The sequence below is a fragment of the Gobius niger genome (assembly GCF_951799975.1).
Source record: "Gobius niger genome assembly, chromosome: 7".
Taxonomy (NCBI): Eukaryota; Metazoa; Chordata; class Actinopteri; order Gobiiformes; family Gobiidae; genus Gobius; species Gobius niger.
This window is the reverse complement of record NC_136858.1, coordinates 27953588-28241945: the sequence shown is the minus strand read 5'-3', so window position 1 is coordinate 28241945 and position 288358 is coordinate 27953588. Positions and strand designations below refer to the sequence as shown.

At 40.9% G+C, this 288358-nt stretch overlaps 7 protein-coding genes across 11 annotated transcripts in view; 5 read left to right on the top strand and 2 right to left on the bottom strand.

Annotated features, from left to right (window-relative positions):
* tsnax (translin-associated factor X) overlaps positions 1-7081 on the bottom strand; it is an 8903-nt gene extending 1822 nt beyond the window's left edge. The window contains exons 1-5 of the mRNA XM_079560382.1: positions 6818-7081; positions 6605-6688; positions 6408-6522; positions 5128-5258; positions 1-92 (exon numbers count right to left, since the gene is read on the bottom strand). The exon at positions 1-92 is cut by the window's left edge and continues 30 nt beyond it. Of these exons, the coding sequence (XP_079416508.1) occupies positions 1-92; positions 5128-5258; positions 6408-6522; positions 6605-6688; positions 6818-6833 (438 nt within the window). The 5' untranslated portion in view covers positions 6834-7081. The remainder of the gene's footprint in view (positions 93-5127; positions 5259-6407; positions 6523-6604; positions 6689-6817) is intronic.
* A 3342-nt stretch (positions 7082-10423) lies between these two features.
* egln1a (egl-9 family hypoxia-inducible factor 1a) lies at positions 10424-39182 on the top strand. Of its 2 annotated transcripts, XM_079559790.1 has the most exons (5): positions 10432-11593; positions 29738-29857; positions 37078-37214; positions 37303-37370; positions 38477-39182. In XM_079559790.1, the coding sequence occupies exons 1-5, from the start codon at positions 10823-10825 to the stop codon at positions 38530-38532; spliced, it is 1152 nt and encodes a 383-aa protein (XP_079415916.1). In that variant the 5' UTR covers positions 10432-10822; the 3' UTR covers positions 38533-39182. The 2 variants fall into 2 exon arrangements, with proteins under 2 accessions (XP_079415917.1, XP_079415916.1); XM_079559791.1 differs by lacking the exon at positions 29738-29857 and having other exon boundaries at positions 10424-11593.
* A 1782-nt stretch (positions 39183-40964) lies between these two features.
* Positions 40965-49985, bottom strand: gpr137ba (G protein-coupled receptor 137Ba). Its single transcript, XM_079560139.1, has 7 exons — positions 49241-49985; positions 46808-46857; positions 44850-45072; positions 44633-44779; positions 44393-44521; positions 43931-44052; positions 40965-41606 (listed from the first exon to the last, which is right to left on the bottom strand). Exons 1-7 carry the CDS (start codon positions 49604-49606, stop codon positions 41492-41494), a joined length of 1152 nt encoding a protein of 383 aa, XP_079416265.1. The 5' UTR covers positions 49607-49985; the 3' UTR covers positions 40965-41491.
* A 6084-nt stretch (positions 49986-56069) lies between these two features.
* Positions 56070-78124, top strand: nid1a (nidogen 1a). The gene is made up of 20 exons (XM_079559711.1): positions 56070-56354; positions 59519-59818; positions 60129-60355; positions 60909-61144; positions 61385-61525; positions 62649-62900; positions 63511-63711; positions 64092-64325; positions 64670-64807; positions 66403-66531; positions 67285-67428; positions 68752-68871; positions 70376-70591; positions 71286-71449; positions 73011-73137; positions 73252-73423; positions 73658-73815; positions 73889-74012; positions 75923-76035; positions 77630-78124. Exons 1-20 carry the CDS (start codon positions 56151-56153, stop codon positions 77755-77757), a joined length of 3528 nt encoding a protein of 1175 aa, XP_079415837.1. The 5' UTR covers positions 56070-56150; the 3' UTR covers positions 77758-78124.
* Positions 78125-79970: 1846 nt separating this feature from the next.
* On the top strand, positions 79971-178882 carry lyst (lysosomal trafficking regulator). 4 transcript variants are annotated; one of them, XM_079559681.1, is made up of 54 exons: positions 79971-80058; positions 80815-81092; positions 93875-93963; positions 99422-99620; positions 108984-109074; positions 111068-113165; positions 114284-115232; positions 115508-115669; positions 118901-119057; positions 124262-124473; positions 124674-124740; positions 125277-125386; positions 128002-128365; positions 128529-128682; positions 128971-129144; positions 130304-130464; positions 132650-132840; positions 133482-133727; positions 134074-134247; positions 136693-136842; positions 137536-137673; positions 137835-138033; positions 138486-138614; positions 141398-142007; positions 142102-142282; positions 142628-142797; positions 143116-143346; positions 144529-144695; positions 146155-146307; positions 147534-147725; positions 149511-149722; positions 150484-150693; positions 151199-151375; positions 151448-151524; positions 152598-152786; positions 154203-154348; positions 154477-154573; positions 156362-156423; positions 156616-156671; positions 158165-158317; positions 159352-159596; positions 161071-161137; positions 161399-161555; positions 162068-162208; positions 163611-163828; positions 163915-164145; positions 165873-166062; positions 167666-167802; positions 170537-170635; positions 174443-174582; positions 175492-175589; positions 175728-175884; positions 175976-176047; positions 177625-178882. In XM_079559681.1, exons 2-54 carry the CDS (start codon positions 81012-81014, stop codon positions 177761-177763), a joined length of 11469 nt encoding a protein of 3822 aa, XP_079415807.1. In that variant the 5' UTR covers positions 79971-80058; positions 80815-81011; the 3' UTR covers positions 177764-178882. The 4 variants fall into 4 exon arrangements, with proteins under 4 accessions (XP_079415807.1, XP_079415806.1, XP_079415805.1 ...); XM_079559680.1 differs by having other exon boundaries at positions 128526-128682; XM_079559679.1 differs by lacking the exons at positions 79971-80058; positions 80815-81092 and adding an exon at positions 90496-90580.
* Positions 178883-182706: 3824 nt separating this feature from the next.
* On the top strand, positions 182707-206039 carry gng4 (G protein subunit gamma 4). Its single transcript, XM_079559814.1, has 3 exons — positions 182707-183432; positions 186018-186125; positions 205226-206039. The coding sequence occupies exons 2-3, from the start codon at positions 186027-186029 to the stop codon at positions 205352-205354; spliced, it is 228 nt and encodes a 75-aa protein (XP_079415940.1). The 5' UTR covers positions 182707-183432; positions 186018-186026; the 3' UTR covers positions 205355-206039.
* A 15107-nt stretch (positions 206040-221146) lies between these two features.
* Positions 221147-268405, top strand: b3galnt2 (beta-1,3-N-acetylgalactosaminyltransferase 2). The gene is made up of 12 exons (XM_079559782.1): positions 221147-221414; positions 226207-226333; positions 229947-230047; positions 242667-242866; positions 248846-248941; positions 251621-251731; positions 251817-251895; positions 253903-254086; positions 256490-256615; positions 258259-258418; positions 259822-259878; positions 268039-268405. The coding sequence occupies exons 1-12, from the start codon at positions 221306-221308 to the stop codon at positions 268174-268176; spliced, it is 1488 nt and encodes a 495-aa protein (XP_079415908.1). The 5' UTR covers positions 221147-221305; the 3' UTR covers positions 268177-268405.
* The last annotated feature ends 19953 nt before the right edge of the window (positions 268406-288358 follow it).

Below are 288358 nucleotides of genomic sequence, written 5' to 3'. Positions count from 1 at the left end.
CACGAGCCGGGCGTTGATTTCCTCGAGGCTGATGAGGCTGCGGTGGCGGATGAAGTGCTGGAATGAAACGGCCTCCACGTACTCCTGGATACCTGCAGCAACGACACGTAATGAGCTAACAGGATCTGATTCAGTGCATATGTTTAAGCTGTTAAATCTCGATCGCCCGCTGTTTGGAGCTCAACAGAATCCAGCCACCTGAAAACTCGCTGTAGTTCTGGAAGTAAAAAGAAATGAAGAAGCTAATCACCCTAAAGCGCATCATTTTACTTTAATCTGTTAAATGTATTTATATTTTGTTTTTCATGTTAAATAATTATAGTCAGCTATAGTCAGATGTGCTTAGCCTCCACGTCGCCTTGAAATCAATACCAGTATTTCTTTACAAGTCCAGGGGTAGAATGGAAAATAGAAGAAAGTGGAACCAGAGTGTGCTCAATTTGCATGTGTTTTTATATTCTCCAAAACAATGAAAGGCAAAGTAAAGAAGGTCAAGTGAGTCTATGAGACTGTGTGTAAAGCACTACATGGTATCTGCAGTGAGTATAGATTTCAGATAAAGATGTCGGCTGAAATCGGACATGTTTCCTGCCTCGGCCTTTTGACTGAGCTGCAGCAGTCTCAGTTTGGGCTCAGATGACCCCTCTCTTGTTTTCTGCCCCAGTGTAAACAACAATCAAATAATCACAGGACGGAAGACTTTGTGTCTGAAGTTTACTTTGGGAGCTTCAAAGCAGCTCGTATCTCCTTTCAGCAGGCTCAGCGTTACAGAAAGAGCGAGAGTGAGGAGGTGGATCATCTCCGTTTAAACTCTTAACCTCCACCTGAACCGAGCACGTTTTCTCTAGTTTGGCTTTACTCAAATCTGAAAGCTTCAGGAAAAAGGCGGCAAAGTAGCAACGAAAATGAGCCAAGAACAAGGATGAAAATGCAACAAAAGAGCGACAAAAACGTGACGAAAAAGTGCAACAAAAAAGTGACAAAAAACAATGAAAATGTGTCAAAAATGTGACAAAGACCCAACAAAAAAAGTAATGGGGAAAAACGTCAAAAAAGTGACAACGCAACGGTCTTAGCTTTCAAATTAGGTGTTACACTGGCCTGGGCTTGGGTAAAACCGAAGAGTTAAGGCGGGGGCTAAGAAGTAAAATTTGGACAAGATTTTTTCACATCAGTCATCCGAAATTTAATAAAATATATGCACAATTGGTTAATCCTGTAGTTCATTACTATGGATCTAGCTCAAGAGATGCTAGGCAGGTTGATCGCTTTAGGATGCAGGTAGGCTGAACGGCCAAATCTTAAATCAGGGGTTGGCAGGTTTACTTGGTGGCAAGAGTATTTTTTCCTGGTCAAAACATTGGAGCCGAATCTCCTGATAGTTTTGTAAAGTTAGTCCCAACTAATCCCAATGTTGTTGCATCAAATAAACCTGGGGTCTGGGGTGGTCTTTCCCAATATTTGTTGCAAATAATTGTGCAGCCCTGGTATACAATTCTATAAATAATGTTATGCTTGAAAGTTGAAATGTACATTGTTTTTTGTGAAGCTGTGGTCGTTGGAGACGGTTTGGAGCTGACAGGAAGTCAGCATATTATCCAGGGGCTTTGATGCAGGTGGAGTGCTGTTCCTGAGTTGACTGTCCGAAGAGTCCTGAAGCATTTACCGACAAAACAAACATTACCTCAGCTCTCCGCAATGTACATTACTCACAAATGCATTCTTTGACTTCACATTATCAACTCATCAGATCCATATTATACAACTATACAATGAATGCCATGCTAAAAATGACCGCACCCGTTATGGCATTTTTCAATCTTACTCAAAATCAAATTCCAGTATTAATTGGGTCGTCTCACTTTGCAGTACAGTAATAACATGGCGACAGGATGGAAACACCATGGTTCTTTGGGATGACGGGAGATAATGCATTTTGCAGTTTACCAACAAAATACTAACTATGTTTTGTTGCCATTTACAGTCTTTATGCCGGGTTAGGGTCAGAATGAGATGAATCATATTAACATTACATTAACTTAGAAAAAGTTTCCAAGTAATCATCATCATAATTATCATGTTTACACAGTGCTGCAAAGCAAAGTGCAAACAATGGGGATAGTATACGTTTTTTTGCAAACCTAAGATGCCACCTGGTGAAGTGCATTATGTCCCCACTGACCAAACACTAAAATGGTTTACAATTTGTGCTGCACAATGTGGATATTGACAAATTACTTCTTGCTTAAAATGAAGGAATGAGCATGATTTTAAAAGCTGTTGGGACTCCAGACTGACCCGTGTAGTTTCATATGCGCCTCAAAATTCCATTGGTGCAACTAAATACTTTTCCTTGGCGGCATCAGTGCAACTAATCGTATTCTCATCATATATAGTAGGTGGTGTCGATAAGAAAAGAATGTTTATTTGTATCTACTATGGGAGAGTAATAGGCCTAAAAACACAATGCTTCATATACTCATATTGAAATTTATTATGTAAAATGCATAGTTATAGATAATTAACGTGTTTAAGTACCTATAGTAGGTCCCATTGCACCTGAATGTGAATTTCTCCACTGTGAGATCAATAAAGTACTACCTTATCTCTTAGAAGAAAAACTAGGTGAAACCAACCCAAATGTTGAATCTGGAGCCCCGCCTCTAAAACCTAACCCTTGTTTTGAATAACATGGCACATCATTTTCGTTATTGTTCCTTTCCTGTTGTTTTTGTGTCTTACTGATCTAATGAGGCTCAAAATGTGGTTTGAACCAATTAATGTTTGACCAAAGCCCGGTTCACTGAGTTTCAGGTGAACCCTCTGTCTGCTGCACTTCTGTTCACGCTGCTTTGGCCTGGGCACACAAGCTTATCACTCACGCTCTGCCACGTTATCAACCGCCATTAACCTCCAAATTTAGCCCATAACATCTACGTACTGCCGTAGAAAGCACAAGGATATTTACTGTGCACGCTTGGAGCCATCTCGTCCAGGCATCATTATCTGGAAAACCCTCAATCTAATAAAGATGATAAAAATAAAAAAAATGAAACCAATTTGTGGGAACTGCCATTGGTCACGTCGCTACGGAAAGCAGAGATTTCTAAAGTGGCCACAATCTAAAAATGACTTCCCCATAGAGTAGATAACGGCTCTTTTTTAGCTTGGGGTGATGTTTTTTCCCCTCAAAATTCACAGACGTTTTGACTAAGCTAAATGAGACTGGTATAGATGCAAGTGGGAAAGTAGCTTTATCAAGAGGGTGTGACTATCGCGGCATGGGCCATATCAGTGCTGCTGCTGTATCACATAATCGTTTCAGTGCAAAGATAATAATAATAATTGCAATAAGGCTTTCATCAAACGCCTTCTACTAAAACGCACGTCTTTCTGGTTAAATTACATACAAACATTGGAAATCTGTGAGAACTGCATGGCAACATCATACAAGTTGCGCTAGTCCCAAGCCAAGATGAAGATGGGAGGAGAAAAGATAATATAATCTACATTCTGAAATGCATGTTACTCTATAAGTTTAACTGTTAGAAGTTCAGTCTTGTGCAAGCCAAAAAGTCACATGGGTTTTAGATACTAGATAGGACATTCTGTAGTTTGCAAAGACTATTTTACATCAAAAATTTGCACTAATCACAGTCATTAAAATTACTGTATTATTTCTAGTTAATCTTGCAGCCCCAGTTAGTATTGCTCACATCTTGCCCTCTGAATCTCTTTGATTTCTTGATTGACATCCAATATGAAAGAATGAAATGAGAAATACAATGGCAAGAAAAAGTAAGAACACCGTTTCTCACATTTCTGCCTAAATTGGCCACTTAATGTGGTCTGATCATCATCAAAATCACAGGAATGATTAAACAGTGTCTGCTTGAACAAATACCACCCAAACATTGGGTTAATCAGTCCACTGAATATTTTTCCAGTAGTGCAGAGGGGCATCCAAGAGCTCCTTCGCAAACCCAAGTTGAACAGTTTGGGAGGAACACACAACGTCATTTGCGGAGGAAAAATGAGCGCATCAACATCTAAACCCTCTATTAATAATGGTGCAGGAGAATCATGGTGTGGGGCTGTTTTGTTGCCTGGACAACTTGCTATCATCAATGAAAAAATAATACACGGGTTTATCAAGAGATTTAGCAGAAAGACCCGAGAAAGTCACAACAGCGTGGAATAAGTAAATGATCCCTTGTATTAAATAACTGGCTGATCCTTCTTTTGCAGCAAAAACTGCTTTTCTGCAGTTACAGATTAGACGCTCACAACGATCGATCAGGATGAATCTTGGACCATTCCTCTTTACAAGATGAATGTCAATGTCGGTATGAACTCTTTCTGTTATGTTTCGCTTTTCAACCATCTAACATCCAGTAAGTGGATTATGAAATTTCCAGCATCGGGCCAATTTAGGAAACAGCGATATCGCTCTTTAAATGGAGGAATTATATTACTATGGAAACTGCAACGACAGCTAAATACAACCCACACGGACATGACGCAGCAAATAATAAGTCACAGCACTTATAGTGTCAGAAAAATGTAAATTCATTTGAGTCACTGGAGCAATGGGGGGATTATGCAAACTATTTCAGGAGACTTGATTTGATCCACCTTTTGTATAAAACATGAGTCATGAATACTGATTAGTCATCGCAAAGGGCTCGATCAACGGCATGTGGAACTAGCATGCTAACTAACACAGGGACCTGGTTTTCTGTCCTTTTGTACAGACTGTGCTTTTCTTCTCCTTTATAAGAATTTGTTTTAAACTATTACTAAAAAATAAACAGCTGTGCTCCTGAGTAAGATACTTCACTTCCATTCAGGGAAAATAGGGGTGAATATAGCATGTTGTTAAACATAATAAGACGCCATGGGGGACGATACTTTGTTGATTGCAGAGACTAAACTAAATAACTTTCTTTGCAGCTTCTGTAAACAATCAAAACTTCAGGTCTACTGTGATAATCGTTTGCTCTATTTCAGGAGGTTTGACTTGATCCGCCTTTTACATAAACCATGAGTCACATTCTAATTAGTCATCATCACCACAGGGCAGGCTGATATGAACAAGCTGGGCGTATGAATGAACAGTGCGGTTACCAGGTGTGAAGGCTTTGTGGAACTGGTAGATATCCTCCCCTCGCAGCTCGTCGGCAATGAGGCCAATCTTCTGCCTTACTGCATCCAGTTTAACATCAGCTTCATTGAGAATCTCCTCGGCATCCGGGACACTAACGGAACAGCATTTTGAGTGTTAGATATAAGACACTTTTGGATTAAGATCGCCAGGTCTTTCCAAGGTTCTCCCCAAAATCTATCTATATTTCTGCAACTGTTTTGGCAAAACTCACATATTCTCCTTTGTGCCCCAAAAGTGTAGAGTTAAAAACATGATGAACTCAATATGTATTAGCATTAAAGTAAATATAATACAGTATTAAGAGGAAATCAAATTCATAGTCTCTGTGTTGAAATATAATTGTGGCTAATAACTAAGTTCGAAGTTTCATTTGCTTACGTTTTTGGTAATGTAGCCTACGTTGTGAAAGTTTGTAAAGGTTGGTTGTTACCCTCTCATTTTACCATCAGTCTTTCTACTTACTTTCTCTTCTACTTTTCCTTCCTGCACAATTAAAGCTTCATTAAAAAGGAACAGGCCACTATTTTCCCATACTGAGATATGTTCTTACCTGAGCTTAGACGAGTTGATGCGTACCTGTCTGGTCTTTGTGCATGCGCTCAGTCACGAAAAAAGACTAAAGATGTTGTCAGCATTTCGCCCTACTGTCCTGTAAGAAGCCACCGAGCTCATCCAAGTTTCCCCTATATAAATACGGTTACAAGAGTAGTAGGAGCACTTCAACGTCCGGGCAGTAAAGTGAAGATAATACTGCGAGGATGTCGAAGTGCTCCTATGGTATTATTACGCCGTACAATATAGTTCCCCTTTTTATCCGCTCAGAAAATCGACATGTTTAATTTTGTGTACTATACTTGGATCGTGTAACTACTCACGTAACCGCATTTAAATAGGGAAAACGTGGAAGAGCTTGGTCGCTTCTAACTTCACCCCCGTTTGGTCCCATAGCGGAGAGGAGAGGCTGATGGATAACAACATCTTGGGTCTTTTGGCGTGACTGAGTGCACATGTAAAGACCAGACAGGTACGCATCCACTCATCTTCCTTTAACAAAGTAAGAGGAAGATGAACAAAGTTGGATGCTATTCTTAAAGCGCTTTCATGACACGCACTTACAGCAATAAGTAATACTGAAGTCTGCATAGGTCTGCTCTTATTTTTCGAGGAGCAACATCAAGTCAATCAAGAGACGGGACTCAAAGGAACAGGCAAAAGCACCCATGCATAAACAAACATGTACCTGGTTACTCTGTGTAAAAGGAAGATGGTCCTTTTGCTCTCAATGGTGACGTCTCGACTAATCTTGACAAGTCGTTCATGTTTGTCATGTTTTGTGTCGAGCTCCTGCTGAAAAACTAAAAATGTGGCACAAAATACAACAATTTACAAATCCACAATCTGGTGTAAACTCATCACAATGCACAGAGAGTGATTTACCTTTAAAAGCAGCAATAATGGGAGAGGACGGGTTTACATTGGCGTCTCTGACTGAATCAGCCTGTTTACTGCAGCCCCCTCCTCCTGGTAACACAAGCAAGAGTATGTTATGTTCTTCCAAAGCGCACATTTATAATAGCCAGATAGACAGAAAGTGGTGCTAAAATGAATAAAAAACATTGCTTATCAAATACGATGAAACGCTAGGCCTACCTTCTCGTTTATTCATGCCTGCAAAGTTGAGGTTTATTGAGTAGATTTGAAAAGTACTGTAAAGCTAGCTCCACATGCAACTGAAAACATGAGGATCGCGTTTACGGTCTAGCTATCCGAAAGAGCCGCAAAAGTTTATTTATTTTGTCGCTAGTCCTGCAGCATGATAACGGGAACAGCTAGATTTACTGTAAATTATAGTAAACCACAAATTTTGCATGCGTTTTCTACAGGGGGGAAAAAGAAATCGGTTTCCTATTATGACAGGCAATCACAGGACTACTACGAGGGACCTTGCGTGCCTTGCGTAGCCGTTAGAAATGCATTATGGGATATGTAGTACAAAAAAATAAAAATAACAACCACGCTTTAACATATATATTTTTTTAATTATTAATTATTGCGTTATCCGTTATGTGTGTATTTGCTTGGTTCTGTAAGGGATATAAAAAATACTAAAGAAATAAAATAAAATGAATGAATAAATAAAAACAGTAATCACCGTGTAACTGTAGCCTGTTGTGACAGTCCAGTCACGCAATGGCCACCACTCTCTTCTTGATGACTTTATCAGGTGCCATTTGTTGTTGTCGAATCACGTTTTCGTGCAGTCTTTCTTGCTCGTATTGTTGGCGAGCGCCCAGACCCCCTCCTCTCGGGACTCCTGCAGACTGCGTACGTGCCACACAACTGGTGCCAACTCGCGCCGTGCACTGCCTCTGCGACGCACACTACCCCTGTCAATCACAGTCTGTTTGCTTTTACGTTATGGGTCACTTATTTTGCGTAGTAAAGACATATATGTGCAAGGTTTGGCGAGTGTTCACGTTGTTGTTGCCATTAAAGGGGGGTTTAGCATGAATTGAATACATTGAAAGAAACAGCCAAGCATAAAGCTACATGTGCCCCTAAGATTATAGTAAATGTGCTTTTGTTGTGAGATGGAATTCCACAAATGCGACTCAGGAATTAGGGCAAATGATGTTGCTCGGGTCACGTTCAAAGGCTAAAATTAAACTCGGAAAACGGACTTACATTTCAGATATGCTGACAGTACTGTGTACAGAAAGACCATTTTAAACCTTGGTCCGCCTAATGTTTACTGTGCATCGATGTAATTAAAATTGTCTGGATTTTGAAACCTTTATTAACAGAAAGCACAATGGAGATGGCACAACAGGCATGAATATTTTGACTGGTGCAGCCAAAGTGGGCACAGGTCCGAATTTTCATCTTTTCTTAGATTCACAATAATTACAGAAAATTACTGCCATCCACTCAAGAGGAACTGAAGAGTCTCCGGGGGCTCCGAGAAGAGATGCTTCTCAATGACAGAGTAAACAATAAACATGTACAGGCTTTCAAAAGTTTGTTTTCATTTTATCATGTACGTATCATTTATAATGTGATTAATGTGTATTTATAGGTCCACTTTTGCACAACATTTCCCCATGTATTTGCCTATAGTTGCTTTTCCCCCCAGAAAAGAGAAGAATATTGTGATTAACCTACCCCCAAATTTGGAGTCGTATAAATGAAGAAGAAAAAAAGAAGCACCATCAGACAGAGAGAAACATTTCAAACGTGCTGTGTGTTTTGTGTTGGGCAGAATAGCTACTTCTGTGGGAATAAATGGTTATTTAGGAGAAAGATATAGAAAACTATAGGATGGATGTATGATTATCCAGAATACACGCCCTTTAATGAAGGCTACATGGCCTATACTTATATGCTACATGGCCTGTTCTGCTGTAAGATGGGATGCACAAGTGTATTGATGGCTCCATCAACTTCTGAGGCCTGTAAAATAAATGTTCTACTTAGCTAGTATGTAGGAATATGACAATGTGCTTAGAAAGTAAACTGCCAGTGCAAGATGTTTCTGTAGTGTATTTTTTTTCTTTTCTAAACATTTCATAAACATTGCCTACTTGTGTTCCCAGATGTGAGGTAAACATTTTCAAATCAAGCATTGATTTTACTACAATTACATTAACATCATATATAATGTAAAAGTTGTGTATGTTTATTGTAATCATCAGGAATCATCATGTGTGTAATGTAATGAAACAGACACACTTTCTAAATGTTTGCTACCAAAATTCCCTGCCACTGTCCTCAACCATGCCATGACTTCTGACTCCACTATTGACGTTGCACTTGTTAAACTGCTGTTTGACCTCTATCTCTCAATCAACAAATAGGATTGTCATGGTTCTCAAAGTGTGGTCACTGCATGGCTCACTGGTGGTATAGGCTACATGGAAGTCTTACGGTGGTGCTCTGGGTCATCTGGAATTTTAGTCGACATTTATTTTCATCATGATTTCATTTTCGCACTGCTTTAGTGTAACATTCATACTAGGTGTTTTAAGATAAGATAAGAGATCAGCCTCTATTGATCTCACAATGGAGAAATTCACTTGTTACATTCAGATCTCAAGAAAACACAAATAGACAGGGAAATGTGCAAACAATTAATAGTAGGCTTAAATAGAGGTGTCTTATATTGGTTGTTTTCAGGTTCTAGAATGTGATGATGTCTCACTACCATATGGGGGGCTGGAGCCAGTTTTTCCAATTAACAGCTTTCACAAGTCGTATCCAAAAAAGGAAATGCATGAATTACATAAATGATCATTCATATCAGTCACTGGGTCCAAGATCTCTCTGTACAAGACCAAAAAAAAAAACGAATTCATTTGACCTTTATATAATATTATAGGCCTTTCGAACGCTGTGATGTACCTGAAACCCAGCAATACAATGACTACAAAAACTTTAGGGGGCACAAAAAATGCACACAGTAAATTATCAAATAAACTAAAATTATAAATATGTCAGCATTGTCAGTGCAAGGTCTACAGTTATAGTGCAAGTGGTTGATAAAGTGGCTGGAATTTTAGTCGACATTTGTTTTCATTACATTTCATTTTCGCAGTGCTTTAGTATTGCATGCAAAACAGGTGTTTATATAACCTGGCTAACACCATGCTGCTGTGTGCGCTCGAATTATTTCGAACTGCACAACAGCCTGGGGACCATGGCCAAATCTCCGGTGGATTTGGGAACCAATCACAGAGCGAGGAGGGACGGCGAGACGATGACGCGCTATTCGATATATGGAAGCTTGTAGATTATTTACGGATAATTTAAAAAAAAGTTTATTTACGGATCCAACATGACAGCAGCTGACACGATGGTATTTTTTGATCAAGCTTTAGACCTTGTTCTAAATAATTTAGCTCAAAAGTTTACAGCGGGTACGTCATACGTCATCTCATACGATGATACGATTGGCTGGGGCTACGTGCAGACGCATGAGACTTTTTTTTTTTTTTTTTCGTATCGCCCAATAAACGACTATGGACGATCGTAAACCACACCTCTCCTACGAGAAAATGAATTGGTGGTCCCCAGACTAAATATCACTTGTGATTTTAGTCTGGTGTTAGCCAGGCTAGTGTTTATACACAATTTAGTCGAATATAGGCCTATTTTAGATCTTTTTTAACATGGTATAGTCCTGGTGGTAGTCGGAAGGTCAAATATTTGATCATCGGTGCGAGTCCACTGTCTGCGTGTGCTGCTGCTATTCCTGACAGTGACATTTCCCCTCAGCCTTTCTCCAGTCATTTGTAATCATTTGTAGCAGATGTCCTTAAAAGCAGCACGGGGCGGGACTTGCGCGTGTCGTCACCACGGGGCGGGCCGCTGGTTGGATACAGTCGAGCCCCTCAGTTCACTGCTATAGGCGCCATGCTTCACGCTCAGAGCCACCGCTAGCAACAAAAAAAAAAAATGTCTCGGAAAGACCTTGGCCCTGCCCAAAATGCGCCGTCCACGCCGGTCGCGGGGCTGGCGCTTCACTGATTCAAGATGTGAGGAGGGAGCGCGCGTCTCGGTATGGCCTTGTTCGGAGTCTGACTTTTGCTGCGGCGTGGCACGGGCGGCGGGGTCCTTTCCAAAGTTGTCTGCTGCTAAAGCGCGGCGCCCGCAGCCGACATGGATCGACAGCAGCAGCAGAGCGAGCTGGAGCGCGACAAACAATACTGTGAACTTTGTGGGAAAATGGAGAACCTCCTGAAGTGTGGAAGGTGCCGGAACTCCTTCTACTGCAGCAAGGAGCACCAAAAACAGCACTGGAAGGAGCACAAGCTCACATGCAAGGAGGCGGCGGACAGGGCGCAGCAGAAGCAAGCCGAGCAGGCGGTGAGGCAGGCGGCTGAGGAGGAGGAGGAGGAGGAGGAGGAGGAGGTGGTGGAGGAGGAGGTGGAAGTGGAAGAGGAGGTGGTGGAGGAGAAGACTGAGGACGGACAGGGACAGGACGCGCAGCCAGAGACGGCGGACAGTCCTCCTTTACCTACCAACTCCACTGAGATCCCAACATCAGACGTAGGGGAGGATAAACCCAACAGCACCGACACGCCTAACGGGCAGACCAGCTCGTCCCTGAAGAAGCTCGCCGCGGACTACATCGTCCCCTGCATGGACAAGCATGGCATGTGCGTAAAGGACAACTTTTTAGGTGTAGACACGGGGATGGGGATTTTGGACAACGTCAAAGCACTGCACAAGACTGGCAAGTTCACAGACGGCCAGCTGGTGAGTCAAAAAAGCGACTCTACGAAAGATATCCGAGGGGATAAAATCACGTGGATTGAGGGGAGGGAGCCGGGCTGCGAGAAGATCCGCTTTCTCATGAGCCGCATGGACGAACTCATCAGACACTGTGCGGGGAAACTGGGAAACTACAAGATAAACGGCAGGACGAAAGTAAGTATCTGCAGGTAGTAGGGTCAGAGTTTTTGGGCCCAAATCGTCACACACCAAAAAAAAAAAAAAGTGGGGTCAGATTCACTCCCGGGTTGAATGATTAGTGGCGCACCTGCTCCACGAGGTCAAGTTCAAAATGTCCTTAAGTGGGTTTTTAACACCGTAGTCACACTCCGGCCTTATCGATTTTTAGACCAGTCTCCCGCCGATCCCTCTTTTGCCTTTTTTACTAATTGGACAAGGCTTTAAGGGTCAAAGGTGAACACACGTCGGCTTCCTTCGACACCAATCCACTTGCAGACTTCAATAGAGTCGCCTAACTCGTGCGTAATGTGGCGCATGCACGGATTTCAAACGTTATTGTCTGCGGCTTGCTCTACTTTTCGTGAGAGCGTGGCTGTACTCAATGTTGACATACATTTTGGGGTTTTTATCACAGATCCACCACTGTATATTAAGAGTTGCTGGCAATCATAGTTCAGACTATTAAGTGGCTACATATCTGCAGTCAAATGATATTGGATTCAACAATCACTCATCTCAAATGGTGTTGCAGTTTCAGTTTAACTCTATTTGTAAAGTGCTTTTTTTACAAACACGCAAGCACTTCAAAATGGGCAACTTTTTCATTCATTCAACTCTCAGTTTTGGAAAGACTCATGTGCCACAGCCGCTCTGGACACACCGACCACCCAGCAGTGTTAATTTCGTCGACTAAAATATTTAGTCTTAATTTTAGTCAAAGTGTTATTTTTGACGACTAAAATTGGACTAAAACTAAATTAGAAGTTTTTCATGAGACTAAAACTATGACTAAAATGTCCAGATATTTTAGTCGACTAAAATAAGACTAAATAAAAATGAAAAGGAGAGAATAAAATCATCCAAACTTCTATTGACCGTCTGAAAGAGCTTCATATCATGTAAATTCACTACCAAAGGATCAGCTCTGAGCTTTGTTCATGTGGAGCAGCTCCATGAGGCAGAGGGACACGATTAAATATGATTCTAATTAATATTATAGATGCAAAGTCGACTAAATTAGTCTTAAATTTAGTCGACTAAAACTAAACTAAAATTGAAAAGGTATTTTTTGACTAAATCTCGACTAAAATTAAATAACATTTTAGTCAAAGGACTAAGACTAAAACTAAAATAAAATATGCTGTCAAAATTAACACTGCCACCCAGACGACCCGGTTTTCCCTCTCGGTCTCCCCGTCCTCTGGCTTGACGTACTTGTTAAATGATATCACGGTAACGGGATAAGATGTGATTGACGCATCACGTTCTTCTTCCCTGTGGCTTGTCCCATTTCCAGATAATGTCTTAATCAAAAAACAATGCAGCTATTATGCGAGTCCCGGGTCCTGGTTGTAGCTTGACTTGTTCCCGCATCAAGTACCAACACATTCGTTCTCATTAAAAACTTAAGTTACAGGAACAGTTTGTGAAAAGCCGGGTTCTGTGTTCATGCCTTTTGAGTGTAGTTTTCAAGGTCAAGGATGAGGAAGCATTTTTATATTGTGCTATTGCAGATAATACGCCTCCTGTATAGATATGTTTAATCTATACGGGATTGGAATAGTTGAATCAGCTCTGATAAACCGCATTATCTAGAATTGACTTTATTGCTTGACTTTTGCCACAATAAATGACCCTGCATTGTTTTATAACATAGGTGAAGCAAAAGATGTGGTGCTTAGAGGTAATAATCATATTTCCTAGCAGTAATATAATAGCTTTTGTTGGTTTTGTGTTCATTGAAATCAGCTCTCGTCTTGTCAGTGGTTCTAAAACTTCTCACACCAAGCATTGACCTTCTAAGCATCACAAGGGCAGGACCAAGATTGAATCAAGACTAAACCGGGTCTAAAGACAGCATACAATTCTGTAGCTTTAATTGGATTTTGGATGATAAAACAAATGTCCATTGAAAGCATTTTATCATGTACTGTAGGCCTCACCGCTGATTGATAAATAGATCTATTTTTTTGCTCTGACTCACGCTGGCTCACCGTGGATGTGAGCGGAAAGTGTGGGCAGCTCTTTTCTAAGAACTTGAGTCACTGCTTTGGGAGGTTTCTAGTGAGAGCGAAGGTCTGTTTACTCGGAATCATTGACAACGTGTGTTGTTGGTCAGTTGTGCTTCTCTCCTGTCCTGCAGAGTGAAGGTGTGTTTTTTTACTCTGCTTCTGCGTGGCGTGTGACCCTGGCCTCGTGCTGAAACTGACCCTGGAGGGAGGGGTGACCGTGTGGGCTGATAAGTAATAGTAGTAGTACTCCCATTGCCCCTTATTCGCAATACAAGTGTTGCCTTTTGTAATTCAAGTTGATCACTCTTAAGAGATATTTCAGGATTTTTCACATAGGGCGTTGTTTCGTAGTTATTCAGAGTGTTGTTGATTTCTGGAGATTTTTTTGAATTTTTTATTCATGCAATCCTCATTTGAAGAGTTTAGCGGTGCTAGGCTAGTGCATGTCTATGTTAACTAGTAGCCTGCATCAAAAACAGTCTGACCCAAGAACAGTGCACCTGAGGCAAATCACTTATAACACCAGACTACTGATAAAATTGTCTGTAATGACTGAGCAATTTTTTAAATACAACTATTTTGCATTTAAAATAACTCGTATTTGAGCAGCACCAGCTTCCTGGTTGTAAGCAAGTGATCTGCTAGGTTTACCTGATCTGTAGTAGTTTGTTTAACTGCGGTCAGCATTACTACACGTGGAATTCACAAAGGAGCTTTCTACATATTAGGCGTGGCAACGTTTGGAGGACTACCCCATGATTTGAAGAGGTTTTTAATGCAGGCTACGTGTTACCATAGACATGCGCTAGCCTAGCGCCGCTAAACTCTTCAAATATAAGGACCCCATTAATTAAAAAATACTCTGGATAACTAGGAAATGAGGCCTTATGTCAAAAATCCTGAAATATCTCTTTAACTTTCTCACATACATTTACACGGTTTATAAAGGATTGACTGAAATTGTACTAGAATAAAGACCTTAAATATTATTAAATTACATCTAGATCAAATTTATTTGGAAATGGTCATTAAATATGTTCCAAATCACATCATTTGCAGGTCAGATTATTAATTGTTTTGAAATATATCCCAATTTTCCATAATTCTACTGCTGCCTGTAAACATCCGGATTCATTCAATTATTGTATCGCAGACTAATATATATATATTATACTGCGTACTACCGCCAGTCTTTGCACATTTTGAGGCTAATAAAATCCATACAATTTCAATAGTCTTCATTTTGAGTAGTTTTGAGATATAATTTGTTTACTGCCCTTCTAATTACTCGTGTACTGCTGCTTTTGCTGTAAATTGTAATCTTCCTTCTACTGCCTTTCATTGCTTGTTATTTTGATAACTTCCTCACCCCGGATCATTCCTGTTTAGAAACATTTACGGCTAAACAAGTCTGGACAAAATTGTTTGTTTACTAAATGGCTAATCCTACGCATTAACATACACAAACCCCGGATACAGTTTTGTGAATGGGGACCGTAGCGTAGACTCACCCTCTGTCTGCTTAAGCAGAGACGAATATTACTTCACTTCTGAGCAGTTGTGATGTTATTTTTAGCTTTGTTCTCCTGTGTGCACTTTCAGGCACGGCGGACAACTTGCACGGTAGATGCAGCTGCCCACTGTGCTAAGCTAAAGCCCTTGTCGGGAACTTGACTTCTTTACCTACTGCCCTCCATGTGCTTGGCAAAACACTCACGCGGGCTGGACTGTGACCAGGCGAACCCAGCATGACTTGCACAAAAATGGGACTTCCGCCCAGTATCAGTAGCTCAAAGGCCTCAGAAACAATGCTAACCCAGTCCGCATTGGGAGAGATAGAGGAAAACCATTTTGCCCAAATAGTTATTTAATGCCATTGTCTCCGCTTCCCCTTTTCACTTGATAACATTGTGGAAAGTCGCAGGCAGTCGTGCATGTTTGTTTCTGCTCTCTGGGCTTTGAGGCGTAACAAAAAGGTGTGGACACATGCTGATGCCTATGACGTCTGGCTAATATGAAACCTAAAAGAATAGTATGATTTAAATCGTCAAAGTTTGAAGGTAATTGACAGTATGTTAGCAGCTAACATCAATACAGTTTCTGAATACCCACAGTTGCCCCAAAATATAGCCATTTTATATCATATATCATGGTCTGATCAGTGCGTAATCTGCTTTTTTTGGTGATTATATTCAGAGATTCAGTGGTTTTTAAGTTTGATGCAGCTCTGCACTCAAATAGACTTTTCACCACTCACTGCTCCTGCCGCTTGGTTTTTATTGATTGAAAACTTTTATTGCCCCAGTGGGGAAATTTGTCTGGGGCCCATTGCCCACAACTGCCACACATACATACACACACCATTCATATTCGGATTCAACTCAATACACCGGTCTCGTCGCAACAAGCACAGAAACATTTTAGTTCCGGCCAGTACAAAACAATAATGTAATCCAATTCATTAGGGTTAAGACGGCCTTAAACTGCTCTTTGCCCTGTTGTTTGTTTAAAAGGGACACAGAGTACGGGAGAAATAAGAGCTTGTATCTGTTGCTCTTTAAACTGTGTGCTCTGATGGGAGAAGTTTATATTCACCGTTTAGAGAATGCAATGGATTCTCAATGATTTTCTGAGCTTGGACGAGGACAGAGCTATTGTAAATGTCTTTCATGGAAGGGAAATCGTCAAGATATGAGAGAGAAGGGGTTTTAGCGTGTTAAAGTATGAAATTTCAGAGGAAGCAGATCCAAAGGGTGCATCTAGAGGGGTGGCACCCGAATAAAGGTCTTGCCACCCCATTGACGTCATGTTCAGTCTCACATATGTTCTAGAAGCCATTTCATATTTTTCCAGGACAAGATAATCCTTTATTGATCTCACAATGCTACTATTTGTATATAATTTTTGGGAGACTCAGCCTGCATTGCGATCAAGCAGAACTTGAGTACCCCCGCTATAAACATTCAACATTATAAAATCTGATTTTTTTCCACCCTGAGCAGATCACAGCTTTTGTTGCCACTTAAAGGTGATGCTAAGTGCACATGAATCGTGATTAAAATCTAATTTTAGAGGCTGACCGATATGGGTTTTTTAAAGGCCGATGCCGATGTGCTCTGCAGATGTTTTTGACCGATATTTTTGGAAGATTTTTCCAAATGTTTAGAAATAAATAATAATCCTGTAAAAACAAATACTTTGCTGCTCCACTGGCCGATTTTATATTTTATTTCTTGAGGTGATCCAATCATAGTTTCTGTCCCAGCTTTGATTAGTTGTCGTTAGCATTAGCATATTGTTACTAGCTGCGAGTGGAGTTTAAAACTAACTCAGCGATTGAATTCTCCAGATTCTGCACTTCAAAGTGACAGGCAGCATGTCCATATTGACGGAGGTTTAGTCAAACTTGTGTTTAACAAACTTGATTCTAACCTAGGGAGTTGTGGGAGGACTTGTTTTAAAGCCCTTGCTCTTTCCAATGCAACGTGAAGTCTATCATTTTCAGTCCTGTAAAAATCGTCTTTTTTCAGCGCTCGATCGGCCGATAGCTGATATTGTAAAATCCTCAAATACTGGCCTGATATATTGGTCGGTCTCTATAAATTACGATCTTGGTCAAAGACAATAGGGATTTTTTTACATATCGCCCATGCCTAAATTGGATGTGAAAAGTCTGTATATTTCTCTCTCTACTAGTTTAGAAACAAGTCTGTCACTAACCCTGGCTTTGCCCTGGCTGTGACCTGTCTGTGTTGTATAGGCGCGTCTCATGTCAGCAGTAGCCGTTAATAACGTGGCTTTGTAACATCTCTGGTGTACATAAGTCCTATTTAAAACGCTATGTCCTATGTGTAACTCGATAACAGTTTAACAGACATTGTGTGGCCTGTTATAGCCGTCCGGCGTCCACAGAGTGACAGGGGAATTGATGTGTCAAGCTCAATGAGACTTTTTATAAATGTTAGACAGCTAATGGCAGGACACAGAGAAAAGCTTGTCCTATGATTGCTCTTGAAAAGGAATGTTATGATTGCAAATCATTGCAGGATTGTGGTTTAAACAGTGAAGCATTAGCATCCAGTTTCATAATTGTTGATTTGGCGTTTGTAAAGAAAGTTAACGGGTCAATTATGGATTGTTGCTTGCCCTATACAACACCATGCAAGATCATTTGGACTTCTAGTTTATTTCTAATGACAAAAAAAATCCTACTTATGGTTAATGTAAATTCCATTTAGTAATTCATACCAATACACAAGTGTGCATTTTAATCAAACTGAGTGGCATTAGTGCAGGGGTAATGTTTCTGTAACTGTCTCCTTATTCTGTGTGTCAAGCAGCCAGTTAGCCTCACATGTTCACTATAACAAATAAGACAAAATCCATTCTTTTTTTCAGTCCTGACAGTTGTACTGACAGTTGTGTAACTATCCACTGGTGCCGTCTGCTGCTACATGAGGAAGTTGACCGTTGACCTAAATCCTAAAGCTCTATAGAGTCGGCAGCAGGCGGGAGGAAGTCATGTGACCACACAGGAGTCGGGACGGAGCATAGGAGCCCTTGGACATGTTTCTATAGGCTGCTGCTGCGACGTCCCTTCCGTCTCCGGTACCCACAATCCCACATGGTTCAGGGCTGCACCTTGCATGCCACGCTTCTTCCTGCATATTGTTCTGCCATCACGCACTTAACAATAAGGTCACTTGTTTACTTCTTTGGAAACGGCATGGACGTCAGAAGCAGGCCATAAATTAATTGTAGGATGTTTAAGCTTTCAAACTATGTCCTCTCGCTGTCGTTTGGAGTGTAACAGTGTAGCTGAGAATGTAAATTGTAAGATGTTGACATACACTTATCCTTAGCATTGCGTTAGTGTCTTAAGCTGACATTACAATGACTATTATATCTGAATGAATTCTATCAGGGCCAAGGCTACACTTCAGGCTTAGCATTTCTCACTGAATTAAAGTGAGATACATATTTTGATTTGTCATGTACCTCATAAGTCTCTCCTTCAGTGAAACGCGCATAAAGAAGTGACCGTTAACCGGATTTATACATTTCACTGTCAAGGTTGAGTGCCTGTTTATTGGCGTTTGTTTACTAAGCTGGTCCTGGCCCAAGTCCAGGTGAAGCCTTGAGAAAGAGCGGGTTTGTCGACTGTTCACAGCTGTAGCTCAGTGACAGGAGGATTTATGAGGGGTGGAGAGGGATGCAGACATTAGTTAACTTTACATGCATCATTAGCACCGGGAATAACGGAGCTCCCCGCTAGATTACTGAAGGGTGATGGCAGCAGCACCGAAAGAATGTGAAATGTGAATAAATATGATTAATGTATATGCAAAGCCAAAAAAAAGACAAGTCATAAATTAGTCATTAACCATAGAAATAATAATAGTAATGGATCGGTTTTGTATAGCGCTTTTCTGGACACTCAAAGACCCTTTGCATTGCATTATTCATTCACTCCATATTCGGTGGTGGTAAGCTACTATTATTGGCCCCTCCAACCACCACCAGCCACTCACTCACTACATTCACTAGGCTTCCTGGTGTTCCCAAAAAGTCTCCCATCCAAGTACCGACCAGGCCCTAACTGTTTAACACTCAGGGCTTTATATACAATGAATACATATTTAGAAAATGTATTCATGGACTAATTGCATATTAATCGCATCATATGTATCTTGAACATAAAATCATAATATCCTTTTGTGCGTTTACCTGAGGCATTTGTCGATTTAATATGAAACGCAATGTTAAGACTCGCGTCACAAATTACAAACTAAGCAGATGGGCCTGTCAAATCAATTAAGTTTAGGTTTATTAAGGAAATGTGAGAAAATGCTTTAAATTAGAGCGTTCTGTATAGGCCTAATATTGATAATTAAGATAATAATATTAAAAAAAACATTAGGGACCATAACTTATATGCGAGCTATGCAAGATTGAGTTCTTTACAGTCACTCTACTCTGCATTGCTCACGTAACATGACATTAACAAGTGTCTTTGGAGTCAGAAGTGTCTTTGAAGTGCAGCCTGAGGCAGTTTTTAAGTTACAGCAGTTTATGTTCAACCGCTGTGCCACAAAGCCGACACTTATTCCCACACATTTCACTTTTAGTCTGAGTTGTGATTTGGTGAAATAGCCACACCCCAAACCTTTTCTCAGGTGTAAATGCATATACAGAACAAACTGGATACATTTAGGAAAGTTTGACAAAGAAACTTCCCACAATTAATGGGATTCCACTGGACAGAAATACTGTATCAAAATAAAACTCTTGACGACCAAAATGCTTTGAACCCAAATGATTTTTGTTTGCTATTGTCTGTCACATGCTATTTGCGACTAATTTTGTAGTTAGAAATTTCCCTTTTATTTTTGGAGTTTGTAAGATGATGGAACCAACTAAATTTACTACATTGAAACCATTTGTACAAAGCAAATATCACGCACATTTCCGATCGCTTATCTTTAATGCCTGCACTTTCGACTTAAGCATTTTAACTTTATTTGATTGCTGTAAAGAAGCTCCCTGAGCAGAGAGGGTGTGTCAGAGGCTCATCCCGTTACATGATGATCTCGTTTAGTGCGGCTCTGGGTGGAGGCGCTGAGTCAGACAGAGAAAACGTCTGCCCTTTACACACTCTGCACCACTGCAGAAGTGGAAAGTGGCTCGATAAATGTCTGAATACATTTACTCTGGGTTTCTGTGCGGCATTAAAAAGCAATAAAAGTCATTCAATGAATAGCTCTAAAATGAAGGCCTTAAATGTCATTAAAAAGCATTCAAACTGGCATTAAATCAAAACTTCTGAGAAAATAATGACCTCAACTCAATTTTTCCTGCATATGTTTGTAACAAATACACCAATTCTGGAGGAGAAATATTGCTGTTGTGTCCAATTTGCCTCTTGATAACAGAAATCTGTTTGATGGAATGTTTACGAATCTTTGGAAATGGAATATTCACAGATTATTTTGTTTGGCATTAAAAATATAGTAATTTGGCATTAAAATTGTATTAAGAGGGTTTTCTCCCTTGTAAATAAACAATATGAATATCCTGAAACTATGAAAAACCACAATGTAGAAGAAGAAAAAGATGATGATGCACAATGTACTGGAATGCAAGCTCTTAAGTTTACCCTGAGGATCAGCGGCCAAACCACCCAAAAAACCTCTGAAAACCCACCCTAACCCGCAGACATATGACATCGCCATTATTTTCAATCTATTTTATTAGTTTTTAGAGCCACTGCGTTCTAGCAGCTCTAACTGCCTGAGATTTGTCATTTGAATTGCACTGGCTGACCAAAAACAAGAAGTCACCACCTGGATTTAACTACAGTAACTGTTATGATCAGTGGTTGCTGCAGTTGGTCAGGTCTTGTTTCAGCAACACGGTGGGCCCGATCTTGCGTTGCTAAGTACAGACTTTAGACTAGACATTTGTGCATTCTTCAGCATGTGCTGGTGTTTTGATCATGTTTCTGCTGCTTGGAGTTTGCCTCACACTCTTGAATACTAGCGCTAGAGCGGGACCCATATATTTGCTCTCTCTGTTGGGACAGTGTTTATCTCACAGTGAGAAATGGCTAGTTTGTCCTGCAAAAGCTTAATAACCTGCACAAGGCTGCAGGGGATGTTAATATAAGAGTGAAAAGGAAGCGCTCGTAGTCAGTGCTCCTTGTGACAAGACCCCTTTTTTCTCTAAGCGATGCCCTCAAGGCTACCAGCAAAAGCATTGGCGCACCGTTGTTTGTATGCAAGATACTGTACCTACTTTGTGCAGTGCTGTTGTCCCATCAGGTGGGCAGAAAATCGGGCTCTATGTGTCCAAAGACTGAGATCAGCTGATACCTGAACATCCTGAGTGATCAGGTTATTCCATTAATGGATTTCTTCTTCCCTGATGGCACAAGCATATTCAAAGATGACAATGAGTGGTTCAGGGAGCACGAGACATCATTTTCACACATGGATTGGCGGCCACAGAGTCTAGATCTTCACCGTTGAGAATATTTGGGATTTGCTGGTGAAAGCTTTGCCCAGTGGTCACACTCTCCCATCATCAATGTAAGATCTTGGTAAAAAATGTACTCAACACTGGACGGAAATAACTCTTTTGACGTTGCAGAAGCTTGTTGAAAGAATGCTTCAGCTGTAATCAAAGCTAAAGGCACTCCAAAAAATATTAAAGCGACATTTTTTGGCAAAGGGTTTCTTGTGTAAAAAAAAAATCGACCTGGACGGGCTATGATCATAAACCCAATAGTATAAGAGATTACAGTTGCATAGTTGTTATAAAAGTAGACGTCAACGAGGGTGTATTTCTTTTGCCGCTGCTTCACTGTGTTTGCACGTTCAGTAAGTTTATGCTTTTATGTTTTTAGCTCGGCTCAAAAGCTTTAGTGTAGCTTTAGACAGGATCATCATTTTGTCAGCAGCAAATGTAAGCGGACCCAACTACCCCCCATTTTCTTTGCAGACCTTTGCATTTCTGCTTTCATTGACTGTCCGCTTGTTTCCTCTACAGTGCAGTACAGCATGTTTAGGGTGAAGGGAAGCGGCTCGGTCCTATGCCCCGCTATTGTTCACTGGACACTATAAAGAAGAAAAGAAATAACTGGGTCATTGCCTCAAACAGGGATTTCCTCTGGAGGCCACACCACTGTCCCGCTGATAGAACAGGACTGTCCCGGGAAGAGGCCACTCTGCCTTTGGTTCCCACACTCTCCGGCTTCACAGAAATCCCACTTTGTACTCAGGAACGGAGAGGCAGGTCCTCTGAAGTAGAGAGACTCCTTTTGTGTCGTCACCTACTTTTGAGACAAGACTGTTGGTGTGTTTGTTTTGCTCTCTGTCGTGCAGGAGTTTTCCATTGTAGACAAAGGTTCTTCAGCTGTACTAGGTAGTTGTGTTGTGAGTGTTTCACCATTCATTAAGAAGCTTTACAAACTATATTCAAGCAGCTGAAAGTACCGATCCTGTTGACTTGGTCAGACTTCAGATGGAATGATACACGTTTTTTTGCCTTCAGTCTTTTATTGGCAAATATATATCCAAAAAAACAACATTCACATTTATATGTAAGGCATGGTGGTTTCTCATAACCTTTATCAAAGGTTCAAAAAAGGCTGAAGAAATAAATAAACGTTTCTAATGCTTGTCAAAGTGTCTGACATTTACACTACTATGCGGAAGGCACCTAGCCTTCGGCATGACGTCACGCCAACTAAGTTACTCCATCTTGACGGGAAACATGTTAATGAACTCCAGATAAACTCACACCAACGTTTCATTTAAAATCTATATTTCAAAACCGCTGAAATGCCTGAAACTTGTTGCGCAGTTGGATGCAAATTAGTGGTGTCAGAATTTCTCATGTCTTTACTCTTTAATGGTGTCCCATTGTACATTTCAATCGGATATCTCATCAAATGATTAGCCTATTGAAAACTGCTGTAGCATAGAAGGATTTACTGTCAATGTGAGATTTACTGTTCGTTAATCTGTGAGAGATGGCTATCTATAACCTGGCTAACGCCAGACTGCTGTGTGCGCTCGAATCATTTCGAACTGCACTTGTGATCTAAGCTATCTATACAACAAGCTGGGTGTCCAATTCAGTGTGTTTTACAGTATTATTAGCCTGCTGGTTTAGCGAAGTGTCGAGTAATTTACCTTACTCATGACAATGAGAATATCCTTTCTTTTTGGTTGCTATACAGATGTATTCGACTCCTGACTCAAAATCTGTATGCAGAAAGGATGCTTTTAATGATTTTCCTGTGTATGAAGACGGAAAATCTATCAAGAAACTATATTCTATGTAAATATCGCCAAACTCGAGTGAAGGTATGTTGACCGAGAACTTCACGTCAGTAAATAACTCTGCCGGAAGTGTGTATGGGTCTGTAATCCAACAATGACAGTTTGTTTGCGTATCGAAGTGCCGCATTTCCTTGTAAGTGAGTTGTAACAGATGTAGGTGAAAAAACACTGCATAATTGTGTGGAATCGCGATTGTTTTTTGTTGCATTCGCCATTTTTGTTTCCCTTCAAAATGTTGCGCGCTTGCATTTCTACTGGGAGGCACCTATAGGCTACTGTAAATGTCCAATATGGTGAGTTAGACTTGACTCAATGCCATCTGATCATTTTGTTTCTATTTTAAACATTCACATTTACATTACCCACTTGCCTCTATTGTCTACGTACATTGGCGTATGAACGAGAGTGTGAATGGGTGACTGGTTCCTTACTGTATATAGGGCTTTGGGACTGATGGAGGTAGAAAAGCGCTACGTAAGTTACCATTATGGACCATTCAAATATTGACCACTCATTGTTATTGCCGAATTCTAAAGAGTGGAATGCGAAGTATCCTTAACCAGCACGAGGGTTAGCATTTGTTGTGTGTAAATGCTGGCTGAGATGGGCTCAAAGATGTGTCAGTTTACAGAAAGTGTGAGGCTCACGTCTGTTACATCAGATATGAAGCTGTTTCTGGTCGAGCTTGATCTCGTCTGGGCCCGGTTTATTTGAGCCTGACTTTCTCGTGTCTGAGGCCTGACTGTGAAAGAGTCAGAAAAATAAACAGTGGCACATGCCTGACATGACACAGATAAGAACAACGTCTTCAACACAACGGCTCGATCTGCAGCGCGAGGACGTTTATACTGTTCCAGATCCAACGGATAAAAAGGATACAAAAACTGTTGTACCATTTTGGCAATGGAAGAACAGAACCAGAGAGGGAGAGATTGTTATTGAGCTACTTTTATATAGCTACACAATATTGAACCATGTAAAGTTAAGATAAGATTAACAATTGGGTCAAAATAATTACTTCTGATCTGGAGTCAATGCAGTTGGTCAAGTCAGGTTCAGCAACATCATGTAACCAAAGAATGAACCTGAAGGACCAGGTTGACTTCTAATCGATTTCCCTTCCCTAATGACACAGGCATATTCCAAGATGACAAAACCAGGCTTTGTGCAGTGGTCAGACTCTCAAGATCTTGGTGAAAATTTTAATACAACTTGTGTGGAAGCTTATCAAAACAATGCCACTGCAAACGCATGCTGTGATTGAAGCTGAAGGCGGCTAAATATCGGAGTGTGTGACACTTTCGTGTGGTGCTGACTGGTGCTGGAAAAAATTAGGGCCAAGTGCAGTGTATTTCCCAAATTGATTTTAAGATGGTTTTATTGGTTTATAAAGCTCTTAATGGTCTTAGTCTGATTTATTTATCTGATTTACTTTTGACCTATGAGCCATCTCGGAAGAACTAACTGTTCCTGAATTTCAAGCCAAAACTCATGTGGGGGCCTCTTTAGTTACTACTTGTGGAACAGTCTACCTGATTTCTGCCTAGAACAGGGGTCTCCAAGTAAATTTCACTGGGGGCCAAAATATATTGCCAGGGTCCATAAACAAAAGCTCTATATGTTTGATTGGGAAAATACTATTGAGGAAACATTTTTCACTAAATGAATAATAGCCTCGGCTTACACTTGTATTGTACTTAACAAGCCTGTATCACAAGTCTCTCCTACACTGTTGTCATTATTCATTCACTCCACACTTGGTGGTAAGCTACTATTGTAGCCACAGCCGCCCAGGGGCAGACTGTCCATTTACCACGTGATTATAAAGTATTTTTTATATCCTGATCTCCCCTTATGTCAGTGCCCTCTGCTGGACACGTGTGGAACTCTTTCCTTTCTTTATTTAAGCTGCCCCCTAGTGGCTGAAGTGAGCATTCTGGCTATTTCTTTAAAAATCCATAACTCTGCACAGGAATGGGCTAGAGACTTAAATTTTTTTGCTCAGGAACTCTATAAGTCAGGGGCCAGATTGAATCATCACGCAGGCCGGATTTGGCCCGCAGGCCGCCAGTTGGAGACCCCTAATATTGGTTCTTAGTCATTTTTAATAGTCAAAACCTTTAGGACAGCCTGTCAAAGCTTTAAAATTCTAATTTTAGTTTAAATATATGTGTTGGACAGCGTGGGGTTGTTGTTGTGAAGCACTTTGCGCTGCATTGTGAATGTATGAAAAGTGCTATATAAATAAAATTGTATTGAAATTGGTGCTGCCCTAGTACTCTACTGTAGTATTTGAAGATTCTACCTCAAACTATTTCCAAATTAGACCAATATCATCCAATATTTTGCAAGCTTTGAATTTAGTCCCTTAGTAATGGTAAGTTAAATTAGTTGTTTATGAAGTAGCATTAGCAGCAGCAATAGTTACATTTTTATGTTTTTTATGACACGCAGTATAAGCCGTTGCCTTGCATTTAAACATCTTCAATGACCTTTTAGTTAACTTTGTTTTACTTCAATTATTTTTTGTGTGTGACTGTGCTTCAAATCTACTTTTGGAAACTTTTCCCAGTGCTTCATCTCCTCTGATTCCTGAAAACTGTCAAATTCCTGGTTGTTTCCTCGTAGATCAAAACATTGTCGTAAATACCGCTCACTCACACTGTTGTTTATAACGTGAAGCTCCTCCTCTTTTGGGCCAAACTGAAAACTTCCTGGCTCTGACCTCTCGTTCACTCCTGCCTCTCCATAATAACGAGTCAGTGCACTGCAAAAAGAGACGGTGCAGGAATGAAGAATATGTGATCTTAATTTGAGATATTCTGATTGCCAAGAAAAAACTTTATTTAAAAATAACCACAATGTTCTTAAAAGGCAACATATTTCTAACTATGCACTCACAATATTATGAGTATGTCCCTTGAACGCAACTTCTCATCCTCGGAAGTAGTTTGTTGGAAGAATGCAGTCACACACGAATTCATGAGCATGTCGGTCACCTCCGAATGAGCCGGACGGGCAAAAAGGAGCTCAATGAGGATAAAGGTCAAAGATCATGGGTCTGCAGTAGAGGTGGCGTCAAAACTAGCACATCAAACTTCACATTCAGGTTATTATTTTTACATATCGAATGGTACCTGTCCCTCCTGCTCCGTTTTGCACATTCCTAGTAAATCTTTGACCGCATTTGCTAAATATTTTCACATTCATTTCTCCATTGATATTTTATTTCATTTTCGCTTGGGTTTCATTGGTGTACGACAACAGAGGAAGTGAATGATAACCTTTTAAGTGCAGCACATACTGTATAAAGTGTGATTTTTGCAGTATGCTGCTTATATTGCTCAATTCTTTATGAAGATGTTAAATATTCATGATTTTGCAGCTCAGATTTACATACAGCCAGTGTACAGTGCCCATATGACCTAATTTTGAGAGAACTAAAGGTTTTAATTGTGAAAAGTAGCTTCAGTATTACAGATCATTCTCTTCTCTGGGAAGTTTTCAATGTTGGCAACATACTGACGTGTTTTTTGTCCAGTGTGGGATCAGTTTTATAAACTCATGGACACTGATATAGCCTTTTAGAAATATGCTTTTTTGTCTTACACAATTTTATATTAAACTTCTATTATAATTTTGACTGAGTAGGTCTGTTGTGGCTCAGATGAGTTTGCTGTTGCCTCTGTTATATCACGTAGTTGCAAATGCCAAAGCATTTTGTTACCACTTTCATACCAGTCATTCAGTACATCGCCGTGGCTTACTGATATTGCTATTTTATGCATCTGTCTGTGTTTCTCATTTTTTCAGTAATATTAGAATGTATGCACATGTAGGTTTGTTCACCGTAATTCTCCACATAAATTTCAGATGTATCTTGATATCAGCCAAAAGTTATTTCATGAATATGCCCACCACTTTAGTCTTACACAGTCTGCATTGGCTACAAAATACATCAAATTAGCTTGTAGTGTCCAAATACTGCAGTGTCCACATTTAAACCTCATGGTGATTCCCATCTTTGTCAATGCGTTCACCTTTCCCTACTCCAGTACCCCTGCACAGAGACACTCTCCTGGTCACTGTTTACCCTGTCATCGTAGCAGCAGTGGTTGGGGGAGGAGGAAGAAGGGGGAGGGAGGGGGGTGAACAGCGTGGATCAGAGCGTCCCTCACGCTCTGCACGTAGCACAACCATTAAAACACTACTCCCTCTGGAGGAAGGCCAAGAGTCAAAGTTTGCCGCAGTTCACTCGGCTCTCAACTCTTCCGCCATGCAGCCCCACCCCCCCTCCATCTTCTCCCTCTCTCACTGTCTCTTCTCCCTCCCTTATGCCTCTCTGAATGGGCTACAGGAAACCCTTTGTCAGCCTGCGTGCCGCTAACCTGCTTTGACTCCCAGCTTTACCGTTTTTCTCCTTTTTTTTCCCCTTTTGGACATGCCTCTTTTGTTTAAGCGTCGTGCGTCATAGTGTAGCACCACTGCCCACCTTAAATCCTCTCCCCCACCTGCTCTGTCATATATTGCTTGTTTTTTCAACTTTGAAAGCCCTGATACTGTGCATTCTAGTGGTAACCTGCATCACCGGCACAATGTGGACTGACGCAAGCAGCCACAGTCAGATAGAGGAAAATAACACTCGGTACGTCAGAGAATGAAGAAAAAAAAAGGCATGCTATATCCACTTCATGACAGGAATGGCATGCAATACGGAGCAGTTCACCCCCCTGAGTTATTTTGATATTGCAAATTGTGCGCACAACATTATACAGGCCACAATTCCAAGCTGCATGGTAGATTGTGATTATTGCATTGTCCATTTGCAGTATAAAGTATGCAGTGTCAAAAATTACACACATGATGATGGTGAAAGTCGTATAGTTTTTGCAGTGTTATTTCGATGTGTGTGTGGGAGGCGGGTTTGAACTGGGGAGGGTTTCAAGGAGAAAAGGTTGGGAACCACCTGTTAAAATGAATGACCTTGGTGAAACTGTGTGGAATCTAAAGCCCCTTTGTTTGCACTGTCCCATCTAACACTTGGGCCACTTGAGCCTTCTCTGTGTGAAGCTGGAGCGCAAGCACTAGCAAGTGTTGGATACAAGCGACTGATATTTCCTCAGGACAAGTGTCTGTCCTTGAGGCGCTGTACTTGTCCCCACTCATGGCTCCCATCCTCAGGGGGGGTATCGGCGAGCTGTTTACTCATCCAGGTTTACAAGAGCGCATAGGGGTCCGGTGCCAACACCCAGACAGATCATGCAGGTCTTTAATAGGGCAGGAAAGGGTGATGGGAAGTTGACGTGCGGCACTATATCTCCGGTTGATTTCCTCCGTCGTTTAAAGTTTATAATGGCCCAGCTGTGTTGTTTGGAGCCGGTATCGCCTGTGGTGCAGGTGAGGGGAAGACAATACAATCTGGCTGTGCCAAAAATCCAGTGCTGCAGCAACGGCAGCGGCCCGACAAGTGCTAATGTGTTTGGAACTAGACAGACTCACGGCAGCTGTAGCCAAATATACCATTGATCCGTCTTCAGTGCATAGTTTAATGTCAGTCACATGGTTTGGAGTGCAGTAACAATATAATGTACTTTTGGGTCTGAACAACTGTGGCTTTCTTTTCACTCTGGCTTTTCCCTTATGTGGTTGCAGCTCATTATGTACTAACCTGCAATTACAATAGGGTAAAGTCTGTCATTGCAAATTTTTATGATCTAAAATTATGGATGCTGAAAGAAAATCTGTTTTGAGACCGGTGAAAGGATTTGTCGCACCCCATGTGTGGCTAGAAAATAGGATACTTGCTTATTAGTGTTTATTTAGAAAGCAATTATGAACACACAGTCAAGTTAGTGCAGTCTTATGCAGTGCAGTCTTATGCAGTCTACTTCTCCCTTTGACAGCCTCAAGTTTAATCAACCTGAAGTTAAATATTCCCCAAGTGTGCTCAACTCAGTGTAGTCTCCTTAGTCTGCTTGCATTAGTTCTTCACCTTTTAACAAGGATACTGCAAATGCAAAAGTCATTTATTATTTCACTCTTTCAAGTATTTTTGTGTTTTGTTTGCCAGCTTCGTGTCTCAATGTGTGAAGTAAAGCCAAAGAAGCAAGACACTAATAAGTTTGTTAAAATTCAATCTATACAAAAATTCTGTGCTATGTTAATTCAGTGTGGTCTGTTTTATATGCCTGCCGTGTCAAATGAAATGTCTTGAACTGTATGTTTTTAAGAAGTTCTAAATCTTCTTTTCTTTTCTTTTCCAGGCGATGGTTGCGTGTTATCCGGGGAATGGCACAGGGTACGTTCGACATGTGGACAATCCCAACGGCGACGGCCGCTGTGTCACCTGCATATACTACCTAAATAAAGACTGGAACGTCAAGGTACGTCCCATTAGGAGCTGATCACTTTTCTAGTTCATTTATCATATGCGTCAAGTACAATGTGTACCATGTTATCGCGTGTTGTACGTCATGGATATTTTAGGGATGTAGTATTTAGGGCTGGGACAAAATATCAGATTTGGATCGCAATACTTTGTGCTTCAATACCAAGAATCGATACTCTTTCCAAGTATCTCAATACTTTCAATTCTTCTCTTCACTTCCTTGTTTTGCAGTAACAGCTCTTTGTTTCATTTTATGCTAATGCACTTTTCGATCTTATCACTTCAAAAACTGTCAAATGGCATTGGGTTTGTAAACTTTGGACACATGACTGTTTTCTTTTTAGATATTTTAAGGTAAACATTACAAATCATAATTACTTATTGTATCGCAATACGTATTGGATCGGCCCCGAGTATCGCGAAACATTTGACAAAAGTGGATTGTCCCAGCCCTAGTAGTATTAGTAGTAGCTAGAAACTCTTTCTGCTGACTCTTTGATGCATACAAAAGGGATGCTGCTGTGTTTGCCGTTATTACCTAATTCATGCATAAAGCATAATACCCCCTCTTTAGCCAAATTCACACATGCAGGCTTAAGTCAGGATGTTCTTGTAAGAGCTTGTCCCTCCCATGATGAAACCTCCGAAACCTCCAACAACTCCTCTGAGACGTTCACAGACCACGCCACGTTTGGGAACTTTTCCCTGATGTACTTGTGGTTCTTGCATGTTTCATCCTGGATAGTGGCTCTCACTTTACAGCTTTACAGCGTGTACGATCTCTGTGGTGCTGGATTAGGGATGGACTCCTCCACGCTTAAGCTCTACATCTATAGTTTGTATTTCTTCTCTTGGCCAACCTCTTATTCCTGCAGGGTATCTGGCAGGGCGTAGCAGTTTATTGGACAAAACTTGTTCTCACCATACTTGCCTTAGTCGTCATATATTTGGCTGGAGCCACTTTTCTTGTTCCTCCTTTGAAGGTGCCGTTTAGTGGGATTCCAATGTGTCAATGTCAGCTGTTATGAGACCCCTTATACTGTATAGTATATAATAAATGTAATGTACATTATGTTTAGGCAAACTTTATTCCCTCTTTAAGCTTTGCTGACCCGATTTGCACCAGCCGTTTCTTAATCGGTGAACTCTGAATTATGTAACACATTGCTTAGGCAGCCATTATGTACTCAGTATGGAACATGTTTATCAAACCACACCTCGTATGTAGCCACAAGCTGTTCAGACGCCATCAGTTCGTGTGTGTCCTACTTTCATTGGTGTGCGTTTTATCCAGGAGTTAGATAACTTTACCCCCGCATTATTTATTCTGCAGTGCCCTCCCTCCCTCTGTTTAACGCAGCAGTCTCGCAGCTCTCGAATCCTGTGTCCGTGAAATGCCCATGTTTTAAACCCCTCCAGCCTGTCGTAAGGCGCGTACAGAGATCATTAAAAATCAAACGTTATGAGAAAAAGTTAACTATTTTGCCACGAGCAGGTAGTGTCTCCATCCTTACAGCATTAGACACAACGATATAAAAATGTTACCAAAAACGTTCTCATGCATTTAGCAACTGTCTTTCATTCGGGCCATATTGCGTTGTTGTTGTTGCAGTGTCTCGTCGGTTCGGTTGGGCGTGCGATGATTCCTGAATGTGGGTATAGAATGTGGTTGCCTGGAAACGGGGGCTGAATGGGGGGAAAGAGGCAGAGGAATTTTCAGGTTGATTAGATGCGTTCACGTTCGACAATTTGGTGATGTTGTAATCTCGGGCGGAGGCTGATTATGTAACTCGATTGACCGCTTTGGAAAGAAATGTCGAGATGTTTTTGTTTGAGGAACTGGCTGATTTGACTTTACATGAGTGCGACCCTTATGTGTAATCTCAAAATCATAATGTGTATATTTAGGTTTACAAGATGCTTTTGTACATCTTTGCAGCAGAGAGTCCCTACTGGCCACAGAGGAAACAGCTTCAACTTATATAGCGCTTTTCCACCTACATTAGGCACTCAAAGCTCTTTACAGCAAGGATCTACGCAATTTCGTTGTACAATTGTATAATGACATTGACAAATAAAGCATTAAAGCTTACTTCCTTATATGGGCCATTAGAATGTTCAATAAATACAGCTGTTTCTGGAAAGTAATTTTTATACCTTTTAAATTAGCGTTGCAAAAAAGTCACAGTGAACGGAGAGAATCACCACAGCACGTCCTGGTCAAAGCCATGGACATATTTAATGCATGAAGTTAGGAGATTTCAGTTTTCATCGTGTATCATTTGATCTGCCCCGTCAGACACGGGCCGCGCCAACGTGATGGATCTCAGACTGTAACTCTGTCCCACAAACCTGACCATAAGTCACTGTGATTGGCCACCACAGGTGGTTCACTTGTTACATAGTTGGCATAAGTGCGTCTGAAATATGTTCATAATTTCCCGTTTGCTCTCTTTAATTTGTAACAGTCTTTATGCTGTACGCGTTTGTAGAGATATATTGTGCTGCTTACATGTTAAAAATAAATCCATTCATTCAGAAATTGCTGTGAGAGCAGACCTGACAATAGGAAAAGACACAGGGCTTTGTTATTCAATATCCAATGACTATAATCTTGCATTCTGATCTATTTTAATTTTGGAAAGGTTCCCAAAAACCCTGACTGTCAAACTTCTGAAAGACTAAACTCTGAAAGCATTTGGGACTTTTTACCAGGAAAGTCCCAGTAAGATATTTATTTTGTGGAAGCACTTGAGACCCTTTCGTACATGTTTTTAGTGATGGGAGGGGCATATGAAGAACATGCCAACTCCACTTAGAAAGGCCCCACACAATTGCAGATGTCATGCCATGTGACGATAAAGATGCAATAAAAGACTATGCTGATGAAGCTGCAAGGTCTACAGTGTCCACACCTTTTTAATGGCTATAATTGAATGTTTTAAGTGAATAGTCTTGTGTCATCCGGTGATTCATGTCTTAAAACTAAACCTGTGCCAGCGGAGACCTGTGGGCGTCTGGTTTGGCAACATTTATTGGTCCGCAGTGTTTGATAAGACGTCATAGTCCTACAGTCATGTGTTTCCATAATAAGACGCCACACACAGATGAACAAAATGTTAGACCTTCACCGAGTCCGGGGTTTTACTGCAGTTCTGCCCTATTATTTATGAATGTAGCGGCATGCTTCAGTCACCTTGCGATATGACATACTTTTTCCCCCCTCCATGCCTCCCTTCGTACCTTCCCTGATGCCCTTGCCAGTCTGTTAACATCCCTGCCTGATCTTTGCCCTGTCTATATGTTGCGCTTGACGTCATCAGAGTAAAACATTGATAGACTTTTAGACATAGTCATGTTTTTAAATGCATTGCACCTTGTAAATGGAAATGTGACTATTCTGGTAAAGGTAACTTTGGTGTGGATCTTTATCTTGATACTCCCCTCGTGCATGTGGAACACTCTGGGCCTCGAGTACTGAGCTTTATGTTGACCATGACATTTTAATAGCAATATTTAATTGCTATTTTTGCATATTTTGCTGTGATCAAATAATATCCCCTCTTCCTAGCAAACTGTTGTCAAGTTCGGGGTTTCTATATCAGTGCTTAAAGACAAGTGTGTTTAAAGGAACAGACTACCGTTTTTCCACACTGAGATATGTTCTTACCTGAGCTTAGACGAGTTGATGCGTACCTGTCTGGTCTTTGTTTGTGCCCTCAGTCACGCAAAACAACCAAAGATGTTGTTAGCATTTAACCTCTCCCAACATATTCTTATATCTCCAAATGGGGGTGAAGTTAGAAGCTACCATGCTCTTCCACGGGCACGCACAAAGACCAGACAGGTACGTATCAACTCGTCTAAGCTCAGGTAAGGACATATCACAGTACGGAAAAACGGTGGCCTGTTCCTTTAAAAGCATCTGAATAATACACATTAATTTTCCCATCCCCCATATCAGCCTCAAATCTGTTCAGTTTTGCATTGGGTTTCTGTTGTCGTTTCCTCTTAGCAGTTGATTAAAACATGAACCTTGTCAGAAATGTCATTGACATGTTTTTCTGCTCGAGGCTGCATATCAATGAGCTTCAGGTGACAACACAAACAAGTTGTTACCGAAAGCATTTGAATCGGAGATGGCCAACTTCAGCATAAACAAAAATAAAGAAGGCTTTGATATTTTTTATATTATTTCTTTGCATCTACTGTGTCTTTATTTTCAGAATCAGGCAATAGTCACACCTGTGGTTAAAGCAGTACTAAGTAACTTGTTTACCTTAATAAATCCTTTTTGTAGTCCGTCTGGGGGTAATACAAGTGTTAATGGGATGATTGGGAAGTCTTTCATCTCCCCCTGGTGTCTCTGGCCAGAAACCACACTTGCAACTTGACAGCCACCGTACCAGAGTCACCAATACACACTAATAGAATCACAAAGAAGAAGCTAACAGGCAAAGCTAACTGTGGGCTAGCGCTACTTAAACAGTATTTGCAACCAAGTTTGAGTGAAAAAAATATCTCGATTGTGTAACTGGATGTACAATATCTCTCCCTTCGCCTTTTCTGTCAGCGTAGTATTTACTCTCCCGGACAGTTGATAAGTTAAAAAATCGCAACTTGTTACGACACCTGCAGTTGCACTTATGGCCTCTAGGGGCAAGATTTACTTAGTACTGCTTTAAAATATTTTATTTATATAACAAAAGGCATACTTACAGTAACTGATGTTTCCTTCATCGGCCATAATTTGCAGAACTGGTCTCATTTTTTGACTATTCACAGAAAAATGATTCTCTAATTAGTGCTGAAAGAGGAGACTTCAAACTTTTAGGTAGAGCGTTTGTCTTGCAACCAAACACATTCATTGTTCCCTTTAGTTTGTTTTTGTGTCCTTGGGCACAACAACAAATTACCAAATTTCGAAGACCTCAAAGAACAAAACCCTTAATAAACAACAAAGTATATCTCGTCTCCATGATGTCTTATCTATAGAATATGCTAACAAGACCTTTCCAAAATACATGCGAGTATTGCGTTAGTTTAGTTAGTTTTGACAGTGAACTGAATCTTGATTTAAAACGTGCTGCTAATCTAATCGCAATAAAGGTGAGAAAAGTCATTCACTTATATTAACTTCAAAGTTGCTTTTCCCAAATTGAACAGCTGTGGTTTGAATAATGGCTTTAAAGCTTTTTGTGATGCTTCAGCCCATTATGAAAGTCTACGCTTTACGCCATGTAAATTGACCTTGTAGTTACATCAAACATAAACCAAACTTTAGCAGCAGATCTGATTCGTGATCCTGCTCTTTAGGTGAGATACCTGAATGCGTTCCGCGTCTGTGCTCCGATAATTTTCAGCTCAAACAATGACCTCTGTCCCGTCTTCCTTGACCCCATTGTGCAGTATCTCATGGTATTCCCCCTCATTTGCCCTGCTCCTGTCCTTCAGCCTTTGAGGGGTGTGAACTGCCGCTCGTTGCGTGTGAAGCGAGCCCTCTCGTATCAACCCTGTGAGCGTTGGACCAGCCACACTCTGCGGCAATCTGCTTTTCCACTCTCCGGGCCCTTTATCCAGCGGAGCAGTTTTCCTGTGGGTTATTCTTCCTATCCCGGCACAGGAAGGCCGTCCCCCGCTGCGGCTTCCTATCACGGGCTTTCCTCACGGCCCCTACGGCGGGACAAGCCTTTTTCCTCCCAACTTTGTCGTCCTCTGAAGCTAATAATTGAACAAAGCAAAGAAGCTCACATCTGGCGCTGCGCATCGGGTGTAATTACAGTAACAAGTGATTGAAGCACATCTCCCTATTGTTTGAGTGAGATGAAGGAGTAAAAGCAGCGATATGAAATCAGTCAGTTTCACTTTTATTCATTTGTTTAAAGTGACCACTGTCGTGTTTTACAAGGTCACAATAATACATGTCAACAAGGCGAGATAAACCAAGTAAGATGATCTGCTAGAATTTCATAATAAACAGAAGAAATACCCGTGTCGGTTTTTGGCAGCTTTTATACTTCCCCACTGTGAGCTTTTGAGAAACGAGATCCTACGTAGGTGTCTACGTTTTGTGAGCTGATTTTGGACAATTTTGATGTGTTGAATCCAGAAATCACATTGGTTTTGCTCAATCAGGTCATTTTTCAGGTCATCAAATTTTGGTACAACACATATACACTTAGATGCAGATGTACTAAAGTAAAGCAACCCCAAATATAAAAAAAATGCATCCACAGACACCTGACCTTTATACATAAAAATGTTTGCAAAACTGCTCTAAATCAGTGAAGAAAAACCCCCACCTCACAGTAATTAACGTAATGGACTTTATTTTCTATTTAAATTAGTTTGTTTGTAGAGCACAATTCATACACAAGGCATTTCAAAGTGCTTCACAGTTGCATAAAATGACAAGAAAACGGATAAAATCAATAAAAACATCAGCATAAAATTCATTAATTACAGTAAAAGGCAAGAGTGCTGATAAAATACTTTCAGTCATATGCATGGGCAAAAAGAACCGTTTTCAGCCTGGATTTCAACATTGTACAATAGAACAACTTTTTTTTTTTGTCACCAGTTACTTTGATTAGTTATTCATCAACCTTTGATCTTGGTGTTCCCTTCAGCTCATGTAAAAAAAAAAATCTTCAGTTAACACAAGCTGAGTTGAACATTCCACATTGTTTCTCAAATACTTTTTTTTTTTTAATTTTTAGCTTATTTGTACCGTTGTGTACATTTTTGTCTCATGTTCAGCACTTTGGGCAGTGTCGACTGTATTTTCAATGTACTATATAAATCAACCTTCACCTTGATCAGCTGCTTTCATTGTTGCTATTGTTGCTATGTTGTAGCCTAAGTACTGTAGTTCTACGGCTTTTGCAAATGTATTGATATCATGTGTGTCAACCATGATGTGTTTATATGATTGGGATATAATAAAGTCTACAAAAATCCACAAAGAAGCGTTGCACTCTCAAGTCGCCGCTGTTCAATGGTATTTTTATTAATCAAAAATAACGTTTCTGCAGAACCTTCTTCATTTTCATTCATTCTTCTTTTTTTCCTTCAACATCTGCACATCTACAACTTTTGGCGTGTGTTGCTTCTTTTCTCTCAAGTCTAAACATTATAACAGTCACATTATTGGTGTATGAGCTGTTTTTTTTATCTGTTTTCTCCTGATTCACGTGTGAAACTTGCTTCTTCCAGGAACATGGCGGCCTGCTTCGAATCTTCCCCGAAGGAAAAGCGCAGTTCGCCGACATCGAGCCCAAATTCGACCGACTGCTGCTGTTCTGGTCAGATCGACGAAATCCGCACGAAGTCCAGCCCGCCTACGCCACTAGGTCTGTGCCATTCGGTCACGACATTGTTTTATCAAAAAGAGGTTTTGGACTTGCTGAAGTAAATGTGTCAAACCTTCTGTCTCTGCAGATATGCCATCACAGTGTGGTATTTTGATGCAGATGAGCGAGCCCGAGCGAAAGTAAAGTATTTAACCGGTAAGTTTTAACTTGTTGCAATAAGTGACAGGCTTTTACATCTTATATCAAAATCCTCCATACGGGACAATCATTAAAAACAGAATATCAATGTTAGAGTTTCTGTCATTAATCATTAAGTTGAACCATAATTATGTAACACACTATTTAATTAAAGAATTATCTAGACTCCTGGTCGCTGTAAATTAAATTAAATTAAATTGAATTAAATTACATTACATATCCAGTCACCATGAGGTATTATAAAATGAACCTACAAACCTTGTATAAGACTTCTGCAAACATATTTAAAGCCTCTATCAAATGTTAATACAAGTGGGTGTATTTAACAGAGTGCATTTTCTCCAGTTCAGCTTTACCCAAATCTAAAAACTTACAGCCTAGAGTCCAGAGTAACGTCTCAAGACCTACAAAGCTTTTTTGACACTTTTTTCGTTGCCCTTTTGTCACATTTGTGTCATTTTTGTCACTTTTTTTTAATCACTTTTTTTGTCTGTTTTGTCACTTTTTGGTCACATTTTTGTCACCATTTCATCACTTTTTTGTCACTTTTTTGTTTCTGTTTAGTCACTTTTTCATCACTTTTTCGTCACTATATTGTCACTTTTTCATCACTATTTTGTCACTTTTTCGTCACTATTTTGTAACTTTTTCATCACTTTTTTTGTCACTATTTTGTCACTTTTTCATCACTATTTTGTCACTTTTTCATCACTATTTTGTCACTTTTTCATCACTATTTTGTCACTTTTTCATCACCATTTTGTCACTTTTTCATCACTTTTTTGTCACTTTTTTGTTACTTTTTCGTCACTTTTTCGTCACTATTTTGTCACTTTTCATCTCTTTTTTGTTTCTGTTTTGTTACTTTTTCTTCACAGTTTTTTCTTGTTTTTGTGGTTATTTTTGACACTTTTTCCAAGAAGCTTTTAGATTCGGTTAAAGTCGAACTGGAGGAAATGTGCTCGGTTCAGGTGAGCTTCAAGAGATTAAAATGCCCTGAAACTTTACTTTACAACACATCTTCCCAAAGTTGTATTTAATATGCATTTTTCATGACTTTTTCAGTGACTTTAATGATATTTTCTGCCTGTGTTTCTTTGCAGCCGCAGGAGAGAAAGGAGTAAAGGTGGAACTTAACAAATCATCAGATGCCAGCTAATAGGAGGCCCACCCGGATCCTCCTTAAATCAGCCATTAAGTGCTCTGTGTGTGAAGCAAACGGACCATAGGCTGCGCTCACCTCATTCTAAACATATTCTCAATGTTCAGAGCTCTTCACCGCACAAGATTTAAATAGCACTTAACAAATGATGATCCTTTTTGGTAATTTCTCTCAAAAACAGTAAATTGCCCGAAGTTGCACAGTACAGCTCCTCGACGTGAGATTATGTAAAAGCCAGGATGTCGTGAACGCAGCCTATCGAGAGCATGTGCGACTGCGTGAGTTTTCCAGTTCAAAGACGGTATGCTTGGAGTGAAAGGGTGAACGATCCTGTGTTTATGGACAAGAATAAACAAGACAACGCTGCGATTTAGAATTTGTCCCAGCAGACCTCGAATGTCACATCAACGTACTGAAAGGGATTGTGTTTCTTTGTTTTTCCCAACTTTAACATTACAGGCAACGTCTGCAAACCACAGATATTAAATGAGCTCGAAAATGCGACTTCGTTTTTAATTTTTTTTTTGTTGCATCTTGATCTTTGCCATTTTTTTCCTCAAAGGTACAGTGTTCTGCATATATGCTTAATGTGTTATGCTTTTCACATGGAATCAGCTGTTATAAGCTACTGTTTGGCAAAATGTGCTCAAGTTTGCAAAAACATGGAATGATCTAAATAAAGAATTTCTGCAAGAACTCTACGTGTACCGGGCGTTTGTGCAACTTTTCCTGCTAAATATCATTGGACAACTTTACAGGGGCGGATCTAGAGGGGCGAGTAAAGGTCTTGTCACCCCATTGATTTCAGCCAGGTTTTGTCCTTGTCTGGAAATGTCCAAATTTTAGTGTCATCATCAACCTGGTACTTTAGAAATGCATTGTTTCAAGAACTAGTTGCAATCCAGATCCTCAAAGCCTGATTCATGTAATTGTTTTTTGGGTGTGTATATGATGTCTCACATCTGCTCTCGAAGATACTTGGGTGCTTAGAGGCTCACTTTCAGCTAGTACTTTATTGATGGGACAGATAATTATAAGAACTTTATAGCTAAATAAGGAGCCAAGTGCCAACTCCATGAGGATTTTTATATTATACTACAAAAGTAAAAATTTGATCCGAGTAGTAAATCCCCTACTTATATTATGGGCAATGCAGCTGTTTGTTTATAATTGTGGAAGATTCAGCCTGCATCTAAATGGAAAAAACTGCCTTGCAATCAAGCAAAACGTGCGTACCAACACTATAAACAATCAACATTGTAAAATGTGTCGCCATGTTATTAATTATCCCTGACCCTCCTTGCCACCCCATAATTTGGTTTTTAGATCCGCCCCTGCAACTTTACAATAAGTTGTTTTAATATTAAAGCTGCTTCATCATAGACTATTTTTTATTTCAAATAGAATTTATGTTCTGTTGGTTTGAAAAGCCTGTGTCTAAACAAGAACAAGGACTCAACGTTTTTTCCCTTCTGTCTTTTACAACAACACAAATATTGGTTATTAAGGAGGAGTTTCATTTCATGAGATGCACTTTCATTCAGTGTTTTTAGTAGTTTAAGACTTATACATGTTAAGAGTGGTAATGCATGTGATCATTATGATATACATTGGTTTGTGGCAAATTAAATGAAGTATCAATAAGTATGTCAAACCAAGCAATTTAGTGATCTTAATCTGATTCATATTGGGTTCTAAAAATATATATATATAAAATTAATCAATTTGGAACTCAATGTTATGGCTTCTTTTGCCACAGTCACGTCACCTGCATCGCCTCTATAGTAGTTTACATGTTTTCCTTTTTTTTTTTCTGTTTGCTTAAAGGCCATATACCTGATATTTTATTATTTATTTTTTCATTTCAAACAATGAAAAAGGAAACCACTAAATTAAAATGTTGGCTGAGGTACAAACTCATCCCTAATCTCCTAATCTATTTACTTATGACATATTTGTAGCCTCCCGGTTCTTCACAGGGACATGTTCATTTCACTTTTCAGGATCACAAAAATGCGAGAAAACTCCTGCATGTTCATGAAATGGGCACCAATGCTGTATAATTAGATCTACAGTGTTTTCCTCACAAAAGTCTGAGTTTATAACATACTAAAAGAGGACAAAGCAAATTCAATTCCATAATAACTAGAAGGGGGGAAAAAATCAAGTATAGCTCCTTTAAGCGTGGCTCTTTAGACCTTTCTGCTATAATCTACCTGTTACCCCGGGTCAATCGCAAAACACAATGTTTTGCCGCCACCTGCTGGACTTGACCGGACATTACACATGTCTATTGAATATTTTGTCAGAACTGTCAAATCATTTAAACATCTATTGGGTTTTTTCAACCAAATATATATTTTATTCATTGAAATGTAAGAAAATACCTTCCCATATTTTCGCAGTGCACAATGTCAGTCCTAGTTTATGCTTCTACCGCAGTGAACAGAATACAGTACATTGGATTATAGTAACATGGGTAAAATGAATGATTTCTAAATCTTTGTCACGTTTCTACATTTGTCTAAAATCAGTGGATCATCATCACAATGCAGCTGTGAAATTTCACCAGTTTCCTTTTATATGAATTACATGGCGATTGCATCTATATCTTATAAACACATCTGTATGAAAAACACATGTACATAGACATTACATAAAATAGTAATATTACAGTACACATTTTAAAAGTCAGGAAATATATTAGGTATTCAATATGAACTATACAATGACATGTTTAAGAACAAAATTGGATTATATATATATATTTTTTTTACAAGGAGTGTGCAAATCAACGTCCTATTCGTGGACCTTCATATACTGGCAAAGTAATTTTCTTACAAACAATGTCGTGAATGTAACAAGTTTGGGGCGAGGTGTGCCCATGTGCCTCAGTCTGAATGAATCAGGAAGAGAGACTGTGCAAAGTACACATAAATGTAACAGGTCTCAGTGGTCAGTAATGGCTGAGCTCCTCCAGTGATGGGGGCAGGTGATACGAGTCGTCTCCTCCGATGTAAGCTGCGATTCCACTGCTCTGGCTCCCCCACTCGTAACTATCTGCAACCAGACTGCAGAGAAGCAAACCATCGATCTTTATTACGGACAATAAAAAAACCTTTTATAGATATGAAGTTTGAAAGTTGTCATATGTACTGGATTGAGTTTTGTCTCATGAGCAACTAACAAGTGATGAGCAGATTCATAATGTGTCACATTGTATCATACAGTGTTGTTGGCTGCGTTGTAAAGGCGCCATCTGGTGGTGAAAAAGCATTACAGCAGCTCACTCAACACTCGGCTTATTCATTCTCGTTGAGAAATGTGAACCAAATTGTCGTGAATGTGCCTGTTTAACAGCTGAGAGTGATCATTTAGTCAGAGGAAAAGTGCTCAGGATAATGAATAGAAACAAATAACATCTCATCTCTACATGACACTAAAAGGGCACTAGGCTTTTTTTTTTTTTTTTTTACCAGTTGTTCATCAGATCAAATAAACAATTTCTGCAAGAGCTCAATGTGTACTGGGAGTTTTCCTGCTAAATTTCTTTGGACAACTTTCCAATAAGTTGTTTTTAATAGTAAACCTCCTTCTACATAGAATATTTTTATTTCAAACAGAATTTATGTTCTGTCAAGGACTAAAAGGACTAAAAGGACTTTTTTTCCCCCAGTAGTTAAAAAAAAAAAAAAGTTCTTATAGGTTATTTAGGAGGGGTTTCACTTCTTTTTTGGGCTACGGCTGAGACGCACTTTCATCCAGTGTATTCAGTTGTTAAGATCACTGACAAAGATTTAATAAAGAATAGTGCTTGTGACAATAATAGAGCACTACGCATAATTTTGTTGTTGTTTACCAGTTATTGGTCAAGTCAAGCGACTAAATCACCATAGTCCATGACCTGACGCAAACTCACGTCCCTCTGGTTACAAACCGGGGGGTCTCCTCACAGAGCAAGTCAATTAAATTAGTGATATAGGCAAAGTGAACATAATGTTGTTCACATCATATTATACACCTGTGTACACAGCACACCTTTGGTCGAACAATAAAAAACTTTGCAAAGGTTGCAGGTGGCCTATAACCAGTGTTAATTTTGACAATATATTTTAATATAGTTTTAGTTTTAGCCTTTTGACGAAAATGTAATTAAATTTTAGTCGAGATTTAGTCAAAGAAATATCTTCAATTTTAGTCTAATTTTAGTCGATTAAAATTGCAAGTAAATTTAGTCGACTTTGCATTTAGAATATTTATTATGATCATATTTAATCAAGGTTCTGCTTCACGTCTCCCACATGAATAAAGCTCAGAGCTGCTCCTTTGGCAGAGAATGTACATGATCTGAGGCTCTTTCAGACTCTCAATAGAAGTTTGGGTGATTTTAGTTTCTCCTTTTTAATTTTATTTAGTCTCATTTTAGTCGATTACTATATCTGGACATTTTAGTCTTGGCTTTAGTCCAATTTTAGCCATCAAAAATATCACTTTGACTAAAATTAAGACTAAATATTTTATGAAATGAACACTGCCTATAAGGACACTCTGCGTGTGCTTCTTAGGCGGCCGAGATGGACCAGTGCGAGTGAGATGTTTGTCACTGCTGGAATAAACACGCTTCAAGCCGCTTATGTACCGTTTTATATGCCGTTTGAATAAGTCGGCGAGTACAGTAATTGGTTCACTGGTTGATGTCGCCTGTAGTGCCATTCACTATCAGTCAAGGATGTGGAGGCACTGGTATAACTGTCTTTTTAAAGTTACTGTTTTTTGTATTTTTGGTGTTGTTTGTTATATTGTGTCACTCTATCTCTTTGGAGTTCGTAATAAAGTTGAATTGAATCTGTGTATGTTTTTGCATTGCACTTCAATATGGCCCGAGGCGGCTGCCCGAGAGCACCCACGGGATCAGCAAATGTGGTGCATGAATCCCAAATGACAAAATTAGCCAAGTGTTTCTCTCGTTCGACTGGCGCGCCTCTCTGCTCACTGCTGCGCGACATACGACACTATATGATACAAAATGGCACAGTGAAAGTGTTGGTCATGTGACTTTTCTTAAAACGATACGCTCATGACACAGCTCGGCCGAGATGTTGCTTTCTGTGCTTGATACTGTATGTTTGTCGATATCTCGGCTCATTTAGGTGAGAGGTGAAACATTGTAGAAACCCAGTAGAGATTATGTCTTGAGAGCTTTTGTCTATGGAGTTTAGTAATTTGCACATTCATATTGAAGTTAGGATATTACACATATGGATAAGAGACGTTTTCATGCCCAGTCGACTTCACAACCAACCCAACCAGAAAAGCGCTTCTTAAATCCCAATTACCGGATTAGGTTTTCCCAGCTACATTTTACACTCGAGGTGAGTTGAGTCAAAGTGTTTACCTGGCCTGGATGTTTTGAGGCATGACGCTCCAGGCCAAGTCGTCGTCGCTGTCGTAACGTCGAGGATTGTCGAAGAAATAAGAGCGAGTGGAAAAGACGTGACTTGGGAGTCCTGTCCCGCTCTGAAACACACCAAATGTTGCAAAAACATTACAATGGATGCTCCAAAGGGATGTTTTAAAGCAACAATCATTTGTAAAGGTAAACAAGCTATTCATTCCTATATGTGAGGAATGATTTGAAGTGGAGACAGTTTGAGAGCTGAAATGACAAGTTAAAGTGTATGGGGCCCCACCGCATGACGTCAGCAGGTTAAACTATTTATTTGGGGGCAGAATTACTCAAAACAAAGTATGAATAAATCTCAACACAACTCTAGCAATAGAGATATGAGAGATATGTAGCGGTATGAGTATGTGCTGTGTATTTTCTCACATTCATAGGTTGCAATCTACTTCTTACCCGGTCAAGAGTGGGTTTCCGAACTCTGAAGAAGTACACAACGAGGGAAGTGGGCAGTAGCTCCCATACGAACAGTATCACCCCAAAGACAATGTAGCCAGTGTCTCCGAGGGTGGACTGTAAATCGGCCTGTAGAAAGAGCAACATCACACCATTATGCAGGACTCTGCCAGCAGCAAAAGGGTGTGGGAACGGATTATGAGACAGTAAAATACAAAGTAAGTGAATGTTTTAGTTTACCTGGTCTGATACGTTGTACCAGTCGTAGTCAAAAGAGTTTATTTTCTTGTTCGAAAGCCCTAAAACGACCAAGTTATAGCAGGCTCTGGATGCATACAAGAGGATGACAATTGCTCCTATGGCGGTCACCTGGCACACGGATGTTCCCTTAAAAAGACCAAACACTCATTAGATGACGGGTTTAAAGTGTTAAGTTTGGGGCTTTGCAGTGGCCTACCTTGGATTCCAAGTAGATATTGGCCAGTGACATTTTTGCAATCTTGTAAAGACACACGGCGAGAGAAATCGCACAGAGCACGAAGAGCGAGTCGTTGATGGCGACTCGGGCCAGGACCACGGTGTGAGTGTCTGCGGAGGACATCCTCACCAGCAGCGCACACACCAGATTCACCACCAGGAACACCAGGCTGATGAAGAGGAAGACCAAGTACAGAGGCAACCTGCGGGAGGACAACATCTGTGAGTGATCAACATCTGGAAATGTCACTGGAGTCCTCCACACTTGCAACACTTAAACGGACCAGATGGAATTCAAACATGTTAATATTATTTATTTTCCACCCCCTACTTGCTCCAGCAATGTCCTAATGTGTAGAATGAGCCCAGACCTACTCACCACAACTGCTGCTAAAGGCCTGCACTGTCACTCAAAAAGTATTTCCAACTATCTCCGCCGTCATGCATGAGCTTAACATAGAGCCTGCAGTTACGCATAAGACCTGAGGTGGCAGTAGCGAGTCTTAGGGCTGGGCGATAAAATTGATATTTAAGATATATCGATATATTTTTAAATGAGATATGGAATTAGACCATATCGCATATATTGGGATATTTCAAATTCAGATAAGCTATTAAGCTACCAAAAAGAAACATGTAACTTAATAGCTTAAACATCTCAAGCCGATTTTTTAAAAGTTTATATATAAATGCTGCCCTCAGAAAAAAAAAAAAAAAAAAAGTTTTCAAGGCTATTTTTATTTAAGATAATTTTTTATTTACATGTGCACCTTATGGAGCTTCGTTATACAGTGTTTATGTTTACATTTTATAGTGAGTCTTCGATAAAACTACTCGTATTTGGCTTTGAATTTGATTGAGCATCTCATTTTACAGGTCTCACTTGGCGGAAAAAATATCGGGATATATATCGTATATTGATATTCAACCAAAATATATCGGGATATGACTTTTAGTCCATATCCCCCAGCCCTAGTGAGTCTTACTTATATCTTTGTGTAGCTGATGTTTTATATTGTGACTGCTATAATATAACAATACATATATTTAAAGGGGCCTTTCTGGGCCCTCGAGGGAACCCTATAATACATTAATAAAATAACAATACAACATTGACAATAGTCACACATCAGCGGAAGTGACCAGAGATAAAGTTTAGAAGGGAGTCCAGGTTTGTACAGCTTGGTGCACCACACACACCATCTCTGCAATCAGAAATCTGAACTAATCTACCAAAACCCAGATAGAATTAGGATTAAAGTGGCTATTTTTCCATCCACAATAGAGTGAAATTCATTTGAACCCTTGTATGGTGTTGTTTGACCTGTGAAAAACAGAGACTGTTGCACGGTTGCTGTTGCATCTACACTTTGATGTGTTTTTTTGTGGAAAGTTAGAAAGGTGTTTTGACCAGCGCACAGAGTTAAAGCATACAGTACAGCCCACTCTGACAGTGTTTAAGCATTTTTAGTGACTGAGCGGTTCAATCAAGGTCATGCTCGTGGTTAACATGACACTTTAACTTCCCGTCACAGTGGCCTCTATGATGCTCCAGGATCAATTGTTTTTTAGAGTTGCTGGCCCGTTTTCACTGTTTTCTCACCAGAAAACCTACAAAACAATTGACCCTGGAGCGCTGTAGTGAAGGCGCCATGCTAACCACACACATAGCTATTGGATCACATAAAGATCAGTTACACACAGATAAAAAACTTCCATAATGCACCTTTAAGAGGTTGGTTTGAGCTTCATTTGGACCCTTTTACTACACAACTACACTGCATTAATCTAGAGCAAAACTAAATTACAACAACAAACTTATCAACCTCAAATAGATACGTTTGTAAGTATAGTGCCAAATATGTTCTTGTATCTTTTCCATTAACACAGTTTGAGAACCACTGAAATTAAAAGTAGGAAGACAGAGATATACATTACCTGTATCTCAAAAGCTCTGGTGAGTATTTTGACTTCGCCTTAAAAACAACCTGCAAGAGAGAAAAGAAATATTTAATGATAAATTTGCAACAAGGCATCGCATTTTCACTTCTGCATTTTGGTTCTCCAAAAACGCACTGGACTCATTTGTCACAGGAAGCGACAGGCACCGACTTTCCTTTTACAGTAAGTCTTGCTTTTCTGCATAGAGAGAGATGTGCAGTGCGTTCATCCAACAAACCGTCAGCAGTGACTCAAATCGCTACGAGAGGATTGGGCTAAAAATAGTCCGTAGGTAACAGGCAGCGGTGCTATTATTTCATATTTGTGTTACGTAAGCCTCTGAAAGAATGATTCACCACGTTCTTAGCAGAGCACTCTCCAAAAGGGCTGTTATTTGACACATCTTCATTGATGCTTTCCATTGATGGTGCATGAATGTAATGAGAGAGGAAGCTCATTACATTAGGAGATATAATCAGATGAGATATAATATTATAAGACATGAAGAGATAGACCATCTACCACAAGGAATCAGGTCTAGTTGGTTCGTATCAATAGTTTTAGGATATCTTATTGCCACATATGATTGAAATTAAAGCTCTATGGCAGGGGGAGGGGCTGACTTTTTTTCATTGTAAAAAGCCCAGGGCCGAACCTGCCAATTTTAGCCCAAGGAAAAGCACCACTTTCTACAAATGCCAATGTTCATAATAACATAATAATAATATATGACCTAATAAGGTGCTCTGTTTGGACATTTTGAAGTAATTGACAGTATTTCTCACATTTTTAGAGTACTTTAACTCTTTTGGCCCTGAGCCGGACGTTGTCTCCCCCTTCTATATATAAGGCATATGTGGTTATTTATGGTTTGTTTCCTTCAATATTTTGCTCCAAGATAAAAGTATTTTTGCATTTGTGTTGATTTACGTGTTTGAGCTCAACTTAGAATGGCTTAAAATGTAAAGATAATAGATAAATAGTTTTCATTTCATTTCTCAGGGGACACATTGTTCTTGGACACGTCGTTTCCATGACAGATGAATGGAAAAATATAAGCAGCATCTATTGACATCTCCACATTTACGGCTTTGATTTCACACCATTATGTCTACAAAGGTAATCGCAAAAAATGAAATCAGTTTTTGAATATTTGTTAATTGCCGTGGAGCCTTATTATGTACAGCATAATGTAAAACACCCTTTACATAAGACATAGTACTCGTGGTTGGCCTGCTTTGTTGACCTACACCTCACCCTTTTTATCTTCTAACAGTGTAAATAGACTGTCTGTAACGCTGTAGCCTTAAGTGAAGAATAGAGATATTGGTTGGAAACAAAATGTACTGGGATTGTGCAAACATTGTTAAATAGACATGCCATAACATGCACCAACTGTACCACTATTATGTAATGCATTAATACTGTATAAGGTCAGTTGATGTCTTAAAGGCAAATGTGCAAAGCTAAAATGAAAAGGACTTTCCAAATTGAACACCGGGACACCCTGTAGGGGAGTTAAGCCGTGCCGGATTGTCCAATGCTGACTGGGAGTGATTTGTCTGTGAAAGTCATTGATTTGGAGAAATGCAGCACCGAGATGTTGAGCTTTTTAATGACTCAGTAATTGACACATGGCTCAAAGACACCATGTTTCAGGGCGGTGTGTGCTGCATTGGGAAACTCATGGGTTAAAATAAAGACAACAGGAAACACAAGCATGAAATGAGACGGATAAATTAATGTTTTTTTGGGGGGAACCCAGGGAGCATGAAGCAAAGAGCACAGAAGCCTCTCCTGGGTAAACTGTCTGGTCAGTTTCCCTGGTGAGGAGCCACCACAGAAAGACATGCACCAAATACCGACAGTGAAAAGCATTCAAGATTATGCAATAATCAAGATGTATTAGCTATCAATCAAAAAAGGTTATATTATAGACTGTAGGCATCTCAATTTTTGGAGAGATACATAAACATCCACAGAAAACTTAGGCTTTCACCTGAACTCATACAATCTTTACTGTACATCTTAAATGCCATGTATTGCAGGTATGAACGGAGAAATAGTCATTTTTTTGGACCTACCTGTATTATAACAAATCATTAACAACCCAGGGAGTGCAAGACAAACATAAGCCTACAACGAACTACATTTCTGTTCACTTTACCATTGAGTTGTATAATGTATGGCTTAGAGTTGACCCTATCTGAAGATTGATGTTACAATCATTTTATATTACGCTATTAACATTGTACAAGCAGAGAATCGCCAGTAAAGGGACAAATGTTCTGTGTGTCATGCATTGAGCTGAAAATGATGCTGCATAATTTTTTTGGTAGTCGACACCTGCCATCAGAAGCTTTGTTTCCAAAGCAAGACTGAGAGGAAATCTGATCGCTTCATTGTGCAGTGGTGTGTTGGTTTTCTCACCTTTGCAAAGTACAGGTTCATGAGGCTTAGCGTGAAGAATTGGAGGCATACGGGGAAACAGTAGAGCAGCCAGAAGGGAAAGGGCCCCAAAGTGTTCGCTGTTACAAAGTTTTTGAAGTAAAACGAGAAGAGGACGGTGCGCAAGGCCGACCACAGCAGGCAGAGGAACAGGAACACGGTCTGGTAACTCAGGCGCTTGTGTCGGTATCGCAGCACCAGCCAGAGCTGCACGTAGATGAAGATGAAGAGCAGCGAGTAGAAGACAGTGTACACCACGGTGAGGCCTAAAGTAACGTAAGGGGGCACTGCGGGGCTGAGAGTGGGCAGGGGAGGAGGCAGCGGCTCATCCGGCACCGAGTCCTCCATGACTGGCTCCTCCGCCGAGCTGCGCAGGGGAGGACGCGGGAGGAAATCCAGGCCTGTGCCGCTGCTGTGCGAGTCTGCTCCGCACCGGTGTCAGGCAGAGGACGAGGTGCAAAAAAAAAGTAGGTCCAGGGAAAATGGCTGTCAATTGAGATGAAGGAGGAGGAGGAGGCTGTCAGGAGGAGAGAGGAGCAGCCGGTACGAGGGTAACTTCCTGGCGCAGCGCAGCCCCGGTCCGCCTCGGAGAGAAGCGCATGATCAGAGAAGAGACGAGTGAGCCGATGACAGGGGCCGGAGAGAGGCAGCTCCACAGCGGGCCAGGAAGCTGCTCAGTGCCGCAGACAGCACACACTGCTTCCCCCCACCCCTCCCGGATGGTAGAGGCAGAGCAAAAGCCGGTTCCCGCCCATCTCCAGCCCCTGCGCGCTCCTTACGTGACGTTACGCATCAGCTGACGCATTTGCCTGTACCTTTAACCCTGTGATGGGGCTTTTAGGGCTTTTCCCACACAAAGCCCATCACGGTTTGTGTTGATTGAGCTTTTAGCAGCCGGAAATGCACACGAAAATACATTGTCTTGTATATGGTTCACTTTAATGCTGCAATTGAGGATACATTTGGACTTGCTTGGGTACAGACTTCCAGAACAGCTGATTGCTAATGGACAGACAAACCACTGTCAAAACCAGACGCAAAGATAAGTGCCTCTTGAGCAGCTGAGGCGAGAGGATGGAAAGCTTTACAGTAAACCTGCAGGGCTTTATAATATATATATATATAGTATCCAAGCACCGGAAGAATACTGGTCGATAACTCCTTTAACCTCTTAACCCCCACCTTAACCAAGTGCACTTTCTCCAATCCAGCCTTACTCAAATCTAAAAGCTTGCAGCCAATAAGCCATTGTAATGCCTTATTTGAAAGCCTACAACTAATCTTTTTCATTGCTTTTTTTGTCACATTTTCGCCACATTTTTGTCAGATTTTTGTACATTTTTTGCTAGATTTTTGTCAAATTTTTTTCCATTTTGTGTACATTTTTTGTCACATTATTGTTACATTTTTTCCACATTTCTGTACATTTTTTGTTACATTTTTGTTACATTTTTTCCACATTTCTGTACATTTTTTGTTACATTTTTGTCTTTTTTTGTTGCATTTTTTGCATTTTTGTCAATTTAAAAAAAAAAATCTGTTACATTTTTTTTTATATATCATTTTTTGTTACATTTTTGTCTCGCTATTATGTTGCTATTTTTTTTTTTCCACAAAGCTTTCAGATTTGTGCAGAGCCAAACTGCAGAAAATGTGCTTGGTTCTTGCTGGGTTAAAAAGTTAATCTAGGTTAATCTAGGTTAAAATAGGTTACTTTGTTATGGTTTTGTACTAAGGTCTTTGGTTCTCCTGTTTTTTCTGTTCACTAATCTTCAAATAAATGGGGACTATTGCAATAACACAAACACAAACTTTTGAAAAGGACTGGCCACAGTGGACAATGAGCCAGAAATGTTAATGTCAGGCCCTGTTGGTTACTACAAACCGTGCAAAACAAACGACTGCTTTCTACAGTCAGTGGAACATTCTTAAGAAAATTCTCTTTCCCCTGGGAGATAAGCTTCACTTGAACTTCTCTTTACAAAAAAAAAAAAAAAAATGTCATGGCCTAAATAAATAGGCCAGGTGAGTAAACTCGTGTAGTACCCTGTTATAGGTTAAGATAGCAAACTTTGATACTGCTTATCTATCTATCCATTGTAGAATTGTTGAGTATATTTCTTTCACAGCAAGCAAAAACTTGTCTTTATTATAGTATTAGACTTTTTATTTTACCCATGGCTCAAATGGAGGGCCACATTAGTCAGACTCTTGCTCTGTCGGGTTGTTTGTGTTTGGTGGGACGGGGGCAGGTTCTCATGAGGAGGGTCAGTGAGGGAGGTCGCGCTGCTGTACCTTTGACTTTGGTGACAGTGGGTCGTATTTCATCAAAACCAAAACCAGAATGTTAACAAATAGCTCCGCCTCTTTGGTGAAGGGAGGTCAATTTCTGCATCTCATATACTGCATGTACAACGGGAGGAATGAGGATTGGCAGTGTTTGTAAAATTCTCACTACAAACATTTCAGAAAACAGCGCAGAGCCGTGGGAAGATACTTTGGTTAGGGGGTGCTGAGGGACAAAATGTATCATCACAGACTCTGCACCGTTGTTGAGCTCCCACAGGGTAACGTTTTGGCCTTAACTAGCCCTTCATCAGACCATTTCTTTTGGATGCAGTTCGCAAACTATCCACCAGGAGTTGCTGCAGCACCCTCGGCACCCTGGGTTCCCATCAAGGCTGTGGGAACCCTGGGTGCTGAGGGCGCTACAGCGCACCCTGGTGGATCGTCTATGCATTACAGGCAATATTAAATAAATTGGAAATAAGCAAAGAAATGGCGTTTTGGGGGGCAATCTTGTCTCTCAGCACCCCCTAGCCAAAATATCTTCCCACGGTCCTGGTTCTCATGGCCTTGAATCAACAAAATAATCCACAAATGCAAAGGAATCTAGCCATTCCCAAAGTCCGGGGACATGGCGGCCCCCTAATCGATCGCAGATTCTCACATGGCCGCCCAATAATAATAATTCACCCCAATGAAAGTAGTTTTACAGCTAAAATTACATAAAAAGCAACAGCTAGCAATTACTGTAGGCTAAATGTTGATTTAAGTAAATAAGTAATTTCTTTCCAAATCTTTGGTCGCTTGGTGGACAAGCTTTAGGGCCCCACTATAGGAACCACTGCCTTAAAGGGGCTAGATGCAAGTTGGCCATTTTATACTCACTACTGCCACCTCAGGTCATACGTGTAACTGCACCTTCTATATTAAGCTCATGTATGACGCCACTTCGGACCTGAAGTAACAACCTTTTGAGTGACAGTGCAGGATTTTAGAGGCAGTTGTGGTGAACTGGTCTGGGCTCATTCTACATTAGGACATTGCTGGAAAATGTAGGGGGAGGATATTTTATGTGCAATAGTGTGAAATGACCTGGGAAAAGGTGCTGGCAGTGCTTAGGCTATGGTAGGCTAATCCATTCAATGACTTTTGTGCAAAAGCATCTCTTGGTTCCTCCAGCTTTGAGGAACATGTTCCGTGCATTGTTCTGAGATTTTTGGTCTGCTCTTCTTTCCATCAACTTTCCATCAATTTTCTTTGTTTCCTTGCATGTGTGTCTGTGAACAATCATGAGTTCCCACCTCCTAAACGTATATGCAGATACAACGCAAACAAAGGCGATTAAACTTTTGTTCAATGTTTTAAACCTACAGTTTCCTCCCACGTTTGCATCACTCTGGCTGTTCCTACGGCAACAGACTCTCAAGTGTTTGTGCGTATCCGCTTATGATACTGTGGCGCTGTGATTAGGGCTTATTTCCCATGAGCCTTTGGGAGCAGAGGAGTAGTCTATGATTGTGTATAAGTATTGTGAGTCAGACTGTTATGAGAGTTACACCCCCAAAGTTACATAAAGGTTAGACACAATAACTTAAGCAGCCAGTGGTGTGTTACGGGTCTGCTGCTGTTGCTTGTTCAGCCTCTAGTGAAAAGTAAAAGGATGTTGATTCACTTGTAATTCGGGGTGGCAGTTCCCGGACCAGAAGTGGCCTTTCTGTGTGGTGCATTTTGGAATCAATCATCAGCCACAACTTTATGTATAAAGCACGTTTTAAACACAGGTGCATCGCAAAGTTCTCGTCCAGAAACCTCAATATTTACAAATATCACAATGGCCACATACAAATATGAACAAAGTGAAAGTAAGGAGCACTCTCTTTTTTTTCTTCTTACATTTTTTAGGTTTTGGGACACATTGGTTTCTAAACATATAAACACCTGAAAACAATAAATACCTTCAATCTTCACAATTTAATTATTGCTCTGATTTAATGTTTCGCTATTTATGGGAAATCATAATTTCAAGGGCCATTTTCTCAAAATTCATTCCTCACATTGGACATTGGTGCGACAATATCTACACATAAGTAGCACCTACAGACTTCACATTTTCCAGCCTTGGACTGAACAACATTTTGAAGGTTTTTTCAGAGGGATTTCTTAATATCTATTTCCTAACATAACCTTTTTACGGATTTGAACAATAATAAACAGTTTGCTTTACAACTTAACAAGATATCCAAAATCCTTGTGATATAGTAATATCTCAATCAAATCAAAACCTAAATTTAAACCTGGCTCAATCCAATATTCAGATTTTGTCGCCGTGAAGTCTCAAATTGATATCTTTTAATGAAAAAAAGTTTCCCTATTCACCTGAAGTGTCTCACCTTAACAATAAGCTTGTCGTTAAGGATTATTGTTTTTTGTTCAAATAAACCAATTCAGTCAAGACTGGAGGGATACTGTTTTTTACCTAAAATTAACCCACTGAAATGTAGTCAATGTAATTTTTCATAATAAACAGTAGAGGGCAGCGTTGAGCTACATTTCACACACAAGGAAAGATCATATCAGCTCTTGTGCATTTTTTAGTTTGTGAATGTGGGTGAATCTTAAGGCCTGTGGTGTATTGTTAACTATATTTAAAGATAATTTGAGCCTCAAAGTCTCACACTAATGATCATTATTGTGTAAATGCAGAATAATGGTGGAGTTTCTGCAGATGTAGAATGTTTTTGTCGTGCTAATAGCTGTACTGATGTAGGAGTGGCTGTATAGACCAGACCTATCAGTAACCAGATGATACAGTCCCGACCAAATAAACAAATAACAATTCATTGTTTTATTACTGAAATGATCAGCGTTAAACCTCTTGTGACAAAAATAGCATTGAAAGAGCAACAAAAAAGTGACAAAAACTCAACAAAAAAGCAACAAACAAACAAAAAACAATGAAAAAGTAATGAATTTTTTTTTTTTTTTTTTAAAGTTACTTCGTTACGTCGACAGGAAAAAGACCCGTTTACATCATTTGTGTAGGTCTTAGCTTTCAAATGAGACTTTGCACTGGCCTGTCAGCTGTAGTCAAGAAACTTTTAGACTTGGGTAAAGCCGAACTGGAGAAAAGGTGTGGGTTAAGAGTCCTGTTTCCTATAGAGTTCTTTTTGCCTGTGTATTTAAAGCACTAACCTTGTTCAACAATCATCACTGGCAAAGGCAAACAGACCCAGGATCTTGAGTCTTAACTGAGAACCACTGTTTGGTAAAAGTATCTTGTTACTTCCCATCCATCACTGCCTGTATCCCATTAAATTAAACAATTGTTAAGCACCTGAACATAACTGTGTAACACAGAGATGTTCAGTGATTCTGAATGCTGCTGGCAAGAATCAAAAGTGTTTTATTTGAAACTTGATCTGGTCCAACTCTGCAGATGTTTCTGGATTACAACACTCCGCTGTGGGAAAGTCCTGTCTTTGTGCTGAAGAGCTCTGGGCCAGGGTGTAAAATATGAAAATCATTTATTCATAAGGATCTTCTTTGCTGCCAGTGGTGGGATAGACTCCGCAAGAAACAAGGATTGTATTTTTGTTATTTGATACTTGATAACTGTCAGTGCATTCGGAGCCAAAGCAGGATTTATCTTTTTAATTTTGTTTATAGAGTTGTGGTGACAAATGTTTTTCATCTCCGAGCATATTTGAAGGATGAAATGTTGCTGTTCTTCAGTCAGCTGGACCTGGCCTTGAGACTAAGGGACATAAACGACTTTTCCAGGGTGTTGGAAAAGCACTGAGGACTAGTAAATTGCAAGTGATTGGTATGTAAAATTGTGCTGATTATAACTTGGCCCTTGTCCATCAGCTGACCGGCCTGTGCGCTGAAGAATGACTGACTCAATGTTTGTTTAAACGGCTGCAAGTACCACACACCAAAGGGACGAGCATGCCTCTCATTACCACAGCGGGAGAAGAGTCTGATCACTGCATACCTCCAATAATGAGTGCATGGTACACTGCGCTGTGATATTGTCCTTTACGTAATGTTTCAATCAGACGGGCCGCTGGGCTCTGTTGCCGGTAAGTGGCCCGTGCGCTGATGTCCCCGCGCGGATGCTCTGTTTGGCGCGTTTCCAGAGATCCCAGGACAGCATCAGAGTTGTTCTTAAAAAAAAAATGGACCTCCCAAATTGTGGCTCACGTGTTTCTCTTTATCAGCAGCTGTGTAGGGGAATTACATCATATGTTGTTGTTGTTGTGAGTTATCAAAGTAGCTGATGTCAGCGGTGCGCAATGGGCCTGTGTGAACCTGCCTTAATCTTAAACTTCTCTTAATGAAGTGAGGAAAGTATTGTGATTTCACCTGCCCTACAGCAAACCAATTTGTAGACATACTGTAACTACCTCACTGCAGGCCCCTATTATAGAGCTTCATGTAAAGCAGACCCGGGGCAGCCCTCTCTGTTATGAAGCTCCCACTCAACTCCGCCCCGATATTCCTCAAACTCCAGCTGAACTTTACTGCAGCCTGTGCGCGCTTCTCCTCTGCCCTGGACGGAGCTAACGGGCCGCTGCGCTACCTCTGAGACTGAACTTTAGGAACTATGGGTTGTAAAGCGCGAGGCTGGCTGCTTTGTGCCACTATTATCGTGTTTGTGGCGATCGTTCAATGTGTAAAACGGGAAGACTTTTTTCCTTTCGGCCAAAGCGCAGGAGACCAGGTTTTGGAGCCTGGAACAGACAAGACGCACCGTGTTCAGCTGGACAAGCCCATCCTGTTCTATGACGGCTCCTTTGACAGCATCTTTGTAAGTAACAAGCGGCATGTTTTGATTCAAACAGATCAAGGCTACTGTAGGATTCTGTTTATTCCAACAGATTTTGCGTAATTGCGCATTCTGTAGATGACCCGGCACGAAGATCGTACAACGCCGGAAATTTAAAATTCTGATGTTGAAAAGCGTCCAAAATCACCCGAGATGAGAAAAGGCCTTTACACATTATTCACTTTTTTATCTGTTATTTTATTCAATATGAAGCTGGATTGTAAAAAGACATGGCCTTTATTACATTGATTGTTTTAAATACCTCTGATTGTCTTATCACTGCAGAGGCATGTGTCCGCGGATTCTTGCCGCCCCTCTGGGGGTTATCGTTTTACTGTTGACCAGAAAACCAAAGATCTAGAGGAAACTTATTTTGCAATCCTTCCAAGAAGTTGCGCAGGGGGGCTGCCTTTGTAAAACAACTCTGGTGCCTCAAAGAGATGTGTATCTCCAGAATGAATAAAATACAGCATGTCAGCGTTTACTCTCTTACCAGACTGTTTGACTAAAGTCTGAGCTTTTGCTTTATGTTTGTTGTTTTATTCATACTTTCAGCGTGCTCCATCTTTATGCTCACATCTGAGAATGTTATTATCACTTAATGCAGAAAACATATTTCACTTGAAAAGCAGTTTAAAATGTCTTGCATAAAATAATTTATCTGTAAGTATGTGTCACCTTCTGACCATGCAGACATGTAAATGTTTATGTCTCTGTGAGTATGGAAGAAAAACAGTTCATATAAACAAATGACGTCAGTGAAAGACTAATTGTAACTTTTCTCGGGCCTTCCCCATTATGTGTTTTTATGACTGATTTAATCTTCAGTTTGGCCCCGAGCTGTTTTTGCTGGTTTGAGACAGTGACACATTCAACACCTGAACTGTCTGAGCCCTGCAGGGACCAGCGCTTTCCAAACCACATAAGGCTAAAACACATTTAATCATGAGGAGGTCTGGAGCCTCCTCCACACACATTCATTTAACACTAACTCTTGTGCTGCTGGAGCTGGGCTTCTTCCATGTCAAAGTGACTGATCATTTTTCCAGGTTTACATTTCTGTTACATCTCTGTTTCATCTGGGATTTTGATTTGTGATCTCTCTGGGGCTGCGTGTCCGGGACGGGGCAGGAAACGGATTGGCTCAGGTCAGGAATAGTGCTCTTGTTTTCAGGAAGTGTTAGTCCCAAGTGCAGAGTGTGTTTCTGACATGAACTCTGCATTTCAGTTTTACGAGCTCGGCATGTGTCCACAGTTAAACAGGAGTGTGTGAAGGCTGCATTACATGGCTACTTGTTCATTACGACTTTGTGGGACATGGCGGCTGACTTTACTGACCATTATTTGGATGAGTTTGCATAAGGGCTCAGATGGTTCAGAGATGTGAGAGCCCCTATCTCTGTTGTTTTCTGAAGTCATGTTGTCTGGATCTGCAGCGTGGGAGCAGTTCTCAATAAGTGTGGCACAAACACATGTGATGTTTCCAGTGGTATTCTGAAGAGCGTGAAATAAGCAATATCTGACTGGTTCCACTGAAGTTAGTTCTGCTTTAGTTATGTTCTACAGTCCTAGTCTGGCTCATTTCTTTTCCTACTATCCAACTTCAAATCACTAGTAAGTCTAAACTCAGGTACACAAATAACTTCACTGTCCGTGGTTTGTCTACAGTCTCACTCTGGACAGTGATAAGTCAATTAGATATAAATAAAGACTGTACAATAAGAAATAATAATACGCTGACAGGATTGTGATTGATCTGATACAGCACAGATTATACTTTAGCAGCAGATTCTTCCTCAAATGTTTTGTATTATTCCTGAAGAATGTTGTGACGTAACCCAAAAACAGCCTATTTGGGTGTTTTGAGTTGTTTACAGTCGCTACAAATGATCAGTGTGAGAAAATAACAACAGTGAACCTCTAATCTCCCGGCGCCATTGTCTTTAAGTGCTGCTCCCGTCTTTGTTGGTTTGAACTGCAACATTTGGCCAAATCGCTGAAGATCAATAAAGAAGAGGACAGAATTTTCAATAAAAATAGGCTAACTAACTCAAGGAAAATTTCATAAGGGGATAAATTGTTCAGATGTTCAAAAACATGCAAGGGGAATTGATTTGTTGCCATACTACTTTTAGAAATACCCAATACCCCCACCAAGTGAGACAATGTGGGCAGCCGGGGTTCTGTCAGTCTACCCCAGGGCAGCTGTGGCAGCACAATTAGTCTTCCACAACCGAGTGTGGAGGGAGTGACTTTCAGTGACTACGTTTACATGCTGTCAATATTCGGGTTAAAGTCAATATTCTGATTTCTGAACCATTTGGATTAACCCGTTAATTAACAGAGATACTCCTGTATACATGGTCTTTGTAATCAATTGGGAGATCCCTATCCAAACGTCACAGAGAACATCGTGATGCAAACATGCTATCTCGATGCTTTCTCTGTTAATATTCATGTCCTTTACCACACTAACAAAGTCATCCGTTTCCTCCTCGCTCCAAAAGTGTGGTGCTGTGCTGCGTTTGGGGTTCACCCTCTTCTTCTTTAGTTTATTGGCGGGTGGCAACCAACAAGGTGCATACTACCACCTACGGTACCGTGTCTGTCTCGGGATACTAGTTCTTGGTTTTGCCCATAGATAAAACAGTGTGATGCTATGTAGCTGTTGCTGTTTTTTCATCATATTATAAGTTAAGTTAAGTTATACTTTATTAATCTCTGTAGAGAAATTAGTTCTCTGTATTTGACCCATCCTCAATGTTGCTGGGCGACCTGTAGGAGCAGTGAGCTGCCAGTATGGGCTGGCACCCGGGTTCCCATCTCCATGATGTGGAGCCAGGCTGGTGGTCAGAAACACCTGGCTGGTCATTGGTAATATTCCGGTTATGAAAGGGTTTTTGACTTGACTTGTGTTTTGTAAAAGATGCTACACAACAAATAAGATCCCCTTCCCTTTCCCCATATGTTGCTCTTAATATGAGAGATACATGCTTGTTAACTACACCCAGTTTTATACTTAATCTAGTCCAATTTTGACACATGATAGATTGAATCCTTTCCCTTAAATTCCAGCAATAAGCTGATAAATGAACAACCAAATCTCCTATGTGTTGGAAAAGTAACTCCTGTTTCCTCATTTTCAGATCAACACCAATGGCTTTGTTGCCACAGCAGAACCCACCAGCGAGTCCAAGTACCTTGGCAAGATGCCGCCCAGCTTCGGCATGATCGCAGCTCTACAAGGAGACTTGGACTCCAGCGACGGAGTGGGCAAAGTCTTCTTCCGTCAAGACAGTAGCCGCTCGATTTTGAGGCAGGCGGCGGAGCACATCAACAGGGCCTTTCCCGAAGACGATGAAGTCAGTCCCTTTCACGCTGTGGTGGTCACATGGGTCGACATGGCCACACAAGAGCAGTACAGCAGAGGAGATGGCATCAAGAAGGTAAACGTTCTACTTTTATCCATATGTAGAAACTAAGCTTAGAGGATAGAAATCTGAATGTAAAAGATAAATGGTGCGCATCAGACACATAATCAAGACAAGTTATGAAAGCCTAAAAACTTTGCAACAGATGAAATAAAAGGTTGGTCCAACTGGTTCCTACCTTTAGCTGTTGTTGCCCGTGTCTCAACCTTTTGGAAACGTGTAGTAGCCATATTAAAATTGTAAAAAGCAAGTATTTGTAACCATGAGTCCATTTATTAGTATTTTTTTATGCAGTAATCCTAGAATGTGTTGCTATTTTTCTCAGAGAAACACATTCCAGATGGTCATTGCCTCCCTGGAGACCGCGTCCTATGCCATTGTCCTATACGCGCGAGACGGCCTCCAGTTCACCTCCACTCCAGCCAGTGACCAGGCTGCGGTGATGCATGCAGGCTTCAGTAAAGGCCTGGTACGGGGTTTCCTGTTCTCGAGGCAGGGGCCGTATTACCGCATTACAGGCGACGACGAGGAGTCTGTCAGGGCACTTCCTGAGTAAGTTGAGTAATTTGCTAAACAATAAACAATGTACATGCATATTTGGCCAATTCATACGTGGCCAATATGAAATTACTGAATCTTTCTATCATTCCTTTATGCCAGTGTGTCTCAAACTGTGGAAATCATCCATGGTGAAGGAGGATTTCTTCTGCAGTTATGAGTTGTTTTTACCCATTACTCATGCACTTGTTTTCTTTGGGGTCAGTTTTTGTTTACAACAATTCTGGTCATTTTTTAGATCTGGTTTAGTTTATATGCCTCATTTAGATATGTTGGTATTGCAAAGCCAAATATTTATTTTATATTAGGTGGTACTTGGTGAGAAAAGTTTGGGAACCCTTGCTTTAGTAGACCACTGTTTGTCAAATTTTGAAATATGGACTACTTCAGGCATTCAGAGTTTTTTAGCAGCTCTTCTCCTAATGTGAAAATTGTATTGATTCAGAACCAGTTCAGATTTTAGTCCTGGTAGCACTAGCTCTTTAAAGATTGTTAGTTTGCTATTGTTGTTACAAAATCCTTGTCTGACATTGTGTATTGCTTTCAGGGAGACCAACTCTGGCATGCGTGGGGTTCATGTTTTTGAGATCGGCACTTTCCCTTACTTCACTAACGTGGCTCCGGGAGAAGTGACGGAGCTGCCCACAGAGGCCCCAGTGGACGCAGGGCAGCAGGTGGAGTACCCCCCATATGGAGGGGGTCAGATCCCTATCAACCCGGCCCGGTACCAGCCCGAAAACCCAGAGGTGGTGGTCATAGACGACGGCGACATCAATGTAGACGGTAAAACCAAAAATATACTACCATTACATGCATTTTTGAAAGTTAAACACATGCCTTGAGCGAGTGATCAGGGGTGGATGATGTGCAGAAAAAATGACAATGTATGGCCTGTAATATCTGCTATGGGTTCATACTTCATTGTGATTGGTTGAACTCGCCTGTCACTTACTAAGAGCAAGACGAATACTGACCAATTCTTAATGATACAGCGATGTTAAATGTCGTATGCTTGCTTTACAGTGTTTTCATATAACATCGGGACGTGTGCGAACAACAGGGATAAGTGCTCGCAGTTTGCCGACTGTAGAGACCACTCCGGAGGATACTGCTGCCACTGTCGACCGGGTTTCTACGGCAACGGCATTCAGTGTGTTGCAGAAGGTAGATTTCCCCTTACACTAAACACATACTCTACACAGCAACATTTAGCCTACAGTCGCAACCTGAATCTGATTTCACTTTTATTGTATAATACTTGAGGAATTAATTCAATCTTTATGAAAAGAGGCCGATATAGGGGATTGGCAGGTGGACAGCACACCAACATCCAAACATCAGGGTTTTGATGCTGGTGTGCTGCTCCATTTGTCCTCCACACATGACGTTGTGTGTTCCTCCCCAAATATTCAACTTTGGTTTGCGAAAGGGCTCTTGGATGCTCCACAGCACTACTGAAAAAAATATACTGTTGGACCCATAGTTGAACAGTTTTGAGAGGAACACGCAATGTCTATGTTCACGGTGAAGTTTGGTGCAGGGAAAATCATGGTGTGGGGCTGTTTTGTTGCCTCAGGGCCTGCACAACGTGATATCATCAATAGAAACATTAATTCATAAGTTTATCAAGATATTTTGCAGGAAAACCTGAGACAGTCACAACAGCGTGGAATAAGTAAGTGAACCCCTGTGTTAAATAGCTGGCTCATCCTTCTTTTGCAGGAATAAATGCTTTCCTGTAGTTGCAGATTAGACGTTCATAGCAATCAGGATGAATCTTGAACCATTCCTCTTTACAAAACTGCTGCAGTTCAGTGAGATTCAGGCGGTGTACTTACTTATTCCTCCCTGCCCTGTGAATGTTTACATGTTATGGCAAAAAACAATATGATAAAATGTAAATGTTTGGGTGGTATTAGTTCACACAGACACTGTTTAGTCATTCTTGTGATTTTAATACAAATCGGACCACATTTAGTGACCAATTTAGGCAGAAATGTAAGAAATTCCACACGGTGTACTCACTTTTTCCTTCCTCTTCTTCAATTTCAGTTCCAACTCCCAAGTTAGATTTCTGTGTTATGAAGAATAATGCCATATCAGTATCAATAGTGACAAAATACTTTTCTTCTTCTTCTGTCCATCCATCTTTTAATTCATCTGTTATGGGAAACAGTATCATTAATGATCAAAACAGATGTAAGTTAATGTAGCTTAGTCAAAAGGCTATTGAGGAAATTAAACATTGGTCTGTGAGAGCATATTTACTTTATTTTTTCTGTTGCAGGAAAGCCTCAGAGGATGAACGGTAAAATGAACGGTAAAGTCTACGTGGGCAACTCTCCGACTCCGGTTCAGTTCAACAACAATGACCTGCACTCGTACGTGGTGGTGAACGACGGCCGCTCTTACGTGGCCATCAGCGACATCCCGCAGTCCATCGGGCCGTCCCTGCAGCCCCTCTCTGCCCTGGGAGGGGTCATCGGCTGGGCGTTCGCTCTGGAGCAGCCCGGCTTCATGAACGGCTTTGGGATCGTGGGTGAGATTTTTGTGATATTTGACACATTTCCCCGCACAAATGGCGAGGCAGCTGCGGATTGGCTCCCTCCAGCTGGACTCCCTGTGGGCTGAGAAAAAAGAGAGTCCAGCCAAGAAAAGTTTGACAAGAAGTGTTTGTGTCTCGAGATGAGCAGATCCAGAACAAAAAAAGGACAACAACAGACTTATACATTGGTCCAAATACAGACCGGTATACTATGTCTTTATTACTAAGAAAAAAAAGAAAGAGTATGCCCAGAAGGATCTCGAAGTTTACAGGAAAAAGAGCAGAAAACACTTTATTTTTACTTGCAGTTTAAAAGCTTTTATTACATGTGGCTTAATCGATTTAAAAGTTTTGAAACTGCAGTGTTCTGGGTAGCAGCCAAAATCATGAAGTATTGATTATTTTCATTAAAGTATCTCAGTGTAAAACAAACAGCTAGTCAAATGCTTATCTGAAAACAAACTCCCCTGACATAAGTGGCTTTCATTGAAGACACCTTGCTTTGTAATTCCTCACTTACTTACAAATTTTCTAGCACCAGAAACCCAAGTTCAGCATCTACAGCAGTCCGAGTCTGGAAACTGACCTTGTGTGTTTGCTGTAGGCGGGGTATTCACGAGGCAGACCGAGGTGACCTTTCTCCCCGGGAATGAGCGTCTGACCATCCGTCAGGAGTTCAAAGGCATCGACGAACACGACCACCTGGAGGTCAGCACCCATCTGGACGGACGCATCCCAGAGATCCCCAAAGGGTCCACGGTGCAAGTCGAACCCTACTCTGAGATCTACCAGTACAGCAACAACTGTAAGACGTTTGATTTGAGATCATTTTGGAATAGCTTAAGGTTGAGAAACTTCATCTGCCTTCCCCCAGCGTCTGTGTACACGGAAATAGGAACGAGGGTGTGTTTATGTGTGTGAATGTGGGACAATCCAATAGTATGAACAATAATTTATGGAAAGATATTGTGAAGGAATCTAGTTTGCCAACACCACAACTATTAAAATGCATGTAAAGTACACTTAATGTATTTCCTTCCTTCTATTTTTCCTCTCTGTTGCTTGCCACATCAACCACCCAAGTTCTTTACATTTGCCCAGCACAAAGATGGCTTGAAGCCCTGTATGATTCTGTTCCAAAATACCCCCCTCATTCTGTCAACACCTTGTTCGGCTTCCTCCCAGTGATTACATCCTCCTCGACGCGGGACTACAAAGTGACCCGCCCCGGTGAGACAGCGGAGACCCGGACGTACCAGTGGCGTCAGACCATCACCTTCCAGAGCTGCCAACATGGAGACCCCATGAAGGACGTGAAACCCTCCCAGATGCTGAGAGTGGAGCAGATTTTTGTCATGTACGACGCGAACAACGAACTCACCAGATTCGCCATGAGCAACAAGATCGGAGACGTCAACGGTGAGGTCGTTTAGTTTATTTGTGTCACTTCCTGTTTGGGTTTGAGCGCTTCCTTTATGAATCATAGTGTAACATCCTGATTAGGGGAAGCTCAAGAGCAGACCAGGTCATGTCTATACTGTGGAAGCACACGAAATGATAAATAGTTTTAGTTTCAGTTCATTAGAAGCATTACATTCAATCATTCATTTTTCAAGGTTTTTTAGAGACAATCCAATGCCTGCTACTATGGACCTTCTTCCTATCTTACATTCTTTCTAGCATACATTCATAATCACCTTTCCAGTTGTATCTATGGCACTCTCAGCTTATTCTCTGGTCAGTAATAGTGATATTGATTTCAGGCGGCGAGCCGGAGGAGAATCCATGCTTCACGGGGAGACACGGCTGTGACAACAACGCCGTGTGCCGACCAGGAACAGGAAAGGACTTCACCTGTGAATGTGCGGCTGGATTCAAGGGCGATGGACGACAGTGTTATGGTAGGAATCAAATATGACCTTTCTTTGGACAGGTTTCCTCTTTAAAGGGACGGAAGATGGAAGTTGTCATTTTTATACTCGCTACTGCCACCTCTGGTCTTGCGCGTAACTGCAGTTTCTATATTAAGCTCATGCGTGATGGTACTTCGGACCCGCATTAAAGGAACAGGCCACCGTTTTTTGTATCCAAGTGTACCAGAATGTTAAAATTTAAAGGAACAGGCCACAGTTTTTCCATTCTGAGATATGTTCTTACCTGAGCTTAGACGAGTTGATGCGAACCTGTCTGGTCACGCAAAAGCACCGAACATGTTGTTAGCATTTAGCCTCTCCTTCTCTATGGACCCAAACCGGGGTGAAGTTTGATACGACCAAGCTCTTCCATGTTTTCCCTATTCAAATACGGTTACGTGAGAGTTTACATGAACCACGCATAGCTACACAAAATGAAACATGTCGATTTTCTAAGCAGATAAAAGGGGAACTATATTATGAGGCGTAATAACACCTTAGGAGCTAGCAGTAACCACTCACGTAACCGTATTCAAATGAGGAAATGTGGAAGAGCTTGGTGGCTTCTAACTTCACCCTCGTTTGGGTCCATAGAGGAGAGAAGGAGAGGCTAAATGCTAATAACATGTTCACCGTTTTGACTTTAAAGAAATACACCTCCTTTAAGAGTGCAATCCTCGGCTGCTATAAAATTGTTTCTTAAATTGTGTTTCTGTCTAGCTGCTTACCTCTTACTCTTTTAACTACGCACTCACCGACTTCTCACTCATCAGTTTCCCACGCCTATTTGGGTTGTCTAATTAACTTAGTACTTCCTTCCTCGGGAACTGGGCAAACTTGGCAATTAACTTAAAGGAGTCCCACATGATAAACAAATCATGCCCCATACTCCCAGTCCTATGTGGCCAAACCTGCTGTTTTTTTTTTCCTTTTTCTTTTGTGACCAGACAGGAAGACCCCAAAGGCACAGAGATAGGAGGGTGGTTTCAGACAAGATCCTATCACTTTGCAATTAGTAAATTTAATCAAGCTCTCCTCTGATCTTTGCACATCTGATAGGGAAGATCTGTGCTTCTGACTTCAAGAGCCGACGTCTCAGACTAATGTGACGGTTATTAGCAGGCAGTAATTGTGTCTCGTCTTGTTTAATGAAGAGCTCAAAACATGCACACACGTCTAGGAATTCATGATAAAGTTGCTAGTTAGAGCTCTTTACAGATAAGAATTTAGTACTTTCTGGAAAATTGGCTCATCGTTGGATCTGCTGACTTAGCTCAGCGTCCCCTGGGGCTGCATTTTGGTTTCCTGCTGCTTCTCATTGAGCGATGGATCAAATGATATTTTTTCACTATGGGGAGAAAAAAAACCTTAAAACTTTGACCTCTGTCTCTCACCTGCTATTTCTATTCATTCATCCGATATGGGACACATTTTTTTCCACATACATTTTTTTTCAAAGCAGTACTTGATCTTGACATTTGCTCCTTGCACATCTCTCATAGTGACGTTTCATTCTACTTGACATCTTTGAGTAATGTGAGTGTTATTAGCAGATAGTAATTGTGTGCTTCCTCGCCTCTTAGACATTGACGAGTGCGTGGAGACTCCCCTAATTTGTGGGGCCCACGCCATCTGCAACAACCAGCCTGGGACTTTCCGCTGTGAGTGCGTGGACGGATATCAGTTTGCCAGTGATGGACGAACATGTGTGGGTGAGTGAAGTTAGCATAGTAGCAAGACCATTAAACTGAGCAGAAATGTGTCTATCACTCATCAAATCAGCTGAAAGTCTGTAATTACAGACATTAGATAGACGCAGTAGACCATGATTTTATAATTAAACATGTGATAGTGAGTGCTCACAGTCGAGCCAAGTCATGGGATCAATCCTCAGGGAGTTACCAACATTTGTGCTTGTGCTCATTCTGCGGCTATGGGATTTTGATCTTAATTTGAGGGATTGTCTCTAAAGTGCATTTTGTCATATGACAACAATATACTGTATGCATACGGCATGTCCCAGCTGAAATGCATTCCGCTTGTGGCAACCAATTAAAATTAACATTAGTGTGTCTTACAATATATGGGGCAACAATGGCACACAAGGTTGAATGTTCACCCACCATCCAGAGGGTGATGGCTTAATGTTTTGCAACTGGATGGGCATCTAGCATAAAAACTTCACTGTGGAATCTGACCTGCCAATCTGATAAGCCAACATAGAATAAATCTAAATAAAAAACATTTGAAATCAAGGACATCAGTGTTTAAATGTGCTTTTGTAAATTCAGTGTCTTTGTGATTTGTTTGTGAAATATTACAAGTTCTTCTGAATATAGTGAATTATTATCTGGGGGACTGGGGGGGGGTCTTTGGGTTGATAGAGCCCCCGGGGGGCTGCGTCATTCTGGCTTTTTGAATGGCTGACCCAATACACTTTCAAATATATATATATATTTTCTCAGAGGCGGATCGTCCTGTGAATCCGTGTGAAGACGGCAGTCACACTTGTGATATCTCCGAGCGCGCTCAGTGCACCTACACAGGAGGCTCTGCTTTTGTCTGCTCCTGTCTGGAGGGATTTGTCGGGGACGGTTCTATCTGCCAAGGTAAGACATACAGAAAAGATATGTTTTCTTATAAGATGTAAAATATTTATTCATTCATCAGAAGAAGAAGAACTTTATTTATATAGTGCCTTTCACAGACATAGTCACAAAATCTCCAATGTGAGTATCTAGAAATTAATAAAAAATGGGAAATCTCTCATGGAAAGACAAAAAATAAAATAAGAAAAAGTCTATCTAAAGTGATTATTAGCAGACTTCTGGAATTTGGACACTGTTCTTTTTACAAATGATTTGTTAAAAAACACGTGAAGGCAGCTGTTTTGTTGTCACACTACATTGCAGCTGCTGCATTATGTAAAAAAAAACATTATCAGTCTGCCGTATTGCACTTATAATAGAAGTGAGGTGCGACAAACAGCTTAACTATGAGACTTTAGTTGGTACAAGAGTCAACATTTTGATTAAAAGGACAAAGGTGTTGAGGTGGCTGATGGTTTTGCTGCAACGGTAAACTTCAGGTTCCCAGTTCTGAGTTGAATAACACGTGTATAATTAAAGAATGCCTTTCTAATGAAAATGCCGGTTTATATCTTAAATGGACGACACCCATGCAAAACCGCCATTTTGACCATATACCGAAGCAACTGCTTTATAAATAAACAGCAATTGCTCCTCCACTTAATGAAAACATCCTTTCTCTTTTAAGTCACATAGTCAAGTCTCTGATCATAATTTTAGATTGTGTTGCCTAACCCAGTGTCTGCGAATTCCTTTGAAAGTTTAACCCATAATGTGTCCATTCATGACAAAGACTGAGCCACCATTTATGTTCAAACCTGAAGCCGTACCACTGACTCCTGTGGCCCTGATGTCAAAAGCATGTGTTTGGGACGGGGGGAGGTGAGACGTTATTACATAACACACCTCCAGTGGTTGAAGAGGCAACATGAAAAGCAGATGGGCAGCCAGGGTTAGTAGTAAAAGTCCAGCTTTGACGCATGCTTCGCTCTTGGCAGCTCTTGTTACACTCATTCATAGTTTCCATTCTTCCCATGCTGCACCTCTCTCACAGAAAGTCGCCCTGCTCTGACCCAAATCAAGATGTTACAGTAAAATTTCAATCAGATGTTACTACGGGGTTCAGATGACATCACAGCATTCTTTAAGCCTGTAGTGCTTTAATGAGGCGGGGCAGGGAAAATTAGAGGTCAGCTTTATTTTTCGGCTGTCAGTGTCCAATATAATGTGTGATGTCAGTATTCAGATTTAGTGGTTTAGTAAAAAAAAGTCATAAATAGAACTAGTAAGTTGTTGAATTTATGAGATGGAATTTTCCTCATCTTTTCTGGCTCGTGTCCTCAGACGTGGATGAGTGTCAGCTCGGCAGGTGTCATCCAGACGCCGGCTGCTACAACACTCAGGGCTCCTTCACCTGTGAGTGCAACCCCGGTTACTACGGAGACGGCTTCCAGTGCTCTGCAGGTAATGGTCATAGCACATGCATGTAGGGCTGTACAATATATTACCCCTGCAGATCGTCTAAGTTAGTTGTATTTCAGCCTTGGTATGGTCCTGTTTTAGTCCTGTTTAGTATTACTTAAGAATTTGGATGTATTGAGATGCCATGTGCCAGGTTATAGCAAAAAAATGGGAATTCCCTCCCGCAGTCCCTGGACAGGTTGATGTTATGCTTAAAAAAAAGTTCAATTTATTAACTCAAATTGAAAGCATCTTGAAGTTTACTAATCACATCCTGACAACCTCCATTTCTCACTCATTATGATGAGTGAGGACTCGGATGGCTGAGAATGTTCACAGATTTAGCTTAAAGGGCTTATATTGTGCTTTTTTTGCAATGTATAATGCTATATTGTGGTCCATAAGAAATACCTGGTGTGCGGTTTTGTTACAATTGTGCAGGATTCTACAGTATTCTGGTAGTTCTCATCCAGAGCATGGTCAAGTTCTCTTCCCTGTCCAGATGAACTCATTTTCTGATCAGGGGGGCTAAGGGGTCCGAATTTAAAAAAAGTCCGAACAAACCATAATATGTGTTCGAACGCCGATCTTACCCCACTCAATGTGCTACTGACATAATACACATATGATAACACAGTCTCCTTTGATATGTTTTTGCAATACCACACATGCATGTACATAACAATCTGAACATGGTTGCACTCAATACCAAAGAGAATAGTGGCACTTTTATTCCCAGCATTGTTTATCCCAGACACTTGTACAATAACAGCTCTCGAGAATGAGCCTAAAGCACAGTCTATATTATTACCAGCTGAAGCCTGTTTCTCATTTGATTCCCCCAAAGCTGCAGGAATTTGTCACGCTTTATGAGTGGCCAATGTAAAGCAGAAAACACGAAGCCACTAGCATGTTCCGTAGTTAACGTGATCTGAGGCTACGACTGCACTCCCAGGGCGATAATTTATTGCTTTGCAGTTTGTTTACATGATTGTGCAGTCTGCATACTGGAGGCTCGGGTCATGTTTTATGTTCTGCATATTTTTTGTTATTTAGTTCCCAGAAGCTATAGGGATTTGACATGCTTTCTGAACAGCAAATTTAAAACTGTGAGATTATTAGCATTTAGGACTGCTTTAACCACTACAATGTGCTTCATGGAAAAGTACAAAATACTTGGCTCATGTTTTCTGTCTTCCCCATGTTTCCCTGTATTACTTTATTGCTACAGAAAGATCACTAATTGAAAACAGAACCAATAAATCTCTGTCAAGTTTTTGCTGTTAAGATGATCTGAGGCTGCCATTACCACATTGTTCTTTATAGTTTGACGAAAGCTAAAGAAAAAGTTTGCATCTTCTTCAAGTAGCTATTTCAAAACATCAATATTTTGCTGCTGAAATGATTCACATTGTAATTAATCATGCTTTATAGTTTACGAGACATATAGCTCAGTGGGTCACCTTTTTTTGTTTTTGTTTTGTAATTGATTTACTTATTTTTCCAGAGAGGCAGAAAACCCCATGCGAGCAGCACAGAGACAGCCTTCATTTCGGCCCACGGGGTCCGCGCCCTCCTGTGGGGCAGTACGTCCCGACCTGTGAGCAGAACGGCGATTATACCCCCATGCAGTGCCACCACAGCATCGGGGAGTGCTGGTGTGTGGACCGAGCGGGACGGGAGATCCCAGGCACACGCACAGAACCAGGGGACAGACCCACATGTGAGTGAGATACAAAATAAAGTGATTATAGGTATCGTAGTGGCACTAGTAGTAATAATTTCTAATTAAATAGAAAAAATACTTAATAAACTAGGATATGCTTATGTATCCAAGTGTACCAGAATGTTAAAATTTAAAGGAACAGGCCACAGTTTTTCCATTCTGAGATATGTTCTTACCTGAGCTTGGACGAATTGATGCGTACCTGTCTGGTCTTTGTGTGTGCCCATGGAAGAGCGTGGTAGCTTCCAACTTCACCCCCGTTTGGAGCCATAGGAATATACTGGGAGAGGCTAAATGCTAACTACGTAAGAACATATCTCAGTATGTAAAAACGGTGGCCTGTTCCTTTAAATATCATATACTCAAATTTTGCTTAAGGCCTAATGACTTGGATCGGTCCTGGTGCCACCCCAAATATGTGCCGTCACTGGGCCCGTCCAATGAATAAAGTCTGGACACGCCCCTTGAGAGTTGTACATTATCTTGTAGGGAATAGTATAGATAGATATTTTTCTTGATTGATATAGATAAACAACCAGTGGAATTTCCCACATTGGAATGCATTAGCAGCAGAATCCTACTAAACATTATCCAATATTGCAATATTTAGTTTTAGGAAGGTTTTGGAAGGATATAATACACTCTTTACATCAGTTATTATTCAGACAATTTGATATTTTTTCTTTGCAAGGTAATGAACATGGTAGGCCAGTTGGACCCACCCCTCGCCCTGATGTCAACCCGCTGCCTCCTGGGACTCACCTGTTATACGCTCAGAGTGGCAGGATCGAGCATGTCCCGTTAGAGGGATACACTATGAAGAAAGATGAGGCTAAGACTCTGCTCCATCTGCCTGTAAGTATGAAATCCAGAAACCAAAGCATCACTGACTAAAAATGTAAAGAATGCATGTGAGAAAAGGAAGCACGACAGCAAAATAGGTTATCACTGACTCACTGATATAGTTGGTTCCATTCCCAGGCAGATTCACGCCCTATCTCTGTAACTATCCAAAGGTTTCAAGTGATTTAATTATGACTGTTGCAACAGATGGTTCAAAACATAGCTCTTCCATTTATTGAATGGCAAAAAAGACTGAGTTGGAACCATGGCAGGAAAAAGTCACATGATTGAAACGCATTAATATTCCGGATCTTTTGCAATGACCTTCCTTTCTGTTCAAAGCCATGCATTGTGGTAGATTCAATGGAAACCCTAGGATTGTGTTGTTGAAGCTGCTAAGATTTCTGGGATTTGAGACGCAGTCCATAATAATAAACTATTAGGGATTACAAGATAAAACACTGGAGCTATTGATCACATAAAAACATTTGGATACTACAGGGCGGTATGATGTATTGACCCGTAGTTTCCTTCACTAATGTTAGCCTATGGAGAATGTTTACCAGTAACCCTAATGCCTCTGCTCCTAGTGAATGAATGTGAATGGATGTTACTCCCATGTGACCACCTGACCACTGTCATCACACCTAAGACACATAGCTAGAGCATTGCCAACCTTAGCTCAAATAAGCCTGAAAAGATGAATGAACTTGCGCTAAGTATTTGACAAAGTAAACACAGTAATCCCCGAGCCATTACACATAATAAACATTCTTAGAAAAACGGTTTGGCCAAAACAGCTGTATCTTGGAGAAAAAGCACTACTTTTTTTGTCTTCTGCGTCTGGAAATCATAGCGATATTAACGACAGCGCTACTACTATTATGTTTGGGCGTCTTTACATAAACAACAGATGAGCCTCGTCCAGTCTGTTTCCTGCTTTCAATCCTGAGTCTTTTTCCCATCTGAGGTTTTATTGGAGGCACATGTTGACATTCATGCTAATTACTAACATCAGTCGGACTGAGCTGAGGAACTGCTATCGACATTTCTTGTTTCGCTGATCCCCAAAGCAGCTTCCCATGTGTGGCTTTGGAAAATGTATGTTCTGGCATTTAAGGGCCTTATGCTAAACTGTCAAGATGGTTTGAAGTTTAGCAACTCACTGGTTGAGCAGCAACAGTATATCATGATCAGTAACATAATAGGAAAGTGCATGCAGTGGAGCAGACATTCAGTTTTGATGGTGGGTGGGGTGTTGGATTTGACTGCTTGTGGATGAAAGCTGTTCTTTTGTCTCTTGGTTCTTGTCTTTAACTGTCTGCATTGGTTGCCTGAAGGCAGAGCAGTGAGTAGTCCATGTCCTGGGCGAGAGCTGCATCCACCTTTTTTTAGTCGACACATACATAACGTTAATGTACAGAACAAATGCCAAAAAATGTCTGAAGTAGTGTAAAAAGCCTGATTAACCCCAAGACCGGTAATGCCCAAAACCGCATATGCTTTTATCTTTTACTACTGTTGTTTAGGCCAAAAAGTCTTCAAAGATTGTTGGTTGTTTCCTTCTGAACAGGAGAAGGTAGTCATTGGAGTGGCCTACGACTGTGTTGACAAAATGGTTTACTGGACGGAGATTACGTCACCCTCCATCAGCAAAGCCAGCATCCAGGGAGGAGAGCCCACGCAAGTCATTGATACAGGTAAAACAAACCAAGCCTTAACGTTTCCATATGTATTTTAAGACAGTAGCTCATCATACTAGTCAGTATTGGTTTAAAAAGTAATAGGTGTATTAAACTTCCCTTTGTGTACAGATATTGAAAGTCCAGAGGGCATCGCCATCGACCACTTGGGACGGACCATGTTCTGGACAGACTCAGTTAAGGACCGCATCGAGGTGGCGTCTCTGGATGGGACACAGCGAAAAGTCATTATTGACACCGAGCTGGTCAACCCCCGAGCCATTATTACCGACCCTCCCAGTGGGTAAGAACAATATGAAACTTAAACTGAACTGGAGAGAGACTGTATTCTGTTGTGTAGCTGAACAAGAGACCATTTATGACATTGATCTGATTCTTGTGCATAATTTCTTAGATTTTCTTGTTTTGTCAAAACAGTTAACATCAATCTTTAGACAGTGTAAATTACATAGTGTTGCATTTATTATCACTTTTGCCACCTTCTATTGTTACTAACTTGCAACTTCATCACCCCCAGTATTCTGTATTGGGCCGACTGGAACCGAGATTCCCCTAAAATCGAGACCTCGTACATGGACGGCTCCAACAGAAGGGTCCTGGTGAAGGATGACCTGGGACTACCCAACGGTCTCACTTATGACTTGCAGAGCGCTCAGCTGTGTTGGGCCGATGCAGGTATGGGACATTTCTGACAGATTAGTCACTGATGAGATGATGTCTGTCTTACTCAGTGTGCTGTTCCCTGAAGGCACACATAAACTGGAGTGCATGAGTCCAGGACGAGGCGACCGCAGACAGATCCTGGAGGGGCTTCAGTACCCGTTTGGGATGGCTACTTTGGGGAAAAACATCTACTACACTGACTGGAGGAGGTTTGACCATTTTAATGCTTCTTTTGTAAAGATAAGTTACATTTTCCTGATCGGACAGACTTATTTCCGAAACAGGCATTACAATTTGGCACAGTCACACTTGGTACTAAGCCAATCCCCCCCACCACTGCCCCAGCACTGACTGATACTGCAATGGCTGCCATTGTTTGTCTACAACCTCCAACAACAACAACCCACACACTTCAATAACACATTGAAAAAGGTTTTATCCCTTACAATCAGATGGAAAACAACTCATTACAACAATCTACTCTGAGTAAGTATATTCAAAACAGGGCCGTCGATAAACTTGTTGGGGCCTATGGCAGCACGGGCCCCCCATGCATACTGTTAGCCATGAAATAAATGACTTTAAAAGAATCTGGGAACCCTAGACAGCCTAGATTCACAATTAAGTTTGAACATTTATTGAATAAGCAAGATATTCATATTTTTATGACTCCTTGCACCTATACTCTGCTAAGCAGTGTTAATTTCGTCGACTAAAATATTTAGTCTTAATTTTAGTCAAAGTGTTATTTTTGACGACTAAAATTGGACTAAAACTAAATTAAAAGTTTTTCATGAGACTAAAACTATGACTAAAATGTCCAGATATTTTAGTCGACTAAAATAAAACTAAATAAAAATGAAAGGGAGAGACTAAAATCATCCAAACTTCTATTGACCGTCTGAAAGAGCCTCAGATCATGTAAATTCTCTGCCAAAGGATCAGCTCTGAGCTTTGTTCATGTGGAGCAGCTCCATGAAGCAGAGGAACAAGATTAAATATGATTATAATGAATATTATTAATGAAAAGTCGACTAAATTAGTCTTAAATTTAGACTAATTAAACTAGACTAAAATTGAAGATATTTTTTTGACTAAACTAGACTAAAATCGAATTACATTTTCGTCAAAAGACTAAGACTAAAACTAAATTAAAATATGTTGTCAAAATTAACACTGATGCTAAGTGCTCCGGTCCCTAGTTGTCTTTGTGCCACTGGTTAGAAAACTCTCATCTACAGCATTATAAGCCTCTTCTTTTAATTTGATGTATCTCATTTAAGATTGTGTATGCATGTTGTATTATATTTATTTGACCTTTACTTAAATCAGATTCCAGAATCTCATACTCAGACATGTCATGAATAAGTTCTTGTTTCTGATATTAGATGTATCCGATGGTCAATTTGACCCAAACAGGCTTCACTTTGTTGAAGCATGCTTACACAATAGGAGGAAATATGGGGTCAAAAGTCAAATAGCTACTGACATTTTAAATGCGGCAGCTCTCTCCACCTCTGACACGCGCTGACACACGTTTCACTTTCATCTATTGCTGATTCTGTACGTCTTTAGCCCCTGCCCAAAGTGGGGGAAGGGTGTGGTGTCTATTTAGGAGTGCACATACAAAGGGGTAGAAAGGAAGGCATCTTAAAAAGTGGCAGCTGCTTGCAATTTCTCAGCCCCGAATGTCTCTGCAGTGACCCGGGCCTCTCTGATCTAACCAGGTCTGGAGCTGTGGGGGAGGAACACAAGTAGCTGTGTCCGCTAACCCTAACGCAGACGCTCTGGACAGGCTTCAGACAAGAAGGGGTCTCAAACTGTGGGGCAGGTCTCATTGGTGCAATACAGACTTCTTCCCTGGTAGTTCAGAAATATGATCATCGCCTTGTTCAGTCCTGGCTTAATCCAGTTTTGGACCTGTTGTATCTCAATAAGCACAACATGTTCTGTTTTATTGCTTATTCTTTTGCTTTTTTCTAAGTATTTGCGGCAGTGCTTGGCGTGAAACGTTTGACTACTTTGGATTGTTACAAGGGGACAGGATGCAACATTACCATTCTGGGCTAGTCCCGGGTTGGCGGGTTGCTAAACATCTTTTTTTCTGTGTTTATAACAGGGATGCAGTGGTTGCAGTGGACCGTTATGCTGGCACAGAATCAGACGAGTTCCAGCCTCAGAAGAGGACCAAGCTGTATGGGTTAGCCGCAGCCTACTCACAGTGTCCACAAGGTAAAAACAAAAGCCATTTGAAGCATGTTGGTGGTAACAGAATCACTCCCTAATCACTCTGTTAAAGGATTTTGTTATTATGCAAAATCAACTTTTTGGAGCTTTTAACCCATGGCATAACAATCCTTCGCTAAATGCTTCCTCCTTCATACCTGGAGAAGTATTTAGCGTCATTCATGGTTGTTTCCTCTTTTACTGCACTCTGTAATCTGTAATATCTGGAGTTTGTTGCGCCAAAGACGAAACACAAAACTGTCCTCCACGTTTTTACAACCTATAATCCATTGCAGGACCTCTTCTGTGTTGTTTTATATCATGTTTCCCACAGAGGAAGCTCCAGGAAACTTAGAAATCCTTACCTGTCCAGTCTCTCCGCACTTACTACCCCCCCTCCCCCCTTACATCATTTCAATTCATAAAACGTAAAACATCAATGCTGAGGTGCTCAAATGAATCCTTTTAAGCCTAATAAATGTCTGAAATGTCCCCTTTAAGACGGAGTGTCTGCTAAAAGTCTGCCTTTATAGTATAGATGTACAGCAGATCAGTTGCATCAGTGTATCAACAGTAAACAGCACATAGCATTGAAATCAACATATTTCCAAATGCCATATAACCATCATGTTAGTGTTACATGTTTAAAATGAATGCACTCTCTCTGTAGCTGCACAGCCTCACTCAAAAGCTATCCCTCCAAATAGCTTGACCCTTGTACCTTTTGGGGGCTAGCTCTGAGTTAGACTTATTATCCAGTCGCTTAACTCCTCTGAACCCAGCGAGCAGTAAAAGAGTAGGCCTGGTGTGGTGACCTCTGTAAAACACTTTGAGAGTAGCTTGCCAACCAGAGAAATCGCAGCTTTTTCTTGCTAATGGAATTTCACTTTGAAAAAGCGTGCTTTGCGTTGGGAAGAGTGATGTTACTAAGCGTATACCAGGCACAAGAGCTCATCCTCCCATTCAGATAAGGCTGTAGCACTGGGAATTTAGAGAAGTGCGAGAGAGCCTCAACATCTGGAGTTTGCTATCTGTTTCCTTAAGTTTACATGTCTTGTCATTTTAAGTTATGGAGATTGGTAATGAAATAGCACTTGATATATACATAAATTAACATACGTGACTTCACTGCTACTTTTCACTACTACTTCTAAGCTACTACTACTACCCAATATATATCTTAGTATGATCACTAGAATTCAGCCTTCCTTTCAATTAGTGTTTATAATCAACTTTTAATGAAACCAAGTCCAGATCACTACTACTACTCAAAAGAATGTAGGTTTCCTGATCCACATTGTACAATAAAATGAGTCCTTTACTGACCCCTGTTGGCTATTGTCTGGACTGCTTCCTATGCAACACAAAGCTCAAAACCTTTATAAGCTTTTACGGTTTCTTTCGTAATATCTTACTTAAATGATACAGGCCATAATCTGTTTATGTAGAAAAATACTGTGATTTACACAGTATTAATGCTTTACATAAATTGAGGAATTAATATATGACAACGGATTCAGCCTGTCATCTAGCTTGCAGACATATAATCCTTCTTCACAGTGACCTCAATAATATGTCAATCTGCCAATCTTTCTTTCAGGACAAAACTACTGCGCTGTGAATAACGGAGGCTGCACTCATCTGTGTTTAGCGACGCCAGTTGGCCGCACCTGTAAATGTCCGGACAATGCAGTGGGAGTGGGCTGCATTGAGAGAGATGGGTACTAAAATAATTAAGAACAACACTGTTTGGGCTTGTTACCACAAATTAGGAGCCACTCAGCATTAACTATAGCAAACTATAGCTGCTGAAAATGCCACTGAAAAGATGAATTGAAAGTTACTGTGCCTTGTATTTTTTATGGTGCCTTTTTAAAACAAACACATTTTTTAGTATTGTAAATAAGCAAACACTATTACCGTATGTTTACTGTCTCCTGGTGCACATGAACTGAGAATAAAGCTCAAGGGATAAGTAATTTAATGTGAAATTATTACAGTTATGTCTATGACGTCTCATGTCATCTGTGTTACACTGTGGGTGGCATGTTTGAAACAAAAGAAAGACTATTGGAAAGAGATTATTCTGTATTATGGCCAGTTGCATGGGTTACATGCTGGACAGCAACTGAATAAACATTTTTCTAACATGTGTGTCTTCTTTGAGTGTATTTCTGTAACACACATACAGGAGTCTCCAAACCGTATCACAGGACCGACAAGTGGCTTTTCCAAATAGTTCACCAAACGCTGTCCACAAAAGTTGGATCAATCAATCTTGATTACTGCACTGGTGAAACAACTATAGGCCTATGAAATTTGTAGCTGCACTTCCTGTGTTACATAAATTTTTGTAGTAGTAGTAGTAGTTTATTCGGTCTGTTCATTCCTTTAAACGTAAATACATTTCCAATTCTTTGTGGACAACACGACCGAAAGGGTTTAGCCTGAAGTGAAAACTTATAACGCCTAACCCAGTTTACAGACTTCCAAGAGAGAAAACAAAAACAAAACACAAACATTAATAATGAACAATATCAAGTGTTAAACAGAAAAGCTTGTATCTGAAGTTAGTAACATAAATTTCAATATTCCAACAAATATGTATACATATATTTGTTTTAAGTTAATTTAGTTGAAACTAAATCATGTCATCATTATTATTTTTCATTTATTTTTCTTACTTTATTCCTCCTAAGCTTATATATTCTTGAATTTTAGAAGCTTTAAACAACTTTTTGAAAGCTTTGACTGTTTTGGGACTGTTTCAACTGATCTTCCAGTATGGACTATTGTGTATATTGTGTAAGATAAATTAATAAGAAGAGACCCAAATCAATTCCTCTCTTTGTGTTGAATAATAATCTTGGTCACTAATAGTTGGTTATATTGAGCTGTCTAAATTCCTTAGTTGCATTTATTTGACCAAAGAAGAGCCAGGGCCGTCACAGCTCCCAGCGTAAAAAGAAAAAGTTAGAGATTCCTGCAGTATTAACATCTGCCTAAAAATATAGACCTAAAGACAGCCTAATATTTCATGCTCATATTTCATACTCTACATTAGTATCCAGTCCAGTAAGATAATGGAACAGAATAAATCAACTTGTCGTAATGACTAGTGCGACCTCTAGTGTAACAAAACTACACTTAATCCATGACTGTTTTTACGAAGCACTAGGGGGCACCAAAGTACCACTGCAGTTTTGATACCAAGAATTGCAGTTTTAGGGGACATGGGATGTCAAATAAACAAATCAGAATAAATGAAAATACGCTTCATCTTATAATGTATCTATTGCCTACTGTAAAATGTGCTGTAAATTAAGCCTGATGATATATGGGCATATGATACAACGAAGGGGAAAAACTCAAACTGTTTTGTTTCCTTTTAAAGACCTGATTGAAGTATGTATTATTCATTGTCTCGCCTTTTAATGTATTAAAACCATGGTTAAAACATCACAGGTTGTGGTTGGATAGATGTGACGTTTCTATTTTTCCATCAGTGCTCCGCTCCACTGTTGGCTCCACGGAAAAGGGAGACACCTATGTACGTCACTGGTGCATTCACGAGGTCTTTGTAAACCCACCCCATCTGCACAATACGCAATAACCTACATAAATAAATCATCTTGCCATCGAAAGTCACGCATTCCCTTTATGACACGCTAATCTCCTTCATGATCCACGCTCCATATGGCTCCTCGTTTTCCCCATGTGGTCGCCCATACCCGACTAACGTGCCACTGTGTGTGCGACGCGACGCCACGGAGCATTCAAACTAAAGTGTTGTTATACAAAGTGCACAAGCTGTGAACATAATGCTGTGTTATAATGCCGTGCCCCGGGCTCCCCATCCTCATGACTCCTGCCACTTGTGCGGCGCCTGCTGAAAAAAGGGGGGCGGGACCGATGCGCCTTGCAGTCAGCGCTCAGGGCACAAAACTCATTCATTGGTTGCCGCTGTTGTACGAAGGCTAACGTTGTAGCCGCTTTAATTCAAGACAAACACAGGTATGCTTTATCATCGTTTCGCGTCATTCGTGTGTTGAAATATATCACTAAAACGCAGAACTACTTCTCTTATCGATACGTCAGTTTCTCCTGTAATGGCGTTGACAATACGGCTTCTTCTTTCCGATAAATTAAATGTTGACAGCTGCCTGACCCGCTCCGACAGCTAAGATGATGCTCTTGTCATTTTTTTTGCTGATGATGCAGGGTTTTCACATTTATTGGTCGTCGGTTTCAGTGTCTTTAAAGCGAAACCATCTCATGTGTTATTGTATTAACGGGATACAAACTGATCAAGCTATAATAAAGCGTTTTTAGTTTGATCAATGTAGCCAGCGAACATGTCAACACGGGATCCGCAGTCTTTTCAAAGTATGGCTGTCACATTCTCATATATATCGTAGTGTGAAGCATGTAAAGACGAAGCACACCTTGATATCAATTCGTACAAGTAATAGACAGCGACACTGCGAAGCTACTGCCAGTGGTAAAGCCTTTAATCCAAAAACATTAATGTATAAAGCGGATGTGTCTTGCCGACTTAGCGCAGCTTTGACGCAGCATCGGAGGCTACATTGCTAGCTGGTTCATTTCAGTCCGTGTTTTGTTATGCTAACGCCATCGGGGAAGTTTACTATGTCACTCAGGCTGATATAAAACTCTGACAGGGTGGACCTCAGAGAGAATCGGTTTCGCAACTCGCCCGCTTTTGCTGACCATTGACGTGTGATCATTTCTGTGCAGTGAGAAGTCATAATAAAAGTGCTTCAGCAGCGGCGGCGGCGGCGCATCGAGCCATGGATCTGATATGACCGGACCCGACGACCAATCGTGGCCGCGTATGGTGCTGCTGTTCGGGCCACTTTCAGCCACTTGCAGGAGAAAGGAGAAGAAGACGGCTCGAAGTGTTTTGTTGTCGCTTACTTCCTCAACGCCCTGAGAGGTTGTGTGACTGGGAGAGTGTGGACATGGCCAGCCTACAGCAAACAGACCTGTCATATGCTTGGGAGAAGTATATGGATTGCAGACTTCAAGGAGCTGATCTGCAGGTAGGATGGAGCGAGCGCCTTATTCTGGTGCTCATGCTTTTATACTGTATCCAAACACTTAGTTATCTGTGCTTTTGGACTTTCTGTTTTGTAAAGTGCTGGAGAAAAGTAGTTTATCACAAGTGCTGCCCCAGGGGATTAACTCATTTAAGCATTCACATGACAAGGCTGATGCCCTGTTGGCATAGTTGTGCCTGTATCACCAGACCACTTTATTAGTTAGTCTGTGTGGTGATTTGTGTGTAATTGGGTTAAAGGAAGTTAAGTTTTTACCTCTGCTCTAACAGGTGTAGATAGTTCCCGGCAAAGGACAGCATTGGTTCCATTGACTGAATGTAGCCAGAGCATAAAGCAGAGGGGCCCAAAATGGGGTCCGCAGCCTAAACTTGGCCCTTCAAGGCTGCGGGGTGCGGAGACATAAGAGATGTCTTCTTTTGTTTCAGATGTGCTCTGACTAGACAGCCAATAGTTGGTAGGGAGATCAAATTATCAAATCATTTTGGACAATCCATCTCTAATTTCTTTGCATATGAGCTATTCACATTATTGCCTAACTTTCAAGGTTCATTGAGTCAGACACTACAATTAGAGATGTCAAATTATTTTATTCTTATTCTTATTATTCTCTTTCTATCTGTACTTTACACCTTTTCTGTTTGTATTGTCTTGCTTTCCCCATGGATTTGTTTGGTTTTGTCAGCTGTATCTGCACTGTGCGCCCAGAACAAATTTCCCCTAGAGGAACAATAAAGTTTAATTCATTCATTCATTCATGTTTTCCCCCAGACTGCTCATATCCATGTTGCTTCTCATGTTTCATTCTTTACAATTGTGTCAAACTCAAGGAAGCGCAGTATGATTCAAGCTGTCTGTGGCAGTTTGTTATCCAATATGACGTTACGATGGGCGATGGAGAGACGACAAATGGAAGGATCTGAGGTTGTGGACAAGCTCATCTCATCGTATCATGCTTTTTAACATTTCAAGACAAAATGAACACAATCAAGCTATGTTGTGACCGATGGAGGTTTTGCATCTTGAAAAGCATTGGAGGGCTTTTCTTGGGTTTATTAGTGATGTGGGTTTCCCATATATTATTGAATTGCTAGTGTACACAAATAGTACAGCTAGTTCCATTTACACACACGCACATACAAATACCAAAAAATTAACTCCAAACCAGGTGCTGTTTCTGCCAGTAAGCCGTCAGTAAGCCGATTAAGAAGCCCCAGCCATGACGACAATTACAATGATAATTTGGCCAATTTTGCGATTTTGATTGAATCTTTATTCATTACTTGCCCTATACCCAACTGTGGATAGATATTCTTAAAGGGACTATACAAGGTTTAAAAATATAAAAATGAAGTATTTTCCTCCCCCTACATGTTCCAGCCTTGTCCTCATGTGTAGAATAAGCTCAGACCTGTTCACCACAACTGCCTCTAAAATCCCGCACTGTCACTCAGAAAGGTGTTAATTCGGTCCGAAGTGCCGTCATGCACGAGCTTAATAGAGAAGCTGCAGTTACGCGTAAGACCTGAGGTGGCAGTAGTGAGCATAAAATGACTAACTTGCATCTAGCCCCTTTAAGTTTTTGTCTGACATGAATGACTTCTTGTGTTGGACTTGATGCCATTGTCCAGCCAGTCTAACAACACAATGACATATCAGTGAGAACATGTCAGTGCTTGTTTAGCGAGAAGGATGTTGACAAAATAGTCAGTTTTTTTTACATTGCACTGAACCACTTGGGAACACTGTTTCTTGGCTATCTATGTGACAGTTTGATTTTGAAACTAATTAGTGCGCAACCAATTAAAACAGCATATCTAATCCCGAGGACCATTAATAAGATTCAAACACATCAGATATATAATCAATTTGATTTTCAAAAAGCAATAGATGGAACCGGTAAGGGCACATTTTTGATGCTGAAACATACGAACCAATGACGTCTGTATATCTAAATAAGTAGCATTATTTATTTATATTTAAGATAAGATTTCAAATGCTTTGCTTGTACAGGTTGGTCTCTGCTCCCTCCGTCTCTGCAGTATCAGATCTAACAGCTGCCAGATCACGGGACTTGGATTAGCATCACAGCCCGAGAGCTTTTTTTCCCCCCTCTCCACTGAAATAAGCTGACTTACGGTGTCTATGATACTGGATTTTATTCAAAGATTCAGCTATTTTCAAGTTGATCGATGCAGAGGAGGCACGATTTGCAGCTTTATTATTCAATAGTCGTGCATCATGTCCTTGCATCGTGTGATTCGTTGAACTGTGGATTTTCAGTTGTTTACAGGGCGGCCCCTGTATATACTGTAGCATGATTTATCCATTCAGGACACTCTATATTTTGCTTCGCTTGCCTTTGTTTCATCCGTTTTCCAATTTCCAATGCATCTCTATTTTAAGTAACGGTGGCATTCATTAGGTCTTCTTGCATGTTACACTCCTGCCACCCTTTCCTGTGATCACACCAGCCGCCGGAGGCAACAGACACCTTCCTTTGCTCTCATCAGCTAAGTTTCACAGTCGACGTGTGAACGCTGTAGAGCTGCAGCCGAGATTCTACTTCTGCAACTCTCATGTTTTATTCTCCGCACCTGCACACTCCACTTCGCCCGTTTTTTCCCCCCGAAACGCTGCAGTCTACCAGCTGGTTATTTTTATACATCTCCTACAATACAATCAGCAAGGTCATCCGCAGAGACGGCATCTTAGATTTTGTTTCATCTTTTTGCCATCCTAGAAAACGGCATTGATGTGCCAAACATATTGAGTATAACATGAGTGTATGGCAAGGACGCACTTCATGCAGTCAGGGTCAGTGGGTCATTGCAGAGATATATATTTTTCGCACTTCTGTTCAAAAAGAGAAGGTTATCTTCTCACACAGAAAAGTTTCCAAGACATGAAGTTAAGTAACCTCATACGACCTCTTACTCATTGCTGTCTGTTACTCACATAAACTTGTCCTTTTGTGCTCTAAAATGCTTCCTTTTGCTACTCAGTATTGGCCAGTGCTGGTTTTAGGAACTGGTTTTCTAAAGAGGGTTATTTCAAAGTATGTAAATTAAACTCAAAGTCGATGCTTGCTAATATATACAGCTTTGCACAATGTTTTGCTCAAAAACATGGCAACATTTGGCAACACAAACACTGGCATTTCCAAAGAATGTCCTATTTGCAGAGCGCTATAAAATGATTTACCAATATGATCACTTGGAAAGCTATCTGCATAGTTATCCATCTACAGCACTTTCTGCTTTTTTAAAGGTTACTTGGAAATGCGCCAACGACGTGCAAATAGTCGTTTGTGGCTGTTTTGGTTTCACTCTGAGCTAACAGGATGTTTCAAAAGCCTCGACAGTTGTGTTTAGACTCGCACTTCATATTTGAGCCGAAACTGATTTGACCTGGCTGTCTGTGCGTTTCTTACTGTTGTTGGATTTAACTTTTTATTCCGTGCTTTGTTTTGCAAGGATGTTCGTTACATGAAGATTTGCAGCTGTTGTAAGTAGAAAAACCTGTTGTCTTCATTTGGTTTGGCAGCATGGCATTCATTGTCCTGACACAGGGAATTGTGATAATTTCTAATCATTATTCTAATAATTCTAGTCGTCATTCGTTTTTTTTTTTTCTGACATTTCCCGGTCATTAGCTGTCTAAGCCCACCTCTGTATTCTGCATTCCTTCTTTGGTAAAAGCCAGAATCCTTGTCTAAAGGAGATTAAACCGGTCAAGCGTAGCATACTGTAAAAGTAGCGAATACCAAGCAAGGACTCAGAAGTACAACCATCGGGAGGTGCTGGAGAAAAGGCTTTATTTAATTATTGGTTTGCCTTCATGAGTATTTGGGGTTTTGCACTGCAGCTGAAATACTTGGTAGAACTTAATCAAATGTGTAATAAATAAGGCTAGTAGCTATAGTTACTCTCTCTACAGCAGTGGTTCCCAAATTGGCAGAAAATCATGTCGAGATATAAGCAGTGTTAATTTCGGCAACTAAAATATTTGGTCTTAATTTTAGTCAAAGTGATATTTTTGCTGACTAAAATTGGACCAAAACTAAATTCAAAGTTTTTCATGAGACTAAAACTCTGACTAAAATCCAGATATTTTAGTCGACTAAAATAAGACTAACTAAAAATGAAAAGCTTCTATTGAGCGTCTGAAAGAGCCTCATATCATGTAAATTCTCTGCCAAAGGAGCAGCTCTGAGCTTTGTTCATGTGAGAGCAGCTCCATGAAGCAGGACCTTGATTTAAATATTTTTATAATGAATATTATAAATGCAAAGTTGACTAAATTTGTCTTAAATTTAGTCTAGACTAAAATTAAATATATTTTTTTGACTAATTCTCGATTAAAATGTTATTACATTACATTTTTGTCAAAAGAATAAAATTATTAAAATATGTGAATATAAGAAAATGTTACTGATGCTGTACTTAATGATTTTTATTCATAAACCGCATGTGAATTGAGGTCAAATGCCAAAAATAAATATGGTTGATCACATTTTTTGCCACACATATTACACAAAGAATGCGATTTACAGTTGTGGGAACCTCTGCACTATAGTACAAGGAAAAGTACTAGAATAGTAGAATATTCTGATCTGCTTTTGCTCGTGTGCCCAAAATGCAGCGTGTGTAGCTTTTTAGGAACATGAATGCATTTGAGTTAAGATGATGGAAGGCTGCACTTGAATGTTGTGGAGGCTTTATGGGCAGCTACAAGGTCAAAGCAGTGCACATTATGCTACTGTGTTTCTCTGAAGCAATTAAATCTAATGTGTCTGGATCAGATTCCACCGTGGGCCAGAGTGGAAACAATAATTGCTGCTAAAATAACAATGATGTTGCTGACTGCTTTTATCTGGTCCGGCATGGTTGATCTTCTACTCGAAAAACGCCCCATCAAAGTGCAGGAACATGATGAGAAGAAGTCGGTTTGACTTTTCCATTTTAGTCACACCTCGCCTCATCTGGGTTTACGCTTCTTAACAAACTTGCCCTCGTCATGGTTTCGCCTTCAAATGTTAGGATCACATGCCTCACGACAGACTTTACTTTTATCTAATCAAAAGAGACTGAAGTAAACAATAATAAAAGTTACTACTGCATATAAAAAGCCCTTGTTTAGGAAGTTTGAAAGATATAGAAATTTGAATGCAGTTTGTGAGATCATCTTTCAGTGTTAAGACTTCTGTTTACTGTTGAATCATAACCACGCCACCTCATTTCACATCTCCTTTTACTGTGTTTACTTCTTTATATGAACTTCTGTTTTTGAGCTTTATATTACACTGTCAAGGATTTGTATTACACTAAGCATGACATCGACGTCTCAAACCTTTAAAGTGAGAGTTTAAATGTTAAAATTAAGTATTTTCCTCCCCCTACATGTTCCAGCCATGTCCTAATGTGTAGAATGAGCTTAGATCTTTTCACCACAACTGCCTCTAAAATCCTGCACTGCCGGATTGCCATCATGCATGAGCTTAATAACGAAGGTGCAGTTGCATATATGACCTGAGGTGGCAGTAATGAGTATAAAATGGCCAACTTGCATCTAGTCTCTTTAAGGTAGCCCTTTTTTTGGTCTTAATTATTATTCTCTCCCCATCCTCTGTGACTCAATTGCCCTGGGGCTAACTGACGGAGATGTGGCAGCTAATTTAACAGCCTCTCCTTAAACTACACTCGCATTTACAGGCAAAGTGAGTGTCTTTCCCCAGGTTTAACACTTAGTTTGTACTCCAGTTTGGTCTTTGTTCCGAGCCCGCTCCTCTCCGGGGCTGTTACGGACGATTGGCTCTATGGTTGAATTATTCATTCGTGAGTCACCCTCCGACCGCTGCTCAGTCTCAGCTTTTTCCACGCGCTGCCATGTTTTTAAACCAGACCTTTTCCTCCAGAGCACAGACTCAGGAGTCCACAGGGGATTTCAAGATTGCGACAAGCTTTATGCGTCGTCTGTTGTTGTCGTTGTTGTCATTTTACCACTACAGTAGGTTGCATGTGGTCACAAGCAAAAGACACAATGAAAGTGAGACATTTTCACTTCCTGCGGCGGAACCGTGCTGCTGCAAAGGTCAGTGTCCAGTGAGTGACAAACTGCGAACATGACACTCACACAAACAACAAGCAGGCCTTTTCAAGACTGTTCAGCCTTTAATGATTTACTTTGGAATACTATGCAGCTCAGTACAGCGGGTATTTGTCATTGTGACACCCATTCTCATGTTGGTGTCTTCAGTATTCCTTGTTAAAATTAATTGCCTCGGACGCCAGAACCAGCAGTCAACGTAGAGGACATCTACAAGCACAAATCGGCAATTAGCCCGTGTTTGGACAAGATTAGCCCAAATTTAACATGGTTCTTCAGACAAGTTTTTTTGTTGCCTCGGGCTAAGAAGCTAAACCTGATGAGATGTAAAGGCAGTGTGATTGATCGCATAAGGCCATATTTACAACTAGGCCTGTCATGATAACAAATTTGAAGTTCCATATATTGAGGCAGGAAAGTATCACGATAGACAATGTTATTGACTCTAACGATACTGGATACTGTCAACTCTCAGGCATAAAAATTACTGCAACCTTTGTTCTAAAAGTGTTTCCTAATATTTTGAAGCTGCGATAAACATGAAATATAATGTAACTCAATTTGCTTCAGCTGAAAATCAAAGTTGTACAAAGAAAGAATGGGGGGAAATGCTAATAAATGTAAAGACGATAAATATCGAGGCCAAAAATATATCGCTTATCTGCTATTTATTGAACAATAAGGCAATTTAGTAATTATCGTGACAGCCCTATTTACAACCAGTGTTGGGGGTGACTTATTACAAAAGTATCGAGATACAAAAATATATTACTTTTTTCAGTAACTAAGGAAAACTTAGTACATACATAAAATACATGAATATATTAGTCATTACTATTAAAGTAACTCAAGTTACAAGTGCATTTAAATGTATAAACAACAAAATTCCAAACTCCCATCAAATAAAATGCAGCATGCCAAATCAAGTTGTATAAGATCTGCAGTTGCATGAAGCTAATGTCATTAAAAGTGAAGGAAAAGGAAATCCATGACTGTACTTTTGCTTGGTGGTACTCTTACTATTTTCACTTTAAAGGGACAATACGGAGATTAAAAATGTTAAAATGATTTTCCTCCCCTTACATGTTCCAGCAATGTCCTAAGGTGTAGAATGAGCCCAGACCTGTTCACCACAACTGCCTCTAAAATCCTGCTCAAAAAGTTGTTACTTGTGACTTGAGGTGGCAGTAGAGTATAAAATGTAAAAGTAACTCAAAGTAGTGTAACATTTTTGAAACAGTAATGCAGGCAATATGCTGTTATTTTTTTTTGACGCGATAGAGATTAATGCTTTACATTTTGATTTAATTTCATCTTTATCGTCTTTACCATCTTCATCACCTCATAATGTTCTTTCCTCTTCTTCCAACTTCATCGTCTTTCTTTTTTTCTTTCTTTTTGCTTGCTTTCATGCTTTCTTGCTTCTTCCCCAACCTCAACATGTGTCTCGTTGCTTTGCTGCTCTTTGCCCGCAGTTTTGTGAGGAAATGCAAAACATCATGAAGCTCATCACCCAAATGCCAAATTAGATCAGCACAGTGCACTCTTACTGGAAAATAACATTGCATAACCGCGCTCCGAGTCCCGTCTCTCACGAGTCCCGAGGTCACATTGCCGTCGCTGTTTCTGCCAAATCTTGCTTCACCCGCTCGTCCAGAAAGAGCTCCAGAGGAAAACTGGACCGGCGAGGGTGACTCAGCCTGCGCCCGCTCTCATGACTAGTCAAACTCATGACCGCCATGTTGGACCGGGACACAGCAGAGAATGGATGCTGTGTTATATTAAGATATGTTTTGTTCAAATTAATGCCACTTATTGCTGTTAGTGGTTGTGAATGACTATTTGAGTGACTATTTGAGTGGTGTATAAGTATGTTGACCGTGGTTACAAGATGTACATTTGTTATCGCCAAGGCGTTTTTGTCGAATATGCCGTTTTTATCTTTGTTGCAGCACAATTTGGCTCAGTGCAATTGTCCACTTAAGCCTTAATCTGTCTTAAACTGGTCAGGAATTTGAATTAAACATTTACTTATGAGAGTGACCTACTTTTCTTTATCGTTTCATTGTTACCCCTGCGGGGAACCATATCCTGTCACTTGTGCAATTTAGAACATTCTGATACTCTTTTATAGACGGTGTTACTATCTCTTATGATTTCAAAGTACTGGGCTGCAGTATGTGGTGGTAGTTTGCTGTTTTTCTTGCTTTCTCCTTACTATTCCCTATGGGGACAATATAGTATACCTTAAAGGAATAGGCCACCGTTCTTCCATACTGTGATATGTTCTGAGCTTAGACGAGTAGCTTCCAACTTCACCCTGTTTGGAGCTATAGGAATAGAAGCCAAATTCTAGCAACTACTTTGATCGTTTTGTGTGACTGAGCTCACGCACAAAGACCACACAGGTACGCATCAACTCGTCGAAGCTCAGGTAAGAACATATTTCAGTGTGTAAAAACAGTGGCCTCTTCCTTTTTAAAGTATTTTACATTATATTCGAACAGATTAAACTGCACTGTGTTTTATGGGTTGTATTAAATATTTTGTGAGCATTTCTAAACTTTTTATTGTTTAATTCACTGTGCTTTTAATAATCCCAGACAGATAGTTTTGAAGATAGTTTACATGCAGCAGAAGGTTTGGATTTGGTCCACATTCAGGGTTTTTTGTCTTGGGCAGTATCGTGTGAAATGTAGAATCACTGATGCAGGTTTTCCTGAAATGAGTGAGTAAAAGACTTAATTGCGCTGCGATGGAAAGGTCATCTCTTTATTTTGTTGCAAAGTCGCCTTTTTGGTGCACCGTTGTGGATTGATTTCCCTCCCAAGTCGCCCTAATCAGTATTGGCAGTCTCTCCATTATCAAATCACCCCGGCCGGTTTGTTCTGAGTGCATTGTAATTTTGGATTAAAGCTGAAGAAAGGGAAAAAACAACCACATAGCTGGAAGTTTTGTGTTATCACGAAGCACTGCATTTTCCTTTCTCATTACTCGTGTAATACAAGGACACACATAACCAGTCATTAGTCCATTTGAAGATGAATTTTACTCCAGGGCATTTGAAAAAACGTTTTGTCTACAATTGAGCTTTGATTATCCTGCCCACTCAACCCTTTTTTCCTTTTATTCCCATCTGTGGCTGTTTTCATCGCTTTAACCAATATTTTTCTACATTTCTGTTTTCTGTTTGTGCTTTCCTGTTCCTGTGTTTGTCATGATTCATCCCCTTCTTTTTCTTTCCCCTCTCTCCACCTCCGGTGTGATGTTGTTGTCCAGCCACCCTGGTGTGCGTTGACCCCCCTCTGTCTGCTCTATCCATCCACCCACCTACCCATGATCCTCTCTGCTCCCTCCTGACCACGGTGAGTCTGGTCCAATCTATGCACCAACACTCACCACTGAACTGACAATAAACAGTGCCTATGATAACAAAAGTATTGGGTAACCTTTGTACGTCGCAGACATAATGGTGTAATACATGTTGTTCTGACACTTTTCACGGAAGAAGGAAGTCAATGCTGTGCCCCACACGACTATTTACACCTTTTTTTTAAACCGCATGTGTGCACACTAAACTGCATTGTTTATGCGAAATATGCATTATTCCATAGTCATATGCACTTAGTTACTTTAATCTTTAAGGGACAGTGCATGTTTAGAGACATCGTGCTTAGTGTCTAATCACTAATTGCTTTGAAGCTCACGTCCATTTAAAGGGACTATACAGAGTTTAAAAACGTTAAATATTATAATTATTTTCCTCCCCTACGTGTTCCAGCCATGTCCTACGGTGAATGAGCCCAGACCTGTTCATCACAACTGCCTCTAAAATCCTGCACTGTCACTCAAAAAGGTGTTAATTCGGGTCCGAAGTGCTGTCATGCACAAGCTTAATATAGAAGCTGCAGTTACAGGTATGACCTGAGGTGGCAGTAGTGAGTATAAAATGGCCCACTTGCATCTCGCCCCTTTAAAGCTGGGTACCAGAATGTACTGTTATGGGGGGAAAAAATGATATCGAAAGCAGGTACCAAAGAAAATATCTTTAATTAGATACCTCTTAGATCCAGGGACCGCACTCAAGGATGTTACTTTGTTGTTTCAGCTCAAGAAATGATACAGATTTAAAAGAAATAGCCATGTATGGAATAAATTAACATTATTGTTCTGTTTTATGGTTCTAGATGACAAAAAAGTTGTCTGGTTTCACTTCAGTGTATGTTGTATGTTAGCCACACATGCAGTTGGCCGACATTTGAAACTTGTCACTAAATGATTTTCTTTGGTTTGTCTGAGACAAAAGATGCTTTCAGTGCACACTATAGGAGTTTGCTTGTTTGTTGATTTGTTGATTGTTGTTTTTGATTTGGTTAAAGATCTGTGATGACCAAAAAGAAAGGAATTTGGAGCCTGTACTCTTGGGTATAATGGCCATGTGGCTCAATTGGAAGTTCCAAGAGACTTTACTCCCCTCAAAAGATACTAGTTGTACACAATTCTCCGTTAACTTTTTCATTGCATCTCAATTCTTTAGTTTTTTTTGTATTGGAGCTTAAGCAATATGACTTAATTCTGAAAAATATGATATTTTTTTTAACAGTGTACTGGATTTGATTGTGAATTCCATACTAGTCTCTGTCGTGTATTTGCACCATGATGATAAATATTGACTCCTGTTGGTCTCTCTTTGATGCTTTGCCTTTTCCATCCGGCTTTATGTGTGACCCAGACCTTTAGACACCTCATTCAGGGATCAGAGCGACACAAACGACTGAGGCAGCGGTGTCAGATTAGCCGCGGCTCATTTCTGTGTGGGCTGAGGTTTGATGGGCACGGGATTATGACATCACACGTCTGCCAGTGGCATTAACACACTACCCTGGATCAGTGATGCAGTTAAAGACATCAGTTGGCTGTGAAGAAAGTGCACAGTGACAGCGGCATCTGTGGTCAAGCGTTTTGAGATCTGAGGTGACAGACTGACCACATGGACAATAAAGTCAAAGTTAGGATGTTCATAAAAACGTCTCTCTTCCACATGCAAATAAACACACAGACACAAAGTTGCAAAATACAGAAGGTTATTCAAGGCCTTGACCAGTCAGAGTCACATTCTGAGAGAGTGGGAGTGGAAGCTAGTATAAAACTCATAACAAAAAGATGATTATTTGTCACTGACGATATAACAAAATTGTGTAGGTCTGACCGTATTGACTTAAAGGTGGGGTAACTGATATAATTTGGACCATATTGTTAATGTAGTGTTGTGTGGTGAGGAATGCGGTGCCCAATTAAAAAAAAAAAAAAACTTTCTACAGCTCGATATTGCTCCGGTGATAACGCTGGGTTAGCTACAATTAAAGGGACCAGGTGGGTTTTCGTAAGAAACATTTTAGAAATCTCGTGCACTAATGAGACCCGGACTTTGGTTGACAGGCAGCTAACATTACAGCTACTGACGCGGGTGTGGTTACTGTTGGAGGATAACATTAAATAGCTATTTATCTTTATTTTAGTTATTTATTGATCCCTTTTCTGTGGAAGCATAGACAGACTTGAATGGTAGGACGAGCACAATGTCTCGAGTTCATGTCTCCGGGTCCTGCACCGATGGTAAATAAACATCTCCTGTATAAGACATCCAGACTGCTGCCTATTTATCATCTATCTTCTCGAACGCCATTATTAATTCTCTAACAGTTACGACTGACTTTTTAGGAAGATGCTCCGTCACAGCAGGGTAGGAGGAGTCTGTAAATCCGCCATGGACTCCCTTTCGAACGTGGTGAGCAGGCGTTGTCTATTATTTTTTACAGTCTACGGAGGCGATTGAGCAGTCATATAGACTCGGGGACTATTACTATGAATGGGGCTGAATGGGACCCACTAATCCCTAATTATTAAATCTATGATGTGGAAATAAGAAATTGCTAAGATGTTAGCAGGTATAGGCAATAGGCCCAATTTATATCAGACCCTATTTTGAATTCCTCACGATTCATGTGCACTTAATATCTTCATATTGCTTTAAGAGAGATAAAAGCGGCCGTCTGCTACCTCTTCACACTACTTCACTGTGGTTTGGTTGAAGTACGAGTTCAATGCATTTCTTTGGCTGTCTGACCTGATTCACACAGACGTCTGAGAAAATTATGCCTCCACCCGAAACATTGGAACAAACAAAGATTCAATTAACCCTCGTGAATAATCCGAATCAATTCAAAACAAACCCTTGTAGTTTGTTTTTCTGTGTTTATCATCTGCCTGTAGAGGGTGCTCCAGGCCAATTCGAAATCCTGACCACACATAAACCATAAAAACATAGCTTTGCCGGCACTGTTGGAGGTAGTCTGATTTTGTTTGGAGGATTTGAAATGTCAACAATTAGCAGCCCTGTCTCCAGTAAATCACGCTGCAGCGGCTTCACAAACCGTAATGACGTTAGTTACATCACTAACTAAATCAGTGTGGCATCATGTGTGACAATTACAAAGACTTACTGGAAATTCCCAACATTGTTTCCCCTCCGGACATGGCGCTGTCATGCGATGGGTTGTCTGGGGATATTTATATTTCAGCCTATTTCTTTTTGGAATTGACTGTCTATTTCTATTGAGTGAATTTGTGTTTTTTTTTCTCTTTGTTTTTCTTCCCAGGTCACGCTTCAGTGTCTGGAGAATTTCCTTTGTCTTTTCCACTACGTGCAGCATCTCCCCAACCAAACCAAAGATGCGCTGAAGTTCTGGTATGTATGCCTTTTTGATTTGTTTACAACCGCACAATGTGGGGAAAAATGCACTAGTTGTGAGTTACATTTTTTTGCAGATGATGCGAAGTCGCCACTGAAAGCTAAAGTTTGCTTTTTTCTGAATGATTTTTCAATATCCTTTTCCTTCTATTCACCTGCAGTGCCTGGTCTTAAGCATGACTCTCTTTTGCCAATTAATTCCTGTCTTTTAAGGATCTCTCTGGAGTAAAAGGCTTCTCGTATTATGCAATCATGCTGCATTAGCGATTGGAGGACCCGGCTGCATACATTTCCATTCTGATGAGGGAAAGTTGCGGGACATTAGCACCTTTAGAGCCTCTTGTTTGTATTCCGCTCTGTTTAAGTAGTTCACGCACTCTGCACCTGGAGTTTGCCGCATTAACATTCATGAAATATGGCTTTCTTCGGCTGAGTGCTGATGAGTTTGGACAGCGTTAGTTAAAATGTTCGAAAGGAGAAGCTCTTGTGTCTAAACAGAAAACATCCACTGTTCTCTGAAAATGCCTTTTTAATGAGCTGCTTTTTTGCAATGTTGTTCACTCAGTCTGTGTGGGATTCCAATGGGTGCTCCTGTTTCTGACGAGCACTAGAGGCTCATCCTTCAGCAAATAACGCCTAACCAAGGTCTGGAGTTGGTGCTAAACAGTCTGCTCAGGAAGGACACTCTGCTGTGAAGGGCCATTTGAAGTGATGATGGAGCCGTCTCTCAAACAATGGCGACTTCTGATTGGCTGGGAAGTGACTCTTAAAGGGACTATACAGAGTTTAAAAATGTTAAAATCAAGTATTTTCCTCCCCCTACATGTTCCAACAATGTCTTAAGGTGTAGAATGAGCCCAGACCTGTTCACCACAACTGCCTCTAAAATCCTGCACTGTCACTCAAAAAGGTGTTAATTCAGGTCCGAAGTGCCGTCGAGCTTAATATAGAAGCTGCAGTTACACGTATGACCTGAGGTGGCAGTAGTGAGTATAAACTGGCTAACTTGCATCTAGCCCATTAAATGATGGATGTAGCTGTAAATTAACATCCTAGCTGATTTGCTGACAAATTTATAATGTGGGTCGTCTTGTGAGCGGGGGATCGGCGTATCGGCTCCCGCATGTGCACACTGTCATTGTGTCCTTGGGCAAGACACTTCACCCACCTTGCCTCCAGTGTCGTACATTGTTGTATGAATGAGAGTTGCTTTTCCGGTACGTTTTTGTTGCTTTTTTCTCACTTTGTAATTGCTTTTTTCCCCGCTTGTTTATTGTGTTTTTGTTGCTCTTTTTTGTTGTATTTTCATCCTTGTTTTCGTCGCTGTTTTGACGCTTTTATTCCAAGAAGCTTTTAGATTTGGGTAAAGCCAAACTGGAGGCAATGTGCTCTGCTCAGGGGTGAAGAGGTTAAGCTTAACCCCTGAGCTTTTGAGGAATCTGTTGGTCTGAAAGTAGAAGTAACTCTAACCCTACTCCAAACCCTCACTGATCCCTGTTTTTATTCTACTGCTGAAGGCCTCCGATTTGTACTTGTTGCATAATGGACAGGATCGGAAAGTGTTCTCCACGTGTTCGAATCTCATAATGCATCGAAACATTGGAACACCTGTTCTAATGCGTTCTGCATACAACTGGTGTTCATCATGGTGCCATCGATTTGTCAGCATGTCCTTGACCCAGGGCTCGACACTAACGTAGTCCCGTCGTCCCGGGGACGGAAAAAAAAATGCACGGGACGAGATGAGATCTTACCCGGGACGGTCTCGGGACGATAGGCCTTTTTAATATATATGTATTTTTAGGGCTGCAATGATTCATCGATTAAATCGATGAACTCGATTAGTAAAATGCTTTGAATAATATTTTCCCGCTTCGATGATTTGCTTAATTAATATTTCTCATTAAAACCGTATGAAACGGGGCCGCCTACGCGCTCGGAACTAAGTGGCGCTTGTTTCCGCACGGCCGCTTCTCAAGAGCACAGCTCTATGGTTGTAAACACCAGAGCGGAGCTCGCTGTGCTAAAACTCGTAGCCGGGCAGAGCCAGGTAGCAGAGCGGAGAACCAGGCTGTTGTAATCATTAAAACACGGCTCAAACAAGAAGAAACTCCGCAACGAGAGGCGAAGACAGGACGGAGGCGAACGAGGCGAAAGGACACGACTCCCCCCGCTCCGCTACCGCCACAACAATACTGACAACTGTATCAGTGATGATTTACCATCAGGACCATCTACACTTTCATCCACTGTTACTTCAAAGTGTGACATAATAAGGTAACTTCTCTCCCCCCCTCACCAAACACAGACTTTTACATCCTACTGTATCTACTCCTCCGTTGCTGCAAAGTGGTTTGCGCTAAATATCTTTACGCTGTATCTACGATTTAAATTAAGATAAATAAAAACACAGATTTACGTAGAGTGACCACCTGTCCCTCTTTTGGCTGTACTGCAGAGCCATGTCGTTCTCCTGCTTAACATGTCCCACTTTATCACTGAAGCCCTCATGATTTTTGTGTCTAACTGCTTAATAATATATTGCGATCTGTTGCTCGCCCAGTGTTATAAAAGTTGTAATAATGAAAAGGTTGGTCTTTTTTAGTGGGATAAAAAAAAAACCCTGATCTATAAAAAACTAAACTAATTTCTCCGTACTTCAAAGTTCTGCCAAATTGTCCCACTGGTCTGTTTAAACTATGTGAGGTGGTCACACTATTTCAAAAGCAGAATAAAACTCCAGCACAGTCACACTGTTTCATCTGTACTTTAAATTTCTCATATCCTTTCATTGCTCACAACAAATACATTTATGAACCATAAACACTGACACATTAATCCCTGCTATAGCAATACTATGACAAACATAATTAAAATGTTTCTCCTCTTTTAGGAAACCCCTCTGGTTGAGATCCCGGGAAAGAGATGAATCACCTGAGCTTCAGCAGAACATTTCAAGATTCTGTCTCCAGTCAGGACCTACTTCACTTGAATAAGAATAAAAGTACTGAATAATATAAAGACACTCTGAAGCTGCTCTGTCTCCTCGTCATGGACATAAGGACAGGCGTCTCTTAATGAGAGTCAAATGTTGCTGCTTTTGGGACAAACTAAGAAATTAAGAATAAATGATGTTATTTCTAGCAGAAAAATCCTTTGTTAAAAACATTTTTTCTCCTTTTATAATCTGCTCTAAAGTCATGAAATGTAGTTTTTCAATATAAATGCAATACATATCTGATTACTCGACAAATCGATGTAAATAATCAATAGTTGCAGCCCTAATATTTATGTAAGCGAGTGTGCATGCTTCCCTATAAAAGAGCGAGAGCTCTATAAAATTCGGGACGGTTCACATCCATTTCGGGACGATGCCAAATGGTTTTCGGGACGGTGTCGGGACGGTCATGAAAAAAGTTAGTGTCGAGCCCTGCCTTGACCGTGTAAAAATGGTGGCTTTTAACTTGCAGCCAGCAAAGGGCGAACCGAGAAACACACAAGATTCTTAACAGGGCAAACTTAACCTGTCTTTTCATTCATTCATTTCAATTTATAAAGTGAGAGATATCAGTGCCCTAAAGCTGGTAGCCACAATTATTCATACGACCAGTTAAAATGGAAAGATACCAAAAAACTACCAATACAATTGCTCTCTTGTGGCAGCAGCAGTCAGATCGTATCTCGAAGATCCTTCAAACAGTGACCTACATAAGCTGCAGTCAGTGGACAGACTGTGACATTACATTAACTCCAGTGTGCGGCCACGTATTACGCATTTAAATCTCAGCCGCAAATCACACACACAGTCGCGTATTAAGGATGTATTGCTTACATAACTGTGTGGGTAGTGCAAGTTTTATCATATACCAGAGAGGTGTCCATGGTAGTCTTTCACTCTCGCTGTAAACCATGTGAAAGTCATTATTAAGACAATAAAATAGTCACGTTGTTGAATTCATTGCCCAAATCTCGAAATATCATTGAAACGGACACACAAGCTCATATAAAACACGGTTTGTGTGGAGTCAAAATCGTGCAAATGAATGGATTACACATTTTAATTCATTGTTGATTTATTACTTGATGTCCATTTTAATTTCTTTCTGGAAAAAATGATTTAATTTTGAGGGAAAATTACAAATGTTGTGCCTCTAATTGCAGAGATTGAATACTAAATAACTAAAAATGTCCAGTACTGCTCAGTCACAATCCGTGTTTGTTTTTTGTTTTGTTTTTTGGGTTAAATTAGGTGCTAGTTAGTCAGATTAGGCGCGGGTCAGACCCAGACGGCAGGGTCCTCCGCAGGTCACGGCGGGTTCGGCAGCGTTTCCGAGGCCTGTCCCATCGCCATGTGACATCATGTGCTTTCATGTGATACGCTGATCTGCTGCAAATCTGGAAGGCTTCCATTTGAAATTCCAATTTAATGGAATTTGCGCTGCAGAACAGAAAATTCAGTCAGCCGTCGTGAGAGGAGGTATGCGGATAGAGCCGGGCCGAGCTGAACTTTAACTCTGGATACACACAACATGACGGGAAGAGAACCTTATTTGGGATTACAGACATTTGGTGAGACGGAGGCTGTAGGTTTGTGAAGCGACTGAAGGCTCTTGTGTTCGCTGGTCATTTTGTTAATATAGAATTGTGGAAAGAGAAAATGGAACTTGCTCTGGGGGAACTTTCCTCAAGGTGAAGATAACTACTTACTTTACATTATTGAATTTTAAAGAAGCTATCAGGAAAGATTAGCAATGGCGCAAAGACAGGGTTAGTCATTTTTGTGGTAGATTCTTTGATTTGGGAGTTTACATGTGTGGACTAAAGATGCTAGCTTTAGCTTTTGTAGTAATTCACAGAAATTAAACTTTGCTTTTATCCTGAAGTAGAAGATCTATCAGTTCGAGCGCTCCTTAATCATACAAGATAAATTTAAAGTCTGAGATATTTGTCTTGAAAGCTGAGTTTAGCATGTGCCACTACTGCATGAGCCTTAGGGATGCACACATGGCTGTCAGAAAAGCTTGCAGGAGAAAGTCTGTTGACTTTATGCTACCTTATTCTGTTTTACCCATTTGGACCTTTTTGTTTCACTATTACTTTCTGTTTCTTGTGCTTCTTTTTTCATTATAGCAGACATTTTTTGACATTAGACATTAATTAACCTGCTGGAACGATGACAGTAGAGAGGCGTAAAGTAAGATTTTTCCACAATACATATAGTTGTGTACTAATGCCAACGCTGTGTAGTATGGTTGGGAAAGGGTTTTTGTCTTGATCCAGAGGTCAGCAGTTCTATCCCAGCTCCAGGTAGCACATACTGTCATTGTGTCCTTGTTCTGGGTACACAGGCGTCTGAATGTGTGTATGAATGAGTGAGCTTCCTCGCGGTGCGGTGCGAGTGCCCAGTGGAGGTAGAAAAGCCTTGTGTGTGACCATTTATCATTTCCTGTTGCAGCTCAGACATGAGTGGGGCCAGTAACACACTGGCGAGGGAGTTCCTGACGGATGTGCACCAGCTGTGCAGCGCGGTGGCCCAAAGAGCAGAGGCCCGGGACGAGGATGAGGAGGAGAGTCACATGGTCGCTCTGGGAGAGTACCTGGTCCGGGGGCGGGGCTTCCTGCTGCTCAGCACGCTGGACTCCATCATTGACCAGGTAGGTCTGAAGAAAACGCATGGATGGGGTTCTTTTTGTGCGTGTATGTAACTGCACACAGTTAAATGGGAATTATAGGCGATATTCTGAATGTGACACATATTGAAGCTTTATTTACCTGCATAACTAGCTTTCACTTCTAGCACACTGCTCACAATGAGGAACTTCATGAAGCACATTAATTCATCTTTTTCAGCTGGAAAATGGTGGATCAGAATGTTCTATATATTTTCTATTCCTCAAAGATTTTCTTGCTTTCATCTAAAAGTTTAAATAGGATAAAAAGCTGTGTCATAGATGTGTTAAACTCATTTTCAAGGCTTCCCATTTCCAGAAGACGCTTGTTCAGAATATCCACAGTTTAATTGGCAATAAAAAAAAATCTATATTAATTTGAAGATGACACAATATTGCATCCCTTTTTATGTTTATAGTAGGTTTTATATTGTTACAGTTTATCAGCTTCTCTGACCTCAGCTTGGCCTAATCTCTCTCCATCAAAAAGGAAATTACGCACAGTGTTTACAAAAGCATCGTAATGTTTTATTAACATGCACTGGGACATGCGTAGGCCAGACAGGGAAACAATGTTTGACATTTATGCTGAGCAAATATTCCTTAGAGCAGTTCAGCTCCGGTTAACAACATGACTAACTAAGTAATGTGTATTTGGGAAATACAAACACAGGTTATTGAATGCATCATAGATGTAGTAGAATAGAAATATGAAAAGAGCATCTTGTATATTGCGTACAATTGTGGCATTATGGCTACATTTTCTTAACTTCTGTGTCTGTGGCCAAATACTGTTAAACCACACTCTGCCAGTCATTTAATGCAATTACCATGCGTTTTTTGCTTGGTTTAAGTCTGTGGTCGCTAAAATTGCCTTAACGTGTCCTGGTTTTGTACACAGCATTATTTATGTAGAAAAACAAGAGGGATAGCGAGATTTGAATTAAATCGTGGGTGTCCAAATGGAGTTTTCCTCGAGAGCTGCTTGTCAAAATGTACTCGGCATGGAAGGCCACACAACAACAAGTGCAGTAAAACATTCAGCACGGAATATTTATCAGAACCACTCCTTTATTTAACGCCTGCCCTGTCTCACACTCAAATGTTTCTTATTGAAGTTAAAACGGTGGGAAATGTATAACGATTATCTCTGGCAAAGTGTGCCTGAAAACAAAACTACATTTGGTCTAAGGGCTGCACTTGGAGCACAAGATGGAACAAATTTACATTGCAATTGGTGGTTGGAAAAAGGAAAGTGGAAACGTTTTTGGTTATTGATTTCGGCTGTAGTAAAACATGTATAGGCTGATGACTGGTAGTGGTCATTAGAAGTATTAAAGGGATATTTCAGGATTTTTGACATAGGGCCTCATTTCCTAGTTGTCCAGAGTGTTGCTGATTTCTGGAGATTTTTTTTTTGTAATTCATGCAGTTCTTATATTTGAAGCGTTACGTGGAGCTTGTCTAGTGCAAGGCTAGCGCATTTCTACGATAGAATAATTTTAACCATTTTGCATTTAGAATAACTTATGTTTGAGCAGCATCAGCTTCGTGGATGTATAAGCTATGCAGTGGCGGAGTGATCTGCTAGAAAATAGTCCCTCAAAATGCGATCATTCATGTGATGCAAGTTCAGTTCTATTCCAAAAATTATTCTATCGACACAGACATTTATATGGTTAGTCTGGCGTTGTAAATGATTTTCCTCAGGTGCACTGTGGAGCGGGTCAGACTGTTTTTAATGCAGGCTAGCTGATACTGTAGAAATGCGCTAGGCTTGCACTAGCCTAGCGCCACGTAACTCTTCAAATATAAGAACTGCATGAATTACAAAGAAAAATATCTCCAGAAATCGACAACACTCTGGATAACAAGGAAATGAAGCCCTTGTATCCCTTTAAGTGTGTGATAAAGTATATGTTACATTATTTTTTGACTCATCAACTTTAGTTTTTATAGAAATAAGAATCTATATATTTCATGTTTCCTATGTGTCTTTTGAGTTTGTTTAGGTTTTATACACTTGTGCATACATCCATGTGTTTTAATTTACAGTTTGCTCAGTGTCCTTTCATTTGCGGTAAGGATTTGGTTGAGCGTCGCATTTGTGGGGGGACAGATGCGTGACAGTGAGTTGTGCACTCATGTCAGGGGCTGGAATGGCGGCACAGAGCGTGTATTGTTAGCTCAGTTAAAGGCACCAGGCTCTGACCGCTCTCACTGTTTCCACTGCTTCACCCAGATGCCCCGCAGTCTCCAGGCCTCACTGTACTTAGTATTGATCCCGTCGCTCTTGCAGACAGGGGGTTTAGGGTGCAGGAGGCTTTTATCAAACTCATTCAGGATGCTTGAGGTGAGCGGTGCTTCATTCCTCATACACAAACTTATAGTAAATGTGTTAAGTGAGATTTTTGTAGGGCTGTTCAGTCATTGCAAAAATAGCTGGATTTTCATTGCGTATATATAATAAAGTGCCATTTGCTGTAGAAACCACCCACATTTGTTCAGGTGTATAGACAGACCTACAATTTACTATAGAACTTTATGAAATTATTTAAATAATGAGCTATACGCACAGTTTCCCCGCGTGACGTCTTCCTGGACAATAATCCAGACGCTGTACTTCCTGTCCCCGATTGTTTACATTCACCACAAGCAGGTCCCACAAAAACATAGAGATAACTCAGGATTTGGTGAAGGATGAGTTACTGATGGACAGTCAAACATCATGTTCGCTGTGAATCCTGCCCCGAAAGCAAACGCCAGTGGTAGGAGCTTTATCTTGCGAGCTAAAGGCTATTGTTAAAAAATTATAATATAACATGTGTAGGGTATGAGGGTTTATTAATCAATTAATTGGTATATTAATTAATTAATAGGTTGTAGATTAGCCTTAAAATTTTAACGGGGCACCAGTTCGAAAGGCGAACAAAATAAAAGTAAGAATAGGAGGCTAAACTACAGATTTATCTGAAGGAAATGAGGTCTTGGACGTACACATGGACCCTTATTCTGGAATAATAAACACAGACATTACCAAAGCAAACTGTGGTTTATGGAGGTTTAATGATCAAAATCAATTAACAGACGGCATTAAATATTAAAGTGCAAACAGAATAACCTAGAAGGCTAACAGGATGAATAATCAGATAAAATGTTCTAAAATTGTATCTGAAAGTCAGTAAGGTGGTTATGTGAGTCTTATTGAGCTAGGTCTGTGAGATACGCTTACGACCGTGAGAAAGGTTTTCCACGCCAACTGTGGTCCGGCGTTCGGCGTTCTGGGTGGTGATTCTCGAGCTGATGCAGGCGCGGCCCTGTCTGCAGCTCCTCTGGCCTTGGGCGTCAAGCAAGACTCAAAATTGGTTTCGCTGAAGGCTCAGCGATCAAAAATGTTGTTGTCTTGTAGGAAAAATGCAAATGTTCTTAAAGGAAGTAACTGATAGTTACAAATTCACGTCAAATGACGGGCTCAAACTTAAAGTTCTTGTGGTCCATCTGAGACAAAGGAGAGGTCAGAGTTCAGCGGGGGATGTCCATGTGCTCATCCTGCCGTCTCTTTCTCCTCCTCCTAACTCAACTCAGAAGCGCGTTTTTTAAAGAAGAGCGTAAGGGTAAGGGAAGTTTCTGGCTATTTCTCCTTCCTTTATACCAAGGGGGCGGCCCCTTTTTCTCCGCGGGATTCGACCAATCCCTTCGGTCCGTAACCCGATATGACGATCCCAAGTGGGAATGTCTTTGGGAGAGAATTCAAGAAATACATTTCTATTGCGATAAACACATTAACAACTTCACAACTTTCCAAACAACATTTCAACAGTATGTTTGTACATTGCGTCTTTGTTGACCTGGGGAAGAATTCATCATTAGAACAGATTGGTTGAGTTCATTCTCACTGTCCATGAATTGAAGAATTGGCTTATTACTCAAATCGGAAGTTTGAGATTCAGTCTTTAGTCCAATTCGAAGGTCAATATAGAGTTCTCATCTCTGGTTGTGAGGGTTAGGATAGATCGTCACAGTCTTTTTCTCCTGAACTGTATTCGATCTTATCAGCCATTCACAAGACAGGAAGTGACGACATCCCAAAAGTCCTAAAATGGCCTAGGAGTTTTGGAGTGGGGGTTGAGCTGCTCTCTGGAATGCGTTAACAATGGCGAAAGGCAATAGGCGAACCTTCACACGCTACACATGTAAACAAGTAAATATAATTTAACTTTCCAATCCGTCTTGACCGAGCATATTTTCTCCAGTGCGACTTTACCCAAATCTAAAAGCTTCTGGACCGGAGCCTACAGCCAGTGCAATGCCTCATTTGAAAGCTAAGCCCTACAAAACAGATCCGAACTTTTGTTGTCACATTTTTGAAGCGTTTTTTTTTTTTCTTGTTTTCATAGGTTTTATCAGTGTTTTTGTTGCTTTTTAAATTGTGTTTTTGTTGCTTTTCCGGCATGTTTTTGTTGCTCTTTTGTTGGGTTTTCATCCTGGTTTTAACGCTTGTTTCAATAAGCTTTTAGATTAGGGTAAAGCCAAACTCTGTTTCGGTGGGGGTTAAGAGGTTAAACGATTAACAGGACGATTTTCTTTTGCGCTGGCTCATTCAAAACTTTGCGCTAGTTTTCGTTTTTATTTTGTGTTTGCCGCGTTAACCTCAAGGCAAAAGCATCCACCGCTATGAACACGGAGGTTTCACGTAAAGTTTTTCACCTCAAGTCACATCTGAACTTTTACTCGCTGTCTTTTACCAAATCTTGAGCTATCGCTTAATTTCTGTGGGACCTGCTTATTTTTAATGGGAAGAGATGGCGGACAGGAAGGACAGCGTCTGGTTTACTGTGCAGGCGGGAATCACGTTGGGTCACTGTGCATATAGCCCATTGTTTTTTCTTGATATTATACAGGCTCATTCCTTTTCTTCATTTTAGGTAAATTAGGCTAAAAACAAGAACAAGAACAGGACATTCACTTCTGTTCACATCTGGAATAATGGATTCATCGGATTAATACAGCACCTTCTTAATATTAGTCTGTTAATGTTAACTCCTAATGTAGTGGTTCCAAGTCCTATTATACAGGCTGGTTTCTCACAGCCTTTTCAGTGAGTTTCGACCTCTTCACCTTTTTCCAGTGAACACAATGTTGTTACTCAATTAATTACCGATAACAATAAACTTATCTGTCTAATATTATAGGGGTAATGAAGGACACTCCACTCATTATGCTGCATTATTTAGGAATTATACAGTGATCATCATACACACGGCATGCTAATCAGACATTTTGGAAACTCTTTATTTGATGTCGTTTTGTATGAACGTTTGCTACACAAGAACAACATGGAGGGCCAGATCTTGTGGTTCATAGCGCAGGCTGTAGAGAAGACGAATACGCAGACGGGTGGCGCTCCTTGCAATCTTCAGTGTCATACCTGGCGCAAAAAGTGGGCAGGACAGGAGGGGGGGACGGACTCGCATTGCGATGTTGTGGTGCCCCCTCCCCATGCTTTCCCCATGCTCTTGTAGACGCGTAACATACGCGATGTTTAGTAAAGATTAAAGAAATAAAACTGTCCCTCCGCTGCTGCAGCCACTCGCTGCAGATCAAGATGAGCGGGCGGGACAGAGAGACAGCAGCCTCGCGTTGGACACCGTTTGAATGCGCAAAGTTACGAAATGTACAGGATTTAACTGATCAGAAACTGTCATATCGGCTGCGGAGGAGTTGCAGAGTTATGGAGCAGTTGCAAGAATACAGTAGCGTATTGGAACATTTGCGCTACAGCTGCAGGATTCTTGGAGCGGCTGAATTGGAAAAGAAAAAATAAGTTGCTATGCGCTCTGAGCTGTGGCTACACAAGGAGCATCATCAGGAGGTAAAGATTGACACACGATGGAAATGTCACCTTATAACTCAGATCAGACGTGGTGTTGTGGCACTTGAAGGCATGTGTGGTTTATTTATGGAAAACTGTTGTTTTGGTGTTGTGTTGTGGTGTGGTGATCTACTGTAGAAAGTAAGCCGTGTGTATCGTACGCTCGAACAGACTTTTCAAGGCAATTTCGATTCTAAGGAAGAAGACAAGGCAGTGGGATGTAAAGAGGAACATAATGTGAAGGTTGCCATAGAAGAGTAGTGCTGCTTGTAATGAACCACGCCTCAGTCAGCCTCTTTTTCTTAAATAACGCCCTCTCCCTAGCAGTGCAGCCTTTAGCGCAAACCCTGCGCCACATGCAAGATCGCGCGTGTACCACGTTGCGTTTAGAGTTGCGCACGGACTGCGCCAGTCACAAGATCTGGCCCGGAGTCTGTTCTGTAAAACTAGCGCTTTACAGAACCTAGCTCTAAGCTATTGTCCGCACTTTTCGTCTGCTCATCATGCGTTTGTCCTTTTGAATGAGTATGTATGAACGACAAGAAAAAAATTCGAAACGAAATGAAAAAATACTATGCCCAAATTAATTGCACTCGCAGAGATATCATGCAGTGGTCCACTTGAAAAGACTAATTTGTTAGCGCTCGAATTACATATTTTTGGACAGCTCATTTATTTTCCGCAGTAGATAGATGTCAGCACATTTAGTTGGGATTGCAAACTAATTGGAGAAATTGCATAAAGATGAAACTGCGTCAAAGGAAACTAGCTTTATTTTAGTCATTGCACGTTATGTCTTTGATGATTAATGTTTATATCTCATTCAAACGGAAGATTGTTGTTGTTATTTTCCGGAAATTGGCACGCATGATTAGTCTGACAACTTAAATGAAGCTGCCCGTACCATTTCCTCCCACTTGAAAGCCACGCTGATCTATTTTTTAGTCTATTGTCTTTTTGTCTAAATGAGGAGCCTTTGAAAATGAAAGTTGGTCACAATTAATGAATTCACGCCAATGGGTTTGTATTCTGTGATCAACACCAGTGGATTTATATGTATCGTGTGTTGTTCCTCTCTAATTAAAAGGGTTAATTCGGATCACTGTTGCAAAAGCATCTCGGGGAACATGTTTTAATTGACACTTGTTGAAGGCCTTGATTGTTTTAATTTGCACATGGCGGAGCCTGTTCTCCCCGAGGTGAGGAATGCTCTGAATAGACTTCGGATCCTCAGAGTCTGAGAAGTGTTGCTGTCGGCCACACGCCACATTGCACACTGACACTGGCCCTAGCAGCTCCATCTGAACCCAGTGATCAAATAGAAAAGCATCTTTGCAAGTTCGGTCCGAAGAATGAGTCAAAGGTCTGTAGTAACTAGTAGTAAGCGGACGGGAAATGGCAAAAAAGCCAATAGAAAAAGCTGAAAAGGCTGAACGTAAAAATTGCCTATAGAAAAATGGGATAGTACCTAATTTCATAAAGTTTGCAAATGCCCTTAAGATTGATCGAACACTACTGCAGTCAAGTTCAAGGTTTTTTTGTTTGTTTGTTTAATAAACTTATACACGCCTCAAACAAGAATGACAAAATGACAATGGACAGCATAGGGAGGGGAGGGGGAGTTATTTGGCAGACAATTCTATTACATATGTCCCATGTAAAAGGAAAAAATGGTAAAGATGAGCAGGGTAACATTATATTTTATTTTGTTTTTTAAATTTATAATTTGTAATTTTCTGTTTAATTTATTTTTTATTTTTTTGTATTATTATTATTTTTGTATTATTATATATATATATATATATATATATATATATTTTTTTTATTTATTTAACACCAAGCCCCGTTAGTTGGATTCATATATGGATACTCAATCAGTGTAGGCAACACATTTAGGTCCAAGCCTAGTTAGAAATCATCAGTTAACACACAGGCCCCCTGAGACTTTATTAAACAAGTCAGTGACAACTCAATTTAGTGAGATCTCTGCTCGTTTTGGAGTCAGACACACTAAACATCATGCCACAAGGAAACCACATAGACCTCACAAATGCCATAAAAAAGACAGAACACACCTTCCCACACGTTAGCGCCATACCTGTCCTCCCATTCACCCACATGGGGGATGGAAGTTGAAGCAATCTATTGAAGCATCTATTTAAATCAGATCTGCGATTCAATGGCTGACAAATCATCATATTTTCACATTTTCCATAAAAAAGGCCATACATTCTATATATATATATATAGTTCAAGGGTTATATTTCATCATTGCTTATTATGTGCGCCTCAATGTGTAACACTAAAATACAGATGAGATAAGATGAGATTGGATCAGACTTTATTGTCCCTTGAGAGAAATTTGTCTTTGGCTCACATCTGCCTGCTGATTTAGAAAGACATGGATACATAACACAACATACATACAAAGACTTTGGATCGCAATACTTGTTTTGCAATACCGAGTATTGATACTTTCTCAAGTGTTGCAGTACTTACAAAACTTCTGTTTGGAGGCATTTTTATCAGAAACGTCTTTGTTTTCCAGTAACAGCACTGTTGTTGCAGGATTGTGTTAATGCATTTGATGATGATCATTTTTATTCGATAAACTTACAAACCAATACATTTTGTTATGTATGTAATGTTATGTAAACATAATGCCATAATAATAATAATAATAATAAAAAAAAATCATAAATACAAGGAATACATAATCAAATTCTCATGCGCGAAAGGGAGTGGGAAGAAGTAGCACTTATAAGTAGCACTTATTTTTCAATCTTAACACTTCCATAAATGTCAAATGGCTGGTTTGGTTTCTAAACTTTGGACACATGACTGTTTTCTTTTGCACATTTTAAGATAACTTATCATAATTACTTACTAAATCGAGACACATATCAGATCGGCCCCTGAGTATTGTGATACTTGTGATTGTGACAAAAGTGGTGGTCCCAGCCCTAAAGTTTACGGATGAAAATTAAGGGCAATACCATTCACATAGGAGATCTGTAAAGTGCACCCAAACTAAATGCTCATGCAAAAAATTTCCATACCTAGGCTACATACAATAGCCTTGACAAGCCACTAGTGGTGGCAGTAAGTAGGATCAATACCCAAAATTAAGCTTAAAGTGGTTAGAATAGAATGTTTTTTAATTTATTTTTTAATTCATTTAGGTCCTTAGGACTAAACTATTTTAGTTTAGTCCTTTAGTAATGTGAAATGTGATTTATCTACCATATTATGTTAGCTAAATGTAATACTATATGTCAGTAATAATATACCAAAAATAATTGCAGTTGTAAATACAGTGTTGATAACTACTGATCTGGCCATTTTCCCCAGTGCACAAACACAGTGTTGACATTTCTCCTGTGGCTGTGGGGAGCATGAGGTGGGAGTGTCCAACAGTGACAACACCACATCGTTTGGTTTAACCCTCGGTGCGTTTGTCTGTCCCCCTCTCTCAGGAGCTGACCTGTCGAGAGGAGCTGCTCACTCTGCTGCTGTCCCTGCTGCCACTGGTCTGGAAGATCCCAGTGCAAGAGGAAAAAGCCCCAGGTCAGTAGTGTACAGATAGTAAGTAGCGCTCGTATGGATTATAACAGTGTGCGTGCATACCTTGACCTATTGCGCAGCTGAAGAGCCTTGTGACTACTTTGTCTTCGTGGCCTGTAACTAAAGGTTGGGATTTGACATACTTTATATACAAGCGTGAGCGTTTCCTGTCCTGCTTCCGATTTATAAAGGTTTGTGTCTCCTTAAAATGTATAGCTTGTATTATTACTTGACTACATTTTCTCCACTATTATAAACTTGTACTTAATATCTTGCCCTTTTATTTTTCATCTCCTGTTGGTTTCAGGCTGGCAACAGGCTTTAGGAGTTGCCATTTATGTAATTTACAATGTACCATAATCAATTAGCAATGTACCATAATCTATTCATCTTTTAGATGACATCTGAAGGAAAAAAGCAGCAGTGCATTACATTTAAATTACATAAGCTGTAACTGTTTTAATTGGTATCCAGTTGCACTTGTGGTTTCTTGTGTGTTTTAACTTGTGCTTTTCTTGACTTTTAAAGTGTTTCATTGCTGACATCTACTTTCGTCTCAGCAATGTTGAGACCTTAAAGTGCATGTGACATATTTGACAATTTTTTTGCTAAAACATCGTTAACACCATTATTTAAGATTTTGCTAAAAGAAAATGCACCCAGCTTTCTTTATTTTGACCATTTTTGTGATGTTTATATTTTCACTTCCTTATTGGATACTGACAGGAAGTGACATAGGTAGAGGCAAACGATTTTAAGCGGTTGCCGTGCAACCATGTTAGCCATACAGATGGCAACGCGTCATACAAGGGGGCGTGGCCTCGTCGAGGAGGAAGTATGTTTTGGGAAGCACCATTTTTCACTCTTTTTAGTTTTCTGGCAGAATATAAATGTATTTATCACACACAAATAAAGTCAAGTCTAAATAGAGTCCATATGGATGTTTTTTCATAGCAGATTGTTTGGTAGAAGCAAAAAAAACACCCAGCAGTCATAGCTAGCTAGCATAATGCTAACATGCTAACATGAAGCACCCTGTCAGCATTCTGTGTTATTTTTGTAATTATGGGCTGTTGAACCGTTTTGCTCCTCTTAGTAGTTTTGGAGTAATTATAGAAAGTTTAGATTTTTCTCGTCTCTTCCAGAGATGCCGTCTGTATCTATACCAATGGTAAATGGTTGAGTCAAACTGCTATTAAAAATTGAAATAAAAATAACTTTTCTGCCCAACATTTCACAATTAATTTGCTGCTTCACTGAAATAAAGATATAATTATTACTTGCAACATATGTTATCCATCTAAATACGTCATATTTTTGAAAGAATTTAAACATGTCATATGCACTTTAAACCTAACATATAGTGGGTTTAGATACACAAAATTTTCATGTCCGCCACTACCATAATCTATCATAGTTGATGACATCTGAAGGAAAAAAGCAGCAGTGCGATCATTACATTTAAATTACTTGGGAGTGGTGTTGTTATAAGCCTAATGGCTTCTACCTCTCCCATGCACATGCTATTATTATTATTCATTATTTTGTTGTATATTCATACATCCGAATGGATGCTTTTTGTGTTCTTTTTGACTAGTTGTGCTAAAGTGCTAAATAAATAAATAAATACTTAAGCTACAACTAGCACCACTGTTTTAATTGGCATCCAGTTTCATCCAGTTTGAGCCCATATTGTGACATGGATGTTCCAGCTGTTCCGGCTGTAGTTTCTGCACAAACCCGTGACCTCAGAATGACACTGGTATTTAGTACATCACTGCTATTCTTTCTAACATAGAGCCTAGACATTTTTACGTTAATTAATTCTTCTGAACTGAGCAAGTATTAGCGCTGAAGTGCACCTGATGCTTATCCCTCCTGGAATTTGTATTTTATTTTTCAAAGTGCAAACAAGGAGGATCAAAATGGTCATTGTGATTGGATTTATCTGCTTTTTGGGTGAGTAAAGGAGTTGTTTTTGCCTTTCTTTTAACAGATTTCACCCTGCCGTCATTACTGGAGGTGTTCCTAAACTGGGAGGTAAAAGCCGTGCCTCTCAGAGTGGGACACAAGGCTGGGACAGATGAGCAGGCCCCGGGGAGGAGAGCGCGAGTGGCCAGTGGTACATGGAAATCACGCCGGTCACGCAGGACAGCCCAAAGGTACTCTGTAAAAGATGCTCGCAAATCCCAGCTTTCCACATCAGATTCGGAAGCCAACTCTGAAGACCGGGCCGTTTCGGGACCAGCGAGTGCGAGGAGCAGGAGGTCCCATGGTGCCACTGTGAGAGTAAGCTGCCAGCACCACAGATCTGATCCACAGACGCACATCACCACATCCAACGCAAGCACCCTCACCGATAACATGAGCGCGCCATACCCCCATCCCAGAACCACCGGGTCCCAGACGGACACCGAAACGCTCACCGACCCAGCGGCGATATCCATTTTCAATCGGATGGAGAACTCGCCCTTTGACCTCTGCCATGTGCTGCTGTCCCTCCTGGAGAAGGTGTGTAAGTTTGACATGAGCATTAACAACAACCCGGGCCTGGCGGTCAGTGTAGTGCCCACTCTGACCGAGATCCTGACTGAGTTCGGCGAGTGCTGCGGTCCCGGGGGGATGGTCGGAGCGGGGGCAGAGGAGCTGGCGGGAGGCTGGACGGAGGAGCCCATTGCCCTGGTGCAGAGGATGCTCCTGCGAACCATCCTGCACCTCATGTCTGTGGACGTGAGTCAGAGCGAGGCCCTGCCGGACAGTCTGCGGCGCAGCCTCACCGACCTGCTGCGCGCTACTCTTAAAATCAGGAGCTGTTTGGACCGACAGACCAACCCCTTCGCCCCTCGACCCAAGAAGACCCTTCAGGAAGTTCAGGATGACTTCTCCTTCTCCCGGTACCGCCACAGGGCGCTGCTGCTGCCTGAGCTTTTGGAGGGTGTGCTACAGGTGCTACTGGGCTGTCTACAAGCCTCCACTCCAAACCCCTTCTTCTTCAGCCAGGCGCTGGAGCTCATCCATGAGTTTGTACAGCACCGCGGCCTGGAGCTGTTTGAGGCCACAGTGTTGAGACTGGAGGGCCTGTGCCGGGCCCGGGACTCTGAAATTGGAGGAGAGGCGGCCGAGCGGCTGCGTGGACTGATCGCTGGTGTGTTTAAGATCATTAGTGCGGTGAAGAAGGCCAAGTCAGAGCAGCTGCATCAGTCTGTGTGCGCCCGCAGACGCCACCGCCGCTGCGAGTATTCACACTTCCTCCATCACCACAGAGACTTGTCAGGTTTGCCAGTCTCTGCCTTCAAGCAGGGAGCCCGCCGTAACCCGTTTGAGGAGGATGGAGATGGTAAAGATGGGGAGGGGGACACGGGGAGGTACCCAGAGCGCTGCTGTTGTCTAGCAGCCTGTGCTCATCAGTGTCTGCGGCTCCTACAGCGGCTCTCCCCGAGTGGACCAGCCGTTTTACAGGTTCTGGCCGGGGTCCAGGCTGTGGGGATCTGCTGCTGTATGGACCCACGGTCAGTGGTTGGACCACTGCTTCATGCCTTCAAAGCCCCAGGGCTGCGCAGTTACCAGTCCCATGTCCTGAGTGTGCTGGGCAGACTGATCCTGGACCAGCTGGGAGGAGGACAGCCCTCAGAGAAGGCCAAACTAGCCTCTTGTAACATCTGCACACTGGACAGCAGCCAGCTCCCTGGGCTGGAGGAGACACTACAGCAGGGGGAGCACACAGTGTCCAGCGGCCTGTGCTATCGCTCTCAGGGGATCCTGCCCAGTGGAGGAGGCACTGAGGACATGCTGTGGAAGTGGGACGCTCTTCAGGCCTATCAGGAGCTGGTGTTCGGAGAAGACTGGCCGCTCAGCCAGCAGGTAGCTGGCCATGTGTGTCACTTGACTCTGCGTGGGAATGCCATCGTGCAGTGGCAGCTCTACACTCACATCTTTAACCCGGTGCTGCAGAGAGGAGTGGAGCTCGCCCACCACGCTCAGCAGCTGGGTGTCTCCACTGTGTGCACCCAAATCTGCACCTACCACACCCACTGCCTGCCCATCGAGGTGCTGCTGGTGTATCTGCAGACACTTCCTGCTCTGCTCAAGTCCAGGTCAGCAGTTTGACACAGCTTCTACATGCACATAATCTGATACAGAAACCACGCTAATACACATTCACATTAAACTTGAGTAACAGAGGAAAATGGTCTGTTAATTTTTCCAGTGAGAGGTTAATTCAGGACACAGCCCATTTCAATTCAATTAAAAATTAAATGAACATCCAATCCTGATCCAGCCCTGCTTACATAACTCAAACTCATTAAAAGTCTAAACCTCCTGTCTGTATACTGTAGACTGTAGAAATTCACCTCAGACGGTTCAGTGTCATTAGAGCCGTCTCTCATTCCAGCTCATTCCTAATTAATGCCAATCAATAATTTATCACTGTCGTGTGGTGACAGATGAACCTGAACTGATTATGTACGTCAGGATAGTTACATTCCTGGCCACATCAGTCAATTATTGTAGGGAGTGCAGTATAATCTCGAAATTAGCCTTTTTTGTCCTATTAACTTGTCGGGGCTGTTTCTTTACTCGGTCCATGCACCAATAGCAAGACATCCAACTTCAGGCAAAGGGCAGATGGGTCTCTTGAGACAATCTGTCAGCTGTGGTTTGCTTATCAAAAGTCAGTAGTTCAGCGTTTTCTCCGCTGTCTGCAGCTCTGACTGTGGTGTTTTCATAAGAGCAAGAGTCAATATTTGCTTCTTGTGTTTAAGATTAAATGTTATTTGTGCAAGTGGTGTCCACAAAGTCCATTTACATTTGTGTTACCATAGCTCTTTACTTTATGTAGTGAGTGAATATATAGTTTTAGTTGTGATAGCACTAGCCTTTTGTTCAATATGGTATTCGTCATAATTGCTTGTTTTAAATGCTTTTTTCTCAACACTGTGTTAATGCATTTTCACAAATTAAAAACACACCTCTTCGTGTTTCCATAAAAGCCATAATGATAAATGACAGTGATTATTGACAAAAATTCTGATTGTGTTTTCTCTGCATCTCTGCAATTAGATATGAATAGATTTTAGGCCTTTATTGTGAGAAAATTAGTATTAGCAAAGGTGTGCTGTACAATGCCCACACAAAAACAGGAACATACTTATTTACTGAAGTATTATTTGGACTTGTTTTGATCCTCACCACTCGTTAACTTTCTCCACAGGGTGATCCGAGACCTCTTTGTCAGCTGCAACGGCCTGAACCAGGTGACGGAGCTGGTGTACTTGGACCAAACCAGATCTTTGGCTCTGAAAGTGTTCGAGACTCTCATCATTGGCATCGGGCACAAGCAGGCGGAGGGAGTGCTCCAGGAGCTGGAGAACGCTGACGTGGAGGAGCGAGAGGCCGTCTTCGCCTTGGCAGAAGAACTGGGATCCCGCGGGGCTGGCGAGGGTCCACAAAGTCTTAGCAAATTTTACGAAGGTCTCAAAGAGGCTTATCCCCCTCATAAAAACAGGGCCGGACAAGGTCGGGGCCCGGGGCGCAGCCGGGCAGAGACGCACCTTCACGTCATCAACCTTTTCTTGTGTTTAGCGTTTCTGTGCGTTAGCAAGGAGGCGGATTCAGACAGAGATTCGGCGAACGATTCTGAGGACACTTCGGGTTATGATAGTACCGCTAGTGAACCACTAGGGGGCAGACTTCCTTACCTGTCCCCCGATAGTGTGGTTCTGCCTTCCAAGGAGCAGGTGCGCAGGGCCGCCGACGTCTGGTCCGTGTGTCGGTGGATCTACTTGTCCAGCCCCTTGTTCCAAAGACAGTTTTTCCGATTGGGAGGGCTAGACATTTGCCTGCGCCTCATGGCAATGGTAATCCAGAAGCTCTCCTGTAAGACCAAAGATGGGAAAGCCAAAAAGAAACGGGACTTGAAGAGCAAAGGTAGTCCCGAGTCCTCCGCTCCTCATCCTGTCCTGGGGCTGGAGGGGGGAGGGCACGAGCAGGGAGACGTCCACAGCCCGGGACAATTGGAGGGAAAGGCTAAAGATCCAGCCAAGAAACTGGAGGAAGAGTGGCAGCTGCAGAGTATACGTCTCCTCGAGGCGCTGTTGGCCATTTGCCTGCACAGCGCTAACACGGCCCTGCAAAGAGTGGAGCCCGAGCTGTCATTCCAGGTATGTGATCAATTATGAGTCATTTACAACACTTAGAAGAGATCAAATGACACACACGCAGACCAGGCAGAAATGTAATATGAGCAGATTGTACATATGATAATTTGAAAAAGGGTTGAGTCAGTCTGTGGTGCTACTTATTCATCATAAGCAGTAATTTGCAGCCCACTCAATGTCAGTTTTCTAGATGCATACACACACGCTCTTTGCAAATGTAGGGGATTGTCTTTAGATAACAAACCAAACAATCCCATTTGGCCTCTCTTTGTCCACAGCTGCAGACTGTTGAGGAGACCCTGTCTGAAGTGAGGGACCAGTTGGCCCGTTCAGGGGTGGTCAGCTCAGACCTGGCCATCCCACTGTTCAAATCGCTGCTCAGAGTGGCTTTGGCTGAAGTCTCCTGCTGCCCTGATCCACCCGAGGAGAAGCCGGAAAAGGTAAGGCCAAGCAAAGCCCTCAGACTCTTGCTTAAGCCCTAGAGGGAGGTCCTAATCTTTGCTTTCAGCTTTTTTTGTTTCGGTATCTCCTTTCTAGATTGCAGTAGAGCTGCCGCCTAACAATTATTTAGGTATTCGATTAATCTACAGATTATTTTTACGATTAAACACTTAGCTTTTAAAAGTGTATGATTTTTTTTATTTTTTTTCACCACATAACGCTAAAGTGGCGTCGCTTGAGGACATGTTGATGGAGTAAACTTAAAGTAAATGTTTGTAGTTGGAGCTTTGGGCTAATTCTGCTTTCTGACTGGATAAGCCAGAGACAGATATTTATGACATTTACAATATACAAAACACTATATACCCTAACTTTAAAGTCAATACAACATTTTCATGTAATTTTTGCTCTATTTAAGTCTGTGTTCACTAGAAAACAATTAATCGATTACTAAAATAGTTGTCAACTATTTTCCATAATCGATTAGTTGAGATTACTTGTTGTTTCAGCCCTAGATTACAGTAAATCATATCATGAATTGTCATTGCGTTTAATCTTTACTTCAGATTCCCTCCCTTATGCCACCTTTTTCTTTTTATCGGTTGACTAAATTAGCGTCCAATAGGGTGACATTTTGACTGATTTGGTCCATGAGCGCCGTGACCGCTTTTCCCAATAACCAATCAATATTTAAATCATTCACATTTTCAGTATCCCCCTTTTACACCGTTCTCTTTATAGATCCGCCTATAAAGTTCAGTCACCTCGTCCTATGTCCCTCTGAGGTAACCGATCCTTCTCTGTCCGTACTGATTTACAGTTTAAATATTGATCGCATTGACATATCGGGCAGTGTGAAGTCTTCCCTTTGTATCTGTTGCCGTTTTCAATCATAGTGACACAATATGTTGCTAAGGAGCCATTATCGGCCCATCTCCAGCGCACAGCAGCAGAGGTAAATAATCACAGCCTTTTTTTAGAGCTGCCAAGGTCCGTACTCCTCCTACACAGCTGCTTGTACAGAGAAGAGTACGAGCAGCCGGTTTGTGCTTTTGTCTCTTGTACTGAGTCACATCCACTACAGCGACGAGAACGGCACTAAAGCGGCGTTTTGCTGTAGGTGTATGCCGACCTCTGACCTTGCAACGTGTACAGTATTGTTGGTTTTGTTTCACTGCGAAAGGCATGGAACGGGAAAAAAAAATGGAGTCACGTGTACATTTTTAATTTGATTTTACTTACTTTTACTACTTTAATTGATTCTTCACGTTCAAACGTTTAAAACCTTGGGAAGCTATACTGTTATAGTAATGTAAATAACAACAACTAGCATTTTAGTTCATTGTAGATTAAACCAAAAAAAGGCAATAACTGATATAAGGACGGCTTTTTACACAATATATTAACCATTTATTTCTTAATTATTTGATTTAATTATTTACTGCAATCTTTATATCCGTTTTATAGCGGTTTTAGGTCAATCAAAACACTATGAATACAATTTTAATAAAACTTTAACCCCCGCCTGATGGAGCACATTTTCTCCCAAATCTCAAAGCTTCTTGAAAAAAAGTTGTCAAAATAGCGACACAAATGAGACAAAACTGTGGAGGACAGTGCAACAAAAAGTCGACAAAAACGTGACGAAAAAGCGAGGAAAAGTGTGACGCAAACGCAACAAGAAAGCCAAAAAAAGATCAGCCAAAATCACCAAAATGTGACACAAAGCCAGGAAAAGGTGAGAAAAGTGTGACGAAAAATGTGCGATGAAAACGCAACAAAAGAGCAACAAAAAAGTGACAAAGAGCGATGGACAAAAATGTCAAAAAAAAGTGGCGACAATGCGAGGAAAAAGATCCATTTAGTTTTGAAGGTCTTAGCTTTCAAATGAGGCGTTACACTGGCCTGAAAGCTGTGACCTTATGGATTTGGGTAAAGCTGAACTGGAGAAAATGTGCTTGGTTAATGCGGGGGTTAAGAGGTTAATAAGTTTAAGACAATATGAGCATGACAAGAAATAACAAGATAGATTATTTAGCAAAAATTTAACATTAGCAGAATAGTGTTTTAGTGTTAATTAGCCTTAAAGGAACAGGCCACCGTTTTTAGACATTGGGATGTGTTCTTACCTGAGCTTAGACGAGTTGATGCGTACCTGTCTGTTTTTTGTGCGTGCCCGTGGAAGAGCGTGGTAGCTTTCAACTTCACCCCCGTTTGAAGCTATAGGAATACATTGGGAGAGGCCAAATGCTAACATCTTTGGTCTTTTTGCGTGACTGAGGGCACACACAAAGACCAGACAGTTACATATCAACTCGTCTAAGCTCAGGTAAGAAATTATCTCCGTATGTAAAAATGGTGGCCTGGTCCTTTTAATTAGCCCACACTGTCCAACTTATCCCATTGTTTTCCATTCTTTAATACCAGCACTTTTCTGAAAATGTTCTATGTGCTTTATCATGTTTTGTAATTGGTGCACAATCTTTAGGTTAAAAGATACCTTTGGGAACAGCTAGCGCAGACAAAGGTGTAATTAGGATTATTGACATTTCACTGATGAACAAAAGAGAAGAAGAAAAAAAAAAATCAATGTTATTTCCATATATTATCTTGTCGTATTGACCTCTTTCACTCAATTGTTCTGCAAATTACTCCGTCCCCCCCTTCATTATTTTGTCCCTCCACCTAAAGTCTTATAATGCCTGTCTGCCTAAGCCTGTTCTTTGGTTGGAGGATTTAGCTTTTATATAATAGATTTACCATTTCCTAAGAGCTTAGCCTTTTCTCAATGAGTCCAGTAGAGTGTGGTGTTCACTTTTGTATCGCTCGAGAAGACCGAGGACTGTCCCATTCAAGACCGCGGCGTCCAACTGTCAAGTGTTACAAAATCATTCTTGTTTGAACAGGGTGTGTATTGTAGTACGTTACATTTACTTTGTGCATGTCTAAAGTTGTTTGCTTACGTGCGGCTATGACTTGGCTGCGGACATCAAGGACCTGCTTGTGCGAGTGAGTCAGCTGAGGAACGTCTTATGACCAAAATCTTGTACTTTTTTCCCCTTCGTTGAAAACATTTAGTCTGCAATTGATTCGCTCCGTTAGTGGTCAGACCTGTGCTTGTTACAGCGGAACCTATTCTAATCAGTTTTAATCATTTTGTTTTTAGATATGGATGAGTAAGCTTTTGAGAATCCTCTGTCGTACAAGTTTTTGTTTTTTTGTGTTGACAGAAGTTGCAGGTTTTGGCCGAAGGGGTGGTCCCGGCGGGGGATCTGTCTGAAGAGGTGGATGAGGCGCAGAGCTGTGGAGTGAAGGCGCCTGGGGAGGAGGAGGGATACGACGCAGACAGCGAGAGCAACCCTGAGGACATGTCCCGCCAGGAAGAGGGTAGGTCCAACCACATGATATCGACACGCCACAGCACACAAACTCACTTTCCCGCGCTCTCTCTGTATCTGTGGCTCCTGTTGGATAATCTAGTTTGAACTTTATTTAGTCATAAGCTTATTTTTCTTGCTGCTTTTTTTTCTTTTTTGAGCTGCAGTAGAATTTTGCTACTCAATCTACTTTTAAGAACTTTTAACCATGTTGCAATGTTGTTATTTCCTCGTCAAAAAAAGACATTCACACAGTTTCGAGTGGTCCTGTTCACAAATAGAGATTCTTAGTCTTGGCAGCAGGCGAATAATGAAAGTTGTTTTATAATCTAAGATCATTAGCATTGTTGAAGACGCTTCTTGGGTGAGAGAAGCGAAACATCCAGCAGTTTAACTACGGGAACAGATGAAGGCTTAAAGGAACAGGCCCCTGTCTTTCCATGCTGAGATATGTTTTTATCTGAGCTTAGACGAGTTGATGTGTACCTGTCTGGTCTTTGTGCATGCGCTCAGTCATGCAAAAAGACCAAAGATGTTGTTGTCATTTAGCCTCCTCTCCTCTATGGGGCCAAACGGGGGTGAAGTTAGAAGCGACCAAGCTCTTCCACGTTTTCCTTATTTAAATGGGGTTACATGAGTAGTAACATGATCCAAGTATAGTGTTACACAAAATTAAATATTAAAATGTAATACAAAAGAAAAAAACATGACTTTGAGATTTTTAAGTTGCTTTTTTGTTTAACCTCTTAACCCCCATATGAATCGAGCGCATTTTCTCCAGTTTGGCTTTGCTCAAATCTAAAAGCTTCTCGAAAAAAGCGCCAAAATAGCGACCAAAACCAGACAACAACAAAAAATGTAATAAAAATGTTATGAAAAATTGGTAAAAATTATATGGAGAAAAAAAAAAGTCAGAAGTGACAACAACACGGCAACAACGCAAGGAAAAAGATCCGTTTCGTTTTGTAGGTGTTAGCTTTCAAATGAGGCAGTACATTGGCCTATAGAGTTCAGGAAATTCCACAGTTACCATGGAGATCCGCCATCTTTGCAGCTGTTAGCATACATTTCCATACATATACACAAGATGACTTTCATTAGATGAAAGTGGGAACGTTATGCCCACTGCTGTCTGCACAGGGTGCCCCAGGCCAATTCAAAAGCCTGACCAGCCCAGTCTCTCACCTCTTGCGGCCGTTTCTTTACATGGATATTATTTCAGAGTTTAAAACGTAGAACATATCACTCCTGAGGTCCTCAAAAGATTGTTTTTTAAGCCTAAATTATGCATGATATATCCACTTTAAATCTCAGAATCTCCACTTGCAGCCTTTACCTTGTGTGCTCTTTCCCCTGTTTCCATAATAACCGTCAGTGCACTCGGTCGGTATGATTGAGAGGCCGTATTTTTGCATCGGCCTCAAACCCCCGTGATTTATTGTGGGGGAAACCGGGTGTGTTTACGTCTCCCACTCCACCATTTATCACTTTGTGTTTTTGAGCATTGATGCAGTTTTTTTTGCATTCAGTGGGAAATTGCTCTATGTTGTGCATGGTAGAGTTTTGCTGTACTGGTTTTCTCTTGTGCGAAATGCTGCTTCCTTCCTTCCATCATCTGGTGCGGAAGAAGTTTCGCAGTTTATGGTCTTGTTGTGGATATTGAGTATGACAAGGCGGAAATAATGCTTCTTACAAGGGCTGAACGATTTTGGATTTTTTCTTTTTTATCTTATAGCCATTTTTCTGATGACGGATTCGCTTTGCAATTCACAGCGCACATTTTAAACGCGTCCAGAAGCATTAACATGTGCGAGAACACTGAAATGTGGACTGCTAAACGAATGCAAGAAGAGCAGCTTTTATAATACGCTCGATGGAGACATTTTTTCAGGAGTTTGCCTTTGCAATTTGCTAATAGCGATCATTCAGACTGCTATTTTGATTTGATTGTAGCAACCGGTCAAGGCTACACAATGTGTCGCCTTATGATTATGATCCCAGGTGATGCAAGATCCATATCGCAAGAAGCCGCAGCGTATCATCAAATCACAGAGACAGATTTAAAGCAGTACTAAGTAACTTGTTTACCTTAATAAATCATTTCCGTAGTCCCTCTGGGAGTAGTACAAGTGTTAATGGGATGATTGGAGGGTCTATCAATCCCCCCTGGTGTCTCTGGCCAGAAAACCACAATTGCAACTTTGCTACCACCGGGTAGGAGCCACCAATACACACTAATAGAATCACGAAGAAGAAGCTAGCAGGCTAACGGGCAAAGCTAACAGCAGGCTAGCGCCACTTTAAACAGTACGTACAGCCAGGTTTGAGTAAAAAGCATTATCTCCATTGTGTAATTTGATTTACAATATCCCTCTCTCCCTTTGTCTTTTCTCAGCGTAGTATTTACTCTCACGGATAATTAATAAGTTAAAAAAATCACAACTTGCTACGACACCTGCAGTGGCGCTTAAGGCCTCTAGGGGCCATTAGGAGGTTACTGCTTTAGTGCAGTTAACCTCTTACCCCCCGCCTTAACCGAGTGCATTTTTTCCAGTTTACCCAAATCTAAAAACTTCTTGACTGGAGCTTACAGTCTATATAGAGTTCGGGAATGTGATGTCATATCGCTAAGCATTATGGGATTAGCAGCAATTGTAAACTAAAGAGATTTTAAAAGTTAAAATACTGGAGTTATTGTTCATATTGTAACACTTGGACACCATAGTGTGTTAAATGTATTTACCAGCAGTAACTCTGCCGCTAACGGAGCTGTTCCACGTCTATTTTCTCCACTTTTTATACCGTTTTTAGCTTATGTTGTGTGTATGTATGGAAATGTAGGCTAACAGCTATAAAGATGGTGGATCCCCATGGTAACTGTGGAATTTCCCAAACTCTATAGGCCAGTGTAATGCCTCATTTGAAAGCTAAGACCTACAAAACTGATCTAAATGGATCTTTTTCCTTGCATTGTTGCCGTGTTGATAATGTATTTAGTTTTTAACCTTGTTTTCATCACATTTTGTCACTTTTTTGTGGCGTTTGTTTATCACGTTTTTGTCACTGTTTTTTGCCCTTTTGTTGATTTTTTTTTATCCTCTTGTGGCTTTTTTATCTGTTTTTTTGACGCTATCTTGACGCTTTTTTCGAGAAGCTTTTAGATTTGAGCAAAGCCAAACGGGAGAAAATGTGCTGGGTTCAGGTGGGGGTTAAGAGGTTAATCAAAAACGTAGCTAACTTAAAAATCTCAGTCATGTTTTTTTCTTTTTACTTCCATTTTAACCCAGATTTAGCATTTCAGCTCTTGTTTTTGACACAATCTGGTCATCTTCACTATCACTGTGATATTGTTAACAAAGCCTTTTTAACTGTGGGACGCTTATTGAAGGGTGTACGAAGCGAGAGCCAAAGTCAGTGCAGTGAAACATTCAAGCTGGACTCCTGTTTTAAACACCTTTTCTAAAACATTACAATTCCTTGTTATATGCAGCCATAGTTGCAATTAATAATGGCAAATCTAGCAGCTATTGGTTAACGGTTGTGTAAAATGCTGATTCCTGCCATAGTCTATGCGGTAAATGTTGTGGACATTCAGTAAGACTTTATGGTTCGCTTCTTACATCAGCTTCTGCTTCTTCTACGTATATGATCTCCAAAGCGTTGCCACAGGTTACAAACTTTACCCATTTACTGACACCCTTCAGAATAGAGCCATTGTCTGGATGTTTTACAACCGCAGGCTACTACTGTGTTGACTCATGAGCCGCATCTTGTGACTTTCTCGTCCACATCAAGCTGGGGCTTCCTGGAAAATCATAGTGTTGTGGGTAAATAAAAATGTGCACCTCTTTGATTGAGTTTCATTTTGAAGTCTTTAAGCAACTTCTTTCCTCTTTGTACCTGTTAGCAAGATCTACGTAACTTAGTAAATCAATTTGCTGTGACAATCGGCTTACATAACCAAGTTTCCGTTCGTAATTTTATGCTTCTTAAAACTGACCTATGTTAGCTGCTTTACTTCTGCCACACAACAGACTCTTAATCTCAGTGTTGATTTCATCTCTAGGGGTTGTAGTTGGAACATGTACTTCATCCTTCTCATTTTGGCCGCAGTTCTCACATTTGCTCAGAAAAAAGGTAGGGAGCATTTTATTGGATAGAATATATCTTATTCTATCCAATAAAATGCTTCCTACCTTTTTCCATATATTCTCAGAGGAACATTGGTGCATGGTACATTGAAATGAACTGATCTTGGTTTGTGTGGCTCAGGTTGCCTCTATGTAGGTCCTGGACTCGTCTTGATTGGCTGCATTTATTGAGTGTGGTTGATTAATTAAGGCATGTCTGAGAAGCTGAGAGCGAGCCTGCTGTTATTCCATGTAAATCATGTGGGGACTCCCATGCTGCTGCTGCTGCTGCTGCTGCTGCTGCTGCTGTACTGGGCTTCTTAGTGATGGAAAGATGTAGCCAGAGCCGGGGAAGCCTCTGGATCATCAAATATTTGAATCGCCTTTGCGTCTCTTAGCTTTTGTCGTAAGCTATTTTCTTGTTGTTTGTTTTGTCTTGTGTACTGTTTGCTTTGTTAGTTTTTTGCATGATGCTACAGGTTTAACTTAACCTTAACCTTAACATCAAAGCGAAAAACTCACTCAGCAAAATTGTAAATTTGAGTGCTAAGATTCTGGGAGCTCCTCAGACTCCACTTTCGGACCTGTATTCTGGACAGGTGACGCGGAAGGCTCTGAGTATTCTGGCTAATGATGCTCATCCTCTTCATGGTGAATTCTGTTACTTGCCTTCTGGTTCGAGGCTTAGGGCTCCATTGGTGGGGAAAAACAGATACAAATATTCCTTCATACCTGTAGCCATCTCCACTCTAAACGCTGAGTATAAAAGGAGTTTACAGGCACCAAATTCAGTGTGAGGGGAAAAAAAAAAGTTGTCGTATACTCTTGTTTTGTTGTAAGGTTTTGCACTTCGGCATCTTGCTTGAACTGGTGAATGAATGAATTTTTATTTTTCTTGTCTGTTTTTATGTATCTATTTTTATGTATCTTGTGCTGCAAAACTAATTGCCCTATCGGGGACATGAAATAAAGTGAAGTGAAGTGTGAAATAACTAAAATGCTGCTTCTCATTTTGCTGTACACATTCAGTATGACACAGCATCGTACTTAGGGTTTAACTCATTGTTACTTGTTGTTTTGCCAGGACTAAAAGTGGAGTCTACAGGACTGCATGAGTTCGGGGCTGCGGTGGATGGGGCCAGCAGAGGGATCTTGTTGTTCCCAGAGATCTGTACTATGGAGCTGCAACTGCTCGCCTCGGGCTCCCCGGACCTGGACGTCCTGAGTCATGTGTTTCACAGTCTGCTCGGAGCGGTGCACGCCAACCGCCGCAATGCTGCTCTACTGTATGACCAGGTTAGACCCACTGTTCCTACTAAATGGTGTATTTATTTATACATTAAAGTCAGTATGTCGTGCATACAGAGAAAAACATATGGGCTACACAGTGACAAATACTGTATCATACAATAGTCATACTGTCATTGTATCATTATATGTTATGTAGATTACTCTGTCGATGATAATGATGATGTTGTTGTTGTTTTTCTACACAGGGAGGAGTTAAAACTATCCTGTCTGGCTTTCACAACATCCTTTGTCAAACAGAGCCATCTTTTAAGGGTTTGTATCCATCTGCTTTTTAGACATTGGAACTACTAATAACAGACGTAGATCTGTTCCCTCTTTTTAGAATGAGATGATGATAAGCATTTAAATGGCAGCATTGTAATGTATAAAAGAGGTTAGTATAAATTATTATTATTATTAGTAAAAGAAATCTTAAACTGTTTTACTTTAATCATCTTATTTCTCTGTCGTTTTGGTATTTAGCTCCTGACTTATAGAGTAGTTATTTAAGGTTTGTGGAGCCAAACTTTTCTTTCCTTCTTGTTAGTACAAAGAAAGACTTTTATTGCTATACGCGTTATTAAATATTACCTCAGAAAGCGAAAGCAAACCAGTTAATTTGTTGGAAAAACTTTCCTAAATCAAAGAGAACCTGTACCAAACGTTCTGAGACTCTGCTTTCAAAAACAGTCTGTTTAAATGATGTTTCCCTTCTTGCTCTGACCAGGACAGTAATTGGGACACACTGTTATCTGACCCACTGTTCATTATTTTTTGTTCATTATTTTCCTTACTTTTATTATTTTTAGACTGTCAGGTCGTCCTGGTGGAGCTGCTGGTCTCCATGGTGACCCAGAGAATCACAGCAGAAGAACTGGCTTTATTGATCCGCCTGTTCCTTGAGAAGACCCCACCTACGGTAAATAACACACTCATTATCCTTCTCTCAACAAATGCTGCTGCGGGGACTAACTGTGTCGACACTCGGGCCAGGTTAACGCCTGGAGATATGAAGATAGGGCTGAACCATACGATAGCTTTTCAGAAGACAGAATCATGTACCCTTGGAGGACAAATATTTAATCATTACAAATATAGTGTTCATAATGTAAGCCTAAACTTTGATAGTCTTTGGTGTGCCAATATGCTGAATTGTCGTAATTTTTCATTTAATTTCCACAACTACTACTCTTCCTGTCTATTGTTCTTTGAAAAGGTTTATTCAGTACTTCATCAACACATGACACATAACTCGTGCCTCCTTCATTCTCAAAACAATTAGCGCTGGTGAGCACTGACAGGACGTGATGCTAGGAACCAAAACTGCATCCAAAGTGTTATCTATGATCTAGCTTCCAACATCCGTGACCTTTTCCTGGAAACCCGAGGCCAGAGAGCAGTTTGCATAAGATCATGTGAAAGTAACGACCTCAACGTTTCCACCTTTGAAATGGTCAGAAATGTCAGAGACTTGGCAGCATTTGATTTCTGCTGAAAAGTATGACTATCTGTTCTGAGCCAGTTCATTGATTTAATTTCTGAGACAAAAAGCAATTTTACAGCAGCAATAGACTGATCACACTATTAGCCTCAAGCTGCTTGATGAATTTCATGTTTACTATTAATTCAGTTTGTTCCAAGAGACTCAATTAATCAATTGGAAATGCACAGCTCTGAATCACTGATTTAGGAAATCGTGGAAAAGTTGTTTTGTAAGCTTTATTCAAAAAGTTAAATGAGTTCACAATTCATGTTGGAATTCTAAGGTCTAAATGCTTTATTTAATATTGGATTGTCAGAATGATGCTAAACAAATTTGTTTTTATTCAGTTGTCTGTAAGGCTTTCTGATAGTATTAGGATTAGATTAGGGTTTTATGCAGGGGCCCCTGAAAATCTAATAACTTAAAAGTGGCACATAAAGTAATACCTCCTGACATTTCAAGGGACTATAAATGTCAAAATTAAGTATTTTCCTCCCCCTACATGTTCCAGCCATGCCCTAATTTGTAGAATGAGCCCAGACCTATTCACATCAACTGCCTCTAAAATCCTGTACTATCACTCAAAAAGTTGTTGCTTCGCGTCCAAAGTGCCGTCATGCAGGAGCTTAATATAGAAGCTGCGGTTACGCGTAAGACCTGAGGTGGCAGTAGTGAGCATAAAGTAACCAACTTGTATCTAGTCCCTTTAAATTAGTTAAATAATGTCTAGATTTACTTTTTGACGACAGAAAGCTAGACTAATTGATGTAGGGGTGGGAGATCTTTTTTCTTCCCATTCCTTTTTGAGCTGGTTTGTATGAAAAAAAACATATAATATACTACATACAGTTTTGGATACTTATGTAACTGGTTATGCATGACGTGTATAATTCTGGAATAAAGTTATTCCTTGAATGAGCTCAAAATGCATGACATTTCACTGAATTAATAGAGTGAAACACAAGTATTTGTTTTTGTCTTTTTCTGCTGTTGATGCTGTGAATGGGCTCGCCTTTCCTCAAGCCTGCCCTGTCCCTTTGCTGGGAACGGGACGTCACCAGTTCATCTTCAGACATGGGGTTTGAATAAATTAGGTTCTCCTCCAAATGGTTAATTTTGACCATCATTAGGAGCGTGCTTGGTAACACTTTTGCCACACATAAGCTGCTCTTGGGACGTTGGTAAATGGACTCAACTTATGGACGCTTTTCTACCTTTATCAGGCCCAAAGCGCTTCACAGCAAGGAACCAGTCACCCATTCACTCTCATTCATACACCAATGTACTCAGACACTGGAGACAAGTAGGCTGAAGTGTCTTGCCTGGGATTTGAACTCACGACCTTCCGATCACCAAAAAGTTGCATCAAAGGATTTGGACAATTCCGCAATGTGGTTTTAAATTTCTATCTTCCATCATACGATTAATCAGCCATTGATACAGACGGCATCACGTCATAGAAGGGGCGTGGCTTAGCTGGGGGAAAAATAGAATCTTTAGAGAAGCACAATTTTCCCCCCGTTAGCCATTTTCTGGTGGAATATGAACTTATTTATCACGCATAAATAAAGTCAAGTGTAAATTGGGCCCATGTGGATATTTTCTCACAGCAAATTGTTCAGTAGTAGTGAAAAAAATGGCAGTTGTAGCTAGTGCTAGCTAGCCGTTAGCATTACCTCGATGCAAGCATGTTAGCATTCTCTGTTATTTATGTATTTATGGGCTGTTGAACCACTTTGCTCCTCTCCATGTCTTTGTATCTTTATTTAGTAGAAAACTTTATTCATAATTCAGCGTTTGTTAAAGTAGTTTTTGAATCATTGAAGAAAGTTTAGGTTTTTCTCAATTGTTTTCCCCCTTAACTGTTTTCAAACATGACCATATATGGGCGATTGTAGAGATGCCGTCTGTATCTATCATCTGGACTTGGTAGTTAGATGGCGGTTAAGAACTTGCATTTGAGATGAACAACAAATGTATCTGAAACGTTTAACTTTTTGCTGTGTTTTGAAGCAGTCCTTCTCACTTTTCCGCACTGTTGTCGCCTGCAGGAGATTTTACTAAAAGGCATCCAACAAATCGTGGAGGCCAACATCGAGGTGGACCCTCTGCACTTTTTGACATTTCCCATAATCCTCGGAGCGGCGACTCCAAGTGGGATTTCCGCCTGCAGCAGACAGAACGGCTCGGCGGGGGGAAAGAGTCTGCTGTGGAAAGGCAAACTATCTCCGGGACGCCGTGAAGGGGACGGCGACTATCGGGCGTCCAGTGTTCGAGCGTCGCCGTGGCACTCTTCCCCCCTGCACCTGCCGCTCGTGGGACAGAACTGCTGGCCCCACATGGCATCCGGCTTCAGCGCCTCCATGTGGGTGAGAGTGATCGAACCAGAGGATAAAGAAACGGATAAAGACACAGGTGAGGTTCTTTTTGAAGTTCAACGCTTTTCAATGGACAAAAAGTTTTGAACGGCCACTCTCAATACAAAGGCAGTTGAGGATGGATCAATTTATGTAGGAGCCCTGCCTTACATAAACATGAACTGGTTTTTGAAATTCAGCTATCACTGTTTTTCCAGAAGACAGACACCTCTCTACAGCCGAGTCCCACCACGGTGCCACTCATCCTGGGACGACAGCAGCCGAAGAGGGCCTCATTCATATTCTGTCCATGGGCTCCAAAGCACTGATGCTTCAAGTGTGGGCAGACCTCTCCACAGGCTCTCTGACTTTTAGGTAAGTATCCTTCAGCAAGTTACGACTGATTTTCCACTCTATATTACCTCAGATGGTGGGTTCAGAAAGTTTCCAGACCTCTCTAAATGCCAACGATTTTGTTATTGAAGAGTCACTAAAATGTTTAAATATGTTTTATGTTGGTAAAACAAAATCTTCCCTGATACATTCAATCCCACAGAAAGGATTAGCCTAACTTAAATCTTGACATTTTTTATATCGGGGTCAATGAAAAAATCTAGAGATGCATTAAAAGGTATTAATACTTAGTGAACCCTTTTTCTTTAGGATGTGTATCGACCCGAATGACGAGATAAAGGCGGGGCTCCTGGCACAAGCGGAGTCTGCAGAGGGGCTGATCGTGCCGGGACAGTGGCAGCACATTGGACTGACGTACAGCCAGCAGCCCGAGGGCAAGAAGAACATCCATGGATCCGTGGTGGTCTGGGTGTGTGGTATTAGGTACGGTAGCGCTTAAAATGAATTCCTACTCAGAGAGACCACAACATATATTCACTAAAGACCGACAAGCAAAAAATACCGTAACTGGAACAAAGTGGAGCCGTCAGCAATGCAATGAAGGGAGAGTAAATGATAGATTTGCATGTAAAATACAGTAAAGTATACATAGACAGGCAGACAGTTGCACCATAAATGGCTTCACACCATGAGTTTGCTATTTTGAAATCGTAATGAAGTACCAAAATTACCCTGACCAAAAGTTTGCATATCCCAGTTTTTAATACTGTGTATTGTCCCCTTTAACATCAGTGACAGCTTGGTGTCTTTTGTGGTAGTTGTGGATGAGTTTCTTTATTGTTTCTGATGGTAAAGTGGTCAATTTTTCTGGGCAAAAAGCCTCCAGTTCCTATAAATTCCTGGGGTGTCTTGCATGAACAGCACGTTTGAGCTCTCCTCTCAGTGGTTCACTGATATTGAGGTCATTAGACTGAGATGGACACTATCCGGACCTTCACTTTATTCTGCTGGAGCCAGTGGCATCAGCGAAACCACAGCCATGTTTCACAATAGGTATGGGGCACTTTTTTGTTGTCAACAAGGCCAGTGATGAAAAGAACACCAGGGTCATTTTGGTGCTTTCTTTTTTCATTATGATTTAAAAATGGTAAACTCAGTAGTTTCACCATAAATGGCTTCACACAACCACTAACTGAGTGAAACAACTTTTTGTGTTATCTATCATATTCTTTGCAAAATAGCCCAAAAACAGAAAAAAATCTGCAAGGGTGTGTAAACTTTTGAGCACAACTGTATCTAGCTACAGTGTTTAGACATTGGCTTTGGTAAAGACAAGAAGGAGCTTTTGGATCAGCTGCTGCGTGGAGATCAGGCAGAGGCACTTTGCTGAAGAGACGTGAAGATGACAAGGGGAGAGTGTATTTACTGTGGTCCTCCTCCAATTTAGGCTCTGACAAAATTCAGATTTCGGTTTTGTTCTGGTTTGGTGAAAACACGTTCACTAGTTGCTCCCTATATTGACCTTGTTCCCTCTTAGTATAGATCTTGAGTTTACAATTTCTATTTAGTAGCACTTTTAACAACTTCACGTCTTGCACTTCATGTCGCCCAGCACTAACCATGATGCCCTCTCTCTCCACAGAAAATGTGAAGTTTCCTTGGACTACACCTTACCCAGGAAGTCCAGTTTGTCCTCTGACAGTAATAAGACCCTGTGCATGTTGGGACACTGCCTCTCGTCGTCAGAGGAGCAGATGAGGCCGAGCCCGCGCTGGAACATGGGCACAGTGCTGCTGTTCAACGGTGAGGCTCCTGTCGTGCTGCATCATATACAGTAATATTGCAATACAAACTTTTGTACAAGCTAAGAAAAGATTCAGCTTTCTGTGTTTCACCAGAATGTATCCAAGTCTACAACAGAAATATTAATATCAAGGCTAAAGCTGCTAAACCATGATGAAGCGTTGTCTAATGGAGGAATAACTCATGTAAAGACAAAAACTAGAAAAGGTTGTCACGCTTGTAATGTGCTACATAAATCTAATTTTCCGTAGTGTACTATCCGCAAACTACAAACAATAAAGTCAAATGTTCATCCGGGGAAACACTCATTTTAACAGAGGCTCTCATTACTCCGGAGCGAGACGCCATTCGCCCCGGTCTGTGGTGTTCCGGTGTTTTGACGGTTTATCTTTCTGTAAATGTCCGTGGCTGGTGCGATGTGAGGCGTGCTGTGGATTCTCTGCATTCTCCGTGAGGCTGAATACTTCCCTTGTTGGCTCTAATTGACTGTGAATGGGCTCACGGCTTCTCAACTTTACAGACCAGCTGACGGTTTTAGACTTGCTGTTGCCATAGGGACTCATTATGGCCAAACATTTCTGCTTTTGTTTTGACGGCAAGATACCAGAAGTACTCCTTAAAGTCGACACTATTTTACAAGAGATATTGTTGGCTTAATGATATACTCTCGATAGGCAAAACAAGGTGACTGAGTATAATCTGAAGCAATGGATTGTCTCTTCGCCCTGGCACCAGTTTATGGATATATAAGGGATATATAAGTTGAGTTGTTAGAAGCAGCATCGAAGTGGTCCAATTTGAAGTTTCTATGACGCGTTGCTGTAAACATTCACAAAATTGCAGCTTTCATGCGGTGTTTCTGGCCTGCAGTGATCACTTGTTATGAAAAGTGGAGCGAAAATAACAATGGCACTTCAGTGACAAATGGCGCAACTGCAGCTTTAAGGAGAATGGGTTATTTGTTTGAGAACTGATGGAGGTTGTTGTCAAGACCATATGAAAAGTTTGTGTAGATATTTTAAAATGTAAACTGCTCCATTACTTTCAATGTTTTCTGATGCGATAGTGTGTTTCTATTTGTTTTGTAGGCCTGTCACTATAGCAAAATTTGAAGTTCGATGCTGTATATTGAGGCAGGAAAATATCGCGATAAACGATAATATTGAGGACCACTTGATGACGCTGAAACCGAGTTAAAGCAGTACTAAGTAACCTGTTAATGGGATGATTGGGGGGTCTTTCGTCTCCCCCTGGTGTCTCTGGTCAGAAAACCACACTTGCATCTTTCCTGCCGAAGATGAAGCTAGCAGGCTAACGGGCAAAGCTAACTATGCGCCACTTAAGGAGTATTTACAGCCACGTTTGAGTGAAAAAAAATTATATCCATTGTGAAACTGGATGTACAATATCCCTCTCTCCCTTTGTCTTTACTGTCGGTGTAGTATTTACTCTCATTGACAATGAGTAAAAATAGGCAACATGCTACAACACCTGGCGCTTATGGCCTCTAGGGGCATGAGTTACTTAGTTCTGCTTTAAACTAAAAAAAAAAAAAAAAGGAAATCTCAGTAATACCTTGTTCTAGAAGAGCATATTGACATATACTTTATAACACACAAGTTGCAATTAACATGAAACTCAATTAAACACATATTTACTTCAGTATTACAAGTATTGCAAAAAAAAAAAATAGGATAAAATGGAAATACGTGTACTGATGCTAATTATTGAGCCTAAAAATATATGGATGTTCTGTAATTTATTGAACGGTAAGTAGATATAGTAATTTTCGTGACAGCACTGTTGTTTTGGCTGATTATTCTATGTACATTCTTGTCCTTTACCAACAAAATGGAGGATTTTTCCCATAACATTCAGTTTATAACATTTTATCCTGAACACTTATTCTTTTAGTATAACATCGTCTAAATGAATGATTTTGTAACACTCTCATGATGTATAAGCAGACTCAGATTTGTGTACTCAATGCTGCGCTCAGTCAATTCAGTGATGACGGATGATTGTCTCCCTGGCTGTATTTGTGTTAAATAAACTTCTTCCACGTACTGTACAACGCCCAGATTGTCTCCAGCGTTCCACTTCCACTCTTTATCACAGTTCTTGAAAACATCCACAACCTGGCTGATCACTCTGTGTTGTTCAACTCTCTCTTTTCTAATTCCAGGATCAAGAATAGGCTCCGAGGAGGCCTTCTACCTGTACGCCAGCGGGCCTGACCTCACCTCAATAATGCCCTGCAAGTACGGCAAGTCCAGTGTGTCATTCTCCAAGTTCGTTACTCTGGAGGGGCTCAAATGTGACTACGTCCGAGATCTTCTGACCAAGAACAAAGATGTGGATACTACAGCTTTGGTTGTGAGTATTTAGTTTTATACTTATTATCCCTAATATATCTTTTATACAGATATTTGTCTTTTGGCTATGCATTTATCATTTGCATGTATGCGTTACAGCATCAAAATGTCTTTCTCAATTATAGTTTCATTTCACAGCTGACTAATGTGCTCTTCCAATTAGTTACTATTAATGACGCCCCATGCGATTGCCAAAGTCATTTTCCTCTATAGAAAAAGCTGTTGCTGTTTGGCAGCAGTTATTTCCATCCGAGTGAATATCATTTTCTCATTAAAAAAAACGAATGGCATTGCTTGGTAATGGTTGGGTCGAGGAAATGGAGTAAATGATCAAGAAGAATAAACTTTGTATTTTGCCATCTGGGGCAGCATAGTATGAGGAAGATATGCATCAAAAATATTTGTTCTGTCTGTTCCCTTGAAACTTCCACTCTCACATTTTTAGAATCACTCTAAACACAAATGGTTTCACTTTTAATTGCCAAAAATTGCAAGTTGAAATTTGCCAGCCCTGAACTTCTCCTGCCTACGCGCTTCTCCTACCTCCACCCAAAGTAAATTTAGTTTTGATTGTGATTGATCTGGAGTGTGCATTTCTAAGCTCATCTTACAACCTTACCAATTGTTTTCGGTCCATTACAGGAGAGCCTTGCGGTGGTGTACGCCCCCAGCAGTCCCAAAGTCTACACCATCTACGAGCCAGTGATCCGACTGAAGGGCCAGGCCAAGACGGTGGTGACCCAGAGGCCGTTCAGCTCCAAGGATGTGCAGAGCGTGTCCCTGGACCACCACGCGCTCCGGTCCCTGCTCCCCACCCAAACGCAGGGGCTACAGAGCGTCCTGCACAAGATCGGCGGGACGGGGACGTTCGTGTACCTTTTTGCGCAGGTACGAGAGCCTTTTCTCATAGTATTTAGTAGCAGTGCCATCAGATCTATTGTGTATTGTCTTGCAATGAATTCACATTGAAGTGGGATGCTGAAGTTTAAGATTTGGGCAGCTGCAGTTCTACTACCCACATTTTCTTTGTGGTTCCTGCTCGATACATGCCTTGTCATTACTTTTAACAGATTTACATGTAGTTTAGTCATAATTTTGTCCTGTTTTGCATCAGATTCAGAGTGGGTCTTGTTTAAGGTGGTCTATGGATGGACAAGTGATATGTGTGGTGTAAAATAGACAGACTTTCTTTATTACTGTATTGTTAAAACATGATTTATTTTCCTGTGTCCAGACCGTGGAGCTGAGTGACTGTGAGCAGACCCAGGCGCTGGCTCTGAGGGTGCTTTTGTCGCTGTCCAAAAACAACCAGCACCGCATCCACGAGATGAACTGTTACCATGGTTACTCCATGATCCACCAGGTCCTCATAAAGTCTAAGTGCACCGTGGGATATCATATGCTCAAAGTGAGTCCCGGCTTTTACCCTCGGCTCTTTGTGGATTTGTAGATCTTCAATGTCTTCAATGGTTCAGTGATTTTAGCCCAAGGCGAATCGAAAGTGACGGTGAGATTGGAGTCCCATAGCTTTCTTTCAGTGTATCAAATTCAGTTTAGGAGATAGTTTAGTTAAGTGAGCTATTTGCAAATCCTATGTCAAATAATAATATTATTATTTTTATACTAAACTGGTGTAGGTACAAGATTTGATGCAATGTCACGTTATTCACTGATGGCCCTTTGGTAAAACCTGTATGTTGTTTGCCTTAAGCTTACTACTGTTTATGTATTTTTCATTGTTCATAGTCAATTTTGTAATTTAACTTTTGTTTCATTTTCTCCACTGAATACATGATGGTTAGATGCTTTGGTATCGTTTTATTTTAAGGTATTTAGTATTGATACGGTATTTTTAAGCATTAATAATCTTCTTTAAGGTTAGGGTTAGGATTAGGGTAGCCACTGCCACACAGCATATTATTATTCATGGCCTATTAGCATGTTAATAAATAATATTATAATAAGCAGCTTCTTTATATCTATACAAGTGTATTATTCATGGCTTATTAATCATTAATGCTTATTAACACATTGTCAATACTTAACGCCTTAATATAAAGCTTTACCGATGCTTCTTCTGGTTTATTTACACATATGAAGAGAAGAACACATTAATGGCCATGACATTATCCTGGCATAATAACAGAATCAGTTCTAAGGCAGGTGGTCGTGTATTGGTTCCTTGAAGACACATAATTTCTAGTCATTATATGAAGTTACCCTTTTCAGAGTTTCCCAATTAAAAAGTTGCCCCCTGTGTTAAGTTAACTCACATATTAGTCCTGGTAATCCGTCTGCTTAGATAAGGCCCATTTCGTTGCTTTACACCAGTCTTGAAGATAGCTCTTGGAAAGCCACGTATTTTTCTGATGAGGTGAAAGTTTGAAAGTCACGACATGAAGTCGCCTTCTCCAACAATTCTTTTTTTTTCCCCCCACATATGTTTGATGTAAGCTGACAGACCAGCACCTCTGAGCCTGAGAATGAGTCAGTGCTGTGACCTGCTGTTACTTGACCCTGTGGCGCTGTCTGTAATTGAGCCGTGTGATGTGCGCCGCTGAAATGGACTCTGTCTGACTCGATGAAACACTGCGCTCCTGCCGAGTCGACCAGCCGCCCATTGTCTTTGAGGCGTCACAGGTCCATAGAAGTAATAAAAAGTATTGAAGCACTGGTGTAGTAGACCTGTGTTACCTCTATTCACCTTATTCTGGAAGTTCGCTTAGCGCTGCCATGAATTGTTCCCGCCCCCTCACCCCTTTTAGTTTACATAGGACTGGAGAAGTCAAGATAAAATCTGTTACTACACGGACGCAATCCCGTTTTTAGGCCGCACAGAGAAACGGTGCTGTGTTGAATTGTTGGTGAAACTTCTGATTTTAGCAGCAAACACTTTCCCTCATTCTGAGCTTAATGAATGGACTTCACGCTGTTCCGGAAGTGTCAATACAAAGGAAGTGAATTGTCTGTTGTGTTCACGTGTAAGGACCACTACCTCACAATAGAGTGAATTACAAATGTATTAATTAAGCAATGGTGAGTTATTGAGCAAACTTAAGATAGAAGACTTATCGTCATTTGTTTAGAAAGAAATGTGTCTATTTTAATGATTTAGGCCACTGTCCAACAAAAAGCGCGTGTACCAAAAACAGAGTAGGCAACAATATTTGGAATTTGTTTATGTGTACTGATAGTTTTAATTGGTATTGGTCTATATTTGCGATTTACAGCGGCATAAGTTCAACCAAGTTGCCTTCACTTTGGCAGAGAAGTTGTTTAAATTGAGTAGTTTCCTGAGATTGTTAGTCAGGCTTCATTTACAACTGCCAAAAGCAACTGGAGCAGAAGCAGAAGTTAATTAAAAAATGAGAGTTGTTGACTAGGAGTTTGGCTATGGGAGAGAAATTGGACGTGGCAGCAGTAAATTTTAAATATTTTTGTAGGCTCAAGTCTAATCTTTTATTCGCTTGCTCTGAACTCATACGGACGATATTGTGAGAGTAGTGTGTATCACTAAATACATCACATAGTCTTGCTAGGCCTGAGAAACCTAAAGTACTGGTAGATTTATGGGCGCTGCAATGCGGACGGTCACAGGTGATAGACTTTGATCGATACAGACCCGGGGGCAGCATTTATAGCATTGGCTTCGACAGCGACTTATGTCCTGTCCAAAAAGTCCTGAAGCATGTATTGATTTTGCTGCCGTTTTGAGGTTTCATCGTGAAGAGTAAAATCACAAAGAGATGATTTCGAGGCTCAAGGGCGATTATGTCCGGAGCTTCTCTGTTGTAAGACAGTATTTTTGTAAATGTCTTTTTCATGATTTTTGGGCCTTGTTGTGTCTCCATAGACTCTGCTGGATGGATGCTGCAGTGCGCCCATCCTAATCCTGGGGGAGGACGGTCTCTTCCGGCTGGACACGGAGTCTCTCGCTGTCGTCCAGGACATAAAGATGCTCTCGGATATTCTCTTGGACTGGAAGATCTGGGCCAAAGCTGAGGTAGAACATGTCACAGTCAAATGATGTTTTTATATAGTAAGTGTATAAATATCAAAGACAGCTCACCAATGACTGTAAATACACAAACAAGCATAGTTCTACTACCAGAAGTCAAACGATTATATGCTCCTTTTAAAACAAAGTCAATATCTTAATGGTTAAAGCAGAATTAAGTAACTCATGCCCCTAGTGGCCATAAGCGTCACCGCAAGTGACGTAGCATGTTACGTTTTTTTACTCATTAATTGTCTGTGAGAGTAAATACTACGCTGACAATAAAGACAAAGGAAGAGAGGGATATTGTACATACAATTACACAATGGAGACAGTTTTTTTCCACTCAAAATTGGCTGTAAATACTGTTTAAATGGTGCTAGAACGCAGTTAGCTTTGCTCGTTAGCCTGTTAGCTTCTTCTTCGTGACTCTGTTAGTGTGTATTGCGCCTCTGACCCGGAGGCGGGGGACTTGCAAACATGGTTAGACACCAGGGGGAGATAAAAGACCCTCCAATCATCCCATTAACACTTGTATTACCACCAAAGGGTCTACGAAAAGGATTTATTAAGGTAAACACGTTACTTAGTTCTGCTTTAATATAGAGTTGAAAACACTATAAATATACTGGAAATAATAACAGTTAAAGTTTCCTGTGTTTTGCCTAGTACAAACACTATATTTCTTTCTGTCTTCAGTGTGGTGTTTGGGAAACGCTGCTCGCTGCGTTAGAGATCCTCATCAGAGTTCACCATCCGCATCAAGTCTTCAACATCCGTCAGTTCCTTAAGGCCGAAGTCGTGCATCGCTTCCTGCTCACCTGCCAAGTCTTACAGGTTCATTTCAATAAAAAATAAAGAATAAAACTTAAGTCCTCCATGGTTTAATGGAGCAGATGTCATATGATGGCAACAACAGATGCATAAAAGTTCAAACTAATCCCAGAACCTAACTTGACCAGACCTTTATCTTTTTCACCATGTGTTTTTGTCTACAGGAGCACAGAGACGAGCATCTGACTGCCATCCCACAGGAAGTCTGCTTATCTTTTGTCAAAATCATTCAAGAGGTTTTGGGGTCTCCTCCCGACCTGGACCTACTCAAACTGATCTACAACTTTCTACTGGCTGTTCATCCACCCACCAACACTTACGTCTGCCACACGCCGTCCAGCTTTTTTTTCTCCCTACACATTGGTGAGTGGTTTGAAAATACAGTTACTTTTACTTATTGACCCCTAACCTCGTTCTTGTCCCTTTTTGGCATATTTCGAAAGTGGCCTATTCATCTGCACAATGTTGAGGGGGCACTCGGTAATAAAAGAGTTCTAAAATTGAAAAGTTTTAGTCCATTGAGTTTGGCAAATGAAAAAGAGGCCGCACACTCTGGCAGTTTTCAGATTATGGAGTGTGATGGCGCTCTATCAAATGGGTCAGGAGCCAGTGCTGCTGTATCAAGTGTTGTACTGAACTAGGGCTGCATAATATGAGAAGAAATAACGATACTCAATAACTGCCTCTAATAATGTGGTAACAATAATGTAGCAATATTTGATTATTAAGATTGTTATTGGCAAAAAGCGGTGATATAATGTGATCGTGTTGAAACCCTGACACCCAGCATTTCAATTTCTTCATCTCCTTGTCAGACGGGAAGCTGTACCAAGAAAAAGTCCAGTCCATTATGCACCTCAGGCACTCGACGAGCGGAGGGAAGTCTGCCTGCAGCTCAGTGGTGTCTCTGTCGCCCACTGTCTTCACTGACGCTCCACATGAAGGTACTGCTACTTCACAGAACATTTCAACTGCCTGGACTCAAAGTCTGCCCCTTAAGATTTCAGAGTTGGCTCAGCAGCACATTAAAATGAATGATTATTAAGCCTCCCTCAAACTAAAGCAAGGTTCAAGCTTTAATGGCTTCCAGTGTGTTTAGGAACTATCTTTGACTATCTGTTCTATAGTAATTAAATCTTCTTGGATCATATAAAGGCAAAGTCCATCTTGTTTACTATGCACTGTGCCTGATGCTAAAAGAAAAATCCATCGTATGCCATGGCTGACAAGTATGCGGCATTGCTTGTATTCAAGTGATTGAGGAGGCAGCTGGATACAACTTTTCTATATTTTCTTAAAATATTGCTTTGTTCTGTATTTGGAGACCGAATATAATACCGGCTGGCAGCTTCTTTAATTGTCTTTCTTGAGCCAAATAAGTTTTAATTTCAACAGCATTTGATTAAAAAACGTCTTCTTGTGATGATGATGACTCCAGTCTTACTACTTTATAGACCTTCTGTGACTTCATACTGTTGACACTTCTGTCTCCGGACCCATTATTTACCACAGCCTGTGCTCTAAACGTCTTAATAACGCTGCAATCTGCCGGAAAGCATCTAATAAAGATGTGCTGTTTGCTGCGTGATTCCCTTGATGAAAACATAAGGTCACCAGAGTTATATTTTCAGTAGCTAATGCAAACACTTGTCCCTGTGGGAAAAAGCTGCATAAACAGCAGGTCACGGAGTGCATGCCCGATCAGCTCCACTCTGCTTTCAACAATATTCAGCCCATCTCACTAATGCTCTCAGCGGCGGTCCCCATAGAGCTGTCTGACGTTGTATCACTGCGCTATCACAACTTTAATAAAAACAGTAAGCCCCCTTGTATCATTATGTCTGTGGGTGGTACTTACAAATCCTATTCTTTTGGGAACATACATTATGCTAATTATCAAAAGTACAATTTGTTCTTTGGTTTTCCCCTTGTGCGATGAAGGTGGAACTTGAATCTTTATTCCTTTTCAAAGCCTTCACACAGAAAAGTTTTTCCCTTTGTGTGATATTCAAAGCTCACATTCATAAAATAAAGCGCTATTTAGTTCTTTACCTTTTGCTTTTTTGTTGCAATTTTGCTGAAAGTGGTGCAGACTATTTTAGTGATAAATTAATCGATCAATGGTTTTGTATAGCCCAATATCACAACAGGAGTTTCCTCACAGGGCTGCACTAAACATTAAGGCAATAAAACAAAACAGTGAATAACACAATGTACAGTCCAGGCAAGTGAAGTATCCAGGTAAACATAAACATAATGTCCACATAAATGTCAGCAGCAGGTGATGAGGAGCGAGTGGCCTGACTATCCCCTGTCCTTAGACTCTCCAGCACAGTGAGGAAAAACTCAAAAACTCAGGGGAAGAAAGGAGAAACCTCAACGAGAACCACAGGAGGAGAGATCCACTCTCATAGAGACCCAGGGCTGATGGTAGTCCCTCAGCAGACGGGCAAAGATCACAGAACATCCAGTCCATGTTGGAGCATAGTTCTCTTTGAGCGATCCATGTAGGCAAGGTTCCTCTGTTCGATCTAGACAGGCACTCCCCCGAAGGATGTGGGACAGGAGACATCATGTGAATAGTAATGAACAGACTTCAGATAAAAAGAAATATTGTATTATAATAAGACAAAGTCTGTAGTAAGATGAACAAGATGATAGCGCTCAGCTTTACTTCAGGCTGTGGGTCAGAGCTTTACCTAACTGACCTGATCATGAGCTAATATGAAGAGGTACGTTTCGAGCCTAGTCATAAATGTAGAGATTGTGTCTGCTTCTTTAACGCGAGCTGGGAGTTTATTTCCGTAAAACCGGAGCTTGGAGCTAAAGGCTCTGCCTCCTACAGTGATTTTAGAGACTCGAGGAATCACTAGTCCGAGTTTTGAGAGCGGAGTGCTCTGGTTGGTCGATATAGAAAGATAGCGTCTTGGAGATAGAGCGGAGCCATACACTTTATTGCTTTATATGTGAGGAGCAGGATTTTAAATTTGATTCTAAACTCAACAGGAAGCCAATGGAGAGACATTAGCACAGCGTGATGTGTTCTCTTCTCTTTGTCCGTGTTAACAATCTTGTAGCTGCATTTTGAAGTAATTGAAAACTTCTTAGGGAACTTTTAGGACACGCTGCTAGCAGGCAGTTACAGTAGTCCAGCCTTGATGAAACAAATTCATGAATAAGTTTTTCGGCTTCACTCGCGAGCAAGGTGTTTCGTATTTTAGCGATGTTGTGCAGGTGAAAGAACACTGTTTAGCAGGCTTGGTTTATATGCACTTTAAAAGAGAGGTCTTGGTCAAACAGAACTTGAAGGTTTTTTACTGTCGAGCTTGTTGATACGCTAGCATTATCCAGGGAGATGATCTGCTCAGATAAAGACTCTCTCAGTCTTTGAGTGCCTAGTATAATAACCTCGGTTTATCAGGGTTAAGAAGGAGGTAATTCACAGTCACCCAGGTCTTAATAGCTTTTACGCAGGAGCTAAGCCCATCTCATTTATCTGTCTGATTTGGTTTCATTGATAAGTACAACTGTGTGTCGTCCGCATAAAATTTATATTGTGATTACAGATTATGTTACCTAATGGAAGCATGTACAAATCAGACAGTGATTGTTTTGTTTGTGTTTTTAACCCGATGCAAATGTCGTTGCAAACCTAATTCCCTAATGACTTTTTTGCCTTTGTTTTGTTTTCAAGTTGTGGCATTTAATTTAGGCTTTTCTGCCATAGGCCATCTTCATCCTTCTTATGCTGAACACGGCGGAGATGACCAGTCCTTGCGACCCCCGAGCCTCGCCCCATCGCCGTACTCCTCGCCCCTGCTCACGCCTCGCCTGGGGAACGGAGGCGCGGCGTTGTCCGGGGACAGTGAGGGCGCGTCCCCCTCAGCCCAGCAGGCTCTGGGCAGCACCGAGACTCTGAAGAAAGGAGACGAGCCGCTCCTGAGCAGTTGCGAATCGGCCAAAACCATCTGCGACTCCCGGGAGACGCCGGGCGGTGCTCGGACGCCCTCCATCAGCGTGGAGGAGGAGCGGGATGAGGCAGAGGTGGACAGTTTGGCGGAGGGCAGCGTCGGGGTCGCGGAGTCCGAGGACCGCTTCGACTGGGCCAGTGACGAGGCTCCGCGCAGGCCCGACAGTTTAAAAGGCATTCAGTCTTTCCAGCGCAGTCACAGTAACTTGGCCAGTCTGGGTTTGGCATTCCCGGCTCCAAACGGGTCGTTAGCGATCAGTCGATGGCCCAGCGCAGCCGACAGAGGGTCAATGCCCGAGGACTGGGAGAGCTACACTTATTCTCCAGGATATGAACGCACCCACAGCAAAACAGAGTCCAATGACAGGTAAAAGGAAGTATACTGATTATAAAGCCACATATGTCATTGATTTTTCTTCTCAGCACCATTACTAATTGTAATTGTTTATTGAATATCTAAGGGCAAGCACTGAGGACTGCCTGGTCCTTATCTGCTGTGGCCTGTACGACCTCCTGAGGGGCGTCCTGCTGCTGTTACCAGACCTGATGCTGGAGGAAGTCATGGACAAACTCATCCAACCAGAGGCTCTCATTGTCTTGGTCAATCACTCTTCCCCTCTCATCCAGCAGGGGGTCATGAAGGTACGTCCTCCAGATCTTTTGAAATTACCACTTCAGGCTAAATCCAGGACTTAAATGGGATTTAACAGGGATAAATCACGCTGAACCTGAACGATTAGGATCTACATTTGTATTACGTAACATGCTTTACTTATTACCATTTTAACAAAATCAATCAGCACCTTCATCGTTTAATCTCTTTAGTGCCCAAAAATACCGCATAAGCCTCTCCTGCAGGTAACTAACTCACACACACAGGATGATATGTGCTTTTTGGTGGGATAGTTTTATTACCAAAAGCTGAATTTACGGCCATATTCCAGACATACTTCAAAATGCCCGACATATTTTGTGCCTTTTTTGCAGCTGCTGGACGCGTATTTCACCCGAGCCCAGAAGGAGCAGAAAGAAAAGTTTCTGAAGAACCACGGCTTCTCGCTGTTGGCCAATCAGCTGTACATTCACCAGGGCAGCCAGGGCCTCCTCGAGTGCTTTCTGGAGATGCTGTTTGGGCGACCCGTGGGACTGGAGGAAGAGTAAGTTCTACTTCTGCACAGGTTGATGTATGAATTAGATAAGATGAGGTTGTGATGGATTGTAAAAATTACATTTGTTTATTTTCAAAGCTTTAAAAACCAATGAATAAAGGCAAAATAGTTGAAAAAGGGATTCAAGATTGTATTAAAGTTTGGTACAGAAAAAGCTTATTTGAAAAGGTCCTGTAAATGAAACACAGAAAGCAAAAGACACAATGTACATTACTAAGCTCGCACCTCATACCACCTCCTTATAATGCTGTAAAGGGCAAAGTGTGCATAAATCAGATGAAGAGATTATTTTGTATCATTTTGTAGTTTGGACCTGGAGGAGATGGAGAACATTTCCCCCTTCAGACGCCGCTGTATCATCCCTGTCCTCGGGCTGATCGAAAACTCTCTGTACGAAAACTCTCTGGTCCATAACATCCTGTGCATGCTGCTGCAGCTGATCAACGCCTGTCCCAAACTGGCCGACATCCTGCTGGACCACGGGCTGCTCTACGTGCTCTTCAACACGCTGTCTACGCTCAACGGCATGGAGAACGGGTATGGCTGCCGCAACGGACAGGAGCCGATAAACTAACTAACACTAAACAATCAGGAGAAAAACTTGGTTTAACAACTAGATAAAAGATAGATAGCCTGACACCACAAACTAATCCAGCAGATGGAACCTGTCAGGAGCAGTGGGCAGTACCTGGATTCATCTGTAGTCCTTGAATTCATCTACTACCTACCAGATTCAGATTCATTTTATTAGCCATTTGCAGTAAAACCACATTGGAAATAAATGTGCAAGGAGCTCAAAGTGCTATGTCAACCCCAACCCATAAAAGGACACAATATAAAAACAAACAAATGCCACATAAAAGCTTAAGGGTAAAATACTGTACAATAAAAGTCCATACATAGAAATTGAAGTGCCTTGTTCACAGTGATCACAGCTTGGGGAAAGAAACTGTTAAAATGGCCATCAGTAGAACATTTGACAGAGCGATACCTCTTCCCTGAGGGAAGCATCTCACAAAAGGCCGTTGCAGGGTGGCCTGAGGCATCATTAGCAAGTTGTAGAGCTCGATTTAAGAGCCGAGCTTTATATGTGGCCTCCAGGAGCGGTAGAGTGTAGCCAATGGTCCTGCTGGCTGAGCGAACCACTTTGTCCAAAGCCTTCTTCTCTTTCAGAGTGAGACTACCAAACCACACAGTAATACAACTGGTTAGGACACTCTCAATTACACAATAGTAAAAGTTCAAAAGAATCTTAGTGTTTTGAGTAAACTCTTGAAGCTTGCATAAAAAGAAGAGGTGCTGTTTCACTTTCTTAGTGATGTTAGTAGTATTAAAGCTCCAATTCAAGTCATGAGAAAGAGTCACACCCAAGATTTTTTTTATTTCTCAACAATCTGAACATGGTTTGGGGTTGAATTTGGTAGCAAAAAAAGTGTATTGCTTAACTTTTACTTGCTCGAATGCAGCAATGTCACCATAAAGTAAATACAACACAATCCCTATTTCTGGACAAACATCTTAATATTACCGTAGTTACAATATTTTTCTATCTCCTGAAGTCTGAAATCTTTTCAACCCCTCTTCATACAAAGCTTAAAAAGCCTGTCTTAGTGCTTTAAGCCATGTTGCGAAATCATTAATCCCCCTCACTGTTCATTGATCTGCTTCATAGTGGCACCAAACTAATTTCCTAATACGATTTCTCCCTGTTCTCTGCAGCATCCCCCTGAACGACTACAAGCTCCTGGTGTGTGACATCCAGCAGCTGTTGGTTGCCGTGACGATCCACTCCTGCAGCTCCTCCGGGTCCCAATACTTCCGCATCATCGAAGACCTCATCACTCTGCTCGGATTTATGCAAACGAGCAAGATGCGCCGCACACAGGGTGAGGATTGAAGTATCTCCTCACTCAATCCTCTGCGGGATGAGAAAAATACTTTTCTCTGTCCACCAGCTGTAGGGGGAAAGCTGCTCTGGGACTGATAGTGTTTGTTGAGGTAATATAGTTTTACGCGGTTGGAGATGTTCCCACTTATTGCCCCAGGGTGCAGAGTGAAATGGATACTGCCACTGTGTCCTTGGACAAGACACTTCACTTTCCAGGCCTATAGATGCAGACAGAAACACGTCATACTGGGGGGGTGGCCTGGCGTGGGGGAATTACTATGATTTTCAAATTCTGACAGACTGTGAGAATATTTAACACATTCAAAACTAGAGATGCACCGATTGAGCTTTTTTGCTTCCGATACCAATACTGGGGGTTTGTGTATCTGCGATGTCCGATATTAACCGATACCAAGACGCCCTTTTAAAGGGGCTTTCTCTGAGTGAAAAAGTGAATGAAAATCAATGAAGTCTGATATTTTCTTGCAAATGAGATGTTACAGATCATGTAAACTAATGTAAAAATCATTAAACAAGGATCACTGGACCTTTGTACACTTAATATCCTTAGCTACATGACAGGCTTTAGGTTACATTAATATTAGCAACTCCCAAAGTGACCTGATCATTACAAATAGTTACATCAGTTATTTCATAAACCAAAATACAAACACTTGGCCGCTCAAGCAATGACAGATTTTATTTTATTACTTTAAGTGATTCAATCCTAGTTTCTGTTTCAGCCTTGATTAGTTACAGTGGCATTAGCATGCTGCATCTAACATTAGCATATTGTTGCTAGCCACGGCATTTTGCTCGGCGATCAAAAATACAATTTCAGAGGTTAAAATTTACTCAACAATTGAATTCTCCATTCACTTCATTTAGTTGTGTTTTTAAAGTGGTGAGATCCAAAATTTGTTTCAGTATCGGATAGTTGTAGCCAATACCCGATATCATATTTTTCCCAGTATCTGCTCCGATACTGCATCACCAATTGTGCATCCTTATTCAAAACTGAGTCCTTATGACTGTTTTGACAGATTCTTTCATTCTGTAGATGTAAAAACTGCCACTCGAAGCTGTTGCATGCAGCTAATGTTAGCGTTATGGTTAGCATTCCCCGTTATGTACAAATTCGGGCACCACTTGTTTCTCTCCATGTCTCTGTAGCTTTATTTGGAAGACATTAAGTTTTTCTCATGTTTTCCCCTTCAAAGCAGCGTGGAACCTGACTGTATGTGTGTGTTCATAAAGATGCCGTTTGTATCGATGAAAATGTGGCGCTTGTGCGTTTCCGATCTGGTGTAAAATTGTAGCCACATCTCCATCCATCTACCCCCGAAAAGTGACGTTTCAACGGTCTCACAAAAATCCACCTTTTAAGGCTCAAGCTGATGGCGTGTGCGTCGAATCCAGCATAATCCTATTTCTAAACGAGTCTGTCTCTTTCATAGAAATGGCCGTCGCGCTCCAGTTCCGCGTCCTGCAGTCGGCCATAGAGTTCATCAAGACGACGGCCAATCAGGAGCCGCAGAAACTCAGCAGCTCTGTCAACACGCCCAGCTCTCCTCACCACGCCATCCACCAGAAACGGAAAAGCATCGCAGGTACATCAGCTTCAGAAAGACAACGATATAATGTTTTCGTGGAACGGTGTAATTTTAATATATTTCGTAAATTTGCATGTACAGTTGTGTATCACTGTTGTCATAGTCCCCTCAGTGTTGTCACCCTGTCGTCCCATTTCAGTGTCTAACCTTCACCTGTTGTCCATCCTTTTTTCTCCCAAACCCAAGGATCCACTGCCAAAGACTCCATTATCCCCCGCATCCCCCGACAGCACTTCAGCTCCAATGGCCAGATCCCCATGTCCCCCTCTTTCAACTTCCTATCCCCGGACTCCGCACTCCCCTCCCCTTCCGGCGCCCCGTCCTACATGCTTCACAGTGACGCAGGTAGCCCGGGGACGGTCCCATCTGAGCAAGGGGCATGTCTCACCCTTTTTTGCAGTGCACACTCACCCCCGACCAAATCCTCTCCTCTCTGGGGTTAACCTGCCCAGTACATTCACGTGTTACTGGTGCGTTTTTGAGTGTCGTAAATAAATGGCTTGTCACAACAGCATTCAGCTTTTTAGCCCAGTTTAGACTAAGTGTTGCAATTGCGAACATGTGAGGTTTAACTATAGGGTTTCTCCGTGGTTTAGTCATTTCTTAGTCTTGGTTTAGTTGGAGAAGACTTTCCTGGTTTTCTTGTTAATCTGCAGTGTAGGATTTCAAGGCATTTAGCTTATGATTATAATATTACTTTAAAGGGACTAGATGCAAGTTAGTCATTTTATACTCATTACTGCCACCTCAGGTCTTATGCGTAACTGCAGCTTCTATATTAAGCTCGTGCATGACGGCTTTTCGGACCTGAATTAACAACTTTTTCAGTGACAGTGCAGGATTTTAGAGGCAGTTGTGGTGAACAGGTCTGAGCTCATTCTACACATTAGGATATGGCGTTTAAATGGACTATACGGAGTTTAAAAATGTTAAAACTAAGTATTTTCACCCCCCTACAGTATGTTTTGTCTTCTTGGTTAACGCTCCCAGCACAGTTGCACGTCACTAGTTTCCCTATGTTTGCAAATGAATGCTAAACTGAGTGTCAAGTCTTACAGCGCAGATGGTTTTCTGATCTGCGCGTCTTTCTTCTCACTGCTTTATGATCCATTTGCATAACCTTTCTCTCCTCCTCCTCCTCGCATGCATGAATGAAATCGCGTAGTTGTTTGTATCGCGTTCATCCTTTGATAAATACCCACATATTGTTGTGTTTGTTGCAGGCCGGCGGCGCTTCTCCCTGGCGCAGACGGACTCGCTGTTGATGCGGATGCGTTCGGTGGCCAGTGACGAGCTCCACCAGATGATGCAGAGGCGGATGAGCCAGGAAAACCCCATCCGAGCCAGCGAGACGGAGTTTGTCCAAAGACTTCAGAGGCTCGTGGTGCTGGCCGTCAACAGACTCATCTACCATGGTGCAAATTGTTTTGTTCATAGCTGCATGATCGAACCACGGGCCAACTACTGTATCTGCACCATATGCTGGTACATTTCTGTTTAGCCAAGTAACACTTTTGCTGTCACTTTAGCCAGTTGTATTGTAAGCATGCCTATTTTTGGCTTAGGTTCTTCTAATGCCGTGGTATTTTGTAGATGTTATTTTACCTTATTAACAAAAGGGTAGATGTGTAAAGAAAAAGAAAACTAGGCGAGTTTGGGATCGAATATTATTAATTTAACCTTACCATAAAAATCGAGAAGGGTGTGGACGCAGCCAATGGGGCTTTTGGTAGCTCTGTGATGAACAGAAATGAAATAAATGGCGATCAAAAGCTTGTGAAAAGTCACGATCTGGACATTTCATATATTTTATTGCATCTCTTTTCTTTCTTTTTTTGTCCGAGGAGGCGTGGTGTTGGCTTCGAACAGCTGTAAACCCGACACTTCTCTCTCGCTCTCTGGAGCGCGTTTGACAAAGCAGAGTGGCTTCACATGTACAGATCGAAACAGTTGAGATTTTAATATTTCTGAGTATTTAAATGGTTAAAATCCAAGGACGGCTGAGAAACATCCTGATAAAGTCCTCAATCCGAGAACCAGGCTGTTTAAATGCACACATTAGCGAAAGCGATCGATAACACGCAGTGTTTCAAAACGTGTCAACAGTGCTGTCCTTGAAAATTTACTTGAAACAAAGATATTTAGGCATTTGCCTCTTCCCATAACGTTAGTGTCTGTCCAGAGAGGAGAGAGGAGTTAATAAGAAAGGAGAGTGTTGCATAAAACGCAATATCTCCAAATCTTTTGATTTGAAATTAGCCTCTGTTTAGCTTAGATTTCTCAGGAACCGATCATAGAATTAAACTGTTTACACCTGCGGAGAGCTTAGATTCTCACCTTTCAAACGAGCCATAGCATGTGTCCATAGCTATGACATAGAACACACTGTGGTGCTATAAATATCATGAAATATGGTCTGGATTGATTGCACTCTACAGCTAAATCCCCAAAACAGCGCAATGTGTTAACACAGCAACTGTTTAAAATGTTTTACCTTCTTCCATGTCACTTCCTGTCGGTGTCCAATAAGGAAGTGAAACTATAAACATAACAAAAATGGCGTTTACTAAAGGCGTCAGGACTTTTTTAGATTAATTTCCGATTAAGTGCCGATTAAAAAATATTAATCGTAATCAATCACACTTTACTAGACATTTTCTCAGTTTCCTTTTTCCTGCAGACGTTGCTTGGGGACAAACACCGTCTGAAGCCAAAAACAGTTTTACTGTCACACAGTTAAAGCCGACATGAACTCATTTACAAAGATCATTCTCCAAAATAAATGTGCTATTGCCTTAGAAGTGTTTGAAATGATCACACAGGCCTCACATCTCCACTTCAAGTAAGTCAAAATGTTGGATAATACAAAGACGCATCTAAAATACACATCTTTTAATCGAGTCCCACCACTATTCTCATTAAATATCGCGAGAAAAAAAAGTGGAGGTGACATTTCCGCTGGAGAAGTGGAGCTCCATCGGCTGCATTCAGACCCTCTTGTAGAAATCTGCCATTTTGGTGTGACTAGCGTCATCCATAGACTAACATTTCCTAAGAAGAGGTAGAAGAAAGTGCAGGACATTTTGGAGTTTGGCCTAACGTTTGCTGACACCTTGGCATTCAGTTATCAGCCCAGCCTGTGTTATTTAGTTTGTGTAAATGATTTAGTCTAACCCTCTTTTTTCAATCACTTTTTTCAGATGTCAGTCAGGACCTGTTTGACCTGTTGAATATCCCTGACTCCCCTGACCATCAGCTGTACACCCCCGAACCCGGTGACACAGCCCCGGAGGAGAGCGGCCCCTCGTCGGTCCCACACTCCCCCACGCCCTTCACCCTCCCACCCGCCAGCAAGAAGAGCCTGCAGAAGGACATCCTCAAGCTCATGATGGACGGCATCAAAATCAGCCTGGTAAGACGAACAGCAAATGAAGAAAGCCCAAGAGAGTCATTTTGGAACCTTTTTCATTGAACCCGTCCAGTTCATTCACAGTGAGGCTGCTGCTTTTTGTTTTCTGGCCACATTAACCTGAACCGAGCACATTTTCCCCAGTTTCGTTTTTTTACCTAATCTAAAGCTTCTTAAAGTCAAAATAGCACCAAAAAAAAATTTGACAAACAAGAGATGAAAACGCAACAGAGAGAGCAACTGAAAAGGCAACATAAGGGCAACAAAAACGGGACAAAAAGGCAATGAGAAAGTGACAAAAATTTCATACAAATTTGAGAAAACGTGACAAAAAAAAAAGCTATGGAAAAGTGAGAAGACTTTAAAACAAAAAGCAACAAAAGAGAAACAAAAATGTGACAAAAGCTATGAAAATTTGGCAAAAATGTGATGAAACCCAACAAATATGCAATGGGGAAAAAAAAGTCAAATAAGTGACTACAGCGCAAGGGAAAAGATCCATTTAGAGGAGCTTTGTTTGTCTTAGCCTTCAAATGAGGTGTTTAACTGGCCTGTAGGCTGTGATCTTATGGATTTGGGTAAAGCTAAACTGGAAAAAATGCACTTGGTTAAGGCAGGGGTCAAGAGGTTCAATTATTTACCTTCTCTCTCTAATGAGTTGCACTAAATTACACTGTCTGATGGCTTAGAAGGTTCTTATTTGTTTAAATACCTAGAATTACACTGTCGTATTTTAATACTATAGTCGTGTTTTGAATTCCCAGGGCAGCACAGGTCGAGGTGGAGCGCCCCATCACCAGTGGAGAAGGATCCTCTGGTCTTGTCGGGACACTTTTCGGGTCCAAATCGGGCGTCTGCTGGTCCACACGCTGAGTCCTGCTCTTCCCCTCTCCGACCGAAAGGAGGCGCTAGAGTTTGTGTTTGATCGCAGGCATTTGGACATCCTCAAAGAAAGCCTCAGTCCTGGTCTAGAGGTTGGTGCATTTGTCCTTTTTATAGACTTGCAACTCATTTACCGTGAACTTGTACAGTGTGGCTGCTTAAGTCGTATTATTAGAAATACTTTATGTCTAGACAGAAACAGTTTGGGGTAAATCGAAAAAGCTAGAATCTTCAAAATCCCCTTTGTCAGGCTGAACCTTCCCCCCCTTAAGTTCATTGTGAGTCACAAACGGTAGCTGTATACGTTTTTGTCAATTTTCTGCCCAGTCACTGCCAAGAAAATTTCAGGGTAATACGTCTCAAACCGTGACAGCTATTTTTTGCTGCTCTAGGCTCACGAAGCAGCCGTAGCTTTTACACATTCAGCATAATGTTCGAGGACATTGCTTATAATGAAAAGGAAAGCATTTCACTATTTCCGGAGTTCTTCTTTGATACGTTTTGTTAATTTTATCTGGGGATACAAATTGGCCATGTGTGTTTAAATACCTTTATATATATCCGTACCTTTGTTTATTTCTGCTCCTCGTTTTACAGCATGGACCAAAGTTGACCCTGTATCTGTACGAGATGCTCCACGATCACAAGGACAATCTGACCAAAGAGGAACAAAACGCTGTGGGCGTCTTCATGACCTCCCTGAAGCTCTGTGGCCATCGCTGCATCCCGCCCAACGCGCCCCATAAACCAGACTTACTCAAAGCTGTCAAAGAGGTGGGACTGCAAACCACTGCGAACGTGTCACGCGCAGCTTCACGTGTGTCAATAACTACTTTGTTCCAACAGGAAAGATTCAAGTACGAAGCTGAGGAGAAGACGAGCAAAGTTGCCTGGGAAAAGAAAATGGCTAGCACGCAGAAAAAGTATGGCCTTTCTCCACAATAGTAGATTTCAGAAGCTGATTTAGCTCACAGGAATAAACCCAGTTAAGCTGTAATCATCCATTTACAACATGGAAAGTGTAAGATATGTAAGGGATAATGCACGACGAGGTGTCCATTATCAGAAATTCAGTCCAGTTATTCTGATAATGGACACCTCGGAGTGCATTATCCCGCTTATACCATGGTCCCGCCAACTGAAGCTGTTCATTGGGGCCTGTTTGCTCATTTTTTAAAGTCCTGGCCAGGAGTTATTTCACTTTTTAATCAGTTTTACCTGAAAGTAGTTCCAGCTCAGTTGTTTATCGTTATTATGGAAACAGCTGCAAGTGGAGTGATATAGAACGTGATTTAACTATTTTTTAACTGGTGTGCATTATGTAAGGGAAAATGTATAGAACGCTGGTCATTATCGAGAAAATAAGTACCGACAGGGCGAACCGTCTGGTCTTGTTTCGCCCTGAAGGTACTTATTTTCCTGATAATGACCAGCGTTCTGTACATGATCCCGCTTATTATACGGCCATTTGCCAACTGAACACACACAACATAAACTTCGTACACTTTTATGAAGGCCGAATGGTTTATTTAATGACTTCCGCTGCAAATAGTTCCCAAAGTTTGCGCGTTGCTTGGCAACGATTGGCTAGGTTTGTAGCAGCAAGGCTAGTAGCTAGCCTAGCTACTTAGATGAAGGTGCAGTTGGAGGAATGGTGGTGAATCTCTGGGTAAGTTGAAAGTCGGACTCGTGTTAACTTCACGAGCAGTGACGGGGACAGAGATAGTGTCCGCTGCTACGTACGCGCGGAGTGTTTCTCAGAGGTCCTCTATCAAAAAATCATGATCGCTAGAACGATCTACTTACATTGTGAAGAGCCGTATAATAACTCTTTCTAATGGACACCTTCCAGCCAATCAGAATCGAGTATTCACCCAGACCATGGTATAATCCAAAGTAATACTGCAATACTGTGTGTGTGTGTTTTTTCTTCAGTAGTTGTGAGTTTGTTTGTTGAACTTTTACAAAGACTCCTCGCTTTCATGTTTTGCTGCAGTCTTATCCAGAGGCTCGATGGAAAGTCCAAGGACATTTCTAAGATCGCGGCTGATATCACTCAGAACGTGTCGCTGCGGCAGGGCATGGAGAGGAAGAAAGTGATCCAGCACATCAGAGGCCTCTATAAGACCGACCTGAGCGCCAGTCGGCACTGGCAGGAGCTGGTGCAGCAGCACACACACGACCGGTGGGGTTTCAAATGCCAAATATATGCTCTGTTAAAAAGATGTGATAACTTGTGTGATTCCCAATGGAGGAAGTTGTTTAATAACTGGAAGTGGCATACGGACTCCATTAATGCAGCTGCAACCTGATTTGCCTTGAATTGAACCCATTTCCATTCATTTATTTTTTCATCCATGTTCATGTTTTTATCTGCAAGGTCTTACATTAATATGTACATAACATGGATGCCTTTCCTCACAAAATAATCTCAAATTATTCAGCCAATTTACTTACTACTATTATAATTTTATGTTTAGATTATTATTTTTTAACCTCTTACCCCCCCGCCTTAACCAAGTGCATTTTCTCCAGTTCAGTTCAGCAAATCTTAAAGCTTCTGGACTGGAGGCTTTAGGCCAGTGTAACGCCTCATTTGAAAGCTAAGACCTACAAAACTGATCTAAACTGATCTTTTTTTTCTCCATTGCTTTTTTGCGTCTTTTTTTTGTCAGGTTCTCGTCTCATTTTCGTCACTTTTTATGTTTTTTGTTCTGTCATGTTTTCTTCGCATTTTTGTCACTTCTTCATAGATTTTTTGTTGCTTCTTTGTTTTGTTTTTGTTGTGGTTTTATCTTCACTTACATCTCGTTTTTTGTCACTATATAGACACTTTATTTCAAGAAGTTTTTAAGTTTGGATATTAGCAAACTGGAGAAAATATTCTCGGTTCAGGTGTGGGTTAAGCCCTTACCTCCCACCTGAACCGAGCACATTTTCTCCAGTTTGGCTTCACCCCAGTCCAAAAGCTTCTGGAAAAAAGCTGTGAAAATAGCAATAAAACTGAGACAAAAACAATGATGGAAATGTGACAAAAAAGTGAGAAAACATTGACAAAAAAGTGACGAAAAATTGATGAAGAAGTGGCAAAAATGTCACAAGAAATTGACAAAAAATTGAAGAAAAAATGACAAAAATGTGACAAAAAATGACAAAAAAATGACAAAAAAATGACAAAAAAATGACAAAAAATTGACGATAAAATGACAAAATTGTGACTAAAAATGTGACAAAAAATGACCAAAAAAATGACAAAAAAGTTACAAAAATGAGTTGAACACCCAACAAAAAAATGATGGAAAAAAAATCTGATGACGTGAGGAAAAAGATCCTCTCGGTTCAGGCGGGAGTTAAGAAGTTAAGAGGTTTTATAAATAACTTTGTTTCGAGGAATTTTGCTGTGTTTTTTAAATGAATATCAAATACAGTAATTACCAACATTAGTTACATTAGTCGGTTGAAATGATAATTTTAAACACAAAAGTTAAAAAATAGAAACTAACCTCTAAACTGACCATTTACACAGTTCTTTTCCACTTTAGGAACTCAAAGCTCTTTAGTTGAGTCCTGAACTTCCTTTATTTTTATTTTTTTATTCCAGTGCTGTTTGGTACGACCCGACCTCTTACCCGACGTCCTGGCAGCTCGACCCGACCGAGGGCCCAAACCGAGAGCGGCGCCGGCTGCAGAGATGTTACCTCACCATCCCCAACAAGTACCTGCTCAGTGACCGACGCAAACCTGATGGTGTGTCCTCAGTGACGCATATATACACCTCACTGTGACTTTAATTATTTGACATAGGAGTAAATGGGGTGCACTTCCTGCCTGCTGCTTGAACAACTTGACTAACACCTGCATTATGTGTTTGTTAGACCCCGCGAAGCAGCCGCTGTCGTTTTTATTTGAAGAAAAGACTCATTCCTCTTTCTCCTCCACGGTGAAGGATAAAGCCACAAGCGAGCCCATCAGGTATCAACTTCAGTTTTTATTTAGGCCTCAGTCTAATCCCTTAGAGGATGGGACACATTTATCAGCAAGTGAACATCCTGTCCTCAGAGTTGATTTGTTAGAAACTAGAAAAAAATGCAATTCAGATAAGGCTTGGATTTTGATAGTTTGATTTCCGAGACAGACGTTTCCAATTCAGCAGCTCTTGTCGGGCGGTCCCTCTCTATTGGGTCAGTGTCACACTGTCTGGAACATGGCTCAAACTCAAAAGTGATCCAGGGAGGGAACAGCAGTGGACCAGTAATAGGTGTTGAATGCACGCAGGGAGCTGATGCTGTTCAGCTTTACCCATGATTCTCTTCCACAAATTTTGGAAGAATATTGATGGATAGAAAAGATATTGAGGACCAGATTTGTAACAGGGAGTCCTTTGAATTATTTTAGATTGAATAGAGGGTGACGCAGAATCCAATTTCAATATGACTATGACAGATAATACTTCGTTAAAAAGCAGCTTAGAAAATGACCAAGCAAGATGTGTGTTTGCTGTGATCGGCTCAACTCGACTTGTATCTTTTCGTCTTATCTGTCATTTATTGAGCGATAAGTCGATATAGGAATTATCGCGTGGATATTTGATGCTACTGGAGCAGATGTTTCCAGGGATCATTACTAAAATAAACTGATCTCGAACTTGTGCATGTTATCACACACAATAATAAGCTACTTCCGGGTCCAAAATGTTGAGTTCCATAGACACGCACAGCAAAAAACACAACTTTATTTGAATCTCCTGCTGTTAAAAGGCCAAAAACAGTTTGACACCTAATTAGAATAATATCTCACAATTTCTCCAGGCAGAATGAAGATATTTTTATATTTAGAATAAGCCTTCATTAAGGAAAAAACTAAGTAGATAATGAATGCCAGTAGATCTGTCACGATAACAAATTTGAAGTTTGATATATTGCAGGAAAGAATATTATTAATATATTATTAATGCGATTGTTCTAAAATGTTGTTCTAAAAGTGCATAATCATATCCTAAACCACCACACAAGCTATAATAAACATGCAATATAATGAAATAAAAAAATGCTAGCCTGCATTAAAAACAGTCTGACACACTCCACAGTGCGCCTGAGGCAAATCACTTATAATGATTCTATTAACACAGACATTTATATGGTTAGTCTGGCGTTGTAGCTGTTTTGCATTTAAAAGAACTTGTATTTGCGCAGCATCAGCCTCGTGGTTGTAAGCTACGCAGTGGCGGAGTGATCTGCGAGAAAATAGTCCCTCAAAATGCGGTAATTCATGTGATAACAAGGTCAGTTATATTCCAAAAATGATTCTATTAACACAGACATTTACAGTATATGGTTAATCTGGCGTTGTTTTTAATGCAGGCTAGCTGATACCATAGAAATGCACTAGCCTTGCACTAGCCTAGCGCCACTAAGCTCTTCAAATAAAAGAACTGCATGAATTTAAGAAAAAAATATCTCCAGAATCAACAACACTCTGGATAACTAGGAAATGAGGCCCTATGTCAAAAATCCTGAAATATCCCTTTAAACCAATATCTTAAGGTGATTGGTAGTTGCAGTGGGACGCAAAACTTCCAGGTTATTTGAAACAAGAAAAGGTTTTGAACGCCTGATGTATCGCACCACACACAGGCAGGTAGTCCTTATGTTTGCCCTGATCCGTCTTTGTCCGTGTAGTCCTTGCACACAGGATGAAGCGCCACGCAGAATACAAATGTCTTATCAACTGGTGTTTCATTTTGTTTCCTCGTGTCCGCAGGTTCACCAGGCGCTGCATTAGCGTGGCCCCCTCCCGGGAGACGGCGGGGGAGCTGCTTTTGGGTAAGACCAAGCTGCTCCGTGAATATGAAAAAAAACACAGGACAGAATATACACTGTGTCAGCCATTAGAGGATATTACTGCCACTCGTCTCTCTTATCTGAGCGTTATTATAACAAGGGACTTGGGGACGGCTCTATTTGCCTCACTCTCACTTCATCAAATCTCACTCCTCGCTCCTCTCTGTCTCACAGGGAAGTCTGGGATGTACTTTGTGGAGGATAATGTTTCCGACGCCCATGACAACCAGGTAAAACTTGTCTCACGGTCCGCTGTTTATAGTTTGTGTAGGCTCTCGGTCATCCAGGAGTTTAAAGTGGTCTCCTTCTAAATAACCCGGTAACTAGGCGCAGAGTTTAGCAGTCCGGAAATGACTGTAATTACATTATGGCTGCACAATATTGAGGAAAAATCCTTTACTGTAAAAGCATTGAGTTTGAGAATTACATTAATTGGTTTTACACATCATAAATCCTTTTGTAGACTGATTGTTTTTTTTGTTAAACCAATTTGCTGCCTCTGCGATTTGCGGCCATCAAAATTATGATTGTATTGTCATTAATTGTGTAGCTTTAATTTTACAGGGAAAAACACTGTGTTGATATTACATTTTTGCAAACTATAAAAGCCTGTGCATTTATGCTATAAAGTGTGGCTTAGGCTTGTCACGATAACAGAAGTTAAGTTTGATAGATTGAGATAAACAATAAATTAACTCTAAAGCTTAAAAATGACCATAAAGCTTTGTTTGAAAAGTACTTTATCTTAAAATATCCCCCTATAACCATGAAATACAGCAAACTACAATCTATGTAAGCAAAATGTAACACAGAATGAGCTCAAATATGTATTGTTTATCTGTCATATATTGAGCGAAAAGTCGATATAGGACTTATTGTGTGGATATTTGATGTTTCCAGGGATCATTACTGAAATAAGCTGGTATCTATAGTTTGTGCATATTACTATGGTTCCTTCCTTTGGGTCCGTTTAGTTTGACTCTTATTCGCTGTCTGCCATTAACCTCTTACCCCCCCCCCCCGCCTTAACCAAGCACAGTTTCTCCGGTTTAGCTTTACCCAAATCTAAAAGCTTCTTGACTAGAGCTTGTACAGGCTATAGGCCAGAGTAAAATGCTAATACTTTCATGACTTTTTGGTTGTGTTGTCGCTGTGTTTATGTCAGCATTTATTTTTATTTATTTTTTTGGCTTTTTTTTTTCATGTTTTCGTCTCTATTTTGTAATTTTTTCGTAATTTTTTTATTTATTTTTTTGGCTTTTTTTCTTGGCTTTTTTGTAATTTTTTCCATGTTTTCGTCTCGTTTTTGTTTTGTGTTTGTTATTTTTTAAATCTTTTTTCGTCATTTTTTTGTCTTTTTTTGTCTTTTTTTGTGCCTTTTTTTGTCTTTTTTTGTTTTTGCTTTTTTGTCTTTTTTTGGGGGGTCATTTTTTGTCTCTTTTTTGTCATGTTTCCGCATTTTTTTTGTCTGTTTTTTTGTGTTTGTTTTTGTCGTTTTTGCGATTTCATGGCTCTTTCATCACTTTTTAGTTGTGTTTTTGTCGCTTGTTTACTGTGTCATTGTTGCTTTTCTGACACGTTTTTGTCGCTCTTACGTTGCTTTTTCGCCGCTTCACTTTTTCCAAGAAGCTTTTAGATTTGGGTTTAGCCAAACTGGAGAAAATCTGCTCGCTCCAGGCTTGGGTTAAGGTGTTAAAAAACTGTACGTGTTGTGTTTTGGCAGAGCCTTCACGGTGAGACCGAAGCCCCGTCTTTCTCCTGGACGTACGAAGAGATCAAAGAAGTTCACAAACGCTGGTGGCAACTCCGAGACAACGCGGTCGAAATATTCCTCACCAACGGCAGGACTCTCCTGCTGGCTTTCGACACCACCAAGGTAACGCGCAAAACACTCATTCGTATTTCAGAAATGCTTGTGTTTTGAAAAGATTTGGAAAATTACTATTCAGGATCTTTTTTTTTTTACTTACTTCTGCCAGAAAACTAAATTGTTTTTCCTTGAAATAAGCAGGTGCCATTAACAAGCTATTCTCTGTGGTAATGAAATATGGAAATATGGCTGAATAGAAAAGATGTGATTTTGAAAAACTACCAGATACAAAAGCTCGACTGAAGCCACAAAAACAGGGATGAAGATAATCACGCAGGAAGAGGGGGCAGAAATGTTTGTGCTTTTGTGTGAACCTGAGGAAAAGCTGAAAATACTAATCATTTCTCTGTTGTTGTTTCGTGTTTTACACTTGCCAAATAGCTCATAGTGTTGTGGGTTAGTTCGAAAGTTAAGAAATCATGATGTTTTGATAAAATTTTTTAAGAATGAATTATTAGCTTTAACGTCTTGGATCAGTGGAATTGTTGAAGATCTTCTAGTTCCTAGAGCATTTTATTATGCGTGTCGGAAAAGCAACAATAACACAGTAAACAAGCGACAAAAACCTACGAAACAGTGATAAAAGAGCCATGAAATCACAAAAGAAGAGCCACAAAAAATGACAAAAAAATGTGGAAAATGACAAAAAATATAATGAAAAAAAGGCAAAACATTACAAAAAAATTACAAAAAATTACAAAAACAAGAGAGATGAAACAGGAGATGAAAATGTGGCCAAAAAATGACAAAGAATTACCAAAAAAAAGATGAAAAATTACCCAAAATAACAAACACATGAAAAAAAAAATACAAAAATGAGACAAAAACTTGGCCAAAAAATTACGAAACCCCCCCCCGTCAAAATAGGACGAAAGATGGCAAAAAAGACACAAAAAGCAAGACAAAAAAAGAGACGAAAACACGGTTTAAACTGGTTTTGAACTTTAAGAACTGATGCTGATCAAGGAAAACTAACCTTCATTCATTGAGTCACAACTTCTGCCGTATTATTGCCCTGACGTTCCTTGTTCTTTTCCCAGTTTCGTGACGACGTTTTCCACAACATCCTGACCTCCGACCTGCCGAACCTGCTGGAGCACGGGAACATCACGGCCCTGACGCAGCTGTGGGGTTCGGGGCAGATCTCGAACTTCGAGTACCTCACGCACCTCAACAAACACTCGGGGCGCTCCTTCAATGACCTCATGCAGTACCCAGTGTTCCCCTTCATCCTGCGGGACTACACCAGTGAGACGCTGGATCTGCACGACCCGAGCATCTACAGGTACGGGAGGTTTAGTGTGAGTCAGGGTGGATGAAATCGTTTTTCTCTCATTTTAGCTTTTAGATTAGGGTAAAGCCAAACTGGAGAAATTGTGCTCGGTTCAGGTGAGGGTTAAGAGGTTAACTCTGAATCTTTATTTAAACCTTTCATTTTATTACATGTGCAGTTTCTAATTCTGCCTGTCTCTACCATTCGGTACAAAATATCCAGTTTACATTGGGTTTGGACTAGTTTGCACTGGTTTGTGCTGGTTTGGACTGGTTTAGACCTGGTTGAGACTGGTTTATTGTGGTTTTGACAGGGTTGGACTAGTTTTGATCAGGTTTGGACCTGTTTAGATTAGGTTTGGACTGGTTTCGATCAGGTTTGGACTGGTTTCGATCAGGTTTGGACTAGTTTCGATCAGGTTTGGACTAGTTTCGATCAGGTTTGGACTAGTTTCTATCAGGTTTGGACTAGTTTCGATCAGGTTTGGACTAGTTTCGATCAGGTTTGGACTGGTTTCGATCAGGTTTGGACTGGTTTCGATCAGGTTTGGACTAGTTTCGATCAGGTTTGGACTAGTTTAGATGAGGTTTGGACTAGTTTAGACTAGTTTCGATCAGGTTTGGACTAGTTTAGATGAGGTTTGGACTAGTTTAGACTAGTTTCGATCAGGTTTGGACTAGTTTAGATGAGGTTTGGACTAGTTTAGACTAGTTTCGATCAGGTTTGGACTAGTTTCGATCAGGTTTGGACTAGTTTCGATCAGGTTTGGACTAGTTTCGATCAGGTTTGGACTAGTTTAGATGAAGTTTGGACTAGTTTAGACTAGTTTCGATCAGGGTTGGACTAGATTTGATCAGGTTTGGACTAGTTTTGATCAGGTTTGGACTAGTTTCGATCAGGTTTGGACTAGTTTCGATCAGGTTTGGACTAGTTTAGATGAGGTTTGCACTAGTTTAGACTAGTTTCAATCAGGTTTGGACTAGTTTAGATGAGGTTTGGACTAGTTTAGACTAGTTCAGATCGGGTTTGGACTGGTTTATATCAGGTTTAGACTAGTTTATATCAGGTTTAATAAATACAAAATACAAAAAAAAAAGGTGTATGATAACATTAAAGGGTTAAGTTCAATGGAGAGAAGTACAAGTTCATGGACATACCAGAACTCAAGCTCAGAATCTTCATAAATCAGATTAACACTTGTTACCCATCGATTTGAACATGTTGACCTCACTGAGATTGAGAATTGCCATATTTACAAAAATAAAGTTGTATTCTTTTTACAGATAGTAACTAGTAAATAGTAATTTGTAACCTTGGCATTATTCTCCCTTTTTACAATCTGTTTGTTATTGACCATCTTGGTAAACCTATTGCAGAAATACATTACTGATATTACCTCATGCCCTCCATATTTCACTATTAGCCTAAGATCTCTGCTATTGTTTACTTGTACTAATATGAGGAATAATGTGTTATTCCATTGCAGGAACTTGGTGAAGCCCATTGCGGTCCAATCAAAGGAGAAGGAAGATCGCTATGTGGATAATTACAGGGTAAGTCTGGCTTGCTTTAATGAAACTGTAGACTGACAAAGTAGGAGAACACTCAAAATGAAGGCATCCGTTCATTTATGGGAGACAGCAAGTCGGAGGCGCTGAATTATGCAGTTTTCCTTGACGTCTCATTTATGTTTAACAGTAGATATGTTTCTGTGGATGCTGTTTTTACAATCAGCCAAAGGAGCAAGTGTGAGGGGAAAATAACTTCCCAATACATTTACATTGGCTACAGGAAGGTTTTTCTCTTGTGTGCAGTACCTTGAGGACGAATACAAAAAGGGTATTCGTGAAGATGACCCTATGCCCCCGGTCCAGCCCTATCACTACGGCTCGCACTACTCCAACAGCGGCACCGTGCTGCACTTCCTGGTCCGGATGCCTCCCTTCACCAAGATGTTCCTGGCCTATCAAGGTGAGCTCAGCCCTGATCCACAACTGGTTTAGTTTGGTAATTAATTTACATAGTCTGCCGTCTGTGGGTTAGTCCTGTTGTTTGCACTTTTATAGTATGATTTTGTATAGTGTTATCTAATGGTGTCAAACTGGGTGGCATTTTGTGGGTTTTTAATAGCAGGCAATTACTGCAGACCTCCAAAAAGCTTTTAGCTGCTGTGAGTGCCACCTGCCTCCATTTTGAGAGCCGCTTTCAGCACCAAATGCTAAATATTCTGATCTCCAATGCCATGTTATGTCACTTGGCCTCATAACGCCTACTTATACTTTTTTAAGTGGTTACCTCTGATCTTCCCAGCGCCCTTTCGACTAAAATGACCATTATTAGTATTTCAATCGTCTCTCAAGTTCTCCTTGATCCCCTGAGATGTCTTTTTGTGATCATGTATTCATAGTGAGGTCCTGGAAAGGAGCTCTTTTGGAACAGAGGGTGAATCTGTAATAATGCATTTGTCTTTGGTGCTGCTTCAGACCAGAGCTTTGATATTCCCGACCGGACGTTTCACTCCATGAACACCACATGGCGCCTTTCGTCCTACGAGTCCATGACGGACGTCAAAGAGCTCATCCCAGAGTTCTTCTACCTCCCAGAGTTCCTCGTCAATAGAGAAGGTAAACACAGAGCTTAAAGGGGCTAGATTCAAGTTTGCCATTTTATGCTCACTACTGCCATCTCAGGTCATACGTGTAACTGCACCTTCTATATTAAGCTCGTGCATGACGGCACTTTGGACCGAATTAACACCTTTTTGAGTGACAGTTCGTGATTTTAGAGGCAGTTGTGGTGAACAGGTCTGGGCTCATTCTACACAATAGGACATGGCTGGAACATGTAGGGGGATTAAAATACATTATTTTAACATTTTTAAACTGTATAGTCCCTTTAAGAGTTATTATACAGTATAATATGAAAGTAGTCGGGTTGTTGACATTTTCAATGTACAATTCCTGGATGACTGAGAGCCTACTAAGGTCATGGTGGTATTTAGTATTATCTGCTAACTTTCCACAAAAATGCTATTGTCAATTAATATAATTTTCATACATGATACAATGTCGGCCAAACAAGACAAGATTCATGTGACAACAATTTTCAAAAGACTGTGTAACATTTCTTCTTTTTTCTTTCTTTTTTTTTCCATTCATTTTAATGGAATTATATGAAATAAATGTATATTTTTCTGGTGTTTTTGAAATAGTTTTAAATGCTGCATTTAGTGGGGACAGTGCACATTAATCAACTTTATACAATAATATATATAATTCAAGATTCCAGATTTTTTATTTGTCAAACCATGTGAATGATTTGAAATGATCTTTCTCTCATCCTTGATTGTGGAGCGGGGGGAGGGGGAAGAGGGGTGAGAGGGAGGTCATGCAGTTCAGCTTTCCGATGACCTTGTGTATGAAGCTGTTCTTCAGTCGACTGGAACTGGCGTAGATTCCACAGTGTCCTCCCTTTAGTATAATAATACTAGTATAATAATACTAAATGTGCTAGTTGCGCTAGGTAGTTTTCATCGTCCCTTTTGGCAGATATCAAAGCCTGCTTAGAAAAGACAGAATTAAAATCATGCAGCAATTTACAAAACACAATATAGTTAATGGGAAGTATGGAAAATAATAAAAAAAAATATATATAACTAGTCACGGGTTTGTGTCTCCTCGAGCCACTTTTTGGCATTCTTTTTAAATGCATGGAAAGAGGGAGACTCTCAAATAGCTTCAGGCTCTGTGTTCCACTCCTGGGAGGCTTTATAAGAAAAGACGGACTGCCCAGATGCAGTTTTTCTGAGGGGGAGGATGCAGGCTTCCCTCAAGTGAGCCAAATATTTTGAATTTTTTTTTACAAAGTTTTTAGCAATCATAAGTGAGAATTCTGCAAGTGTTGAAAAAAATAAATGAATAGTTGGCAACTCAAAGTCTGCCACAAGCACGGAAAAAGGAAAAATAAAAGAATTGTCATTTTTTTAGCATCAGTCCAAATAGTTTTAATGAACTGTTTCTGCCCTAGGTTTTGACTTCGGGGTCCGTCAGAATGGGGAGCGAGTGAATCATGTGAACCTACCGCCCTGGGCCCGTAACGACCCGCGCCTGTTCATCCTGATCCACCGCCAGGCGCTGGAGTCGGACCAGGTCTCCCAGACGCTCTGCCAGTGGATCGACCTCGTGTTCGGGCTCAAGCAGAAAGGCAAAGCCGCGGTTCAAGCCATCAATGTTTTCCACCCGGCCGTAAGCATCCCCAGCTCATTACACTGAAATATTATGACAACACGCCGTCAGTTGGACGTTTTCTGATCGCATGTGTTCATTGGCAGACTTACTTTGGCGTGGACGTTTCCGCGGTGGAGGATCCCGTGCAGCGCCGCGCCTTGGAAACCATGATAAAGACATACGGACAGACGCCCAGGCAGCTCTTCAGCGCGTCCCATATCAGCCGCGCCGGACCCAAGCTCATGATGGAGGGCGAGCTGCCAGCCGCCATGGGCCTCCTAGTGCAGCTGGCCTTCAGAGAGACCAGGGAGCAGGCCAAAGAGATCGTGTGCCCGGTAAGAGAGCAAGGCTGCCCACTGCGGAGCTAATTTAGTTTGTTTAATATGCACAGTTGTTGCAATGCTCAACTTTGGAATTCAGATTTTTATCCCTTTTCATTGGAAGCTGTGTGTAATTTGAGGGGTCGAAAATAGGGTTGTGGATTTCATAAAGGTACGAGAGATTATTTCAGGTATCGGTCTGAACCTGAAACAAACCCTGTCTGATCCAAATTGTGGTTTTGCAGAATGTTACCCAGTACAGCTTTAATCAGGGGTAGGCAACGTCAGGGCTGTGACCCCCAAGAGAATTTTGAGAGAACATTTATTCATAAATTAGAGACCAGATATGTGATAAAGTACTCTAAAATGTGGAAAATACTGTCAATATTTTCACATTTCCCCGCAAAACACCCCATTTGGTCATATATTATTTGCAAAACTTATATTTGTAGAAAAATATGTGCTTTACTTTGGGCTACAATGTTTTTTTTTACAATTTCGGCCCTTGGCATTTTAGCAATGAAGAAAATCGGCCCTCCACCAAACAAGCTCTCGCTCTGCACCCACGAAAATCTTATATAATTAGTCTTTTTGTTGCCTTCATTTATTCTTTAGAGTGGCATTTGTATAATTGCACAGCATAGTATTTTGTCCGTGTACAATGAGCTGTGTGCTCTGGGGCTCGGTATCTTTTCACAGGCTTTGCAAATATCGGATGAAATGGTATCGAAATAACACTACTTGAAAATACAATGCAATTTGATATACTGACCAACATGATTAGTTCTTTAACCTCTTAACCCCCGCCTTAACTGAGTTCGGCTTTACTCGAATTTAGAAGGTTACGACCCATAGGCCAGTGTAACACCTCATTTGAAAGCTAAGACCTACAAAACACATCTAACTGGATCTTTTTCCTCGTGTTGTCCTTTTTTTTAATATATATTTTGCATCCCTTTTTTTGTTGCTTTTTTGTCATTTTTCTGTTGCTCTTTTTTGGCTTTTTTGTGTTTTTTCTCATACATTTTTGTCACTTTTTCATCGCCTTTTTGTCATGTTTTGTTGCTCATGTGACGCTTATCTCAAGAAACTTTTAGATTTGGGTAAAGTCAACCTGGAGACAATGTGCTCGGCTCAGGTGGGAGTGAAGAGGTTAAGTTACTATAGTAACTTAACCTCTAACCCATAGTTAGTTTACTATAGTGAAATGATGCTTATATGAGACTTCTTTACATTTATATAGGCTTAAGGAATCCTTGTGCTCAGCTCTCAAGGAGTCGAATAAAATGAGTTCAGAAGTGCATAGCCCTCATGCGTCATCTTTCTTAAAAAAAACATATGAAGAATCAAATCTTTGAAACGAGGGTAACAAGCCCAAGTTTAATATCGGAAACCTTTTGGTCAGCCTTTAGTCTCTATATGATTGCCACTTAGTTCGCCGCAGTCTCTCCCACAATGCATTGCCCAAAGCCAGTGCCATTTCTGACACCACATCAGAGGAATCTCTTGCAAATGATCATCATGCAAACCCAGATGTGCAGATAAATGGAAAAGTTTGCTACAGGAGCAACAAGCATGAACAAATTTAAAATGAATTTGTCTTTTGTTTGGATCCTGAAGGCAAGCCAAGGGTTTGTTTTGGCCAGCTTTATTCGAGCTCTTGACATACATTCAGTGGAAATTACAATCACAACCCTCATTTCTGCATAACTTTCATTTAAATGGTTGTTTTCTTCACCCAGAGCCCTCTTCCCTGGATCAAAGGACTGAAATGGGGCGAGTACGTGGGGTCGCCCAGCGCTCCGGACCCTGTGGTGTGCTTCAGCCAGCCTCATGGGGAGCGCTTCGGGTCTCTGCTCGCCCTGCCGACCCGCGCCATCTGTGGACTGTCCCGCAAGTTCTGCCTCATGATGATCTACAGCAAGGAGCAGGGTAAGACCACCCCTTGTTCTATATTGGAGGTTTTCTGATTCTAAAACTGTAACAATTGTGGCGTTTGTATTAAAAGGAAACTCCAGACTTGATAAAGGTACAATGCAAATTTACAAGTACAGTGCATTAAGTCAGTGCTTTATTTGTCATTGAACAAGCATACTACGAAATAGTGTTCAGTTGTTCGTCCTGAGCCGCCGCGCCGTCACTGTGGGTCAGCCTGTCCCGCATGTTTCTGGAGTTAGGGGAGATTGTAGAACCCTGAGGAAGCCCAGCTGCCTTCAGTCCCCTCTGATCCTCTGAAACGGTGCAGTGTCTCCTGGGTTTGTCCCTGTTCAGAGCGTGGTGTCCTGCACTGGTCAGCTCATCCACCTCCTCCTCATCTTCTGGGAAGAGCTTTGCAGTTAATCTGTGTTTTTCTCCAGTTAACGTCCTTTTTTTTTAACTAGCGTTCTGGCTATTGGACGTATAAAAAAATGTTTTTAAAAAGCTAGTAGACAGAAGGCATGTGTGGCTTAGCTGTGAGTCTTGCCTGAATACCTCCTCCTTTGTCCCTTGTTTCCTGTAGCTCCTCTTGTGATGTGTCCATTTTGCTTCAGGTGTGGGGGGGCTCTTGTTGCCCCTTCAGTGTTTCAGAAGAAAAAAATAAGTGTCTCTTTGTTTTGTTTGTTTACTTTATTGTACCCATAGGGAAATTTGTCTGCATTTAACTGCATTTATCTGCATTTAGCCCATCCTTGGGGGCAACCCGTAAGGAGCAGTGGTCCACGGCAGTGCCGCGCTCGGGGACCCATCTCCATGATGTGGAGCCAGGCTGATGGTCAGAATCACCTGGCTGGAGGATTCACCTATTGTACATGTTTTTAGTGGTAGGGAAAACCGGAGTACCCGGAGGAAACCTACACAGACACGGGGAGAACATGCAAACTCCACACAGAAAGGCCCTGGTGGGAATCGAACCTGGGACTTTCTAGCTGTGACGCGGAGGCGCTAACTGCTGCGCTTCTATGCCGCCGTCTCAAATATCTTTAGCTCATAAGCTAGCTGTTTGTTTACTGTTCTTCAGGACCATTATGGACTCTGCAGTAAAAAAAGAGAGTCCATAATGGGCTCGGCAAAAGTAGTAAAACAATGTGGAGCACAGAAACCACAAATACAGTTTGCAGAAGAAAAAAAATACAGCTGTACCAAGAGAGAGGGAGGCTGCTGTTTGTCTACACGTCGCAATTATACAAGAATCACAAGCGGTGTGTTTTTCTCCATGAAATTAAAATAACAATGCAAGGATCAAATCACCTCTGAACAAAATCTGGAAAATCATGACTTCCACTTTTTCTATGTTTCTATGCGTGTTTGTTTTTGGCTGTGTTGCCGAAGAAATGTCTAAATCTCCATTATATGGAAGACAGCTTATAGCGATGTGGAGATTGTGTTACCAAATATAGCAATAATGATATCATGCAGCTCTAAATGACGTCATCTGAAATGCAGCAGTTTAAGCCACGGCTCTTCCAAAAGCTGAAGTGACCGTGCGTTGACCGCCCCTGAAACAACACCAGAAGAAGATGCAGAAGTAACACTGCGCTTTCTTCTCTCCCTAAAGGGGTGCGCAGCATGCACAGCACAGACATCCAGTGGTCAGCGATTCTGAGCTGGGGCTACGCTGATAATATACTGAGGCTGAAGAGCAAGCAGAGCGAGCCGCCGATCAACTTCATCCAGTGCTCTCCCCTTCACCTGGTAATTACAAGACAACTCTAAGGCTTTGTGTACGTGTTGGCATTATGTTGTGACCTGGAACTGGGCTTCTCTGAGTTTAAGATTCATAAAAAGCTCAAATGATAACTAATCTTTACAAACTAAACTCTCTGGTCTGACTTAGATAAAGGTAATAGTAGTTGCTATTTGTGTGTGTTTTCATGAAGTTCAGGGTTTTCTGGCAAGTGTAAAAAACCAATGGGTCGATAAGTTGCCAGAGCTTTAAGGTTTATGGTTTGAAACACTAATATTTTTCTAACTTGACTCTCTTGAGACATTGTGGCTTTCTTTACATGTTATATTTTAACGTTCTAAATTGTCCTGTGTTTTCTGATGCTAGTACAGAAATATATCAAACATAGTGTGATGATTATAGGGCTGGGTACCTTTAAACAATACCAGTTTGGTTTAGAATAAAAAGGTTTAGGTACGACAGGTATAGAAAAAATAAAAGTATCGAAAGCAGGTACTGAAAAGAAATATAAAATCTTTATATTCAAGTTTCGACACTGTTGATCAAAATTTAAAAGAAATAAAAAAGGGAAACGCAAGATGAAAAAAAAGTACATTTGGGAGAAAAAAATCACAAAAAATTGGAGAGAAGAAAATTTTAATTGGGGAAAAGACACGTAAAAAAATATTTGGTAATGGAAAAAAAATTAATAAAAACTTGGAAATTGTTTTATTCTTCCCTTTTGTAGTTAAAGGGACTATAAAAATGTTAAAACTAAGTATTTTCATCCCCCTACATGTTCCAGCCATGTCCTAATATTTAGAATGAGCTCAGACCTTTTCACCACAACTGCCTCTAAAATCCTTCACTGTCACTCAAAAGCCGTCATGCACGAGCTTAATATAGAAGCTGCAGTTACACTTAAGACCTGAGGTGGCAGTAGTGAGCATAAAATGACTAACTTGCATCTAACCCCTTTAAAGGAAGTTTCTTGGTTGTTTTACCTCAAACGAATGATACAAATGCAAAAGAAAGTAAAAGGAATAGATTAACATTATCAATCTCTTTCATGGTTCTATATGACAAATATTTTAGTATAGGTATCGAAAAAAGTATCGTTCAGGTATCGGTATCGGCATCGAAAACTATTGTTAAAGTACCGTTATCGAAAAAAATGTAGCAGTACCCAGCCCTAGTGATGAGTGCTCTGTTTATGTATATTTATTATAAGCAGCACTCAAGTTTAACGCGTCTAACTACACTGTATTTACAAGTGGTGTTGATAAGAGCGGCTTAGAATTCATTTCCATATTAATGACAAGCGGCTTTATCCTCTCGTGGATGTAATCCCTAATAACATTGTGCCAGGTACGCTACAGGTTTATTTATGTTTTTATGCTCCTGTATTATTTGTTTCAGTCTTTATGATGTAATACATGTACGGAACATTTCCAAATAGTCACACACACCAGTATCTGATTATCTGGTAATTTCATGATCAAACTAAAACGCAAGTGATAAATTATGACAGTTTATGGCAGATTATCCTTCTATTTTCCTCACATTCCCTCCAGTACTCCTGCTCTATTCGCTAAAGCAGGGAGCTCTAGCCCTTTCAAATAGAGGCTAATCATTTCTTCATAAGCTTGAGGAGTTTAATTTTGGATGCATTCACTTTTTATTAAGGTCAGGTTGGACATAATCTGTAAATATATAGATAAATGTTGTCGTGTGTGAAGCGAAAAGTCAAGTCAGTTGTGTTGAAACATAATCTTCTCTTGGATGAACTCGACCAAAGACTCAGTGTTGTTTGTAAAAGTAAAAAAAAAAAAAAAAAGTGTCCTTGATGCAATGGTGCAAATCTGAAACATAGATGAATAGTAATAATACAATAAGGACATTAAGGCAAATTAAGAAACAATAGAACTGTAAAATGTTGTATACAGATGTCATAGAAGGGGGCGTGGCCTCGCCGTGGGGGGAAATAGAATCTTTTGGGAAACACTGTTATTCACTCTTTTTAGCCATTTTGGTGGAATATTAACTTATTTATCACATACAAATAAAGTCAAGTCTAAATCGGGTCCATATGGATGTTTATTCACAGCAGTTTTTCAAGCGCTAGAATTAACATTAGCACGATGCTAGCATGTAGCATTCTGTTTTTTTATGTATTCATGGGCTGTTGAACCTTTTTGCTCCTCTCCATGTCTTTGTATCTTTATTTAGTAGAAAACTATATTCATAATTCAGCATTTGTTAAAGTAGTTTTTGAATAATGAGAGAAAGTTTAGATTTTTCTCCAAATTGTTGCTGCTTTCAAACATGACCATAAATGGATGATTTCTGAGACGCCGTCTGTATCAATATTCAGAGTTTATTATTCATCCCTAGTTTGTGCATGCACCTACACTGACAATAGCAATAAAACCCATTCTGATTCTGATTACAAAGTAGAATAAAAGCTGTGCAAAAGCTTACACATATGATGACAAATCGAATCCAAATCAAATCCTCTTTGCACAAACAGCTCTGTGCCGTTTTATTTTGTAAAAGTAGCTCACTGTGGAACAAAGGTTGGATAAAGGCTGCATCAGTTTACTTGTGAGTTTGGGCTTGTTTTCTCCCCCTGTACCAAAGTGAAAAAGTAAACAGCCAGCCTTCCCCGTGTTCCACAGTGGGTAAAATAACCCCCCCCCCCCGTGTCCCTGTGATGTAGCGTTCATCCCCAGCACCAGGTTCAAATGCCTCTCTCCGCTCCAGGTGACCAGCTGCGCCTGGGTGCCCGACGGCTGCCAGCTCTTCACGGGCAGCAAGTGTGGAGTCATCACCGCCTACAGCAACCGCTTCACCAGCTCCACGGTGAGTCTCCATGGCAACAACCCCCCTTAACCCCGCGGCCCGCTCGCCCGCCACACCGGTCCACCCACCTCCCGTCACCCCCCCCTCCGGTCCTTTTGATAAGCCCGTTTCACAATCTAGATGACGTTTTGCTGTATAAATTATCGGCTGGTGAGAAATAACCGGGGCCGCGCGATGTGGGGAGCGAACATAAGCGGCCATTTTTATAGATTTGTGTGTTGTGAGATCAAGATCCAGTCGACGGTGCACACACGTTCAGAAGCATATTTAACATTTAAGAGATGACTGGAATATGAGCTGCCATCATGTGACTTCATTGAGATTTTGTGATTGTGCTGTCAAAGTAAGTGCACTCGCGATTAGTTTAGTTTAGATTAGTCACACTATTCTAAAGCCTGGAGTAGTAAATGAGGCAACTGTTTTAGTGTAAAAATATTCATCAAATCATCATCTCCAAATTGTAATGTTTATACACGCTCTAATTTCAAGCCTTTGCTCATATTTCATTAACAAGTCTATGTGAAAAGCCCAAATGCTTTTTGTGATTTGTTATGTAAGGGCTCTGTGTGCTCGAGATACAGGAGTGTGTGTTAGGTCAAAACAAACCATTAATCTCTTAAGCCCCACCTGAACCGAGCACATTTTCTCCAGTTTGGCTTCATCCAAATCTAAAAGCTTCTTGGAAACAAAGCGTCAAAATAGCATCAAATGATAATGAAAACGCAACAAGGTGATAAAAAAAAGAGACAAAAGAGAGAAATGCATCAAATAAGTGACAAAGAAGCAACAAAAGGGCGACTAAAACGCGCCAGAAAAGTGACAATAATACAACAAAAAAGGGACTAAAGAGCGACAAAAAAGTGACAAAAATATGGTTGAAACCACAACAAAAAACAGCGAAAAAGAAAGATGAAAAAGCAACAACAAAAAAACCCTACAAAAATACACACACAAAAAAATAACTTTTAAAAAAGCACGACAAAAGCGCTTAAAAAATGACCAAAAAAGTTACTGTCAGTTTTGTAGGCCTGAGCATTACACTGTTGCTCTTCAGTCAAGAAGCTTTTAGATTTGGGTAAAGCCAAACCGAAAAAAAAATGCACTCTTATAGTGTTAATTTTGACAACATATTTTAATTTAGGTTTAGTCTTTTGACGAAAATGTAATTCTAGTTTTAGTCAACTAAAGTATTAATATTTATTATAATCATGTTTAATCAAGGTCCTGCTTCATGGAGCTGCTCCCACATGAACAAAGCTCAGAGCTGCTCCTTTGGCAGTGACATTGTAGAGTCCTTTTCACATATTTTGGCCAAAGGTTATAAATGCTGGAGGGCCACATTTGGCCCCCCCGGGCCTGATGTTGCCTACCCCTGATTTAAATGATATGAGGCTCTTTCAGACTGTCAATAGATGTTTGGATGATTTTAGTCTCTCCTTTTCATTTTTATTTAGTCTTATTTTAGTCGACGACAATATCTGGACATTTTAGTCACAGTTTTAGTCTCATGAAATTTTTTTTATTTAGTTTTAGTCCTATTTTAGTGGTCAAAAATATCACTTTGACTAAGATTAAGACTAAATATTTTAGTTGCTGAAATTAACACTGCTCTGTTAAGGCGGGGGTAAGAGGTCAACTTTGACAGCCGTGGTCAAAACATAAAGGCAGGTAGATATTCTGAGGTTTCCAGAGAATACGCAAGTAAGAAAGTATTCTCATGATAATATACATGAATATTAGAACATACATGTCACGTACACATTTGCTCACAGTTGAAAGAGTAATAGCTTTACTCAAATTGCTGACACTTCAAAAAGCTCTTCCAGTTCATGTATTTTTAACGCATCTACTACATTTCTCTAACCACAGCCACTCTAAATCTTAACATTAACAATAGTAATTTTACATAACTCCCATCTCTCTTAACTATTATAGGCAGATATAATGAAGTGATGTCATTTGAAACCCATCAGTACCACCCGCTCCATCTCCGTGCGCTTTAGACGGGCGCACGGTGCTTCATTAGCCACATCACAGCTGCCCTTGAAACACATTTCCAGCGAGCTCACGAGTGGGATTAGGGGTCGCGGAGTTCAGTCATCAGAGAGCGGAGCAGCGCTTTCACACGACCGCACAGGTTTCTACCCACTCAAAGGGATTCTGAATAGCAATTGATAAATTTGAAACGCCGCACGGCACAGGAGATGGGTTTAGAAAACGTAAAAAGGATGAATATATATCTAAAAGGTATTGTTGTGGAGTGGCATAGCACTCAGGGTAATTTTAGGATCAGTGTCGCTGTCTCTGTCAGTGTTTGAAATGGGTTTCATGGGAGACACTTGTACAGCTTTCAGAGACAGAAAAGTAAATAAAAATAAAAAAGTCTCATAATCTGCACAATATGATTTGCCTATACAATGCATTGCAACTTAAATTTGTGCAAAAGTTCAGTTTATAGACTTATATTAGTAGACTGTCATTGCTCACTCCTCCTGTCAAGAGAAAATCCTCCTACAGAAACTCTGCCCCCTTGAGGCGGGCTGAGCAGCAACAAGTACAGCTGCACGATATTGAAGTAACTTGCGATATGCGATGCAGTGGTGCAATGTTGCGATAACACAAATCGCAAGTTTTCAGCTAGTAGGAGTCATCAAACTAAATTTGGAAATGTTCAACTAAAACTTTCACACATTTTTAAAGCAGCACTAAGTAACTTGTTACTTTAATAAATCCTTTTTGTAGTCCCTCTGGGGGTAATATAAGTGTTAATGGGATGATTGGGGGGTCTTTCATCTCCCCTGGTGTCTCTGGCCAGAAAACCACATTGCAACTTCGCTGCCCCCGGGTCAGAGTCACCAATACACACTAATGGAATCACGAAGAAGAAGCTAACAGGCTAGCGGGCAAAGGTAACTGCGGGCTAGCGCCACTTAAACCGTATTTACAGCCAAGTTTGAGTGAAAAAAATGATCTCCATTGTGTAATTGGATGTACAATATCCCTCTCTCCATTTGTCTTTTCTGTCAGCGTAGTATTTACTCTCACAGACAATGAATGAGTAAAGAAAAAAAGGCAACATGCTACGACACCTGCAGTGGTGCTTATGGCCTCTAGGGGCAGGAGTTACTTGGTACTGCTTTACGTTCTGTTCATTGTTTGTTTTTGGCTGAGTTTGCAGAAAATGTGGCGATCTCAGTCAGATGAAAGCTTTCGTATTGTTGCGATGTGGGTATTACATCACGTTATATCGCAATACGATATTTTTTGTGATATATTGAGCAGAATTAGCAACAACCCTTCACAGTGGTCAAACTTTCAAAAAGCATTTAACAAAAAACAGCGTGGTTAAAAATGTTTCATTCTTTTCAGAGTAGTCACGGGAATAAACTGTATTTTTACAAACACTAAAAGTCTTTGGGGCCAGGCTTTTAAGTTGTTTATAGTAAAGTCCTCCATAATAGATATTCATGTTATTGTAAAGCTTTTGGAGTCACCTCTAACCAGTAGGGGGTGGTGTCGCAGAAATGTGACAAATCCTTGGTCCTCATGATAAGTAATTAAGTTGCATTTTAGCCTTGTTATAGTCCTGATTTAATATTTTTTTAAGTCACAAATTGATGTAAAATAAAACAAATTACAATCAAAAAGAAATCAAATATCTTCGCGTTTGGGAAGTTTTTTGTCTGTGGTGATGGAGCTCCCTGAAGAGAGACGTTTTGTTGGCAAAGGGATAAATTGACACTCTGCACACAAAGATTTGAAATGAATTAGTCTCTGTTTTCTGACCTGTATTTTGTGTGGCTGTAGCCGTCAGAGATGGAGGTGGAGTCGCAGGTTCACTTGTACGGACACACGGCGGAGGTCACCAGTCTGTTTGTGTGTAAACCCTACAGTATCCTCATCAGCGTCAGCAGAGACGGCACCTGCATCATCTGGGACCTCAACCGGTCAGTGCCACAGGAAAACATGTCACCGCTGAAATTGATGGTGTTTTATTGTACTATATTTGGTCATTACTATAGTTGAGAATTAGTGCCGTCTCCTTGAATAAAATGAGCCGTTGCCTAACAACTGTGTAAATGTTCAAAATTATATTGAATTGTTTATGTTTTTCAAGTTTAGCTAAAAGTATAGAAATAATCCGGGCTCCAAAGGTATTCCTCAAAGTGTATAATAACCAAGATCTCCCTACTCCCAGAGCTATAGGTCCTCATTTCCTAGTTATCCCAGTGTTTCTGAAGATTATTTTTTTTCTATTATTTATATTTGAAGATTTTAGTGGTGCTAGGCTAGTGCTAAGCTAGTGCATGTCTATGGTAACTAGTAGCCTGCATTAAAAACAGTCTGACCCAAGCACAGTGCACCTGAGGCAAATCACTTATAACACCAGTCTACCCATAAATGTCTGTGTTGACTGAATATTTTTTGAAATATAACCATTTTGCATTTAAAAGAACTTATATTTGAGCAGCATCAGCTTCCTGGTTGTAAGCTACGGAGTGATTTGCTACGTTACCGGATCGACAGTAGTTTGTTTACCTGCGGCCGGCACTACTACACGTGGAATTCACAAAGGAGCTTTCTACAAATCAGATATGGCAACGTTTAGAGGACGACCCGATGATTTTGAAGAGGTTTTTAATGCAGGCTACTAGTTACCATAGACATGCGCTAGCCTAGCACTAGCCTAGCACCACTAAACTCTTCAAATATAAGGACTGCATGAATAAAAAAAGTATATATATACAGAAATCAACAACACTCTGGATAACTGGGAAATGCGGCCATATGTCAAAAATCCTGAAGTATCCCTTTAAGTGAACGCGGAAGATGTTAAGTTCTGTCTCTTTCTTTAGATTGTGTTATGTTCAAAGCCTGACGGGACACAAAAGCCCAGTGACTGCAGTATCGGCCAGTGAGACGACCGGAGACATCGCCACGGTCTGTGACTCAGGTACTGCATCTGTATGCAAATGTATTCGATTGTGCTCATCAAACCTGCCTTTGTGTACAGTCATATACTGCCTCGCGCATTCATTTATTCATTGTTTGCTTTTTTTTTTTTCTCCACATTTTATTAATTCATCTGCAGTGGGCGGTGGCAGTGACTTGCGCTTGTGGACGGTGAACGGGGACCTGATCGGACATGTTCACTGCAGAGAGATCATCTGCTCTGTGGCCTTTTCAAACCAGACGGAGGGCGTTTCGGTCAACGTCATCGCTGGGGGCCTGGAGAACGGCGTGGTCCGGTAGGAAGACTTTTACTTCACATACGTTACCGTTTTGCTCGTTTTAGGAAGCAATATTGACTTATTTTTTGTCATTTTCAATTGTCACCAGGTTATGGAGCACCTGGGATCTGAAACCAGTGCGAGAGATCACCTTCCCAAAGTCGAGCAAACCTATTATCAGGTATCTGTGTAAAAAGTGTGCCTTTGTGTCTGTGTGCCCCTGTTACTGTGGTCTGTAGTCAATGATACAAGAAAGAAGAGTTAAACTTTCCCTAGAAGTGCACAGTGTTCACTTCAAGCTCAGTGTGGTCCATAAACTGAACGATTTGTCTTAAAAGGAGCATTATGCAACTTTTTATGCGAAAAAAAATTGACCTTTTTTGTGACCCAAAGGCTGCGTGAGTGGTCAGCATGGTGCCTTTACTTTCCATCACGGTGGCCTCTACAACGCTCCAGGATAGGTTATTGTGTACGTTTTCTGATGCGGGGTTTCGTCAGCAGAAACTCTAAAAACAATTCACTCTGGGGCATCATAGAGGCAGCCGTGATGGAAAGGAAAGGCAGGCGCCATGCTGACCACACGTACAGCTGCCAGGTAACTGAAAGGTCAAAGGACAAATAAATATAATGAATAAAACACGTTTTTCTTTTTTTTTTTTTCACATAGAAAGTTCCATAATTCACCTTTAAATCATAAAAATCAAGGTATTTCATGTAGGGCTGAAACAACTAATTAACAACAACTATTAATCGACAACTAATCGATTATTGAAGTCGATGACAGCTATTTTAGTCATCGATTATTCATTTTCTGATACACACAGACTCAAATAGATCAAAATTACATGAACAACTTTGTTTTTGAAGTTAGGGTATGTAGTGTTTTGTACATTTCAGTAATATCTGTCTGGGTCTCATCCAATCAAAAGCAGAATTAGCCCTAAGAGCCTCCTACATGCATTTAAGTTTACCCCATCAGAAAAGCTCAAGTGTCCTCACTTTAGCTTTAATACATTTTTCATGCACCAAGAAATTAATTGACTAATCGATTACCAAAATAATCGATAGCTGCAGCCCTTATTTCTTGCAATGGCCGCTTGATGACTTTTTGGACCTTCCTCATGATTATTGTTACAAAAGTGTTGGGGGTTTTCAATGTACTTTTTCTCTGCTTCCAATCACAAGCTCAGGCTTTTCATCCGGGCTTACATTAAATGAATGGTATAATATGATGGGCTCCCCCCCTGTCATCTCCCCCTGATGTCTCTGGCCAGAAAACCACAATTGCAACATTGCAGCCTACGGGTCAGAGCCACCAATACATACTAATGGAATCATGAAGAAGAAGCTAACAGGCTAACGGGCAAAGCTAACTGCGGGCTAGCGCCACTTAAACCATATTTACAGCCAAGTTTGAGTGAAAAAAAAATATCTCCATTGTGTAATTGGATGTACAATATTCTTCTCTCTCTTTGTCTTTTCTGTCAGTGTAGTATTTACTCTCACAGATAATTAATAAGTAACCTATGGCCTCTAGACTGCACGAGTTACTAGTACTGCTTTAAATTTAAACTCCAATTAATATCCATCAAAATTGTGATCTGTCATGTGTAAAAAACAAGATTTTACTTTGGGCCATATCTCCCTGCCCTCCTGCCAAAGAACCAAACTGAAAACTGTCAAAACTGTTGGCCTTTTCGTGCCAGCTATCACAAAAACCATAACCACTGACCTACGCCCGTCTTGTGTCCCCTGCAGCCTGACATACTCCTGCGACGGGCACCACTTGTACACGGCCAACAGCGAGGGCACGGTGATGGCCTGGTGTCGGCGCGACCAGCAGCGAATGAAACTCCCCATGTTTTACTCTTTCCTGAGCAGTTACGCAGCCGGCTGAAGCTCCCATCTGTGTCATTCTTGTTTCAATCCTCTGTCCCTCTGGCCTTGACAAGAGCACCAGCCCCCTCCTCCCTCTCCTCCTGCATCAGCCGCAGTCAGCATGGCCTCAACTCCCCGGACCCTCCCGGAGTCTTAATTAAAACTGTCTAAAGCTGAGCAGACTGTATCCCCCAGCCTCCGCCACAAATGGCACCCGATGTTTAGTACGAGAGTGGTTTTTATAAATGGATTTTGTGGGTGGATTTTTTTGGTGGAATACTTTTGGCACGGGCTCAGAATTGTTGCTGACCATTTAATACATTTTGGTTTCATTTCACAGGGGAGTAGTGAGAAGGGAGTCAGGGGGGGGGGGGCAGCAGGCAGAGATGTTTGGGCAATTTGTCTGCATCTGTACTCAAACCTGTGATGCAGCTTCAGTCGTCTGTTGCATGCTCTATTAACTGAGCTATTCTTTAAGCCTGAACATGTTTCCTTAAGAGAGTTTGCTGTCACAGATTGGTCGATATTTGCGTCTTTGTTTCCCTTAAGCTGCTGCCTTGGCCCGCAGTGTCACTGTACCCTCTTGTCTCTTGAGTCGGCAAAGTGCGGTCGTCCTGTGGCGCTGCACGGGACAGGTCGGTGCCAGAGATCAGCGATTGTATTTGGCTGACGCTGCAAGAGAAGGGCCCCTCCCTGCGCGTGGCTGTCAGCACGGGTCGCCCCGTACAACAGGAAGGGGGGAGGAGGGCAAAGACGGGGCGCGGCCGGGCTGTCTGTGCCTCTCATGTCTTACGCACCAATGTCTCAAGGAGTGCAGGAGGTCGGGGACAGGAGGATGAAGCGCGCTCTCCGTGTTGCCTGTGCTGTTTTACGTTTGCTCCAAGAACTCTGAGATTTTCAACCGTGACACTACTTTATTTATGACAAACCTGCCTTGTTGTTTTCAACTCTTACTTCATTGAAAACTGTTGATACTTATGTTTATCTGACATACAAATGTCACAGCCTGGCCAGCCAAACCCAGTCACTTTCTCAGTCCATAGAGGTGATGTCTTTCATTTGTATTTCCATGATTTATCATGTGTATTTAAAATGGTGTTTATGAAGCTCAACAGTGACGACCCGACTAAGAACACGCTCTGGTTATGGAAATTATTCTTTCATTCATTTTACCCATACACTTTTCATGGAAGCTAATCACTTAATCATGCTTGGTAAACACTTCTTAAAACCATTTTGCCAGAATTATTTGTTTTCTATACAATGATTGTTCTATGATCAGTTAGTTCCTGCTTAAATCTGTGGAAATCAAATCTTGTGAATATTACTTCTGGAATCAGAGCGTGTTTCGATGTGGGCCAGGTTGCTGGTATGTCATTCCCGTCCTATTTATATGTAATTCCTGTAAATCCAACACAAATCAGCTCAAATAGGATTACAATTAACAATGGGTGACTGGCCAAGTCATGACAACTCCTCTGTGTACGACAAAAGCATTACTTGTTTACTTTTACTTAAATAATGAAGTGGTCTTAAAAACATGAAGCACTGATGGGGAAGAGAACGGTCCGAAACGACTTTCAAATGAATTGTATTGCAGATCGGCAAAAGGGGCCAAGAGGATGGCGTTTTATAATATTCAGTGAAGCCCAGAATTATTCATTTCCCTGCAGAACATTGTGGTTTATTTCTTAAAGCATTTATACTGTTGGTGTTGAGCATTTAACAAGTTTTAATTCACTTTTTTGGGGCACACTTTTTGATCTCTACTTAACAGGATTATTTCCCACGACTCATTCTCACCAGAAAGTCGCACTGAGACGGTTCAGGGTTTTGTTTCTTACACTCCTAAATGTTATCGTTTCTTTGCCACTGTGTCTTTTGGCTCATCTACGATACAATATACTGTCAACTAATCCGTTTTGTGCAGCAGCTTTTGATCACTTTTCCAAATCTTTTCCAAACATCCCGCACTTTTGAGTTTATCGTTTCAATGCAAAATTCTCAATGCACTTTTTTTTTTTTTACGTTACTGAATTACACGAACAGAGCCATCAATGTGCTGTGTCTTTGCCAGGATTGAATTTTGATTAAGTTTCACCAGCTACATGCACGCAAAAGCAATATCGGACTTGCGTTGGTTAAAAAATAGGCGCCAGGAAGCTGTTGAAGCCTATGGAAGGACATTTCACTCTATGAAAAATGTTTACAAGAAAGGGAATTGTATTGAAAGATATGTCCACTTTCCATTCCTTTTATTCTCGTCTTAATATTTCCTCACATTTGTGGACATGAGTCACCGTGTCCAATGCTGCATGTAAGATAATGTTTGCTTGTGAGATACTCCTGTAGCATCCACTTTGTATAAAATTGTACGAGATTTTTTGGAGAGGATTGCTAATATATTGCGCTTTCACACTGAAGGAATTATTTTTCTGCCCATAACTTAAGCTATGCATAATTTATCCGATAGTTTTGTCTCCCGTTTGTGTTTGTTGCATTTACTGACCTCCTGAATGGGCTCCAAAAGTCTTGTGTATTTTGGTACTGTAAATACTGTATGTGCGAATGAATGTATGGACAAATATGTATAAAGATATAAATATCTATAAATATTTGAAGTTACTACAATATTTGTTGCACGTGTGGTTTTGTTGTCGTTAAATAATGCACTGCCCGGCCTCACCAAAAAGGTCACACACTCGTACACACTGCCCGACCAAAAAGGAAAGTCGCCACCTGGATTTAGCTGTTATGAGTAGGGGTTGCTGCAGTTTGTCAGGTCAGGTTCAGAAGAATAAGATCAGCTGAACATCCTGAAAGACCAGGTTATTCCATCAGTAGATTTCTTCTTCCTTGATAATAATGATGCATTGGTTTTATATATAGCACTTTACTGGACACTCGGACGCTTTACATTGCATTATTCATTCACTCCATACTTTGTGGTGGTAAGCTACTATTCCACAGCTGCCTTGGGGTAGACTGACGGAAGAGGGGCAGCCAGTCTGCGCCATCGTCCCCTCCGACCACCACCAACCACTCACTACATTCATCCTGGTGTTCCCAAACAGTCTCCCATCCAAGTACCGACCAAGCCCTTCCCTGCTTAGCTTCCAAGGTCTAACATTGGGCATTTTTATCCTATTTTTATTCATTCTTATTCCCTTCTTGTTGTAATTCCGCCCCTTAAGATATTTGCTTTTACTTATTGTATATAAGATACCTCTTTTTTGAACTATCTAACTGTTTGCACATGTCTTGTCTGTTTTGCACACCCTGAGTGATCTTATTGAACGCCGATTGTAACGAGTGAATTTCTCCGTTGTGAGATCAATCAAAGGATCTTATCTTATGGCCACGGGCATATTCCAAGATGACAATGCCAGGATGCATCGGGCTCACATTCAGAGCCACCTTAACCAATGGGCTAGCAGGGGCTGGAGCCCAGGGGCCTATCATAGTCAAGGGCCAATCAGAATCAAGGGGGGAAAAATAAAAGGTGATTTGTTGATTTTCATGTCAATCATTTCACTTTGTGGCATGACTAACTGTATGCGATGATTGCGCTGCACTCCTATATGTGCACCTGGAGTCGGCCCGCCCTACCTGGCCCAGAGGGATACATGTATGAGTAGCAGGGTCTGGGTTTTTGTGGGATTTAGTGTTAGGGTTATAGGTTAGCATTAGGGTTAGAGTTGTTTCGGGAGCATCATTTTTCACTCATGGATTGGCCACAGAGTCCCGATCCTTAACCCAGTGAGAATCTTTGGGATGTGCTGGAGAAGGCTTTTCGCAGTGCTCACACTCTCCCATCATCAGTGCAAGATCGTGGTTAAAAAAAAATGTAGTGATCCAACGAAATATTACAGAGTGTGACCTTTTTTTTCTTCCACCTTAGCTTTGATTACTTTGCTTTTTGAAGAAGCTTCTCAATGGGTTCAGGCCTGGCCAATCCATGTGTGATGCCTCATGTTCCTTGAACTATACTGGCTTTGTCATCTTGGAGTAAGCCGGTGCCATCAGGGAAGAAGAAATCCATGCTAATCATTCATCATAAGGGTAGACAGATCTGACCACATTGCTGTCAGTTTTTAGTTATAGCTGCTCTTGTGATGAAACAACATTTAAGGCGAGACACTGCAGGTGAATAGGGAAAAAATGTATATTTACAGATATCGATTTGAAACTGTTGCTGTCGATCACTGGCATAAATGTGAGAAAAAAATACATTGCCAGTTTTCTTTCATTTTATCTTTTCATATAAGAACAAGGTGTTTTATGCCGAAAAATGCCCAAATTTCCCATCTTTTCGGCGACGAAATCTGAATAATGGATTGAGCTACATTCAAATTTATGGTTTCATTTTATTGATGAATGAGCTACCGAGACCTTTTCAGAGGGGATTTTGGATTTCTTGTTTGATTTTAAAATAAGCTGTTTTTTAGTGGAAAAAATTGTAAAAATGTAATTTGCCTTATTTTTTGACATTCAAAACTCAATAAATGGGGTTTAGGGATTAGATAATAAAAAATTCCTCTGAAAAAATCTTCCAAATATTGTTCAGTCCAAGGCTGGAAAATGTGAAGTCTTTAGGTCCGACTGACGTGGACATACTGTCGCCACAATGACAGAAAAATGTGTTTTGAGAAAAAGGCCCTTGAAATTGCATTGTCCCATATAAGTCTATGGGGGAACATTGAATCAGCGCAATATTTAAACATGTTATTGTGAAGATTAGGCATATTTTCTGTTTCCGGGTGAAAGCTTGTATGTTCCGAGACTAATTTGGCCCAAAATCTGAAAACTGAAAAAACTGAGTTTTGCCTGTAGTGTCTCACCTTAATCTGGAATGTTCTACAGTCTGGCTTTAAGAAGTAGCATAATATTGTATTTTCATGTAAAATGTGGTATTACAAAAAGAGAGCAATTGAAAGTAGTAATGTCGAAATCACTGTCAAAGGAGCAGAAAATATGATGCATAAACTGAAGGGATGGGCTATAAGGCAAAACAGGTAGAGTAGCACCCACTTCGTATACTATATGCTATTGAATGTAGCACAGATAGGCTGGATAGGCCCCGTCGTTTACTGTGGGGGGACCCAGTGATGTCAAAGCTGATGTAAAAATGAAGGGAAAGCCTGCAGATCTCCAGTGTCTTCTGCCGCGCCAATAAACCAAACGCAAAAAGCAACACGCGTCAATTTGACTGAAACAGCGGCGCGGTGGCTCTCGGTGCGTTCAGGGCCGCTCTGTGCAGCTCGTCATCGCCAGTGCTGCTGCTGCATCATCTCCGGCGGGCGCTTCTCTGCGAGCGCTCCCTGCCCCACAGCCCGTGTCTGCTCGTCACACTGAGGTTTCCCCCCCTCGTGGCGCTCAACCAAACCGCCGCCGCCGCCGCCGCTACGCTTCCTGCATCTTCCCACACGGATAACGCACGACGCGCGCCTGGGCTTTTTTTTGCCACTCTCCGAGGAGCCGCACAGTCCGACCATCGGGGATCTATTTGGCGTTCGCGTCGGGTCCGCTCGCCCTGACCAGACCAGAACCAGGCTGGGATTTCCTCCTGCTTTGAGATTTGACAGATACTGATCGGGTGCGTGTGTGTGTGTGTGTGTGCGCGTGTGTGTGTATTGGGTGGAGTCAAGCCGGAATCCTCCAAATTGGACAAGCGTTGGCACATTTGAGGTACGTCCTATGTCCATATATCCATCCCCATACCTTGCACCGAGGCTTTGGCGTGTTTTATACCCGGGATCCCGGTGTTTGCTCGCGGTTAACTGGACGTGGTTAGCTGTTGGGAAGGAAGCCTGGGCCGCATCTCGCACGATGAGTGACCGCGCGCGCGTCTCTCCATCCCATTCCTCCCAAATCAAATCATTCGTGTTTTTGACGTATATCTGGCACAACAGGCGTCTCCGTACATCGTGATATAACCGGGTCCAGGCGGGTTTTTAAACGTGATACGGTCGTGTGCGCGCGGGTATGAGTGGGGTGGGGGGGGGGGGGGGGGGTGGGGGGGACCCGAATGGATAGGCCTGATGCTTCCACAGAGAGGGTGTGTTGGGGCCATAAATTGCCTTTGGAGCGACGCGAAACAGGGATTTTCGGCTGGCAAATCCAACCGTACGCGCGCACTCCACTCCCCGACATACGTCTCACAATTGCAAATTTCCACCTCGTCTCGCGCTGCGCCTCGAGACGTTTTAGGCTGGTAATTAAATAAACAATTGGGATGCTATTGATTCCCCCCCCACCACCACCACCACCTTCTCCGTGTGGAGGATCATAACGCGCGCAGCGGTGGTCAGGTGTCTCCGCCGCTGATATTGATGGATGGTGCCTTCAAGTAAAATCTGGGACATTTCAGATTTGAGGGGGGGGTCATGAAGGGCCTCCGAATGAGAGCATTGGGTTTAGTTGTGAGACAAGGCGACTGCTGCCCATTGGCTACAGGCTGAGGAAAGTTGTCAGACGATACAGTGGAGCAAAATGCATAGCTTGATAAAGAAGAGTTGGCTTTAGATTTCAAGAGATGTTGATGAGCCTGTTTTGTAACCAGCTTATGTTTTCAGTCTTTTTTTTTGCCATAAGGACATCATTGGTCTTGCTATGAATATGCACTTCCCTATTCTAAAAATAGGTCTACAACGCACAACTTTTGACGTAGCAGTCGCATTTTACTTTTTACAGCGTAATGAACGATGCGATGGCGTGGTGAAGGAAACACAGTTAACTCACTGTAGCTAATCCTCACCCTAACCCGATACAAAGACACTCGATTATCAGAAAACATGGCCATATTTAATGCTGATATTATAGAAAAAGAGCTGCAAAATGCATTATCCCCTGCTATCTCTATCATGGTGCAATTTCCATCTGATTACCATATTATTACTGTGCTGTGAGTGCCCCCAACCTACAGCACCTTCAACAGCGTGCTCCTCCTTTATCCACCACCTTTAGACTTTGCCCTTTCTCCTTGGGCCAGTTAAATCTCCTCTGCTGCTGTTTGTACCAACACGACATGTAATGTAATGTATTCTATCTATCTATCTATCTATCTATCTATCTATCTATCTATCTATCTATCTATCTATCTATCTATCTATCTATCTATCTATCTATCTATCTATCTATCTATCTATCTATCTATTCATTCTTCCTTCCTTCCTTCCTTCCTTCCTTCCTTCGTTCCTTCCTTCCTTCGTTCCTTCGTTCCTTCGTTCCTTCCATCCCCTTCCTTCCTTCTTTCCTCTCCTTCCATCCTTCCATCCTTCCTTCCTTCCTTCCTTCGTTCCTTCCATCCCCTTCCTTCCTTCTTTCCTTCCTTCCTTCCTTCCTTCCTTCCTTCCTTCCTTCGTTCCTTCCTTCCATCCATCTTTCCTTCCTTCCTTCCTTCCTTCCTTCCTTCCTTACTTCCTTCCTTCCTTCCTTCCTTCGTTCCTTCCTTCCATCCATCCTTCCTTCCTTCCTTCCTTCCTTCCTTCCTTCCTTCCTTCCTTCCTTCCTTCCATCCATCCTTCCTTCCTTCCTTCCTTCCTTCCATCCATCCATCCTTCCTTCCTTCCTTCGTTCCTTCCATCCTCTTCCATCCTCTTCCATCCTTCCTTCCTTCCATCCCCTTCCTTCCTTCTTTCCTCTCCTTCCATCCTTCCTTACTTCCTTCCTTCCTTCCTTCCATCCTTCGTTCCTTCCATCCTCTTCCATCCTTCCTTCCTTCGTTCCATCCATCCATCCATCCATCCATCCATCCATCCATCCATCCATCCATCCATCCATCCATCCATCCATCTATCTATCTATCTATCTATCTATCTATCTATCTATCTATCTATCTATCTATCTATCTATCTATCTATCTATCTATCTATCTATCTATCTATCTATCTATCTATCTATCTATCTATCTATCTATCTATCTATCTATCTATCTATCTATTTTTAGCTCCTATACTCTATATGATTTCCTGCCCTCTAAGTGCCCTGCAGACCCCATTACCCAGCCACACTGGTCTATTCTCCATTTGCCATTGATACTATTGCCCCGTTCTTGACTGCTAAGTGACCACCCCTGTCTGCCCCTTGATAATAAATGGGTCATAGTTGACTGTTGAACATATCCCTCCGTCATAATGGGTCTTTTTAAACCCCATAGAGCCTGCTCTGGGGGAGGGAGGCAGCCGCGACGCCTTCAGGGACTTGGTCTTTTCAGTATAAAATGCTGTCGGATCCGCTGACTGTATGGGCTCCCGTTGTGTGCCTTTGTGCAGGACTGAGCCATGAAGGACGCCATCGCCAACAACAGCACGGCCAGCATCTCCCAAGCCCGGAAATCCGTGGAGCAGCTCAAGATGGAAGCGTGCATGGACAGGATAAAGGTACGGAGACGCAAAATATCATATTTTAATTTCACAGCGGGTTCAGGAAAGATTTCATTCCTACGTTAATGTGTTGGATTATTGTTGTTTTTTGCTCTGAATCTACACAAACCTTCATGAATCCACGCTCTCACCAGTCTAGAATGTCGTTGTGTCCTTGAGCAAGACACTTCCCCGACCCCGCCTGTGCATGAACGCGGTGACTGCAGTGAGAGGCGGCAGATTGGGGCCGCCGCGGCTACAACAATAGCTTAACACCACGAGTGAGTGAATAATGACAGTGTAGTGCTTTGAGAAACTTAAACTGACAAGTCTCTCAAAGATGAATTCAGTTTCTAATAAGCTAAATAAAGCCGCCTCCATATCCAGATATAAATAGCGCTCAGAATCACCTCCTTTAACGTTTTGTGCCATCGATGATCCAGATAAAATGTGTTTGTTTGGTCTGACATCTCTCCTGTGGTTAAAATTACACGCTTCATCTCACTGGGCCAGTTGTGACGCTCCGCACTCTACAATTCATGCCAAACTAGTGACTACAAATAAGATGAGACACAAATCTAAGATAGAAAATATTCCAGGTTTTTTCATTGCGTGTTTTCTTATAAACATGTGTAAAAATGTGCTTAAATGGTGGCAGTGTTTGACTTGGCTCTCTGCCCCTGATTTAGGGGATGTGTTAACGTGGTTGGTGATTTGGTGAAGTCAGTGTGATCAGATTGAGATGGTTTTGACATGAAGAGGAGGGATTGTCTGGAGGCGAGAGGGTAATGTTTACCCGCTACTTAGAGCAGCGAGGTGCCCTATATAATAAAGTTCTTCTTCTTATTGGAAAAAAGCGTCAATATAGCAACAAAAACGTAGCCTGGCCAGACTAAATATTACAAGTTAAATCTAGTCTGGGGACCACCAATTCAGTTTCTCGTAAGAGAGGTGTGGTTTACGATTGTCCACAGCCGTTTATTGGGTGCTAGGAATGTCTATCATATGCGTCTGGACGTTGCTATAGCCCAGGGGTAGGCAACGTCAGGCCCGTGGGCCAAATCTGGCCCTCCAGCACAGAACCTCTGGCCCCCAAGATGATTTTGAGAAATATTATTATGCAAATAAGAGATCAATTACTTGTTAAAGTACTCTTAAAATGTGAGAAAAAGTCAGTATTTTAAAAATGTCCAGTCAGAACATCCCGCTTGGTCATATATAATGTTAAACAATGATTCTCTACTGGTGGGTCAGGACCCAAAAGTGGGTCATGGAACCATTTTCAGTGGGTTGCGAGTCTATAGGGAACTTTTATTCAATATTTTCCATCTGTCTGTAAAAATGAATGTTATTGGGTTGTTTTGATGATAATTTCAGTCTTAAAGGAAAATCTAGTGCTTGTTCAACAAAAACTTGCGTGAAAAATACAATATTTTATACGATATATGATAAATTACAGTTTTATTTGGGTCCCAGTGCCCTGTCACTTGGGAACCAATGATGTAAAGCATTGGTATTTGAAGAGAATAGTTCTTTACTTTAGGCTACAATGTTGAGGTTCGGCCCTTGGGTGTTTTGGCAATGATGAAAATCGTACCTCCACGAGGAATACTTGCCAACCCCTGCTATAGCCAATCGTATCATTGTATCAGATGACGTATGACGTACCCGCTGTAAACTTTCGAGCTAAACTATTTAGAACATGGTCTAAAGCTTGATCGAAAGATGGAGTAGCTGCTCTCATGTTGGATCCGTAAATATATATACAAACTCGTCTTGTCGTCCTTCCTCGTTCTGTGATTGGTTCCCAAATCCATGCGAGGATTTCGGCCATGGTCCCCAGAGTGCTGTGCAGTTCGAAATGATTCGAGCGCACACAGCAGCATGGGCATTCCCAGGCTAATAAAAATGAGGATGAAAACAAAAATGTGACAAAAACGCTACAAAGAAGGCGACAAAGAAGCAATAATAGAGTGACAAAAAACGTGCCAGAAAAGCAACAATAATACAACAAAAGAGTGGCAAAAATCTGGCAAAACAAGACAAAAAAGCCACGAAAACACGACAAAAAAGTGATGAATCTTCGAATCTCATTTTGCTTTTGTTCAGAATGACACTATAGGTCTAGAGAAGTGAAGGAGAAGAAGAGATTTATGGAGTGAAAGCTGATATTAGGACGCAGAGGTGAATGGAGTTATAGATACAGACGGCATCTCTTGAAAACAGTTAAGGGGGAAAACAGTTTGGAAAAAAATCTGAACTTTCTCTAATTATTCAAAAACGACTTTAAATGGACTATACAGAGGTTAAAAAATGTTAAAAACCAAGTATTTTCCTCCCCCTACATGTTCCAACCATATAATAAAAACATGCAGAATGAGCCCAGACCTGTTCATCACAACTGCCTCTAAAATCCTGCGCTGTCACTCAAAAAGGTGTTAATTCGGGTCCAAAGTGCCGTCATGCACAAGCTTAATATAGAAGCTGCAGTTACACATAAGACCTGAGGTGGCAGTAGTGAGCATAAAATGACTAACTTGCATCGAGCTCCTTTAACAAATGCTGAATTATGAATGTAGTTTTCTACTAAATAAAGATACAAAGACATGGGGAGGAGCAAAGTGGTTCAACAGCCCATAAATACATGAATAATGGAGAATGCTAACTTGATGCTACATGTTAGCATCGGGCTAATGCTAACGGTTAGCTAGCGCTTGCTACAACTGCCGTTTTTTCACTTCTACTGAACAATCTGCTGTGAGAAAATATCCATATGGGCCTGATTTACACTTGACTTTATCTATGTGCGGGAAATAAGTTCATATTCCACCAGAAAACGGCTAAAAAGAGTGAAAAATTGTGTTTCTCTAAAGATTCTATTTTCCCCCTCGGCGAAGCCCCGCCCCCTTCTATGACGAGATGCCGTCTGTATTTTTACCATTCATCACAATGGTGTAATCGCCCTCCATCTTGTTCTATTCATGTAATCACTGTAGTCGTGACTGAGGTTCACCAGAGGAGCTGACCTGAAAGCGACTGTCTCAGAGCTGGACGCCTTCCTCCTGACAGCCCCCCCTCCCCCTCCCCGTCCCCGTCCCCTCTGCTCCGACGGTCCCATGATGTCTCATACTGTCACACGGAGGCACACAGAGTCAACAGTGTCTCACGGCGGGACGTCCCATTGCCCTGAGTCACGCTGTCAGAGCCACTGTCCGCTGCTGACACAAGCTTTCTTCAAGTCTTTGTGGAGGGAAATGTTAGCATTTGTGTGAGCCCAGCAGAGGTGGCTAGATCTTTGACAGGGCAAGTTACTGGTTTCATTTGCTTCTCCCACTACAAGCAATATTTTAGCACGTTAGCTTATTATTCATTCCCTCCATATTCACACTGCAGCTGCCATGGGGGCTGATTGATGAAGATGTGGCAGTCAATTTACGTCAAGAGCCACATCAGCAACACTAGCAACATTATAAACCACCGCAGACATAAGAGAGTAGTCATCTTGCGCTCTGAAAACCATTCATCTTCTGGTGTGATATAATTATTGAGACCCATCCCTCCCACCAGCGCCACTACTGTAACTTTTCAGATTCTCTAGAGAAACTGTGTGAGGGGAAAAAAAAGCAGTGCCTGAGAGTCACGCACTGTTTTTTGAGGAGAGAAGCAATCGGTACAGCAGGACCTGGTCTAAACCCCCTGCAGATTTGGAAGTTCATAGCCACACCTGCAATGAATTACAAAAATCTCCTGGTCTTTATCGATAAATGGCTTGGAATGTACTTGAATTAAGACAAGTAGTGCTGAGTTGGAGTAGGTTTGGACTGTCTTGAAAGAAAATTGCCAATGGAACAAGCATTAATTCACTTAAAATAAGAGAAATTAAACCTCTAAAAGGAATAAGCCACCGTTTTTACGTACTGAGATATGTTCTTACCAGAGCTTAGACGAGTTCATTTGTACCTGTCTTCCCGCATGCCCTCAGTCATGTAAACACAGCACAGACGGCGTTAGCATTTAGCCTCTCCTCCTTTATAGCTCCAAATGAGGTGAAGATAGAAGCTACCAAGCTCTACTTCTATTTCGACATCGGTGCAGTAATAATTTTACTGTGCGGATGTCGAAGTGCTCCTGGTATTATTACGCCTTACAATATAGTTCCCCTTTTTATCTACTTAGAAAATCCACATTGTTTCATTGTGTGTAACTACACTTTATCATGTAGCACTTCACGTAACCATATTTAAATTGGGAAAACGTGGAAGAGCTCGGTAGCTTCTATCTTGACCTCCTTTAGAGCTATAGAGGAGAGGAGGAGAGGCTAAATGCTAACGCCGTCTGCGCTGTGTTTACGTGACTGAGAGCACGCGTGAAGACCGGACAGGTACAAATGAACTCGTCTAAGCTATAAGAACATATCTCAGTATGAAAAAACGGCCGCCTATTCCTTTAACCTCCACCTGAACCGAGCACATTTTTCTCCAGTTTGGCTGATCTAAAAGGTTCTTGGAAAAAGTGTCTATAAAAATGAGCCGAAGACGAGGATGAAAACGCAACAAAAGAGCGACCAAAAAATGTGTGAGGAAAAAAAACAACCACAACGCCACAAAGAGCAACAAAAGAGTTACGAAAAAGTGATGAGAAAGTGACGAAAATGGGATGAAAATGTGCCAAAAACGGCTGAAAAGCTCAACAAAAAAGGAATGAATAGAAATGACAATGCAGCAACAACGCAAGGAAAAAGATCAGTTTTGTAGGTCTTCGCTTTCAATTGAGGCGTAACGCTTCCTATAGGCTGTGAGCTCCAGTCAAGAAGCTTTTAGATTCAGGTAAAGCTGAACTGGAGAAAATACACTTGGTTTAGTGTCTAAATGTGGTCACCCAGGCTCCTCTCTTCGGTCTATCTGAGGTTGCGATATTTGTGCTTGAGTTTGGGCCACTGTGGAAAGGCTTAGCCCCACGTTTTGATTACAGAAAAATTGTCCCACTACCAAGCGAACGTGTCTACCTCTGGCCCAGGGGAGAAAAGCCCCCACAGGGCTTAAAGTAATGTCCTGAAGCTTCTCTAACCAAGGAGCAGTTAGCCCCGGGGTAAGTGCAGACATGTTCAGGCTGCAGAAGTCGCCAGCTCCTACAACCAGAGCCGCTAGTGCATCACATGGTGGTGGGCTTGGTTTTCTACTACTATAAAACCTAAGCATAAAATCACTAAAATGGTGCCATAGATATTATATTTTTTGTCCCCCATTGTTTGATCTTCCTCTGTCCCCGTTGAGGTCAATGTCACTGGTCTGTGTGCTCCTCTCATGTTACTAAAGCAGCATTATGTGTCTAATTTTAAATACGGCTCTTTGCTCTGATGGTGTTGGTGAGTTGTTACATTAAAGCCCTCAACCTTTGGTCCAAAAGGCAATTCAGTGTGTCATTATCAAACCGCGCTGGTTACACATTGACTTTAGACCCATGTGCTCTGTTTATTGCCGTTTTAGTGAGAAATCTCTGCGTGAGCCTCATGCCCTGTCCTCCTTCCGTCAGTTCAGTCGACATTATGATCATTTTAATATATGGGTTATGTTGGAGCACATAAGCTGTCTTGAGTTTGAGTCCATTCTCTATGTCTCTCCCAACTCTCTAATTTTCCCACTATACAATGTTGAAGACTTATGATAATGGCTATTTTTTTTAAAGAAAAATTGGGAATTGCGCTTTAATTTTTGAACCCCATGCTCCCGTCATCTACAACATCGCTGATTTTCAGACAAACTTAACTTTGGAACAAGTGATAGAGATTTGCTGTCTTTTGTGTAGGAAACTAGAAATTTCAGCTTTCAAAGACCCCCTCCCTGGTCATTCTGCGCCTCCGTAAAAAAAATCACAGTAGTGCAGCGGTTAGCGCTCGGGCTTCACAGAAAAATGTCCCGGGTTCGATTCCCACGTGGACAGGGCCTTTCTGTGTGCAGTGTTGCATGTTCTCCCTGTGTCTGCGTAGGTTTCCCCTACCGCTAAAAACATGTACAATAGCCAGGTGTTTCTGATCATTAGCCTGGCCACACAACAGGGAGATGAGGCCCCGAGAGCCGGCCCATGCTGGCAGCTCACTGCTCCTACAGGTCGACCATTGAGGATGGGTCAAATGCAGAGAATGAAAAGTATACCTTAAAGTGGCTAGATGCAAGTTGGCCATTTTATACTCACTACTGCCACCTGAAGTAACACCTTTTTGAGTGACAGTGCAAGATTTTAGAAGCAGTTGTGGTGAACAGGTCTGGGCTAATTCTACACATTAGGACATGGCTGGAACATGTAGGGGGAGGAAAATACATAATTTTTACATTTTTAAACTCCTTATAGTCCCTTTAACCTTAACCTTAAAACGCAGCAAAACAGGCAACTAAAAAGCACCAAAAATACGTCAATACGTTGTGTTTGTGATGTATAAGTTTACACCTATAGGCTGTAAACTTATGGATTTGGGCAAAGCTGAACTGGAGGAAACCGATCTGTGGCCCTCCTTGAAAAACATTTGGACACCCCTGATGCCTGGTAATGAATGAGTGAGACCAAACAGAGATAGTTCTGACATGTAACGAAGGGTTTGGTGACAGTGCAAATTGTAGTTTTGATTTTTGGTGAATGTTGGGGTTAATTCTTTGGGGTAACACAACGTTCAACTCTACTAATCGTGTATAATTGAAATCGTGGTCTACTTTAATGTGGCTTCCTGTTACGTGGTCATCTTCAGGCCTGTGCGCACTGGCTCAGGGAGTGACCGGTCCCTGACGTAAAGGCACCTGGAAAACAACTCTTACAACTCTCAGAATAATACTTGAACTTAGCCTGTTGCCGTTTTGTATACGGTACTTTCTGTTTGCTCAGCGTTGTTAATGGAGTGCCAGGCTTGCGTGTTGACTTTGAGTTCATAAAGCCAGATTGTAATTATTGAGTTATTAAACAGTCTTATCTCGTCTGCCTTATCTACAGTCCAGAGAGCAGCCATATGGCATCAATAAAACACACGCTGAACTTTTACCGATGAAAACAAACAAATAAAAGCCTTTAAAGTGGACATATCAAGCGTGATTATGGCTCATGGCGCATCAATATTCCACGTTTTCCTTCTTAACTTCGTCCTCCGATCCTCCCAATAAAAGCTAGACGGATTTCCTCGCTTGCGCTTCTCCTTTGTTGTAAGTCTCTCTCTTTAAGTTGTGATTTCAAAGCTAGTTTCCTAATTATCTCCCTGGCCCACTTAACCGCATTTAATACAAAGCCCCATATAAAGTGTTACTGTGTTGCTAATTTTGGGGCGGACGTGCTTCAGATTTTTGGCGATGATGTCGACGCACTCTCTGTGTCTCTTTGTCCCGGGAAGTAACCGTAAGCCGTCATTAGATCCACTCCCCCCCCCCCCAAACACAAACAAATGCGACGCTCACATCCTTTAAAAAAGCTCAACTGTGTCTGTGTGAGTTATAGGATTCTCGCCGTGTTTGATTGTAATTTTGCTGCAATACACAAACTGACAGCTCATTAAAAACACAAGCTGTTTTTGAGGCCAATTATTTAGCTGTTGTCATCATTGAGGGGACACATGCGTCGAGCGAGGGAGGCTCACACGTGAACCATGTTGCAGCAGGTTAGACTCGTGCAGGGAGCTGAGTGCGTCAGATGATGCTAATTTGTCATTTTTTGAGATGTTTTATTTCAAAGAGCCGGGTCAAGTCATGTTGCTCTGCGGGGGTTGCTCTGTCCAATCAGCTCGAGTGTAGCTAGACCGGGGTGTTGTGACTTTGAATTAGAGGTGACGGGAGTAAGTTGTCGCCTGAGCAAGGAAAGAAATGAGGATAATCCTGGTTGCACTGTGGTCAAAACAGATGACCCCGAGGTACCGGTAGAAGGATGGGGTCAAGTGTGCAGGGCATATTCTAGCTCAGGGGTGCCCAAAGTGGGGCCAATAGGTGGCGTTCATGATTTAGAGTGTGATGATGTCATAATGTCAGATGGAGGGCGGGGCCAATACAACTCTATAGATACAGACGGCATCTCTGGAATCGCCCATATATGGTCTTTTTTGAAAACAGTTAAGGGGGAAAACAATTTTGAAAAAATGTAAATTTTCTCTAATTATTCAAAAACTACTGTAACAAATGCTGAAATATGAATATAGTTTCTTAACCTGGCTAACGCCAGGCTGCTGTGTGCGCTCGAATTATTTCGAACTGCACAACAGCCTGGGGACCATGGCCCAAATTTTCCGGTGGATTTGGGAACCAATCACAGAACGAGGAGGGACGGCAAGACGATGACGCGCTATTCGATATACGGAAGCTTGTAGTTTATTTACGGATTAAAAAAAAAAGTTTATTTACGGATCCAACATGACAGCAGCAGAGACGATGGTATTTTTCGATCAAGCTTTAGACCTTGTTCTAAATAATTTAGCTCAAAAGTTTACAGCGGGTACGTCATACCTCATCTCATACGATGATACGATTGGCCGTGGCTACGTGTAGACGCATGATAGACTTTTTTTTTTTTTTTCGTATCGCCCAATAAACGACTATGGACGATCGTAAACCACACCTCTCCTACAAGAAAATGAATTGGTGGTCCCCAGACTAAATATCACTTGTGATTTTAGTCTGGTGTTAGCCAGGCTAATAGTTTCTACTAAATAATGATACAAAGACATGGAGAGGAGCAAATTGGTTCAACAGCCCATAAATACATGAATAACGGAGAATGCTAACTTGATGCTTCGGGCATCGGGCTAATGCTAACGGTTAGCTAGCGCTTGCTACAACTGCCGTTTTTTCACTTCTACTGAACAATCTGTTGCGACAAAATATCCATATGGGCCCGATTTACACTTGACTTTATTTATGTGTGATAAATAAGTTGATATTCCACCAGAAAATGGCTAAAAAGAGTGGAAAATTGTGCTTCTCTAAAGATTCTATTTTCCCCCTCGGCGAAGCCACGCCCCCTTCTATGACGAGATGCCGTCAGTATCTATGGGAGAAATGCAGTTTTTGGAAGAAGTCTCCAAAACAAAAATTGACAAATGTTTTTCCTCATCAGTATTTGATCTTGATTGGATTCACAAACCTGTGATATTATTTTTATGTCTGAAAGTCCTTTCTACTGGACAACATCACGGTCACGTTTTCACATATTGTCACCACTTTTTGACGTTTTTCGTAGAAAACAATTGGACATTCGTTCACATGTGCTGACAGAGGACATAATGAACTTTGTGACAGTTTTTGTTTCATGTAGATTCCTCCAGTAATGACTGAGATATGAGCCAAAAAACACCACAGTTACCATAGTCAGTTGCCCTCCACCTCAATTTTAAACTCACCAGAGAGTGACCTTTTGCGCCGCATAAGGTTAATACTAACTTCATTGTCAATGGTAAATGTGGATGCAGTACGCTTTTTGGCCACCAGCGTCTAATTGGGGGCGCTGTTTCACTCCTTTCCCAAAGTTAAGGAAACTACAACACACTATTTGCATAGATAGAATTAAATGCAAATTTACCAAAAAAATACAGAAAAATAAAATAAAGTAACTATTATTATTTGCAGTTCTGTGTTTCACGCGGCCCACAGGCACTTTTTCATTTTTGCCCTCGGAGGCAAAGAGTTTGGGCTCCCCTGTTCTAACTCAACTGTGCCACTCAAACTCATTTAGCCACTCACTGCGGAAAGCTGTGATGCAGAGTCTGGGCAGACCGTTAAATATCGAAGGGCCCATTCAACAGCTATCGCCTTTCACACAAAGTTGCCTCACTGGTTTCTTTGCTACACTCTGTTAACCTTTTAACCCCCACCTGAACCAAGCTGATTATCACCAGTTTGGCATTACCAAAATCTAAAGGCTTCTCCAAAATGAGAAGAAAACAAGGATGAAAATGCAACAAGCAATGACAAAAAAAAGAGCAAAGAAAAGTAGCAAAATCCAACAAAAAAGCGATGAAGGTACAACAAAAAACTGACAAAAAGCCATTAAAGAGCAAGTGATAAAAGAGCAACAAAAAAATAATAAAATGTGACAAAAAGCAGTGAAAGTAAGTAAGTAAAGTAACAAAACCTCTACAAAAAAGTGTCAAAATTGTGATGAAAATGCCATATAAAAGCAACAAAAGAGCAACAAGAAATGGGTCAAAATGAGATAAAAAAGATCAGTTTTGTAGGTCTTAGCTTTCAAATGAGGCACTGGCCTAGAGGCTGTCAGCTCCAGTCAAAAAGCTGCTAGAATTGGGTAATGTTGAACTGGGGGGGCAAGAGGTTAAATATTGTTTGTCGTCATGCATTTGCATTTTAGTGCGATTGTGTTTATAGATACAGACGGCAACGTCACACATGAGGGCGTGGCCTAGCTGAGGAGGAAGGAAGTCAGGAAGTACTGCCCCATAGTATTAGATGGCAATGATAATCTAGTAGCCGACTATTGGATGATGATGAATAGTACAATGTATTGTAAAACAGTATTCTTATAAACTGTGATTCTATTCATCAGACGACAATGCAAATATTTGTATCTGTATCTTAAACCATAATGAGTTGGTTTGCTGTAAACAAACGGCAGCTGTAGAGTTTGTAATTAAGTTGGATGGGATAGGCATAAATAAGCATTGTTTGCTTCAGCTTGCTCCTTTTTGGGCATTATTGTGTTTCTTTTGCGGAATATAAACGTATTTATCACACACAAATAAAGTCAAGTCTAAATTGGGTCCATATGGATGTTTTTTTCACAATAAATTGTTCAGTAGAAGCGAAAAAACAGCATTAGCTAGCGTTAGCATGTAGCGTGATGCTAACATGAAGCATCTCGTTAGCATTCTCTGTTATGTTTTTGTAATTCTGGGCTGTTTAACCTTTTTGCTCCTCTCCATCTTTGTATCTTTATTGGGCATAACACTTTTTCATAATTCAGCATTTGTTAAAGGAGTAGTTTACATTTTTCTCCTTTGTTTTCCCCCTCAACCGCTTCAAACATGACCATATATGGGCATTCCCAGAGACGCCGTCTGTGTTGCCTGTTTTTATTCGTTATGGTGTGGAATACTAACTTGACATGACAGCCTTTCCTTTAATGGGACAAGGAGGACCCATCTTATCATGTGCATAGTGTAAACATTCTGATGATTTATGTTGGGGCAGGGGAAGGTGCTCATTATCTCAAGAGCCACATTTGGCTCTATAAAGCTTCTGCTGGAGCTGTTTCGAGCTTTGATGGAAAAACCTTCAGTGTGTGTTTTTCTATATTTGAGCCGGAATGAAGGCAGTGGCAAAACATTGTTTCAAAATCTTTGATAAAATGAATATTATTTCAGCAATTTATCATTACATTAGCCTCTAAACCCACACCCTAACTCAGTGCATTTTCTCCAGCACGGCTTTACCCAAATGTAAAAGCTTCTTGAAAAAAAGCATCCAAAGAGCGACGAAAACAAGGATGAAAACAAAAATGTGACAAAAAGCAACAAAAGAGCGACAAAAACATGTGGGAAAAGCAACAATAACACAATAAAAAAGTGACAAAAGAGCAACAAAAAAGCAACGAAAACCTAAAAAAAAAAAAAAATTCAAGATGAAAAAGCAACAAAAAAAAACCCAAGACAAAAACACTTAAAAAATGTGAAAAAACAAAAAAAAAGTTATCATCAGTTTTGGAGGTCTTAGCTTTCAAATGAGGCATGGCTCTGGCCAGAGGCGGAGCTTGCCATAAGGCAAGATAGGCAGCTGTCTGGCGCCCCCAACAGTCAAGGGCCCCCATGTACCAACCCGTCATTCTAAAGCCTGCAGTAAGCGCTTGACATATGCAGTCTTCCTAATAATTTTGGTGATGCAGTTACACCATCTCTCCACCAATGCCCCGCGGCGCTGTTCATCCCCATCCTGCTGCTGCTTTAGTGAGTCATGGTTCCCTAATGTGAATTTATAATGAGCAGTAGACAGACGTTTTTACTCATGGCTCCACCAGATTATATTTTTAATAGTGAATCCAGTTTCTTCATGACCTAAAGAACCTCAGCCTTCTGTTCTGGGGAAAACTTATTCTGACAACTGCATTATGGGGGTTGTCAGGTGACCCGCTCCTGCTCAAATGACGTCCTCTCTCCCAGTGCACAGTACACCCAGCGGCCACCAGAGGGCCCCCTACCGACATTCTTGCTTGGGGCCCCTTGGTACCCTTGCTAGGCTACTGACTCTGGCCTACAGGCTGTAAGCTCTCCAGTCAAGAAGCCTTTAGATGTAGGTAAAGCTTAATTGGAGTAAATATGCTCAGTTAAGGTGGGAGTTTAATTTATTTATTGTCATCAAAGAGAGGAATACCCCGGAGTGCTCACTGGATCTATCGGTCGTAGTTAATACAAGGTGCTCTTCAGGAAATATACAGGCAACTCAGCAGATAAATGTCGAAAAGGCGAAAATGGGGGCATCTTGTTTATTCAAAGACATTTAGGTCTTTATCAAGGCAGTGTTAAAGGGGCTAGATGCAAGTTAGCTATGTTATACTCACTACTGCCACCTCAGGTCAAACGTGTAACTGCACCTTCTATATTAAGCTTGTGCATGACTTCAGGCCCGAAGTAACACCTTTTTGAGCGACAGTGCAGGATTTTAGAGGCAGTTGTGGTGAACAGGTCTGGGCTCATTCTACACCTTAGGACATTGTTAGAAAACGTAGGGGGAGGAAAATACATAATTATAAACTTTTTAAACTTTTTAAACTACTACGATGAACGATATATTATAATGCTCTAAAACTTAAAAAATAACAGGAAAGCTCTGTACAAATACAATGTGACACTTACTTTGGATACAAAATAGCAACAAATGCAAATACATGTACTGATGATAAACACTGAGTCCAAAAATGTGTTGTTTATCTGTTAATTGGATGATAAGTCAACATAGTAATTATCGTGACAGCCCTAGGTACACTACATTTATCTTATTTATTGTCATGTTATGAATAAAGATGTACATGTTTTGTTTTTCGACCAGAAGTTTAGTCCTATAATCCGGTTGCATGCCCTGACTTTTCATAGTATTTGCAGGTTGGTGCTTTAAAGCTTTAGACAAAATACATGAGCATTTCCACATCATCTTCCATTTTAATCCCTCTTATGTCTTGCTTTAGCCCTAATTCAGCACTGGTTTTAGTCCGGGTTTAGTCTTGAATTTAGTCCAGGTTTCGCCCTGTTTAGTTCAGTTTTTATTCCCCGATGTTGTTTGAGCGCAGAGCCATTTGGGATGCCATAATACATTCTATAAATTATTCTCTGCTAAATTCTAATTAAAATGCAAATGTATGTGATTAATTTTCACCGCACACTTTTTAATGTAGCCACTGGAGTTACAAGTAATTAAAAGTCCGCAGCCTGTTGTTTGTTGGTCGAGGTATCTCCGGCGCTTCCTAAACTTTCTGACCTTTTGAGACGAGGCGCTGACCTGTTCTCAGAGGTGCGTTTGGACGAGGCATGGACTCCTCTCCCACAGATTGTTTAACCTCAGTTTGTGGAGGTCGCCGAAAGGTCGTGGAAGATGTTTCTAAACTTTTGCCTCAAAAAAAACACAAAAAAAAACACCATTGTAGCTTGACAAAGTTGTCTGAAAGCTAATAGTTGTGACTTGCCTCATTTGTGTCTGGTGTGGCTGTTGTTTTCTTTCTCAGCAGGATAGAGTAATGAAGAAAATACATTTTCAAATGTCTTCTATAAAATGCATTTACTTTATTGGGGGTATTATAGGTGGTAGATCATTTTAATTATGCTTAATGCATTTTAGCTTTGGGGTGTTTTTCTTCTTCAAAGCAGTACTAAGTAACTATTGCCCCCTAGAGGCCATAAGCGCAGCTGCAGGTGTCGTAGCGTGATGCGTTTTTTTTACTTATTAATATTTCCGTGAGAGTAAATACTACGCTGACAGAAAAGACAAAGGGAGAGAGCGATATTGTTCATCCAATAACACAATGGAGATATTTTTTTTCACTCAATCTTGGCTGTAAATACTGTTTAAATACTGCTAGCCCGCAGTTAGCTTTGCCCGTTAGCCTGTTAGCTTCTTCTTCGTGATTCTATTAGTGTGTTTTGGTTGCTCCACACCGGTGGCGGTCAAGTTGCAATTGTGGTTTTCTGGCCAGAGACACCAGGGGGAGATGAAAGACCCTCCAATCATCCCATCAACACTTGTATTACCCCCAGAGGGACTACAAAAAGGACTTATCAAAGGGGCTAGCTGCAAGTTGGCCATGTTATTCTCACTACTGCCGCCTCAGGCCATACGTGTAACTGCACCTTCTATATTAAGCTCGTGCATGACGGCTCTTCGGACCCGAATTAACACCTTTTTGAGTGACAGGGCAGGATTTTAGAGGCAGTTGTGGTGAACGGGTCTGGGCTCATTCTACACATTTGGACATTGCTGGAACATGTAGAGGGAGGATAATGCATAATTTTAACATTTTCAAACTCTGTATACTCTCTTTAAGGTAAACAAGTTACTTGGTTGGCACGGCAACAGTTCAAAATTGTTTACCTTCTTCTATGTCACTTCCTGTCGGTGTCCAACAAGGAAGTGAAACTATGCACATCACAAAAATGGCCAAGCTAAAGAAAGCTGGGCGCAATTTTAGCAAAAATCTTAAATATAATTGTTTTAGCAAAAAATGTGCCCAAAGAATGAGATCTGCTGGTGATCCTGACTATTTTATTCCCTGATGTCAGGATTCATCAGGCTCACATTGTGAAAGAGCGGTTCAGGAGCGTGAGACGAGGTTTGATTGATTATTTTCACACATGGATTGGGCGCCACAGAATCCAGATCTTAACCCCATTGAGAATCTTTGGGATGTGCTGGAGAAGGCTTTGCACTGTGGTCACACTCTCCCAATCACCTGTACAAGATTAGGACACTGGATTTTTTTAGATTAGAGCGTGTTACCTTTTTTGTGATAACTTTTCTTTTGGTCTGGCAGTTGATAAATTAGTAATGATGGGAAACTTCAACCTATTGGCTTTATTGCGATGCGTAGAAAAGACACCACTCAAAGACCACATTGCAGTAGTAGCCAATTTTAGTTCAATGTTCGTGTCTGTGTTTGAGCTTTTCACGCTTGCCTGATATTCTTATGGGACAGAGATCAGATGGCCCTGTTGTCCGCCCTGGTCCCAGGATGCCTCGGTCCCAAAGACACAGCTGCTGTGCTCTGCTCACCCCCTCAACCCCCATCCCACTGTTGTACGTCCCATAAGATCACACTGTGACCTCGACGTCTCCAGTTTGACTCTGAAATGTGAAGTATTTGCATAAGGAGTCAGAAGAGAGAGCAGCTTCCTTAGAACTTTTGGTTAATTGTCAAAATCTACAGCGCTTTTGTACCCCCAGTGGGTTTCCAAAAACACTATCGAGTTCAGGTTGTGGCACATTTGGACTGACCTTTTCAAATGTTTATGATTTTCCAAGCAACCAAAATTGTTCTACATGGCTGAATCTCATATGATTAAGATATACTAATATATACTTAAGTTGTATTATCTCTTTACACAAGCCACTTAGCTCTATGGTTCCCAAAGTGCAGTGTAGGGCCCTCTGGTGGACAACAGAGGCACTGCAGGGCGGCCTCTACAGATTGGCTACACATCACGCAACTAAAAACGAATGGATTTTTCTTTTATATATGAACTTTATGTGTATCTGTTTGAGTGTGCATATGTATGAGCGAAAGCGTTACATTCATTTTATTAAGCGGATTCCTATTGTTTGTGGAGAGTTGGAAATACACAGTATATTAACCTGAGGGCGTCAGAAAAGGCTGCCATGGACAATGTGTGCCATGGAACGATAATTACTGGAAATAGAGGGGTTATTATTTATTTAGAATCCCAGGTCTAATAATACAAGCACCCCTGAGTTTGTGAAAGGAAGCGTGTGTTGCTCATTACCCTCGTTGCCTGAGGCGGAGGTAACCGTGTATGTGTAGCGATACAGGGCTCACGGCCTGGACCATGAACTATAGATCCAGGAAAGACCATTGACATTACATACAATCTCGATTGTTAATTTGTTTGTGCCATAAAGCATTGGTATAGCGACATGGTTGACACACATTAGGATTAAGAGCAGGGATATGGTTAAGATTAAGGTTAGGGTAAGGTCTTTTTTATATGTTCAAATGAACCAACTCATAGATCCATCCATATCCAGCACTCACCGCCTCACAGGACCACATGTAGCATCCAAATGTCGAACAACAGCCGACAGTGAGGCAGCAGATGGTGGATTTTTGTTCTCGGACGTCACATGTCTTCAGAACCTCCTCCTCGATAATAATAATACCTCAGGAAACATGGTTTGTAATTAAATGGGAAAAATGCTACAAAATACTTATATATTTTCTGCTGCGATGCATTAGTTACATACAGTGTAGGCTTTAAAACTAATGCATTGACCAAGTGATTTTCCTTGCCAGTCAATAATCTAAACTCAACCCTGCAAATGCACGGAAATATATTTCGAAATACAAAATCCAGTTCTACCTCAGAGTTTTTCATTGTGATTGGGAGGGGAATATAAAAGTACATCGCCTCGGGGCTTAATTCTCTTCCCAAATTTTATGTGAAGGTCGGTAGTTTTCATTAAAGTGCAACTCTCTGTACCATTAATTTTTCACGGGGTAGTATAGTCATTGGATTTATAAGATACTTTCAGCACACATGAATGCTTAATGAACACGAGTGCATTTGAAAGTCATTCAAACTCGTGTAACTATTTCAACCTTCAAAAGCGGTGGGGTTGTCCTTCAAACGTACCGTGTATTGATTTGTTTGTCGTGGGACTTAAAACGTCAAAGATTCACTCATTTGACCTAAATGCCAAAAAAAATATCAAAACACAGATAATAAAACCATTTCTGACCCAAAGCATTTTATTTTCCTTGTAACTGAAAAATGCCAGTGCCTCTTCCATGTGCTTACTTGAAATGTATGTGGGGCCGTCGAGGTGCCTGCCTTCGACCGCCGCCCAGTCCTCTCTGCACCCGACCCCTACTGTCCTCTCTGTGGATGGTGGGTCCACAGGAGAGGCGACGTCGTCCCTTTGAGCAGAGCCTGGCCGGGCCCCCTGAGCAAAGGCCCAAGTATGTGAGCCCCAACCTCAGGCCTGGCTCCAGGGTGGGACCCGGCTGGGCCATACCGGGCGACGTCACGGTCCTTATTACTCTCTCCATATGGGTTTCTGAATTGCTCTTCGTTTTATGAATTCGAATTTTATGGGATAATTGCCTCATTTTTCTAAGCCATAGTTATCCAGAGTATTGTTGATTTCTGGAGATTTTTTTTTTGTAATTCATGCAGTTCTTATATTTGAAGAGTTTCGTGGCGCTAGGCTAGTGCAAGGCAAGGTGCATTTCTATGGTATCAGCTAGCCTGCATTAAAAACAGTCTGACCCGCTCCACAGAGCACCTGAGGCAAATCACTTATAACACCAGACTAACCATATAAATGTCTGTGTTAATAGAATATTTTTTGCATCACATGAATGATCGCATTTTGAGGGACTATTTTCTAGCAGATCACTCCGCCGCTGCGTAGCTTATACAACCACGAGGCTGATGCTGCTCAAATATAAGTTATTTCAAATGCAAAATGGTTAAAATGATTCTATCGACACAGACATTTATATGGTTAGTCTGGTGTTATAAGTGATTTGCCTCAGGTGCACTGTGGAGTGTGTCAGACTGTTTTTAATGCAGGCTAGCTGATACCATTGAAATGCACTAGCCTAGCGCCACGAAAAAATATCTCCAGAAATCAGCAACACTGGATAACTAGGAAATTAGGCCCTATCGAAAATCCTGTAATATGCCTTTAAATGCTATACTACGGTCCTTGCAGCCTCCGTAAGCAACACTGGCATTTTCGTGCACAGAAATTCTTACAGATACTGTTAAACCTATTTTCCATGCACTTACTTAATACGTTAAAGGAGCTAGATGCAAGTTTGCCATTTAATACTCACTTTATACTCACTACTGCCTTGTGTAGCTGCACCTTCTATATTAAGCTCGTGCATGACGGCACTTCGGACCCGAATTAACACCTTTTTGAGTGACAGTGCAGGATTTTAGAGGCAGTTGTGGTGAACAGGTCTGGGCTCATTCTACACATTAGGACATTGTTGAAACATGTAGGGGGAGGAAAATACTTAATTTTAACATTTTTAAACTCTGTATAGTCTCTTTAACCATGAAACACCCATGCTTGTGTCCAGAAGTCATGTTATGCTGCTGTCTAATAGTTGCCTACAGAGCGCAGGATTCGTCAAAACCGCTTGAGATTTAGGATCGATTTCTGGGGTTTCTGGAGCATTCATAATAATAACCCAGTGGAGATTTTAAATGTAAAAGTCCTTTAGATGTATTTATTCAGTACTGACCCGGCCAGTGACAGAAATGTTCCATGGCTCTTTTCTTAACTTTTCATTTTGTTTGAGCAAATATTAATCTATGGATGTGGTTTCATTAAAGGAGCAATACCTGCTTTTACTTCTATTCATTTTGTCCTCCTTTACCTTTAGTATATTGTAAACTCAAACGTTTGTGGGGAAAACAGTGTGCATCAAATTATAAAACATTCGTATAATGTTATGAACTTTTGGGCTATTTTTCTAGCATTTTTGTGGAAATGACCCTGAAAAGTGACCCTGCACGTTGTGAAATGTGCCTATAAAAGCGTCGATGTAAAGAAGTTGGATGCTACAAATATATTAGGAAAGTTACGAATGAGTTTGGACCACAACATTTTAATTTAGTAGCTTCTCCTTTCATTGTTTGCACTCTAAAAACCAGGTATAGGGCCTTTAAGCTTCCTAAATCGTGGATTTCGTGATTTTCGTGATATTTTATGTGTTGAGTTTGCCTTTCGGTCCCGACAATTTGCAGAATGTCTCTCCTCGCTCTTCACTGCCTTCCACATTAAGCTCTCCTGCTTACTAAAGCCCTCAGGCCGAACAGAATCCCACATAACAGACCATGACTGGACCTTTAAGCGCATTTGAAAGTACAAAAGTGGGACGTCTAACTCCGCTCTGTCTCCCCCCTGTGGCAGGTGTCCAAAGCAGCGGCGGACCTGATGGCCTACTGCGACGCGCACATACGCGAGGACCCTCTGATCGTGCCTGTCCCGGCGTCGGAGAACCCCTTCAGGGAGAAGAAGTTCTTCTGCAGCATCCTCTGATGGGCCGTCTCTGTCCGGGACGCGCCGCGGTGCTCCTCTGTCTTCACCACACCTGAAGCCACTGGCCTTTTCAGCGTTGAGATGGGTTGAACCAGGCGGACTGTGTGTTGTTGCTCGGCTCTGTCCTGGTGGCTGAAGGGGTTTTTGGGGGAGTCGGCTACCCAACCTGGCAACCCGTATGAGCGTACCATGTCTTGTTAAATAGGTTTGTTAATGCTTTGTATTAGAGAAGCCTTGCTCAGTGCTTAATGAGAAGATGTTTTTATTTCCTTTTTTCTTGTGCTAGATTTTGCCTCAGGACTCACAGATTTGCCCAAATGTCTTTAAACATTCTACCCCCTTCAGTTTTTCTACTCATAATCCATTATCTCCTAATGTTTGAAACAAAAGCGACGAGCCTTTATTATTATTACCCCAAATCTCCATTCAGGCCACGCACCGCTGCCGCCTGACACTTCATTATTAGTGTTTTCTAAAATGAACCTCCAAAGTTAGTGACAATTAACCTCCTCACTCTAGTCATTTAAACTGTCACAATCAGTCGAATCAGTGTCTTTATCGCAAATCAGTTCAGAAAGCCTAATGAGGGAGAGGCTGAGGGTCACTGTTCCAGCAAAACGACGTGAAATCCAATATTATTATCACGCTATCGCCAAATAATCCTCCATTTTGATCCGGCTTCAATCATCCAGACATTGCTCTGCGTATCGAGCTGCTATTAACTTAAAGTAAATAACAGGTGGGCAACAACAAAAACAAACCAAAAAAAAATTATGAATCATTTTAGTCACGTCAGAAATCGTTAGTCATGATTTTGAGGAGATAAATGTTTACTCACGACCAAAAATCCTATTACAATTTGACCTTTTGGATCTTAATTCCATCTCCAAATGTATTCATGTGAAGATTTCTGTCCAGACTAGCGCTACTAAAGAAGAGCTTTGAGATCGATCACTAAAAAAAACAAGCTTATGGGGTTAAAGCCAAAATATGAATCCATTAACCCCTCGTCGTCCACAAGGCTCAACCCTCGTCATCCTTTAGTTCCCGGTTGTTTTCCGCGGGCATGTGTCCTGAGCTGGCCCCTCCTGCCTGTCCTATAGAGTGAATGGCACGGCCTTTTGACTTGGAAGCCAAACCAGGGCCTGCATGTTTCTGCTCCCCCTGCAGCTGCCCCATGCGTTTCGATGGGACCGCTGCCTTTTATTTGGTCGTGTATGTACAGTATGTTACAGTGCCAATGTCTGGGGAAAAAGCAGCGCTTATGCTGCGGATCAGACTTAATATGATTTCTCCTTTTTGTTGAATTTTTTTGGGAAGAAAAAGCACATTGTCGAACCCCCCTTTTTTCCTTTTAATGTTAGATATTATAATTATTCTAGCATTTGCTAATTTTTACAATGAATTGTTATGATGGTTATTCTTATTATTGTTATTATGAGTAGTAATTTGTTGCGCAGCACTGACAGCTACATGACGTGTTGTGCTACTCCGAGCTTGTATGATACTTAGGATGAGAAACATTTATAAATACATGCAATTATTGATACTATCGAATATTTTTTAAAAACAGTGGTGAGGGTCGGTTTACATGACGTGGTATGATCCCTTCTGTGGCCGTTTCGAGTGATAAGTGTAAAAATTAATGGGTACTTGAATAGCCATGGTGTTAGGAATATGAAACAGGATCAGCCTCGTTCACACTGGCGGCGAAAGTGGCTCAAGCTCGACCGTCTTCAGACCCGGTGACAATTGATCAAGTCAGAGGACGCGACGCAAAGACATGGGGTTGAGGTTTTGAGTATAAGGTGATTCAGTGTTTTAAACAGTGGTTCCCAACCTTTTTTGTCCTGCGTTCCCTTTGAGTCAGTAATTCATACTCCGTGTACCCCCGACCTCGAGTGATCTGCTCAACTATTATTAAAGGAGCTATACCTGATTGTACAAAGAAACAGGGTCGCTCAAATTTCAAATTGCTATTTTCTGGTCCAAACTCATCTCATACTTTCCTGATGCATTTAACATCAAAATTCGTCAGGGACTGAGTTTAAACCAGGTTTCACGACTTTCAGGGAAAACTGTCACTTCACTGTAAAAAATGCCTACTAGCCTGACATTTTATGACTGTTTAATAGGCTTTAAAACCAGTGTTTTTTGATAAATGTCTGCTTTTACCATATACTAAAGGACAAAACAAATTTTATTCCAATACAGAAAATTAAACAAAATCAAGGATAGCTCCTTTAATGATTAGTAGAGTGATGTGTTCAAACTAAAGCTAAATACTAGCGCAAACAGTCTAAAATTCAAGCATTTTACTGAAAAGCATCACTAAAATGTACTTTCATTTAACAAAAACATTGAGATACTACTCAATTTCATTCTTTTTGTAAATCTGAAAATATCCCCGAACCCTGGTTAGTCTGAAATCACAGCCCCCTTGCAGGTCCCAATATGCAACAGGGCCCCCAATATGTAATGCAAAGCCATTTAGTAAAAAAAAAAACCTGTACGGACTAAATTTATTTATAACATTAGAGTCTTGGGATTAGTGCTTCAAAATAAAAATAATTTGCCTTTTGTATTGCCTTTTAGATCACATTTCTCTTTTTAAAATGTGAAAGGTTAAACATGTCCAGGAGCAGGGCTGTCGACAGACTTGTCGGGGTCCGAAGCGAGAGGGTTTCACATGAGCCCCCCAAACCCACATTTTGCCATAAAATAAATGCCTCATAATAGAAAATGGGCTCCTTCATGGGACCCCCTGCTCCTCGGGCCTCTTACCCAGTTGCTTCCCCTCAATCAACGGCCCTGTCCAAGAGATAATATTAGAGGAAATTCAGATAATATTAATGCTCCTGGACTGGAAATTAAAGTCGAATAGTTTGTTTCATAAGAGCCTATTTGCAGAGAACGAAATAAAAACAAAAGTGTCTGACCACTCAAACTGTGATTTCCCTTTGATCGTGATCACATTTGCAGCCAAGTACTGCAAGTATAGAAATCACATGGAACTGAAAACATAGATAAATAAAATGTCAGTATTTATTTGTGATTAACTCAAGGGTAAAGGCTCCTCGCGCAGATACAGCATATCATAAAGACGACACCATGACAGGGATTACTGACCCCTTGTGGCTCTTCCTCTGGCTCTTCCTTGGAGGGAAATGTTTGCTCTTGCAACTAGCAGGAGAAAATAAACCAAAAGGGAAATTAATCTTTCCTTTTTATAAACTGAGATTAAAAAAGGCGTACCAAACTTGAAGTGACACAAGGACGAAATTGTGTTACATTTATCCCCGAATTACCTCAGTATTATTTACATTGGGCATTTCAGTCCTGTTCCCAAAACCCTCATTGTGTTGGGCCACTTTCCCCCCCCCCAGTGTGGACGCAGCCTCAGCCCAACGGTCTGTATTTCCGGCAGTGAAACGCGAGCCCTGACCTCCTCAAGAAGATGGTGCCAAATGAGAAACGTAATGCCTACAAGATGAATATTGCATGGATTTATTTCTATCTATAACAGAGACAATGAGACGATATCGACTTCTGGGTGCTATACGCCGCGCAGATTCTAGTCCCGGAGTCCCGGTGCGGGCGTGTAATGGATGGTATTGTTATTGTTTTGAGGGATAAAACAGCATTTAAATATCACAGGCTTTGTAAAAATCCTCTGACGGATCAAACGAATTAAAGGAAACAGCAACCCAAACCTGTCTGTGTTGGTCTCTTTGTGCACTCATATCGGCTGACTTTATTAGGAACACCCGCTGCACTGTTGGTTAAGATATGGAAACAAATTAGCAAGATTAGAATGGGGAAGAGAGGGGATTTCAATAACCTGACATGGACAACAGAGAACAGGGTTTTATACTGTATGCAAACGACTCTATAGGTTTACATGAAACCTTTATAAGCAGTTTTATTAGGCCCGTATGTGTATGTACAGTATATACACTGCAAAAAGTAACTAACTAGATTAGTATAAACATACAATTTGAGCATAATAATCCAAATTTTAGTGGTTTTGACTAGGTAAGTTGTTCTTGGTCATTTTTCCTAGATTATTTCACTTGTTCTGAGATGTTTCTGACTCGTTTCAATACATTTCGTTCTTATTTCAGGTAATTTTCTTTGCCAATGGGGTAAGAAAATTGGTCTTATCTCATTGGCAATTTTACTTTCTTATTTCAAGCGAGATTTACCTTAGAACCAGTTTGAAATGTCCTCAAACAAGCAAAATAAACTTGCTCCGATCAGGAAAAATGTCTAAATTAGCGAAAAACGCTTAAAACAAGATATATTTCCTCAATTCAAGTCATTTAAGACAATGCTTGATATTTACTTTTTGCAGTGTAGCCCATAGTTTTAAAATATGGAAGTGCAAATCTGAATTTACATAACATGGGGGGTACAGTGCTTCAGTAGGGTTAGGTTTAGGGTCAGGTTTATGATTAGGGTTCGGAACAGCAAATGTGATTTATGTTGTGTTTCACTCACACAGACCGTACACATCTTTGCAGAAACTAGAAGGTATTGGCTTTCAAATGAGGTATCACACTGGTAACGGCTATATACGTCCTCCTGTCAATACGCTTTGAGATTTGGATATGTATAATTGCTAACCCTAACCCTAAACTGGCAGATAGCAGATACAGGCTGTCACACATGTTCAAATCCACACAGTGAAAAAAAACATTATGATAAACTTGTTGTTCAAATTTGATGGAAAACACGTTTATTTGTTCACAGTTCAAGCAGTACAAAGTAACTCTTCCCCCTAGAGGCCATAAGCGCAACTGCAGGTGTAGTAGCAAGTTACGATTTTTTAATTTATTAATTGTCTTGGAGAGTAAATACTACGCTGACAGGAAAGGCGAAGGGAGAGAGGGTTACTGTGCATCCAATTATACAACGGAAATATTTTTTTTCACTCAAACTTGGCTGTAAATACTGTTTAAAGTGACGCTAGCCCGCAGTTAGCTTTGCCCGTTAGCATGTTAGCTTCTTCTTCGTGATTACATTAGTGTGTATTGGTGACTCCGGACCGGTGGCAGTCAAGTTGCAAACATGGTTTTCTGGCCAGAGACACCAGGGGGAGATGAAAGACCCTCCAATCATCCCATAAACACTTGTATTACCCCCACAAGGACTACGGAAAGGATTTATTAAGGTAAATAAGTTACTTAGTACTGCTTTAAAGGCCCTGAACCCATGACTTTTGTGTTTACAAACAGGGATGAGTTCATAAGCACAACTTCCAGCTACTAGCCAAAAATATGAAAGTCGCTACCTGGATGTAACTGTTATGTGCCCAAAGAGTGACTGACCTGAACATCCTGAATGACCAGGTTATTCCAATGGATTTCTTCTTCCCTGACGGCACGGGCGCATTCCAAGATGCCAGGATGTATCGGCCGTTTTCACGTATGGATTGACCTCCAGAGTCCAGATCTTAACCCCACTGAGAATCTTTGGGATGTGCTGGAGAAGGCTTTGCGCGGTCAATCATCAATACAAGATGTTGGTGAAAAATGTATGCAACACTGGATCTTTTGACATTGCAGAAGCCAGCTACCTATTAGAGCGAGTGACCCTTTATTTTGTGGCAAAACTTTCTTCTTCACAGATGATAACAATTTTCAAGCAGATACACTTGAGCTATTTAATGTCTACAAGGGGGAAAAAAACAGCTACAATGCCTTTAAAGGTTAAGGTTTACTCTTTTCAATACTTCTGGGGAAACCTGTCAAGAGCCGTGGGCGACCACAGTGCAGCCCAGGAACCCATCAGCTTCTCCACTCTAATTTTCTCTCTCTATGGCCTTGACACATCAGAATGACTCAGCCTCCACATCGTCCCCGCAAATGAAATTGACTCAGAAACCCTGACCTTTTCTTTACCACTGCTCGTTCAGGGCTCATGCACGACAGACCAGCGCCAGAAAAATCACCGCATTCTGTCAAAATCACTAAATTAAAGACCCACGCTTCATTCTGTTGACCAAATTACATGTCGTTTTTTTCCCGCAGCAGTGTTGTGTGAGCTGGGGACCTCCTGTGGCTAAACTCCACCAGGCCATCTGCACCAAACCACCCATGTGCACTGCAAATGTGACTCCGGGATTAGCATAAGCATTAACATAACGTTCACTGACAAAAACACAAACACGTACGGCAGGCCGAGGAGACTGCGGGATGTTTGGATTGTCAGTGATCATAATATTAACATGGAAATGGCGTGTCGCCGTTATTTGGCGGGAGCGGTGGAGCGTGCACTGACAGCCTCACCTGGGAGTACGCCTGAATCTGAGCTTAGTCAGGTCTGACAGGCCCCAACACTGTTAATAATGTGTTTCTGTCACGTCGACTTTGAATAAATGAGCATTATGGACTGTGAATTGAATAAGTAAAGCCAGATCGGCACACCAACATAACCCACTGTTTATCAGTCGCCTACTGCTTTAAATCCACCTCCTGCTTTCAAATGGTTTGGTTTGAAGTTAAGCTGTGGTTTAGTTTAGCTTTAGGCTAATTTTCATCCGTTGTGCCGACACAGGTTCATGTAAAGTTTCACATATAACAATATGACCCAACTAAAGTCACAAGACAATAGCCCAAACACCAAGGGCCGAACCTCACCATTGTAGCCTAAAGTTAAGAACCATTTTCTGCAAATGCCAATGTTTTACATCAGTGGTTCTAAAGTGGTCTGGCTCTGAGACCCGCCATTATCTTAAAGGGATATTTCAGGATTTGTGACATAGGGCCTCATTTCCTACTTATCCAAAGTGTTGCTCATTTCTGGAGATGTTTTTTTTGTAATTCATGCAGTTGTTATATTTGAAGAGTTTCGTGTTTCTACGATGTCAGCTACACTGCAAAAAGTATTTAACTAGATCAGTATAAACATCTCAATTTGAGCATAATAATCCAAATTTTAGTTGTTTTGACTAGTTAAGAAGTTCTTGGGCATTTGTCCCAGATTATTTCACTTGTTCTGAGATGTTTCTGACTCGTTTCGATACATTTCGTCCTTATTTCAGGTAATTTTCTTTGCCAGTGGGGTACGAAAATTGGTCTTATCTCATTGGCAATTTTACTTTCCTATTTCAAGCGAGATTTAACCTAGAACTGGTCTGAAATGTCCTCAAACAAGCAAAGTAAACTTGGTCCGATCAGGAAAAGTGTCTAAATGAGTGAAAACCACTCAAAACAAGATACATTTCCTCAATTCAAGTCATTTAAGCCAATACTTGATATTTATAACGTCAGATTAACCATGTGTGTGTCGATAGAATCATTTTAACCATTTTGCATTTAAAAGAACTTATAATTGAGCAGCATCAGCTTTTATGTCACTTCTTCATTTATTTTTTCTCATGTTTTCGTTGCTCTTTTGTTGCATTTTCATCCTCGTTTTCATCAAATTTTTGTTGCTATTTTGACCCTATTTGGAATTTTCAGATTTGGGTAAAGTCAAACTGGACAAAATGGGCTCGCTTTAGGTGGGGGTTAAGAGGTTAAAAAATACACTATAAAAAGACACAATTTCTCACATTTTTAGAGTACTTCAACAGGTATTTGATCTTTTATTTGCATAATAATATTTCTCAAAAGCATACTGGGGCCAGAGGTTCTGTGTTGGAGGGCCAGATTCTGCACCCGGGCCTGACGTTGCCTATAACCCTGGCTTACAACAACAGGATGACGTACTGCGGTGCTTACCAACCTTTTTGGTTTGGACCTTTCGTTTATACAGAATGGCTGAGGACAGTCACCTCCAGCTCAACATAAATAACACTGAAGAAATGTGCTTCTCCAGCCAAAGGAACCCGGAGGAGTCAAATACACTGTTCCAACACATCAGTCAAAGCAAGTGGACTCATTCAAGTGTTTAGCAACGATTCGAGACAACTCTTTCCCATTAAATGACCATGTGTTTAGAAGAAAACACAGCAAAGGCTTTTTCCTGCTGCATTAGCTGAGAGGTTTTAAATCCAGTGACCATAATTGAGAGTGTACTGAGGCCTCTTGGTTTGGCCACTTAGCGAAAGACAGAGCTAAACTTGGCAGAGTTGTAAAAACAAGGCAGTAAAATCCCAGACCGACAACAAGCTGATCTGTCTCGGCATCAAAGTAAAGCAATGCATCGTCTCAGTCATAAGATAGATGATGGGAGTGATCCACTGTCCCCCCTACTTTGAGCTCCTTCCATCAGAGACACTGACGTCCCTCTGCCAAGAATAATGTGTAAATGTTCCTTTGTGCCCTGTGCCATCAGGGAGCTGAAGTTGTAGCCTTTAATGTCACTCAGTCAGTTTCATTCCTTCTGGTGAAGCTGCTGCTCTTGTGTCTGCAATGCACTTTTAAAATGGACTTTAAATGTATTATTTTGTGTTTTATTAAATTAGCTGGGCAAATGCACTTCTGAATGTGTACAAGCAATCTGAAGGCAAATTTCGGCCATTGTGCATGCGGCCAGTTACATAGAGGGAAATAGACCATGTGTTGTGTTCAAATCAAAGCTAAAACACTCTTAAACACTGCAAAGTATCTTCTTATTGATCTTATTGACTTTTTTTTCTTTCCTTTTCAATCTGAAACAAGTACCACCCCCCATGTTAAGTTCTGAACTATAACTTAATAGCAGAATACACTTGAAAAGGTCTTTGGATGATGCACTGAGTTTTCCGTCTTACCAAAAAGGATTGTAACTTTCAGCCTTTTTATGAAAGCTGACTCTGAGAGACGTTAATAGGCAAGGCAAATTTATTTACACAGCACATTTCATGCACAAGGCAACTCTATGTGCCTCACAGCAACACCAAAAACACAATAAAAACACAATCAAACAAATCAATCAATACACTCATAAAAATGTGCAAAACCACAAGTATCCGTATATTAAAACTATATATTAAAAGTAGTTAAAATACCATCAATTGCCATAAGTGACAGTAAATAGAAATGTTTTCAGCCTGGACTTAAACATAGTAAGGATTGAGGCCTGTCTCACGTCCTCGCTGAGGCTGTTCTACAGTTTGGCTGCGTGAAACTTATTGCAGCCTCGCCGAGATGGTTCATACGGCTGTACCACGTCAGCTGTATATTTTGGTGCACGATCATGAAGTAAGTAATCTTTATTTATAAAGCACCTTTCACCGACAAAGGCCACAAAGTGCTTCACAACACAGTTAAAAGCAGAAATTACATTACAATATAAAAAGGGGTCAAAACAACACAGAAATCACAACAGCCCAAAAGTAGCTAATTAAAAGCTTGAACAAATAAATGTGTCTTAAGTTCGCTTTTGAAAGAATCAACAGAGTCAATACAGCGCAAAGAGGGCGGAAGATCATTCCAGAGCCTGAGAGCAACAGCCTGGAAGGATCGAAAACTCGTACGTGGAACCTTTAGCAGATTCTGATCCACAGACCTCAGAGCCCGCACAGGGGTGTAAGGCTGGACCAGAGCACTGATATAAGAAGGAGCCTGACCATGCACGGCTCTGAAGGCTAGAACCAGAGTTTTAAACATGATCCTAAAGGACACTGGCAGCCAATGAAGCTGTTTTAAAATAGGAGATATGAAGAGACTTGTAAACTAGCAGAGCTATGATAAATTCTATTCTCTGAGCGACAGGAAGCCAGTGCAGAGACCGGAGCACTGGACTAATGTGGTCGTATTTCCTGGTTCCGGTCAGAACTCGAGCCGCAGAGTTCTGGGTGTTCTGCAGATGTCGAACAGCTCATTTAGAGAGGCCACTGAACAGGCCGTTACAATAGTCTAACCAATGGGAGACAAATGAATGAATTAATCTCTCCAAATCTGTTTTTTATTTTAGTCATGTCTTTGTGGTGGTAATAGGCTGCTGATGTAATGGACTTAATATGACTGTTAAAATAATAACAATCCACCGACCACAATCAGAACATCAACAACAAGGCACAAAGTGGAAGAGATTGTACAGTCTTTTAAAGGTCCTATATCATGCAAAATCGACTTTTTGGAGCTTTTAGCCATGTTGTTATGCTATTTCCTTATCAAAAACACCCCCAGAGTGGTTTGTGGCTTCATTCACGCAGCTCTCAGTAATCCTCCTGAATCCTGCTCTCTGAGCAGCTGCTCCGCCCTCTCCTGGTGAACGACTGAGTGTTCAGTTGTGTCGTAACAGCGGAACGGAAGTGCTCGACGTCTGTAATGCAATGTCTTAATTCTATGCTTACGGCCGGATTTTAATTTGTAAAACAGCTTTTTCATTATTTCTGTCGTAAGAGAGAAACAAAGAAAAAAAAAAAGGAAAAAGAAAAAAAAAAAGGAATGTGCCCGAGGTGCTTCCAGGTCAGCTGTGGCCAAAACAAACACATCGCGTCTGAACAGATCAGTCATGTTTGCGCTGCAGCTGTGAAGATGGAGCTCGTTATAACCTATTCTGGACCCACCTGTTCTTTATTCTTACCTAACGATAATGTCACGGAGAAAAAGAAGCGCGTTTGGCTACGAGGACGGGAGTTTATTCAACCTTTTTCAAGATGAGACCACTTGAAGTTGTTTTTTTCTCCTGGATTCAGCGACTATCACCAAAATATTGTTTTTCTGTGACTGTCACTGATGGATGTTTGGTGAACCTTCGCCAGAATCAAAGTGGATTAACTTTTATAACCAACGCAAGTCCCATAATGTAAACAGCGATGGAGCAGAGCGGTGAGTCAATCCAAATGCGGGTTAGCATACTAGCATATGTGTTAGCCATTTATGAGGCTGTGTTGCAGATGTCAACTCCTTATAACTGCAATGTGAAGTATCTTCACTTATTGCTGTTTATTTATATTACGGTAAAGTTGTATGTGCGGAGAGAGGGGGCGGAGTTAACTGAATCGAAGCGTTGTGTCTTCCGGGTTTGAAAAATACCTCCAGAAAACACTTATATTTATCACAAAAATGAGTGCTCCATAGTGGTAGAGGTACAATATATCATATAAATGCCTATACTTAACTTTGGAATGGCTAAAATAGCATGATATAGATCCTTTAAGGTCTTGCGGACTATTTCTTAGTTCATTGCTTATGCCCATATTGAGTAAGTAGATAGTGAAAAATAAAAAGTTGGTGATAAAAGTTTGATGATTTTACATTTCATGTCTAATGCCCAAAATAATGACGTCTGCGGAAAGATCAAATATGGAACCAAATTCACATGAAGATTATCAACTTGGCCAATTATATAATGAGAAACGGTCTCATTAAGATACAGTATCTTAATACAAATCTTATATGCCATTAATCTCTCATTTATTGCAAGTATTCTTCATCTAGTTTTAGCTTGGAGTGGCAGCATACACTTTGCAAAGTACTGAAGACTTGAAAGTGTACTTATACAACAATGAGCACATTAACTGGAGAAGATTGTTCAAAGCGAGGCCTATGTTTTGCAATGCTATGTATATTTGTGTGGATATTTCTAAAAGGCCAGACAAGAGTTTTAATTATGTCAAGTCAAATGTGCAAAAAGGTTAACGTTTGGTCACAACAAAATACCACAAAATAAATTGAATTTATTGACTGTTTTATGCCTCTCAGCCAGAAAAACAAGGCGTTATGTAGAACACATTTACTCACTCATTCCAACTGTGTTGAACCTCTGCAGGGCAAAGGAAGCAGAGATGAAATGCAATGCGGCGCAATGAGAGAAACATAAATAAAAAGAGAGATTTGGGGGGGGGGGGTGAGTGTTGGATATGCAGAGGCTGAAGTGTGGCAGGACGCTGGGAGCTCTGTGAGGAAACCATGAATATGCTACAAACAGACTTTTCCTTTCTGATAAACAGTGTGTGTCTGTCAGTGAAGGGAATCTGCGTAATGAGGGGGTCCGCAAAACAAGGATGAACAAGACGGTAATGTGCCTGAGGTAAAGGGTCAGTATGGGAAAGAAAAAAGAGGAAGTAGGAGGATCGTGTCAATCATGTCTCGGGCTTTCTTCAAGGCTGGCTGAGTTCACATTATTTTCTATTCTAAAAAACTGCAGATAACAAAATGTACCCCTGGACACATCTACTGCCTGAATCCTGGGGTGGACTCCTTTGTACGGTATTTATGGTATTTATGTAAAGTGAAGCAGTGACATTTTCATTTTGGAGTAAAAGCACAATAACTATTTTATTAAGTAGCAAGTAAACTATTCATCAGCTCCTAAAAACAGATTGAGGTTCTGCAACACTATGAGTTCAGAGAATGAGATCAGCCGATGACTTAAACATCCTGAATGACCAGGTTATTCCATCAATTCATTTCTTCTTCCCTGATGGGCGCGGGCCTATTCCAAGATGCAAGCACCAGGCTCACATTAGGAAAGAGGAGTCAGGGAGCACGAGGCATCATTTTCATACATGGATTGACCACAGAGTCCAGATCTTAACCCCATTGAGGATCTAGCCGTTGTTAGACATGAAATGTAAAATCATTAAACTTTTTCACCAACTTTTTATTTTTCACTATCTACTTACTCAATATGGGCATAGGCAATGAACTAAGAAATAGTCCGCAAGACCTTAAAAGACTATACAATCTCTTCCACTTTGTGCCTTGTTGTTGATGGTCTGATTGTGGTCAGTGGATTGTTATTATTTCAACAGTCATATTAAGTCCATTACATCAGCAGCCTATTACCACCTCAAAGACATGGCTAAAATTAAAAAACATATTGTCTAAACCAGATTGGGAGAGATTCATTCATTCATTTGTCTCCCATTGGTTAGACTATTGTAACGGCTCCCATCATCAGTACAAGAACATGGTGAATATTTAATGCAAGACTGAGCCTTTTGACATTGCAGTAGTTTATTGGAACAATGTCACGGCGAGTGCGTGCTGTAAGCAAAGCTAAAGGCTGTCAAAATATTAGAGTTTTTTGGCCATCCATCCATCCATCCATCCATCCATCCATCCATCCATCCATCCATCCATCCATTTCCTTCCACTTATCCCTTGCCGGGTCGTGAGCACCAGCCCCTATGGCTCCTCCTGCAGGTGGTGGGTCCACGGAAGGACGGCCTCACGGTTCCAACCCGGGCCTGTTGGTCTCTCATAAGGGGAGCCCCCAGGATCATTCGGGCGCTCAAACCTCTTCACCACGTTAAAGTGGCGGTTCCAGGAATCCTAAGATTTCAAAATGCATCTTAGTGACAAAGTTTACCCAGCGCATCACACTGCATTCTCCAAATGTTTAGATCATTGGAATAATGACATTACATTTACAATAATACTGCATTAGCTTTGCCATCTGCTCAAAGTCACTTTACAATTTCGTGCATTATTCATTCACAACATACTCAGGGATGGAAGCTGCGTTTGTTCTGGGGTCGACTACCAGATGCAAGGCTTTTCTTTGAATGGGACCTGACGTTTTCCAGGACAAACTAATACACTTGTTTTGAATACTTAATGTTGGCTTGAACCGCTCACATCTTTTATCGCGTGTGTTCCAGTTTTCTGAGGGTGTTTTACAATTCTGCTTACTCCCGAATTCTGTTCTCACGTTTAAAGATCTTTGGGAAAACTGCACTGGCCTGCTTTATTTTAATGTTGCCGTAAAATGTTAAAATACAGGCCACAGCAGTGCTCCCCAAATGGGCGGCCCTTATACTAAACTTTATGTGAGCACAAGTTTCCCAAATCTCATAAAAATATCTTTACGGCCTTTGAAAAAAACTGATAAGAGTGTAACTTAATGGCAGAATAAACCTGGAGGGCAAAAAGTTGGATGTATGGGCAACTTTAGTTTAATATCTACAGTTTATAGGTGAAGACAAGGTTTTTGGATGAGTTTTCAGTCATACCAATAAGGCATTCAACTTTTAGCTATTTTATTGAAGCTGACTCTGAGATATGTTAATAATCTACTGAGCACAATCAGAACTTCAACAACAAAGGAAGAGATTGTAGGTCTTTTAAGGTCTTGCGGGCGATTTCTTTGATTCTCAGCAGGATATACGTTACCCACATTTGTTCATTGCTGCAGAGCCAGTTAAGTACAGTAATACTGAGGAATAGACCACTGCAATCTATATGCAATTAAAAACAAATTAATAGATGTCGGTTGTAGGCCTCTTCTCTTTGCAAACGGGTTGTGGGTTCAGTCTGAACGTGTAAAAAGAGTCTCTATTCCTTCATCCATCTGCTTCCACATTCAAGGCATACTTCCTCCAGCTCCAGGCCGCAGGTGGGGTCACCCTGTCTCCTCACCCTATCTCAGCAGGTGCACCCACCTTGCAAAGGAAACTCATTTTGACCATACAAGAGCTGGAAAGTAGACGGACCGGTAAATCAAGAGCTTTACAGTTCACATAACAGCCTAGTTTACCATCGTATTCAGTACATTTCAGTTAATAAGCAAGTATTTTTGCTTGAAGGGACTAGATGCAAGTTGGTCATTTTTATACTCGCTACTGCCACCTCAGGTCTTACGCGAAACTGCAGGTTCTATATTAAGCTCATGCATGACGGAGACAGTGCAGGATTGTAGAGGCAGTTGTGGTGAACAGGTCTGAGCTCATACACATTAGGACATGTAGGGGGAGGAAATACTTACTTTTTAACATTTTTAAACTCCGTATAGTCCCTTTAACACTATGTCCTTAATCTCATGACTCCAACCTGAACCGAGCACATTTCTCCCGTTCAGCTTTATCCAAATCTAAAAGCTAAAAAAACGACAAAAACAAGGATGAAAACGCAAAAAAAAAACATGGCGAAAACATGACAAAATAAGCAATGAAAAAAGTGACGCAAAAACCTGCCGACAAAGCAAGAAAAACGCTTAAAAATGTGAAAAACGTGGCAACAACGTGACAAAAAAGTTATGATCACTTTTGTAGGTCTTAGGTTGCTAATCAATCAATCATCAATCAAGGAACAAATGTTCAACTTAACATTGGTGACTCGTTGTTATTGGCAGTGATGGGTATTTGTAATTATTGAGTTTTCTTTCCCTGTCTTGGAACCAACAGAATGTTGTAACATAAATATTGATGATTGTATAGTCACTGGAATATGATAAAATGACTATATGTCATATCTTCTTTGTGCATAGTTAATGAATGTATCTATTTCTTAAGTACGAAAGGGGGTAGGCTCTAACAAGCTGAAGCTTCTGCCTACTCCTTTTGAGCATCATATCCACGTTATTTATTTATCTATTTGGCGATTCACCGACGCATGTATCTTTCTTTTGCTTGATTACTGTGCTGAACTCTGCTCCTATGAAGAACTTTGTGGAGCTCAGATGCTCAAATAAAAAAGATGAATTGAATTGAATTGAATCAATCAATCAATCAATCAATCAATCAATCAATCAATCAATCAATCAATCAATCAATCAATCAATCAATCAATCAATCAATCAATCAATCAATCAATCAATCAATGAGGCGTTACACTGTTGCTCTCCAGTTTTGGCTGAGAGGCATAAAACAGTCAATAAGTTTTTAGATCTGGTTAAAGCCGAACTAGAGAAAATGTACTCGGTTTAGGGGGTATGACGTTAATAAGATTTCAAAACAGCAAATCACAATCAGCTTGAATTACAATAAATAGATAAATATAAATTATTTTGTTTTTTATAAGTATTATTATTAACAACTCATTAACACACTACATCCATTTATTCAATTATTATTTTCTATTTACATTTTACAGCTGAAGCGTTTTGATTGGTCGCCACCCCCTGGAACTACATTTCCCACGCGGCTCCGCGGCAGGATTTCCTGGTCTCCCATTGGTCCGTCTCTCTCTCGCGGCGCAGGCAGACATGAGGCAGTGCCGAGGGTCCGGAGGAGAGCTGCTGAAATGAAGCGCTCGCACGGAGGAGCTCAGACCGCACACAGGCGCACACAGGCGGGCCACCGAGACGAGGCTCCTCCAGGCTGCTCCCGCCGACCGAAGAGCTCTGTCCATGCGGAGGCTAGCGCTCGTAGTGCTGCCCTGTGCCATCGCCCTCCTGGTGCACTTGTGGTTGGCTCAACGACGCTCCGCAGACCCGCTGGACAACAACACAACCTCGGGTACTTTTTCTGGTTCTTCCCCGCCGGGGCTCTTCCCTCCGAGATAACTTTGTTTTGCTCGCGTGGATGTGGCTAACTTTAGTCTCACGGCTTTGGCTTTGCTGCTCGCGCTGGTTCTTGGGCTGGAAACAGGTAGTCGCGCGCTGGGTCTCTTCATTCTCCAGTTATTACAGAGTGTGAATGTGTGGCGCTTCAGTCTTTTAGTTGCTTCAGGGCTGCACGATGTATCGCCGAATTATCGTAATCGCAATAAGAAGTCACGATATATCGCAAAGTAACACAGGTTGGTCATTAAATGTACACTTTTTTTTCAGTAGCCTGAGCCAGAAACCCAGGGGTGTTAAAATAGCTTAGTTAGTTACTACATTAAACACTTAATTTTAGTCTTGAGCAATAGAAAAAAAAAAGCTTCATGTTTAAATGTAATAGGAGCTGTATTGAAATAGTTTTGTGAAATATTATTGTAACATTCAACGTGGTCATTGGAGATTTGATTTTCTCCCCTCATATCGCGCAGTCCTACTTCATAATGACAGTTCTGTTGTGCTGGGCGTTGGTGGGATCAAGTCAAGTAAAGCCTCCCTTTACTGTCTCTACGGGCGGCTGATTGCCACTTCTCTTACCCTCACTCGCTCGAGCCTCTACAAGTCATCCCAAATTTATGTCGAGGTATGTGTTTTCTAGGTTTTGCTCCTTAGAAGATATGCCTTTTGATCAATTATGCAGCTTGTTTGCCGCTGAGCCATACTGTCAAGTGTGCATTTCCTATTTTAGACATTTTTATTGGCACAGTACAGCGTAACATCACCGTATTCGCTCGTCGGGTGTCATTTCTACAGAGGAGCACAACATTGGCTCAGGATTGTCTGAATTGAAGGACGTAAAGGCGTAAGCAGTCGATGAGGTTATACATTAAAGTGTTATTGCTAAAAATAATTGCTTTTGCTTCTCTGTTTTTCCTTTAATGTTTTCTTTTGAGGGCACAGCCTGTTGACAAGTGAGGAGTCTGTTTTCTATGAGAAGCATTAGAATAATGAAGGCGCCTTTTTCTATTCAACACTTTTATATTTTCTTGTTTAGTGAACTGTTGCATATCTAATAAAATGCATCAAAGTTTTCTGTGGCCAGAGAATTGATTTTTTTTAAATTACAAAGCCATTAAGATAAAGGAAGCCTGTATGAAATCTGCTGAATTGATGTGAAATGCACATTATCTTAACATTTATTGGCACTGGCCACTGCTGCAGGGAGCAGTGCAGACAATATGAGGCAATCGTTCCGCTTTGCGTGAGAGCAGCGGGAACAAATAATGGCCAATCGTCCCAGTATTTTTGGGACAATCGTGCAGCTAGTATTGATCTCAAATCGAGCTTTATGGTTTTGTTTTGTATCTTTGCTTATCTTCAAGGGAATATGTCACTCTTGCCACCTTCTTGCTCCGCAGAAATATATATTTTTTCTGTTCGGTGTTTCAAGATGACACTCTTGATGATGATGGAAAATGGTTGTGGTCAGTGGCAGTTGTTGCTTTTCCCCATAAAACCTTCATTGCCTCACTGCGGTAGAGGTTTATGGCTGCACAAGGGGGCTATGGTTTTATATGACAGCAGATGCACTTGTTTAAAAGGTAGTGAATATTCATTTGCGGCTGATCTAGCAGATATTATAATTGTTATTTGCATATGTTTGACGCTCACTGCTTTGCTAGTGATAGGGCGATTTAAACTTGTTCCTTTCTATGAGGTCAGTTTTCTTCCTCCTTCTCCATCCAAGATATTCACCGGTCTGGCATTAACACTGTAGAACTTAGGGGTGGGAACCTCACGATTTGATACGTGATACATGCCGATACTGCGATAATCAATATATTGCACAAAAATAACCTACGATGCATCACGATTAAAAAAAACAAAAACATGCTACTTTTAACCTTAATTTTAACATACCACATATTATCCATATGTTTCTTTTCATGTGCTTTGTACCCCTTTTTTCTGTGTCTATGAATGATCCCTGACTTACACACTGAAAATCAGTCTATAGATCTGTCAGTGACTTCATTTACATTTAAAGCCACACCGTGTAGAAGTTTACCCAATGACTAAAATTGAAATACAAGCATTTATTTTATGACAGATATTTCCCTCATTGAAAATTACCTCATAAATGTACAAAAAAAAACCTGTGCCTTTTCTGTGAGCGTCTCAGCACTCCTAAGACATGGCTGTAACTTTACCGGGAGTGGGTACGTCTCCAGCCCGTCTCCATGGAAACGTTAGGTTAGGTTAGGTTAGGTTAGGTTAATTTAATTTAATTTTACCCGTGGGTGAATTCGTTTTGCAATTCTGAGAACTAGTCGACACATTAAAACACATTTTACAAAGATAAAACATCACACATATAAAATATAAAACTTGTAAGTGCTCCACACACTAACAGGATGTGCCTTTGGTACAAAAACAACTGAAATTTAAGCCACTTGACAGTAACAAAGATAAAAAACCCGTGTCGGGGGCAATTTGATCCCGACTTGTTCATAAAGGAAAGGGCAGCGGGAACAAAGCTTTTCTTAAAACGGTTCGTGTGGCTCATTGGCATCAAAAACCGACGCCCAGACGGAAGCAATCGAAACTCTGAATGCAAAGGATGCTCTGAGTCTTGCGATGCTTCGTGCCATCCTCTCTGGTCGACTAAAGTCAGCGGAATTTGAGATTTAAACAGGTTAGGTTCTCATCCAAATCCAGTCTTTGAACGATAACCCACTGCAGTAACGGCATTTTCTGTGTTGAGCTGGTCATTAGGAGCATGTTTTGTACTGATGGCAACAGTATAGCCCAAATGTTGCGCAGTGTCCCTTTTAAATAAACAAGAAACCACAGTCCTATTTAAAAAGGAATAAATCAACCCCAAATTAATCTTATATATAAATATAAAAACTGTCATTAAAAGTAATTTATTTGTGTGACAGTGTTTGGTCCAAGTGCTTAAAGCTGTAGTGCTGCCCCCTGCTGTCCTGACTGAATTCTTTGTCATTAATATGCATGACGGCACTCTATATCGGAATAAAAGCTATCGTATCGTCCCGCAAAACATCGCGATATATTTGAAAATCGATATATTGTCACGCTCCACTTTGGGTGTTTGTAAAAGCTCTATATAAGGCTAATGCATTATGGTTGCTTTGCTGTTCACCATATTTTTTGTCCCCCATGTTGAGTTGGAAAAGTTGAATAAGAGCTAGCTTGACACGGCCTACGGGGCATCTCCAAAACTGCACAGCTCATCTGGAGTGTTCCCTTTGCGCACTGGTGGTCAGTATTACCAGTGTGTGTGTCCGTGCCTGTTTGCAAAAGGCTATAGTGACGTGTGAGCGTTCAGAATCAGCAGATGGCTTTAGTTTGCTCTTAGGGGATGTTCACATTTGTTGGTCCGCCAGACTCGGTCCAGTCGGTCTGTCCACTCCACATCAGTCACGGGTCTGGATCGCGTTCAAATGGCGCAGTAACAGCGCGCGCCAAAAGGAGGCAGTATGTCAGTGTTTGATGGGAATAAGAAAGTGGACCATGAAATTACAACTGCCAAATAATTAAGAATAAGTTTTACTGTTATTGATTAGGCAGATATTCTCCCGAGATTGATATATATCACTGTGAAACTGTATCTTCTGTACTTGTTTGTACTTTAACTTTTACAAACACGCAACTGTGAAATGTTTCTATCTGCGCAGACTGGATTTCACAGCCTATTATTTGCTTTGCCAAAACGTGAACTTGGCCTTAAAAGCAACAATACTTGGCACGTTGATTGTGATTCAGTCAAAATTGTGATCATGGTGACAAGAAAAGCAACATTTCTTTCCTAATGCTACAGATGTTCAGGTACTCCCTTGGTTTTAGGGCTTCAGGAAAACCTAATTGCAATTTTTCTGACACAAATATTGCGATTGGATTTGCAATGTTGATACATTTAAATGCACGAACTGCTAAAATGAGTGAAGAAAGTCATGTTACTTTTAGTCTGTCAAACAACATATTCTTGTAAATAAGAATAATTCTCTACTAGGAGTTCAGTTTCCACCTTTCCCTGACAATCGGAGTACCTCTGGGGGACAGCCACGTGACTAAAATAAGTCTGGGGTGGAATCACGGAGAGTATCTAAACACTTAAGATTCTGCTTTATGGAAACCTTTTATCGGTAGCAGCTGAACCTGAGATCACAAGGCTTGACATTTCTGATTGGTGAGTGTTTATCCTCAAATGCCAGAGACGGAAGAAAAAAAACCCATCAGCCTCTTGAGGTTAGGTTATTGCAGTGGTCAAAACCTCGATTGCGATTCGATATCAATAAACCTTGCAGCCCTACTTGGTTTAATGGTTTAACACTTATTTTTGCCAATCAATAAAACAAGCATTCACGTTATAGCCCTGAACTAAGACTTTGTCCACCTTGATATTATTGACGTATAAAGGACCAGTGCCTTTACAGAGGTCAGCACTCTGTCTTTCTGGGGTGTTTCTAGATTAGATTTTTCCTTTTGCAGCTTTTTGCAATTTTATGTACTTTGTGATTTTATATCCTATTCTCTGCCCTCATCCTTTTTCTTACAACAGTCGAGTGCTTTTGCACCAAATACCGCAGATAGAAGGTTAGATTCAGAGTGCTGAGACCCTAACCTTTATTGTTGTGGCTGCTGTAGGGCATGGTTTTACTGCCGCATGAGGTAACCGTCTGGATTTTTATTTCAAAAGCAGCGGTGCTTAACTCCAAGATGAATATTTAATTGTGTTACAGACGGAGCGCTGCCGTTCTACGATGTTTTGGTGGGAGTGCTTTCAGCCCGGCACCATCATGAGCTGCGACAGGCCATAAGAGAAACATGGCTGGGCTACATTCAGCGTCACCCTCGCTTCCAGCACAGGTTTGTCTGCCAGCGCTCAACCAGGACTACACCGAAACTAGACCAAGACTAAAACTAAACCTCTAAACCACGACTACAAATGGCTAACGTCAGCACCAACCACTACAGGGTCTGAACAAGGACTAAACTGGGACTTGACCAAGGCAAAAACTGTGACTGATTCGGGACAAATTTAGAAGTACATGGGCTTCCTTCAGCGTCACCTCAGCCTCTGCGCAGATCTGTCCGCCTGTGTCCGCTCACCTCCTGTTATGGACTTTTCTGTTCATTTTTATGGGTCACACACTCAGAGCTGGAGTACAAATAACAAGTCTGGAGTGGAGAGTAAAAAATAGAGAGACTGGAGAAAAAAACAAACCAAAAAAACTCTTCTTTAAAGGGGCTAGATGCAAGTTAGCCATTTTACACTCACTGCTGCCACCTCAGGTCATACGTGTAACTGCAGCTTCTATATTAAGCTCGTGCATGACGGCACTTCGGACCCGAATTAACACCTTTCTGAGTGACTGAGGATTTTAGAGGCAGTTGTGGTGAATATGTCTGGGCTCATTCTACACCGTAGGACATTGTTGAAACATGTAGGGGGAGGAAAATACTTAATTTTAACATTTTTAAACTCTATAGTCCCTTTAAGGAAAAATCTAGTTATTTAGACGTTGCTAATCAAGTGATAAATGTGCAAAACAAAATCACAAATCCATAGAACTTAATGAAAGTTCTAGAGCAGGGGCAGGTGCGTCTATGTGCTCTGGAGCAATGTCTTCAACCTCTTTTGAGTTGCACTATTGTGTTTTACTTGGCCAAATGACATTGTGTAGAAAACATACTAGCCTACGAATTTCTATTGGTGTAATAGACAAAAATCTCAGTTCAGTTCAACCATGTGGATGGAATAGGTTCAGTGTTTTTTCTGTATAAAAAAGAAAAGAAAAGAATTGTGCAATTTGTAATTGTATGAAAACATACAGAGAGCCTATCCGATGATTTCCTCGATCAACTTTATCTTTCAAACTTCATAAATAAAAATTATAAATCCACACTTTTGGTCAGTGGTTCATGCAACAGAACAAACTGTATCATTAGATAGGAGCAATGACAGGCACAACAAAAACAACAGGAAGACGATGCTGTGCAGCTCGAAGCCGGTTAGCCACGCTGCTAATGGGAGGCTCCTGGACTCGGGTCGGGAGGACGAATTGCCTGATCCGTGCGTCACCGGAATACAGACGAGTGCATTTGAAGACGGGCTTTTCCACAGACGAGATGAAGTAAAGGTTTGTGAGTGGATCTCCTGGAGAGGCAGCTCGCCTGTTGCTCCGGTTGCTCTGTCTTATGACTGCTCACACTCACCGAAACCCGCTATATGAAGCCTGAAGCCTGGCTCTGGATCATTTGCTCAGGAACTAATGGTCGTTTTGGTTAGAGATGCTCCGATCCAGCCTTTTTGCTTCCGATACCGATTCTGAGGTTCAAGTATCTGCCGATATCCGATATTAACTGATACCAAGAGACTGTCTTAAAAGTGTCTTTCTCTGAGTGAAGTGAATGGTCCTCTTATTTTCATTGTGAGCTCACTAAAGTATTTTCTTGTCATGATGTTACAGATCAATGATCAATTATATCTATTAATAAACTAATGGAAAAACATTTAATAAGAATCACTGGATTTTTTACACAATCCTTTGGACAGGCTATTTTACATTAACAGCTCACATAAAATGATCTGATCATTACAACTTGTGCTTTACAAATATCTAATATCAGGTTTTTTTTAACAGCATTTCATAAACTAAAATACAAACACTTTGCTCCAGCAGTTGCCGATTTTATTTTATTAGGCTACTTTAGCTATTTCTATCATAGTTTCTGACTCAGTTTTGATTAGTTGCCGTTAGCATTAGCATCATCCCGCTAGCTTTAGCATGCTGTTGCTAACCGCTACTATGTTGCTAATTGTGACGACCGCAATACGTTTGTGGGGGGTTAAAACTAACTAAGCGATTGAATTCTCCAAGTTCTTAGCTTCACTGGTATCGCTTTAGTATCGGATATTCGTAGCCGATACCCGATATCTTATTTTTTCCAGCATCGGCTCCGCATCCCTTGTTTTGGTTAGCCTGGCTAACACCAGACTAAAATCACAAGTGATATCTAGTCTGGGGACCACCAATTCATTTTCTCGTAGAGGTGTGGTTTACGATCGTCCATAGCCGTTTATTGGGCGCTACGAATGTCTATCATGCGTCTGCACGTGGCCACAGCCAATCGTATCATCGTATCCGATGACGTATGACGTACCCGCTGTAAACTTTCGAGCTAAACTATTTAGAACACGGCCTAAAGCTTGATAGAAAAATAGCGTTGCGTCTGCTGCTGTCATGTTTGATCCGTAAATAAACCTTTTTTTTTAAATCCATAAGTAAACTACAAGCTTCGGTATATCGAATAGCTCGTCATCATCTTGCCGTCCCTCCTCGTTCTGTGATTGGTTCCCAAATCCATGCGAAAATTTTGGCCATGGTCCCCAGGCTGCTGTGCAGTTCGAAATGATTCGAGCGCACACAGCAGCCTGGCGTTAGCCAGGTTATGTTTTGGTAACATTTCTGGTTCTGAAGTTTGATCAGGACACACAACAGTAGGAAAGTACTTGGCTCCAGCAATGGCCGATTTTATTTCATTAAACGACTTTAGGTATATCTATCCTAGTTTCTGACCCAGTTTTGATTAGTTGCCGTTAGCATTAGCATCATCCCGCTAGCTTTAGCTTGCTGTTGCTAACCACTACGATCAAAGGTACGTTTGTGGAAATACATACAGCATTGCCTATATTCACTGAGGTTTAGTTGTTGAAAGTTGTGTTTTAAAGCGGTGAGAGCCAAAACTGGTATCGGTTTAGTATCGGATATTTGTAGCTGATACCCGATATCGTATTTTTTTGCAGTATCAGCTCCGCATCCCTAGTTTTGGTTACATTTCTGGATTCTAAAGTTTGATCAGGACTCACGACAGAAGGAAAATATTAAATAAAATAACTGTGTGAAGTAGGAAATGTTTTCAAGGCCTTCGCTGACAATTCTTCACCACACGCTATTTGAAAATCACAGCTGTGGAGGCTTCATAGAGAGAACTTGATTGGATTATAAAATAATATTGTTGTCTTTGTTTGTTTTATGTGTGTGTTTTAATGTCTATATTACAAAATAAAGGGTCATGTTCCTTTTTTGTTGACACTGCGCTAATAATAAACTTAGTGTTGGTCGTGTTATTCAGCACTTTTTTTTCTTTTTTAGCTCAGAATCAGAGTAACATCCATGAAAAGCCCCTTTATCTCCCGCGGCGTCTCGATGTTGTGATATTGTTCTGAGCTTCTCCTTCCTTTTGTCCATTTCTGCGGCTCGTTCACAGATGTGTGCGCTGATAAGGTGTGACGGCCTTTAAGCAACCCGCCGTAACCATGGTGACGGAGGTGTCGAAACAGACGAGCTTTAGAAATATCCCGTTCTCCCGAGTCCAATATCGCGGCACAAAAGGGACGATTCAACAGGGACCTCGGCGCGCGTTCGTAGTTCGAAGGCCTCGTACAGATGTTATTATTTCTGTTTCTCCTCCTCAGAGTGGGGGTGAAGTTTATCGTGGGCAAACATGGCTGCCCCATCCCAGAGGAGGACAGAGAAGACCCCTACTCCTGCACCCTCCTCAACTTCACCGAGCCAGGTAAGACATTATGGACCACGTCTTAAGAATTCAGCTATGTGGCCTGTTGGGTATTGTTCTTGTTCTGTCCTCAATCAAATATAATGATAAAAAAGTAAAAAAGTTAGTCATGTACTTCAACATTCGTGTTTAAAGGGACTAGATGCAAGTTGGCCATTTTATTCTCACTACTGCCACCTCAGGTCACATGTGTACTGCATGTTCTATATTAAAGGGATGTTTCAGGATGTTTGACATAGGGCTTCATTTCCTAGTTATCCAGAGTGTTGCTGATACCTGGAGATATTTTTTTTGTAATTCATGCAGTTGTTATATTTGAAGAGCTAAGTGGTGCTAGGCTAGTGCAGACTAACCATATAAATGTCTGTGTCGATAGAATAATTTTTGGAAGATAACTGACCTTGCATCACATGAATGATCGCATTTTGAGGGACTATTTTCTAGCAGATCACGCCGCCACTGCATAGCTTATACAAACACGAAGCAGATGCTGCTCAAATATAAGGTATTTTAAATGCAAAATGGTTAAAATTTAGCCAAGCTCACCTCCATCATGGACAACACCTCCCACCCACTGCACGGGACTGTAGAAGAGCTGTGCAGCTCTCTCAGTGGCAGACTGAGACACCCTCAGTGCAGGACGGAGCGCTACCGCAAGCCTTCATCCCCACTGCTGTCAGACTGTACAATAAGACTGTGAAGTAACGCCGACTGTAACAAGTGAATGTCTCCTTTGTGAGATCAATAAAGGTTTATCTTATCTTATCTTATCTTAAATTTAAAGGGGACTTACACAAAATTACGTTTTCTGAGCTTTTAAGGGGAGACACTGCAGGCAATATTTTAAATTTTCAGGTTCAGAGCTACAAATTGGTCTCTTAACATATAAACTTTAACCTGTAAACAAAAAAATACCAAATCTTCACAGTGACGTTAAATTATTTCACTTATTCAGTAATTCTCCATAGATTAATATGGGAAATTTTAATTTCAAGAGCCGTTTTCTCAAAATGCATTTTTCTCTCATTGGTGCGATGACACTTCCACATCAGTAGCTCCTGCAAACTTCAAAGTCTTCCAGTCTTGGACTCAACAATATTTTGAAGTTCTTTTCAGAGGAATCTACAATTACAAGCCTTGATTCAGTTTTGAATTTCAAAACAACAATTTGAATTTTTTTCAACTAAAAAACAGCTTCTTTTGAAACTAGATATCCAAAATCCCTTCTGAAAAAGTACTAGTAACTAACATGTCAACAAAATAAAACCATGCATTGAAACCTGGCTCAATCCATTATTCAGAGTTTCTTGCAGAAAATATAGTGAATTTTGGGAATTTTTAGGCCTAAAACATGTACACAACATGTTACATGTAAACCTTAAATGTCAAAAAACTTGCAATACATTTTTTTTCTCACGTTTATGCCAGTAATCTACAGCAAAAGTTTCATATTGATATCTCTACATTTAAAAAGTTTCCACATTCACCTGAAGCGTCTCGCCTTAACCACGTTGTCACGTTATCTCATCAAAAACATTCCTCCTTCCTACTTGCTGGTGGTTTCTTCTTCTACTGCTGAAATGTCTGATCTGCATCCTGTTTTAGTCATGATTTGATGTAATTCCCTCTGCTGCCACCAAAGGGCGCTCCGAATAACATTTTGGTCACACAAAAATCATAAAACGTGAAGTATCAGGTTTTATGAGCCACATTTATGCACAATAGAGTTCAGGATTGTTATATCGCTAAGCATCATGCGATTTACTGCAATAATAAACAAATGGAGATTTTAAAAGGTAAAATACTGCAGTTATTGTTTACATTAAAGGAGCAGGCCACCATTTTTACATGCTCTGATATATTCTGACCTGAGCTTAGACAATTTGATACATACCTGTACCTGTACATTGGGAGAGGCCAAATGCTAACAACATCTTTGATCGTTTTGCGTGACTGAGGACACACACAAAGACCAGACAGGTACGCATCAACTCGTCTAAGCTCAGGCAAGAACATATCTCGGTATGTAAAAACGGTGGCCTGTTCCTTTAAAACTCGTACTGTTTTTAGCTAATGTTAGCCTATGTAAAATGTTTGCTAATGTCCACAAACATGTCGGATCGCCATGGTAACAGTAAATTTTCCTCTATTCACCTTATTCTGCCCCGCCCACTTTTGCCACAGATTGGCACTTCCGGTAGAGCACGATGTCCGTTCATTAAGCAGAGAACGAGGGGAAATGTGCGCCGCTATAATGATGTTTAGTTAATTGATTTGTGTAAAATAACCAACGTTCATTTGCACCAAGAAGTCAACACTGTTTCTCAAAACGGCTTTGTGTCCGTGTAGAACTTATTTTCTCTCGACAACAACAAATTCCCCGTTCTGTTTTTAAGAACCTGTCCCCGGCTTTTGCACAAATGTGCCACTAATAAAGTATTTATAGTGTGTGTGTTTTTTTTTGGTCAAGGACGGTGTGACCTGTTGAATATAATAAGCCTTGTCCTTGGCCGTTCAGTTTCTTAAGACTCACTAAAATCCTTTATTTAGCATTCAACCAGTGACAAATATCTTTGTCCACTCTTCACCATCTTTCATGCTAAACTTTCCTATCTATAAAATAAATTTAAAATACGAGCGGCAGCAACAAAAAATAAAGGATTAGTGAAGCAAACAATCAGACAAAAGCCATCTGGATTAGCTGCATTTTGAATTCATAATTTTGGTTCATCTTACTGAGAGTTTATGCAACAGTTTTAGTCATGATTTTTGAAAGGAATTGAAAAAATGTAGTAGAATCCTGTTACTAATTAAAAAAAAAAACACCCTGAACGCTTTACAAAAAGGTTCAGCGTGTTCATTTTAATCATGATTTTCCAACATCATAGCATTTTTACATTCAGAGCTTATTTTTAACCTGTGTTTTGTAACATCTGCCTTGCTGGAGATGACTTAAGCACCTTCTCCTCAGAGATCGAGTCAACACCGCAGACATCTTTGTTATTTCCTCTCGTAACACACTGTGCCCTCTCCAACAGAGCGTTCGCACAGCGCTGTAGTAAAGTACGTCTCGCACACTTGGTTTCACCGGGAGAAAGTCTTGGTTTTGATGCCCAATCAGTGCCTTTGTGAGTGTGTCAGCCGAGGTTTTCCTCTGGGTGCTGCGCTTTCTTCCTCCGCTGAAAAAGATGTGCAGCGGGTCTCTAATGGGGCCAGGACTCTCTTTAAAAAGAAATTGTCAATCTCAGTGGGACTTTTCCTGGTTCAATAAAGGTCGAACAGTCAAATAAAAATAGCAGGTTCACGAGCACAAAACCAAATCTGTAGCTCCATATATTCAACAAAACGATGCATAGTGTGTGTTTGTGTAAGTTCCAGGGGTTTTCAATCTTCATCGGTTCTTTGCTTAATCAGTTTGAGTATGAATTATGGGTAACGCTTTAGAATACAGCCCGCGAGTTCCAGGTGTAAGTACGGGTAGCAAGAAAGTTATTACACGTGTAAGTACAGGTACTCTTACGATGTGTAACAAGAGGAACAATGTGTAACAAGGCAGTACAAAGTGTAACAAGGAGGAACAATGTGTAACAAGGCAGTACAAAGTGTAACAAGGCAGTACAATGTGTAGCAAGGGGGCACAATGTGTAACAAGGCAGTACAATGTGAAACAAGGGGGAACAATGTGTAACAAGGCAGTACAACATGTAAAAACATGTCAAGGTGTAGTAAAGGTATTCATTTTCACCTGTTCTGTTTATTTTTTCTCTGTTCACTCTTATTTCTGCTTGTTACATGCAAGTGTCTCACTTCAATTTATTTATTTATTTGCTCTCCTGCACCTACACATTAGTTACAGTATACATGCACATTGATAACGTGGTCCTTTTCCTTGTTTCTGCTTGTTACAGGCAACAGTGTCTCACTTCAATTTATTTATTTATTTGCTCTCCTACACCTACACATTAGTTACAGTACACATGCACATTGATAACGTGGTCCTTTTCCTTGTTTCTGCTTGTTACAGGCAACAGTGTCTCACTACAAAAAATAAACAACAATCAATAAAAATGCCTGGAGTCACTTTCACAACAGTAATACTGTTGTCCTGCAACATTAAAATGAATGCACAATTTATAGTACCACATTCCCTTTTGCCACAACTATGTGATAGCTCAGCACCATTAATTGCTCTTTGAATACCTACATATAATAGTAACATAGTTACACGTTGTACTACCTTGTTATACATTGTTCCCCCTTGTAACACTTTGTACTGCCTTGTTGCACATTGTTCCCCTTGTTACACGTTGAGTACCTGTACTTACATGTGTAGTTACTTTCTTGTTACCCGTACTTACACCTGAAACTCGCGGGCTGTATTCTAAAGCGTTACCGAATTATGATTTGAAGCCATGTGCAATTGCAGGACTAATGTCTTCAAGTATTGGCTACGTAACCCACATTTTGGGATAAGCTCCAAGTCTGCCTCTTCCTTAATAAGGACAAGGCAGTAGAGCTAAATTCAATTAGTACAAAAATATTTCAAAGCTGGTGCCGGGCAGACTATTACTATCTTAATAAGTGCAGGGCGCTGTCTGTTGCCTGCATGTTCAGGGTTTCACATGCAGATGTAGCGTGGGCAGAAAATACAGCCGAGGTGCCGAGAAGCAATAATACATTTGAGAAAGGAAAGTATAACATCTCTCTATTCATGTGCAGCTCCAGCTCAAGGACACGTCTTTTTCTTTCTCTCTCAAGGCCAATGCAGAAGTGTCTTACAGTGAAGGCGTCCGCTGCAGCAAAAACACCCCACAATTGTAGCTTTATGAAACATTGATAGACACACACATGTGAAAAACGCCTCGTCAGATTGAAACGGTGATTGTGATGTCTTACACTTCAGAAGAGCTGCTTCCTTTGTGACTTTTCTGGGCTGGACAGTGCTTTAAGAAAATATAATCTTTAAATCTGCCAAAATAATGGTGCTCTCATGTGTAGGTTTGTTGGAGAAAAAAATCCTCTAGGAAAAGAAGGAAGGAAAAGAAAAGTAATATATTTTCCAGCCACTCCAAATCATGTTCATGTCAAGCATTATGTGAATTTCAGAATTATATTGTGCTTTCAAGCTTGAGACGCTTCTCAGGCTCAAGGCCATTATTCATTAACTCCTCAAATTATACGAGCCACTTCTGCAGCTACCGCTCGCTGCCAATCTGTGCCAACAGTCTTTTCACGGGACAGTGCACACGTGTGACAGACACATGTATGGATTGTCTTACACTTTCAAACACACTCTCATAATCAAAATACTATACTGACACGCTGCAGGCACTGGAGGTTTGGTGAGGGAAGTTTAGTGTTTTGCTCAAGGAAACATTGACAGTATGCGCCAGTTATCACTTTGACACAGCTTTGTTTGTAGAGGTCGATTGATGTGGGTTTTTTAAGGCTCAGGCCGATTTTTATTGGCACTGTGTACGACATGCACAGCCGATATTTTTGGCAGATTTTTCCAAATGTCTGGTCCATAACCCTGTGTTTGATGCTTCTAAACTTTAGACCAAGGCTCCCCAACTAAATCAGCTCGAGGTCCGCAAACTTTTTTTTGTAACTTTCGACATGTCCAGGGTCTGGACACATGCAGTCATTGCAAAATGTTGAAAATGTTAAAACATGAGCACAGGTTGTCCATTTCCATAGTTTCAAGTTTCAAGTTTCAAGTTTAATGGTTTTGTATAGCCCAATATCACAACAGAAGTCGCCTCACAGGGCTGCAACAAACATCAAGGCAATAAAACAGAGCAATAAATATGACAATTAAAAGTTCAGGTAAATATAATGGCAAATATAATGTCCAATAGGAGGTAGCGACGAGCGGCGTGGGTGTCCCCTGTCCTTAGACTCTCCAGCACGGCAAGGAAAAACATAGCAGAGCTGATCAATGAATCAATACTTTTGCAATTATGTTTCAATGTTATTTAGATTGTTTAGGTAATGTTTAATTCAGCTTTAGAAATACAGTATATTGAGAGGATGAAGAGCCTCTGGAGGTCTGGATCTGGACCCAGGTCCGCCTGTTGGGGACCCCTGCTGTACACTCAGTATTACACTCTGACAGCAGGGGGCGCTTTATTAGGAGCAAAGGGCTGATTTATTAAAAACATTTTTTTTCAGTAGGTACTAGAGATGCACCAATCCAGGTTTTCTGCTTCTGATACTGATGCTGGGGGTTTGAGTATATTTAGACATTAACCAAGTCTCTTTCTCTGAGTGAAAAAGTGAATCTTCCTCTTTTCTCCAGTGTCAGATCAATACTGTCTTAATTTTTCTTGAAAACAAGATGTTATCATGTACATATTATATCAATTATTAAACTAATGTGAACTTTTCTCCACCAAATATCCTTGGCTATATGCATCAATATAAACAACTCACATAAAGTGATCATTACAAATATATCAGATCAGTTATTTCATACTTGGCCGCTCCAACAGTGGCCATTTTAGTTTTATTCCTTCATGTGATCCAGTCATAGTTTCTGTGCTTGATCGCTGCATTTTGCACAGCGATAAAAAAATACAATTGCAGAGGTTAAAAGTAACTCAGTGATTGAATTCTCCAGTTCTGTGCACATACAGCATGTCCATATTGACTGAGGTTTAGTTGGTGAAACTTGTGCATAACAAACTCGTGGCTAACCAATTTTCAGTGCAGTGCTTCGGAAGTTGTGGAGGAACTTATTGTAAAGCCCTGACTTGGCTCTTTCCAATGCAAAAAAACGGAAAGTCTCTGTCACTTTCGTTCCTGGAGATATAGGCTTTTATCGACGTTAGATTGGATATTGTAAAACGCCACTATATATCGGTTGACCTCTTTGCTTGCATTGTAGGAAAACTGGCCAAAGTATTGTATTTAATTGCTTTTCAATTACCGTAATGTAAAGCGTAAATCTTTTGAGCGTTTACTCCTAAATGTCCTCACAGGGATCAATAAAGTGTTTACCTCACCTCCAATCTGACCCGCCACGATGTTTCCATTTTGAGACGGGAACAAGTCTCTCTTCATTTGCCTGCAGTGCTTATTAGAGCAGTCCTTTTTACAGACAGCTGCCTTCAGGGTCAGTCAGTGCAGCGCTTTATTTGTCCATTTTTAACCCACGGTGACTTTAATTGTGTTGCTGCTAATGTGGTTTGCAGCGGCGGCAGGAGCTTGTGCAGGAGATGCTGTGTGCGATGAGAAGAGAGAGACAATAGGTGCTGTTGGACTCAGTGGGCACCTGCCTTTAAATTCAGGTCACAGCACACGGGCGACGAGCCGCTAATTGTTGTTGAAATGTTCGTGTTTGCGCCGCATCCATCACTGAGACTTTTTTCTGTTTTGTTTGGACCAAAGAGAAAATGGTAATTAGCTACAGATAGAATAAAGGAGCCTGTATTAGTATGCTGTGGTTTTAATATTTAGGTGGTGTCTATCTAGGGAAGCACCTGTTTATAATATATGGTTGCGTTAATTAAGCCTTGTTGCAATCCGGTTTTGTGGTCAATTATTGTAACATAGTGAAGAACAGACCCAAATGTGATCAATGTCTTTTCTAGAATGAACTTGCCCCTGTGTATTTAGTACTGCAAATCAAAATCTCAACACTGTTTTCCTTTTACTGATATGGTTTATGAACGGACAGATCAACCTTTATAATAAATCTCAAACGGAGCACATGTGTGTCGTCACCACTTACTGCTAGACTGAAGGATGCAGACACTCAAGTTACATCCTCCATAAACGCATGAAATCTCTTTGTAAAGGGTTCTCCTGCAGACGACCAGGCTGAATGATAGTGTTTAAGATCCAATCTTGGTCATAATCCGGCCTCGACAGTTTTGTTTCCAAATAAGTGAAAGCATAAAGTTGTCTAAGAACCAGTGGTTTCGCTAGGGATAATGTCTCTCTCATTTTGAAGGACTGGGTCGTAAAAAAAACTGTGATGAGCTATATTTTAATACGTCATGAATTAATCTCTCATTATAAGCATTTTGTTTTTACAGAAATGCATACAGTATATAGGCTACCTATTGTTTATGATAGGAAAAAATCTGAAATAAATGCAGCTAAAGTAAACATGATTTTTTAACAAAATCGCGGAACAAAAATGTGTCTCAAAGGAGGACGACTTAGTCAGAGCATCATCTGCTCATCCATATTAAGACTCAGATTACACGAATACAAATTGGAACTTCATATTTGCATTTTTTCAATTTCAACGTAATGTTTAAGAAACAGTGGGCGAAAGGGACAGTATTTAGCAGCTAACATTGTGCATCTTTGAAGCTGCACTGCGCGTTCGCCCGGTTCATGCTCTTACCTCCACACACCACGCCTCCTCTTTTTCTCCTCTCTCTGTCCTTCAGTGAAGGATAACTACGTGAATCACGTATTTATCCAAATCCATGTGCTCTAAGCTCCAATGTGAGAACCACTGCAGCAGCAAGAGAAAACAAGTGGTTTTCCACAGTGATGTGCACCTGAAAGGGACTAGATGCAAGTTGGTCATGTTTATTCTCACTACTGCCACCTCAGGTCTAATGCGTAACTGCAGCTTCTATATTAAGCTCGTGAATGACGGCAATTCGGACCCGAATGAACAACTTTTTGAGTGACAGTGCAGGATTTTAGAGGCAGTTGTGGTGAACAGGTCTGAGCTCATTCTACACATTAGGACATGGCTGGAACATGTAGGGGGAGGAAAAAACATCATTTTAACATTTTTAGGAGAGAGCCCCACGTGGTAAGAGACGACTGCGTTCGAGATTGAAGTGTAGTGTTTTTGATTAATTGCACTGCTGTAATTTGACCGTATCTTACTTTTGTGGTCAGTAGGATTCATAATAAAACAGGACAGTATGGGGTGAGAGCGTGGAGAGACACTCTGCAAACGGTTGGAGCCTGGACTCAATCTCACCGTGCATAAGTGTCCGTCTATAGCTAAAGGGGCTCTCCACAATTGAGCATTTTCATTCAAATGCCCCTCCACATGTTTAAGAAGCAGACTCTGAACTGAAGCTTTGTTATCAATTTAAAACTGCAATTCAGCTAAAGTGCAATAACAATTGTATTCCACTCTTCCTTTGTTGCAGACTGAGTTATCTCGGGGCATGTTAAGCACTGAAGGGTCAGAAACACGCAGCAAACAGTGCTCCCCAAAATAGCTATAGTTTATATTTAAGAACACCAGTTTATATATAAGAACAAAGTGTCAGCCAAGGTCGTTTCTACAGACACGGAGTGTGAAAACAAGGCACAAGCAACAAGGACAAGCTTTCTCATTTGCACAGAAACGGCCGGTTATTTTCTATCATTGTCAGTTTTTATAACTTGGACGTTTTCCCGTTTCATTGTGATGCTCCGTGCTGTACTGGCTGTCATCAAACCGCCTATTGAAAGCACGACAACTCCGGGAAAAAAAAGTTCACTTGGCTGAAACAACATGTCTATTTTTAGCGCAGAGTCCACTTTTTTCCCCTTTTCCTTGGCTCCACATTTTGTTTTGATCCACTCAGTCACTTGTAGGTCATTTTCAAAAAAAAGTCTAATGGCTATTTTAGACTTTGTTTAAACTTGATCTCTGTTCTTTGTGCCCTCAATCTTAACCACAGCAATAGCCAAGGCAGATTTACACAAAGAAAATCGATCGCTCAATTTGTGGAAGCCTGATTTATGAGACTGGGCTGCTGCGAGTCAAGGAGATTTGGATAATTTTGCAGTAATTGTTCAGCTAAAATATACAGTTGGTGCAGAGCCGCAGAAAAGTGCCGCAGGATCGGAACAACACTCTTTGTCTGAGCATTTAGCTGTTAATGATGCATTTAGAGTAAGCAATTGTCTAGTGATTTCAAGAAACCGAACATTTGTACAAAATATAGTTACAGTTGAAGTCAACACTGTACATGTGTCACAAATAGTAAGTAATCTTTACTAAAGTGATCAATAGACTGTACTTGTTATGCCATTTCTAAGCATGGACACAAGTTTTTTTTTTTCAGGTCTACTAAACGCATTTACCACCTCCTTTTCAGACTAAAAAGAAGCCTGAGCCACATATCAGCAAATGCCCACGGAACAAGCATTACCGACAACTTTTATTCCCAGAGCACCGGACCTACAACAAGGCAAAAGTTTATTCTATAGAGTAAAGGCAGTACATAACATCATTTAAACAGCAGGCTGTTACCTAACAATGCATTTACCCAAAGCACAATGATATGAGAGCACAAAGGAGTTGTTTATGTCTTGCTAAAGTTAACAATAGCTGAACCCGGGGGAAGACGTGAACCGTGGTGTAAACATGGACTCACCTGTAGCATTGAGGAGCATCGCTTCCTCACGTCTGTTTGGCCTCATTAAAACTCCATAAACACACTTTACCTTGTGTCGCCAGTGAAAAGTCCCGTTGCAAAGAGTCATCAAAATATCTGAGTAATCCACCGGTGTTTGCTAGTTTACCTTTAAACTTAAGTGAAAGTAGCCAATGAGGAGTCTTCAGCGTGGTGTGCGTGCTCTGTGATTGGGTCCGGAGCTAAATCCAGCTCAGTCCCAGAGCTAATTGTGCGTGTGTGTGTGTGTGTTCCTGTACTTACAACATTGTGAGGACCAGTGTGAGTTTTTAACCAACAGAGTGAGGACATTATTGGAAAGTGAGGACATTTTGGTTGGTCCTCACTTGTTTGAAGGACTGTTTGAGGGACAAGATGTGGTATTAGGGTTAGGGTTAGGATTAAGGTTTGGGTTAGGGGCTTAGGGTTCAGGGTTAGAGTCTGGGTAATACATTACGTCTGAGTGTCGATAGAGTTGCAAACGTGTGTGTGTGTGCTGGAGGCGGGACTTCATGTGAGTTCTAGAGACTAATCAGAACTAGCCCTTTTTTTTGTTCTGGTGGTAAAAATCGTAATCTGATGTATAAAAGTACAATGATCAGACACAGTAATGACATTAGGCAATAAGTTATTATATAAAATTAACTATAATCAATGAAAAGTACAATATATTCTTCTTACTCTTGCCCAACTAGCCCATTGAGCCCACCAGCCGTCCCTGGATAAAGGCATCTGGTCTAAACTAACCAACTCTCACATGAAATAAGAAGGTTCGAAGAATGTTTCTACTATGCTTTGCTAAATAGGTACGGTATTTTTGCATTTGTAAATGTTTGTCTAAGTTTTATAGATTAACATGGATTTATTCAGCATAATTCATGCATATAGTTAAGTTGTCCTTCCTACTGCTGTTAATTGCTTTACTCAGAGTGGAAAACATACACTAAAGCCTTTTCTCTGCCACCGATGTCTATACTTAGAAACAAGGAACAGAACTTGTGTAGGAGGCTTATGAAGTTTTGAGCCATTTCCATTTTAAAATTGCCTTGATCCTTATATTGATCTCTTGGGTATAATATCGCTTCTTTGTGATTAAGAAGTCGTACCATTAAACCACAGACCTGCTTCTTCCACTTCTGCAAAAACGGGTTCACTGAAGGAGCCATGGTCAGAATTAGTGCCACACAACCTATGCTATTTTGATCTGTAGCAAGATCACCTTCAATATTTGAACATGTTTCAAAGAGAACAAGTTGAGGAAAACATGAAAGTTTGACAGATGACAGATCAATTTGTCTTCTATTACAGTGGTTCTCATGGGTTTCACAGCAAACGCCACCTTATAAAACATTTAACCTAGCACATCAGGCCTGGATCAAGGTCAAACCTCGACTATACGGGGCTAACCTAAGTTTGATGCACTACTAAAGCATTAATGAACTTATCCCTAATTAAAGTGACTTGTGCTGGCTGGATAACGGTGTCGCCGCATGTTGCAAACTGCAGCTCTGTGGGATGTCCCAGGCCTGCGGTGTTCAGTATCTATCAGAAATGATCCACGGAAGGAACGGTGATAAATATTGTTGACAGGTGATGCACAGCGTTGCCGCGTGTGACGAGCCAATCTGGAGTTCGCTTTCATTATTTACGGTTTGTTTGTTGATTTTGAAATATTTATGACAGAAATTTAAATCCTTTCACCCGAGTAACAAGATCAGACTTTTTTATTCGTCTACTGCTCAAGCATACAAAACAAACGGGGAAAAATGTTCCGCTCGTCCAGTCTGTGGTGTTATGTTTCATCAAAATCCTTTTGTCTGTGTGTCTACGTCTTTGCATGGCGCATTTAGAAAGATGTGCAAAGAAGAGGCTTCAAGGAATGCAATATTAATGAGGTCAATGAACACAATCGAGTACAAGACATCAAATGAATAAGATGCAAAAGTACGCACAGTTGGCTTCTCCTCCAGCCAGACCCTCTTGATCAAGATCCTGGCTCTGGAGAGTTCTCCGGAGCCGCACTTTGGTTGCCCACTGCTGCTGACAAGTGTCCCCGAGGCACAAGTTGAAGGATGGGTCAAATGCCATGGACGCATCTCCCTACTGCACGGACAGTGGTCTCAAAACAAATCAATAAAATGTGCTGGAAATGAGATATCCTAGCATTGAGTGTCAGGTAGAAGAGATGGATTTTCTGTCTAGACTTGTAGAGGAACATAAATAAATGGACTCGTGTTGTTTATTTCTCCCAGCGTTGGGCCAGTCCTCGGAGATTGAGATGGTGAAGGTAGTGGGCCCCTCCGTGCTGCTCCCCTCAGAGGTCTCATCCATCGCCCTGGACTTTAAGGTGCTGCACCCGGTGGTCATCACTCGCCTCGGGGTGTTTCCGAACGGGGCCCCCTCAGAGCCCCAGACCAACGTGACCGTGAAGCTGATGCAACTCGACCAAGAGGTAACACAGAGGAGAGGATCTGAGGCTCTAAACAAGTCATTTTATCGGAGCAATGTTTGTTTTGTGACCCATCATGGTCAATTTGAGGACGGGTTCTTTTAAACTTGTAGTAATGACTTAGTAATGACATGTCCAAGTGGAAAGAAACAACCCAAATTCTGCCTCTGCAACTGGAAAGCATGGATCATAATGGGGTTTAACTCAGTCTGGAGTCTATGAATTTGCTCGAGCTGGACAATTAATGAAAATTTAATCAAAATTGCTATCTCTGCTTTGGTCAATTTCAATAATCATCATGTTTTGGTTTGAGCTGAGGTTTGTATAAAAAGTATGTTTGAATTCATGCAGCTACATGTATTTACGGTATTTTATTATGAAATTGAATTGGAATAAAATTCAAGATGAATCAATATGAGGAAAACCAAATTATTTATTTGCCGTGTCGTCCAGTCCTAAGATTTACCCATGAACACCTGTGCGTCCATGTGCTGTAGTGAGTGCGTGCGCTAATACATACATTTAATGGAGAAATGAGCTGAATTCTTAATAGTCACTGCAATAAATCCTCAAGTTATCACTACATGTCCCTCGATGTAATGATGTAGAGAAGTGATGCACAAGCACGTCATGAAGTGCTCTTATGTGCACTCGTGTTGAACGTTGCAGGCTGTCAGCTCGACTCTACGTGCACCTCTGTGAATAACAGCCAGGCGCTCCTTAACCTCTTAACCCCCACCTGAACGAGTTTCTCCAGTTTGGCTTGAAACAACATTTTCTAACTCAATCATGTCAGCATTAAAGAAAACAACAACAACAGCAACAACAACAACTAAATTTTACATCTGAAAAGGGTAGGGGGTGGGTATAGACTATAGAGCAGGGGTCACCAACCTTTTTTCAGCTGAGGGCTACTTTAAGAGCATTAAGTTGTTCGAGGGCTACCAGTTAAAAACAAATCCTAAAGACTTAAACGTACACTGTTCACTTATAGGATACTGACCCCATATTATATTAAAATAGCTTAATTTTAAACTCATACTGAGTCACAAGAGCCAAAATAACTGTAATTTTAAGAATTAGATTCAAGAAAATGAAGTGTTTTACACTTTAGAAAAAGTCCCAAGGGCTACTGGACATGCCCCAAAGGGCCCCTGGGTGCCCACGGGCACTACGTTGGTGACCCCTGCTATAGAGGAACAAGTTTTGATAAAATGTCCTTTTTATTTTATTTTATATAAAATATAATTACTGTAAATATTATGAACTGTATTGTTTTATGCTTTTTGTAGTGTTTTGTAAATGTATGTCTCGCGGTCTGCAGATGGAAAAGTAAGTCTGGTACAAATAAAATAAGATATAAAATAAAACTAAATTAAAGCTTCTTGAAAAAAGTGTCAAAGTAGCAACAAAAGGGAGACAAAAACGGGGACGAAAATGCAACAAAAGAGCAACAGAAAAGTGACAAAAACGCAAAAGCGAAATTGGGCTAAAATAACTTATTGATTATTTAAATAGTTGACAACTGTTTTAGTTAATGATTCATCGTTTTCAGACTCAAATAGAGCAAAAATCACATGAAAGTGTAGTATTTTTTGAGGAAAACCTATTTTGTTTTTATAGTTAGTGTATGCAGTGTTTTGTACATTACATTTCAGAAATATCTGTCTGTGTCTCATCCAATCAGAAAGCAGAATTGGCACCTAAATCCACCAACACACATTTACTTTAAGTTTATTCCATCAACACGTCCGCAAGCAGCACCACTTTAGCTTCATGTGATAAAAAATAACATTTTCATCCACAATTCACAGCCAAGCGATTAATCGATTAATCATAAAATAATCGATTACAAAAATAATCATTAGTTGCAGCCCTAGATACAACAAAAAACGCCACAAAAAGAGCAACAAAAGAGTTCAAAAAAGTGAGAAAAATATGACGCAACAAAAAAAAAACGACAACACAGCAACAATGCAAGGAAAAAGATCCGTTCAGATGAGTTGTGTTGGTCTTAGCTTTCAAATAATCAAATGAGGAGTTACACTGGCCTAGAGGCTGAAACCTTTGGGTAAAGCTGAATTAGAGAAAATGCGGGGGTTAAGAGGATAAATGGACTGTTTGGCTGATTGGTTAAGTTTCTCTGTGGAAATTAAAGATATTATCTGATTAACAACCGCTGAGGGTCTTAAGACAAAGTAGAAAACGTTAATATTGGTACTAAAACAATACAAGCAGTTTGACCTTCAAGCCCCTTGTTTGGCTTGTCTAGCCTTGTACTGTGTTGCTGAAATGATTCAAACAATATTAAAATACTGCAATAGCTTAACCAAACCATGGCCACTGTTTTGTGATGAAAAATAGCCCTTTTCCTCCCAATATGTCGTCCACCCCGTCAGCGGAGCCGGTACGTCTGCGTGTAATGTAGCCCGGTTGGTGCTGAGAGCCGGAGGGCAGCTCTAGGACATGTTTACCACACTGTTTAGAGATACAAAACAACAGCCTATTTTGGATAATGGACTGCAGAGGAGCGCTCAGCTATGATAAAAGGCAGATTTTTATAGTCCAGTATTTTGTAAAATGGAGGATGTGGGATACTTTGGGTTATGTGGTTTATTGCCTCTAGAGAAAATGGGAAAAAAAAAGTGAGAGATGCTGGTGAGAGCCGACCGAAGGAGCAATGAATGAGGATTTTTGCTTTTTGTATGAGTGATGTATTAGCAGCTACTGGGACATCGAGTGTGTGCCAAAAAAATTTTGATTGACTGTTGGCATTTCTGCTCAGTTCATTTCCTTTTAGCAGTTGTTTCAATTCCACCACATACAGCAGCAATGGTTATCATTATATAGAAAGCATTATCAAAAACATACACAATAGGAGCCACTTTCCTTTAGTTAGTTGGACTTGGCACGACAGGACTGAAGAGACATATCAATCCACTTTCCACATTATACAAGCAAAAGTGCTGCACATACAGTAAAATGTAAAAAAAAAACTAAATACAGTGCATACTATATAAGTGATAGTGTGGATCTACAGAATATGAGACGTTCAAAAGCAATACCACAACAATAAATACAAAACAAACAATAATTGATATGTATAAAAAGAATAAAATCAATCAATACAAGAATAAAATAGAGTAAAGTATTGATGCAATGAGCTTCAAACCTTGTTATTACCTCGTTCCCTCGTCAAAAAACAAACCTGGAGTAGTATTTCACAACATGCACGTAATTTTGAGTAATCATTGCGTATCCTTGTTAAATTGAGCTGTTTCTTCTTCTCCTTCTTCTTGTCAGCGCTTTGTTCTATACTTCCAGGATACATTTGCGTCCTGGTTAAAACACAAACCTTTTCTCCACATTTTTAATAATAATAATAGTGGTTTACACTTTATAAGCCTGCATTACCAAGTTTCTCAAAGCGCTACACTGTCGTCGGGGTAGACTGATGGAAGTACCAAAAATACCAGCCATGCGTTTCCCTGCTTAGCTTCTCAGATCTGATGGGCAGAGCTAAGGATGGGTACCGTTCGTTTTTTTTCGATACCAAGTACTTTAACGATACCTGCTTTTCGGTTCCGGTGCCTTAACGGTACTTTTTTCGATACCAATGTTATTTTAATTCAATAAAAATGACGTGTATAAAAAAGTATAGTTCAGGAAAAAAATCCTAAAACAGCACAGCAGAAGCTACACAGGAGCAGCAGCGTCGCCTGTGACTTCGTGTTTTGAGCACAATTTCCACTTAAGCAGAGATAAAAAGAAAGAAAGGACGTTATTACCTTAAGCTGCAGAGACAGGACAGATCCACATCAGGACATGGTTTTCTTTCAGATAAACTTTTCTAAACACACTGCGGTGTCCGACAAAGCAAAAGGTACTTCACACTCAAAGATCCTTGCATGGTGTGAGCGCTCACTCTGCCACTAACAATTTACCAAAACTGGACCAACAATGTCTAATACAGAGTGAGCGCTCGCTTTCAACAAACCATCTTCGATATTCCTGTCGCTGCAGCCGCAGTTGTAAACAAGAGCACGTAAGCTCAGCCTCCGTAGGTCTGTCGCTAAAGGTAAAGACGTCTTTCTTGTTGTCACTGCTCTCTTTTGCTTTTCAATTTGACTAAAACTCAAGTTTCTTATTCAGTCCTGGTCTAGTCCTGGTTTATAACTGGTTTTGTTTAGCTCTGGGTTTTACAACCTCTGTAGTCTACGTCCTGTCTCAGTCCTGACGCAGACCGCGGCTCTGTCATCTCTATTACAAAAGTTTTGCTTCTCTAAAAGTTACATCTATAAGATATATCTTTGCTTCGCTCCATTTGCGCTGAAGCGGGTCAGTATCTGCGCACACGTTCATGTAGCTTTTTTTAAACTCACTGCGGATTACATATTGACGTCTGGAGAGAAAAAGAACCGAAAGTTGGCACCGAAAGAATTAAAAATTTTCGATACCGCCCCCGACCGGAGCTTTTCGGTCGGTTCCAAGTAGGAACCGTTTAACGGTGCCCATCCCTAGGCAGAGCAAAGACGGTATGGCCCATAATCCAAGATTATCATCAGTTTTGAGTGTGTTAATCCCGTCGTGCTGAAGCTGTAAACCAGGCTGTAAATGGAAAGAGAAAGTTAGTTATTCCCACAGCTGCCACCAGGAGGAGCCTTTGGCAACGTCTTCACCAGTTCTAGCGCCTGTATTTCTTGATACAATGTAATTCTTTCAGAGACATAATGAATAAACTAAATGAAGCTTATGCGTAAATTCAACCAGGATGACCTACCAGCTGCATTCATTCATCACCTCATCACCGGCAGCGCACTCCAATCATCCAATCACAGACCCCGCTCAAGCCGCACCTTCACAACAGCCAATCACCGCAGCTGCTTATCCCCTCACCAGCCGCTCATCGCTCAGGATCCCCTTTTTAAGCTCCCTGGTCAATCACTCAGCCGTTTGCCAACCGTGCTACGACCCACCTCCACCCCTTTCTCCGCCTGGCTCCTACCCAGCTCCGCTCATCGTCAAGTGGCCAACCCAGGTCTCTTCCACCACCACCAGGGTCCAGGCTCCGGGGAGGATCATGGCTATTCGTCAAAGCCATGCATTCCATATCGTTCATTCGGTCTTCCGCTGGGGTCTGAGGGGTCCGTTTCTGTGAGTCTTTTAAGGTTGAAATACAGTATATACGATATAAGTGACTAACCTACAGAATATGAAATGTGTGAAAGCAATACCACAACAATAAAAACAAAACAATCTATAATTAATATGTATAAAAAAATGAAATCAATCAATAACAATGAAAAAAATAGAGAAAAACACAAAATGATGCAAAATCCACCTATTCAACGTAAACTACAGTATAAATGCTCAGGCACACACAATAATGTTTTAAAGTCTATTTTTAAGCCCCATATGCATGATATATTCACTTTACAAACACTTCACTGTGGGGGCTGTTCGAACGTGAGCGACAAAGCCTTCCAGACTCTTGGGTCGACCACAGAGAAGGCTCTATGTGCACCTGGTTTTAAGTCTGAAAAAAGAAGAATGAACATAATGAATATTCTATCAGATACATTGAGATCATGCCGAAAGTTTAACAATGTGTTACAAAAATGGAAGATGAACAAATGAAGTAAACAGTTGTGAAGAAGAAGGAAAATTAAGTCCAAATTAATGAAATACTAAATTTGCAGGTGTGTCCATATGAACCATTTTCAGGCAGTATTTAAGTGTACTACAACACTTATTCAGTATTTTTATAGGACAAGTCAAATCCAACTTCTGCTGAACTTGTTTGCAGCAGGACAGTTCAGTCCCTGTGGCATACCTCCGCTTTCTCAGTGTGTGCAGAGACAACTGTACAGTGAGAAAAAAGAAAAGAAAAGTTGTATCATTCTGAACTTTCCATCAAAGTTGGTGAAAAGAAATCTTCCTGGGTGTTTTCCGTGGGGGTAACAGTTGTGTGTGTGTTTTTAGGAGGCCGTGGTGACTGCTCGATTCAGCGCCATCAGCACTGGGACTCTGCTGAATGGCGTGTGGTACAAACCAGTGGAGCAGTTCATTTTGCCTAAGGTTGGTCTCACTCGCCGCACCTGCCGACTGGAAGTGTTATAGAAGGTGGCTTAAAAGTGCAAGTACTGACTGACCAAGTGAAATATGCCGTATGTTACTTAAACATTTCAAACTTTTGCCCTTTTATGAGGTTGCAGTTCTTGAGTTGGTGGAATAGTTTGCTGACGGTTGCAAAGTTGCTGTTTGATACTGATTCCAGCCACTTGTGCTTACCATGCTGTTCAGACGCTACAATCACTTTTCCTTGCCTTTTGTGAGTATGTTTGCGTGTGGATGGGTTATTTGGTTATTTGGTCAGGGGTGGCGAACAACACACGGCCCTGATCGGCTCTTGGTCAATCAGAGTGCGGCTCTTTTCCTGATTGGGTGTGCCCCTTGGACTCTTTGGAGGAGGTGAGGGACAGGAGGGTTTTAGCCAAGCTCACCTCCATCATGGAAAACACCTCCCACCCACTGCACGGGACTGTAGAGGAGCTGAGCAGCTCTTTCAGTGGCAAGAAGGAGGAGTGCAAGGCCTTCATCCCCACTGCTGTCAGACTGTACACAACTAGACTATAAAGAAACATGTGCAATAACCCCTTGCAGAATACACAGAATAATCCCTGTATTTAATTCACTTACCTGCATCACTTTATCAACCACTTGCACTATGATGTAAACCTGCCCTGCTAACACTGACTATCACTTTTTTGTTATAGTCTGTTACTGTTTATACTTTTGTCCCCACAAAGTCCTTGGCAGTCATTGTACATAAGATACCACTATTTACTATTTAATAGTTTTTCTCCCACATTTCCGGCCTATTTGCACACCGAGTGTTTCTAAGAGCTGAACGTCGCAAGTACATTTCTCCATTGTGAGATCAATAAAGGCTGTCTTATCTTATCTTTTCTTATCTTATCTTATCTTATCTTTTCTTATCTTATCTTATCTTATATTAATGTAATGTGGCTCTTTGTATGAGAATTGTTTCATATTTCCCATAAACTGTAACAGTCTTTAAGAAACTTGACCAGAAATCCAACCCTGTTTTCCATCTCTACACATGAATGCGAGTCTGTATCTCTCTCCATGCGCTCTCCTTCTCGAGGCGTTGTGTAAAAGGTGCCCATGCAGCAGCAGCCTCACTCAGAGCGAGACGCAGGTCAAACATCAGTCAGGCAGATCGTGGCACTGGAAACAGCTTCTGTGCTTCTCAAGTTTCTGATCGTGCTTTATTTGATGAAATTTGGCCTCATATTCACAGAAAAAGATCAGAATTAGGAAATGAAAAATGACGAGCTCTGACGAAGCAAATGATGCGAAGCGCGACATACGCAGAAACAACTGTAACTGTTACAAATGCAACATGAAACAGAATCTCAGACGTCCTCCAGAAGCTCCTGATACTGAGCGCACAGGCCAGGGGCGAATCAGACGAGGGGGCTCAGTGGGCAGGGCCCACACACAAACACACTCCAGCCTTAAAAAAAAGTTAATAAAAACATCAAATGCTGTCCCAGTTAGAGCAGAACGGCAGAAAATGTCAGTTTATTTAATATAATCTGATTTAATTTTTAGTGAGGAGTAAATCCATTAACTCTTACAATTGTTACTGGGGGCAATGAGCAGCTGGAAATATGACACCTAAAAATCATTAGAAAAAAGTCCCCACCCTTAACCCTCATCTTTATACAATCCCCATTTTATGATATATCGTTGATTGTGTTTAAATTTAATGTGATGCCTGAGCCGCCCCTGGATCTCGCAAACAGTCGGTGCCTTTGTTGGTCTTCACAGGATCAAGGTAGAATATTTCTTGGTCTCTGGCTAGTTTTCCACCCCTGTCCTGGGTGCTTCGAGTACGGCAGTTCACAATTTAATGAGTGCATTTAGCAAAACTGTACAGGCTTCAGTTAATTAGGTCGTGCATTGTTTCCCACAGATTTCTGCTGAAACTATGGGCACTGGTAACGCTAATGATAATTTATGATACTGTAATATTTGCAGTAAAAATGTCCCTTATTGCCTTATTCAGTCTTCAAGCAGATGTTTTTTTTATCAGTATAGTTAGTATAGTTTTGTCTCTGTAATAAATAGATAGTAAAGCAAACTGTTTCATTTTTCATTCCAAATTAATTTTACAGTTTTATTTTTGATTTTAAACTTTTTAGACTATGGAAGTAAAAATTAGACCTCCGATAATGGGAAGCATGGGTTGTATCTTGTCGTTTGAAAGCAACAAAATAATTGGTCTCCAGTGGGATATCTCATTTATTAAGCTTGAAAACCCTTTACACACACGTTCTGAAAGGATTCTTGTATTTGTTAAACACTTTTTCTGTGCCCTCTCAAATGTTATTGTTCTTGTAAAAAAGACTTGTAAACAAGCAATACTCTCAATAAGATATACTTGGCCTTTTACCTGTTGGTGCTTTTCGTTTTAACCTGGAGAAAATGGACATCAATAAATTTCTGAAATGTGAAATTGACAAAGGCCAAATCGTCGTAGCAAGACGTCTGGGTCAGAGCGTCTCCAGAGCTGCAGTGTGTTCCTGGTTTCTGCCGTGATCACAAAGCGTCAGAAGAAAACACTGCGCATCAGATTTTTGTGTCTGGGTAACATATTGGGCCCGGCGCTTGGCTGTGGCTTATCTGTGCGAAGTTTGGATAAATGATTTGTTTTTATCTCTTTCGTAGGGTTTTGAGGGGACTCTGGTTTGGGAGAGCCTGGACTCTGCCGGCCTAACTTCTGTGAACTCGTCCTCTGTGCAGCTCAATGACGGAGGAGGAGTGCTCAAGTTCTCCTCTGTAAGTCCCACGTTAATTAATCCAGAAAGTCAAGTAATGTGATTGTTGGTTTGTAAAGGACAAACTCTGGCTCTGTGTCTGGCAGATAGCAGAGGGCATGCTGCCTCACCGAAGCGCTCTCGGCTTCCCCGGTCTTGCTGGAGGCTTCACTTTCAATATTTACGGTTTGTTTATTCATTTTGAGATATTTATGAAAACTATAATGGTCTCATCGCCAAATGTTTAAGGGCGGTCTCGGACGATGAGATTCAAAAACATTGTTCACGTTGGCAGCTTGCGAGATTAGCTTGTTTTTTATTTGTCTAGGGCTCTTGCTTACAGACCAAATGGGGGATATTTCCTCTGCTGTCGAACCTGCCGTGTTTGTTGTAATCTGGCTCCTTTATTTGCAGGTCTTTTGTGAAATGGATTTCTCGTCATTGAGAAACAAAAGGATTAAATTGTACCATCGGTGACTCGGAATACAAGCTAATGGCCCATTCTGTGCAGCAGTGCTTGTCGTTATGGAGTATTTGCCGACCGGATTTATCGAGTTAATTGCAAAGCATTTTCATTTGAAGTAACACAATGTGTAATATAGACAACAAACATAATGCCATCTGGTTAACTTTAAAGATGAATGATACAATGAAGTCTAAATAGGACCATAAACCAATTATTATCAGTACTTTCTTGTATCAAAGCTTTTTTTGTTTGCAATCAATGAAAGCGGGAGAACACACATGAGCTGCGGCCCAGACTCATTCCTTACGGATTTATAACAGCCCAGTTCTTCACAGGGATGAGCTTATAAGCACAATTCTACAACTTTCATGCCTTAATAAATCCTTTTCGTAGTCCCTCTCGGGGTAATACAAGTGTTAATGGGATGATTGGGGGGTCTTTCATCTCCCCCTCGTGTCTCTGGCCAGAAAACCACACATGCAACTTTCCCTGCTCCGACCCGTAGCACCAATACACACTAATGGAATCACAAAGAAGAAGCTAACAGGCTAATGGGCAAAGCTAACTGTGGGCTAGCGCCACTTTTACAGCCAAAAATGATCTCCATTGTGTCACTGAGTTGTAGCACAATGTACAATATCCCTCTCTCCCTTTGTCTTTTCTGTCAGCGTAGTATTTATTCTCACGGACCATTAATGCGTAAAAAAATGCAATATGCTACGACACCTGCAGTGGCGCTTATGGCCTCTAGGGGAGTTACTTGGTTCACTGCCCGACCAAAGAACAAGGTGCAGCCTGGATGTAACTGTTTTGACCTGCGGTTGCTGTAGTTGGTCAGGTCTAGATTCAGAAACACCATGAGCCTAAAGACTGAGATCAGCTGACTACATGAGCATCCTGAATGACCAGGTTATTCCATCAATGCATATTTCTTCTTGTCTAATGGCTTGGGCATATTCTAAGATGACAATGCCAGGATTGACCGGGCTCACGTTGTGAAAGAGTAGTTCAAGGAGCATGAGACATTACTTCCACTCATGGATTGGCCACAGTGTGCGGATCTCAACCTCAATGAGAATCTTTGGGATGTGCCGGAGACGGCTTTGCGCAGCAGTCGCACTCCCGTCATCAAAACAAGATCTTGATGAAAAATTAATACAACGCAGGATCTATTGAAGCAATGCCACAGCTGTAATCAAAGCTAAAGTTTTTAGAGCGTGTCACCTTATTTTTTGGGGAGATGTTGTTTTATGGTCAGGCAGTGCTGTTCACAATAAATAGATGAACGGTGTATTAATGTCTCTTTATTTTGACGAATGTCTGCTTTTACTAAATACAACAATTTTTATTCCTGTGCTTGAATGAAATCTGGTATCAGGTCTTTAATGCTAGACACCAGACATTACGATGAGTGATCTTTCATTTTTAATTCCACCATTGACATTGCATACTGTCTTGTCCTTTGCCTGTGTGACTGTGTTTTGTGATTGATGGCGGTCAGACGACACTGGCGCAGAATACCAGACTGTTAATTGTTGGAAAATGTTATGATAATGGTCTGTACACTTTGTCACGTTTTATTATCACAGTAGATTGCGCCATTGCATCCCCATGTTATGAGATAGGATCTTGAAGAAAGTCATAAAAATGTGCAGAAGTGAAAGAATTTGATGGAAAAAATAGGTTCAAATGTGCTCCTCTTCTGTTACCTGCCTCTTTTTGCACAGACGGCGAGGCTCTGGCGGGGCTGCTGCGCGGCCGTCCGTCCCGGATGCAGCAGCACGTCTTGGGGCTGCAGCAGGAAGACGCCTCCTTGGAGCAGGAGAGTCTAAGGCACAGGGACATGGTGTTTGTGGACGTGGTGGACACTTACAGAAACGTGCCCACCAAGCTCCTGCAGTTCTACAAATGGTGAGTCGCATCTGACATCATTAAATTGTATTTCAGTGCCATAAAGGTAAACAAAATAAAAAAAATCAATGAAACTCATGGATGGTATTGTGTCTCAGGGCTCTTTGAATCACTGACATAAATCTTAGACAGTTGTGATAATTAGTTGTCTGGTCAGCCTAGTTAAGGGAAAAACTACTGAAAAATGTACGTATTTCTGGGCTTTAGGGGAGGCCGGATAGAAGGTTTATGCACAACTGCAGCCTCTGGAGGGTCCTACACCTTGATGTTTCGGTATTCCAGAGGCACCAGCAGCTTCAAATACCAGTTCTCTGTTCTCTTAATCTGATGTATTTGTCTGGCAGAAACCGTCCTCATTGTGCCTTTATCTGCACAAACCCGTGTACGCTCTGAATCAGACACAAATCTCTTATCAGTATGATGATTACGCTAAAATCTTTCATGAAATATCGAAGGTTTTTTCACTATTTCATGCTTTTCATCAGCAGAGAGATCCTTTTTCTTTCCTATTGCTTGAAAATGATGATCTGCTTAATAATACTGGGCTTAACTGACAACTAATCATCCCAGCTGTCTGAGATTGATGTTAGTGATTCAAAGAGCCCTGAGACATAATACCATCAATGAGTTTCATTGAATTTTATTTTATTTTATTATTATTTTTACCTCTATGGCACTGAAATACAATTTGCATAATTGTTAACGCAGTGAACTAATCCAAATCAAAACCAGGAAATAAATGTACATCTTTTGACAATGTTTCCATTTAAATCTATCTCTGAAATATTAATTCTGGACAAGGCATTTGTTAATATCACACAGTAAGACTGATAATGATACATTTGTGACAGCTTTGCCGGCTCTAGTGCTAATGACTCCTATTCTTTGAGTTCGAATTGCTCGGGCCTCGGAGGAAATCAGCACTTTGAAATGAAACTGTGTCGTTCACTCTGAAAAAACTCTCTCTCTGTTACAATCTCCGACACAATCACCCCCGAAAAAAAAAAAAATACAGGAATGAGTCACCAAAATGCACGAACAACCAGAGGGGAGCCACAAAGTGAACGCTGCTGGAGAATTGCAAGATAAGATGAGACAATGGGATACAGTGGAGTTTACATATTTGTTTGTATGGACGTGTACAACAAGGAAAGTGACACTTTGGTTAATTTAGGCGCATACAGGAAGAGAAGTGGGAATGAAAACATGGACTAGATGGAACTAAATTAGAATAACTATGACTAAAACTGAACTTCTTCCACAGTCTGAATTTACCATACTTTTTTGTTTTAGGCTGTGTTAGCAAAAAAAATGCAGGACAGTGAAATCCAGGCTTGTGACTTTTTTTTTGTCTGGCAGTGTAACTATCAATTAGGAAACAGGAACGAATGAGATGGATTTTGTGGTTAATTTCAACGTTTTTGGCCAAAACAAAATGAAATTGATGAATGGGAAGTAGAGGAGAGTAGGTAGGTTAGCCTACTGTTAATAAAATATGAGCTTTCCATTTCTATTAAAAATTAAGGCACTATTCATTATTTTCACACGTACATAAAATGATCCCAGCACTTGAGCATGTTTGGCTGGATTAGTAAAGTCAAACATAAAAGTTTCAGTTAGTGGGGTCCAGGTGTGAGCGACTCCACTGCAGCTGTTTCCATAAACAGTTGAGCTACAGGTTGCTACTTAGCCAGCTAGCCTCTGGTTAAACAGCGTAAAAGTGAAATAACTCCTGCCCCAGGAGTGCCGCATATTGATGCTTACTTTTACGTAAAAGTGCCGGGTTAGTCCTGTTGTGTTGTGATTCTGGCGATGCAGTGGTGCTTATGTTGTTTTGTTGCGCCTGACGGAGATCCTCGTAGCAGTGAGAGAATGGCTCGCTCTGAGACGAGCCTTCAGACAGTGACCGGCTAATAACCCACATAAAATAGTCTAGGGCTGCAACTAATGATTATTTTGTAATCGATTAATCTATCAATTATTTTTACGATTAATCGCTTGGATGTAAATGTTGTAGGAAAATGTATTTTGTCAATCTTCTTTATCACATAAAGCTGAAGTGGCGCCACTCGAGGACATGTTGATGGAGCAAACTTAAAGTAAATGTTATCGGAGGCTCTTTGCACTAATTTTGCTTCTGATTGGATGAGACACAGACAGCTCCTCGTTGTTAAATCCTTACTTAACCCACAGAAATCATAATACAAATCACTCAAAAGTTTTTCTCCAAGGTGAATTTAAGCAATAAATACCCAGTTCAGATCTCATCTCTTGTCATGGCGTCCACCGGCTGAGTGTGGTGTTTGTTATTGCCGCCTCTTGCCCCTTCAGACTGGCTGATATTTGGATGATATGGAGAAGAATGTGGAGTTTTAATTAAGGTCACAAATTCCCGTGTGACAGGTCGGTGGGAAACGCGGACTTCAATCTGCTGCTGAAGACCGACGATGATTGTTATATTGACGTCGACGCCGTTTTGACCAAGATCGACCAGAAGGAGCTCAAGCGCAGCAACTTCTGGTGGGGCAAGTGAGTACAATGCACAGAGGACGACCGGGAGTGACTTACCAGAGCTTCAACTAGTGCATTTCACCCATAAATCAAGTATAATACAAGCCTTTATATGTATGGTTTTACTGTCTCCATGGAGACCTCGCTTATTTTCTTTCACTCCAGTTTGCCAAACATTATATTATGTTCTCTTCCAAATGCTTTACTGCAAAAATATTGTTATCCGTGTCAAGCTAAGCATTGTCTATGTTTTTAGTTTGGATAGTCTATACATGCCTTTCTGTCATGTGACCTTTGTTGTTGTGGCAGCAATTTTGAATACCAAAGTAGATTTATGCCGTACTACAACATGCAACAATATCTCTACTCAGGATAAAAATGAAAGACAACTGACTGAAAGTGGTATTTTTACCGGTTAGCATTTAGCTTGAACAGCTCAGCTCCGACCTCTCCAAGAGAAAGCCCTGAACCACAATCAATCAATCAAAGTTTATTTGTATAGCACCTTACAACAACACAAGGAAGACCAAAGTGCTTCACAGAAAGATAAAACAATATAAAAAAAAAAAAATCAATCAATCAAATAAGTGCGATCTAAGTCTTAAAAGCTAGTTTGAAGAGATGTGTCTTCAATCTAGACATAAAGAGGGACAGCTCAGTGAGAACACGCAGACTGAGGGGCAGGCTGTTCCACAGTTTAGGCGCTACAACCCTGAAAGAACGATCGCCCCACTGTTTGTACCGGGACCTGGGCACGTCCAGAACCATTTGATCAGCAGACCGGAGAGCTCTGCTGGGGCGATGTACGGTCACCAACTCAGTTAGACCACAAACATCGAGCCTTGGATACAACATGTGACAGAGGTCAGAGCTGAGATGTTACTGTAGTATTTCCTCAGTGTTCATAGATGTGAGCCACACATGTGTTGAAGCCATTGACAGCTGATTGACGACTAACTGATTGACGGCTAACCGGTAGCATGCTAACGTCTTGAGCAGCTTAAACACTGACTCAGACTGAGACTCTGTTGACATGACAAACTGTAAAAAATCACAGTGAACGGTTTTCTGTTCCCTCTTTGATGTGTTAATTTAGTCTTCAGAGTGAAGCAGAGGTTTAGTAAATCCTGCTGTAGCTCGACGGACAGAGCTGCTACGTCTGCGCCACATTTGCTGCTTATATCAGATAAACGTGCGTCTCTGGGGCCATGTTTGTACTGTTTTCTTCTTGAGCAATGATTACGAGCACATAAAAATACCACTGTCAATCAGTTGTCTTTCATTTTAAGGAGAGATATTGTCACATGTTGTAGTACTGCATACTGCTACTTTGGTATTCAAAATGGCTGCCGCAACTATGTGTGATGTCATTGGAAACACATGTATTTGCTCTTGTGACAAATAAATCAGTCTCCTTGCTTGTTATAGTATTATTATGGTCAATACGGACATTTCAGCTTTCTGGCAAATTATGCAACATGGACATAACCTTCTCCGTGTGCCAATCATTAACACATTAGTATTTGTATCGCCGACTGCTTTGGTATTTTGAGAAGCTCATCTGAACTTTAGGAGGCCAAAGCCAAGACAAACAACATGCATATTTCACAGAGGTCAGGTGAATGGGCAAATGTGACGCTAACTCGCCGCGTCTGCCCCAGTTTCAGGCAGAGCTGGGCAGTGGACCGCATCGGCAAGTGGCAGGAGCTGGAGTACCCGAGCCCTGCCTACCCCGCGTTCGCCTGTGGGTCCGGATACGTGGCCTCCCGTGACCTGGTCCAATGGTTGGCCAGTAATGCAGAGAAACTCAAGGCTTACCAGGTACGAAAGTGACCTAACGTGCACTCGATTCCGAGGTTTACTCAGGCTTTTGAAAGTCGTTTTGTATTGTAATTTTAAGTTATGTATGTGTTGGGCTGGGTACAGTTAACAATACCAGTCTGGTATCGAAAAAATAAAAGTACCGAAAGCAGGCATCAAAAATAAATCTACATTTTTATATTCAATTTTGATGCTGTTGGTCATCAAAAAGAAAGAAAAACAAAAACAAAGTGATGGGCAAGTTTGAAAAAACTTAATGGGAAAAACTGGGGTAAATTTGGGGAAAGAAATTGGAAAAAATATGGAGGGGGAATTTTGGGGGAAAAAAGGCGAAATTTAGAAGAAGAAAAATGTTTGTTTTTAAAAATATGGAAAATTTGAGGGGGAAAAATGGGGAGGAGAAATAAGAAAAAGTTGGAATGTGTTTTTCTGCCCCCCTGTAGTTAAAGGAAGTTATTAAATTATGATGCTGTTGGTCATCTAAATAAAAAGAAAAAAAAAAAGTGAAAGACTAGTTGAATGTCACTAGTTTTTTTTTTAATTGGGAAAAATAAGTGGAAAAAATTGAGAAAATTTAGGGAAAACATTTGGAAAAAATATGGAAAAAATTTAAGAAAATTTGGGGGGAAAAACTGGTTAAAAATGGGGGGGAATGCAGAAAAAGTCGGAATGTGTTTTTTCTGCCCTGATACAAATGTAAAAGCAATATTAACATTATTATTCTGTTTTATGGTTCTATATGACAAATAATTTAGCATTGGTATCGAAAACAAATGAACGGCTCTATGTATGTGTGAATAATGCCGCTAGGATTTAAGAATCTAAAGTGGATTATACAATAAAATAGTTCCACTAAACGTAAGCAATGGGTGCAAACCTGCCCCTCAGTGAGAAGGGAAAGAGTTCAAAGGAAGAGTTTGACCACAGGCAGAATCAGAAGTTCGGTGAAGGTGTCTGGACTTACAAACTTCATGGATTACTCCGTGTGATGTTTACTGAAGTGCGGGCAGGCGTTTTCCAGCGTAGAAGAGCGAGATGAATTAATTATGTGGGAAACAAAACCTAGATGTTTTTGTTTGAGAAAAAGCAACAACCTACAAAACACAAACGCACTTAATACAAATGTTCCCAGCTATGATCGAGGCGCAGTTTGTAGCGGAGGCCATTTGAGCACTGAAATAATCAGCATGAATCTGGTGAAGCGGTTAAAGCACCTCCTCATGACATCAGCAGGTGAGGGGCAAGTGTTTTTAGCGCTCAAACATGCAAGAAACAAGTCCAGGGATGTCCTTCAGAATAAAAGAATCAAAGCCCTTAAATATAGAGGGTCTTTTGGCGGTGGAGGCGTGTGTTTGACATAAATGGGATTTTGGTATTGCCTGACCGAGTGTGATGTTGTTTAGGGGGAGGACGTGAGCATGGGGATCTGGATGGCAGCTGTCGGCCCCCAGAAATATCAGGTAAAAAGCCTTTCGTCACGCACCTATTCTCTTTACACCACTGTGAGACTGTCGCGTTCAGGTGTGAAAATGCTGAAAACTAAACCCAGTGAATCTAGTTTCACCCTGGAAAATGCAGAAAAGGTTATCACAGGGACAAGGACAAAATAAATGGTGTTGGTGCAAATTTAATTCACTGTTTCGATCAAGCGCAGTGGAAAGGATTCTGTACAATTATGACACACAGACCGGAAAACTTCAATCTCTTTTTTTATTTTTTGCAACTCTACCATAGAAGATAACACTAAACAGAACAAATGTCATTACAGAGGTCTACGCTTTCCAAGTTCCATTTTTCTTTGTTCATTTCATTAAAAGCCGCATTGTTCCCTCTGTGGTTTTCATATGACACTGGGTATTAATAGACATTTCCTCGTCTAATTGAGCTTCTCTTTATCCTAAATTAAGTTTGCCACATGTTGAGCCGTCATCTCCTGTTGCTCGCTTTGGGAGGGCAGAATTGGCTGATTAGTTAATTATAAGTTATACCGACAGGACGGGGCAATAGAACGAGGGTGTTCAAAGATTTTTCATTGTGAGCCGCGGATTAAAGTGTTAACAGCGTGCCAGGCCACAGACACAGAGCAGAGAGGGTTTAACAGAGAAACCTCACCTTTATTTAGGCTTGGAATCTCGATACCAGCGCTATCTCACACGAAGATGTTAGTTTTTGTGGCTGTAATTGTGGGAATTGTTTAATCTCTTGCCTTTAACCAAGCACATTTTCTCTGATTATGGAATTCAACCAAAACTGAAAGCAAAAAAGTGGCAAAAAACAGTCAAAAGAGCGACCAGAACGTGTTGGGAAAGCAACAATAACACAACCAAAAAAGCGACAAAACCAAGACTAAAGAGTGATGAAAGAGCAACAAAAAAACGAACGACCAAAAAGTGAGAGAAAAAAATGCAATGAAAAAGTGACCAAAACGCGACAAAAAAGTGGCGACAATGCAACAGCAAAAGTCATGATCAGTCTTGTAGGTCTCAGCTTTCAAATGAGGCGTTACACCTAGGCTGAAAGCTCCAGTCAAGAAGCTTCTAGATTTGGGTAACGCTGTACTGGAGAAACTGTCCTCGGTTAAGAGGTTTCTTTGCAATAAAAGTACCAAGAAGCATGAGGGCCAAAAGTAAGAAATATTGTCTGAAGGTTGTATTTTGGCATTGCTGGGTCGAGGGCTTGCTGAAAGATTAAAGCAGTACTAAGTAACTTTTTTACCTTAATAAATCCTTTTTGTAGTCCGTCTGGGGGTAATACAAGTATTGATGGGATGATTGGTCTGGTGTCTCTGGCCAGAAATCCACAATTGCAACTTCGCTGTCTCGGGGCCGGAGGCACAATACACACTAATGGAATCAAGAAGAAGAAGCTAACAGGCTACCAGGCAAAGCTAACTGCGGGCTAGCACCACTTAAACAGTATTTACAGCCAAGTTTGTGTGAAAAAGATTATCTCCATTGTGTAATTGGATGTACAATATCCCTCTCTCCCTTTGTCTTTTCTGTCAGCGTAGTATTTACTCTCATGGACAATTAATGAGTAAAAATAATGCAACATGCTACGACATCTGCCTTATGGCCTCTAGGTGCATGAGTTACTTAGTACTGCTTTAAGTGCAGTTTGTACAACAGCCTTTTTGCACCATTTAGAAACGAGGACATGGAAAGATTTAGTAGGAATATAAAATATCTCTTTTAATTTTTAGATTGGCAGACATTTTCAAATTCACTAACACTTTCAAAATGGAAAACAAACTATGGCAGTTCAAACAAAAAAACATTGTATGGTCTGTTATTTGCATTTGCACGATAAATGGTCAGAGGAATGAACTAAAACTGTGCAATTTACAAGAGAAAATCAAAACCTAAAATCATATGCACTTTAAGAAAAGCCCTCCAGCTCTGCTCTCCTGGCCGTGAACCTGGCTCTACATCTGAAGAAGAGTCCCACTGCCCCTGACAGGTTGCCCCAGGCCAGCGGCGGTGAAGGATGGGCCAAATGCAGAGGGAACATATCCGCACGGGGACAACAAAGTGCACCTTAACCTCCAAATACCGAACGCACTGAGACCGATGACTTCAATCGTGCTTTAAAAATACAAGTTAAAGTGCTTTGCGGGCGCACGGTTCGGCCAGCTTGTGTTTTGTCTTCTGAAAGGTCAAGCCGAAAATGTATGATGTTATACAAAGGCAGCTGTCAGGGAGCAGTGCACTTTAAATTGAGCCAAAATAACTTCTCGGTCTCTGATGTTGGATTTTCTTTTTCTCGCTGTGAGAAAAGTTGAGACAGAGTAACTGGTGACAGCGCATTTAATTTGCTGGACAAACCGTATCGCTCTCATGAGACTTGCTTTGAAACCTTTCGCAAAGTTTCAAGTAGCTGCTGCCAACTTTTCTTGATACTTCTGCAGAAATATAGAAAGGCTAGACCCACAGTTAGTGAATCTACAACCTCAATTCATCATATTATATTGACCACTGACAGTGAGGTTTTTACATGGAGAATTTCTTCATCATAGCACCTGTTAATGCGGATGTATTTATATAGATGGATACTTGATAGATGGATACTTGGATAGATGGATACTTGGATAGATGGATACTTGGATAGATGGATACTTGGATAGATGGATACATGGATAGATGGATACATGGATAGATGGATACATGGATAGATGGATACTTGGGTAGATGGATACATGGATAGATCGATACATGGATAGATCGATACTTGGATAGATGGATACTTGGATAGATCGATACTTGGATAGATGGATACATGGATAGATGGATACATGGATAGATGGATACTTGGGTAGATGGATACATGGATAGATCGATACATGGATAGATGGATACTTGGGTAGATGGATACATGGATAGATCGATACATGGATAGATCGATACTTGGATAGATGGATACTTGGATAGATCGATCCTTGGATAGATGGATACTTGGATAGATGGATACTTGGATAGATGGATACTTGGATAGATGGATACTTGATAGATGGATACTTGGATAGATGGATACTTGGATAGATGGATACTTGGATAGATGGATACTTGGATAGATGGATACATGGATAGATGGATACATGGATAGATGGATACATGGATAGATGGATACTTGGGTAGATGGATACATGGATAGATCGATACATGGATAGATCGATACTTGGATAGATGGATACTTGGATAGATCGATACTTGGATAGATGGATACTTGGATAGATGGATACTTGATAGATGGATACTTGATAGATGGATACTTGGATAGATGGATACTTGGATAGATGGATTCTTGGATAGATGGATACTTGGATAGATGGATACTTGGGTAGATGGATACTTGGATAGATGGATACTTGGATAGATGGATACTTGGATAGATGGATACTTGGATAGATGGATACTTGGATAGATGGATACTTGGATAGATGGATACTTGGGTAGATGAATACTTGGATAGATGGATACTTGGATAGATGGATACTTGGATAGATGGATACTTGGATAGATGGATACTTGGATAGATGGATACTTGGATAGATGGATACTTGGGTAGATGGATACTTGGGTAGATGGATACTTGGGTAGATGGATACTTGGATAGATGGATACATGGATAGATGGATAGATGGATACTTGGATAGATGGATACTTGGATACTTGGATAGATGGATACTTGGATAGATGGATACTTGGATAGATGGATACTTGGATAGATGGATACTTGGATAGATGGATACTTGGATAGATGGATACTTGATAGATGGATACTTGGATAGATGGATACATGGATAGATGGATACTTGGGTAGATGGATACATGGATAGATGGATACATGGATAGATGGATGCTTGGATAGATGGATACTTGGATAGATGGATACTTGGATAGATGGATACTTGGATAGATGGATACTTGGATAGATGGATACTTGGATAGATGGATACTTGGATAGATGGATACTTGGATAGATGGATACATGGATAGATGGATACATGGATAGATGGATACATGGATAGATGGATACATGGATAGATGGATACTTGGATAGATGGATACTTGGATAGATGGATACATGGATGGATATATACATGGATAGATGGATACATGGATAGATGGATACATGGATAGATGGATACATGGATAGATGGATACATGGATAGATGGATACATGGATGGATATATACATGGATAGATGGATACATGGATAGATGGATACATGGATAGATGGATACTTGGATAGATGGATACTTGGATAGATGGATACATGGATGGATATATACATGGATAGATGGATACATGGATAGATGGATACATGGATAGATGGATACATGAATAGATGGATACTTGGATAGATGGATACATGGATAGATGGATACTTGGATAGATGGATACTTGGATAGATGGATACTTGGATAGATGGATACTTGGATAGATGGATACATGGATAGATGGATACATGAATAGATGGATACTTGGATAGATGAATACATGGATAGATGGATACATGAATAGATGGATACTTGGATAGATGGATACTTAGATAGATGGATACATGGATAGATGGATACATGGATAGATGGATACATGGATAGATGGATACATGGATAGATGGATAGATGGATGCATGAATAGATGGATACTTGGATAGATGGATAGATGGATACTTGGATAGATGGATACTTGGATAGATGGATACTTGGATAGATGGATACATGGATAGATGGATACATGGATAGATGGATACTTGGATAGATGGATACTTGGATAGATGAATACATGGATAGATGGATACATGAATAGATGGATACTTGGATAGATGGATACTTAGATAGATGGATACATGGATAGATGGATACATGGATAGATGGATACATGGATAGATGGATACATGGATAGATGGATAGATGGATGCATGAATAGATGGATACTTGGATAGATGGATAGATGGATAGATGGATACTTGGATAGATGGATACTTGGATAGATGGATACTTGGATAGATGAATACTTGGATAGATGGATACTTGGATAGATGAATACTTGGGTAGATGGATACATGGATAGATGGATACATGGATAGATGGATACTTGGATAGATGGATACTTGGGTAGATGGATACATGGATAGATGGATACATGGATAGATGGATACTTGGATAGATGGATACTTGGATAGATGGATACTTGGATAGATGGATACATGGATAGATGGATACTCGGATAGATGGATACTTGGATAGATGAATAGATAGATACTTAGATGGATAGATTTATACTTGGACAGATAGATAGATACTTCGATGGATAGATACATAGATGGATAGATACTTGGTTAGATACTTAGATAGATAGATGGATAGATAGATATTTAGATGGATAGATACTTGGATAGATAGATACTTAGATACTTTATTGATCCCGAAGGAAATTATGCATTAGTCTCGTGTGCCGTGGTCTTTTAAGAATGCACTTCAACATTTCCACGTGTTTTCGTTTACAAATATTGGCATCTTCGGCATCCACATGTCATAAGGCGACTGGGATGACTGTTATTCAAATATGGACATTTCCATTCTGGGAGGCAACATCAGCAATCGGGTTTTCGTTACACTCTTGCAACAACATCTCCACTTTATTAGCTTAAATTTGGTTGCTTAAAATGTACGCAATTTTGGTAAATTTTATGCATAAAGTGGCTTATTTTTTTTAAAACTTGCAGTTCACTTTTTAATCTACAGGAAAGGTTTCAAATGTTTATCTGGGCCTGTCACAATAACAAATTTGAAGTTTGATATATTGAGGAAGGAAAGTATCGCGATAAACGATATTATTGACTCTAACGATACTGGATACTGTCAACTCTCAGGCATAAAAATGACAGTAAACCTTTGCTCTAAAAGTGCATAATCATATCCTAAAATACCACATAAGATGCAATACGTTTTACAAAGAAAAAATAGGGGGGAAATGCTAATAAAGGTTTAATATCAAGCCCAAAAATATATTGTTTATCTGATATTTATTGAACGATAAGTCAATATAGTAATTATCATGACAGCCCTATGTGTATCTCTAAATTAAGTTTCTTTCCCCATTCACCTGCTGTGTCTGGTTCAGATCAGTGTCCATAAGAACATTTGAGAGGAGACTGAAATACTAACTCATTAACAAGGTTTCCCTGCATTTCAGAACATGTTTGTGACATCCATTTCCTATTTAATCCATGCTTTTCCTCATAAGCTAAACATAAATTGACTCTAGTGTTTTATTTATCATCGTCAAACCCCTAAAGTGAGACAGGCAGGGTCAGAATGTATTTCCTGTTATCTTCTCCATCATCTCTCTTCTCTGACATTTATTACACAGCAGACTATTATTACGCTCTGACAGACAGGAACATCATGGGAAATAATAGGCACTCACAAAAGTGCATTATACCGTGTTGCAGCATGTCTGTATGGCTGGCTTTCAAAAGATGATATCCTAAAAAAAATGTTTGTCAAAATTGTCCCCCTGTTATTGGCCAATCAATTTTCAAACAAAGCATCTGGAGGATAGTGTGTTATTTTCTGCTTTTTGTAGGTACAAGGACGTGTCTCTAGAAGTTCAGTTAATATTGACATTAATTGTTACTGAATAGAGTTTCAGAAGTGTCTACGTTGGTTTCCTCTCCTACAAAAACATGTACAATAGGGTTTCCTCTGGACTTTCTTGAAATATTCAAAGATGACAATACCAGGACTCATCGTGGCTCAGGAGAGACATTTTCACCCATGGATTGACCGTCATAGAGTCCAGACCTTTACCCCATTGAGGATCTCTGGGATGTGCTGGATCAGGCTTTGTGCAGTGGTCACACTCCCCCATCGTCAATACAAAGGGTTTCTTCAGAGCCTAAAAAAAAAATTAAGTGAATTTTACCCAAATCAAGGTCTTAAATGTCATTAAAAAACATTACATTACATTCAGACTGGCATCACATCTAAATTTATTGGAAAATTACGACCTATCACAAAACATTGTGGGAATATTCCCTAGGAAATGAATGATATGGAATATCCCTAGTATATTACCTAGGGATGAACGATATGGACAAAATTTCATCTCGATATTCATGCCAGATATCTCAATATCGATACGATAACAATATATCATTGCTTTGTCGATATTAATATCTTGAATTGTTCATATCTCGATATCGATACGATAACTATATCTTTCAGCCCTTCTAGGAACCTCATATTAAATTGTAGCATTTCCCAACTAAAAATACTGCTCTTAATTGCAAAGAAAAGGATTATGGTCTCTTGGCTCAAACCTCAGCCCCACCATTACCCAATGGAAAAATAAAGAAATGTATCATATGGAGCAAATAATGGCAAGATTGTAAATGAAAACTGACCTGTTTATGGACAAATGGTCTGTAATTGAAAATTATAATTTAAATTGATCTTTGTCATATTCATTTTTGTAGCTTTTGTTGTTTCTTTTTGTTGCACTTTCATTTATTGAAGATTTTAAATTAAAAAAAAAGTAAAAACAAAAAGTTACATTTACATTTCCTTTGTTTTTTTGCTCAAAAATTGCCCGTTTTGTCCAATTTTCTTTCCTCAATTTGATGAAATATTTGCAAATCTTAAGATTGCATTTGGATTTGGAGCATTCCAATATACACTGCTCAAAATGTATATATGTGTAAATAAAGGGTGGACTTGGAGTTACATTGTGTTGTTCAAGTGTTCATTTCTTTGAGCAGTATAGTATATGGCCATTAAAATTGCATTAAAAAGCATTCAATTAGACTTGCTTCTGCTTGTAAAAACCCTGATCCAAGGTGAAAACTCAACGCAACACTGGATCTTTTTTAAACTCTATTTTTGGTCAGGCAGTGTAGATCTATAGATTACAATATTCAGAATATTTTTTTTAGATTTGAACCTGTTTACTTCATATCAGATGACACAGATGAGCAATGTTTATGGAAATAATATGCTGTAACTTCTACTTATCCTTCCTTTCGGACTGTTCCTTTTAGATTGTTCCTTTCGGACTTGTTCAGTGTGTTTATGGGCCGAGTCCAAACTAACCTGTGATGCCCTCTCATGTCAGGACGCGGGCTGGCTGTGTGAGAAGGAGTGCTACCTGGACATGCTTTCCTCCCCTCAGCACTCTGCCGAGGAGCTGCACCAGCTCTGGGACCGGAAACAGGCCTGTGGGGACCCCTGTGGATGTCCTTGGGGCCACTGAGCCACCCCTCCACCACCACCGCAATGCACTGTGGGTAAAGAACAGGGGGCACGGGGGTCGAGCTCAATGACAGTTTGGTAAAAAAAAAAAAAAAAAAAAGGTGCTTTAGGGGCGACATGACACCACTACTGTGAAATTCTTGTATTTAGACGACGTTTTATTTATAGCGACTCCCAAAAAACATGCATAATGGGCTAATCTTCCAGCTGGGTTCTCCTCCTGAACCTATGGCTCAGGTGAAGGGTACCTGGGCACTGTTGGTTTCCCCAGTGGCTCTGAAAGACGTGTCAAATGTGGATGAAATGTGGACCTTTTAACCTTATTACTGTATAAAGGGTGAAGTCCTGGACCATCGCTATGTCAGACTGTTTTGATAGTTTCAATTTGATTGAAAATAAGGCTTTTGAATAATTAAGGAGTTTAGCCATGGCTCAACAAAATGTAAACCAGGTCAAAACTCGGGCTGAATATAGGTCTAAACCAGGGCTAATCCTCTGAGGCATAAGACTTAAAGTAACGACTGAAACAAGGTCAAAACCAGGACTAGGCTGAGCTGCAGTTGAGGAAGAACTCTACGTTTAGTGCAGCCAGTCCTGAGTTAGTCCTGCATGTTTGTGTTAAAGGCGTGGCTCTGCAGGTGATAAGGAGGGGGGGGTCTAAATTTTGCGATATTTTGGGGTAATTCGGTGAGGGAAAATTTTGTATACAAAAAATATGAATATTTGATTTCAAGACTGAACAGTTTGTCATTAGATGTTACTTCAGGTGTCGATGTTGTCTTAAGAGTATGAGGAATAAAGTCCGCGTTTATTTTGTGAAATTATGAAAGGTGTCCTGATTGGACCATTTCCTAAAGCAGTACTAAGTAATAAATCAGTGAATCCTTTTTGTAGTCCTTCAGGGGGTAATACAAGTGTTAATGGGATGATTGGGGAGGTCTTGCATCTCCCTCTGGTGTCTCTGTCCAGAAAACCACCCTTTCAACTTCCCTGCCTCTGGGTCAGAGGGGCAATACACACTAATGGAATCACGAAGAAGAAGCTAACAGGCTAACGGGCAAAGCTAACTGCGGGCTAGCGCCACTTTAGCAGTATTTACAGCCAAGTTTGAGTGACAAAAATGATCTCCATTGTGTAACTGGATGTACAATATCCCTCTCTCCCTTTGTCTTTTCTCTCAGTGTAGTATTTACTCACACGGACAATTCATGAGTAAAGAAAACACAACATGCTACGACACCTGCAGTGACGCTTATGGCCTCTAGGGGCACGAGTTACTTAGTTCTGCTTTAATTTCCAGATTAAATTTTCTGTTTAGAGACCAGTTTGGTTGAGTTTTGCCTGGTTTTCTCACCTTCTCAGTACAAAAGTATTTCACATTGACTTACGTACTAGTTTTCACATTTGTAGCCTGAACACACACGCAGCTTTACTATATTTTAAAGCTACTGTTTGTGCCATAAACTTGTTAAAATAAAATGTAAATACAGAACAATCAGAGGAAAAGGGGGAGAAAAGATGATGTGCAATAGCTGCTGTGAAACTTGATGGATGTTTAATGAGTGTTTGTATGAGGTGTTTTTCCGATGCCATTTTGTAAATATCGTCTTATGCTTTATTTTACGGTTTGTAGCTTCTCACGAAAGAGGTCTGAATTGTAGCTTTCATTGTACAAGTGGTGGTGTGGCCTTAACGTATTAGTTTTGGAGAATCAGTAAAGGCTGTTGACATCAGAAAAAGAACATATTTGCAAAGATTTCTGGTGGATTTGGAGCCGTTTCATAAAATCCAAAAAGGTTCTGTTAATCCTCGATGTACCAAGGCAGGGGCGCCGTTCATCTCTACATCGACACAATATTTGAAAAGTCGGGATTCTGATTAAAGCACCGGCTTATCTTAAGTACTTCTTTATCAGGGGCCTCTTAAGATATTCAACATTTGCTCTTCATACAGTTTATGGATCAAAATGTGTGTTTGCTTTTTATTTTTTGGCAGGATGACCCAGTTGGTTCAAGGCCAATGGACAAAATCACTTTCTTTTTACGTGATTAAGTGTTTTTTTTTTTTTTTTTACGTCGAGTTTGGGAGAAAATTGATGCTTTTCAGGACCAGCTGCCCGACTCCATCTTTGACTGTGATAATGTTAGGCCTATGATGCTAAACACATAGAACGTTACGAGAGCCAGGCAGGTTTTTAATCTAATTTTATTGACACGTTTTAATAGCTATAGAGAAATGCACACACACTGTACTTATCTTGCCTGCCAAAAATCACTGACCAAATTCAATTATCGTTTGCGTCTTTCTTGCCAAGAGAAATGAAAAAGCTTCACGTGGGACATGGATCATTTCAACTTTAAGGGCGACTGAGCTTGTGCCTCAGAATAATTTTAGGCTGAATATGTCCATAGTGAAGCATAATTTGTGTAAAGTTTGTCAATGCAATGTACATCCACAGCTTTATTTGTGTTTTTGTATGTTTATGTAAGAAGCAATGTAAAGTATCCTTTGTTTTTTTTTACTGCAAACTTGATGATAAAATTTGTTGAAATGTTTGCTGCCATTATTTCCCGCCTGATTGTTTTCTGTTAACTGAAAGCAGTATTTCAATACAAATATGAAGCAACAAATGTTAAAAGCAATTTAAGGCGAGATACAGCAGGTGAAAACATACATTTTGATTCTTCATTTTAAAGGGACTATACAGAGTTTAAAAAATGTTAAAACTAAGTATATTCCTCCACCTACATGTTCCATCAATGTCCTAATCTGAGCCCAGACCTGTTCACCACAACTGCCTCTAAAATCCTGCACTGTCACTCAAAAAGGTGTTACTTTGGGTCCGAAGTGCCGTCATGCATGAGCTTCATCAGCTTCTTTGGTCGTCGTGCGTGACTGAGCGCACGCACAAAGACCAGACAGGTGCGCATCAACTCGTCTAAGCTCAGGTAAGAAAATATCTCAGTATAGAAAAAACGGCGGCCTGTTCCTTTAAGTAGCTTATGTATAAACTGTCAATCACTGGTTTTGTAAAGCCCAGTATCACAACAGGATATGCCTCGAACATTAAGGCAATACAACAGAACAGTAAATAAGAGAATGTAAAGTTCCGGCGAATTAAAGGAACAGGCCACAGTGTTTAAATACTGAGATATGTTCTTACCTGAGCTTAGACGAGTTGATGCGTACCTGTCTGGTCTTTATGCGTGCCCTTAGTCACGTAAACAGAGCACTGCGGCGTTAGCATTTAGCCTCTCCTCCTCTCCTCTATGGGGCCAAACGGAGGTGAAGTCAAAAGCAACCAAGCTCTGCCACGTTTTCCCTATTTAAATATTGTTACATGAGCCATTACACGATTCAAGTTTAGTCAAACAAGATTAAACATGGCGATTTTCCAAGCGGATAAAAAGGGGAACTATATTGTAGTAGTGTCCAGGCAAACTTTAAGTCCTTATAGGCGTCAGCAGCAGGACGAGCCGTGTGTCCCCCGTTATTAGACTCTCTCTAGAGACGCTGAGGAAAAACTCAAAAACCCGGGGGGACAAAAGAGAAACCACAGGGAGAACCACAGAAGGAAAGATCCCATGAACAGACAGGGTATAGAGCCCAATGGCCGATGGGAGACGGGCCAAGATCGCAGAACGTCCAGTCCTTGTTGGAGCTTCAAACGAGACTAGATATCCAAAAAATCAGTGTAACAAATATTTCAACAAAATAAAACCATACATTTAAGCCTTTACATTTCAATTAGCTTTTCCTATTCACTCGCAATGTCTCGCCTTAAATCTAACCTAAAAAAAATTGAGAGTAAAACATGAATGCATTGAATCAAATGTTTTGAGTACATATTGTTTGAACACAGCTGAACTTGGGGATCACTGGGGCTCTTCTACTGTACATAACTGCTGTATGTTTCACCGCAAAAATGTACAAAACATATGTATTTATCACAGAGACTTTTGAAATGACTCACAACAAACTGTGGAAAAAAGGACACTTGGAATAACAAATCCTGTTTCTAGACGCATCCTCAAAGTTAATAAAGACCTCTCAAGTGAGATGAATGAATTCTCTGTTGTTTACTTTGGCTAAAGCACGCACTCGTATCGGTCTGAAATCCTCTGCGACTTCTTCTTCTTCAGTCCCGAACAGGCTCGTAGCACAACAGACTGCGGCCAAGCTGTTGCACGGATGTGTTTCCTGTACTTGAAAGGAATATAAAATGGCTTTGATCTCCCTCTGTTTTGGATGATGTGCGAGCGGGACAGCGCTGGCATGTTGAGCAGAGGAAGTCGGCTCTTTAACATTGCGCTGACCACGAGCTCCAGTCGATCAATACAACATCCTGGAGCAGAGCTGAGGGGTACGAGTGTAATGCCATTCAAAAGATGTTTTATTCATGGAGCTGGTAAATTTACAAGAGCGCTGTTGTCAAAGCGGTGAAAGACCCGTGTGGTCAATGTGCCACGTTTATTTTCCCGGTTTCAATCATGCTACATGTTAAGCCGTCTCCGTCTCATCTGTGGAATATTCCAGTTTCCCCTTCAACCTAAAACATGCTGAGGCTTTAAAGGTCAGTCAATTAATGGTATCAAAATGAAGGCCCTAAAAGTCATTAAAAAGCTTTAAATTAGTTTCTGGTAGGCATTCAATCTAAATTCATTTAAAATAATGACATTGCTCAAAATGCCAGCCAATTATGAGAGACCAACAGGCCCAGTTAGAATCATGAGCCCGTCCTCCTGTGGACCCGCCACCTGCAGGAGGAGCCATAGGGGCTGGTGCTACGGAAACTCACTGCTGCCAGAGTGACTGAAACATTTTTGACAGCGCTTTCTAGTTCGAACGTAAAACCAACTCGTTCCAACGTAGATGACAACTTGTTCAAACGACTTCTTAAAGGGATATTTCATGATTTTTGACATAGGGCCTCATTTCCTAGTATTCCAGAGTGTTGCTGATTTCTGGAGAGATTTTTTTTGTTCTTATATTTGAAGAGTTTTGTGGCGCTAGTCCCGGCAGACTAATGATATAAATGTCTGTGTCGATAGAATAATTTTTGTAATATAACTGACCTTGCATCACATGAATGATCGCATTTTGAGATCACTCCGCCACTGAGTAGCTTATACAACCACCACACTGATGTAGCTCAAATATAAGTTATTTTAAATGCAAAATGGTTAAAATTGTTCTATCGACACAGACATTCATATGGTTAGTCTGGCGTTATAAGTGATTTGCCTCAGGTGCACTGTGGGTCAGACTGTTTTTAATGCAGGCTAGCTGATACCATAGAAATGCGCTAGCCTTGCACTAGCCTAGCGCCACTAAGCTCTTCAAATATAAGAACTGCATGAATTACAAAAAAAACATATCCTGAAATCAACAACACTCTGGATAACTAGGAAATGATGTCAAAAATCCTGAAATATGTTGTCGGTGCGGCAAAAGAGCCGCCTCCTGTGATCCAGACGTGGTGCCGCAGGGGAAAACACACGGGCCTGCGCTTTTAACCATCCTGCAGAGGCACAGACGGGGCTGTGACAGACTGAGAGACCGCCGTTCACTTTGTTTAAGGGGACAACAGAAGCAGCGGAGACAGAACCATCATCAGGGCTCAGGAGAAGCATGTTAAACTCGCCAACTCGCCATTAACCTGCAAAAAAGAGCCGCGTTTTCTCTCTCCCTGGCAACATACGTGTCTTATTTTATTGATGATAAATGTATAAAATACGTGTTTAAAGTACCACATGGTTTGAGAAAAGCCTCTGTACTTAAGTGCCCTGACGCGGCGTGAAATCCCATATGGACGTGGCGTGTCAGATGATGTCCCGGGACACGCTGCTTGTGCGTTGGGCTTTTTTGGCAACTCGTTAAAACGACATTGGAAAGCTGTTCGAACGAGTTGTATTACGTTAGAACGAGAAAGTGCAGTCAAAAATATTACAGCCACACTGGCAGCAGTGAGTTGCCGTATGGTGCAATGTGAACTCCAACAGCTGCCCCCACAACCCGGCAACGGAAAAGTGGAAGAAAATGGATGGAAGGATAATGACATTGCACAATCTGTCACAACATATATTTATAGTAAAATACAGAATTATGGTACAAAGCACATTAAAGTACAAGTTTTTCTGAATTTTTTTGGAAACGTTTCATTTTACACACATTTGTTTCCTCAAAAGTTGCCCAATATCAAAATGTGCTTTATTCCTTTAATCTAAATTCTTCATGCAAAGATGTGTTGCATTAAAAATACTTTGGGCATTAAAATGACATTAAAGTCTTGAATTGGACTTGCTGCCGCCTCAATATATCCTGATATTTCTCCAGAAACTATAGTTTGTTTGTTGTGTGCTGTATGGAGAGGTGCCTCTGGATAGATGGGTTTGGTTTCCACTGATGGGTCAGCTTTTCTCATAGGGGAGAGTGGGGTCACTGGGTAGATTTTATATTTTGGAATTAAAACATTTATATTTAATGCATTTATTTTTAGCAGAACAAAAAAGAAATATGATTAAATGGCCAGAAAATAACTTTTTAACCAAGCGCATTGTCTCCAGTTCGGCTTTACCCAAATTTAAAAGCTGCTCGACTGAAGAGAAACAGTGTAATGCCTCATCTGAAAGAAAATATTTTTGTCATGTTTTCGTCTCTCTCTTTTGTGGCTTTCTCATTGTGTTATTGTTGCTTTTCTGGCACGTTTTTGTCGTTGCTTTGTTTTTTGTTGTTGCTTTTTTGTCGTGTTTTCATCATGTTTTTTTTTGTTTTTTTGTTATTTTGACGCTTTTTTTCCAAGAAGCTTTTAGATTTGGGTAAAGCCAAAATGGAGAAAAGTGCTCGGTTCAAGTAGGGGTTAAGAGCTTGATGAAAAAAGAGTTTTTGGCATGATCACTAAACTGATTGAATCCATAAGATACGATGAATCACTTAATATAACAAACTACATCCTAAAATGTAAGTATTAACATTCTGTATTTATATTATAATGTTTTTACACAGTAACCACCACAGCAAAAAGTGTCTTCTGTAATGTATCACAAAATAAAGAAATAAAAAATACCATATCCTTTGAATGGTCCAAAGTCTCAGCAGGAAAAGGTAATTCCTTAGTGGTTTTGGAACTGCAGGCTACACAATCTCACAAACGCTTTGCCTTCACACGCCGCTCTTGGTCTTGAATAGTAGCTGGTTTTAAAAAGGTTGTCTTTGTCATAAACGTCAGTCACTTGGGTTTGGCCCTGGTCCAGTATCTGACTTCCCTTTTCTTCCCTTTCCTCCCTATTCTCAAATCCACTGTTTTATTTTTGCATTTGGTCTAAAACGCAGCCAAAACAAAGCGCTCTCAAACTTCTTCATCCTCTCTGCGAACTCCCTGTGGAAACTTATAAAAAGCAGAGAAAGTTATATCTGCTATTTGGTGCCAACTCGGAGCTCCAAACAGCCCGAAATTACAATGTTTTTGTCGTCTTCGCTTCATTTGTTTATATAAATGGGCTCGTAGACCTGCACATGCACCCACTAATGACATTACCCGCCGTACATTTGTGTAAATAATGAATAATGATGCGGGGTATTTTACAAATGCAAGGTGATACGTGCCATTAGTTTTATTTAGCCAAGCGGAGCTGCCAAGAAATCTCTTCATGCAATTAACACGAGAGAGAAGTGAGTATTTGCGGCCTACCTTTTGCTATTTTCATCCTTTTCTCTCGCTTCAGCCTGGCGCATCATTTCGACTACAAAACTAAATGTACGTTTTCACTCAGTCAGCTCTTGCACAAGATTATTTTGCCTCAAGGTCTTTTTTTTTATACCTTTAGTGAAGCAAGAAAAGGTGTGAGATTAATGCACAAATGTACGGAGATTTTAAAAAGAACAGCGTGCAATTTCTTATGTATCTGTAGTATCTGTAAACACCTTTTGTCCTACTTTTGTATGAAAAGATTTACTTTGTGCACCAAGAAAATGCACAACAAAAAGTACATTTCAAGCATTAATTAAACTTCTTGATTTGAGAATATTAATCTTGTTTTCACTCATTTAGACTTTTTTCCTGATCAAGCATCAAGAATACTTTACCTGTTTGATGACATGTCAGACTGGTTCTAAGGTCATCTAGCTTGAAATAAAGTAAAACAGGCAATGGGACAATTTTCTTACACCATTGGCAAATAAATTCACCTGAAATACAGAAAATGTATTGAATCGAGTCAGAAACATCTCAAGAACAAGTGAAATGATCTATATGTCAAATCACTGTCCAATCTCAAGCTGCACCTTCGCATCAGCCAATCACCTGCTTCAGCCATTCATGGCCCAGGACCCCCTTCTTAACCTCCCTCGTCCATCTGTGACCCTCCTCTGCCCCTCCTCCACCTGGCCTCTCCTCGGCTCTGCTCGGCGTTGTCAACCTTCTCCGGGGGAAGATTCTGTCAAACATTCATCATCGCCATCATTCATATAATTAATTCATTATGAATTCATGACACATCACACGTTTAATTCATCCAAACTTTGTATAAACTTACAACTGAAAATGATCACATGATTAGTTCATCATGACTTCATTATGAATGTGCCCCTTAAACTGAAGCATTGCAGCTTTGATAACTTGTATAAACACACTGGCAAATAGGTCGTGGGTTCGGATCAAGGCTCCCACATGTGCAGACTGTCGTTGTGTCCCTGGGCAAGACACTTCATCCCCTTTGCCTGTGAGAGTGTGTAAGAGTAAACGTGTGGTGGTCAGAAGGGCCGATGGTGCAAATTGGCAGCCTCGCTTCTGTCAGTCTACCCCAGGGCAGGTGTAGCAGGTGAATAAATAATGCAATGGAAAGTGTCTTTGAGTGGAAAAAGCGCTATATAAATCCAATGCATTATTATTAATTTTTATTATTATGTTGGTTGAGCAGGCAGGTGTAAGCCTATTCATGTGTGTTTTCTTTTAAATAAATGAATGAAAAAGACTTGAATGTTGATTTAAGCTCTCCTCTGTGTGTGTTTGCTCTCCTATAACAGGTTCTGTATCTATAAAGTTATCAGTTATCATGACAAAAGAATATACCATGATCATGATGAGTTAATCATCATCATTAATGAGTTCATTGCCTGAATTAACGGTGTGAATTCATATTTCATCATGAAGCATCATCACCTCACATGAATTCATAATTAATTCATGAAGTCATGATGAATTCATGCATGAAATCATCATGAAATATGATGAATGAATGCATAATTCATGTGCCCTTATTATAAAGCGTTACCATTTACCATTTTAAGTTGTCAAGTTGCTTCCTCTATGTCCCAGCTCATCACACAAAGTGTCCTACAACTTTTTGAGGTGGTCTCCTTGTAAGTGCTTCTACTGTGTTCATGACTTTATGGTTTGAAAAAGAGGTTGTCATTTTTTAAACTTTCCTTGTAGACTTTGTTGTTGTGTTGAGAGCTGTTCTGACTGTCAGACACTGAAGTAAAATCTGAAAGGGCACAAACTAATTGAATCACTGGAGCGTTGTTGCTCGTCCAGCGCAGCACGTCTTCATCCAATTAAATGATTACACATCAGCTGCTACAAATATGATTTGCTAACTTGCTAATTTGATCCTTCCTCTGCCAAGTGCCGGCTGCTGTTGTGTCGTGTCCCCTGGCAGGACACTTCACCCACCTTGTCCATGTTCGTAGCGTGTAATGGTCAGAGCAGCTACTGCGCCGGCCTCGGTCCGCCCCAGGGCAGATGTGCAGCAGCTCAACCACGACTGAATGAGAAGAGTGAATGAAAAATGCACGAGCGTGGTCAAGTGGCCGGGCATCTGGAAAATAACAATGTGCCAAAATATTGATATTTCAGGACCACGTCTGGTATAGAAACATCCTCATGTCTAAATAAATATCGACCAATAAATCCCTTCTTTAGATCAAATTGGATGGTTTGATTTTAGTTTTTAATTGCCCATTCTGCTTTGAATTCAGTCCAAGCAGGTGAGGAGCGTGAGGTCTTGGTAATTATTCGTATAATTGGTTGTGGTTGGTATTGGATTATAGCAGCCCTGTTGCTTTGTATCTGAATGAAACAAAGATCACGGTATCCCCCATCCCTACCACAGAATGCTTATCTAATGTTGCATCAGAAAATATAAATTTGCCCCGTCTATAAATTGATTAAGTGCTGCCTCATTGTTTACAAACTCTAAAAAATGCATAAGGAAACATGTTTTATTACAGGCTGTGAACAGATGTGTTGCTCTGTTTCAAGTCACACCGATCCATCACAGAGAAATCCAGGCTCTGGCTCTGCAGCAGCTGGATACTAGTGAGATTTATGAGTTCAGACAAATCCATCTCGCCTCCCACAAAGCCGTGGGAATTTACATGGGCTCTAAAGTTACATGACAGTACTGACAAATATGCTTTGACATGAGGGGTGCGCACCGATGTGCCCTGGTGCTGCTGTCCCCGCTTTCCTGTGGACGGGGAAAGAGCAGGACTTACCGCCGGTTTTGGGGAAGGGAGGTCCTTCTACACTGACTCCCATCCTGACCCCAATCTTTATGCTAACCTTACAGACCCTTTTGTCTGCTGAAATAAAGTTAGTTTATTTTTCAGTGTATGGTTAAAAACAAACATGTGTGAAACAGAACTTTGTGCACTGTGCATCTGATTATAGAACTAGCAGCTGTAGGTGTTTTCTTCACTCTGACAGTTCTGCTGTAAAGTGAAGTTGTGAAACGTGCTCATAAACTCAGCGGTGGACAATTAGGATGTTAGAAACACGTCAAGAAAGCTAGGAATGAGTATATTCTATTTCATTGGTTGTAAACAAAAAAAAAATCAGGCATCTTCTCTCATCATCTTTAACCCTGAGCGCAATGGTTGTATTGGAATGGAAGCTTGTTTGTATAGAGCTTTTCACATAACACAAGTCACTCCAAGCGCTTCAGACAGTGTAGGGCAGGGGTAGGATCGTGGAGGGAGGATTTTCATCATCGTCTAAACACCCAGGGCCAAACTTCACCATTAGACTAAAGTAAAGACATCAGTGTTTCTCAAGTCTTATGGCTTTTACCATTACCCCCAAGGATGACAAGCCACGACCCAAATGAAACTCCAATTATAACTAGAAATGCAATGGCTGCGCCATTGCGATTGACTGCGGAATTGCGGGAAGCGAATGCAGAAATTGCATAAACTGTTCAAATTGCATAAATTGCTTAATTTGCATAATCTAATTTGCATAAACTGCATAAAATGTCATGTTGCAAAAACTGTATAAACTGCATAAAGTGGCAAAATGCATGAATGGGTTAATTTGCATAAATTATGTAAATTGCATAAACGCTTTAAAATTCATAAATCCTAAATGGCATAAACTCTTAAGCTGCATAAACGGTTTAAAATGCATAAAGTGGTTAATTTGCATAAATTATTAATATTGCATAAACTTTTAAATTCCATAAACTGGTCAAACTGTTGAAAGTGCTTGATTGGCAGAAGCTGCACAAATGGCTGAAAGTCCTGGACTCTCCCCATTGGCTGGATTCCCCCATACACACCAATGCAAAAATTTCAAACTCTCGTATAAAAAAACTGGAAAACTGCAGAAGGCCAATTTTTTCTCAAAACCCACAAGTTGCAGAAGCTGAACATGCACAAAGTGCAGAAATTGCATAAAATGCAGAAAAAAGTGCAGAAAAGCATGGATTTGCGGCAGCCCCATTATAAGTCAATGGGAAAAATCTCCGACATTTTGGCCGATTGCGGAAAAACCGTAAATTGCAGAAGTCCCAAAAGTAATAGCACCCTTCTCCTCAACATGCGGAACATTTTGATGCATAACTTGCATAAATTGCACAAAGCATGAAGGTGCTGAAAGCTGGAGAAAATCGGGAAAAAGATGGAAGAGGAATAATAATAAAGAACATGAAAACCAATAATTGACTGCGGAAGAATTCCGCAGTCAATCAAATATGGAAAAAAAAGGTTCCCTATAGGCGCGACCCACTGAAAATGGTTCTGCGACCACTTTTGTTTTACATTATATATGACCAAGTGAGATGTTCTGCCAGAAAGTTTTAAAAAATACTGACACATAGTACTTTTCCAATCTCTTATTTGCATATTAGTATTTCTCAAAATCATCTTGAGGGCCAGAGGTTCTGCGCTGGAGGGCTGGATTTTGCCCCCGGGCCTGACGTTGCCCGCCTCTGGTGTAGAGATTTTGTTCTTCATGCACTCCACACACAGTGGTACTAAGCTATACGTATGTAGCTTCAGATTCCTCTCTGGGAGACTGACTGAAACACGACTGCTCACATCTGCACCAGCGGTCTCTCCGACCACCACCAGTCATTCACACACACACACACACGCACACACATCTTGTACTGCTATCTTAGTGAGGACACTTATAGACATAATGCATTACCCAGAACATAACCCTGATCCCTAAACCCCTAATCCTAACCCTGATTTTAGCCCAATTCTAACCCTAATCTAAACCCAATTCTAACCCTAACCCTAAAACCACATCTTGACCCTCAAACAGTCCTTCAAATAAGTGAGGACCACCCAAAATGTCCTCACTTTACAAAAATGTCCTCACTCTGTTAAAAACTCAAGGTGGTCCTCACAATGTCAAAGTACAAGAACACACACACACAACCACGCAATATTGTGCTGCTATCTTAGTGAGGACACTCATAGACATAATGTATTACCCAAACCCCAACCCTGAACCCTAAGACCCCAACCTTAATCCTAACCCTAACCCTAATCCTAATCATAACCCAATTCTAACCTAAACCTAAAACCACATCTTGACCCTCCTTCAAAGAAATGAGGACCACCCAAAATGTCCTCACTTTCCAAGAATGTCCTCATTCTGTTGGTCTACAAATCGTTGATGTCCTCAAATTGTGGGTCTGTACAAGTACACACACACACACATACAAAATCCACACACTTTTCACACCAATATCTCATAAAATATCTCAACTACAATATAACCTCATTACAAGACGACTCGCTCTACCATCTGAGCCACTATCGTGCAGCGAAAAATAAATTGGCCTTGCAGTTTTTTTGTGTGTCTGACAGAGCCCCAGTAATTAGCGAATCTGTTGACCAGTGTGAAGGTCCAGGTAATGAAATGACGGCTCCTGGTCATGTGTGGGAAAAGTAGGGGAAATGTGAACTTTTAATGTCAGGTTTACTTTGAAACTAATCATTTATTTAATTAATTATTTGGTCACAGTAGCTCAAAAAAGCTTAGAAATCTTATCATGCGAGTCAGAGATGATTAAAATTGAGAGCTCGTTCTTCTAGTCAAACTAAGCTGTAAGATGCACAAGTCTCCAAGTTCAAAGCAACTGTCTCTCTGAAAACAAAAGTATGGTCTAGTGTAATATATTCCTCCGCTTGGATTGTCCCCGCTGTTCTGTTTGCCTCCACTTTACAAAATAATGGGTTTGCTCACGGGGTAAAATCGGTCGGTGGCAGCACGAGCCGGAGTCGTCGGTGTGAAATGAAGTGTCAAAGAAAACACTCTTCACATACTCCTCTGTTCTCCCCAAGATCAATATTTGTTTACATCCACTCAGTGCAAGGAACTGGAATCAAATCAAAAACTACAAAGCTGGATAAAAACAGTCCTCGGGGGGAAAGTCTCCCTCCATATGCCGGGTGTGAATAAACACAGGTGGACGAAACTGTTCTCAAGTAAGTCTATTAATACTTCAAGATGGAAACATTGCTGCACGTAATTAGGGAAGGGATGAAACCTGGCTTTAAGATGTGACACGGCACCAGAAACCCACAGAGAGGATGTTTTTTTTTCTGAAAATGCAACTTTCTGCCGGTCAAAAAAACACTCCTAATTATCCCCTGATCTAATCTGAGCTCCCATTTGCAAATGCAAGCTTGTTCTCCCTCATTTACACCATGTCAAATGTGGAAAAGTGAATTCAAGATCTGCAATAGCTGTACATTTTAATGACAAATGTTTTAACTCCAAGTCTTTTTAAACTTAATAGCATCATGTCATGGCAGTTTTAGACATTGTGGAAATCTCCAAAGTTGAAAAAAATTCAAAAGAAGCAACACATGCCAACATAACGCTTGCCTCAGCGGTTGCCTTTTCGAATAAAGTTTTAAAATGGTCAAAAATGCTGTAATTGGTGACTTTGAGCACTAACTGTAAGTAACTTTAGTCAAGGCTGGATGGACTGTTTTACATTTTCTTAAAGGCGCATTGTGCAACTTTTTCTGTGAGTTGATATTTGTGCATAATTGACCTTTTTGTGACCCAATAGCTGAATGGGTGGTCAGCATGGGGCTTTTACTTTCGAGCACAGTGGCCTCTACAACTCTCCTGGACAGAGCCGTTTTTTCCTATACACAAACTACGTGTGTGTGTAGGGCCCCCGCAGCCGCAAAGGGCCCCGCATCTGAAGGTGTTGTTTCACTGATTAGTCAACGCGTTGTTACGGGGACAGGCTCTCTGTCAGCGCTCACTCACTCTCCGCCTGCTTTGCCACATATAACACCAAAACGGAGCAGGAGGAGCAGGAGAGACCGACCGCCTTCCCCCTGTCACTTCCAGGGCGCGAGTGCTTCCCCGCTCGTGTCCCGCTCGTGTCCCCGCTCGGCTGTCTGTCTCCCGGGGCTCGATTCGCCTCATGCGCGGCTGCGTCATGTCACCCGTGTCCCGGGCGCTGCGCTCGTGTTTTCTCTGTGCGGACTCGGGGCATCGGCCAAATTCTAATTTAAACTCTTCTTATTGTCTCTAGTGGAGCATCAGGACAGTAGTTTGGTGAATAGACAAGAGTAAAGCCATTCTCCGTGGCCTTTTTGTTTTAAAGAGGAGTTGAATCCACACACTTTTCTCATGAGCGCAGTTACTTACAGTAACCCTGGTTCTATGTGCACAGTCTAAAATGAATTGGACGACTCACAGGCTAATTCTCAGTGGTCAGACAGAAATAACCATCAGGTGCAGTTTTAAATAGTTTAAGTAGTTAGTTTTAAATCAGCGGTTCCCAAACTATGGGTCAGGGACCAGAGGTGAGAGAATGGCACCATTTGCCATTTAACCATTTAAAAAAAAAGTTGGGAAATAGACTAGTAGTAGTCCTAAATCCCAGTCTCACAGTGGCTTAGTGGCTAGTGGCTCTCACACAGAGGGACGGGGTTTGAATTGAGGTCATTATTTTCCACTTCTGCCCTGCCCAGTGGAACCGTTCTTGACCGTAAATGGGCTCGCTCTTCATCAAATAACCATGGGATACGAACTGTAGGGCCCCAATGTGGACATTTTTTTTCTTATAGGGCCCCAGAAGGGCCAGCAACGGCTCTGCTCCTGGATCAATCGTTTTGGAGGTTTTCTGGTGAGAAATGACCTACCAGAAACTCTAAAAACAGTTGATCCTGGTGCTGGAGCATCATAGAGGCCACTGTGATGGAAAGTAAAGGCGCCATGGTAACCACCCATACAGCCGCTTGGTGACAGAAAGGTCAAATAAAACTTTTTTTTCCCTCACATAAAAGTCCCATGATGCACCTTAAATAACATATTTTTCTGGGATTTTCAAACAACAAAAGTTTCTTAAAATAATGACCAATTTGTATGAATCAGCAATGTAAAATACACATTTCCAAATCTTTTGTCACCAAAAGTAAATAAACATAAATAAATTTATTACATGAAGATAAGCAGTAGCCGTTGCTTAAAACTACATTTTTACATAATCTACTCATATAACAATATAGGCAAAAATACATTACCAGCATCATGGTAATAGGACCTAAAGGTGTAATAACATGGTCATTATGAATAAACTTAACCCTATATAAAACTTTTTCCTGGAAACATTCTCTGTAATATTAAGGAAACACACTGTGCCGAGAAGCAAAGTCCAGTCAAACTCTGGAAAGAACCATTTATTCAAAATGTATCTCAACAGAACTATCCTTGTAATAAATAGCCCATACACTGTTTCTGATCTGCCCTGAAGCCTGTGTAATCTTTCCCACAATTCCCTGGGCCGCTGACTTCCTTTGACTCTATTAATATTTAGAAAGTGCAATCATCCGTTTAGCCCGGTGACAAGCGCCGCTCAGAGAAAGCCCACGCGGCTGGAGCACGGGGGCTAATTGTATTTATAAAACTCTATTTCATCTCTCACCTCTCTCCTCCAAAAACTCATCTTCTTTTGCGGCAGATTGATTACGGCAGTGTTGACGTTACAAATGCGAGTGCCATTCTCCCCAAAGAAACTTCATTTAGCTCAACAAAGTGTCTGAACAAGTCCAATTTCAGGTTTTAATATAACACGCCAGTCTGTAACATATACCCGTGTTTGGATACAGAAGAGGTTTGGCGTCGCTGTAATGGGGAATGATTATAATGTATTCTTGACATACCTGGATCCTCTGCAGTTTCTTGTTCACTTTCACTTCATCCACAAATGTCCTCTTGGGCCTCCTGTTTCCAAAAAGTTCAACATTGTAATCTACAGACAGATATTTTTTTGACATTTGTCCCAACCCTTGATAAAGCCGAAGAAGATGGATGGATGGATGGATGGATGGATGGATGGATGGATGGATGGATGGACCAGAGTCCAGAGGAGACCAGTCCAAGAGCAGACCAAACTTTGGGAGACAGTTTGACGGACGCTGAATGTGCAGCAAACGCCCAAAGTCCACTGCTCTGGTCGGACGCCAATTCTGAGACCAGCTGCACCTCAGAGGACCTCCGTTCTAACTGTGCTGACAATCTCCAGTTTGATGGGATTTCAAGTATCTACCAAAGTCCAGAGCTATGTTCTGAACTTCGCTGGTTAGACAGTCTTCAGTGTGGAGGAAACCCCAAAGACGTCAGCAGACAGTAGCTCTGAGGGCCGTCTAAGCCCATCAGAGATACAAAGCCCAGAGGAACCAGAACCTCTGGACGACGGCACAAACTCTGAAAGCGCAGAGAATCTTGTGGAAACCCAAATCCCACAGGACGTCATGAAGAAAACCCAACTTCCAGAAGACCTCACAGAGCACGAAGGTCTGGAGGAAGTCGCAGAGATCACTGAAGCTAGAGAGATCCTCCCAGACCAATCAGGGGAGAATATCTGTTACTTCAGGAGAAATCCACAATCCATGTCCCAAAGACACCACCTATGACGGACACCGGATTCTGGAGGAGATGTTGAATCTAGCTTTATTGAGTCCACTGTGGACTCAAACTTTAGAAGATGAGGATGAAGATCTGTCAACAGAGGGGCTGCATATAGATTCAGAGATCCCTGAAGCCTCCCACACAGAGGATTCAGCGGAGAACAGTTCTGAAAGCTATGAAGACTCTTCCCAAAGTCCTGAGGAGTCCCAATGCCCCGATGGAATCTGCTCTGAGGGACACCAAATCCTGGATGAGAGCCAAGATCTAGAACCTGCAAATCCAGCAGAGACCAAAGTTCTAGGTGGTCTCAGAGAAGAAGAGCACTCTGCAGAGAAACTTCTCGCAGTCCCAGAGTCCTCCAAAGCTCCTGAGACTGTCCCCGGGCGCACAGCCGAGAGCTCCGTGATCAGGGTCATGGTGAAGAAGCTCTTCAAAAATGAGCCGGCCCATCTGAGATCCTACCACGACACACTGGTGGACCTGCTGGAAAAGGCCGCCCTGGAACGAAGACCGCGGAGTTCCAGGAGGACGCCGTGAAACATCTGAACATCCACCACAATGCCTTCAAGAACCGGCCAAAGTCTGGTTTGAAGTGACTGTTCTCCAAATGGGACAAGCCGTATTATTAGAGCTCCACCGTCGCCTCGTTAGATTAGTTTTTATTCTATATTTCAGTCTATATTTGTTTTAGCTTCACGTGTCTTTTTATTTCAATCATCTCTCTCAGCAGATCCAGGAGCCATCTTTAAAATCACTTTACTGACTTTGGGGGAGAGCTGTATTCTCGGAGTTTAGTCTATTTTGCTTCAGCTTCTCTCAGCAGAATGTCTTCTTTATTATTAGTTTACTGATTTTAGGGGAGACATTTCTGCTGAGAGGTCCTTTTGGACGAAGTCATTCAATATAAAAACATCAAATATAAAAGCTAGAGAGGAGCGGAGCGCTGCAGGACACACAGGTCAAAAACAACATCTGGAAACACTACAGGACACAGAGAGAGAAGGACAAGAAGATCGAAGCAGACTTTCATTTTTTTTTCTCCTCCTTTTCTTTCATCCTTTTCTCTTTCTGGGGTGACAGTGGCGCTGGGTCGTCGCATGAGTAGAATGTCCCGCAGACGGACACTGTCGTTGTGTCCTTGGGCAAGACACTTCACCCGCCTTGCCTCCAGTGTCTGATGCTGGTGTACGAATGAGTGTGAATGGGTGAGTGGATCCTTGATGTAAAACTTTGAGTGCCTAAAGCAAGTTCAAAAAGCACTACATACATTTACCATTTCTCTCTCTCCCTTCTCTCCCTGTCTCTCTTCTTTCTTTCTCTTCCCCCTGTTTCTGTCCTCTCTTCTCTCCATTCCTGTCTTCTCTTCTTTTTCCCTCTGTCTTCTCTCTCCCTGTCCTCTCCTCTCTCTCTACTCCTGTCCTCCCTCTTCTGTCCTGAAGATCGTTTCGTTTTACATCCGCAAACCTCCTCTAAAATATATTTTTCTGATATAGCTTACAAGCTCCCCTACACTGCAAAAAGTCATTTCGAATCTGGGTTAAGTTTAAGTTCAGTTTGTTTTATGCCATTTTAGTTTGGTGTGTTTTGTGTGTAGTTTTTTGTTCTCGGCAGAACCAGGAATCTTCTTCAGGATTAGTTTACTGATCTTGACTTGTCTTGGATATGAAATATGCCTCGCCTGGTTTAGTTTCTTTTAGGTTTCGATTTTCTTAGTGATGCTGGACTCGCTTTAACCACGTCTTCTTTGGGAAGAGTTCTCTCTGACAGACCAGCAATTTGGCATTCATGAAACAAGCAATGAATATATCAATTTCTAAATGAAAATCGTACTTGTCAGGTGTGTTTGTTTTTCTCTGAACAAATGATTTCTGTATATAAAAGGACATAGCTGGACACAGGACCGCCTTAACCAATGGGCTAGCAGGGGCTGGAGCCCAGGGGCCTACTGTATTCAAGGGGGTCGGCAACTCGCGGCTCCGGAGCCATGTGACTCCTTCGTTATTGATCCGCTTTGCGCCGCAGCTTCTTTCAGATCCACGCACAACTTCTGCGCTGTTTTAGGATCCGCGCTGCACTTTGTAAAGAGCCCGTCTGAATCTGTCCTCTTTATATGCGCTTATACATGCAGCTGCTACGTTTTTCAGAACCAAAACAAAGCGCACGTGCTGAAACATGTGCTTTTGCGCGCTCGTTCCTATCATTCAGAAACAGAGCTGAGACTATCCTTCGACCCTCGTTCATAAAAATAGAGTGTCTGTCCCACTGAAATAGCTATAAATCCCGTTATTTTAATAACCATTCTACATCAGCTCTATAAAAATGCTTAGAGGAAGTTTATGTCATTTCTTTTCATATTATAGCCTAGTTTATAGCCTATTTTTTAATGAATTGATAAGCGAAATGAACCGTATCAATATGAGAAACTATCAATGGGATTATTGCTAAAAAAACAATTCTGTTTAAGCCCCGGGGCCTATGGGTACATTAAGGTGGGCCTGGCTAGACATACCAGACATTTCTCTTTATGTGCAGTCAAATATATTTCAAGAAAATGGTGGACTAGCTCCCACCCGAACCAAGCACATTCTCTCCAGCCCGACCCCATCCAAATCCTAAAATTTCCCAAAAAAGCCAAGACCGTTTACACTGCGCTCACACCAACAGCGGCTGGAGCCGATAGAGCAGCAAGCTTCCATTCATTCCCTATGCCGCCTGATGACCTGAAAGAAGCCACAGGAAACACACAGGAGGACGGCACGATCAGATGGATGGGCATTTGCTATAGTTTGGTAACATGGGTAAAAATGTATTGAATTTGTCATATATTTGTCACATAGATCCACCATAGTACGACGAGGCGCAAACCAAATGATAATTTACTGTGTTTTTTCTATTGTCAAATAATCAAAATTTCCACTAACTATTGTTGAATAAGTATTAAACAAGTCACAAAGCTGAAATCATGATCAAAATTAATCAGTAATTTCAGTCATTTGAACAGACTCAGACA

Excerpts from the sequence above, each read along its gene's own strand:
- egln1a (XM_079559790.1), top strand. The coding sequence starts at position 10,823 with ATGGATCGACAGCAGCAGCAGAGCGAGCTGGAGCGCGACAAACAATAC. Across the intron at positions 11,594-29,737 it reads AGATAAACGGCAGGACGAAA|GCGATGGTTGCGTGTTATCC; the intron begins GTAAGTATCTGC and ends TTTCTTTTCCAG. Across the intron at positions 37,215-37,302 it reads CAGCCCGCCTACGCCACTAG|ATATGCCATCACAGTGTGGT; the intron begins GTCTGTGCCATT and ends CTGTCTCTGCAG.
- gpr137ba (XM_079560139.1), bottom strand. The coding sequence starts at position 49,606 with ATGGAGGACTCGGTGCCGGATGAGCCGCTGCCTCCTCCCCTGCCCACT. Across the intron at positions 46,858-49,240 it reads TGAACCTGTACTTTGCAAAG|GTTGTTTTTAAGGCGAAGTC; the intron begins GTGAGAAAACCA and ends TCTCTCTTGCAG. Across the intron at positions 41,607-43,930 it reads CCTCAAAACATCCAGGCCAG|TCTGGTTGCAGATAGTTACG; the intron begins GTAAACACTTTG and ends GCTTCTCTGCAG.
- nid1a (XM_079559711.1), top strand. The coding sequence starts at position 56,151 with ATGGGTTGTAAAGCGCGAGGCTGGCTGCTTTGTGCCACTATTATCGTG. Across the intron at positions 73,816-73,888 it reads GCTGTGTTGGGCCGATGCAG|GCACACATAAACTGGAGTGC; the intron begins GTATGGGACATT and ends TGTTCCCTGAAG. Across the intron at positions 74,013-75,922 it reads TACTACACTGACTGGAGGAG|GGATGCAGTGGTTGCAGTGG; the intron begins GTTTGACCATTT and ends TGTTTATAACAG.
- lyst (XM_079559680.1), top strand. The coding sequence starts at position 81,012 with ATGGCCAGCCTACAGCAAACAGACCTGTCATATGCTTGGGAGAAGTAT. Across the intron at positions 138,615-141,397 it reads CACTGACGCTCCACATGAAG|GCCATCTTCATCCTTCTTAT; the intron begins GTACTGCTACTT and ends TTTCTGCCATAG. Across the intron at positions 154,574-156,361 it reads GCCACAAGCGAGCCCATCAG|GTTCACCAGGCGCTGCATTA; the intron begins GTATCAACTTCA and ends TCGTGTCCGCAG.
- gng4 (XM_079559814.1), top strand. The coding sequence starts at position 186,027 with ATGAAGGACGCCATCGCCAACAACAGCACGGCCAGCATCTCCCAAGCC. Across the intron at positions 186,126-205,225 it reads CGTGCATGGACAGGATAAAG|GTGTCCAAAGCAGCGGCGGA; the intron begins GTACGGAGACGC and ends CCCCTGTGGCAG.
- b3galnt2 (XM_079559782.1), top strand. The coding sequence starts at position 221,306 with ATGCGGAGGCTAGCGCTCGTAGTGCTGCCCTGTGCCATCGCCCTCCTG. Across the intron at positions 251,896-253,902 it reads CTTCACTTTCAATATTTACG|ACGGCGAGGCTCTGGCGGGG; the intron begins GTTTGTTTATTC and ends CTTTTTGCACAG. Across the intron at positions 259,879-268,038 it reads TCGGCCCCCAGAAATATCAG|GACGCGGGCTGGCTGTGTGA; the intron begins GTAAAAAGCCTT and ends CTCTCATGTCAG.